The sequence below is a fragment of the Mesoplodon bidens genome (assembly GCF_964165515.1).
Source record: "Mesoplodon bidens genome assembly, chromosome: 10".
Lineage (NCBI taxonomy): Eukaryota > Metazoa > Chordata > Mammalia > Artiodactyla > Ziphiidae > Mesoplodon > Mesoplodon bidens.
In genome coordinates, this window is record NC_138172.1 from 67,130,435 (window position 1) to 67,418,792 (window position 288,358).

General features: G+C 44.9%; 3 protein-coding genes across 10 annotated transcripts; 1 reads left to right on the forward strand and 2 right to left on the reverse strand.

Annotated features, from left to right (window-relative positions):
- Positions 1 to 2,325: 2,325 nt before the first annotated feature.
- Positions 2,326 to 9,946, reverse strand: TAF11 (TATA-box binding protein associated factor 11). 2 transcript variants are annotated; one of them, XM_081246921.1, is made up of 5 exons: positions 9,658 to 9,945; positions 6,466 to 6,614; positions 4,101 to 4,188; positions 3,653 to 3,749; positions 2,326 to 2,982 (listed from the first exon to the last, which is right to left on the reverse strand). In XM_081246921.1, the coding sequence occupies exons 1-5, from the start codon at positions 9,826 to 9,828 to the stop codon at positions 2,852 to 2,854; spliced, it is 636 nt and encodes a 211-aa protein (XP_081103047.1). In that variant the 5' UTR covers positions 9,829 to 9,945; the 3' UTR covers positions 2,326 to 2,851. The 2 variants fall into 2 exon arrangements, with proteins under 2 accessions (XP_081103047.1, XP_081103048.1); XM_081246922.1 differs by lacking the exon at positions 3,653 to 3,749 and having other exon boundaries at positions 9,658 to 9,946.
- Positions 9,947 to 11,574: 1,628 nt separating this feature from the next.
- Positions 11,575 to 200,313, forward strand: ANKS1A (ankyrin repeat and sterile alpha motif domain containing 1A). Of its 7 annotated transcripts, none has more exons than XM_081245311.1 (25): positions 11,575 to 11,870; positions 84,605 to 84,685; positions 86,476 to 86,632; positions 88,530 to 88,592; positions 96,046 to 96,342; positions 97,121 to 97,196; positions 97,481 to 97,582; positions 97,679 to 97,780; positions 99,256 to 99,452; positions 103,254 to 103,346; positions 108,033 to 108,153; positions 123,732 to 124,321; positions 168,496 to 168,562; positions 173,748 to 173,854; positions 188,885 to 188,983; positions 189,800 to 189,952; positions 190,061 to 190,168; positions 191,432 to 191,596; positions 192,417 to 192,542; positions 192,788 to 192,859; positions 192,997 to 193,083; positions 193,643 to 193,780; positions 195,186 to 195,356; positions 196,196 to 196,296; positions 197,719 to 200,313. In XM_081245311.1, the coding sequence occupies exons 1-25, from the start codon at positions 11,674 to 11,676 to the stop codon at positions 197,720 to 197,722; spliced, it is 3,474 nt and encodes a 1,157-aa protein (XP_081101437.1). In that variant the 5' UTR covers positions 11,575 to 11,673; the 3' UTR covers positions 197,723 to 200,313. The 7 variants fall into 7 exon arrangements, with proteins under 7 accessions (XP_081101437.1, XP_081101438.1, XP_081101440.1 ...); XM_081245312.1 differs by having other exon boundaries at positions 196,199 to 196,296; XM_081245314.1 differs by lacking the exon at positions 197,719 to 200,313 and adding an exon at positions 195,512 to 195,610 and having other exon boundaries at positions 196,199 to 197,708.
- A 17,900-nt stretch (positions 200,314 to 218,213) lies between these two features.
- On the reverse strand, positions 218,214 to 244,288 carry TCP11 (t-complex 11; the record flags this gene model as incomplete). Its single annotated transcript, XM_081246488.1, is given in 10 exon segments — positions 218,214 to 218,446; positions 219,180 to 219,346; positions 220,092 to 220,273; positions 220,365 to 220,582; positions 220,836 to 220,878; positions 220,880 to 220,973; positions 221,719 to 221,793; positions 221,795 to 221,937; positions 239,191 to 239,311; positions 244,227 to 244,288. Coding segments are annotated over 10 exon segments (1,323 nt in total). The 5' UTR covers positions 244,274 to 244,288.
- Between the last annotated feature and the right edge of the window lie 44,070 nt (positions 244,289 to 288,358).

A 288,358-nucleotide genomic window follows, 5' to 3' on the forward strand; every position in this document is an offset into this window, starting at 1 on the left:
CACATTCTGATTCTCTTCCCTTCCCCTCCTCTTCTAACCACTGTGTCCCCCCATGCAAAGAATTGCTTGGTACACCCTCACTTTAAGCTTGTGCTTAGTGGGAGGCAATAGAAACATCTGGCAAGCACTGAGGCTCACCCCTTTAATGAGCAGAGCTCAGTCAGGTTTCTGGGCTCTCTGGCACTCTCGTCCATGTGACAAATGGAGCCCTAGAATATGAATTTCCTTATGTGACAGCTTTGGGCATTGTGTCTTGAAGTTCCTGCCTCAGGAAATGTGGTAGGGGTCAATGTCCCATGGAATTTTAGTAAAAATCATCTTGTATAACTTCATACTCCTATTCATTGGGGGAAGAACGACTTTCATAATGAAGAAATGTGACCTTGTTGGTAGTCCTCAGGATAACTGTAAAGGAAAAAGGCAGAAGGAAAACATAGTAGTATCAGCTCCTTTGGACTGCTTACAATTTCTGCCTTGGAGCTCTAAGACTCTGAACAAGAAATAACAATACCTCAAGAAAACGTCTGGAGTGATAGCACTGCTATCCCTCAAAAGACTTCAGCCCCCGCACGTCACCATTTCAGCTGTGAAGCATTTACACCTATGTATCATCTGACTGTCTAGAGTTCCTGTTTACACGGACATACTAGAGATGTGCTTTAGTGCGTATGGACTGGTTTAAATCTCTCTTAGCTGAGCTGCAGGGATGGTTATCAATCTCAAATTCTGTTTTCAACTCACTGGAATAATTAACCTAGTTTATTAGACTTAGGACAGGAGTAGGTTCTATTCTCGTGATGGCTGCTTTTTGCTGTGTATTTAATCTGACCCTCATTTTGTCACAGGCCTCAACCTTTACGTACCCTTTTTCATGGTTCTGAAAGGAATGGTTCCTGTCTATGGAATATACAAGGGATAAGCCACCCCTCACATACCCCATAACTTAAATGCTTCCATTTAACCCATTTACATCAGTTTCCCCGTAGGCTAGTTCAGGGGGTAGTGGAAAGAAGAGGTAGTTTGAATATAGTGATATGGGAAGTTTCCATTCCAAACCTTTAAGGTTTTTTTTTTTTCTCTCCCCTATTTAATACTTGCCTAAACTTCCAAAAACAGTTACAGTAATATCACAAAACTATGGAAACAACATTGCTACACAAGCTAGTAGGATGGTTATTTGAGAACTGCAAGAGCTGTGTCATTGCCTTGTGATTTACCATAGTAATTACTGTGTTTCAAGAGATTCTGGTGTGATGTCCTATCCTTTCAGGGACTATGGCCTTCCCCAGGATCTTCCCCCACCTTCTGCTAGAATAGGAATATTCCCATTCACCTCTGGGTAGGTACGGATAGTAGCTGTTGTTGAATCGGGATTATTTTCTCCCTCTCTTACAACAGATACAAGGGGAAACACTCTCAGATAACCTTAAACTGTGAGGCTTTGCTAAGTGGCTAGACTTGGGATGTGAACTTCCTTATTATTTGTAAATTTCAGCCTTATCCAGTATCTCAAATTGCAATAGGTATAGTTCTTATAACCACTTAAAAAGCTCCCTCTGAGAGCTGAGAGATCTGTTTTTGTTTCTCCGTTCACTATATTAGTTTTTGGTCAAGATTTAGCCCGAGTCTTACAGCATTTCTTTGTGGAATACACTACCGAAGTGTCTTCTCCGTTGGCTAACTATATGTTTAAAGCCATGAGTTTTAATGTAAGATACTAAAATCCAGATTTGCCCAACTTTGTGTGTCCAAGCTGTTTCCCCCACTCAGGGTGCTAAACAGAATTGGAATCTTTACTAAGACATGCTCAGGAAAGCTTCAAAAGAGAACAGCTTCAAAACCCCTCTCCTTATGACACCAAATGATTGAGAGGAAAGAATTATTGGGGATTGCCAATTATATTACAGTAGCCTTATTACTGCTAATCACTCAATAAAAAGTCACTCCATTCCCCTCTATGTGAGGAAAACAATGAGAATGTATCCAATGAACTGGAATATTGGTCAGTATTGGGAAATATTAATGTTGCAGTATCTAATCAAAGCTTGAGTGTACTGGTTCTGTGAACCACTTGAAAAAAGCAAATTAAACTTATTAAACAGTATTGGTTCTGGTATATCTGTTTATAGCAATTGAAACATATGAGGTTTTACATTGTTTTTAAGTACTCTTATGAGATAAAATTTTAATTGTTCTGGTAGGAAATGGGGAGGGCTCAAATTTTCACAAAAAAGCCAAGACCAGTTTTATTCTGACACCAAAAAGAACGATGAACTTCTCCCCGCCATTCCAACCTGCTAGACAGAAAACGAACGCACACGTGGCAAGTTGGAAAACAGTTTAATGATCACTCACCAAAATGTTTACAGGGACAGACTACTCCACTGCTCCTGCTGTCACCGTGTCCTTCACGGTAGAGTATCACAAGTCAAAAGTTTCTGATTGTTTCATTTACTTAAAACCAAATGTAAGAAACATCCTAAGTCATTGCAACTTCAGGCTTCAATGTGAAACCGTCAAACCGTCTTGGAAGGGTTTTCTTCCTGAAAGCAGCATTCCTGTCCAGAAGATGCTTAAGGCTCATCAACCTTTCTTCTCCCAACTAGCCAGTAATAAATAGTTAAATGCCTCAGAATGCCCTCAGAGGTCCCAATATTTAGTCAAGGCAAGTATGAAACAGGCTGCATGCCTTCAAGGTATAATGAATATCAGAGTTTTGAGGAAGAGATTAAAGCATCATGGAATCCTTCGAGGACTGAGATACTAAAGCACCAGTGCAGAGAGTCTCATGCAATAGGAAGTCTGGAATGAGTACTTCTTCCTTCAGTACCAGGCCCTTCTAGACTGTGGTTTAGAAGAAGATGATTTTTTTGTGCTTCGAGTTGGGAATTTGCCCCTTCGACTTCAGCCTCCGAACAGCCTCCCTCATATGTTTGGGTTGTAGCGGTGGCATTTCTCCCCACTTCTCACACACATCCAGTGCTAAACAGAGGGCAAGGAGAGAGCTTCATTATCACACAAGAGCTTACGTATTACAATCCTTTTGAGTCCTGTAATTCTCATTAACTCTTCTTAAGCTTGCTAAAGAAATAAACCAAGACATTTTCCCTTCTTAAGAGAATGCTATAAAATGTATCATGTTAGCTTTAGTATATCCCACGTCAGGTTTTATCATAGGCAACAGTTTAAAACATATCTTCTCCTTAAAAGAATAGGTATTTCACCAGCTAGAAATTAGCAATGGGCAGCAGCCAGGTTCTTTACTTGATGGACAGGGGGCAGTTCCCAGGGTTCATAACATCAGGGACAACTACTCACCATACCACACTGGTCAGCCCCAGTGACTGCTTTTTTTTTGTATCTTTACTTTTGGCAGCAGAAATGAGCAAAATCCATTGGAGGAAAATACAAAGTCTGCTTCTGTCACCCTGGGCTGAGGACAGGAATCAGGAGGGCAGATTTCCTAGGTGTTTCCAGGCCTTCCAGTATTGAAACTTCCAAGGAATAATGTTCATGCTCTCCTGAATGCAAGGCTCCCTTTCTAGTGTAAATGGAAACCACCACTGGTGCCTTAATAAGTCCCTCACTATAGATATTCTTGGAAATAAGACCACCACAGGCTCAATCCAGTATTTAGACCAACACCACTCACCTTCTTCTACCACCTCCCCGACGAAAACTTTGGAAATACCAGACATAGCAATAACAACATTCTGAGACACAGAGGTACCAGTGATGGACTGGATCAGCTTGAAAGAAGGACAAAAGACTGTGATTAAGGTAGTCAAGGACCGGCTTTGGAACATAGTACCCATAAGAGCTCTGCACTGAAAGAGTTCACTAAAGGCTGGATTTGAAATTGACACCAGTAAAACAAAAGGATTCAGGTGTATAATGGCCTATTCTATTTGTTGAGACCCTATCCCTAGAATACAAAATTACACCTGGTCAGATTATTGAGGGGCATGCTATTTTTATTTTCCTGCCTAAAGGTTCCACCAACTTGCCTAACACCTCACTTAAAATGCCAATGGATACAGCTCTTGAGTCTCATTCAGTTCTCATAGCTCATGGAAATGAGTGTGGTAGTCCATCCTTACCCTTTTAATGGCGGCCTTAGGGAAAGCTGACCGGCGATACATTTCATAACGGTTCAGCTGCTCCTCAGAAAAAGAAGAAACCAGGATTCTAGACAAAGATTCAGGTCATTAAGTTCACTTATAAGAATGAATACTTAAGATATATATTATTATGTCAATAAAAGCAAGTCTCAGATATTTAAAAAATAAATTTTTCAAGGGATCAATAGTATTAGGCTTAGTGTTTATGAGGAATGAAGAGAAAGCATTTCTACTCTTATGGAACTTGACAATAAGTGAAATGCAAGTTCCTTTCTTACTTCACTAAGAACAAAAACAACAATGTTGGGTCATTGAATCACACTACACAGGTTATGTTTTCAGCATTAGGCTCTCTCTCCCCATAAGGCTACCTCACTACACTTCACTTTTTTTTTTTTTTTTTTTTGCGGTACGTGGGCCTCTCACTGTTGTGGCCTCCCCCGTTGCGAAGCACAGGCTCCGGACGTGCAGCCTCAGCGGCCGTGGCTCACGGGCCCAGCCGCTCCGCGGCATGTGGGATCCTCCCGGACCGGGGCATGAACCCGTATCCCCTGCATCGGCAGGCGGACTCTCAACCACTGTGCCACCAGGGAGGCCCTACACTTCACATTAAAGATAAAAATTTAATATGTAAATTTATATTCAAATCAGTAGTTTCCAACATTAACAGATTAAGGGGAAATTTTATAAAATATATGGAAAAGGGTTAATAATCTTAATATATAGTTAAATTTTCAAATAAATTAAAAGATGGCCATACCAATTTTAGAAAATGAGCAAAGGAAGTGAATAGGAAATTTACAAAATATACCAATGGCCAATATATAGAGAGGGAAAAAATTAAGCTTCAGTATTAACTAAAGAAATTAAAATGATGAACTAAAAGCAAGATTAACATTTTTCATAAAACAGATAAAGAAGTATTAAAAAGCATGGTATTAGTGAGGATGGGAGGACACAAACTCATACATGCTGGTAGACTGTGAGGTGGAACAACCTTTTTGGAGAATCTGGAAATACAAATGAAAATCCTTTGAAAACGTTCATACTGTTTAAACTACCAATTACCTTCTAGGAGTTTATTTTAGGAAGTAAATGGACAAGTATGCAAAGATGTGCTCAAAGATGTTGATCATAACGTTGTCAAAAGAGGAAAAAAAAAAACCCAGAACAACTACAGAAATAGGTTACATCATAGTTCATCCACATAATGGAATACAATGCGGCCATTAAAAATGATGATTTAGGGGCTTCCCTGGTGGCGCAGTGGTTGAGAATCTGCCTGCCAATGCAGGGGACATGGGTTCGAGCCCTGATCTGTGAAGATCCCACATGCCGCGGAGCAACAGGGCCCGTGAGCCACAATTACTGAGCCTGCGTGTCTGGAGCCTGTGCTCCGCAACAAGAGAGGCCGCGATAGTGAGAGACCCACGCACCGCGATGAAGAGTGGCCCCTGCTTGCCACAACTAGAGAAAGCCCTCACATAGAAACAAAGACCCAACACAGCCATAAATTAATTAATTAATTAATTAAGGGAAAAAAGGATGATTTATGGGCATATTTACTGACATGAAAATATTTAGCTAAATACTGATATATCAAACATTAAAGAATATATCTGAAAAGGTATATAGCCAAATATATACTCTGGGTAAATTCTGGGTGGTGGAATTATAAGTAATTATTTTTTCTATTTTTCTGTATTTTCTGAATTATTTGCAATGAACCCATACCATTTTTACAATCAGAAAACATAATGAAGCTATTTCCATTTTGAAGAAAATTATGACCTAGATGTATAATTATTGACATGGAAAACATTTACCATATATAATGTGGAAAACAGGTTACAAACAGTCTTTAACATCTTTGAAATTTTTTTTTTTTTTTTCGGTACGCGGGCCTCTCACTGTTGTGGCCTCTCCCGTTGCGGAGCACAGGCTCCGGACGCGCAGGCTCAGCGGCCATGGCTCACGGGCCCAGCCGCTCCGCAGCACGTGGCATCTTCCTGGTGGGGCATGAACCCGTGTCCCCTGCATCGGCAGGCGGACTCTCAACCACTGCGCCACCAGGGAAGCCCTGAAAGTTTTAATTTAATCTATATATATATAAAGAAAATACCTTGGTGAATATACATCAAAATATTAACAGTGTTCATTTTGGTGGTATGGTGATATTTTTCTTTTTACTTATATTTTCTATACCGTAACATAATACAATATTAATTGCTTTATTTTCTTTTGAGTTTAAAAAAGAAAAAAAATTTAAGGACAAGAAAAATGTATTAACTTTGTGTGATTAGGTTGGAGCCTTGAAAGGGGAAAGATCAGAAAAGTGACTTACTGCATCTTTTGAATCTCATCTTCATCCACTTTCTGCTTCTTCTCTTTCTTTTCTTTGGTATCTATTTTCAGTTTTTTGGCTGCAGGAGTAAGTAATGATGAGTCTTCCCTTTCAACTGCTGTTAAATCTGAGATATCCTGACTCTTGAGCTAAGAAGACAAAAGAAACCCTTTATATATTTGGCCTACTTCCCAGACTTGGGTAAGGTAAGAAGACATCATTTCTCATTACAACACAACAAATCTACTTATTTCTGTAGTTTTTTGGTTCCAGGCATTGGCTGTACCATCAAATATAAGCTACCCTGTCTCTCCTGAAGGAGTTTTTAGCCCCGCTGTGGAAAGAAAGCCTACTAAATAGTCCAGTTTTCCAGGTTAGCTATGATCCTAGTTCCAGTTATCTGTTTACAAGGGCAATGTAGTGCCAAGGATCATGAAAACCACTCTCCCCCTGATCGCCTTCTTCTGACCTTATTTTTTAGAGGGGATGTCATAAAAGTCCTCTCTACCCAGCCAGCTCTTCTTCATCTAAATCTATAGATCTCTTTACTGATGATGATTCTATGTGGAAAGAATATTAAAAAGGAGGCACCTTCTCATCAAAGCAGTGTTTTTCTGAATTTGGGATTTTAAGTGAGCTTCTCCCACATGTAGGGCTCTTTTCTTCCTATCTTTCAATACCACTGTATCATGCAAATATTTACTTCCCATTACTAGACTGATAACTTTAGTTATTCTTTAGTTCTTTTAATTAATTTATTTTTGGCTGCATTGGGTCTTTGTTGCTGTGCGCGTTCTTTCTCTCGTTGCAGCAATTGGGGGCTACTCCTTGTCGCGGTGCACGGGCTTCTCATTGTGGTGGCTTCTCTTGTTGCAGAGCACGGGCTCTAGGCACGCGGGCTTAGTAGTTGTGGCTCGTGGGCTCTAGAGCGCAGGCTCAGTAGCTGTGGCACATGGGCTTAGTTCCTCCGCAGCATGTGGGATCTTCCCGGGCCAGGGCTCGAACCCGTGTCCCCTGTATTGGCAGGCGGATTCTTAACCACTGCACCACCAGGGAAGCCCTTAGACTGGCAACTTTTTGAAGATAGGTTTGTCTCTTATTTATCTCTCCTCACATAAATATTTTTTTACTCATTGTTTTTTACCCATTGTTTTACTCATACTAGATGTTTAATATCTGTTTAATAATGACAACAAAAAAATCCAAACTTCATCCCCTCCAGCAATATAGAATCTAAGGATACAAAAAACCTCATTAATGAGATTTAACTTCTGCTTCCTTAAAGAGAAACTCACATTTAAACTCATACAGGAATATGAGAAGTAAGTTGAGAGCGAAGGCAGTAAATCTTTAACAACCTTTTCAACTTCTTCTCTAGTTACTGATATATACAAATTTTCTAACTTCTTTGTGCTTCAATTTTGGTGATTTACATTATCCTTAAAAATGAGCCATTTTTCTTGAAGTTTCAAAATTACTTGTTCTAAACTTGAACATCAAATTTTCTTAAAGCTTAAAGATCTCTGTATCAGTGCCTATAGCCCTTTCTTATTTCATAATGTTGTACATTTACATTTCAAATAACCAGGTCTTAATTTTATTGTTTATGTTTTTAAGCACTAATTCATTAACATCTACTTTCATCCTGATTAATTCCTTGCTCCTACATTCTTCTGGTTTATTTTGTTCTTTTTCTGGTTTCTTGAGCTGGGTGCTTATTTTCAATATCTCTTGTTTGTTAGTAAAAATATGTAAGGTTATGAATTTTTCTTTAAATAAAGTTTTGGTCAAATCCCATTGGATTTGATGTGGCGTTCTCTTTGTTAATTTCTTTAATCCAAAGGCTATTTAGAAACTAGTTTAAAACGTCCAGGTGTTAGTTTTTTGGAGGGAGTGGGAGTGGGAGAAACTTTTTGTTGTTAATTTCAGGTTCTATTGCACTGTACTAACAGGATATGATCTGTTATGATTTCTACTTTTAAGAATTTATGCTTTTCTTTGTGGTCTGGTATATGATCAGTTTAAAAAACTGTTTCACATTGGCTTCCCTGGTGGCGCAGTGGTTGCGAGTCCACTTGCCGGTGCAAAGAACACGGGTTCATGCCCCGGTCCGGGAAGATCCCACATGCCGTGGAGCGGCTGGGCCCGTCAGCCATGGCCGCTGAGCCTGCACGTCTGGACCCTGTGCTCCGCAACGGGAGAGGCCACAACAGTGAGAGGCCCGCGTACCGCTAAAAAAAAAAAAAAAAAAAAAAAAAAAAAAAAAAAGTGTTTCACAAGCATCAAAAATTTTTTTTATCTTCTAGGTGCAAATTTCTGTATGTAGTGAGCTTTTTACTGGACTAAGCTAATTATTACTTAAATCCTTTCTGGCCTTGAGATCTGTTTTAAAAGTTCCTTCTTAAAGTAGTTTTGTCACATTTTTCTTTTTCTAAAAGTTCTTAACTTTATATATTTTGATACAACTTTATGCTCTGAAAGTCTGTTTCCATTTAATTCAGTGTCTTCACCCATGCTCTCACACTTATATTCCAACAGGAATTATAGCTCTGAGACCCCAAGATTCTACCTTCAGAAATGGAACCTAGAGAACGCTGAGATTCTAGTATCCTGACTGATGCTCAGCGGAGCAACATTGCTGAACTCTTGGGATGGCACAATTGATAGGTTTGGTGCCATGGAGACCCTTGGACATCAGCACCCAGGTCACTGGTAGCAGTTAAATGTCCGAAGAGGATAAGAACGTGACTAAATTAGTAACTACCTCAAAGTCTCCCTTTAACGACACTGCAGCCTATAATGACAAAGTTACACTTAAGCAATATCTAAGAAACCATATTGGGGTGAAAGTAGTACTAGGAATCCTGGGTTCTAGCTTTTGCCCTAAGTTTCAGTGTTGATTGGCATTGACCTCAATTTCCTCACCAGGAAAACCAACAGGCAATTTGAAATTCCCTTAGAAGTAGCTTTAACGCCTAAGGGCAGGGATTAAAAATATTGAGCCAGTGCTTGGGTCTCTGGAACTGAACCGGCTCTGAAGGTTTTGTCTCCTCTCTCCCCCCAACCCCGCTATGGCAGATCTAAAGGGTCATGGTGAGTTCGACTATCTTAGCTTGGGAGGGACCAACCAAGAAGCCTGTCAAGCAGCCAGTGACACAACTCCTCCGGCCTCATCAACACATCTCTCCCTACCTCGCCTTCTTCAGCCGAGGCCTCTTTCAATTCCCCATCTGCGTCTCCGTCAGTTTCCTCCGGGATTCCGTCCGTGTCAGTAACCCCCGGGCCCCCAGGAGCAGCGGCCGTCTCATCTGACTCGCCTGTCTCTCCACCTTTTTCCGTGGGCGACTCGCAGGCATTATCCATGGCGGCGAGAAGAAGATGGGAGAGGAGATCGCGGTGCTGTCAGACTCAGGAGCTCTGGACTCCGCACAGTACCGCAGCCCGGCAGCTTACTTCCTGTCGTCGCGCTGCTATGACATCACCCATACCGCTCCTCCGAGAGGTCATTTAGAGGCGCGCCTAGAGGACTTCAGGGCTCCGATTTACTTCTGATTTGGTGGCAGTGGGGAGAGGGAAAATTGAGGGCACGGAAATCAGTTTATGGATTTTCCACCTTGGGAAACCAGCATTTGTAAAGGAGAGCTTTGTTGTTTACTGAAGGGCTTCTTTTTCCTTTCCGTCTTTCTCAAAACGCAGTGTCAGTGAACTCCGTCCTTAATCCTCTTTCCTCAGAGTAAAGTTTGGGGACAGGAGAAAACTCAATTCCGTTGTTCGCCCTTGTTGTGGGATGCGGCTACCGGGCAAACGCAGGCGGGAACTCAACCTCTTAGAGTTCAATTGGACAGAGACCTCGGGCTTGTGTTAACATTGAATTGCCAGCATTTCTCTTCCGTTCCTCAAGCACCTAAAATGAAAGAAAATAGTCATACAGCTTGAACAGAATTTATCCAGTGCATTATTAACTCCACAACTACTGAGCGTCTACTTCGAGCCAGGAACAGTCCTAGCACCACAAACAAAAAACAGGCGGTTTCTACGCAATTGTATGATTTTCCCAATTCACCAGGACTCAAGATTGGGGTCGGTTTTACAAATGTGACTTTTAATGTCACTTTGGTTAATGTCATCAAAAGTAAGAGGAGGGCTTCCCTGGTGGCGCAGTGGTTGAGAATCCGCCTGCCGATGCAGGGGACACGGGTTCGTGCCCCGGTCTGGGAGGATCCCACATGCCGCGGAGCGGCTGGGCCCGTGAGCCCTGGCCGCTGAGCCTGCGCTCCGCAACGGGAGAGGCCACAGCAGTGAGAGGCCCGCGTACCGCAAAAAAAAAAAAAAAAAAAAAAAAAAAAAAAAAAAAAAAAAAAAAAAAGTAAGAGGAAATAGGGGCTTCCCTGGCGGTCCAGTGGTTAGAACTCCGCACTTCCACTGCAAGAGGAGCGGGTTCGATCTCTGATCCGGGTACTAGGATCCCGCATGCCTCGGGGGCGGCTAAAAAAAAAAAAAGAAAAAAGTAAGGGGAAACAAATCCTGCTGGGAGGGAGATATTTCCTTTGAGTGTTTCGCTTTAACGAGCCATTTCAGGGATTGGGAGCATGAAGTGCGGATATTTCCCTTTTAAAATTTTCCTCTCTTTCCTCATTGCGGTACGGAGGGGGGCATTTTACTCACGTCTTTATCACTAGGTTCCCACACCCATTACATATTTATGTGTTCAGAAGGAATGGCCTTGGAAATGTAGGTGCGCGTTACCATATTCCTCTCTTTGTTTCTACACTGCCTGGATGAATTACCGTATTTTCTGTCCTGCGAGCTCCCAAAACCTTTGGAAAAGGAGCGCACTTCGGGAGGCGCAGACAGGTGAACCGGGTTTGTTCCCTTCCACTTATACAGCGGGTGAACCTGCGACGCTCTCCTCTTGACCTGGGAGGCCTATCTCTGCGCAGCGGGGTGCACTCGGCGCAGACCACAACCACCTGCTCCCGCTCGCTGAGCCCCGCCCAGCTAGGTGGGCAAGGGGGCGGGGCGCGGGGGCGCTCTGACGCGTGACGCCGGATCCCGGAAGTGACGCGCTCCTGAGGGAAAAGGCGGGGGGAGGGGGGTGGTGTCCCGGCCGGTTTGGGGGGCGCGTTGCCCGGAGACCGAAAGTTTGCGAGCCAGAACAGGCTTGGCGGCGGCCCCGGAAAGGGGGTCCAGGGGGCGGCGGCCCTGGGGATGGGGAAGGAGCAGGAGCTGCTGGAGGCGGCCCGCACCGGACACCTCCCGGCCGTGGAGAAGCTGCTGTCCGGGAAGCGGCTCTCCTCAGGCTTCGGGGGCGGCGGCAGCGGGGGCTCAGGGGGAGGCAGCGGCGGCGGCGGCGGCGGCGGCGGTGGTCTCGGCTCCTCGAGCCACCCCCTCTCCAGCCTGCTCAGGTGGGTAACGCTACGGGGCTGGGCAGCTGCCTGGAGACCCCCCTTCCCCTGCCCGTCTCCTGGGTCCCCAGAGAGATCGGGGCTCCGGAAGCCCTGGCGGGGTGGGTTTGCGGGGTGCCCCGGGGCGAGGGCAGGCGGCCCAAGGGGAGAGGGGCGCCGGTGCGGGTCCGCGCGGCGTCAGGCTCTCCTCGTCTCGCCTAACCCGGCAGCGAAGAATGGTGGGAGTGCCCAGGTGGCAGCCTCCGCCGCATGGCACAGCCGGGCTTCACCCTCGCCCGCTGTTGGGTGCCAGCTGTTGTATCTCACAAGCCACTTTAGAGTAGAAAATATGTATATTTTAAATCTCCCTCATCTCCTGCAGAAACTCCCACGCCTTGCAGAATCTCGCGGTTCCCTTGGAGGAAATTCTCTTGATTCCCTTCTTTTGGGAACTTGGAACCTTCCACCAGGCTCTGCAGGACGTGGCTTTTGTTGTTTATATTAAAATTGCCTCTGCGTTTATCACGCTCAAAGTGTTCTTTGAGCCCCTCTTGTGCTTGAAGCGTCAATTCTGGTTCCTTATAGTGAATCTCATTGGATTAGTCTGTTAAGTGGCATATGCAGGGTTCATCAGGGGGTTTATTCATCAAAAAATAAAGCTTTAGAAAGGCTTGTTTAGGAAGCTGAGGGGAGCTTTAAACTTTTCCAAGGTCTGTTGTTAAAATAAACACTTGAATCTGGAGCTGTAAGGGTTGAGAGAAAAAGGTCGTTTTTATGTGGCTTGGAGGGGGGATTGTAGATGCTTTGTCAGTGTGAGTAAAATGTGTTGTTTCAGCAGCACTTTCATAGCCGGTTTTCTTTTCCTTCCTTGTTCTATTGAGGTTTTTAAGAAGTGGAAGTTCATTTAGAAATGGCTTCATTCGCTTTTGTTCCCCATTAGTTTATGTAACTTCAATTTGAGTGAGCTTGGACCAAAAAAGCCCAAGGCTCTAATAAATTGTTAGGTATTAAGCACTGAGTGCAAACCCAGGTCTATACAGGAAGATATTAAAAAGCAGTCTAAGAGGAGAACTCTCCCAGGGGGTTCTTTTGGGGAGGCAAAACCCAGTACCATTTGCGGCAATTTCCAGCCCCTAGAACAATGCTGTCACATAGTTAGTACTCAGGATTTGTTGAATAAATAAAAGTATCAATTAGGAAATGATGCGTTTTTACATAAACTGATGGTGGTACTCACTGTTAGTAGTTCAGAGAAATGAGACATCACTGTGGGATGAGATGGAGATCAGGGCTTCCAGGAGGAGGGGGACTTCAGCTGACTTTGCAGGATGTGAGGATTTGGGTAGGTGAAGTACTATGAGAGCGTTCCAAGTGGGCACACCATGGTCAGGGGTACTGAGGTGGGAAAGGAGACTTATTTGGTGCCAGTGGGTCACTAGAAGAACTTTCTGTCTGGAATCTTAAGAGGTTGGGTGTGATAAACAGAAATAATAATAATGGATGGCTATACTTCCATCTTTCAGAGTGACAGTCTTTATGTTTATATTCCCAGTTCCTAGATCAGTGCCTGACACAGGTGTTCAATATATGTACTTCGAATACATAAATTGGATTTTGAATCTTACCTGGATTACTTTGATATTCCTGCACTTCTGATGTCTGAGAGATGAGAGAAAGACCATACCGGTTTGGAGGTGCCTGTCTCTAATGAGCTGAATGCTACAACATTTGGCTGTTTGCCAGAGATACCTTACCCCCCCCACACCCCCTCCTTAACTACCTTGTAGTTAAGCAAGACTAGAAAATCTTTGTTGATTTTCTTTTTTTTTTTTTTACTTTGGGCCTCATGTTAATATGTCCAGTCTCTGTCATAAAGGGTGGATGTTGTCTCCACTCCCTTGTGTAAGAGAGCTGACTCCTTCTGACTTGTTCCTGTATCTGTCGTCGATGGTAGATGGCCTCAGAGCTGCCCCGGCCTTTCATCCCTGTGACTCTTAGGGGCAGGGAGGATCTGCAGGCACTAGTTACACTAGGTGTGCCATTAATTAGAGGTGACTCTGATTAAACCTAGTGAAAGATTTCTGAGAAAATGAAACCATGCATTTAGATAATCCCTAGGTCAGCATGTCCTCGCTTTTTAGGTTTGGAAATAGTAGAGGGTAGGTCTCCTATGCCCACACACCCCACCTCAAGGACCCTGGGTTATTTAATGAGAGCTGTGGAATCGTAGCTTCAGATTTGGCCCTTGGATTAACTGCCATATCCTACCCCACTAGTATTGTCAATTGCAGCCTACGTTTGTCCAGCTGTTTGGAGTGTCCAAGTAAAGCAGGCAGGAATAGGAGCTTACAGCTGCAGTGGATATAAATGTTCTGGATCACAGGTATGTTTGTCTACTCATCTGTTTATGACCCAACCCACCCCCACCCCCATTCTACAAAGGCTTTGTGCTTATTCTTAAGCTACAAAATGCCTCCTCTCTCACCCATCCCTTTTCTCTTATACTGCTTGGGCTTAGGTCTTAACCTCCTAAAGCCCTCCCTAATGACCCTAATACACACAGATCTCTCAGGCTTCTGCTTCTTTGGAACCCATTATCTGCAGTGAACAGTAGTGCATCAACTCATACTTTGCTTGCCTAGATTTCACAGTTTATTGCTTTACATATAGTAACCCTCACCAATTGAGAACATACCTGCTGAGGATCAGAAAGTCAGCAAAGAAGACTTCTACTAGGAAAAAAAGTTGTTATGAACTTCATGTCCTTCTAACCTTCACTTATTTACCGTATACTTATTCAGAGGCAGTATAGTATTACGCTTCAGACCACTTGTTCTGGAGTCAGACTGCCTGGATTCACGTTTCGCTGCTACCACTGACTAGCTGCTTGACTTTCTGTGAATTACTCCACCACTCTGAGCCTCAATTTCTACATCTGTGAAATGGGGGGAATATTATCTGTTTTATAGGTATTGTCTTATGTAATGTGTGGAGGAAGCTCACCACAGTTTCTGGCACATTGTAAACGCTCACTGTTAGGCTTCCCCAGTTCCATTGAGCGCGTACAGTTTTGCCATGCTGTACCTGCCACGTGCAAAGTGCCATGCCAGACATGTCTTAAGTGCTGCTCTTTTACTCTTGGGTATCTGTTTTCCAAGCCACAGCAGATTAGAAACAGTAAATAAGGGAGAGGCCCTGCTCAGGCAGGCACACTAATGCCATTCACCCACCAGATGTTTACCCATCATCTGCTTTGTGCTAGGCCAGTGTTGGATGCACTGCAAAATTTATCTCAGGCCTGGCACATAGTAGGTAGTCTGTCAAAATTAGTCCTCTCCCAATACAAGGTCTGTTTCCTTGTAGTGTTTATAGTAGTATGATATGTCTGTGTGACAGATTGGCAAAATAAGAGAAAAAGCAGTAAAAGGCTAGCATAATTTTTCCCACTGCCAGTAATTTGAGACTATTAACATAGATGAGTATAGCCCTACACACCTTGTTAGACCCCAAGCATCACTGCACTATAGCTTAGTGCTGTAGTATCTGTTTATTGTGACTCTTAGCCAATCAAATAAAGATTAAACTACGTTCAGTATAGCTTGTTAATGAAAGTACAAAAAATTTTAGTTTTCTATCTAAAATGATTGAAATATAATATTTGTTATTTCAAAGGACAAACAGTAGATTATCTAGAAAGCATAGTTATCTTAAATGCCTAGTCCTACAGAGGTTCTGAATAGCATGGATTTTACTGTATATAATACTGTCTCATTTTCTAATTGTTGAATGTCTAATTGTTAAATGCCTTTATTCTGTAGCTTGAGACAGGCTCTGTTTTAAACTTTTTTTTTTTCTAAACGGTATTTTTCAGCCCCGGGCACATAGTAGGGCACTCACATTTTCATGTTATGGAGAGTTTAATATGTTTATGGCTATAGTGAAACTACTGATTTTCAGGAAAGCAACTTCTGTTTGAGAATACAGTAAGATTTGGATTAAAAGTGTTCTAACAACTAAGGGAAGAAAGTTCTGAGGAAAGGAAAAGTTAAAAGAAAACACAATTCATTAGTTTAAAACTATGAAGTGGATTATGAGCTAAATACTGATATGTGTCAATGTGAATGATGTAAAGTGAAATGCACTCCTGAGGTTCAGAAGCACAGAGAAACAGACCAAAGGTTGTAAATGAGGAATAGATTGTGTCATAGTCTAGGAAAGTTCTATACCTGATTTTTTTTTTTTTTTTTTTTGCGGTACGCAGGCCTCTCACTGTTGTGGCCTCTCCTGTGCGGAGCACAGGCTCCGGACGCGCAGGCTCAGCGGCCATGGCTCACGGGCCTAGCCGCTCCGTGGCATGTGGGATCTTCCCAGACCAGGGCACGAACCCGTGTCCCCTGCATCGGCAGGCGGACTCCCAACCACTGCGCCACCAGGGAAGCCCTATATACCTAATTTCTTAAGCATGAGAAGAGTGAACAAGAAAAGAAGCCAAGGAGGCTTGCTGGAGAAATCTGAAAATTTATAGACAGTAGCAATAAATTTGACTATAAACTAGATTTTTACTCTATTGTGGGTGGTGGGGAGATTATCCAAAGGCAGCCATAAATTTCCCAAAGATATGAAAAGGTTCTGAAATAAGGAATGAAGAATGGAAAGTTTCTTTGTTTTTTTTTAATTAATTAATTTATTATGGCTGTGTTGGGTCTTCATTTCTGAGCGAGGGCTTTCTCTAGTTGTGGCAAGCGGGGCCACCCTTCATCGCGGTGCACGGGCCTCTCACTATCGCGGCCTCTCTTGTTGCGGAGCACAGGCTCCAAGACTCGCAGGCTCAGTAATTGTGGCTCCCGGGCCCAGTTGCTCCACGGCATGTGGGATCTTCCCAGACCAGGGCTCGAACCCGTGTCCCCTGCATTGGCAGGCAGATTCTCAACCACTGTGCCACCAGGGAAGCCCGAAGAATGGAAAGTTTTGAAAATTGGATCCCATTTGAGGGACAATAATGGGTTCTCTCCAAATGTCAGAAGGTATGACAAAGTTATTCATTGTTTTAAAGAAAGAGGATTCCTGGGCTTCCCTGGTGGCGCAGTGGTTGAGAGTCCACCTGCCGATGCAGGGGACACGGGTTCAGGCCCCGGTCTGGGAAGATCCCACATGCCGCGGAGCGGCTGGGCCCCTGAGCCATGGCTGCTGAGCCTGCGCGTCCGGAGCCTGTGCTCCGCAATGGGAGAGGCCACAGCAGTGAGAGGCCCGCGTACCGGAAAAAAAAAAAAGAAAAAAAATGAAAGAGGATTCCTGATGTTTATTTAAGGAATTCATACTTAAAAAAAAAAAGAGTGATTACCCTAACCATTCTATTGAAATGGCCCCCGAGAATGGATGGGTAGCTTGGAAATAATAGTGACATGACAGCTGTTTCTCATGCTGACCCTGTTACTTTTGCCCTCCTACTCTGCTAGATTTCTTTTGAATGTGCCTATTTTGAGCAAGATGATTTTAACATCCTGAGGAGAAGTGTAACAGTGACCATGTAAGGATGTAGAATGGGAGGCTTTAGAAGCAGGAACTCATGGATTTGTGTGATCTAAGTTCCTGCTCTTCTAAGAGAATGCAAAAACAAAACAACAACAAAAACACAACTATTTACTAGGATAGCAGTTGTCTGGATCTTGCACTAAACCTTCTTAATTCATTAAAAATGGTTTTTAAAGAACTTAAAATACTTCTTTAAGTATAATTTTATTGGGATGGCAACCCTTTTCCTTTCATTTGGAATTGCTGTACATTTTTGCTTTCTCAAAAGCAGAACGTGGTCCCCCTGTTAAAAAAACAAAACAAAACAAAAAAGGTGGCATGCCTGGGAATGACTGCAGCGTGGTTACTTTATATCTAAACATCTAGAGCATGCCTAATGTTAAACTGAGTAAGGCATCTACTGGTAGTAAAAGATAATTTAACATAAATTTGTTAAGTCAGCGATCTCCCTTTTCCTTAATTCTCTGATTGAAGTTCAGTTTTGAAAAAAAATTTTTAATAGAGAATCTATTATATATATAATTTATTTGTTTATTTATATTTTGGCAGCACTGGGTCTTAGTTGCGGCATGCAGGATCTTTGTTGTGGCATGAGGGATCTTTTTTAGTTGCAGCATGCAAACTCTTAGTTGCGGCATTCATGTGGGATCTAGTTCCCTGACCAGGGATTGAACCTGGGCCCCCTGCATTGGGAGCATGGAGTCTTACCCACTGGACCACCAGGGAAGTCCCTGAAGTTCATTTTTGAGTGTCTTAGTTACAGAAATTAGAGACGGGAAACAGTGAAACAATCCTGTGAAGAATTTGGTTTGTATCTAGTCAGCTTCAACATGTTCACTTGTCCTGGGAGGTTCTGGTCCCAGTGAAAGTTGCATCTTTGGCCAGAAAAAGCCCTTTGAAGGTTCTTCCCCCTACCCCTCACCCTCCTTGGTTTGTTCACGTCAAACAGCTATGAATTTTGGTTTGCAAAAGGAAGTCAAGGCTATTTCTGCCCTAGTCTTCAGTAGGGAAAGTAAATTACTGGGTTTTATAGCCCAGAGACACCAAGGAAGCCCCAAAAGTAGATAGTGGAGAGTTTGTTCTTGGAAATGTCAGGCTGTCCTGTGGGCAGGAACTGGGTCTCTTCTGGAGAGCCCTCAGAAAATGTTACCCACACCGATTTCCAAAAGATTACTGGGAGATTTTTTGTGGTATAGAAAATTATATTGTTACATTCATAGAACATCTTCAGATAACTTTGGTGTGGTTAGAGTTAATGGTAGTAATACTAGAAATTATATGGTATGGCTTCATATTTATCCTTTCTCAGTAATTTGTAGATCAAGTTTGTTTAGTTTACAAATCAAAAAAGAGTTTTTAAAATGTCAGTTGTCTCTGCTTTACTTGTGATGTTCTTACCACTATTAAAAACGGTGGAGATGATCCAGGAAGCAGAACAGCCCTCTGGCTTACTTAACTGGTGAGAGTTTAGCCTGGCTGCTAAGGGTCAGGCTCTGATCCATCTCTGCCTTGTGACTTAGGCAAGTTATATAACCTCTCTGAGCATCTGTGTCTTCATATATATAATGGGTCTAGGATAGTACCTACCTCCTGAGAGCATCCCGTGAGTTAAGGTGTGTAAGACACATAATGCCTGGCACATGCCAAGGGCTTGGTGAACCTGGGCTACTACAGTTATCTGATGGGAGCCCAGTGCTTGCCACCTTTGATGAATCTGGAATGATAATCCTGTTTGTTAAGGACATGTGTTTTTTGTTTTTTGTTTTTAATGTTCCCATTTAAAAATTTATAGTAATTGATAGCAGAGGCTCCCAACATTTTCAAATATGAGTCCCCTTTTCAAAAGCCTAAAAATGGTAACGGTGGCAAAGTTACAAACTGATAAATGTTCACAATCTGTTGTCTGAAATCTTGGGGTTTAGAATCCAGAATTTTGGGGGTGCTGGAGGGTAATACTGAGCTCCTACTGGGATCTGGGGCAGCACTCTGAAACATTACATTTTGAAGTGAAACCTGTTAATATTCACACTAAATGGGATAAATATGAAGCAGCTCCATATCAGTTTTGCACCTAACCAAGTCTGCCGCTAACTTTCGAAAATTTATTTGCATAACTTTTTGGATTCCTGAATTGTAGACAAGGGATTATGGACTTCTGCCTTTATTATAGGAAAATTGCTAGACACATAAAAGCACAAAGAAGAAAATAAAATCATCTATAGTTCCACCACCTAAAGAAATTAACTGTTGCAATTTTGGTGTACATACTTTGGTCTTTTTTCTATGCAAACTTTTTTTTTTTCTTCCAAACAGACAATGTTCTGTATGTACTTTGTCTCAAATTTCTCCTTGGTATATTGTGAACATTTTCCCCATCATTTTCTATTCCCCTCAACCTCATTTTAAATGGGTAAGTGGTATTCCATAGTGTGTATGAACTGTAATTTATTTAATCCCTTCCCTACCATTAGACATGAGTTTGATTTTAGTTTTCTGCTGTTGGAACAACACTGTGATGTACATCCTTGTAGATAAGTTTTTGTGCGTGCTCGTGCTTATGACATTTTATATACTCAGTAGTATAGTAGATGTAATTTGAGTATTTAACCAATGCAAAAATCACATATGTGCAGTTGAATTTGAGGACTCACAATAATTCTAAGGCCCCTTACATCTCCTGGGTCCTTCTGATTGGAAAGTAATGTACTGATCTGTGGCTGCTAAATGCTACTTATATTTAGAAAGTTACCTTTGTGCAGGCACAGGATTTTTATTAGTCAGGTTGGGCCTCTTGGGTCCTTCTTCAGAGGCAAAATGTTTAGAAGAGGGCCATTAATAATACAAATGCGTGGAGCAATATGCTTCAAGCAGAATGAGACAGAATCCATTTTGTTTTTACCTTTTGTTGTTCTAGCTTTTATTGTGGGAAATTTCAAACATATAGAAGTCGAGAGAATAAAATAATGAATCCTCACATACCTCAAGTAACCATAAAACAATTATCAGCTTATGGCAAATTTTGTTTCTTTTTATCATCATCCCCCCCAACTCAATTATTTTGAAGAAAACCTATATATCATTTAAGTGTGTATCTCTAAAAGATAAGGACTCGTTAAAAAATATTAAAAATACCACTATCACACCTGAAAATGGCAATTCCTTGAAACCATCAAGTGTTTAGTCAGTCAGGGTTCAAACTTTCCCTATGGTCTAAAATATTGTATTATTTATTTTGGCCACGTGGCTTGTGGGATCTTAGTTCCCTGACCAGGGATTGAACCCAGGCCCTCAGAGAGTGTGGAGTCGTAACCACTGGACCACCAGGGAATTCCCCAAAATATTTTATATTTTATAGTTGGTTTGTTCAAATCTGTGTTCAAACAAGGTCTATACATTGCATTTGGTTGGTATGTCTCATAAGTCTCTTTAAATCTGTGGCTTTCATCTCTGTCATTTTTTCATTCCAGTTTACTTGTTGAAGAAAAAAAGGTCATTTGCCCCATTTCCCAGAGTCTGGGTTTCGCTGATTGCATCTCTGAGGTATCATTCAACATGTTCATCTGTCCCCTGTATTTCCTGTGGGCTGGAAATCAGATCTAGGCTTGGTCTGATTCAGGTTCAGATTTTCTGGCAGGATTTCTTTCTAGGGGATGTTGTGTACGTCCTTCTGTTTAGTCTTCTTTTTTGTGATGTTGGCAGCCATTGATGATCACGGTCTAAAGCCATGATTTAGAGTTTGCAAAATGGTGATTTTTCATTTCTATTTTACCTTCTTCATTTATTAACTGGAATACTTTTTGGAGAGAAACTTTATAGAGAAACCTCATGTTATTAACTACTTGGTTACCCTGAGGTAGAGTTTGTGTAGGGAAAGATGGATTAAATGCTTGATTCTTTTCCCTTACTTACCAGTTTTCAGATCAAGTTGGTTTCCTAGTAGTCTTCAAAGGGTGTCCAATGAGTTTCTTGTGAATAATCATTATGAACTTGTACTTTTAAGCTTATTTGTGCTTCAGTAATAACCTTTCTAAAATGTGCTCTGAGACATTTAGACATTGACAGCTTTACTTTACTATGTAGAGCAGTTGAACTGGTTTGTAACGAAGTGGTGTTGTTTGTATTTGTGTATTTTAATTGAGTGCTATTTCTACTCAGAGTGCTCCAGTTTGTGCTGGTTCTTCTGGTCACTTGCAAATCAAGGATTCTAATCTTCCAGAGTCTGGATTAGTTCAGCTGGCTTTTAATTTTTTAAGTTTCCTGCTGGCCATACATGCCCCTGTAGGTAACAGAGCCTTAAAAAGATACTCTAGAGACTTTAGTAACCAAATTTCTTTAGATTATAATTATGGAAAACCCACTAAAAATGGTGTTTTCCCACCAGGTTTATGGGGTGGCTCTAGATAAGAATCTAGGTGTGTCAAGGTGAGTTGTTACTTATTCAGTCTCATATGTTACTCTGAATATGTTTCATGGTGTCACACTTTTTACATAAACATTGAAGAGTCAGTTGAATTGTCTTTCATTAAGTATACTAAGCATAGATCTCTGTCTCATTATTGACTTCTGAGCTGTTGCATTCAGAGCTCCCACTCACAGGTCCGATTTTGAGTTCCTGTTCTGCCATCTGTATATTTTCTTTTCTTGGTTTGGAGCTCAACTATTTATGAAAGTATTTCTTTTGTTTTATTTTATCCATTGGTTTTATGTGTTTGGAGTGAGGGTGGGAGGACTGGGTCAGGGTCCTTCTGCTTTGGCTCAGATTCCCCCCCTTGACCAGCCAGATGTACAAATGCTACACCTGTAGTATCAATTTAAAAGTGATAAAAGCAGCACATGGAACCACTTATTTGTTTCTTTTTGACAGTTGTTGGGACAGTAAGGGTTCTACTTCAGAGAGATCTTGGCCTCTATTAGGCAATGACAGCATCCAGCTCCATCTTACTCCACAGCACTTTCATGTTGGGCTCTCAGATTCTTTAAAGAGCATTGTCATGAGTTAAGATGAAAAATGAAAACAAAAGCAAGAGAAGAAATATGTTGGACTTTACTGAGACAGGAAAATGTATCTTAAAACACGAGCTTCATAGTGCCAAGGAGTTCACACTGTCGAGTTGGATGGTGCGTAATTCTTGCAAGACCGAGGCTGTGCCTCTGCCTCCATGTGATGGTGTCTGTCCTCTGTCGGGGCTGCACACTGGCTTATCCCTGCCAGTGAGGACTCGATGTGACTGGAAAAGCAGCTCCAAATGTATGTCCCACTAATAATAGTACCAGTAGTCAGCATTTATTGACCATTCACTGATATTGGATTAGTAGCCTTCATTTGGAGGGCATTATTAAGTGCTTGTCCTTACTAAGATTAAGAAAGTAAATTTTATTATTATTGTCCCTCCTTTTGTTGAATTTGTGACTTTCAGCTTTGCTTGTGTATAGTCAGATCTCCTAATTACAGTTCTTTTCAGTCATAGCGAAAGCTTAAAATCTCAGGGATTTTAATTTTCTTAATTAAAAAAATTGGAAACTCTCTCTTCTTACCTGTGAAAAAGTAGAGACAGTGGTGCTATTACTTGAGGTATCAGACGCTTAGAAAACACAAGCTAGTGTATTTGGAGGTGGTGCTTTATTTAACCTTAGGAGGACCCTTCTTAAAGGGAGTTTCTGCCTGTACCGCAGCCCTTTTTGTCTGAGTGAACCAACCTGTTGACTTTGTTTTCCTTTCACCTGAATAAGCCTTCGTTGTGATTTTCTTTTCAGTTTCCTTTAAACACAATCCATTTCTCAAGTTATTTTTCCTTTTGAATTAAAATTGAGACCTACTTCTAAGAAGTCCAGTGGCCAGAAGAGCTTTCAGAACAGATCATTTCAAAAGGGCTGTTTACCTGGAAAATTCTTTCTGGGGTTTGTTTTTAGATCTTTAGCTCTTTGCTGGGCCTGGAGAGGAGCCTGGTCCTGGCTTTGTTCATAACTGTTGGTGTCATGTTCACTCCTCCTCCTATGATCCAGCTTGATTCTGGATCCTGGTTCGGTTCACCTGCCTGATTCTTGCTTCTTCAGGTTGCCCCACAGCCCTGATAAAACTTCCACAAAAGCCCAGCTCAGATTGCAGTATTTGAGGTAGTTCACTCACAAGTTAGTTCACAGCAGCTCAGAGCTGTCGCTACAGACTCTGTGGTAGGTTGGGATGTACACGTTGTTGGGGAAGAGCTTTACTTCTTGAGCACTTAATACTTTCCTCTGTCTGGACCCAGAACTTTACATCTATATTTTCTTTTTTTTTTTTTGCGGTACACGGGCCCCTCACTGTTGTGGCCTCTCCTGTTGCGGAGCACAGGCTCCGGACGCGCAGGCTCAGCGGCCATGGCTCACGGGCCCAGCTGCTCCGCGGCATGCGGGATCTTCCCGGACCGGGGCACGAACCCGTGTCCCCTGCATCGGCAGGCGGACTCTCAACCACTGCGCCACCAGGGAAGCCCACATCTATATTTTCTTAGTCTATCTTCACAGCATACCTGCTAGCTAATTGTTATTATCCTCATTTTACAGATGAAGAAGCAAAGGTTCAGGGAGAGGTTAAAGTGACCAGCTCAGGGCCACGTGGAGGAGGGCAGAGCCAGGAGTCTGACTCCCCAAACTTTTGCTCGTAAAGCATTGCGTTTGACTACTTGGAGAACTGTGTCTTTGGAAGAAATTCAAACCACCCCTTACTATATGCTTAGGTAAAATTTTACCCCCAAAATTAGGAATTTATTTATTTTAATTTAATAGTTGCTTTGATAACACTTTGTGCCATCCTCAGTTCTTAAGCACTTTACAAATATTAGCTCATTTCATCCTCATAACAACACTTTGGAGAGGGCACAAGTAGTATTGCCGTCTTACTGATGAGGAAACCAAAGCCTGGAGCCATCAAATAACTTGCCCACTGTAGTAAGCTGGGAAGTGCTGAGGCTTGCTTCCAAGCCCAGGCAGACTGGCTCTGGAGTCCTTAGTCTTAGCTTTTAGGCAACTGGGGATTGTTCCTTTTATTAAGAGTGTAATACAAAATCCCTTTGGAACACTTTGACTACATAAAGTGAGAGGCTTATTTTTTAAATCATTGGCAATTTCCTTGGAATATAAGAAAGTTAGATGAGGGGAATGTCTTTAAACTTATGCCAAATAATATATTAGTTTAGAGGATATAGGGAAAGCCATGCAGCTCATGAAGAGGAAAAAGCCTCCCTTATTCTCAAACTTCCTCAAACTTTTCTTCTAGAAAATTCTCACCTTCCTCTCAAGCAGATTAATGCTTTCATGAATTTCACCTCTGAGAAAATTCAGTACCCTCCCCTCCCCCACCAGATTTTAAAGTGATAAAGATTTGTTTTGGACACATGCCTGCCGGATGTACCACAGAGGCCAAAGGGTGTGCAAGGGAAGTAAATATAAACAATTGGCAAGAAACTAGAGACCTGTGTATTTGAAATTATTTCTAGCTATTGCTACCCATCCTGCTTTTTTACAATTCCTTCCCCTTCTCCCGCCTCATTAGTGGTTTATGACCAGATTTTACATTCCCAAACAATAATTAGTTTGTCCATAAAATGACTTTCAGAGAGTATTGTCTGGCTGGTTCAAATGATTGTTGATAGTAGTTTGAAGCCTGGGACTATGGGAAATGTTACTTCCATAATCCTTGGTGCTTTAATCTTCACAATCCTGTGATATTGGTATTAGTGGCCATTTTACTGATGAGAAAGGTTAAAGTGACTTGCCCAAGACCGAGATTTTCCATTTGCAAGGCCTGTAGAGTCTATCTTATGTGGAGATCATGGCTGCCAAGAAGATGTCTGAGTCCCCAGGTTGTAGAAGTAGAAGGAAAAGATAGTATTCTAGCTGAGTAGTTCTGAAAACACCTATGGGTCCTATATGCTTAGCAGTAATAGAATACTCTATTACTTTTTATCTGTTACAAATGAAAATACCTCAGATGTTGAAATTGGCAGAGATTCCAGATTCGTTACTTTTTAATCTGTTGCTATCTCCATTATTATATGTTTAAGAACTCGGCTGGAGAATAGTTTTCTTGCTAGTCACTCTTAACCAGCAGCCTTTTCGCTGTCTTTAGCAGACCCAGAGCAGACTTTCAGAAAGGTTTTTAAGTAAATGATCGAGGGTTTAGTGTTTCACTTTAAAGTTTAACAGTATTTTCTTTCTTGGAGAGTGTATACAAAATCAAGATCCAGTACTTTTACTTAAGTTTTTTCAACCAACTTAAGTTTTTTCAGACAGAGCTGTCTTTTTAAAAATGTCTTTTCTTTTAACCATCATGATCTGTTAGACTCTTTGTCTTTAGTTACCATCATTTCTGTTTCCTTCACTTTTTAATATTTACTCTTTAGTCAACTATATATCTGAAAAAATGTGATTATATAATAACGTAATAACCACCATTATTGCCGTGTGTGTGTGTGTGTGTGTGTGTGTGTGTGTGAACACTTCCTATTGCTCAAGGTATTATCTGATTTCCTACTGGTGATGAAATAATGAAGTCACTGGTTGACTTCATGTGATGAATCTGGCTGGCATCAGTTTTCCTTATTACCAGGTACTGGGACTTGCAAGATTTTGACACCTGTAGGCTTAACCTTCTGCTTTTTGACATTGTTTTGATTGTGTTTCACTTTCGTTTTAATGTGTTTAATTTGTTTCTCATTGCCCACTTAGTATTCATACTTATACTAGTCACTTAGAATTGGTCTTTTGGGTTCGTGCAGCCATCTGGGATTGAGTGCAACAAAATCTAAATCTTGTCTTTCCTTCCTTCACTGATTTTGATGTTAGCCTTTTATTTGATCTGTAGATACCCAGACAAAATCTTTAAATTAAGCCTTAAGTTCTTCTTGTCTGTAGAGTTGGTCTAGGACTATCTGGAACCCTAGGGTCTGGAAACCACATAGGTCTCTTAGTTTTACCCTTTAGTCAGCCTCTCCGTGCTTGAACTCTGAAGGGAAGAGGATGAGGATTAGACAGAAAAATCAGTCTACAGGGAACATGGTCTCCAGGAACCTTCCTCCTTCAGGGTGCATGCTGCCTCTGGGGAAGGGCATGGGAGAGCAGGCCCCCAGGGGCCTTCCGCCTAGAATTACCTCAGCCATTCTCTAGTTGTATGATCTTGGCAATATATATATATATATATATATATATTTTTTTTTTTTTTTTTTTTTTTTTTTTTTTGCGGTACGCGGGCCTCTCACTGTTGTGGCCTCTCCCGTTGCGGAGCACAGGCTCCGGATGCGCAGGCTCAGCGGCCATGGCTCACGGGCCCAGCCGCTCTGCGGCATGTGGGATCTTCCCTGACCGGGGCACGAACCCGTCTCCCCTGCATCGGCAGGCAGACTCTCAACCACTGTGCCACCAGGGAAGCCCCTTGGCAATATTTTTTACTTCTCCTGCACCTCAGTTTGCCATCCATAAAAAAAAGGTGGGGTGGCAGTGTTTGTAGCGTTTCCTGACAGAGGTCCCAAGGAAGGTGCATCAGCACGTCTTAAAGCAGCTGCAGAGACAGACTGGGGAAAGGACCTACTGCTTACTGTACTCTTACTGTGTGCCAGGAACCATGTGGCTTTTTCTACACCTTGTCCTGCAGGGTGGCTCAGGAGAGGAAGAAGCGTGTCGTCTCAGCTATGTGAGTGTGCAAGCGGGCCATTGCTCTTTCTGCCCTTGAAGCTTTCATAAACAACTACATTCCTGTATGTCAAGCATACTGCTGTAGGAGATACTTAGGAATACGAAATTGATCAGTTCCCTTAAGAAATTGACTTGATTAGAGTGATGATAAAATGGCCCTATGATCTCCTCAGAGAAACTATTGATTCCAGGACTGGGGCAGGGAAAATAAAAAAAGACGAATTTGTCAAAAGAACACAAGCCAACCTGAAAGAGCTCTCAATGGCCAAAGTTGGAACAATTTGAACAGCAAAATAAAAAGCAATAGTAATGGATTATAAGCCAAAGAATAAAATAAACATCTATGAGTTAATGATATAAATGATTGAATAAATAAGTAAATGGGAGAGAAGAGATAACTCTTCTTTTCAGAAGAATTCCAGTTAATAAATCTAGAAGGAGTGAGAGGAATAGAAAATTGCCATTAGCACACCACAGTAATAATTGCTGCAGGCAAGATCTACCAATGAAGGCTAAAATTAGTTTGTGACAGTTTAAGGAGAAACAGAATATTAGCATGGCCTTAAAGCATCTTCCAAAAATATTTATTAATTACTGTGGTGGTTTCAAACCATGTCCACATATTCTTTGAAACTCTCCTCTCCTGGGGGTGGAGTTTAATTCCCCTTCTCCTGAGTGTGGGCTGGTCTTAGAGCCTGGCTTCCGAATAATAGAGTATGGAAAGGGAAAACAGTAACTTTACAGTGGAAGAACTTGGCAGACACCACCTTGACCAAGAGGTCAAGGTTAATATTTTTAGTCATGTTGATGTCACTTACCCCCAGATAGGATGTGATGAGAAGGGCACTTCACCTCTTATGTTCTTCCCCCAAAATCCATAATTATGGGAAAACAGACAAACTCAAACTGAAGAGCATTCAACAGGATACCTGACTAGTATTCTTTAAAAGTGACAGGGCTGTGAAAGACAAGGAAAGCCTGAGGAACCATTACCGAATGGAGACTAAGGAATTATGCCTACAAATGTAAAGTGGACCAGAAAAAGGGCATGAGTGTAAAAACATTATAAATCAACTATACTTCCAAAAAAATTAAAATAAACAAAACTGGGGTAATCTGAATAAAGTCTGTAGTTTAGTTAATAGTATTGTACCAGTGTTACTTTCTTAAGTTTGGATCAATGTGCCGTGGTTATGTAAGATGATAACATAAGGGGAAGCTGGGTGAAAGGTACGCAAGAGCTCTGTACTATCTTTGCAGCTCTTCTGTAAGCCTAAAATTATGTCAGAATAAAAAGTAAACACACAAGTGCCATGTCAGGTGGTGGCTCTGAAGTCAAGTTCTCTGGGTTCAAATCTTGCCTTTGCCACCTACCAATTGAGAGAAAATAGACAACTTTCTTAATTTCTTGGCCTCAGTTTCCTCATCTCTAATAATAATATCTCCCATATAATAAGACTGAGTGAAGATTAAATGAAGTTATGCATGTAAATACTTAGAACAGTGGCTGGAACATAGTAATGGCAGCTGCCAATATTAATATTTATAAAGAGGAAGTCCAACCACCTTTTAGGTACTTGACTGTTTAGCCGTGGATATAGATAGTTGGTGCTAAAGGAGGTTGGAAGAAGAGAAGATGGTAATGGACTAGGGTGGTCTGGAGACCCCTCCCCACCACTCCGTATACCCCTAGGATGCTGGCTTGATCATGTTTAGACTTCAGGCCTGAGAGAGAGAGTGAGAGAGTGTGAGATTGAGAGTAAGATAACACTTCAAAAAATTGTTTTAGTCCCAACAGGATTGTAGCTATACTTTGAGTGTTTGTTGACTGAGAAACTATGTTATAACAGAGTGACTCTAAAGTTAGTAACACTCTGAAATTAATGTGTTTTATTAAATATGGTAGCTTCTCTGTACCTTTGGGACATTGTGATATGTACATGCATGTGAGACATTTATCCTGCCTGCTTCCGATGCCTGGTGTACAAATGCATTTGCTGACCCTTTATAATAACACTGTAGCCCTGGGGCTAAGAATCACTGCTGTGGGTGACCAGGAGCTTTCAGCGTGCAAACATGCTTTGACTTCAGGCCTCATCTTTGAGGCTGTCTTCCATCATAGGGAGAGTGTACTTCCTTTGTTAGTTAAAAAAAGTTATTGAAGTATAATTTACCTACAGTGAATGCATGGATAGTAAGTGTACAGAGCAATGCGTTTTACCTAGTATACATCTGTGTACTCATCACCAAGATCAAGACATAGAACGTCTCCAGTACTCCAAAAGGCTCTCATGTCACCTCCCAGCCAAAAATGCCCCTCCTTGCGGTAACTACCATTCTGGCCTTTATCACCATAGGTTTTTGCCTGGGAATGTGTTTCCTTTTCTCCACCATACACCCAGGCCCATGGGGTACAGTGGGGTGGGAGCAGGGATGGGTCTATATGTGCCGAATACTATACTCGACACATTCCCAGACTTAAATAAATTCTCCCATAAAACCACAGACCTGGGTTTATGTTACTTATCTAAATTCAGTCTCATATCTCACTGACTGCAGAGTCCATGTTTTTTCCATTGTACCCTGCTCTGTGCCTTCAGCTGACATTTACCATAATAATTATGATCATCACTAATGAGAAGTCACCTTAGTAGTCACCCCCCCCCAGTAGCTTACATGTGTAACTCTCTAGTAGGGGAAGTTGTGCAGATTTGGAACCAAAGGACGATGGCTCTTCATTTAATGAGTCCCAGGCCTTGTGTGAGCCAGTGGAATTAGAGAGAAAGAAAGGCTCGGTGCCAGCCTTCTAATCTTCTAACGAGGGAGACAGATAGGAGGTGATGAGTGCTATGAAGCAGGGATGCTGGAGGATCATGGAGGAACCAAGGGACAGGGTGAGGGTGAGGGGGGCACTCCAAGTGTGTGAGGGAAGTGCTCCTCCTTGAAGAAGTGACGTCTGAGTGGCACATTAGAGATAATAGGAGCTGCGCAGGCAAAGAAGGAGAAAGTGAGGGCTCATCCAAGCTGGAGAGAGAGTGCACAGCATGTGCAAAGGATGGAGAAAACTGCAGGCGATTGTCTGGTGTGAGGGCGGAGGCGGGGTGCTGGGACTGGGGAGAGATGGGCTTGGAGTAGCAGGCAGAGGCGAGACCGTCAGGCCCACGTTCAGGACTTGGATTTGACACCGAAGGTAATGATGGATTTGCAATCTCGAAAGGTCACTTCAGATTTTGGGGAAGTGGATTGGAGGGGTCGAAATTGATTAGGCGTGTAAAGCTATTAAGACTAGTAACAATGGGCATGGAGAGGAGGCCGGACTGGAAAGATATTCATAAGGTACAAGGAACAGGACTTGGCAGTTGATTTACAAGCAAGAGGTTGAAATCTCTTATGACTAAATAGGATTTTACAATGTAAAATAAGAAAGTGGAATTTTTAGGACTGGATTTTCGTAAGTCATAACTAAAATGAAATACTTTTTTCCCTCTTCAGAAGAAGGGAAGTGTTTGCTTTAGAATAGCCCCATTACTTATTTCTGTGTGCATAGGCATTTGTAGATGAAGGCCTAGAGTTGTATGATAATTTTTTATAAATCGGGCAGATAAATCAGTCTTTTGGTTTGTTTTAATCGTCCTTTGTTTGTTGCGGTGAAATCTAAAGCTCCAAATGGGTATTCCCACAGAGAAGACCCGTGGACCCTTGAACCTAGGGGTAACTAGTGATATGGAAAGCAGGAAAAGACTTCTTACTCCTTTCAGGATAGTTATTTATTTACTGAGATGTGTACAGAAAGCCAAACCAGCACTTCTTGCAGAGTGGTGTATAGATTTGATTCTAAGGTTTTTATAAAGTTTAATGCTAACCCTGTCTTTGCTTTGGCCTGTGATATTTTGGAATAAGCTCCTTCGATGTGCACAGGATAGCAGTGAGGGGGATCCTTAACCCACGGGGCTGTTATCTAGGGCCTAGCACTTCCTCACAAACAGTCCTGGTCCTTAGCTATGAGAATACGTCCTTGTGAAGCTCAAGGACCATGTACATAGGACTGGAAATTTCTAGAAAAGGCAAAACAAGCTGCCTGGGCTTTGTGATTGGCAACGTCTGGAGTCCTAACCCTGAATGGTCATTAAGAAACCCAAACCACACCCTCTTTCTGCTGAGAGGAAGCTTTTCTCTCCAGTCAGCCAAAATTCATTTATCTGCCAGCCCCAGCTCCAAATTTCCTGTTACTATAAATCTCTGACAGATGAGAATGAAGGATGGTGGTATGTGGGATGGAGAATCCTCATTCAAATGAGTAGAAGAGAAATGGCAGTTTGGCTACAGAGTCATATATAATAAAATGCAAGATATATTTCTTGCCCCTGGAATCGCTATGCAGTGTTCTGAGTCACCACGGAATCTCTGCTGTTCCAGTTTTCAGGTTGTGCCCAGGGACTGTTTATGCTTTTACAGCAATGCAAGTTCTTGTTCACCCAGGGATGTTCAATTCAGCTTTAAGTTGTGAGTAAAAAAAGCGTGCTGGGTGAGCGACAATTTATGAAAGCTGCCAGGTGTTACCTCAGTTCAGTGTTGTGATGAAATCAAACAATTATGCTAATCTGACACCTTTATTGATGTGCATGATCATTATTGTGCTGCATGGTAATTAGGTAAGCAATTCACGTAAGTGACTATAATTAGTATTAATTTTTACGTGGCCAAATCAAAATTTCACAGTTTCTTGTTTACTAATTTGTTGTTCTCCGGCATCTATAATTAGCATCAGTGTCAGCATTTTCCGGTGATACTCGTGTAGTCTGATCCTTTATCACTGGTGTGCTCTGGTTCCCCTGTGTTTAAACATAAAACATAGAGCCCCTTGGAGGGAGAGGGTGGTCCTCAGCCCCATTTTCTCTCCCCGGCCTGATCTCAACCTCAGAGCAGCTCCTGCGGCTTCTCCCTGATCCCAGGTGTTCTGGGAGTCTGGGGTCTTCAGGGAGGCGGGGCCCCAGACCCTGACACTGGGTAGCTTGCCCAGGGGTGGGAGAGCCCCCTTCACCTCTGAGAGGAGTTGACAACACATTTTATTAAAGAGTAGGAATTGAAATAACTGAAAATCTCTCACCTAGCACATAGTAAGGATTTAATAGACAGTTATTTTTTAGAACTACCTTATTCTATTGCAAAGATGATTTTAGGTTAGAAAAATGTATACTAGTAAGAATACTTTGATATCTTGGTTAGAGGATCATTGAAAACAATACAGTTGGGATGGATCGAGAAACAGAATTAGTTCTGAGTGACATGTTTGACCTGCTTTTGTGTATCTGTATGGTATGTAGGGATGGGTGGTTCCGTTTTTGACGATGAGACGCAGAACCTTATTGTGGTCCTGCTGGCTGAGTGTGTATTGCCTATTTTTATTGTGGTTAACCTGACCCACCATTTGGTTCCCTAAGGTTAGGTTTCCTTTCCTGTACTCGATGAATGCTGTCAGCTTCTGCAGAAGTGAACTTTGTTCGTTCTTCAAACATTTACTGAGTTTCTGCTCTGTGGTAGGCCCTGCGCTAGGAGGCGGGTGCAGAAGAATGATCAAATAGCTCGACTTTAAAGAATACCTTTTGCATTGACCTGTGTCATCTCCTTGGCCTCACCACCCCTGTAAAATGGAGAAAGACTGTTCATGTGCCCACAAGACAAATAAGTAGACACAGAGAGAGGAACTGACTTGTTTAAGGTTACACATCAAAATAGTGGCTGAACTAAGCCTCGGTCTCTTGACCTCCAACTATTCACTGGTTAGGAAAGACTACATAAAATAGTCTTTGAATCTAAAACTAATCAGTCAGGAAGGATGGTATCTTCTCAAAGAAATTTATACAGACTTTAAAAAATTTGTACAAATGATTCTGAGATTGTGCTACTTTATGAAAATTCGGTGATTAAAAACATCAGAATTTAAACAGTCCTAATTAAGTACTCATAGTTTGCTCAACAAAAATATTTGTCACTAATGGGTCTAGAATGATTTAGTCATCATCATTTGATTTATACAGTGTTTTCAGGAAGACACTGTTCAGTGTGAATTTAAGTTGGTCTGGGAGGTTGTAAGATTTTTCTAAGATTGGGGAGGAAATGGTTTTGAAATTCTGTTACTCAGTATTGAATTGGCCAGGACAGGAAACAGAGAGTAAGGTGCCAGCCCATTTTCTTGGGCAGCTAGAAATCTTCCAGGGCCCAGTAGTCATTTTAGGTTTATTCTGTGAAGGAAGCCTTTGGGTTCCCTGTGTTATTGACTCTTGCATTTCTGAAGAAGGAAAATTTCCCCACAAGTGAAGTGAGAAGAGCACTGAAATATTGCACTATGAACCCCAAAAGAGTGTTTATTGAACATAGGCCTGTCCGAAGGCTCTGAGTGTGGGAGCAGGATAGGCTGTAGAATTGTTTCTCCCTGGGGTCTTACTGAGGGCTTCTGGAAGCAGCAGGAAGAGGGCAGAGGTGACCTGGTTCGGTGAGAGGCTGTGGACTCGAGGCCTCGCCAAAGTGAGGTTGTAAATTGTATGATCTTGGGTGCATTGCTTCATGTATCTCATGTTTTTCAGCTGTAAAATGGGGTGATATTTTACTCTAGAAGGGTATTTGGGGCTATCATGTTCTGTTCGTGGTGGGAAGCATTAGCTAGCTCTTTATGTCATTTATTTCTGGGATCGTTGAAGTCTGTCTCACCCACCAGAATATAAGTTCCATGAGGGCCAAGGCCATGTCTGTCTTTCTGCTTACGTGTGCCCCCTGCCCCTGTGGCAGTGCTGGAGCTTCGTAGATACTCAGATACTTGATGAACGAAGGGGACCCCATAGTTAGTGCTGTAGGCAGCTGGGAAAAATGCAGACACCCTTCCTGTAAGCGTAGATCTGTATTGGTTAACACCTTGGAACTTCAGGCCTGGGCAGGTTTGTGGGTTTTTTTTTTTTTTGGCTGCGTTGGGTCTTCGTTGCTGCGCGCGAGCTTTCTCTCTAGTTGTGGTGAGCTGGGGCTACTCTTCGTTGCGGTGCACGGGCTTCTCATTACGGTGGCTTCTCTTGTTGCGGAGCACGGGCTCTAGAGCGCAGGCTCAGTAGTTGTGGTACACGGGCTTAGTTGCTCCGCGGCTTGTGGGTTCTTCCCGGACCAGGGCTGAAACCCTTGTCCCCTGCATTGGCAGGTGGATTCTTAACCATTGTGCCACCAGGGAAGTCCTGGGCAGGTGTTTTTTGTTGTTGTTAATAAAGTGCAGTTTGGGTTTTTACATTCCTAAGATTTCCTTCCAGAGGGTTTCCTTTTTATTTCAGCTTGATTGATGAGAACGTAATAATGGAGTGAAAGGAAAGGCTGGCTCGTTTTTGCTCTGTGGTGGGCTGGCACATTCTTGAAGCCCTGATCTCTGAGCCACTCTGTTCTGTTTGGGTCCACTCCTAATTTAAGGCAGAGCTGGTTGTCTCTGTTCCCATCTTCTCAGAGAAAGTATTTGGTTCCAGGTCAGAGCTGTTTTCCGTGCAGCCAATATAAAGCCTTTGAGGAGCATCATGTCTGCCTCTTACCTGTTAACACATTGAGGAATATCTGGACATGGAGCTTTAGGAAAGGATGAGACCAGCGTCTCAACTACAATACACTTTTCTACAAATATTGCTGAATTGGAGTTAAAATGTTAGTTAATATGAAAATGGAATTACTTTGGATTGAGGCTACTGCTTCCTCTGTGTGCTCAGTGGAGCCTGCTGTGGAAGAAAAATCAGACAGAATGCTCTCTATTAAAGCCTCTATTTTAAGAAGAATGATTCAGAGAGTAACCCAGGTCCAAGAAATTTTCATCAACAAATAAAAACTGAATTGCCAGGTTTTCCAGATGTCTCATTTTAAAGAAAAATGTCCTCATTTGATCTCTTGTAAAAGTCTTACTTCTGGGGCTTCCCTGGTGGTGCAGTGGTTAAGAACCCGCCTGCCAATGCAGGGGCACGGGTTCGAGCCCTGGTCCGGAAAGATCCCACATGCTGCGGAGCAACTAAGCCCGTGCACCACAACTACTGGGCCTGTGCTCTAGAGCCCCCGAGCCACAGCTCCTGAGCCCACGTGCCACAACTACTGCAGCCTGCACGCCTAGAGCCCATGCTCTGCAACAAGAGAAGCCACCGCAATGAGAAGCCCGCACACCGTAACGAAGAGTAGCCCCCGCTCGCCGCAACTAGAGAAAGTCTACGCGCAGCAACAAAGACCCAACACAGCCAAAAAAAAAAAAAAAAAGTCTTCCTTATGACCCTGAAATATGCTCTGCCCCCGTGTAACTTAAAAATAAAAAAGTTTCAGCGTGTTCCCCATCCCATCTGCGTAGGGCTTATAATTCTACATGGTTCAGCTGGGAATTGATTGCATAAAAATAAAGGCAAAAAATACCACATTATTGGACTACAGAGTTTGTGGAAACTTTCTTAAATTGTCAAGTATACTCCATCTTGGTCTTTGACTCACCAGTTATTGAGTACCTGCTGTGAACAAGCACTGCTCCGTGTTGGCTCAGGCAGAGGCAACCTCCCTGCTGCCTGCAGTGTGATCATCCCTTATTAAAGGTGTGCCCCCCAGCCCTCCTGCATTACCTGGAGTAATAGGGTTAAATGGCTAATAATTAAGGGGGGCCTCTCTCTTTATAGTTAGAGACACAGGTTCTTCTAATTGGTGTCTTTCCGGGGCGGGGGAAGGGCAACATAAAACCCTCCTTTGTTTGGTGCACCACTAAACCTTGCCCTGTGGGCCTTCCAGGTGTCCTGTCCTGTGTGCTCTGGTAGAGGAGGAGCAAGGGAGAGAAGCTGGGGGGCTTAAGGGGCTGCCCCAGCAGCCTGTTAGCCTGCCTGCAGCTTTCCTGCTGCCCCAGCTGCTGGCCAGAGCTGCCGGAGACGGAGAACTGGGAGCTGGCCCATGGCTGAGTGGCTCTTCCTGTGTGGTTTGTGGAGAGGTGGGTTTCACTCAGGTACATTGAGATGTCAGTAATGGTTTGTTGGGTTTTTTTTTGTTTTTGCACCTTTTCGTTTATGTGACCTCTTCTGTTCTCATCCAGCCAAGCTCCCCTTCCCCCTGCCCCGTGTTCCAAATTACCTATCAGAATTCCTGTAACCACTGTGTAGCTAGATTCAACCTGATGTTAGAAAGTCAGTTTTTGTAAGAGGATTCACAGTGAAGTGCAGATGAAGTGGCCATCTGCCCTGTCTCACTCTGCTTGTCTGTTCAACTAACCAACAAATGCGATGGTGTCTTGTAGGTAAAGATCTTTGTTTGAGTCAAGGGTCTTTGTCTCCTTCCAGCTGGCTAGAGGAGAAGGGACATCATGTCCCTAGAGAATCCACTGCTGACTTCCCTGCCCTCCCCCCTTGCTCTCTGGCTTCTTTTCCAAACCTCAGGCCAGGAGGCCCCTGGCCCAGCTTGGCCCCATCTCCCCACCTCCCCACCCCTGGCTGCTCTGCTTAGGGAATTCCAGGTGTTTCTGCTCTGGCCAGGGTCACAGCGGTTTTTGAGGGTGGAGCTGTGGGTGGGAGCTGATAAGCAACTTCCAGAACTCCAGGACTGGACAATTCCTGGAGAGAGGAAGAGGCTGTCTCTTGTTATCAACTCCCTCCCCCACCTGGGAGCACCTGTTTTTTCCCCCTCAGTTTTGCTGCCTCAGGCTCACTCCAGAAATATTTTTTCTGTTTCTCATTCCACACTCTGCTCTGTCCCTAGAACCTGCCCCACTTGTTCCTTCCAGAGACTGAGTTTAGCCGTCGTCGTTGAAATCAAAGCCTTGAGTTTGTGGGTGTGGAACACCTTCTGGTTGAGAGTCAGAGGGTGTTGAATTCTCTGCCAATGTGGATTGGGATTGGTGATGCCGTTTGAAGGCAGGAGGGACTTGGGAGAGGCAAGGTGCTCAGTGCTTAGGAGCATAGGTTTTGGAGCTAGTTGACCTGGGTTCAAAGCCAGTTTTCTCTTTAGCGGTAATTTATTTAAACTCTTTGTACCTCAGTTTTCTTACTTCCAAAATGGGAATAATAACAATAGTACCTTGTACCTCAGAGGGCCTTGGTGAGGATAACATGTTTTGCACAGCACCTGGAGCATGGTATGTGCTTATTAAACTAGAGCTTTGTAACTGTCATATAAGGTGAAGCTATGGGGCTGATAACATGGGCGCCAACAAGTTCATCCCCAATGCGCCTCTGTGCTTTCTGTGTAGAAAATCACAGTGAGGAGAAGAAGGCAGCAAAAGGTATCTCAGGATCAGTTTCACAAAAAGCCTTCACATTTATTAGCACATTGTCTCAAGGTCTCCTTAAAGATGGCTACTAAGTCTGTTTACTGAATTTTATAGTCTCATTAAAAGTATCCTGTTGCCTTCTGATTTATTGAAGGAAAAAGTTGACTGCAAGCATGAAAAAAACATTTTTTTTTTTTACAGAAAACCATGTAACTATAACATATTAAATGTGAATTGGGCAAGTTACTGTTACATTTTGAATTTTATATACTCCTTAAAAAACTTGATCCTGAATGAGTATCAGTTATGCTTGGTGAACTATAATGTTTCTAGTTCTTTATAGGAAAAGTTGGAATTTAGTCTCCTGGGAAGGTTCCCCCAGGAGACTGTTATTTCTAAGAGGAAATTGAATATTGGCTCAGAGCACCGTTTCAGAATCATGGCTTGTCCTTGGGCCCAAACTCCTTCATGTGTTTTTGAGGCTTTGCAGTCTGGCTTATTCCTCTTTCCTCATTGCTCACCACTGTTAGCTTTGCACTGGAGGCTTCAGAATTACTTAATTTAACAAGTATGAAGTGCCATTTGCAATTCCCATGAGCCTGCGCCCTGTGCTGACTTGCATCTAGAGCTGTACCATACACCTCTGCGTCTACAAAGCTTCCCAGGCTCTGATGCTTGACAGCTTCTGGCCTCATCTTAGAAAAGGCAGTAGGTGTGGTGGTGAAGTGCCTAGACTCTGGGGTCGGCCTAAGTGGGTTCAAATCCCAGCTCTTCCACTTGCTAGTGGTATGCATTGGGGAGGTTTCTTAACCTCTTTGTTTTACCTGTAAAATGGCAGTAGTAATAGTGGCTGTCTTACAGTGTTGTTCTGAGAATTACAGGTGGTAATCCACTAGTGCAGTTAGCGTATTCCTAGCACATCGTGGCTTCTCGGCAAGTGTTAGTTAACTATTATTATTATTGCGATATGTCGCTTCCTGCAGGGAGTCTTCTGATTCTACCTGTGGGGGCCTTTCCTGTGTGCTCCCAGAGCCTGCTCTGTAAGTCCTGCTGTTACATTTATCGTGCTGTACTGTAATTTCCCATTTGCTTGTTTCTGTCCACTTCTGGACTGCAAGCCCCTTGACAGTATGTAGGTTCCCTTTCTTGGCCACAGTCGTGTCCCCGTTGCCTGGTAGACATTGTTTCCTTCCTCTACCTGCTCTAAGAAGTTAAGGTAGGTATTTCTTCTCCCCCACCCCCACCCCCACCCCCACCCCCACCCCCACTTTTTAAGAGTCTTTAACTAAATTGCTGTTGATTTTTTTTTTTTTTTGCGTTACGCGGGCCTCTCACTGCTGCGGCCCCTCCCATTGCGGAGCACAGGCTCCGGACGCACGCGCAGGCTCAACTGCCATGACTCATGGGCCCAGCCGCTCCGCGGCACGTGGGACCCTCCCGGACCGGGGCACGAACCCGCGTCCCCTGCACCGGCAGGCGGACTCCCAACCACCGCGCCACCAGGGAAGCCCGCTGTTGATTTTTTGATGAATGGGTCTGCTTGCCTGTTTTGTCATGAGCCAAGAGGTTCAAGTGTTTCCCCTTCCCCTCACTAGGACAGTTTTTACAGATGCACCATGATTTGGGGATGAAAAAAGACATTCATTAAGCTTCCTTGTCCCATTACAGTAGGCTCTTTAGATACATTCTGGTTGAATTCACCCTCAGCTCCGAGTTAGGTGGCAAATAGACCCATTTAAGAATTGTGTAACGTGCTCAGAGTCATTCAGCTTGGTAGATATCAGAGTTGGACTCTAAACCTGGGCCTGTCTGGCTTCATGGCACCTACTGTTTTTGTTCTGTGCTCATTGCCTTGCTGGGGACTGGTCGGCTGGTTCCCTGCCCACAGCTACCGTCCCAGGGCCTTATTGCCTCTTCTCTGGGGAGCAGTACAGTTAGACCTCAAAAGTGATCATTAAAGAGATTGATTCTTTCTGTTGGGAAGATGCTGAGTTGGATGTGATCTTATATTATGCAACTGTAATATTTTAATAGCACAAAACAGTAAGACTGTCATGCAGGCAGATAAGGATTACGGATAAAAGCAACAAGCTTGGCAACACTGGGGAGGAGAGAGCAGAGAAACATCTATTTTTATAGCTTCATTTCTTAGTTTGTCCAAAAGTTAAAAAAACTAATCCTTCCCTCTGGGCCACCTGGATCTGTGATTGGTACAAAAACTTAACACAGCGTATCCAAAGGATAGTCTATGTAAAGACTTTCTTTCAAAACCATTTGTCAAAGAATAGCTTCCACCTCTCTTCTGAACATGGCTCTTTAAACAACAAAACACAGGTGGGCTTGGAACTAAGTTTTACTGGGACTAGAGCTGGCCTTGAAAGTAGTAAGATAAGCTAATGAATCAGAATAATACAACATCTGCTTAAAAAATTTTTTTTTAATTTTTAAAATTAAAAAATTTTAATTAATTAATTTATTATTTATTTTTGGCTGTGTTGGGTCTTTGTTGCTGCGCACGGGCTTTCTCTAGTTGCAGCGAGCAGGGGCTACTCTTCGTTGTGGTGCGCGGGCTTCTCATTGCGGTGGCTTCTCTTATTGCAGAGCACGGGCTCTAGGTGAGCAGCCTCAGTAGTTGTGGCTCGCAGCTTCTAGAGCACAGGCTCAGTAGTTGTGGCACACGGGCTTAGTTGCTCCGCGGCATGTGGGATCTTCCCTGACCAGGGCTCGAACCCGTGTCCCCAGCCTTGACAGGCAGATTCTTAACCTCTGTGCCACCAGGGAAGTCCCATACTTTTTAAATTTTATTTTTTAAAATTAATTTTTATTGGAATACAGCTGCTTTACAGTGTTGTGTTAGTTTCTCCTGTACAGCAAAGTGAATCAGCTATACTTATACATATATCCCCTCTTTTTTGGGTTTCCTTCCTTCCTATTTAAGTCACCAAAGAGCACTGAGTTAAGTTGCCTGTGCTATACAAGTAGGTTCTCATTAGTTATCTAATTTATACATAGTATCAATAGTGTATACGTGTCAATCCCAATCTCTCAGTTCATCCCACCTCCCGTTTCCCCCTAACATCTGCTTTTTTATGCTAAGAATCATTAGAGTACCAGCTTTTGTAACATCATCACATTTAAATTTTCTATTTGCATATTTTTAAAAAACAGCCAAGGAATGGCATGTTCTCATATGATTAATTAGCGCCTACCAGCTGAGCCGTTTCCAGTGCAGTAGGCCTGGCAGACTTGCATGGCACCAAAGGAGTCCCCTTCTCTTCTGATTTGTCATCAGCCCCTCACCCAAGCCGAGGACTCAGAGGAGTTTGCAAATGTAGCTGCTGATGAATGCCTCGGCTTCAAAAATATCGAAGGCTCCCTCCAGCTCTGAAATTCTATAAAAACGCTGAAGAAACAGGAGAAAGGAGAGAGACTCTCAGAAATGCTAACATCTTTAAAAAATTTTGTTATTAAAAATTTTTTTTTCTAATGTAGGCACTTTTGTGATGACTTATATTCAAAAACAAGTATAACTTGAAGCTTTCTGATCAGAAGGTGATATAGGTAATGGCTTCTTTATTATTTATTTATTTATTTAATTTTTGGCTGTGTTGGGTCTTCGTTGCTGTGTGTGGGCTTTCTCCAGTTGCGGCGAGTGGGGGCTGCTACTCTTCGTTGCGGTGCGCGGGCTTTTCATTGCGGTGGCTTCTCTTGTTGTGGGTCACGGGCTCTAGGCACGCAGGCTCAGTAGTTGTGGCTCGCGGGCTCTAGAGCGCAGGCTCAGTAGTTGTGGCGCACGGGCTTAGTTGCTCCGCGGCATGTGGGATCTTCCCAGACCAGGGCTTGAACCCGTGTCCCCTGCACTGGCAGGCGGATTCTTAACCACTGCACCACTGGGGAAGCCCTGGCTTCTTTATTAAAACAACTGATGTTTGGAGTTCACAACAACCCAAGCCGCAAAATCTTGAAGTTCTTTTTGGAAGTGAGTCCATCTAGTCAAACTTGTAGACTCAGTGTTGTTAGCAGCTGGTGGCTTGTAAAAGAATCAGGGACTTTTTTTGTTAAACAAGTGTTAGGAGTATTAGAGGTTTTGTGGGAGACTCCGAATAAATCCATACCCTCCTCTGGGTTATTATATGCAGGTAATACAGAGCATTGTTCCTTACTCTGTTTCCTGTGTGTATTATTCCTCCTTGTCAGTGATGGGGCATCCTACCTGACATTCTTTTTTAGACTAAGACTGAACACAGAGTAAGTAGAGGGCAAAATCAGCTAAAATTTCATGCACTTACTATATTCTAAACACTGTGCTAATACTTTATGTTGAATTCACACAAAGCCATATGAATAGGTATTGTTATCCCCATTTTACAGATGAGAAAACCGAGAGAGACTAACATGACCAAGGTCAGAGAGCTAGTTAGTGGACGAGTCAGGATTCAGTGTGGAGCCCAGAGTCCACATTCCTAACCACCACACTGTACCTGTCAGGGCTGGGATGTCATGAAAAATGTAGACATTGTGTCAGCCTACCACTTCAAGCTGTTGTTTTCACACATTATTTCAGCCACACACATTGCCTTCCCACCTTGGCCAGTACTCCTGGCTTTGCATTTCAGCAAATTCGCAGAGATCAAATCTGTCCTGGCAGGATTTCCTTCACATACTTACAAGACTCTGCCTAGGCTCCCTGACAGTCAGCCCTGGTAACCGTGGGGTTCGTCCTGGTGGAAGATGGCGAAGGCAAGCATGTCCAGAGAAAGAGGGGAAAGAGTACTGAGCCCCCAGCATTTCCACACCAGAGAAGCCACCACCGGAGGAAACAACAAGAGCTGAAGGGAAGTCTGGGAAGGCCATGCTATAGTGATCAAGGGAAGAGAAAATTTAAGGGAAAGTTTGATCGACTGTCGAGTGCTTCAGAGATCGTGGAAAATGAAAACAGAAATTGGATTTGGGGATTGTGTGAGTTGCTGTTTCATTAAGGAGGTGAAAAGCTGATGGTTGCCTTGAGGGTCTGTGCAGTGAATGGGTAGGGAGTCTATTGTGAGGCCAGTGGGTGTAGATCACTGACTTCCAGAGTTCAGCAAGGACAGGAAGAATTGAAGTAAGATGGCTTTGGAGCAGCGGGACTCAGTGAAGCCTTTTGCCTGTGTTCTGACCACATCTGAAGGCGACGGAAGAACCTGATAGAAAGGGGGCAACTGAAGATGCTGGGATTATGTTAACAGCACAGACTGAATTCTTCCTGTATCCAGGTACTGGGGGAAGCACATTTCCTGTTATATCTTGTTTAATTCACCCAGCAACCATGGGAGCTAGGGAGTCAACCCCTCTTTTACAGAAGAGGAAACAAGAGTTTAAGCCACTTGGCCAAGCTCAGAAGGCTACAAAGTTGTATAGTTTTAAACTGAGTCTATCAAGCTACATCATGGGTATACTGGAGTGAACAGATTATAGGGGAGATAGAGTCTGAGGAGAGAGGTGCTTTTCTTCCTCTGAGACCCTAGGAAAGGATTCCTGAATGCAGTTGGAGAGGAAGATGGATCAACTCTTTGACCCTTATTTAAGTGCCTGTGTTGTGCCCAGTGTTGGACTCCATTCGGCTCCCCCCAGCTCCATCCTCAAAGAGCCTCAAGCTGTTTGAAGGATGCCAGTTTTTGTTTGTTTTTGTGGGTTTTTTTTTTTTTTTTTTTTTTTTTTAATAATCTAAGTCCTTTTGCAGAGGCAGGGGCTTCAGACACCTAGAGGAAGTTTTTTAAAAAGCTCGGTGGACAGTGAGCACTGGGAATGTTGGCTCAGCCCTACGGCCTCCCAGAATCTGTTTGTACTTGGCATTGAATGGAGGGGTTTTTGGTGTGCGTATTTTTCTTTTCACCTGTATTTATGGGTGTTAATATGAACCATTCAGCCAGGTCTATAAAGTCTGATAGAAGTTGGTCAGGGTTTGGTTTTTAGATACACTTTCCTCGAGCTTTTCTTTCAACGAGCTTCAAGTTAGTGTTCTTATTTATAGGTCCCAGAGACCTGTGCCCTCAGTATGCACTACAGTCTTCATAAAATGGTTGAAGATTTGTACACATTTTCTACTCCAAAAAGCTTCAATGGTGGTGAGCATAGTTGTCTTCCAAAAAAGCTTCAAGTGCAGTTTCCTGTTTTTCTCAGCCTTTAACCCTTTATAAAGGAGACATTCTTTGGGGGTAATTTGTTAAGTTTCACGTTTCTCTGCAGCACTGCTATTTCTGCATGTGGTTTGGCAGCCATTGGCACGGGGACATTTGGATTTCCAAATGGGTGGTTCCTGCCATTTGGAGAAAATCTGTCTGAGATGATCAAGGAGGTGGAGGAGGAGGCAAAATGATTAGAGAGACAAAGGCATATGAATCTGTTAGTACATTTATTAATATTATCTGATCTTAGAAGTCTTAATTGCCTCTAGTATGATTTTTATTTTTCCTACCTAATTATGTAGATCTTTTGCTTCTTTGTTCTTGAAGACAAATTTTTTAATTGGCAACTCAGCAGTTACTATTATGTTTATTTCTATAGGACTTTCAAGTGTTCTCATATTCTTTCTTACATGTTACTTGCAAGGAGACTTAATTCTTAGTCCCTTTCTGGTCTGTTTTTTGTGTTTTGTTTTTGTCTGTATTAGTTACAGTTTCACGTTATCCTTTTCTTTTTCTCAGAAGCCTTGACTATCTTAACAGACTCTTGATTTCTATCCTCTGTAAATGATTTTTTTAATAAAGCCCATTTATTTGGGGCCTTTCACAAACACTCTTTTAGTACATTTTTCTCCCTCTAGTTTCTGCTCATAGAATGGCTTTCCTGAAGTCCTATATGACAAATGACATTGAGGGTGCCAGGAAAGAGTCTGGTTTGCCCCTGTCTGTGACCAGATAATAAGCATGTAATTGGGCCTTGGGGCAAAGGCCTTCATGCGCTCTGTGATAGAAGGGTAAGCTGGTGGGCTCAGGGGTGACTGAGTAGGAAAATTACAGCCTTTCTAGAGAAATAGCTGAGAAACCATGAAGGAGGCTTAAGTGACAGATAGGAAGAAGGAGGAAGACCCTTCTTGCCAGGAGTTGGAGAATCTTATTCAGGGTGATTTTGTCAATAGAATTCTGGGGAGCACTATCTGGGGTTTGGGAAACTGGGAGAAAAGTAATTTCAACTTGAAATTGGGTGGGTGGGAGTGCTGTTTGGGATTCAGACCACATTGAGCTTCTTTAGTTTCTTTAGAGCAGTGATTATCAGCTGGGGGTGATCCTCCCCACCCCCTGATGCTGTTGATGTCTGTCGTCACAGCTTGGGAGTCAGGGAGCCGTGCTACCGGCATCAGACCAGGGATGCTATAAACATCATACAGTGCACAAGACAGCCTCCCCAAACCCAGAATTATCTGGCCCAAAATGTCAATAGTGCTAAAGTTGAGAATCCCTGCTTTAGAGAGAGCCTTGTGGGATTTTCATCAGGAGTGGATTAAAATTAGGAAGTAAAACTAGAGGAGGCTGTAAAAAGGCTGAGATCTTATTATACATACAGACTCTGTATCTGCAAGCTCCACATCTGTGGATTCAACCAACTGCAGATTGGCAATATTTGGAAAAAGAAATTCCGGAATGTTCCAAAAAAGCAAAACTTGAATTTGCCACACTCCAGCAACTATTTACATAACATTTACATTGTATTTTCAATTGTTTATATAACATTTACATTCTATTAAGTATTTTAAGTAATCTAGAGATGATTTAAAGTGTACAGGAGGATGTGTGTAGGTTATATGCAAACACGACACCATTTTATATAAGGGACTTGAGCATCCGTGGATTTTGATATCTGGGGGTTCCTGGAGCCAGTCCCCTGTGGATACTGACAGATAATTGTATTAACGCGTGCCCTAGGCTAACATGAAGAAGAACTGTGCTTCATGTGTTTGTGTAGTTTATATGGTGTTTTTTATATCTTCTGACGATCACATGTTGTAGTAAAGAAGCTTCGACATTCCCAGTCGCTGGCATGCTACCCTGCAGGGGACACAGGTGAGGGAGTCTCAGTGCTTTCGGGGCAAATCCTTCTTCCCTGGGTGGTGGCAGCATGGGAAACTTACCTGTGGTACTGGGGAAACTGCTTTGAGGGCCACCGGTGACCTCCCTTGACTATCCATGCCTTCGATTGGATGTGTTTAAGGGAGAAAGACAATCTCTCAGTACCTTCTAGGGACTTCCCTGGCAGTGAAGACTTCCCTTTTCCCAGTGGTTAAGACTCCGCACTCCCAATCCAGGGGACACGGGTTCGAGCCCTGGTTGGGGAACTAAGATCCTGCATGCTGCGAGTTGCGGCCCCCCCAAAAAACCTTCTAGAGCCCTCTGAAAGTGTAATGTTCCCAACCTCTGAGAGCCATTCCTCTTGGGGCCAGTGGTATTAGAGATAATGATCTCTGTCCCTGGACTTGCTGAGTGGGGGACAGAGCGGTGCTGATGAAGCCGAAGACCCTTTCTCTCAGGAGACGCCATCATTTTATTCATAGGCTTTCCAAAATGGAAACTTTTGAATTGTTCTGTGACCCCTTCTAATTTGTGTCACATAACTTATTTGAATTCCTTAAAACAGGTATTTCTCACCGTAGCATCCAGGACCCCAAAGATGTAGGCTTTGAGGTGCAGAGTGTGCAGGCAAGGCAGACAGAGTGTCTTGGTACTCGAGGTGGATTTTACGCTGGAATACTCCCATGATCGGGGGTGGTAGTTTAAAGGGCACTCCAGCTCGCTCGCTGCCTCGTTATCCCGGTGCCCCCCAGCCTCCCAGGAGGAGAAAAGCTCTTCTTTCAGGTACTGTGAGGCATCAGATACAACCCCGGTTCCTGATCGGGGGTTGACCTTGTTTCCTCTCCTCGGTTATGGGACATTAGCTCGTACGCAGCTTTGAGGAAGGGCTGTGTCCCCACTATTGAGTATCTTATCATCACAATGCCCTATGAAGCGGTCTGTAATTATTATATATGGTGAGGAGTGTGGGGTCTGGCGCCAGGTTAAATCCTGGCTTCAGGACTTCTGCTGTGGGCCCTGGGCCAGTTTGCCATTCTTTGCCTCAGTTTGTCCGTTTGTAAAATGAGAGTAATTCCGTCAGGTTGTTACAAGGATTAAATGAACGTAGAACACTTAGAATGGCGCCTGGCACATACTAAGCATCCAGCAGTGTTGTTGTACAGAAAGTGACGCGGTGCAGAGCATCAGTGCTAGAGGAATTCAGGGAAGGAGAGGGCAAGTTGAGGGAGGTGTGGTCAGGAGAGGCTTCCTTGGTGGCGCTTGAAACGGGTTGATGGCTTGAGTCGGGCAAAGAAATGTGCATAATGGTACAGAAGTAGGAAGGGACTTGATGTGTTCTAGAAGCTGTAAGGAAACTGATTAGGGTAATGGGAAATTCGATGGGGTATGTGATTTGGGGCATGGGAGGTGGGAGTGATCACAGAGTTCTAACATAGATCTAAGGGTTAGTTTTTGTAGAGGGGCACCAGGGGCCACTTAGGCGACCAGGGGATGACATAGCTGTGGACTGACACAGGAACTGGAAATTTAAGCCAATGAGTCAACTGGAGACTCACAGCTTGGGTTGGAGTGAGGTGAGTGACAGGAAGCGGAAGGCCTGCTGGGAAGCTGTTCTGATCGTTCACCTCTTTTTGATCGGGACTGAGTGATGGCTACGGGCATAGAGGAAGGGGTCGGCGCAGGTAGTGTTTGAGGTGGTGCTGTGACACATAGGATTTGATGACTGATGGAGACACAGGGGAGACAGGTGCAAGGTGACCTGAGTCTTCAGTCCTGTCTGAATTGCTGTGCAAATGGTGGTCAGAGAGAGGAGAGTGGGGAGGAGGAGCAGGTTAGGGGAAGGTTTTGCGATGAGCAGGAAAGTAATGACCCCTAGCAACCAAGAGGAGCCCCAAGAGCGGCCCCATTCCCCGAACCGAGATAGCTTCCTTTGGGCTGAAGATTGAGCGCGGTAGCCGGAGGCGAGGCTGCCATTTCCCCCATTCATTCTCTGAGCGTCCAGCTCCACAGGATGTAGGGCCCAGATTTGGCACTTGTTAGTGGCTTCTGCTCAACTTTACTGCCTATTTCCCTGGACCTTCTTGAGCCATGGGCTTCTCAGTATCAGGTGCTATTTGGGCTTCAATGCTGTTTTCCATAAGGGAACCTCTGAACTTTGGAGGAGGTTGGGAATGTTGCCTTCCCTTTCCTTCACAAACCACATACTTCTGCTATTTCAAATCCCTGTAAAGCTTTCAGCTACCATGGTCAGGCCCTGCCGGTGATGTGATTGCTTTTGAGATTGTAAAGGAAGAAACACCGTGGGAGGAGAGAGTAGCTTTTTTTAGAGCCCCAGGCGTCCTAGGATCATCTGAAATGTCTCAGATTTTCATGCTTGGAATCACTCTGTTAGGAGCACTGTGTCACAGGGAAGCTGCAATCTTACGATAAGGAAGAGCCCTGGCTTCCCCTAGGCCAGGGTGTTAACCCAAAAGCCCCAATAAAAGCATTATCACAGCAGGGTGGATTGGGCTAAGGCTCGTACCCATGTTTGCTTTGTTTTAATTATTCGTTTTTGAGCAGTCTTTCTTTTTTTTTCCTCCCTTTCTTTCTTTTTTCTCTACCACCCTCCCCGACCTCCCCCCACTGCTTTGTGTCAGACACTGTTCTATTATTTTCCAAGTTTCCAAGTACTGGCTCATTTAATCTTCACAACAACCCTTCTGAGAGGGTACAGTTGTTATCCTATTTTACAGCTGAGGAAACTGAGGCACAGCATGCCCAGAGTTGCACACCTAGTATTGTGGCTGGGATTTGAGTCCTGGCAGTTTGGCTCTAGGGCCCCTGCTCCTAATCACCTTGTTTAATGGTCTCCCTTCTGTTAGCTGGAGCCACCATTTTGAAGACAGCATTTTCTGTTCCTTCTTCTTAGTTCCACTCAAGAATTTGTTTTAGGAATGTCACATGGTAACATAAGAGGGAACAGATGCTTTTTTGAGTGCTATAGACCTGGCCTGAACACTGGCTGTACCCACTTATTAGCTGTGTAACCTTGGGCAAGTCACTTAACCTCTTTGAGCCTCGGTTTTTAAATATGTGTAACGAAGTTTTTAAAATATGTGTAACGAAGTTAAGACCAGTCATGAAGAAGTGAGACAGATTTTGTAAAGTGCCTAGAATTTAGTAGCCGTGGGGCTTGGGGCTAGTTATTAAACCTTCTCTGTAAAATGAAGATAATAATTCTTATCTCTGTAAATGCTTTACAGTTAAGTGCTTAAAACAATATCTGGAATGTAATAAATGCTCGATACTATTAGTACAAGCCAGCTTTCAACATATATATTTTTTATGCTTCAGTACATTTTTCAACACTTGTGTTTAACCAGTACTCTTTTTTTGTTGTGGTGGGGGTCTCATTTAGGCCTCTTTGGTTAGATTTCATATACTTTTGACTCTCCTAAGCAAAAGAACCTTGTATGGTAGGGACTTGATAATAACAGATGAGTAAATGTATTTGACCCATGTTTGATTTTCTTGTGTAGCAGCTATTTGCCTGGGAAAAGGTCCAGTTTTTCTCTAATGTATGTACATATATGTATATATAGGTAAGTGACTTGCCTTGCCTTACCATGCAGATTATCTATCCTGGTGGGGCAGTTTTGTTTTTCATCATTGTCATTGGAGTATTTAGCCATCTGCTGCTTTGCTTTAAATTTTTTGTCTTGTTTCTTTATCTTTTTGAAATATTTAATCTCTATCTCTGTTGTAAAGATCATAGTGGTTAACCATTACTTTTAGTTATGAGACCCAAACCCCGAAACTGCTTTGTCTCTTTTATCCTGTTATTTCCCCTGTAGTTCCGGCTTAATCTCCATGTTCCTACTGTATGATTTCTTGAAATTCATGAATGAGATTTTTCTTTTCAGTTATCTTTCATCGATAGCTGTCTTCCCCTCTCTCCTTCCCCACGTTGGATTCCAGAAGACTAATTTTAATTAAATGAAAGGTTTTGGTCTTCTTATTACACCAATCAATGGGTAGTTTCCAGCACAGGAAGTTGGTTTCCACATCTGACGGGATCGTTTCCCAATGATCCTAAACTCTCCCAGTCTGTTGGAATATTCATAATATTGAACTTTTCTCATTACTTATTGGGAGGAGGGATTTAGCAAGGGGGTGCTAGGTGCATCTCTCCTGGGCTGTGTTTGGAGGGTCAACAACATAAATATTGATAGATAACACTCAGGAAAGGGATGGAGAGAGAGAAGCTTCTTTGGGAAGGAAGGTGAGCAGGTGGTCATGTGACGTTGTGAGCCCAGGCTGTGGAGTCCAGCGGAACAGGATTCAAACTCCAGCCTCTCCCACGCTCTCTGTGTGACCTGGGTAGGCTGCTTAATTCTTCTAAATCCCAGACTCCTTTTGTAAAATAAGGATGCGGAGTTTTACCACACCTGACTGCCTCAGGGTTGATGGAGATGACGGAGATGGGGGTAGGGGGTGTGGGGGACTCTCATTTGTCTCCCCCCTTTCCTTTGGCTTTCTTCCCTACTCTGCTTGTCTCTGAGGAAGGCAACTTCTCGGCCTTTGTACAGGTTCCTCTCATGGAAATTAACCACAATTTTGCAAACTTAGGAATGTTGTATCTCCTAAGAAGTATCATTTTGCCTCATTCCCGTGATTGTGGTCACAGGTATAGCTGAGTCTCCTTCCTAGTTGGTCAGCTGCCCATCAGCAATGACCCTTCTTCCTTATTACTTTGGTCGAGGGAAGGGTTTTACGCTAATCTCAAATAAAGGCTGTTTTCGGTCTTGGACCTTCATGCCTTCTTAGCTTTGAGGACTCTCAGAAGCAAGTTTTATCTTTGTGTAGAAGAGCCCCTGCCCCCTCCCCTTCTGCTTTTTTTTTTTTTTTTTTTTTTTTTTTTGCAGTACGCGGGCCTCTCACTGTTGTGGCCTCTCCCGTTGCGGAGCTCAGGCTCCGGACGTGCAGGCTCAGCGGCCATGGCTCACGGGCGCAGCCGCTCCACGGCATGTGGGATCTTCCCGGACCGGGGCATGAACCCGTGTCCCCTGCATTGGCAGGCGGACTCTCAACCACTGCGCCACCAGGGAAGCCCCCCTTCTGCTTTTTTAACTCCCCACAAACGGCATTATTTCAAGGAGCCACCAAGTCTTAAGGGGTATTTAAATCTTTTAAAACCTGAGTGATTGAAAATGGTTAGAGGAGGGAACCACTGTACCTTTTCTTCCAGCCAGTCTGGGGCAAGGGATGGGACCAGTTTGCTGAATCTCCTTTCCTTCATCCAGGAACGTCTCCTGTAATCTATGTGCAAGCCTGGGAAAAATCCACACTTAGATGGCTCAATAAATAACACCTCTCTCTGTTGTGGACACTTCCAAAGAGCTAAAGAGCAGGAAAATTGGTGAGGAAGAAGCACAAAATAGTAAAAGATTGATAAGTGCATCACTAGCCTTTTCCATATTCAAAGTTTAATCAATATATATTACAGGTACAAGAGAGTTGCCTTAAAACAATTGCAGCCTCTGGAGAAGGGCTGATGTGCACTGTAGAGGCTGAGGCCTCCAGCAGCTAATTGGCTGACCCAATTAGGATAGTTCTGACAAATTTTAAGGTAGAGAGAGAGAGACTGGAGGATCTGGCACGGGTAAGGCCTTGACTTCAGTTCTAGCCTCAAGTCTGCCTTAGACAGGGTCATTTTCCCCCTTTTGACCATAGTTTTTTCCACGCATAATATGATGGTCCGGATGCTTTCTCAGATCCCTTCTTGCTCCAGAGCTTCTGATTCCTGATTCCTAGCGTTCTGCTTGTATAACAGACAAGATAGACAGAGATTCATAAGCTGTAGTGTGTGTGTGTTTGTGTGTGTGTGTGTGTGTGTGTGCGCGCGCGCGCGTGTTATTCTTGTCTTTAACCTGGTCATAACTACCAGTCAAATAGTGGGTTCTTTTTTTTTTTAATAGCCACAGAATTGTACAAACATCACTACAATCTAATTTCAGAACATTTCATCACTCCAAAAAGAAACCCCATACACATTAGAATTCATTTCTCATTTTCCTTCCATCTCCCTAGGTAGCCACTAATCTCCTTTCTGTCTATATGGATTTGCATATTTTGGACATTTCACATAAATGGAATCATACAATATGTGGCCTTTTGTGACTGGATTCCTTTACTTAACATGTGTTTTCAAGGTTCATCTATATAGTAGCAACTATCAGTACTTCATTCTTCTTTATTGCCAAAAAATATTCCATGGTATGGTATGTCACATTTTACTCATTCATTCCTCAGTTGATGAAAATTTAGATTATTTCCATGTTTTGGCTATTATGAATAAAGCTGCTTTGAACATTTATATACAAGTTTTTGTGTGGCCATATGCCTTCATTTCTCTTGGAGTGAATTACTGAGTTGTATGATAACTATATTTAATTTTTTGAGGACCTGCCAAATTGTTTTCCATCGCTGAACCATTTTACAAGCCTACCAGCAACATATAAGGGTGCCAGTTTTTCCACATCCTTGCTAACACTTGTTCTTGTCTGTTATATTTTAGCCATCCTAGTGGATATAAAGTGATTTTTAAAATTTGCTTTTTCCTCATGGCTAATGTTATTGAGTAACTTTTCATGTTACTTATTAGCCATTTGTATATTTTTTTGGAGTGATACCTTTCCAAATCCTTTGGCCATATTTGAATTGGGTTATTTATCTTTTTTTATTGTTGAGTTGAAAGAGTGGCTCCTCTTTGAAAGTTTTGTTTGGCAGTCTGGAATTTAAATTTATGTCACTGATCGTTCCATCACTGCTTTTGTAGACTAAAGGTCATTGGTTAAATGAATTTTTTTTGAAGTCGGCTGTTAGAAATGGAAGCTTAAAAAGATTTTTAAATGCAAAAGGTGGCAGAGGGGTCATGCATAGAGTGATGGGAAGAAGGTGGTTTTGGATTTATACACGGGAAAACAGTGTAAGTGTTTTGGAAGCAGCTGCCCCTCCTTCAAGCACTTGACTTCCTTCAATATCATACCATGTCTGTTTTCTTCTACTTGTTTGTGGCCTTGACTGACACCTTCCAAAAGAGTTTTCAGGGCTAATGCCTTTGAAAAATACTAACGAATTAGATGGAAATTAATGTAACTAAACATTACTTTCATTTGAGGATACTGTGAGTTTTTTTTTTAGGTAGTCAATAGCTGATATTTTATGACTGCTATTCCAGAAATTGTGGCCTTAGACTATTATACTATGGTGTTCAGGGGACTGATTTGGAGAAAGGGAAAAGAATTGAAGAACCTCCATAACTAACTGTCTAACCATGTATGTTGGAGAGTTGAAAGCTTTTGGTTTTTCTTTTACTCTCCTTACAAATTGAAGCATTTTCCAGAGAGCCGATGAGGACAGAAGCCCTCACTTTAGCTCCCAGGATACTTACAACACTGGGTGAAATAGTTTTTTGTATTTGCCGAAGTCTTTGGATCTTGCCTAGAGCTTGGTTAGCTTTAAACTATTTTGGCCTTACTAAGGACCCTGTCTAGTTATTGTTCATTTTCTCATTTGCATTTACACGTAGCTTAAGGGGCTTCCCTACATCCCCTCCCCCGGAACCTCATGCAAGAAAAAACATCCTTGCAACTTGGCCTCTTAGTAAGTGTTGGAAACTGGGCTTCATGACAAGTTGGCTCTGAACCAAGCTTTCCTTGCTCTTACACATGTGAAACCTGTTTCTCTTGGCTAAGGTATTTAAAGAAAAAAAAAACTGTCCACATCTCAGCTAAAACAATATCTTCCTCTGCACCCCCCAGCCTTATCCCCTTCTTCTTCCTTCCCATTTTATTTGACAAGACTGCTGTGAATCACTTTTTCTAGGTATTTCAAACATCAGGCCGCTCAGGTTTCTTCTTCTATCTGCTCTTATATCCCTTCTTAGAGGAGTGGCTATGTGAGGCCGTTCGCATTGTCTCTAAAGTAAGAAAACCTTTGGGGTTCTGTCCTTTGGACATGACTCTCTTTTCATGCTTCTCTGCACAGGGATGGGCTGGTTTACATTTTTTAATGCCCCATCTTCTGAATCAGAAGTGAGACTACCCTCGTGTTAGTTTGTATTAAAAACTACTGAGATTAGAGTTGGAGCCTGGACTTGCCGACATTGTTGGACTTTGTCATTTGTACTTGGATTATGAGAAAGGGAACGGCTTAATATTTGGGCTCCTCTTTCCTGTAGCTTTAGTTGTCTCTTATCTTTAAGCAAATCCTGAAAACATAAACATTTTAAATTAATATACGTTGTTAAAAGCCCCACTGGCTTAAATACACACCAGCATTTCAATATTAAAAGTATCATTGATACTTCCTAAGTAGCTCTGGCTACCAGCTGTGTAAGGAAAACCTTGAAAGAAAGAAGGTGCAAGTTATTTATTTAAAGTACCCCCCTGGGGGAAGGTTGGGGGTGGGATGAATTGGGGGATTGGGATTGACATATATACACTACTGTATATAAAATAGATAGCTAATAAGAACCTACTGTATAGCACAGGGAACTCTACTCAATGCTCTGTGGTGACCTAAATGGGAAGAAAATCCAGAAAAGAGGGGATATATGTATACGTATAGCTGATTCACTTTGCTGTACAGCAGAAACTAACACAACATTGTAAAGCAACTACACTCCAATAAAAATTAAGAAAAATAAAAAAGTGGATATATGAATGACTGATTCACTTTGCTGTATAGCAGAAACACAACATTGTAAAGCAACTATACTCCAATAAAAATTAATTATAAAATAAAATAAAATACCCCCCTGGTGAAGTGGTGATGGGATTAGCATGTCCCTAGCGACTGGTAAGGGGCTTCAGGAGCTTATTTTAGAGTGCTCAGCACCCCACGATCTGTAGGGTGCATTGAAAGAGCACACATCATGCTGGTGAACCCTTATCTCCAGTGGGGGGAAATACAGGCCAGTGTGTATGCAGAAGTAGAGTGACCTCTGCTGCCATCAAGGTGGAGAGTCTGGAGACTATAAGATTCTGACTATGCCTTTCCTCTGAAGAGCCCTGTTGCCTCTGCAGCAGATGGGAACACAGGGGTCTGTGACTGTCAGTGGGAGGCTGGTGAAGGACCTCCAGCTGTTGATGACTTGGGATATAATATTGAGGTCATTACCTTGACATCCAATTCTCTATAGTCTTTCCAGGCAGAGGAGAAAAAAAATTCAAATCCCCCTTCAACTGTTCATTTGCTTCCATTGCCAGACTAATCCAGTGATGTGTTTCCTTCCTAATGGTCAAAGCACTACCGTAATTTCAAACCAACCTGGGGTTTCTAATTCTTATGAGAAGTCTCTAATGTTTTTAATAGAGGCAATAGCTCTTAAGGATATTTAGTTCCTTCACTATTCATTCACCTCATCCCCAACTTGTATAGGACTAACAGCTTCATTGCTATCAGTTAATGTGAAATATATCCCTCTTGACACCTAGATAAGTAAACTCCTTGGAGCCAAACTTTTGTAAGAAACTACTTGTTTGAAAAACAGAGCATAGGACTGATAACATAGCTTCATTTATTCATAGAGCATTTTATCCAGTACCCACCTATATGAGCAGGGCAGTGTTCTGGATACCAAGCAAATACAAAAACAGATCTCACTCGGATGGACCTTGGTCTCAAGTGCCTTAGAGTCTAGAGAGACATGTATATACATATTACATACATACATGTGCAAAATACATATGGATACATACATATCACCTCACTTTTTACTCTGTTATCATTAACCAGTGTAAGCAGATAAAGGATAATGGAAGTTGAGAGGAGAGAAGAGAGTCCTTCTAGATATGTAGCACTGAAAGGCTCAGTGGTTATGGCTTTGGGCTCTGGAGTCAGAGTGCCTGAATTCAAATCCTGGTTTAGTGCTTATTATTGTAGGAACCTTGGACAAGTTACAGTAGTCCCCCCCGTCTGCGGTTAAGCTTTCTGTGATTTGTTACCCACGGTCAACTGCTGTCCAAAAATATTAAATAGAAAATTCTAGAAGTAAATATTTCATAAGTTTTAAATAGCACACTGTTCTGGGTAGTGTGGTGAAATCTTACCCCATCCTGCTCCGTCCTACCTGGTATGTGAACCATCTCTTTGTCCAGCGTATCCACGCTGTATATGCTACCTGCCTATTAGTCACTTAGAAGCTGTCTGGGTCATCAGATCGACTGTTGCAGCATCGCAGTGCTTTTGTGATAAACCCTTATTTTACTTAATAATGGCCCCAGGGCTTCCCTGGTGGCTCAGTGGTTAAGAATCCGCCTGCCAATGCAGGGGACATGGGTTCGAGCCCTGGTCCGGGAAGATCCCACATGCCGCAGAGCAACTAAGCCCACGCGCCGCAACTACTGAGCCCTCGTGCCACAACTACTGAAGCCTGTGCACCTAGAGCCCGTGCTCCACAACAAGAGAAGCCACCGCAATGAGAAACCTGCACACCACAATGAAGAGTAGCCCCCGCTCACCTCAGCTAGAGAAAGCCCACGCACAGCAATGAAGACCCAATGCAGCCAAAAAAAAAAAAAAGCCCCAAAGTGCAAGAGTAGTGATGCTGTCGATTTGGCTGTTCTCTTATTGTGCCTAATTTATAAATTAATCTCTATCATAGGTATGTCCATATAGGAACAAACATCGTATACATGAGATTCAGCACTGTCCGTGGTTTCAGGCATCCACTGTGGGCTTTGGAACGTATCCCTTATGACTAAGGGGGGACTACAATATTTTATTTCTCTAAGACAGTTTCTTCTTCTGGTATTTAGGGATGATAAGTACCTACTTCAGGGGAGTTCCCTGGTGGTCCAGTGGTTGGGACTCTGAGCTTTCACTGCCGAGGGCACAGGTTCAATCCCTGGTCGGGTAACTAAGATCCTGCAAGCGGCTCGGCACAGCCCACCGCCCCCCCCCCCCAAATAAAGTACCTACTTCACAGGGTAGTTGTGAAGATTGAATAATATAATTAAGGTACAGCCTCAGCAGAGTGCCTGACACACAGTAGGCCTTGTTCTGTGGATGGAGGACCAGAGAAGCTAAAGTGTGAACTGTAGCCTTTGAAGGAAGAAAATTGAGGCACAGGGCAGTCTGGGGAGAGAGGTGGATGAGGAAAGCACTGAAGTGGAAGAGACTGTGCGTATTTGGAGAAAAGCTAAATTTTGCTGAAGCAATGGGGTATAACGTAGTAAAGAAGAAAATAAGATTGGGAAAAATAGATTGTGGCTGGTTCACACAAGTCATCAATCCTTCACTGAATCATTTTTACCTCATTTCGAAGGATGAGGGATACTACTGAAGGTTTTGGAGTGGACCAGCAATGATCAGACTCCAGCTTTAGGAAAATTAAACTAATGACACTTTTTAAAATTTAATTTAATTTAATTTATTTATTTTTGGCTGTGTTGGGTCTCCGTTGCTATGCGCGGGCTTTCTCTAGTTGTGGTGAGCAGGGGCTACTCTTCGTTGTGGTGCGTGGGCTTCTCATTGCAGTGGCTTCTCTTGTTGTAGAGCATGGGCTCTAGGCGCATGGGCTTCAGTAGTTGTGGCATGTGGGCTCAGTAGTTGTGGCAGCTCGCGGGCTCTAGAGCTCAGGGTCAGTAGTTGTAGTGCATGGGCTTAGTTGCCCCGTGGCATGTGGGATCTTCCCAGACCAGGGCTCGAACCTGTGTCCCCTGCATTGGCAGGTGGATTCTTTTTTTTTTTTTTTTTTTTGTGGCACGCGGGCCCCCCACTGCTGTGGCCCCCCCCATTGCGGAGCACAGGCTCCGGACGCTTAGGCTCAGCAGCCATGGCTCACGGGCCCAGCCGCTCTGCGGCATGTGGGATCCTCCCGGACCGGGGCACGAACCCGTGTCCCCTGCACTGGCAGGCGGACTCCCAACCACTGCGCCACCAGGGAAGCCCTGGCAGGTGGATTCTTAACCACTGCGCCACCAGGGAAGCCCGTGACAACATGCTTTATGGTATATGTGGTGGGGAAACTTATTAGGACAAGGTCCCAGGGCCTGAACTAAGTCAGTTACCTTGTAGCCTTTCCTGTTCTATAACTTGGTCTGGTATATGTCATGGGCACTTCCCTTTGTCATTGAGTTTTCTAGTACATCATCATTTTAAATAATGGTTTTACATCCTACTCTCCCACCCCAACCTGCACCTCCCTCTGCAGTGACCTCTCTCCCACTAAAGGCACCTTTTGACCTTGTGTTCTCATCTCCTTCCCTCCATCTAAGCCAGGATGGCTCTGATGTCATTTATTCATAATTAGATAAAATAGAGATGCAGCAAATGCATTACTTCTCAACCATTTTAAAGCACATTTTAAGCCATTTATTTCTAATTGCAGTTTAAAAGGCTGTTCTTTTTCTTGGAAGAATTTCAGGCATCAAGCAGTTAGGGAACAATCCTTTTAGGCCTATTCAACTGAACCTTAAAAAAAAAGGTCTCCAGTATCTTCCCCAAAGAGAGCCATCCTCTCCGTTGAGGAATGGTGTGAAATGGTTCTGTGGAGAAAGCCTGTGTCATTGTCCCTGCCCTGGCACAAATCATCCTGTTCCCCCTGCCCACAGACAGATGTTTATCACATTTGAATTTTAATTTTTTATTCAGTTTTATCTGTTTTCTGACTTTTGGGATACTCCAGTTGTTCGCACATTGCTGTTGTTTTTTCTTGTTGTTGTTTTGTTTTTTTCTCTGAGTTTCGAAGAACCTGACGAACTAGTGTGTCTTTGAAACTCATCTCATAAGTAGTTACAGCATTATAAACTGGTTCTCCTAAGAATTATGAATTTTTGTTCTAAAAACATTTGATCGTAGATTATATAAGGGCTAAGAGCACTGATTTTAGGTTCTTTTGGAGGTGGGTTTTTTTTTTTTTTCGCGGTACGCAGGCCTCTCACTGTTGTGGCCTCTCCCATTGCGGAGCACAGGCTCTGGACGCGCAGGCTCAGCAGCCATGGCTCACGGGCCCAGCCGCTCCGCAGCATATGGGATCCTCCCGGACCGGGGCACGAACCCGTATCCCCTGCATCGGCAGGCGGACTCTCAACCACTGCACCACCAGGGAGGCCCTGGAGGTGGGTTTTATGAGGTGTGATGAAGCCAATTAAAGAATACCTCTCCACAACATTGTAAATCAACTATACTTCAGTAAAATTAAAAAGACAAAAAACCTGCCATGTCTGTGAAGCACAATACAGCAAAGTACAGTAAAGTGAGATGTGCTTTTATATATAAAAAAAATAACCTCTTCTTAGTTGTTTCTGAAACAATTGAAAAGAGAGTGAAATTCACACAGTCAGACAGATGGAGATAGGAATATCACTTTTATTACCAATAAAGGTGCTTGACAATTGTGGCCTTGATCTGAAGCCAAATTAGCTCCCTAACTTTCACATCTAGAGCAGACAGGCTTAGGGCCTAATCACTAGCAAGAGCTGTCACAGGGGCCCTTCCCTGCAGGGCAGGCCCTTTGCTTCTTGGGATGGAACAGATCAGAATACATGCTGCCTCCTGCAGACAGGGGAATGGAAATCTCTTCAACAGCTTTATGGAGTGATTTCACACGTCTTCTCGACAAACTTACTTAATTTGATCCTACTATCTATTTCATCACCTTTGTGAAATTTGCTGTTGATTCAATGGACATGTAAGTTGCACTATGCATTTGATAAATATTTTCATCAAGAATTAGTCCAGTTTGTCTTAACAATATTATAATATGCACCATGGTGAAGTATTTAGTTGCCTTCTACTATTTGCTTTCAAGTAATCAGAAATAAAAAGTTTGGGGGAATATGCTAAGGATACTGTATGCTTTTCATTTATTCACATGGTATTGTTAATGGTTTCCTGATCTGATTAGAAGAAATATCTGCAAAGTAGTTGATAGTGCAAAAATGAGGACAGCATGCTTGAAAAGTCAGGAGCATTTTCTGTTTCTGTGGGCTTTTCACATCTTGCTCATCTAAGAAATATGACTTCTGCTTCCAGCCCTTGTGGGCAGTGGCTGAGGCCACTTGAGCAGGGTTTGGAGGAAGTGCGGTGGTGCAGCTTAATGAGTTTCAGTCATTTGGGTCCTGGTTAGATGGCCACTGATGTTCTCATTTCCAGACTTCTTAGACACTTCTCACTTGCCTTTTGAGCCAAGAATAGCCATAAGATAAGCAGCTATGTGGTTTTAAGAACAGAGTGTGTTTTGCAGTGTCTGGTGAGTACGATGCGTCTCTAAAGTTGAGATTCCACATAGTGAGTTCTGGAAAACAACTGCCCATAAATTTGGAAGATAATGAAAAGATTAATTAGACATTCCTAACCTCGCTGAGCACTCTGAGTTGACCGGTATAGTTCACTGACCTGAAGACGGATCCAAGAAGCCTGGAATGTGCTGTTTCACATTGTTTCTCTTGAAAAATGTATTTAATCAATGTTCGCAGTGTTCAGGGCCATATATGTGGTATGACCTTTGTCCTTGAGGCACCTTTGGGAGGCTGCATGTGACACATACGACAAAGATGAGGATTTGGAGGAAAAATGGAAATGAGATGTGATTTAATTTGCACTGATCTATATAATTGAGAAATACTTTTTTCCTGATGATTCTTAGTAGATGGTCTTTTCTGTATGTTTGATATAAAGTTAAATGGGCCATGATTAGGCGTACTATTGAGTCTAACTTTTCTAAAACAAAAATATCATTTTAAATTTGTTAGACTAATACAATCCTCACAATCGAAAAAGTCAAATATAACAATCCATAGTGTCTCTTCCTCCCTTCAGTCCTTCCAGCAGTTTTATGTATATTTTTTTCAGATTTTTTTTTACCATGCTTAGACAAATTTATTCCATTTTTGTTTTAATGGTGATACATATCTGAAACTTGTTTTTTTCCATTGAATATATTATTGACATTAGTTAATTTGAAGAAGTTTTTATCATGAATGAGTGTTGAATCATAAAGTATTTTATATCTAATGAAAGGGACGTATGGTTTTTCTTGTTTAATCTGTTAATGGCTACATCAGATTCTCTGATGTTCAAAACTCCTGACATTCCTGGTATAACTTTAGTCATTCTTTAAAATTGACAGCTACTCATTCTTTTTTTTTAAAAAAAATTAATTAATTAATTGACTTTTGGCTGTGTTGGGTCTTCGTTGCTGCGCGCGGGCTTTCTCTAGTTGTGGTGAACAGGGGCTACTCTTCATTGCGGTGCGCAGGCTTCTCATTGCGGTGGCTTCTCTTGTTGCAGAGCATGGGCTCTGGGCATGCGGGCTTCAGCAGTTGTGGCTTGCGGGCTCTAGAGCACAGGCTCAGTAGTTGTAGCACACGGGCTTCGTTGCTTCGCGGCATGTGGGATCTTCCCAGACCAGGGCTCGAACCCGTGTCCCCTGCATTGGCAGGCGGATTCTTAACCACTGCACCACTGGGGAAGTCCGCTACTCATTCTTTAAAGACATTTTTAAGATGTCACGAAGCAGCAGAGTGTGTGACCTGGGCTAGGAAACCTGAGAGGGACGTGGTCAGGTTGTGCTGGGAATGGGACTGACCACACCCTGTATGGAGTCGGGGGAATTGAATTGAGAACTGGCTTTTGCAGGAGCTGTTCTCACTGTAGTTGTTGTGGTTGTTAGAAGTGATATATTACATTAGAGCTTCATAATATCCCTAGCCTACAAAGTATTAGATTCTGAATAACATTGTCCTAGTTGTAACCTTTGCGTGCAGAGGGGTTTTAAGTACTCTGGTTGCCTTTAGTTTTTGGAGCTTGTTATGTTTCATTTCCTTTCATAGTCCTTTGGAAGTAGCTTAGTAGTCAGGGGCAATTTCTCATGCCATCCTTCAGTGAAAATATTTTGGTGTCTTCTGAGCACTAGGCCACACCTTGGCCATCTCTTATTTCTTTGAGGAACTAGGTTCCAAGGGAGATTGTTCTCTACTTTACCAGCTCTCTCTAGAACAACTCATGACTTAGCAGCATATGACAGAGTAATTGGAGATTGCTATGAACAGTCATTACAAGTGGCTAGAGCTTAAAAAGTCTCTTGGGTTTATGGTCTAGATTTGAGATTAGTAGCTTAACAGAGGTGAGATCTATTGGCTTCTAGGAGCTAAGGCAGGAGTTTAAACATTTAGGTTTCATGCTCTCAATCTAAAAAGTGAGTGAGTGGGGTAGGTGATCTTTACAGTTTCTTTTATCTCTAATATTTTGATTTTGTGTAATTGCATCCACTTTTCTTTGGCTGATCCCTCAGTTGAGAACTGAAGCCTGCAAGCAGCTGATGGAAGGTTAGGATCCTGACTTGCATTTAAATTGTGCCACTCTTGTTGGTTCATCCTGATACTGATTCTTTTCTTCACATGTTTTGGATTATACATTGCACATTGTTACTTCTTGGCATTAATGTTCATTTTTAGGGAGTGTGGGTTTTTTTTTAATAGACTTCATTTTTAGAGCAGTTTTAGGTTTGTAGAAAAATTGCCCAGAAAGTGTAGAAAGTTCCTTTATGCTCCTTCTCTCCCTCACCCCCACAGTTTCCCATATTACTAATATTGTGTGTGTGTGTGGCATTAACATCTTGACTGTGTGGTGCATTTGTTGTAATTGATGAACCAATATTGATATGTTATTGTTAACTAAAGTCTGTTAGGGTTCACTCTATTTATTCATTCATTCATTCATTCATTCATGCATGCACGCACGCATGCGTGCAGTGCCGGGCCTTAGTTGTGGTATGTGGGCTCTTAGTTGCCGCATGTGGGATCTAGTTCCCTGACCAGGGATCAAAACTGGGCCCCCTGCATTGGAAGTGCAGAGTCTTACGCACTGGACCACCAGGGAAGTCCCAGGGTTCACTCTTGGTATTGTACAGTTCTTTGGGTTTTGACAAATACATAATGTTATGCATCCACCATTACAGTATCACACGAGATAGTTTCACTGACATAAAAATGTTCTGTGTTTCATCTGTTCATCCTTCCTCGAAACCCCCTGAACCCCTGGCAACCACTGATCTTTTTTTGTCTCTGTAGTATTGCCTTTAATGGAATGTCATATACTTGGAATCATACAGTATGTAGCCTTCTCAGATTGGCTTCTTTCACTTAGTAATATGCGTTTAAGGTTCCTCCATGTCTTTTTTGCCTTGTTAACTCATTTCCTTTTATCACTGAACAATATTTCATTGTCTGGATATACCACAGTTTATCCATTCACCTATTGAAGTTCATCTTGATTGCTTCCAAGTTTTGGCAATTATGAATAAAGCTGCTATAGACATTCATGTGCAGGTGTTTGTGTGGACATAAATTTTCAGCTCATATAAGTAAATACCTAGGAGCACGATTACTGGATCATGTGGTAAACCTATATTTAGCTTTGTAAGCAGCTGCCAAGCGAGATTTCAAACTGGCTGTTTTCACTGCGTTCCCACCAGCAATGAGTCTCGTTGCTCCCCATGCTCACCAGCATTTGCTGTTGTGTTTTGCATTTTAGCCATTCTAATAGGTGTGTACTTGTATTTCATTGTTGTTTTAATTTGCACTTCCCTAATGACATGTGATGTAGCACAGCTTTTCATATGCTTCTTTGTCGTCTGTATATCTTTGGTAAGGTGTCTGTTCAGATCTTTTGCCCATTTTATTTTATTTTTTTAAATTTATTTATATATTTTTGGCTGCGTTGGGTCTTGGTTGTTGAACGCGGGCTTTCTCTAGTTGCAGAGAGCAGGGGCTACTCTTTGTTGTGGTACATGGGCTTGTTATCGCAGTGGCTTCTCTTTTTGCAGAGCACGGGCTCTAGGCGCACAGGCTTCGGTAGTTGTGGCACGCAGGCTCAGTAGTTGTGGCTCACGGGCTCTAGAACACAGGCTCAGTAGTTGTGGCTCATGGGCTTACTTGCTCTGCGACAGCTGGGATCTTCCTGCACCAGGGCTCGAACCCGTGTCCCCTGCGTTGGCAGGTGGATTCTTTTTTTTTTTAATAAATTTATTTAGTTTTGGCTGCATTGGGTCTTCGTTGCTGCACACGGGCTTTTCTCTTGTTACGTTGAGCGGGGGCTACTGTTCATTGCCGTGTGTGGGCTTCTCATTGTGGTGGCTTCTGTTGTTGCAGAGCACAGGCTCTAGGCACATGGGCTTCAGTAGTTGTGGCACGTGGGCTCAGTAGTTGTGGCTCGCGGGCTCTAGAGCACAGACTCAGTAGTTGTGGTGCATGGGATTAGTTGCTCCGCGGCATGTGGAATCTTCCCGGACCAGGACTCGAACCCATGTCCCCTGCATTGGCAGGCAGATTCTTAACCACTGTGCCACCAGGAAAGTCCTTGCCCATTTTAAAATCAGGTTTGTTTTCCTTCTTTGTTTTTAAATTGAGGTATAATTGACATATAACATTTTATTAGCTTTAGATGTACACATAATAATTCAGTATTTGCATACATTGTGAAATGATCACCACAGTAAGTTTTGAAGAGCCTCTATACTGTTTTCCATAGTGGCTGTACCAATTTACATTTCCACCAACAGTGCACAAGGGTTCCCCTTTCTCCACATCCTTGCCAAAACTTGATGTTTCTTGTTTTTTTGATAATAACCATTCTGACAGATGTGAAGTGATATCTCATTATGGTTTTGATTTGCATTTCCCTGATGATTAGTGGTGTTGAACATCTTTCCACGTGTCTGTTGGCCATCTGTATGTCTTCTTTGGAAAATGTCTATTCAGATCTTCTGTCCATTTTTTAATTAGATTTTTTTTTGGTATTGAATTGTATGAGTTCTTCTGTATATTGGATATTAGCCCCTTATCAGATATATGATTTGCAGATGTTTTCTCCATTCAGTAGGTTGCCTTTTTTTGTTTGTTTGTTTGTTTTTTTTTTTTTTTTTTTTTGCGGTATGCGGGCCTCTCACTGTTGTGGCCTCTCCCGTTGTGGAGCACAGGCTGCGGACGCACAGGCTCAGTGGCCATGGCTCACGGGCCCAGCCGCTCCACGGCATGTGGGATCTTCCCAGACTGGGGCACGAACCCGTGTCCCCTGCATCGGCAGGCGGACTCTCAACCACTGCGCCACCAGGGAAGCCCTAGGTTGCCTTTTTATTTTGTTGATGGTTTCTTTTGCTGTGCAGAAGCTTTTCTTTTTAAAGATTTATTATTATTTATTAAAACAAATTTGTTTTGGTTGCGTTGGCTCTTAGTTGAGGCATGTGCGATCTTTCATTGTGGCGCTTGGGTTCTTTGTTGTGGCCCACGGGCTTCTCTCTAGTTGTGGCCTGCAGGCTCCAGGGTGCGTGGGCTTTGTAGTTGTGGTGCATGGGCTTAGTTGCCCCACGGCAAAAGTTGGATCTTAGTTCCCTGGCCAGGGATCGAACCCATGTCCCCTGCATTGTAAGGCGGATTCTTTACCACTGGACCACCAGGGAAGTCCCTGTGTAGAAGCTTTTTAATTTGATGTAGCCTCACTTGTTTATTTCTGCTTTTGTTGCCTTTGCTTTAGGTGTCAGATCCAAAAAAATCATCACCAAGACCAAAATCAGGGAGGTTACTGCCTATGTTTTCTTTCAGGAGTTTTATGGTTTGGGGTCTTAGATTCAACTCTTTAATGCATTTTGAGTTAATTTTTGTGTATGGTGTAAGATAGCAATTCAGTTTCATTCTTTTGTATGTGGCTGTCCAGTTTTCCCAACACCATTTTTGAAGAGATTGTCCTTTCCCCATTGTATATTCTTGGCTCCTTTGTCATAAATTAATTGGCCATATATATGTGGGTTTATTTCTGGGCTCTCTTATTCTGTTCCATTGATCTGTGTGTCTGTTTTTATGCCAATACTATTGTGTTTTGATTACTATAGCTTTGTAATAATTTGAAATCAGAGTGTATGATGCCTCCGGCTTTGTTCTTCTTTCTCAAGATTGCTTTGGCTATTTGGGGTCTTTTGTGGTTCTGTACAAATTTTAGAACTGTTTTTTCTAATTCTGTGAAAAAAGCCATTGGAATTTTGATAGAGATTGCATTGAATCTGTAGATTGCTTTGGGTAGTATGGACATTTTAACAATATTAATTCTTCCAGTGTATGAGCACAAAATATCCTTCCATTTGTTTGTGCCTTCAGTTTCTTTCATCAGTGTCTTAAAGTAGTTTTCAGTGTACAAGTCTTTCACCTCCTTAGTTAAATTTATTCCTAGATATTTTATACTTTTTGATGCAGTTGTAAATGAGATTGTTTTCTTAATTTCTCTTTCTGATAATTCATTATTAGTGTATAAGAAATGCAAAAGATTTTTGTGTATTGATTTTTGTATCGTGGGTTGTTTTCTTAAAAATATTTTTATTTATTTATTTATTTAGGCTCTGCCGGGTCTTAGTTGTGGCATGTGGGATCTTTGTTGTGGCATGCAGACTACTTGTTTGCAGCATGCAGACTCTTTTTTTTTTTTTTATGTTTTGTAAACTTTTCCACATCGAACAGTTGATCTGTCTTATTATCTATTTTTTTTTTTTTTTGGCTGCGTTGGGTCTTCGTTGCGGTGCGCGGACTTCTCACTGCGGTGGCTTCTCTTGTTGCGGAGCATGGGCTCTAGGCGCGTAGGCTTCAGTAGTTGCAGCACGCAGGCTCACTAGTTGTGGACCGTGGGCTCTAGAGTGTAGGCTCAGTAATTGTGGTGCACGGGCTTACTTGCTCTGCGGAATGTGGGATCTTCCTGGACCAGGGCTCAAACCCGTGTCCCCTGTATTGGCAGGTGGATTCTTAAGCACTGCGCCACCAGGGAAGTCCTGCACACAGACTGTTAGTTGCGGCAGACTCTTAGTTGAGGCATGAATGTGGGATCTAGTTCCCCGACCAGGGATCGAACCTGGGCCCCCTGCATTGGGAGTGCGGAGTCTTACCGGGACCACCGGGGGAGTCCCTGTTTTCTTATTGTTGAATTATAAGAGTTATTAGTATGTTTGGATACATGTCCTTTATCAGATATGTGTTATACAAAGATTTTCTTCCAATTTGTGGCTTGTCTTTTCTTTCTCTTAACAGTGTTTTTCACAGAGTGGAAGTTTTTAATTCTAATGAAGTCCAACTTATCAATTTTTTCTTTCATGGATTGTGCTTTTGGTGTTGTATCTATAGAGTCATTGCCAAACCCAAAGTTACCTAGATTTTATCCTGTGTTATCTTCTAGAAGTTTTATAGTTTTGCATTTTACATTTAGGGCTATGATTCTTTTTTTTTTTTGCGGTACACGGGCCTCTCACTGTTGTGACCTCTCCCATTGCGGAGCACAGGCTCCGGATGCGCAGGCTCAGCGGCCATGGCTCACGGGCCCAGCTGCTCCGCGGCATGTGGGATCTTCCCGGACCGGGGCACGAACCGGTGTCCCCTGCATCGGCAGGCGGACTCTCAACCACTGTGCCACCAGGCTATGATTCATTTGAAGTTAATTTTCGTGAAAGCTATAAAGTTTATGTCTAGATTCATTTTTTTGCATGTGGTTGTCCAGTTGTTGCAGCACCAGTTTTTGAAAAGTCTAGCCTTTCTCCATTGAATTACCTTTGCTGTTTTGTCAAAGGTCGGTTGACCAAATTTGTGCGGGTCTATTTCTGGGCTCTCTATTCTCTTCCGTTGATCTGTTTGACTTTTCTTTTGCCAGTACCACACTGTCTTGATCACTGCAGCTTTACAGTAAGTCTTGAGGTCCAGTAGTGTCAGTCCTCCAACTTTGTTCTTTTCCTTCAATATTATGTTGGCTATTTTGGATCTTTCGCTTTTCCATATAAACTTTAGAATCATTTTGTTGATATTTACAAAATAACATGCTGGGATTTTTATGGGGATTGTGTTGAATCTATAAATCAAATTGGGAAGAATTGATATCTTAATAATGTTGAGTCTTCCTATTTACGAACATGGAATACCTCTTCATTTATTTAGACTTTGGTTTATTTTATCAGAGTTTTGTAATTATCTTCATATAGGTCTTGTTCATATTTTGTTAGATTTATAATAAATTATTTAATTTTTAGTGCTAATTAATGTAAATGGTATTATGTTTTTCAAATTCTAATTTTGAATTCTAATTGTTCATTGCTGGTATGTGAGAAAACTGTTGACTTTTGTATACTAACCTTGTATTCTGTAAACTTGCTATAATTGCTTAGGTCCAGGAGATTTTTTGTTGTTGCTTCTTCAGGATTTTCTACATAGCAAATTGTATCATCTGCAAACAAAGACAGTTTTATTTCTTCCTTCCCAATCTGAATACCTTTTATTTCCTTTTCTTATGGCTTTAGCTAGGACTTCCAGTACCATGTTAAATAGAAGTGGTAAGAGGGGACATCTCTGTCTTGTTTCTGATCTTAGGGGAAAACTATCTAGTCTCTCACTGTTATGTATGATGTTAGCTGTAAGTTTATATATAGATGTTCTTTATCAAGTTGAAGAAGTGCCTCTCCATTCCTAGTTTTCTGAGAATTTTTATCATGAGTGGGTGTTAGATTTTGTCAAATGCTTTTTCTGCATATGTTGCTATGATCCCATATGATTTTTCTTCTTTATCCTGTTGACATGATGGATTATGTTAACTGGTTTTCAAATGTTGAATCAGAGATATTGGTCTGTCATTTTCCTTTCTTTTAATGTCTTTGTCTGGTTTTAATGTTATGTTGATTCTGCCCTCATAGGATGAGTTAGGAAGTGTTCCCACTGGTTCTGTTTTCTGGAGTAAATTGCAGAGAATTGGTATTATTTCTTCAGTGTTTCTTAGAGTTAACCAATGTGACCATTTGGCCTGGGTGCTTTGTGTTTTGTAAGGTTATTAATTATTGATTCAGTTTCTTTAATAGATATAGGCCCATTCAGATGCTGTATTTCTTCTTGTGTGAATTTTGGTAGGAATTAGTTCATTTCATGTAATTTACCAAATTTGTGGGCATATTGTTCATAATATTCTTTTATCTTTTTAAAGTCATGGAATTGGTAGTGATGGCCCCTCTTTCATTTTTGATAGTAGTAATTTGTGTCTTCTCTTTTTTTTTTCCCCCTTGGTTAGCTCAACTAGATATTTATCAGTTGTATTGATCTTTCCAAAGAACCAGCTTGGAGTGTGGTATTTTTGGTTCATATTACAGTTTAGAATCATAATAAGTATTGGCTTTGAGTCAGTCTCTAAATTTTTGTCAGTAATTGCTAAGCATACGTGTGCACAAAGGCATACATATTAGGAGTCAACACAGAGATATTTGTAGAACTTTTTAGAGTCCATAGACTTTTTAAGGCTTTCATTATTAACAGAATGGTTATATGAAACAATAGTTATTTAAATCAGACTGTTGATTTCGGTAGGTGGTAAATCAAGTAATATAGATTTAAGGGTCAGGCAGAACAAGTTTTCATGCTGGCTCTTCAGGGTAGCTGTGTGTCCTTGGGCAAGTGGCTTCACCTCTTTTTAGTTTCATCTCTCTGAGCATGTTAAAGTTTATAAAATGCAAGTTCTTTTTTTTTTAATCTTAGGTTCTATTACTTTATTTATTTATAAACTTATTTATTTTACTTTTGGCTGCATTGGGTCTTCATTGCTGTGCGTGGGCTTTCTCTAGTGGTGGTGAGCGGGGGTTACTCTTTGTTGTGGTGCGCAGGCTTCTGATTGCGGTGGCTTCTCTTGTTGCAGAGCACGGGCTCTAGGCATGTGGGCTTCTATAGTTGTGGCACAAGGGCTCAGTAATTGTGGCGCACAGGCTCTAGAGCGCAGGCTCAGTAGCTGTGGCGCATGAGCTTAGTTGCTCCATGGCATGTGGGATCTTCCTGGACCAGGGCTCGAACCCGTGTCCCTTGCATTGGCAGGCGGATTCTTAACCACTCTGCCACCAGGGAAGCCCAGAATGCAAGTTCTTATTTCACTCTTTAGTATGAAAAATAGAGCGAATATGTATTAGGTGTCTAGCATGATACTTAGCTCATAGTAGACTCTCTGTTGTAGTTATTGTACTAAAAGACAACATCTATTAGACTCATTAAAGGCTTTCTGGATGTCTTCATTTTCTAGGCCATTAGTAGATGATAGGGCTTTCCTCTTGCTCTTTGATATATGAAGCTGTATTTCTTCCCATATAGAGGTTTGTTTATTGTAAATGTCCGTCCTCTTGACTTGTACATTTAAAATTTGAGGAGCAAAAAGCTATTTGTGGGAAAGCTGTCCAGTTTGGGAAACTTTTCTTTGTAACCTTCTTGATCAAGTCTTGTATTCCTCAGTTGGTAGATGCTACATGTAGCATGGCCTTGCTTTTTGGCCAGGTGTTTGCTAAGGTTCTTAGTCATCCAAAATGAGTGCTTATTTTTGGATTGACTCCAAGGACAGGATACTGAGTGCCTTTTTGGGAAAGCTAGAAAAGGAATCTGGCAAACAGAGCAGATTTGGGAGGCTGATTAAATATAGATCTCAATAGAGTCTCTGAGAAAGGCTCTGAGATTAAACTAAATCTAAACATATTACAAATAGGGACAAAGAAAATGAGAGAACTTGGACTTAGTTAAAACCAACTTTTTGTTGTTGTGTGTGTGTTTCTTTTGTTTTGTTTTAATTTTCCAAAGTAATATGCCTTGTTCAGCTTTTTTTACTAATGGAAGTGGTTACAGTGCTTACTAAATTATGGAGAAATAACTTAAATTAGTTTAAACAAAAAAGCCTAAGGCAGCAAAATTCAGTCTGTCTAACTTGTAAGTATATATTTTCAAAAATAATTGCCATGTTTCTTTCAAGAACAGGATGTAATTGTTAGAAAGGAAATAATCTGCTTGCAGAAGTCACCTTGGCTACACAGAACTAAAGCAGAGAGGAGGTTCTTAATAAAATGTTTCTGAGAAGGGGGTGGTTACTTGTATCATAGCTGTCTTGCTTCAGAGTAAACAATGGCGTTTGAATCAGAAGTCTTTGCCATGGACTAGTCGCCTGGCATGGCAGGGGTTCACTGCAGGTGGGGGATCGCTTGCTGCATTTTGGAAAGAGTGTATTTTGATTTTGTCAATGGAGGAAGATACTTAAGGCAGTCAAGATCATTTTGGAAAGGGTGTATTTTGATTTTGTCAATGGAGGAAGATACTTAAGGCAGTCAAGGTCATTTTGGAGGTTATTTCAGGCATAAGGCAGTGACTTTGGAAATGAAGAGGAAGGGACAAATTTGTGAACTGTTTTAGAATGTAGACTATCTGGGATTTGGTGACCCCCTGTTGACTCAGTCACCTCCCTAATCTCACCATCACTGAAACTAGCAGTAGGTCACCATTTTGTACAATTCCTATAATGTGTTCTAAAATCCACTAGCCTTTGAAATCACTGACCTATTTGGTACCCTCCCCTGGGGACTGCTACTGCTGTCATTTGGGCAAGCTTTTTCTTAAGCCTCTGTAATTGAAGAGCTCCATTCAGAAGCAGATGGGAATAATTGATTTTCATCCTCCAGAGGCTGGAAAAATCAGAGACCACAGGAGGGTTTTTAAAAAGGAGACCAAACCCAGAAATAAATTTACTCCAGAACCCCTTCTTAAAAGAACTCTCTTAAGAATCTTGTAACCGGAAGCCCATCTCTCTGGAATAGATCTGGCTCGACTTAAAAAAAAAAAAAAAAAAAAGTGGGTGTGTGTGCTGTTAAAGGAAAAATTGTTCTGATACTTGTTAAAAGGATAAGGAAGATTTTCAGACTAGTGCAGTAGGAGTATTGCCATAGGGGAGAGAGACCAGGCTCATCTTCATATACAACAAGGACCAGTGGGGATTTTTGGCCAAAGAGGAGGGTGAGTGAGTCAGTGGATGGAAAATTTCTAAGAGGAGACATCAAGGATAGGGGGATTCTTGCTAAACTGACCTAACAGGATTCTTGCTATAGGCAGGCCAAGGACTTAGACATCAAAGAGGGGGGATGAGGAACTGGATCAGATATCAAGGGTGGGAGAACTCTTGATAAACTTAACAGAAGTCTTGCTAAAACTGGGCTGAGCAGGTCAAAGATAGGATGGGGGACCAAAGTCAAGGCCTAGTTGAAAAGAGTGTCCAGAGGAGCCTGACTAAAATTTGGTCAAGGAGGGTGAGTGTGTGTGTGTGTGTGTGTGTGTGTGTGTGTGTGTTTTATTTGAAAAGTAATACATGCCTCACCCCTAGAACAAATCAGTCTCAACAGTTTGGTATATAGCCTTCCATATGTTAGTATAGGCTTAGAAAAATACACTGTTCTTACAGAAATGAGATCATACTCTACGTACTGTTATGCAGGTGCATTTCCAACTTCATATATCTTCCACGTTTTTTCATGTCAGCACATATACACTGGTCTCATTCTTTAGAATACTTTGCTTCACTTTAGATGTTGATGCCAAACCCTTATATTTTAAATTCCAGTTTATAATTTTTTTCACATACGTTATCCCATTTATTCCATAAAACAACTCTCTCAGGGTAGGGATAGGACAAGTGACATGTCTACTTTATATAAAGTTTAGATGATCTACTAGAGATTTTGTAGCTAATACAATGTGTCAAATCCAGGATTCACTCATATGGGTCAGTTGCATGTGTGAAAAAAAAATTAGATCTTTGACATTCAACTTACAAATTAGCAACATTCAGAATACTATTTTTGTTGTGCTGCTTGGGACATTTAGGAAATATATGTGGTGTGTATTGGACCTAGAATCTGATAATAAATTTCATTTGAGGTGTACATCACTTTTACATTATTAATTTCTATCTTGAAATTTTGTTATTTTAATTTCCTTAAAACAACAAAATAATCATCTTTAAATACTTTAAGATTCAATGAATTCAGTCAGCTTGTAGCTTTCATTATAATGTTGATGCTTTCAGTAGTTACCTTAAGTAACAAGGTTTGTCAGCTAATTGGATTTCTGGAAATGTTAATAGGAGTCTTTTGGTTAACTACCTCTATTTCATTTCCCTCTGGGACCCGGTTCCTACCTAGAATATAGTGCCTCTCTTTCAAGACTCTTTATTGGTTTCCTATAACCCTAGAGAGAAAAAAACGAGTAAGACAGAATGAATGAGGGGTGGGGAATGTGAAGCAGGGCGGAAATGAAAGTGTATGAGCTGTGGGAAATTCATCTTATTCAGGAATGAGAAAAACAGCTGAGAGAGTGGTTTTCAAGAAGATGTATATAGCACAGTGTTAAGATTTTGGAGTTAAACCAGTGTCACCCATTCCAGCTCTGTGACTCTGGTTATTCATCCCCATACTTGTCAGTTTCCTAGGGTTCCCTTATAGGGTTCTGGTGAGAAGTAAACAGTGAGTTGTTTAATCCACTTAAAGTATACTTGGCTCATAGCAAGCATTTAATATTGGCTGTTATTTCCAGGCCTTTTAGACTCAAAATTCCAAGAAAAGGGTCTCAAAGTCTGGATGGAGTAAAGTGACCATATAATTTATTGTCCAGGCCAGGATCCTGTTAATAATTACGCTGGGACAACAGATATAAGCCAGGATTTATGGTTTCCCTAAATTGGAGGAATCTTTGCCCCCAAATGTGACTGATTAAGGCATCTTGCCTTCCTACCCAGCTCAGTTAAGCCTGTGGACTTTGACAAGCCAAGGAGCAAATTATCCTTAAAAGCTTTTCTTGGGCTTCCCTGGTGGCGCAGTGGTTGAGAATCTGCCTGCCAATGCAGGGCACATGGGTTCAAGCCCTGGTCTGGGAGGATCCCACATGCCGCGGGGCGGCTGGCCCCGTGAGCCACAATTACTGAGCCTGCGCGTCTGGAGCCTGTGCTCCACAAGAGAGGCCACGATAGTGAGAGGCCCGCGCACTGCCATGAGGAGTGGCCCCCACTTGCCGCAACTAGAGAAAGCCCTCTCACAGAAACGAAGAGCCAACACAGCCATAAATAAATAAATAAATATTTTTTAAAAAAACCTTTCTGCGTGCGCATGCACACGCGCACGTGCTCGCTCTCTCTCTCTCTCTCTCTCTCTCTCTCTTTGTCATATACTCACTAAACAATAGAAGAAACCTTGCTTTTTCTTTCCAGGTAACATGTTACCTTAGAATATGAATCTGCACATATATTTAGACAAATCTGTACAGTATTTTTTACTCAAAAAATAACTTGACAGGATATTTGAGTTCTTAGAAATAGTTTCCATAATCTAAAAAAGTAATTCACCATAGCCATCTTTAAATAGCTAGGCCCCCTCATGCTTTTATGTGTAGATTTCTCTTACCTGTGTAGATTTCTCACACCTTTATGTGTAGATTTCTCTTACTGCATGTGCCGGGTGCAGTGCTTTCTTGACAGTGAGGATACGGTGGTAAACATAACATATTCCGATCTGCCCGGAAGTTGCTTGTGGTCTAGTGAGAAAGGCAATCAAATAATGACAAATACAGAGCTCTGAACTGAGATCATTGTCATCAAGGCAGAGTACAAGGAGCTCTACAAGTAGCTCATGAAGAGCCCTGCCTGGCCTGGGGAGGAAAGGAAAGAGCTCCCTGAGGAGGAGAGCTTTGCTCAATGCTGAAGGGGAGTTGAAGAGGCAGGATGGAATGGGGGGTTGGGGAGGAGGCAGGAGGGAGCCTGACCTTCTAGGAAAGAAGAGCCTGCATGAGGAGTGCAGAAAACTAGGAAGTGTTTGCTCTTAAAAGATCACCTTGGCTGCAGTGTGGTCACACACCCTTCCCCCTGGTTGCAGAGCCCTTTCATCCCTTTTTCTTGAGAACGGATGCCATTCATCCAAGCGGTCACCCGTGTTCCCTTAGCGTTTACACAGTTCTTTTATAGCATGAATCACACTGCATTATAATTTTTTGCTTCTATGCCTCTGAGGTTCTTTAGGGCAGTGGCTTGGTCTTATTTATTATAAGGAACCTAGAATAGCACAGTGGCTTTTCCGCTCCTTCCCCCTCCCCACAAATATTTGAGTATTTACTCTGTGCCCCGTACTGTGTGCTTGCTGTTTGGGAAGGTGGTACAAGATGGGCACGGTCCCTGCTATCATGGAGCATGCGGTGTGACAGGAGTCAGAATTTTGAACTCTGGAGACCATTTTCATGCAGTTCAGCACTTCTGTGACTTTTCCTGTTGCGGAACAGAAGCAGTGAATGCTGGAGTGTTAAGAAGCCAGGCTAAGGTAAATTGAATCAAATAAAAGATAAGGGCCCCCAAAGTAATAGCGTAAACAGTGAGGGAAATATGGCTTGTAAAAATGTGATTGCACATTATTCCTCGTGACTGCATCACAGTAAGAGCAGCGCGCTCCCGCAGTGGTATCATGTCTCAGGTTGTCATATCCATGTCCATGTTGAGACTGTGCTCCCTCCTGCCACCATTGCCATTCCCCCTTCCCCTTACCGGCGTTGATAGGGAGGCAGTGATTGAACATAGCAGTTACTGGCATGAATGTACAAGGTTTCTAACAGTCCCTGCTCTCCAGGAACTTGCTGGCTTGTGTGTATGTGTGGGGGGCAGAGGGGTGGGTATTGTGTGTGCACAGATTACTGACTAGAAACAGAAGACCCTTGTTCTTGGCAGGAGAGGGGAGAGCTCCTTGCTGGCTTTGTGGAAAAAGGGGGCCATCCTTCCAAGTTTTTTGTGTGAGTTGTGTCACCTGTGAGGTTAAAATGGGGCGTTGCCTTTCCACTGTGTTTCTCTCTCATAAGGGAATAAACCCTTCAAAGTCACTGCCTTTCGTCACATGTTTGAAACACAAAATGCATGGCCACAAAAGCCAAGGTGACCAGAAATATACATTTCGTAGTTGACAAGGACTTGTCTTAGCCTGACGTGTTGTGTCAGAATCGTTTCTGCACCATCCTTACCAGGGGGCATTTGTACACACCTGAATTCTTTTCTGGGAAAGCAGCCACTTCTAGCTCTTAGCTCTGAGCTTCAGGTGTTTCCTCCATATTTCTGATTATTATGCTTATGTTGCTATTTTTTTTCTTTTTTTTGTGGTACGCGGGCCTCTCACTGTTGTGGCCTCTCCAGTTGCGGAGCACAGGCTCTGGATGCGCAGGCTCAGCGGCCATGGCCCACGGGCCCAGCCGCTCTGCGGCATGTGGAATCTTCCCGGACTGAGGCACGAACCCGTGTCCCCTGCATCGGCAGGCGGACTCTCAACCACTGCACCACCAGGAAAGCCCCCTAAATATTCTTTTCCACATTCCAGGCAGAACCGTCAGTTGATCTTGTCAGTTTTATTTTCTCCCACAGATGCCAAAGCCCTGCATCCTCCAGCGATGGTTGGGTATTTCTGAGGCTTGCTGTACACTTGATTCCCTTTGCCTTTTTTTGTCCCCTTTCCTGGATGCCTGTCTTCTTCTTTCTTGGTTTGCTCGTTTTTTTGGTAGAGCACATCCTCCAGTCACTTTCTGATAAAAGGGCGTGTGGGAGGTAAAATTTAAGACTCTGCATGGATAAAAATATCTTTATTCTCTGTTTATACTTGACTGATTCTTTGTCTGCTATAGAATTCTAGGTTGGAAATCATTTCACCTTCGAATTTTGAAAGCGTTGCTCCTTTGTATTATGGCTTACAGAAACGAAAGCCATAAGACTTTTTGAAAGTCTTGAAATTATTGAAAGTTCTGATGCCAGTCAGTCCTTTGTATGCGAACTGTTTTTCCTCTCTGGAGACTGTATTCTCTTTATCCCATGTATTCTAAAATTTCAGTGTGCCTTGGGATGGGTCTTTTAAAAAATTATTTATTGTACTAAGTATAAGATGGACTCTTTGAACTGGAAGTTCATATCCTTCAGTTCTAGGAAAATTTATTTCTTTGATAATTTTCTCCTCTCCTCTTTCTTTCTCTGGAACTCTTGGTCCTCTAATTTTCTTATCTTTTCTGTGGAATTTCCTATCTCTTTTTTGGTTCCACTTTCTGAAGGATTTACTGAGCTTTATCTTCTAGCTCTTTATTTATACTTATATTTCTACTGTAATTTTTTAAAAATTATTTTATTTATTTTTGGCTGCATTGGGTCTTTGTTGCTGTGCACGGGCTTTCTTTAGTTGCAGCGAGTGGGGGCTATTCTTCATTGTGGTGCGCGGGCTTCTCATTGCGGTGGCTTCTCCTGTTGCAGAGCACGGGCTCTAGGTGCGCAGGCTTCAGTAGTTGTGGCATGCGGGCTTCCGTAGTTGTGGCACATGGGCTCACTAGTTGTGGCTCACAGGCTCTAGACCGCAGGCTCAGTAGTTGTGGCTCATGGGCTTAGTTGCTCCACGGCATGTGGGATCTTCCCAGACTAGGACTTGAACCCATGTCCCCTGCATTGGCAGGCAGATTCTTAACCACTGTGCCACCAGGGAAGTCCCACTACTATAATTTTTTAATTTCCAAAAGCTTTACACTGATTGTTTCAATTTTTTCTAATCCAGTTCTTGTGTGATAATAGGCTTTTTTTTTTTTTGCGGTACGCGGGCCTCTCACTGCTGTGCCTCTCCCGTTGCGGAGCACAGGCCCCGGACGCGCAAGCCCAGCGGCCATGGCCCACGGGCCCAGCCGCTCCACGGCACGTGGGATCCTCCCGGACTGGGGCACGAACCCGCGCCCCCTGCATCGGCAGGCGGACTCCCAACCACTGCGCCACCAGGGAAGCCCTGATAATAGGCTTTTTTGGTTGAGGTTTTATTTGGTTCCGTAGAGTTCCTTTATTCTGTTTGTTTTGTGCTCTCTCTTTTCATGTTGAATGCTTTCCTCAAATGTATGGTGATCCTTGGTTGTCATTTTCATTTAAAAGTGAGACACCAAAAAAAGCCGATTGGATGGTCTATACAGAGGTGGGATGAACTTGTCAGGGATGGGTTTTATATGCTCTGTCTAGGGAGTTTGGGCAGAAATCCACCTGCTTTGTTGGGGAATCCCTGAAAGTCAGCATCTATTGAACCTTTCTGTGGAGTCATTTGGTTTCTACAGGAAAAAATCTTCTAACCTTCTGTTCGCAAGTGGAGGGTAGGGCTCTTAGCATTTTGGGAGCCAAGTGGGTGAGCAGGTCTGGAACCTCGTCCTTCAGGATGTAAACTTCCTTTTAGGGCCTTTGTTTTCGGTACAGTGCCTCTTCCTAACTTCTGCTGTTCCTAAAGTCCCTGGGTTTAGAGCCCACCTGGTTCAGTTTCTTCGCAAAGTAAATCCACCTTCTCCTGCCTGGGTGCAGGGGTAATAGGCTACTGGCTGCCCTGGATGTGACCGGAGACCTGGTGGGCTAATGCTGCTGCATACAGAATTTGTGTCAAGTCCTCGTTTTCAGCCCCTCCTCATCTCTGGTCTCCTGTGCCACCAGGTACTTGTAATCACTGACCCTTCCCAGGGTGCTTGTGTGAATTGGCATCCCCTTCTCTGGATGCAGGGATTCACTTTCTCAGCTTTGCTAATTTATCTACTTTTCATCTTCCAAACATGTTGACATTTTATGTTCACTGTTATCCTTCTGGTATTCTTTTTTTGTTTGTTTTTACTCTCGTTGTAGTGGGTTTCAGGATTGAGCAGAAATAAATATACATGTTCAGTTTTTCCCAGTCAACTAGAATTCCTTTGGCATTGTTTTGGGGGTTTCTTGTCTGATCGTTTCATGTCTGTAAGTTGTGTCTTTCTCCAAAGATCACAGGATTCTTTGACAATGGGAATGGTTTCCTAGACTCCTTATTATCTCTCCTTTTACCTTCAACAGTTAATTATGTAGAAAGCATTTTAGTAAGGATGTGTCAAATTCATTTGAGTAAGATGAAGTCTTTTTAAAATTAGACTGACTTTGGACAATGTTTCCTTCTGTTGGAAAACTGCCAGTCCTTCCTGAGGTTCAGAGATAAATCTGCCTTTGCAAGGATAACTAAAAGAGGAAAACAGAGAAGGCCTTTGGCAGAAAAAGGCTGATGAGACAAACTCCTGTTTAGACCTTAATGATTTAATGAAGAATTGATGGAGAGCTGCCCAGAACCTCTCTTCCCCCTCAAGTTTGTTGCCGTTGCTCCCTCTTCACAGGGTCAGTGATGGAGCAGGCCCTTTTCCGACTTGGTGTTCTGAGAGTCTTTGACCTCCTGAGAACTAATGCAGGAGGAGACCCACAGAGCTCCAAGTTCTTTTGTGTTTTTTTAAAAAATAAATTTATTTATTTATTTTTGGCTGCATTGGGTTTCTGTTGCTGCTCGCGGGCTTTCTCTAGTTGCGACAAGTGGGGGCTACTCATCGCGGTGTGCGGGCTGGTGGCTTCTCTTGTTGCGGAGCACGGGCTCTAGGCATGTGGGCTTCAGTAGTTGTGGCACGTGGGCTCAGTAGTTGTGGGTCGTGGGCTCAGTAGTTGTGGCTCACGGGCTCTAGCGTGCAGGCTCAGTAGTTGTGGCGCACGGGCTTAGTTGCTCCGTGGCATGTGGGATCTTCCCGGACCGGGACTCGAACCTGTGTCCCCTGCACTGGCAGGCAGATTCTTAACCACTGAGGCACCAGGGAAGTCCCTCCAAGTTGTTTTGTCTCAACAGTTAAGGTCAAGAGCCTGAATAAAGTAGAAGGAATATGCACTAGAAGTCAGACGTGGGATTTTGTTTCAGTTCCACGTTAATTAGCTATATGACAATCAGTAAGTCATTTGGACTTCAGTTTTCCTACCTGTAAGATGGAAATAACAACATGTATTCCCTACTTTATAATATCGTTGTAAGGGCAACATACATGTTTGTCAACATTTGAGCATTGTCATTTTAAACTAACCATGTAACCATGGTGTTCCAGACCCTCATCTGCCTACTGACTGGACATCTACACATGGGAGTCCAAATTCATTTCAGCCTCAGCTAATCCAAAACAAAACTCCCTGTGCCTCCTCCCCTCCCCTGCCTCATACTGCCACAATCACAAAACAAAGCAACACTGGTTTTCCTCCTCAAATTACTCTCTCATTAGCCACTGAATTGTTCACACACACCCACCCCTGCCCAATTTGGTCACCAGATCCTGTCTTTTCTATTGAATCTGTCCTTTTTTCTCAGCACTCCTTACCACTGCCTTTGTTCAGGTCCTTACTTCATGCCTGAATTGCTAACTTCTAGCTGGGCTCCCTGGATCTAGTCACACACTTCTTCCAGTCTATTGTCTATACAAATGCTTAGCATAATGATTTTTTTTCAAATTCTGAAATATTTAAAACCATCAACAGTATGGTGAATAACAAATTCACTAAGTTCCCACTTCCCAGCTGTCAACAGAAGGATTTTTGTAAAACTTACATCTGATCATTCCCTGCTTGAAACTTTCAGTGGCCCACAGGACCCTTCATGACCTGGCTCTGCCTGCCTCTCCATCCTCGCATTCACCATCATGCTCCAGCCACTCACAGGTACTTGCACTTGCCCCAGTTTGCTGGGACTACTCAGGAGACCTTGAATTTGCGCGTTTCCTCCTTGTTTCTCCTGCCTGGCTGATTCCATCTGAGCTTTAAAGGCTCAGCTTAAGTGTCTCGTCTTCTGCAAAGCCTCCCTTATTCCCATCTCCCTGTGAGCTATGCTTTGCATACTTCCCAGAATTCACGCAGTGTGTCGTCATTTGTTTACTTGTCTGACTTCCCCACTCTCCTCAAGGGTGGAGACTATAACTTTCTGGCGTATGGAAGATAGTGCCTAAACATTTACTCAGTTGAACTGGGTTGGACACTCTGCCAGCCCATTGAGATGCCATTACTTGTCTGTGTGAAGTAAGCAGTTAGGTAACTGGACAACATGAAGCAAGCTTGCTGACAGCTAAGAGCCACTGTAGGATATCGTTTAGTCCTGATCCCACAGAGCAGTCACAGATGAAAGTGGACTGGCCACTTTGGTTCCAACTTATGGTTCTTCTGTCTCTGTGTTTTATGTAAAGATATCTCAGATGCAGTATGCTTACATGTCCCATCAAGAGATTGTTGCCATTTTTAATGGATAGAGAGTAGCAGGTTCGTTACACTACATAGAGATCATGTCACACTGGGGTCGCAGGTTAGGAAAAACCGAATGTTAGAAGTTGCAAACTGGTAGCCCTGGACAGTTCCTTGCACAGTGCTGTGCTCTTGGAAACATGAAGGATTCCCTTAAAGGGCTTAAAATATATAGTATGGAAGTGCAGCATAAAGAATTCACTGTGGTCCAAGGTCAGATGTAATCAGTGCTGTGGTGATGGTGCACTAAATGTTTAGGGATCTCCTGTACCTTTTTTTTTTTTTTTTCTCCTGGTTCTCTTGGTGCTCTCTGCTCTGCTTTTGTTTGTCAGTGATCAGCCCTTTGGTACTTACTGCTTTAGAGAAACTTAATAGGACAGCTGTGATAGGGAGGAAGGCCTAGATTGTAAATAACTCTTTTCTCGGGCTGCCAAAAAGGAAGAAACTTGGGTGGAGGGGGATGTTACTACCATCCTGTCTGAAGCTAAGATTCCAAGCAGAGAGATGACAGTTCTCCATCTTCATTTAGGTTTTATTTAATATATTCCGCATTCCCCCCAAATTTTCTACATGAGCATTTAGAAGAAATGCTAGTTAGAGAAAAAGGAGGGGGAAAGGCCTTATCCAGTTGCAGCTTTATGCAGGAAAGTGCTTATCTTTCTGCCTTGTCTTTTCTCATTGTTTTGAGGTAGTTTTAGTGCTGGTAGGGGATATCCAAACTTAATCACCTCTAAACCGGAGACATGGAGGTAAACGTTAGAAAATGACAGAGGGCTTGCTCAGTTCTGCCTTTTTGTTAAAAGCAAGGGCAGTTCAAACCTCAGTTTTAAGGTTACTTTGGGACCGGGATTGAGATGGTTGAAGAGGTAGCAGGTTCCTAATGCAGTACTAGGAGCTGACAGACCTGAGCTCCCGCTGCTTTAACCAGTGTTACTGTTCCCTTTTTCCCAACTCCTCTTGTTTATTCCAGTCATCTTGCTATTGTGTGTGACCTTGTATGACTGCACCTTCACTTCATCTTGTCATCCGGTTGGATCACGAAGTCCCTGTTTGGCCAAAGGCCAAGAACACCATAAATGGGAGTTTTGGATCTGCCACTGATTTGGCTTGTAATTTGGGGCAAATAATTTGTTTTTGGACTTTAGTGTCACCTAGTTTATAATAGAATGATGATTTTTTGTCTTGTGGGGCAATTTGAAACTAAGTATGAAAATTGTACCTCCTAGATTTTCCAGATCTGTTTCACTTTCCATCGTTCTATTCATTGTCAGGCATAGGTATATCATTTTTGGTTTAGGAAATGAGGTATAAATGTGATAAAGAGATCATTGCTTTTAACTCTTTGTTTGGAAGGTGCTATAGGAATCCAAGTTTAATGGAGGATGGGGACACCAGGAAGAAACTCAAGCTCCTGACCTTGTCACCAGCTTCCTTAATTGACAAGGAACAAATAATGTAGCTGTCAGAGTACACATGTCCTCTCTTTTCACTTAAAATTTATCTTAAGCTTTTAAGCCAAATACCTACATGCTTATTAAAGTGACCCGTGTCACACATATACAACCATTTATTATTAACATTTCATTTTTTTCTCTTCTTTTCCCTGTACGTAGGTTCCTTCCCCTCTTTAAAAAAAATATTCTAAAAAGACTACTACATGAATATATTCTCACTGTGTTTTATATAGTGTGGTAGAGCAGAACGCGAAAGTCCCCCTTCACCACTCTGTGGTGCCCCCGTGACACACGCTTCCTTCCCCAGAGGGAACCACCGTCAACACTGGATGAGCATGCTTCCCATCGCCATCCAAGGGTGTGTGTGTGTGTGTGCGTGTGTGTGTGTGCGTGCATGTGTGTACTTATAAAATGAGGGCTCATCTTTTGACTTATACAGTGACTTCTTTTTTTCACTTTGCTGTAACACAGCATGTCTTATAAAATCTTTCCACGTCAGGACACATAAGTCCAACTTGTTTTCTTTCCTTTCTTGTTGTTGTTAACTGTTACGTAATAATTCATTTTATTGGGGTACCTGGTATTTAACTCCCTACCTATAGGTGGACGTTAAGTGTGTAGTTCTTACTCTTACAGTGGATCAGTCCTGAACAAGGATGTGTCTTTGTGCGCATGTACAAGCGTTTCTGTTGGATGGTGCCTGAAGTGGAAATGCTGGCCCAGAGTGAATGCCTATTTTTGGTTTTGGTGGGTGCTGCCAAATTGTCTTCCCAGAGGAATTCACCAATTTAAACTCATACCGGTGATATTTAAGAGTGTGTGTTTCCCTGATCTTTACAAGTGTTTTATAATGTCATCATTTTCATTTTTGTCAGTCTGATAGGTGAAAAGTGGTATGTGATTATTTTAATTGGCATTCTTCTAGGTTGTGTTTCTGTAGATCTAGCCTTGTCTCATTTCTGCCTTTTAGGAATCCCTCAACATTGCCAGTTACTTGATAACATTTTTTCTTATTTTCTTAGGCTGAATCTCTCTATCTATTTTATGTCCATCAATTATCTGTGGTGTAGGGTGGGAATCGTTTCACTTCATACAACTTTAGACAGGAGATGGGGTAAACTTGTGCACTCAATCCACAATCCTGATAAATGTCTCTCATATATATTTTTTCTCTACAATATTTACAATTTTCTTTCTTTTTTCTCCTTAGCATTATATTGTAACCTCTATTCTGTCTTATTACATAGCAATATAAATAATATATAATATTCTGTGTGTCTCCACCTTAGTTATCATAGTCATTTCTCTGTTGATGGACTTTTGGGCTATTTCTAAAATTTTATTGTTATAAATAATGCTGCTTCCAACATCTGTGTATAAAGCCTCTGGGCCCAGATGGTTTTACTGGTGATTATAATTTTAGTGCTCTATGTCAGTGATTCCTGAATATAGAAATGCGTAGATAGCTGCCCAGGTGATCTGTGACTTAAACCTAATACTGATATCACCCAATAACGATAGCACAAAAAGCAAAAACTTTAGACCAGCTTCCTTTATGAATGCAGATGTGAAAATGCTAAGTAAAATACTCTCAAGTAGAAGTCACTGATATGGCCCTAATGGATAATGGCCAAATAAGGTTTATTCCAGGAATGAAAGAATGGCTCAATATTAAGAAAGCTATTGGTAACATTTTAGTTGGTTCACTGTGAAAAACTATGATATTATCCATAGATGCAAGAACGTATTTAAATTAAACAGTATTTCTAATACATTTAAAAAGGAAAAAAATAAGATACTGCCTTTACATGTTACAGAGTGTCTACCTCAGACTAACTGCCAGTAACATTAGCAGGACAAAACAAGGCTGCCCTCTACTACTTAATAGTATTTTAGAAGCTCTGGCCAGTGTAGTCAGGTATGAAACAGAAGTCAGAATTAAGGCTTTGAGGATTAAATGAGATGACATTTCAACCGTCTTAGTCTGGTATTTCTGATTCAAATAAGGCACTCAAATTGTAGATTCTGTTGTTATTCTTTTTATTACCAATAAGACATATTCACAAAGGAAAGACAGAATTGTCCCTTGCATCTTAACACATGTATCCTGGTGCTTTTATGAATGTGGGTTCTTTGATCTTGGTCCTTGTGGTTGAATGATCCTGATTATCTGGTCTAGAGTTTCTCTCAAGCCTTCAGTCACCAGGAGTAGAGGTGGGTACTCAGTACCTGTAACTGACTGAGTGGTTTGGTTCAGTGATTTTTTTAAAATTTTTGGCTGCATTGGGTCTTTGTTGCGGTATGCAGGCTTCTCATTGCGTTGGCTTCTCTTGTTGCAGAGCATGGGCTCTAGGCGTGCGGCCTTCGTAGTTGTGGCACGCAGGCTTAGTAGTTGTGGCTCGCAGGCTCTAGAGCGCAGGCTCAGTAGTTGTGGCACACAGGCTTACTTGCTCTGCAGCATGTGGGATCTTCCCGGACCAGGGATCAAACCGGTGTCCCCTGCATTGGCAGGCTGATTCTTAACCACTGCGCCACCAGGGAAGTCCCTGGTTCAGTGATATTTTTGATGACCTTTCAACGAGCTGTTCTTACAATCCTGACAGTACTCAGAGACACGAGTCCCAGACTGAGTGAATAATAAAGTTACCAATGAAGAGAATGATACAGGAAAACAAGCTCTGAAATGATGACACCGTTGTCTTGATACTTGACTCCTTGTTCAGCACCCCACTGTGTACCCTCAGTGCTGTGCATTTCTGTAGTAAATAGCTGCTTTCTTTTATCGGGAGTCATGTGGAAGTAACCCGTTTGGTTAACCACCACACAGAATTCTTTTCCAGGCAGCTAGCTGTCTCTAAATTTGGTTTGTGACTTCAGTCTTTTTTTTTCCCCCTGTAGCATCTGGAGAGGGCCAAATGTGAACTGTGTTGACAGCACTGGGTATACACCTTTGCACCATGCTGCTTTGAATGGCCATAAGTAAGTATTAACGTGCTACATTCCTGCCCCACTCTTCAGAACCCAAGCCTTCAGATTGTCTTTTTAAATTTTTTCCTTCTGTAAAGGTGTACAAAGCAGGGATGCTGAAGAACAGAGAAAAACTAAATTTAGTCCGTCCAGAATTCTTGAGTGTCTCTTTAGTGTATAATATAAACGTCCTTCCCCACCCCACTCCCAAAATAACTTTAACCAAAGGTTAAGTTTTACCTTTCTTCTGCTTATTCTTTTCGCCTTTGAAATGGGGCAGTGCCTTACAGTGATCTGAATACGAAGCTCAGATGTGGGGCAGCCAGAACATAATGGTGCTGGATAATGTATTATGTAACCAGCCCCTTTATAAACTGAAAATAGATCGAGTGGTCATGAGAAACTTTCTTTCTGTTGACTTTATCTTTCTGCTTGCCACTCTTTCCTCATAAAATTAGCCTTGTCCACAACAAGAACCATTTTTAAGGGGAAAAATAAATAAATAATATGGCCTATTTAATTCCCTTGAGTATAGAGAGGTTATCAGGAATTTGTGATTTGTGTGGGGTTTGTCTGGGAAGTTTTCTGGAGAAGGTGTGCTTTGGCGAGGGGGTGGGTGGTGGTTTGAGAGAAGGCACAGGTTTCAGTGGTTTGGCAGCTTGAAGACAGCGCTGCCCTTCAAGTGAGAGAGAATGGCAAGGCTCAGAGCAGGAGCAGGCCGAGTGGTGGAGTACAGTGCGTAGATTTGCCAGGAAGAAGGAAAACCAGAGTGTAACGGAAGACAGGGCATCGGGGAGAGTTTGAGGCATAATACTAAAGGAGATAAGCAGTAGAAGTTTAGTTTTGATGAGAAAGGATTATTGGGACCATTTAGATTTTTCCGAGCGAGAACAGGGCCCTACCACCTCATGGTATTCTGTCTCACTTTTGCAATATTTGGCCCAGCCTAATTGATGCTGATGTGCCGGAAAGAAGCAATGGCTGTTTCCTTCTACATTAAACTTTTCTAAGGTATATGGAATGTGATCATTTCCTGTAATGTGGTCTTTTCTATAACCATCTTAGACAAAGCTTACAGAAAATCTGTAGAGACTCCCTCCACCTTAAATGGTGGGGTAACCTGAATTAAAGTGAATCTCAGACTTAAATGACTGTAGCTTGTTAGCCAAGTTCATCTCCAGATGCTGTTTTTATTTACAGTGGAGATTTTCTTTGACCTCATGTGCATGGGGATAGTTATACATTTATATCTACTTAATTAGTGGTGTCACCAAGAAGGAAGCCAAGTCCTTCTTTCTGGATGTATCAAGTGATACCATATACATCTGGCTTATGTTTGCAACCACTTTAATTCCGCTCTGCCTGTCCGCTTCCAGCTCCCACATCACTAAATGCTCTGGATAATGTGGTGAATAATGATATTTGTTTTGCATGACTGCTTTTATGTAAATTCTATCCCTGAATGCTGTTTCAACATCACAAACAAGGAAATATTGCAAGGTTTAGACAAGGGGACCAGACGTTTTCAAAATAATGGAAAATAGATGGATTATGTAGAAAGCCCAGATACACTGGGAGGTGATGAGTCAGTGTAGTGTGCCTCAAGATGGCTCAGCTGCTGTCAACAGCTGTACAAGGAGCTCATGGAATAAAAGGAAGAGCTGGGCGGTGAGCTCAGGTAGAGATGGGGAGCCAGATGAGATAATCTCTGTGAAAGGGCTTTGTGCCAAACAGATGTGCAGAACTGTTAGTACGAAAGACTTGTGGGTTCTGCAAACTCATGATCGATTTTTGCCTTCTAGGGATGTGGTCGAGGTTCTTCTGAGGAACGACGCGCTGACCAACGTGGCTGACTCTAAAGGCTGTTACCCTCTGCACTTGGCAGCCTGGAAAGGAGATGCCCAGATAGTGCGATTGCTCATCCATCAAGGGCCCTCACACACCAAAGTCAATGAACAGGTTGGAGGGAAGGGAAGCTTTCTCCACTCAGCTACAGCCAGACCTTGGTAGCCCCATCACCGTCTCAGTCCCGTAGCTCAGATCTCAGGGAACCAGCTCTTCCCTGGACTAAGGGTGATACCCCTCTTCCCAGCGCTGCTCCTTCTAGTGCGTCAGGGAAACCTTGTACCATGAAGGGTGCATTTCATATGCATTTGAATCATGGAGATTTGGAATAGTACTGTAACAAAGTTATAAATACTCACCTCACGTGCAAAACTGGAAATAATGCAAATCCTGCAAAATTGCCCAGGCTTCATTTCAAACTGGTGGGCTTTTGCCATCAACGTGGCAGTGCAGCTTTAGCTGATAAACAGAAATACTCCCAGCATGTGTTGGTACTATGTGAACCATGCCGTTGTTTTACATGCATTAGAACTTGCAGAAGTGGTGGTGCGAGTGCTAGTGCTGAAAAATGAACTCACAAAGACACGTGAGTGGAGGTCTGAGGTGATTCAGCAGAATGAAGATCATTTCCATGGGTCCTCTAATGTTCATTTACTACTGACCATGCTTTGACAAAGCAGAGAGAATTCTCAAAAAATAAAAAAGGCAGCATTTGAGCAGAAACACCACACACTGGCCATGGATTCAGGTACTCTGAGACTGTACCTTCTCTTGTTTATATTTATTCCTTTGGGAAAGTTATATTTGAATTATATAAGTTCTAGACAAACCTCTCATAAAATACACCTCCCTGTAGTTTGGATCTGAGATGGTGTCGATTTGCGAGGAGATGGGCCCTCTCTGAATGACAAGCCATTCTCCTGTTTCCCTCTCTGCTCTGAACTGAAGTAGATACTTTTCTTATTTGCTTGAAGGAGAGAGATGCTGCCCTTTCTCAATAAGCTTAGGACTGTTTTACTAGTGACTTTGCTGAGAGGAGATTGTTCAGTTGCCTGTAGGATTAGATCAGGGTTATTCCTCAAAAAAATAGGAAACCATTCTTGAAGTCCCCCTGTCAGCAAGACCATGCACATTCTCAGTGAGCTGTTAAGAGCACGCTTTTGATTCAGAGAAGGGCAGCTTCACTGTGAGGGGTGAGAAAACTACAGCAGTGCTCCCAGCTCTCTCCATTTGGAGATTGTGTGTGTACAGCTGTTCATCGGCCTCCCTTTCCCCCTTCTGGCTGTATTTTCTGGGTAGGTGAGCAACAGACATTCAAGATCATCAATGAGGATGTTTGTTTTATAACATTAGGAAGGAAAATTGTCTCTTTAGAATTGCCTCTTTAGAACCTAAATGCAATTTTACTTCTCCTGTCTAATGTGACAGTAATTTCTCTTATCTGGAGGAAATTTATAAAAGAGGTTTGCTTTTAACTAATATTCCTCAATGTGGAAAAATCTAGTCACCCATTAAAGTCCTTCTCGTTTAAGAAATTTTCAGCCACCATTTCTAATCCTGTCTTTGCTCACTTTTGCCTTGGAACACAGCTGCTTGGATTTTTGAGCCACTTGAGTGTGCTAGCTTGTCCTGCTCACAGCCGCCTCCCGCCTGGAGTGTCCATTGATAAGTGGGACCCAGCCCAGTGCTTTGCATATCTGGCAGGCAGGTGGGTGGGGCAGGGGCTGGGCACAACGTCTGCAATAGCTCGAAAAACCTAATGCATCTAGGCAGTGGTTACAAGTACTTCGCTGATTTATTAAAAACCATTAACATTGCTTCAGTTGGAAGCTTGGATGAGAGGGGTGATGAGCGCTGTGCCCTGGAGGTTGTCTTCCCCGTTAACTTCCTTTTGAGGCACCCAGAGGGCAGATCCAAGTTGTCTAGTGTTGGGCCCCCTCGGGGCTGTGCATTGCTTTGATATATTTCATCCATTTTATCATCACATTTTCTTTTCCTCTCCTTTTTATAGAATGCTCTTGAGATCAAAGAACTCAAAAAGTACGGCCCCTTTGACCCTTATATCAATGCCAAGGTGTGTACTTTTCGCTGCCAGAATTTCTCTGCATCATTTCTCCAAGCTGCACTTTCTCTTCAGTCCTCTCTGGCTTCCACTCTCATCCACTCAGGCTCTTCTTCATCAACCTGATGTTTGTCTGCTTCAGCCCATCTGCTTCTGGCTTGCCTGGGAATGGGGAAACGGAGCTTCAGTGGGTTTTGTTTTTGTTTTTAAAACCCATACCAATTCCGGAAAGGTTGAGTGCTTTTCCTGGAATGGCTGAAAAGCTTAGAAGTGGCAGAACTGGGGAAATAGAAGGGACCATATTATGGGCATAATTTACTATTGTGATTTCTAAAATCATTTAAATTCAAAAAAGAAAAGTGCAATTAAAAGATGTTACGCAAAGTAGCTTACTTTTTTAAAATTTATTTTTATTTATTTTTTTGTGTGTGTGGTACGCGGGCCTCTCACTGCTGTGGCCTCTCCCGTTGTGGAGCACAGGCTCCGGACACGCAGGCTCAGCGGCCATGGCTCACGGGCCCAGCCGCTCCGCGGCACGTGGGATCCTCCCAGACCGGGGCACGAACTCGTGTCCCCTGCATCGGCAGGCAGACTCTCAACCACTGTGCCACCAGGGAAGCCCTAGCTTACTTTTTAATAAGCACAGAAAATGATTAAATTGTACTTCCTAGATTAAATTTTTTTTTAAGTTTGCTTTTGATATTTCTCTTGAGATGGAATCCGAACAATAGCTTGTGGTGGAGGTGTGGCAGCCGGGGCGTGGGTGACTCAATTTTACTCTTAAAAGCTGCTGGTGTGGCTCCCCTCTCTTTTCCTTGAGTTTGTGCCTGGGGCTTTGAAGCCTCAGTCCCTTCTCCCCAGCCATTAGCTTCTCTCTCTGCTTGGTCACTCTTGGCCCTTGGAACAGCTCAGAAATAGGAAATGAAGTTGCAGGGCCAAGCAGGGCACTTGCCTTGAGTCTCCCTCCCCGGTGAGGCTGGGATAAGTAACGGGCTGATGGGCCTAGTGATGAACGTCCAGCCTCGGGCCTCGGCCCTCCACTGCCTCTGGAGGCAAAGCTGGTGGGTTGGGTGATGGTGTTAGCCTGTCTCCTCTGCGCTCTCACCTGCTGTTTTTGACTCAAGGTTTCATTCAGATGAGGTTTGCTTTTTGGCAACAATCTGGAGTTTGGTTGAGTCACTGCATTATTCACATCAGCTACCTTTCACTTGGCTCTGAATAATACAGCAGCTGCTGGGAAGGGAAATGTAAGGTCCTTCTGCGCATTTCCAAATGCAAGGCAGATATTTCATGTTTTTCTTTGAGAAATACTGATTTAGCAAATGAAGGTCCCTATGGGCTGGACCTCGGCAGGCTCTACGGGAGATTTCCTTCAGCTGTTGGGCCCTAATGGTGGAAAAGCAGTTTGATCTGGAGTGGGGGAACACAGTAGTTTTAGTTTGCCCACACTTTCAATTCTGTTTTCTAATCTTCAAGATAGGAAGATACTTTATCTTCTTTTTTTTTTTTGGAAGTAGTGCAGCAGAGTGGAAAACCCTCACAGATCAAGTCAGACCCAAGTTTGAATTCTGTGCTGCCATTTACTGGTGTTGACTTGAATAGTTGCTTAATTTCTCTGAGCTTCAGTTTCCTCTTCTATAAAATGGGGTATACCATCTACCTGGCAGGATTATTTTGGAGTTCAAATAAGATCATGTACATGAAGTAAAAATATCTGGTTACGGGCTTCCCTGGTGGCGCAGTGGTTGAGAGTCCGCTTGCCGATGCAGGGGACACGGGTTCGTGCCCCGGTCTGGGAAGATCCCACATGCCGCGGAGCAGCTGGGCCCGTGAGCCATGGCCGCTGAGCCCGCGCGTCTGGAGCCTGTGCTCCGCAACGGGAGAGGCCACAACAGTGAGAGGCCCGCGTACCGAAAAAAAAAAAAAAAAAAAATCTGGTTACTAGTAATATTTGAGGTCCTAATTTTAAAAGGTATATACCATGTGGTATTTCTGAAAGGGTGTTTTGGAATTTATTCTTTGTTACTAGTGAGTGAAACTTAATGCAACATTGCTGTATTGGTCCATTCAGGGTTTTGTTTTGGGGGGAAGCACCTTGAAGTGATTGTTTCCCGACTTGGTGGTTAGTTTATTTAGCTTATAAAGCTCTGATTAAAGGGTAAGACTTTTGTTCTTAAAAGCACATTTTCCTATCCCTTGATTTTGCACACATAAAAGAAACTTCATCTAAATGGAATAAGAACTTACTTCTCTCTTTGGAAATACAGTCTTCCCTCAGTATCTGAGAGGATATTGGTTCTAGGACCTCTGTGGATACTGTGTTCAAGTCCCTTATGTAAAATGGTGTAGTGTTTGCACATAACCTACTTCTGTCCTCCCATACACCTTAAATCATCTCTAGATTACTTATAATACCTAATAATACAGTGTAATACGATAATACAATGTAAATGCTATGTAAATAGTTGCCACTTGGTAAATTCAAGTTTTGCTTTTTGGAACTTTCTAGATTTTTTCCCCTGGAATATATATTTTTTAAACATTACCTTTTAAAATTATTTATTTATTTGTTTGTTTGTTTATTTATGGCTGCATTGGGTCTTCGTTGCTGTGCGTGGACTTTCTCTAGTTGTGGCGAGTGGGGGCTCCTCTTCTTTGTGGTGCGCGGGCTTCTCATTGCGGTGGCTTCTCTTGTTGTGGCTCATGGGCTCTAGAGCACAGGCTCAGTAGTTGTGGCGCATGGGCTTAGTTGCTCCACAGCATGTGGGATCTTCCCAGACCAGGGCTCGAACCCATGTCCCCGGCATTGGCAGGCGGATTCTTAACCACTGCACCACCAGGGAAGTCCCTCTCCCAGAATATTTTTGATCCATGGTTGGTTGACTCATCAGATGCAGAACGTGTGGATTAGGAGGGCCAACTGTGCTACCCTTTGCCTCCACCCCACCCACCACCCCCTCAAAGGCCAAGTGATGTAAACTTCATCAAGGGATAAGGCTGTTTGGGTTGTGCTAAGAATGCAGACTCTTCTCAGGCTGATTCAATTCTAACCTCCCTAGGTTTTATGGGTTTTCATTGACCTGGTGTGTCTAGGAATTGTTTTTGCTACAATACATTTGTGTGCTACGTCCTATCAAGCACCTGTAGAAATTAAGAAGTTGCACATGCCTTTCCTGGGAGCAGAGATGGTTTTTGTGAGCTTTTATCTTCCTCCTCACCATATGGACCTTTTCCTGTTTCAGCAAGTCAGCATAAACCAGTCCAAATGTACGTCATCCTTAGCTAAGGTGAAACTATTAAAATTGTTTACTTACCCCCTTTAAAAACAATTTTAACTTAGTCTGAATATCATAAGATGAGCAATAGTCAAATTAGTTTTGTGGTAAGTCCATTTCTCCAGACACTTAAAAGTAATCCACAGGGGCTTCCCTGGTGGTGCAGTGGTTAAGAATCCGCCTGCCAATGCAGGGGACATGGGTTCGAGCCCCGGTCTGGGAAGATCCCACGTGCCACGGAGCAACGAAGCCCGTGCACCACAACTACTGAGCCTGCGCCCTAGAGCCCATGAGCCACAACTACTGAAGCCTGAACGCCTAGAGCCCGTGCTCCGCAACAAGAGAAGCCACCGCAATGCGAAGTCCGCACACCGCAAAGAAGAGTAGCCCCCGCTCGCCACAACTAGAGAAAAGCCTGCGCACAGCAACGAAGACCCAACGCAGCCAAAAATAAATTAATTAATTAAATAAATTTAAAAAAAAAAGAAATCCATGTTCAAATTTCACCAATTGTCTCAATAATGTCCTTTAGAGCACTTTCTTTTTCTGGTCCAAGATACAGTCCAGGATCATAGATAATCTGGAACAGTTATCCTCAGCCTTTTCTAGTCGTTCATGACATTGACATTTTTGAAGAGCATAGGCCGTTTGTTTTGTAGACTGGCCCTCAGTTTGCGTTTGTCTGATAATTCCTCTTGATTTGGTTCAGGTTGTACATTTTTGGCAGTAATGCCACAAGAGTGATGTTTGTCCTTCCTTTTTAGTGCATCGCATCACCAGGCACATGGTGTCAGTTTGTTTTGTTCTTGATGATGATGAATGATTGTTTAAGTTGGTGTCTGCTAGTCTGGTAACCTTTTTAATATAAGTTCCTGGGCTTTACCCTCTGAGGTGCTACCTTGGCAGACCTGGGGTGGGGCTCAGTATTAGTTACCTTTAAGCTCCCTTGTAATTCCAAAACGAAGCTTGTTTAAGAACCACTGATCTAGGCTAACTTTCCACTAGAGCAGGATTCCTCTTTTCTCACCTAAAACGCAGGCCATCTACCCCTTATTTTATTTGTTTGTTTGTTTGTTTCTCCTAGTAGCAAGCAGAATTACTCTTGGCAGCCTCTTTTTGGATTCCACTGATTTTTGGTTTCTTATGCTTGATTGATAATCTATTTTCCTAAACCTTCCATCTGTTGGTCAAAGTTCTGCCTTCAGAGCTTTGCAGAGTAAGTCTGACTCCTCCTCCACAAGAGGAACTTGGTTCTCATGCTTTTCCTGTGTCTTCTAAATCTTTGTAGACCCACTTTGTCCTTTTGTTCCAATTTGGGTATATTTCTAGAGACTATACCATCGTTGCTCCAGAGAGCTGTAGCCCCGGTGTTCCTAACTTAGATATCTGTCAACAGTGGACAAGAGTGCAATTGGGCTATAATCCAAGCACTGGGAGGTGATGGTTTTGAATAGTTCCCAGAGGAGAAAGGTCACGGGGATGTTTCTAGATGGTTTTCGGCTGTTTGTAGTTTGTGTGTGTGTGTGTGTATAAAACACATAAATAATGGATTTATACATTGAATGGGGTCTCCAGGTATAAAGGGTATAGGGATTTTTTTTTTTAAGAAGTAATGACCTAGCAAGGAAAAAATGAAAGTGGGTCTCAAGATGAGTAGGAATGGGGAGTTTGTGCAAAGCCTTGGGGGAAAATTGGGATATTTCATCTCAGTCCCCTTCCTTAGTCCAGATTCATAGTAGTATGATCCTGGGAACTCTTGGGGTGTTGTGAGCACCCATGGTGTGATTTGAAAGGTGTGAAAGAGAGGGATTCCAGGTGGTTGAGAATTTGTACCCTCCCTGGAATCCCTCCCTTTCTTGTGGGTCCATAAATCCAAAACTTAGTGACTTCTTGCCCTGAAAATTGTTAGGCTCCAAGGGGAAGCGGTAGTAAGAGCTCATTGTGATGGCCTGTGTTCAATAGTCGAGAGATGTGGTCACCACAGACGTAAACTCAGGAGTATTGTAGTTACCAGACCATGTCTGGCAAGACTGAAACATAAATAAGATGCTTCCTACACTGTGAATATAAACTGCAGAGATGTGGTTAGGCCATTTTTAACATAGGCAGGCAGTTTGCCTGGTAGTGATCAAGACCATGCCTTTAGCGAGGCAGCCCTGTGGTAGCTGCTTTAGTTCTGGCAAAAACCCAGAGAAGACATTTTTTTCCCCCTGCTGGATAGTTCAGAGTTTTACAGTTCTTCAGGCCCTAATGACATACTTTTTACAGATTATTCTGCTTGTTGGGAGACAACTTGGATATAAAAGAGATAGCAGTGTCTACTTCAGAGTAAACGAGTTTTTTTGGACTGGAGTTTTAATGAGAATAAGCTGACTTTCTTGGCCCTTGCTGTCCTGAGAATCCTCTTAAACTTCTTTGAGTTGCAACTCTGCCCCAGGATCCCTCTACAGGAAGCTCCTGTGAGTTTTCATTGCTGTAGCTCTCTTTTCTTCTCATGAGAAAGCAAGGTGACAGCTCTAAGTTTTTCATGCCATAGCTTAATAGGAAGTGGGCATATGGGTGGCCTGAAAGGTTTGTTTGGCACAGGGAGCCCCAAGGATTTACTTCCAGCCCAGCGTTCCTCCTGCCCTCCAGACTTTCAGGTTGACATGGAATTCGCCCCTTGGACCCAGCTATAGTATCACAGGAGGCCATTGCTAACTGGCTGTGTTCTGTGGCCAGAGAAGTCTGTCTGCACCTTCTCAGCAGCTGCTCTCCTGGAGCTGTGTTGGAGCTCAGTGCTGCTTCCTCTGTTTATCTGTGTGCATTTATCTTTGCATGTGGCTCCTGCTACCACCCTTTCTGTCCTTGTTTCATTAAAAAAAAAATTTCTTTGCCATCATTCTGGCCTTTTGGGGCCTTGTGCTTAGTAGCCCTGGATCTTTCTGATACACTTGGTGTAGCTAGAAAAAATGATGCAGTTAAATGCCAGATCAAAAGCAGATGGAATTGCATGCATGTTTGGGTAACTCCTAGTCTGTTACTTTTAATATCATTAATAGGATTAAAGCAATTGTGGAAACATTTAATCTTTACCTTTTGACCACTGAAAGGTGCATAATATTGACCTGAAGGACACACGCCCTCAGAAGCTTTGTTTCCCCAAAGTGGCAGAAGCCTCCTGGATAAATTCAGGAATCTCAAAGTCTTGTGGGAGAATTATTATTTTCATTAATGCTTCTAAAAATGGAGAGGTCATGGAAATTCCTCTATGCCTGCTCTAGTTATACATTGTCAGTAGTAGTAAAAGAAAGAGCATAATTGGAATGATTAACATTTTGCTTCTGATGGTTGATAAAGCACAAACTTCTCCTGCTTTATCTCAGGTTCTACCTTTAGTTGGAAACAAAATTGACATCAGAGGACCTGTGGGGTTGTGAATTTGAATTAATGGCAATATTACAATCTTGAATATTTTGCACCTCTCACACAAAACATTCTGGTGTCTGATTGTATCTTTCTTACCTAAGAAACCCTTCTTGGCACAGTTGTAGGTCCTGCATGCATTGGCTGGGGCAGGCTCCTGGAGCAGGCTCAGGGTGGCATCTGGGTCCCGCGTTACTCTGTGACTGAGCTCAGGTGCCTCAGTCCCCTGGCAGTGGCTGTTGGCTGATATGTTGAGAGTGATCTTGGGTGCTCTGCTCTGTAACTTTCATTGTTGGCCAATTGATTTGCATGCACGGAGCTACGCAGATGACAAACTCTTTCCAAAAAGCTTGTATGCGAGGCAATGGATGGTCAGCAGATCCAGAATCAGGACCACGGGGTTGGTTCAATAGAAACTGTAAAACCAGTTGAAGTTTAAACTGAGTCAATGGCAGTGATGGCATCCATCTGTGCCAGGGCTTCTCCCCGCGGCCTGCTGTGTTCCCAAGGTGGCTTTCCTTGCCGTCTGGAGACACGTCTGCATTGGCACAGAGGAGACTACAAAGGCTGAGGCACCGACTGCTCCCCTCTGGCAGTAACTGGGGCAGATGAGGCTGATTGGAGCAGTTGGGCTTGTTTGCGGGATTCTGACATAGTTCTATTAGTCCCCAAGTGTTGCTGCTATTTTTCTCATTTAAATTTCAATGGTTTTACGTGTGATTACCCCAGTCGTCTGCCAGTCTGCTGGTCACCTTTCTGACATCATCCGCCTGTTGACTCTTTAGAACAATGACAACGAGACGGCCCTGCACTGCGCAGCGCAGTATGGCCACACGGAGGTGGTGAAGGTCCTCTTAGAGGAGCTGACTGACCCCACCATGCGCAACAACAAGTTCGAGACGCCTCTGGACCTGGCTGCACTCTACGGGAGGCTGGAGGTGGTGAAGATGCTCCTCAACGCACACCCCAACCTCCTGAGCTGCAACACTAAGAAGCACACCCCTCTGCACTTGGCAGCAAGGAATGGCCACAAAGCCGTGGTCCAGGTCCTCCTGGATGCCGGCATGGATAGCAATTACCAGGTAGTGGGGCGGACGTACCTCCCAGGCCCAAGGGACCTAGTCATTTGTGGAAAAGGCACAAGCGCCATGCTGCTGGGCTGTGTTCCTATTTAGCACGGTTCACATCACATGTCAGATGCTTCCATTTGCTGACTCATTGTAATGAGAAACTTTAAGAGACAAAGAATCTCCTCCAGTGAGTCTGTTATTTTTGTTTCTTTTCAGGGATAATACATGGTCATTGTACCCTGAAAAGACATGCTTATGGACTCTCTCTTGAAATTAGAAAACTTTCATTATCTTCCTATACCTGTGTTCCCACTGCCACCATTAGTGCCTCCAAAGTCCCATCAACTTGATGTTGCCGACAGGAGACTTAGCATTTCCCTTTGTTGGTAGCTTTCTCCATTCAGATGAATGGCCATTCCTTAGGCTTTGCATCCACCAGACCACATTTGAAGTTAAGGTGTTTCCCCCCCTTGTACTTTTCTTCTCATCATTCCTTCCACCCAGGAAGGTGGGGTTTTTAGGAGTGTCACCAATAGGTGGTTGCAAGGGTAACAGTGCAGTTATTCATGTGTGGCCTCCTGGTGGCACATCAAACACCCAAGTATGGGCCACAATTGTGGTTTTGGAATCCAGACAAGAAAAGTGGGAAAGATAATGACAGAGGACTTTGTGTGGTTTATTTTATTTTCCTGTCCCTTCTTGTCTACGTTCCGTTTGTCGTGTGAAGCCACGCCAAACCTGGGTCACTGTTCTGATGATATCCTGCTCTGCGCTCTCATTTGCTTTCCAGACGGAGAAGGGCAGTGCTTTGCATGAGGCTGCTTTGTTTGGCAAGACCGATGTGGTGCAAATCCTGCTGGCTGCAGGTGAGAGGTTGGCAGCGCTCTTGTCTACACAGCATGCCAGGGTTGGGATCATTTCCCCCAGGATCCCTGGAGGTGGATTTTTACTGGCTGCCTTTGAACCTAATATGTGTATGTCTCCACTGGTTGATTGCAAATGTACGAAGTTCTTGTATAGCTGGATAAAATATCTTTGGATGAAAATGTTGGTTGTGCTGCCAGGAGCATTAGGTATCCTGGAATTTGACCCTCTTTGAGGCTGGCTTGAAAATTCTCACTCCCCTGGTCCACCTGGTGTGCCTTTCTAGGAATTGACGTCAACATAAAAGATAACCGTGGACTGACTGCCTTAGACACTGTCCGGGAGCTGCCGTCTCAGAAGAGCCAGCAGATAGCAGCACTGATCGAAGGTATGGGTCCATCTCCCTGCCGCAGGGACCAGGGGACACGATGGCTGAACCAAGCCACTGGTATTTGGTGCAGCTTTTTCTGGTCTTTCCATGTAGATCACATGACTGGAAAAAGAAGTGCAAAAGAGGTAGATAAAACCCCCACAGCCCAGCCACCTCTCATCTCCAACATGGACTGTATATCCCAGAAGTCTCAGGGTGAGTTGGCCCTCTTCTGCCAGCAAAGGGGCTCTCAGCTTGAAAAGAGTTGAACGTTCTTTGGCAGAATGGAAAATCTTAATTTAAATAATTATTTCGGGGGATTGGGAGTATTTAATAAGTTCATATTCAAATTCATTTTTTTCCAACTACTATATGAAGTTTTCTTGAGCAAAGCTTAGGCCGTGATGGTGGACCTTTTCTTTCCTACTTTATTTTATTCTCTTCTTTTAGAGTTGGCTCTGTGAGAGCTATCCTGGGATGTGTGGTAGACAGGATGATCTCAAGATGAAGTCAAATCTCAGTGAAACCTTTTTTTTCTAACACACACTTTAGTGCCTTGAGTATAGCTGGCTCACAGTAAATATTTAATGAGTGTCATCTGGTTGGTAGATGTGTATATGGCAGATTTTAGTAGTCTATCATTTGTCCAACAAATGTGGTCTGGGTGCTAGCTTGGGCAGTCCAGCCTCTCCATCATTAGCCAGGATCCACCTTTTCAGATTGATTGAGCAGCCTTTTGGGTCCTAGGTCTGATGAATGAGAAAGACAAAACACTGGCTGACACCTCCCCCAGATACAGATCACAATGAAGAAGGCTTGAGAAACAGAGCAAAGCCAGATACTAAAAAAGGAAAGGGATTTTTCAGAGGAATGCAGAGATGCAAGGGTTCAGGGGTTCTCAGCCTGTCTTTACTGTAGAGTCCTTGTTCCCCTCCCCTGGTCACACCTTTTTTCTTGACCTCATAATTTGCTGGTAATGGGATTAGTAGTTTACTAAGCTCTTAGCTTTCAAGGATTTTACAGTTACAGTTTTGACTCTTTGCAAGTGACCCAGAGATCCCTGGTCTATAACCAGATCCCTGGTTACTTTGCAGAGTCACAAGTTTGGATCCCAGGCGCTCTGAGGTTCATAGTTGTCTAGTGAGTGAGTTGCAGCTGTGTAGCGCCTTCATCTCGGAAAGGCTTCACCACCCTCTATTTTGCTTGGGCACATGGAGGAGGTTCTTGTTAAGAATTTAAAGAGATTACTGAAGTTTTCCAGTTGTACCTTGCTACATCTTATGGTTTAAGTTTATGCTGTCATGGAATTGAGGTATTTGGGAATTTATAACGATCTTGGGAGATGTCCTTCATAGATATCAAAGGTTCCGTATTGAATTGGAGAAAAATCTGTTCATTTCTCAGGGTGTGAAGCACAGATGAAACTTTCATGAACAGATTTTTCGCCAATTCAATACGCATTTTTTTCTCCGTGGAGATTTTTTCTCCGTGGAGATTTTTTTCTCAACAGATTTTTGAGATTTTTCTCAACAGATTTTTTCTCCATGGAGAAAGCTGTGATTATTTTCCTGCTCTAGGTTAATGTTGGTCAAGTTCAGGTGGCCGAAGGGGCTTTGGGTTGTTCCTGTGGTGGGAAGTCCAAGACTGTGCTCTCCTCTCACCGACTCTCTTGCCTTCTAACCCCTCTTCAGGTGACGTGGAGAAAGCAGTGACTGAACTGATCATCGATTTTGACACCAACATGGAAGAGGAGGGTCCCTATGAGGCGCTGTACAACGCTGTCTCCTGCCATTCATTGGACAGCACAGCCAGCGGGCGCTCGTCTGACCGGGACTCCGTGAGCAGGGAGGCTGAGACGGCGGGAGTGAAAGCTGCTGGAGTGAGGCCTGTACGTGGCTGACCCTCTGCACCGGGGTCCTGTTGTCCACCTCTGCCCTGCTGGGGAGCGGGAGAGAGGACGTACAACCCCCAGTGCCAGCTGTGTTTCAGGGGCCTGGGTCCCACTCACCCTGTTCTCCTGGGGGCTCTGCACCGTCTCCCTCTTGCTTAGTGTGGTCAAACTCTACAGCTTGCGTTGAGGTAGAATTTTAATTTTTCCAGTTTCAATATAACCTGTTTGCATCCTTCTATTACTTTTTTGGCCTTAGAGTAAATTGAAGCATTTTATTTCTATTTAGCCTCACTGCTGCTTCTGTCTTTGGGGTCTTTGCTATATATTGTTTGTTTCTTTCTGGAGAGCAGCTCCGTCGATGAAAGAGCTTGCTAAATAACTCGCTAAATAAGTTCCTGTCAGCCCTGAGTACATGTTCACCTTCCATTTGCCCTCAAAAATTTATCCATTTGTATTTGGACAGATTCTGTGTTCATCAGGGTTGTAGCAAGGCTTAATCAGACAGTGTATGTATTAGTATGTGCATTCCTATTTTTCCCTTAGTTATAACCCCTCCAACCACTGAAATAGTAGGATGGGGACAACCCTGAATTTTTCCCTCTAAAGGTCAACCTTCCCATCTGACTGCTTCTTTCTCTAGCCCTTGCTTCTTCTTCTTTCTTTTTTTTTTTAATTTTTATTTATTTTTTTTGGCTGTATTGGGTCTTCTTTGCTGAGCATGGGCTTTCTCTAGTTGTGGTGAGCGGGGGCTACTCTTCACTTGGTGCACGACCTTCTCATTGCGGTGGCTTCTCTTGTTGTGGAGCATGAGCTCTAGGCGTGCGGGCTTCAATAGTTGCAGCACGCAGGTTCAGTAGTTGTGGCATGCGGGCCCTAGAGCACGTGGGCTTCAGTAGTTTTGGTGTATGGGCTCAGTAATTGCGGCACACGGGCTTCAGTAGTTGTGGCTCGTGGGCTCTAGAGCGCGGGCTCAGTAGTTGTGGCACACGGGCTTAGTTGCTTCGTGGCACGTGGGATCTTCCCAGACCAGGGCTCAAACCTGTGTCCCCTGCACTGGCAGGTGGATTCTTAACCACTGTGCCACCAGGGAAGTCGCTCTAGCACTTGCTTCTACTTCTAGCCTTATACGTTGTTCTCCAGACTCCTTACCCCCATTTTCTCTCCCAGGGTTTTACTGTGAGCCTAAGCCTGAATCAGTGGTCCCATGGCCCTTCCTTCCTGCACTGTTGAGGTTTTGAGCATTGCACTTTTAATAAGCAGGCATTGCTCTAACAGGATCCCAGTGATAGTCCCACCTTGAGGCATATTTTCAGGTGTATATTACTTCTTCCTGTTGGAGAGGCTGGCCCTTCCCTTTTGGTGCAAATCTGGCTTATGACCATTTTGATGATCCTTTGGCTGCCTGGTGATCCTCAGGCTTTTCATTAATGCCCTGGGAATGGCCTGCTGTTTTTGGTGTTCTTTTTAGTTCGGCTCCTTGCCCTGCCCTGGGATAGTCCCAGCATTTCAGTATGGATTTTGGAAAGGCCCACCAGTCTTGTGGTAGAACCCCCAGAGCGGGTGTTATCGAGGGCTGTGATGAAACTCCTTGTCGGTGGTGAAAGCAAGTGCATGTGCCCAGCACCGCTTACACAGTGCTTCTGCAGACAGAGCTAGGGTTGTTTGTTTGTTTGTTTGTTTGTTTGTTTTTGGTTTGTTTCCACTTCTTTCACTGTTAGGTACAAATGAATTAGGGAAATCCAACCTGTGGAGGAAGGTGTTGCTTTCAGTGGCACTTACAGATGATGCCCGTTAGAGGGAGCTGGAGGCTTTGCAAGAAGAACACGGGATTCCTGAAGTAAGCTTTGAAGGAACAAGTTCCTGTGAGGCTTAGCCACTGATTTACACAGGTTCTTTGTTCATCCCACTGTAGTAATCTAGCCTCCTATGGTCCTGCTAAGTAGAAACTGATACATCTTGGGGTGCATGCTTTGCCAGTTTTACTTGAGTATGTTGTTACTATGCTGCCTTCCTGGTCCTTGGTAATTAACTGTGGCCAAGGGACTGTTCTACGTCTCATAAACACAGCGGATGGTATCTATAAATCAGCTTCATAGTTCCAGACCCCTGGGCCATAGTTTTCATGGTAGAAAAGACCGTGAAAGACCCATGCTTCTCTTTCCTTCCAGGGTCCCTGGTGATTACCTCTTCCACAAGAGCCTTTCATATTATTCTTTCTAGGCTCCTTTAGCCTTGGGAAGGCTTCTAGGATGAGTCATTTTTGTTGTTGTTATGTTTCATTTTGGTTTTCCTCAACTCTTTGTGTCCCACTGTTGGATAACTGGTGAGATTATGGGCCTGCTCCATCTGCTGTTCCCCTCCTTACAAGGTGGCCCTGGACCAGGCTTGTTCCTACGCTTCTGGAGCAAAGAAGGGTGGGGAAAGTGGACTTAGTGGGAAATCTGACCTAAAAAGCTCTGTTTGGCTTGACCATATGAACTTGTTTTGGTGTCGTTGCCATTGGGCATCCATCCTGTGGCAGGGGATGTGGGAATGACCAATTTATCAAGATATAATACCAAGCAGTAAAGCTTGTTTAACAGAGAGATCATGGATGCCAAGTGCTAACTAACCCGGTGGCTCCTAAAACATGAGAAGTGTCTTTCCTTGCAGGTTTCTCTGAGGCTGTCACATAATTCAACACTCACCTCCACACCGACGTGTAAAAATACTCTCGTTCTGGCAACACAGAGGACTAACCTGCAAGCCAGGGAAGGAGCTGGCAGGTCAACTCCTGTTTCAGGTTCCCACTCCCTTCCCTGTAGGAACATTGACTCTCTCAGGCATAAATAGGACTGTGGGATATAAAGACGCTAAAAGTACAGCAGGGACAGTGGCAAAACTCTCTTCAGCTTTCTTTCACCGAAGATCATTCTGTGTATTCCTGAAACTGTCTACCCATGACCTAGATAATCCCATCTTCAGTGAGTTTCTTGCTCTAGGGCAGGGGGTTGGTGAACCAAGGCCCACAGACGGCTGCCTGTTTTTGTGAATAAAGTTGTATTTGGAACATAGCCGTGCCCAGTCATTCACATATTTTCTGTGGCTACTTTTGTGCCCCAGTGGCAGAGTTTACTGCAAACCCTAAAATATTTACTGTGTAGCCGTTTAAGAAAAAGCTTGCCAACCCCTGCAAGGGCAGATAACTGACAAATAGTCCTTTTTTAAATGGGCTGAGATGAAATAGGGTTTTCATATGCTAATGATACAAATAGTAATCATTGAAGGAGATGACCAAGGATAAGAGACAGTTCTGAGGTTTGAATAACATTCAAGTTTGAGCAGGAGTTGATGTTTTTGTCCTTGATTGCTTTCCTCATTACTTCCCTAATAATTTTGGTTTGTTAGAACTCTGACAAGTTGATTCTTTTGATTTAATGTTTCCTCTTTTTAGAGTAGATTGGAAGTTGAGCCACTGGTTTTCCTGTACTCGAGTTTGTGTATCAGTATCATGAAGGACATTTTCTGATGAGGTAGTTGTGTGTTTTCAGTGCTGATATTTCTCACTGGGGTCAAGGATATGACAGAGGTGTTTATAGTCTCTGCTACAAACATCAAAAAACAAAGAGCAATGCTAATTGAATTGTGTATGTGTGCAGGGTTCTCCATCTTGTTCAGATACGAAACCTTGAGTTTAGTCTTTCAGGGGAATTCTTTACATTATTATTTTTTATTTCCAAAGACTGAGATAAGAGTAAACCAAAGAGTTAAATTCTTGAAAAAAGACATAGTAAAATACTTATTTTTTCTCTTCTACAGAGGGAACGTCCTCCGCCTCCAGCAAAACCACCACCCGATGAAGAGGAGGAAGACCGCATAGATAAGAAGTATTTTCCCTTGACAGCTTCTGAGGTAGAGGGTTGAAGGTTTACTCCCATCACTGAAATATGATTTTTTGGAAAGTGCATCAAATGCGTGCTTAAAGAAGGCTTTGCTTTGTCATTTTTTTTAATCACCTCTTTGGATTAGTAAATTTGCATTGTGTATATCAGTAATCCAAAATAGGACCTTTCAAACTCACTCAAAAGCACTAAGCAAGGAATTTTACTAGGCTCTCTAGCAGATGGGCCAATTATTGATCAGCCGTGCCACATGGGAAGCCAAACATGCACATTTTCCTGGCTCCATTAGGCTAAACAGTCTCACTTTTGGCTCTTATACCTGTGTTGTCTTTTGATACAAAGTGTGGAGTATCCCCCTAATCATTGTTCTCTAGACTGGGTCAGATTAGCAAGCTTTGATGCTTGTGACCCAAAGGCCTTATTTCTGTTTTTGCATTTTCCCTCTTCATTTCATATGAAGAATCTGCACCAGGACAGACATGGAAAATGTCATGAAAACTCAACTAGAAGAGAAATAAGAGTCATGGGGGCCGGGGAAATCAAAGGAGGTAATTTGAAAAGAATAGTTCACCTTTTCAAAAAAGAAATGTTATCCTGGGGCGAATAGTTCAACCTTCTCACTTAGGTATATGAAGAAAATCGTGTTTTCCTTAATCTTTCATCTTCCCAATGCTCCTTTAACACTTCCTGCCATTCAGAGAATATATTTATTGAGTGTTTATTCAAAATATTATATAATTTCAATAGTTTTTTGTAGCTCATTCAATGCCCTATTGTTCTTTAACTTAAGAACCAGCTAACATAAACTAGTCAATTAAGTCTCATTACTTTGTCCCCAGAAGTCGGAGTTAAGTTTTTTTTACTGCCATGGACCATCCAGTGAGACAGGTTCTTTTATTTAATATAAACATACGCAACCAGAAGGATGACATCAGTTTGACAAAATGTATAAATACAAGGAAGCCCTTTTTAGAATGTAAAGTCAGTGTTGGAGATAGGGATGATTTCTGTGCTAGGTACAAATTCTGTCCTTATTTCTTTCTATCCCTTAATTACAAAATACTTACTATCATGACTCAACTAAGGGGTCTCTAGAATTACAGGCTCTAGGGTAATAATACATTGCCAGCAGATACAAGCACATGTAGTAAACCCCTACACGTTTTTATATAGAGGTTTGCTTTATTACTGCCTTTTTACAAGGAGAAACCTAGTAATATAGAGCGTATTCAGTTGGGGCTGGGTCCGTGTAAATGCCCTATACCACCTCTTTAACAAGGACTTGGATTAAATTTTCTGGTGCCCAAGGATAAGGGCAAGGCTCCTAAAGAACTGTTGGATAACCAGCACTTTCTTTTCTCCCAGGGCTTTCTAGGGCATACAGTTTGGCAATCATACTGTATCAAAAAGTAGGGGGAGGGCTTCCCTGGTGGCGCAGTGGTTGAGAGTCCACCTGCCGATGCAGGGGACACGGGTTCGTGCCCCGGTCCGGGAGGATCCCACATGCCGCGGAGCGGCTGGGCCTGTGAGCCATGGCCGCTGAGCCTGCGCGTCTGGAGCCCGTGCTCCGCAAGGGGAGAGGCCACAACAGTGAGAGGCCTGCGTACCGCAAAAAAAAAAAAAAAAAAAAAGTAGGGGAGAAGTATCCCTATTACTCTCCTGGATTGGAGACTGTGTCTGAGCTACATCTTCTAGGACTCACCTCCAAATAGCCTGGAATTCTGGATCAGTTGGACAACCATAGTCAGTATTTGGAAGACCCTGAGAACCCTGGCTTTGCTTCCTAAGTGATGATTATAAGTACATAAATATAGAGGTGATGTGCTCTGGGTTATTATCCTTTTAATGATCAAGACAGATTCTGTTTGCTATAGTATGAGTGGATAAGTCATCTCCAAAAGTAGACTTTTTTTTTTTTTGGACTGTATTCTTCACCATCTTCATTTCTTATACTCTCAAAGCTTTAATACCCTAAACCTCATTCATATCCTAGCAGGCAAGCAATCTGACCCAGTGTTTGTTTACTATTCTTGAGGCTTGTCATTGTCAGATGGCCCATGAAAGCCTTTAAGAGAAGCTGAGTATACTGGCCCCAGGAGAGCTGATCAGAGTAATAACCAGATCATGAAACTGTCTTAAAAAAGATTAAACATATTCACATACGTGTGTGCACACATACAAGCTAATTAGCTGTTTTCGCCCCACCAAAGGGGCTGCCAACTGCATCGGACTGACCAGCGTCTTCTCTATGCTCAGATGTGCTAAATGTTCATGGGAAGTTGCAGCTGCTGTGGTATCTCTTCCCAGGAAGCTGCCCACACCCCAACTGGCCATTCCATTGGTCACAGTTGGGTGGTAACTGGTAGTCGCTTTTCTCTGCAGCAAAAAATGTTGCCTTCCATATAGCAGAGAATACTTTTTTTTTTTTTTTTTTTTGCTTTTGATTTATTGCAAGCCCTGGAAGAAAGGGGAAAAAGATTAAGGAGTAATTTAGTAAAGAGCAGAATCCTTTCTGTTGCGAATCAGTTATTGCCATATTCACTGTGACACAGGGCTTCTTGAGTGGGAGCTAGGAAGACGTGAAGAAAAGCAGTTTATTGCTTTTTTTGTGAGATTTTAATCCCATAGCTGGCAGAGGCCAGGACCAAGAGGAAAAGATCACCCTACGAGTTGTGTGGGTATGAACAGGGGACACTCATTAGACATCTGAAGGAGGGAGAGGATTCTGAATTGGGTGGAGAAACCACACTTCCCAGAAAAAAAAATGAGGCCAGCTCGATCCAGAATCAAGGGGAGTGAATTTTATGGCCCTGGCTCTGCTGGGAGCTCTCTGTGTAACCGGGTCCCTAGACCTCTCTGGTAACCGGGTTTTGTCACCTGCAAAAGGAACAAGCTGGAACCAGGTATTCTCTAGCTGTGACTGCACAAGAGCCAGGCACGCAGCAAACACAGGTCCAGTGGGTCTGATTTTCCAGATGGAAGTCATCAGACCCGTCCTGCTTGGGAAGAAAGGGTATTATAGGCCGGGCACCCAGGCTGTCAGATACCTCTCAGAGAAGAGGTCTGCCTGGGGCTATGTGAGAGCTCTTGCTGTGCTCAGAGCACTCACAGAATGAGATTTCCAGGGCTCTGCCTAAGTGATGGCTCTGGGTGTGTAAACTTGCAGAACACAAATTCCTGTCAGTAAAGCCTGCGGTATTAAGTTGACACTGTCTGAACTGCTTAATGGTCCCTCTTTGTTCCCTTAATTGTGTTCCTGTGAAGAAGCAAAAGGAATAAGTAATACAGGCAAGTAGCTCATTGTAATGAAATAGCTTTTAGCTTCCAGGTGGCTTTCAGTCAGTGGAGGTTCCTGCTGTGCTTAGCAGAATTTTGGAGAGACTACCATCCTGCCTTTGGAGTGGCAGCCTTGTTAACAAAACAGGAGCTGCAGTCTCTCACTGAGTCTGAGGCTGCTAGAATCTGTGTTGTCTCATTAGGCTGTAACGCTGTGAGCTATGCCTCCAAGAAGCAAGATCCTACTGAATCACAAACCTGCTTTGTTTCCGGTGTGCCGTGGGACACATCAGTGAAGGAGGAGGTTTCAGTGACACCACAGTGCCACACTTGTAGGGTCCCATTGTTTGTTAGGTGGACGTGTGAATCCCGCTCACCCCCTCGTTCATAATATATTACTTGTTCTAGCCAGACTGCTCAAGAAGAGATTTTGTGCTTCGGTTGGCTTTCCTAATCGCCAGTCTATGATTATTCTTTATTTACCTGTGAAACACATTGGCTTCTTAGGAGAGATGAGCTAGAATTATCCTCTAAAGCAGGTATCTCCATTCTCTCTCTCGGTGTGACTGTAGCACTGATCGTGGTGTTTCTGGCTTGGTTCGAGATGCCTGGCCCCTCTGGTACTGTGACTGGCTGTGGCCACCAGGCCCCCAGCTGACTCAAGCCAGTTGGCAGGTGTAGGGGCCAGCTCTGGTCAGTCATTTCATCAGAGACACTTGGCTGCCTGGATTAGGGATTTCTCAGGAGACAGAGCTGCTTTTTCTCCACTGAAATTCCTACTGCCCATCCACTTGCCTCTTTTCAGAACAGAGATTGGTGGAATTGATTTAAAATTGCATTTTCATAGGCGTGGTAGGAAGCCAGCTTTGGGGAAATCCTCATCTATAACCCACAGGGCCTATGAGGAAGGGCGTACAAAAATAGAGAAGGATTTACAGAATGCTTTGTTCCTAGTAAATATCAGTCAGTCAGGGTCAGTCAGAAGTCATGCCGATTCCCTCTTGAGAAGAGGGGAAGGATCCCAGCCTTGGGGTACTGTGTGAGCATATTAGGAAAGAAGCATGAAGAAAGAAGGCCTTATGATGCATGGTGGCTAAAAACCTCTTGGGAGGTGTTACCCACAGAAAAGAGATCCTGCCGAACACTGAAGAGGGAAGAGGCAGGGGAAGGGAGGATCTTGGATTTTATGGCATTTTGAAGGATGAAATGAGGGAAGGAAAGGGGAATATTTTAATCCAAGGCCATTGAGATTTGAGGTCCAGGTGCGTAGCCAGGAAAGCATTTTGATTCCCTGTGACACTTATTTACCTTCTCTTCCCCTCCAATGAAAAAGGAGCCAGTAATCTCAAATTTGTTTGACGTAACCTGTCTGGGTGTTAGCCCCCCACCTGAGAAGTACTATGGTGTTTGTTTCTCTTAGGTCTTGACCGTGAGACCCTGGATTCAGGGGAGCGCAGCCAGGGAGGAGGACGAGCATCCTTATGAGCTACTGCTGACAGCAGAGACAAAGAAGCTGGCATCCGTGGACGGAAGGACAAAAGGTAGAGCCCCCACCCCTGCTCCTGGCAGAAACAACTCTGAAAGGATTTTTTTTTAAATTAACTTATTTATTTATTTATTTATTTATTTATTTTTTTATTTATTTATGGCTGCGTTGGGTCTTCGTTGCTGCGCACGGGCTTCTCATTGCAGTGGCTTCTCTTGTTGCGGAGCACGGGCTCTAGGCACGTAGGCTTCAGTAGTTGTGGCTCGTGGGCTCTAGAGCACAGGCTCAGTAGTTGTGGCACATGGGCTTGGTTGCTCCGTGGCATGTGGGACCTTCCTAGACCAGGGCTGGAACCTGTGTCCCCTGCATTGGCAGGCGGATTCTTAACCACTGCACCACCAGGGAAGTCCTGAAAGGATTTTTAAAGTTTGTGATCCTGGGCGGAAGGAGATGATGGTGTTCCTTGGGCTGGGGAAGTTGGGTTTCAGGGCAGTCTGGATGGTGGGTGTATTATGGCCTTTCATTTTCAATACCTTGGGCTGGAGTGGTCTTGTCACCTTTCAGTGTGCGAAGCAAGGAAAAGGTCGGGTCAGACTAGGTGAGCACCGTGGGAGGGGAGGCTGCCAGCATTGTGGCAGAGATTGATTTGGGGTCTCAAATCACAAACCCTCAAGTTAATGTGGTGGAAAAACAAGCCCAACAAGTCATTCCCCTTGGGTTCAGGCTGCCGGCACAGACTCTGCTTTGAGTCCTGACCTCAGACTGAGACACTTGTGGGCAGGGGCCCGTGATTGGCTGCCACCCGGTAACTGGAGTGCTCTGTCGCCTTGGCCTACTTTCACTGCCTCTGCAAAATTCAGTTTTCTCCGCGAGGGGTGAGGGCTGCAGGACTGAGGACCAGCCAGGCGGTGTAAACGTGGTCCCGACAGGGGTGAGTGTGCACCGCTGGAGCATTTGGGACAACCTCTGTCTCCTAAGGAAGAACAAGAAGGGGCAGTGCAATTCCCACTGCAGTTGGAAGGAACTCCTGCGGCCTCTCCCAGCTCTCTGTCGCTTGCAGGTCCCAGGTCCTTCACGGGGTATTATTACTGCTTCCTTCAGTCCTCTGACAGCCCATGGTTCAGGTAAGACTGGGGGATGCAGTGGTGTCTTTTGAAGTACCCTTTGCGAGGCCTGTCAGGGTAGGAGTGGCTAAGAGAACGTGTACAGATGTGTCTGACACTGCAGACCTTATTTTTAATGGTCCTGTGTAAAAGGTTTCTCCTCCTTAAATGCAGAAATTTTGTGGTTATTTTCATGGTAGTTGTTTTGATTTGTTTTAATGGTTTCCATTTGGAGCTTTTAAAAAAAGTTATGATTTAGAAACAGTAAAATTCACCCTTTTTGTGTACAGTTCTGTGAGTTTTGGCACATACAGTCGTTTGACTGCCACCACAATCAAGATACAGAACAGTTTCATCACCAAAAGATTCTCCTGTGTACCTTTGTTGTCAGTCCTGCCCGCCTCCCTTACCCTGGGCAGTCACTGCGCCAATGTGTGTCGCAATGATTTTGCCTTTTCCAGAATGTCATATAAATGGAATCATACAGTACGTACCTGAAAAGGGTTCCCAGACCCAGTTCCTCTGTGGGTGTGTGGGTGTGTGTACGTCAGTGGGGTGTATGAGAATTCAACTTAATTCTGACACTGTCTACCTGGGGATAGAATCAGATTCCACAGGTAAAGGGCTCAGTCCCACAAGACTGCCCTCCTCTTCAGATGCTGATCACAAGCCCAGGTAAACATCTGTGCTTCTGACCAGCTGGCTACAAATTGGAGGCTCCAGTGACTCCCTCCAACTCAGGATGCCAGTTGCAAGTCCAGGTTGTTACCTGGACTTCTGACTGACTAGCTATAAATCAGAGGTTCCCACGACCCTCTTCTCAGGTCGTTTGCTAGAATGCCTCACAGAACTCAGGAAAACCCATTTACTCACTAGATTACCGATTTATTATAAAAGGATATTAAAAGATACAAATCAACAGCCACATGTAGAGATACATAGGGCGAGGTCCCAAACAGAGCTTCTGTACTCCTGGAGCTTGGGGCCTGGCACGGTGGCATGCAAAAGTGTTCTGGTTTCCCCCATGTGGAAGCCCTTGGGGGAAAAAAGCGACCAAAAAGCTGTCTTTTTTGGTTTTTATGGAGGCTTCATTGCACAGTCATGATTGACTAAATCATCTGCCAATGGCATTGATTCAACCTCAAACCCCCTCTCCCTTCCCTGGGAAATCAGGGGATGGGACCGAAAGTTCCAACCCTCTAATCACATGATTGGTTCTCCTGGCAACCAGCCCCCACCCTGGGGTCGTATCCAAAAGTCACCTTCAGGGAATTCCCTGGCGGTCCAGTGGTTAGGACTTTCACTGCCGTGGCCTGGGTTGGGGTTGGGGAACCAAGATCCCACAAGCTGCACAGCACAGCCAAAAACCAACCAACCAACCAATCAACCAGCTAACCAAAAGTCACCTTCATTAACAGCTTATCAATCAGAAAATTCCTTGGGTTTTGGGAACCATAAGCCAGGAACTATGGATGAAGACCAAGTGTATCTGAGAAATATATTTTGGTCATCCGAATGGCCAAATATATATATATATTTCCTATAAATCACAATATTCCAGTACCCTTTTGAGTCTGGTCCCTTTCACTTAGCATAATTCATTTGAGACTCATACTTGTTGAGTGTATTAGTAATTTGTTCCTTTTCATTTCTGAGTAGTATTCCATTGTATGGACATACCACAGTTTATCCATTCTCTAGTTGAGGGCCATTTGGGCCATTTACAGTTTTTGGCAATTGCAAATAAAGCTACTATAAACATTTACATACAGGTTTTTGTGTGAACATAGGTTTCATTTCTCTTGGGTAAATGCAAGAAATGAAATTGCTGGGTCCTATATAAATACATGCTTAACTTTATAAGAAACTGCAAAACCATTTTCCAGAATGGTTCTACCATTTTGCATTCCCATCAGGATTACAATTGCTGTGTGTGCTCCCCAGCACTTAATATTGTCAGTATTTAAAAATTTTAGCCATTCTAATAGGTGTGTAGTGATATTTCGTTCTGGATTTAATTTGCATTTCCCTAATGACTAATGATGTGGAACATCTATTAATGTGATTCTTTGCCATCCTTGTATCTAATGAAGTTGCCATTTCAAGATTTTTTGCGCATCAAAAAAATTGGGTTGTTTATTATTATTGAGTTGTAAAGATTCTTTATATATTTTGGATATAAGTTCTTTATCAGATATATTATTTTCTCCTAGTCTGTGATTTGTCTGTTTATTCCCTTAACAGTGTCTTTTGAAGAGCAGAGTTTCTTAATTTTGATGAAGTTCTATTAATCCTTTTTTTCATAGATAAGGTCACAAATATTTCTTCCTATATTTTTTCTATAAATTTTATAGCTTTAGGTATACATTTAGATCTATGATTCATTTTGAGTTAATTTTTTTATATGGTGTGTGGTATGGGTAGCGATATATTTTTTTGCACATGAATGTCCAATTGTTTTAGCACTATTTGTTGAAAAGACTGTCCTTTCTCCATGGAATTGCCTTTGCTACTTAGTTATACTCTTTTTCAGAATTGTTTTAGGTATTCTAGTTCTTTTATCTTTCCAGACAAAATTTTCGAATCAGCTTATTGATTTCTACCAAAAGTCCTGCTGGGGTTTTTCTTGGAATTTTGTGTTGAGTCTCTCTAGCAGTTTGGGAAGAACTGATATCTTAACTTATTAAGTCTTCCAATCATGTTGGTGGATTTTTAATTAAAGCTTTAAAGAGAGTGGAGTGGAGCATTGATGCCTACTCTAGTTGTTTAGTAATAAATCATACTGAAATTAACCCTTGAAGAACAAGTTCTCAGTTAATTTAATGCTCTGTTTGAAAGTGGTTCTTAGTGAGGGAAGAATCTTTAGTATCGTGGAGGAGTGAGATTCTAATTCTTTCTTTCAAAGGCTTGATGTGGAAACCCTACAAGATAGTTGGCTCAGTCTTTGAAAGGAAGGAAAGGGGAAACTTTCCCAGATGAACTTCATAAATGGGGCCAAGTGCCCTTCTATCCTCAGGTTAAGAAATCTCCAGGTTAAGGAGAGAACTACCAAGGAGGATTTCTGACCTCACATCTCATCCTCCTTTGCTTTGGTTTCTTCCAGCTCTGCAGCATTGGGCTAACTGTTGAGAGTGGGCAGTAGGGGAAACAGATTTAATTGAACCACAGCATGGGAGGTGTGCCTGCCTCCAGGCTAGCTGCTTAGATCACTCAAAGAGCTTTCAGACAAAGGAGTTGAGACATTAAATATGAAAATAGGCTCTGCCAGTTTCTCAGTAGCCTGGAAGAAATGCCTGTTAGGATTGGTAAAAGTGAGGCAAGTCAGCAGATGATGTCGCATGTTAGTACATATTAAATTTTGCCTGCTTTTCCACTCATGTCATTATCTTAGGCAGCTTTTATGAATTAATTCATCAGTTTTCAAAAAGGCCATGTTAATGAGACTACCAGAGCTTTCAGCTCCTCCTTTATAATTGAGGAAACTGCAATGTGAGGGCTGGGATAGGAGATATTTTAAAATTACATTCATTTTAGCTCACTGGAAAGAAAAATTTCAAATAATAGAGAAGTGAATACACACAAAATGCTCAGATTCTTCTCACCTCTCTGCTACTCACAGTTGCCATTGGTGGCCATAGTTTGAAAGTATGCTGTATGCTTCAGGCCCTTTGCTATCTTAATATAAAAGTGACCATGTGAGATTTTGTTTGTTTTTAACCTAAAATAGGATCATATTTTACAAACTGTTTAGCAGGCTTTTTTTTTTTTTACAATTTACCTTGTTCATAGGTCATAAATACAGTTTTGTCACAGTCCTAAAATCTACCTTATTCTTTTAAAATTTTTGTTAAATATCCCATAACTCATTTTTCTGTTCTCTAGCTGGTGTATGTTTAAGTTGTCTTCAGTATTATTTCTGTTATAACTTATGCTGCCGTGGACATTCCATACAGACATTCTTACATGCTTATATGAGCATTTCTCTAAAAGACATTGATAGAAAGTAGAATGAGAAGGTGAAAGTGTAGGTACACGTCTAGATCTAATTGATGGAACCACATGGCCCTTCCTTAATGGTGAATGAGCATGCTCTTTTCCCTATACCTTTACTAACATGGAATATAATCACTTTTTAATGCTCTTCACCATGGTAAGCAAAAAAGTGACTTTAGAATTTGGCATTTGCCTGATCTAGTGAAATTGAGCACCGTATCTTATTGATTAGTATTATATATTTAGTCTATGAGTTGCCTATCTTTTTCCTTTCCATTTTTCTACTTAGAAACTAATGGTAGTAGAAATACTTTGTATAAATACTGATAATATTTAACCAAAGTGGCACTCAGAGGAAAGTTTTTATCCTTAAATTCATTTGTTAAAAATTAAGAACAACTGAAACTTAACCAAAAGAAAGTATCAGAGAGGAATTAATAAAGATAAAAGCAGATAGTACACATCACCTACTTTATGGTATGCATGTACACCTCAGTTAAACACAGAAAGAAAAAAAGGAAAACAAAGAATGAAATTAAAAAATGAAGAAAGCAATAGACTTGAATAATGCAACAAAAACGTGTCTGTTTTTTAAAATATCTCGACATTTCTGATCAAGAAAAGGGAAATACAACATGTAGGAATAATATAAGAAATATATAACCATAAATACAGAGATTTTAAAAATAAATAGAAAGAATTTATAAGAATAAAGTTTTTTATTTGGTTAGTTAGAAGTTGCTACCATCCTCCTGGGATGAATTGTCTGGGTGAGTTATTGGTCCATCACAATGACTAGTTGAGGAGGGGTTACTACTGGCATTCAGTGCCCAGTGACCAGGAATCCTAAGCATCTTGCACCATGCAGGACAAACCTTCACAGTGAAAAATCTTCCCACCCAGAAATGCCATTTGTGTCTGTAGAAATGACAAAAACTGACAGAAGGAGAAAGCTTTAATAGATCCATGAAGTAAAAAGCCCATCTCCCCTCCCCCACAAAGGCACTAGGCCCAGATGGTTTTATGACAGTTTTATCCGACTAGAAATTCCTCTGTTGTTTCAATTGTTTCCAATGTAGAAAAAGTCCTCTGAAATCTTCATACAGGACTAACAGAGCAGAGCAATGTTTTGTGTATCACTTATTTCTCTATAGTGTTTAACTCTTTGCCCACTGGACATTGGGGGCCTGCTACTGCTCAGAGAAACAGTGGACAGTTTTCCAGGTTTGCTAGCCAATAGGAAAGTAGCCAGGAGCTCTAAAAGTCATTGTTCTCTGTGGTGCTTTTCTGCAGCATCCAGTAATAGTGCTTAGGTCCAGGTGAAGTGGTTACTTAACTTAGGACAGTGATGCATGATTATCTGAAGACAGTGATACATGTGGACTCTTTGGCACACAGCTTCACTTCAGAGGTTTTAAGATGCAGTTAAATCAGTATTCCTGAGAGCTGTGCATTTAGGTCCACGTGAAGTTTGTGCACGAGTGTGAAGACCTCAGTCTTCTTGGAGGGGAGGAAAATGTTATTTTAGCTTCTCCCTCTACTCTCACATCCAAAGGGCTGCCAATTTCTGAGCCTTCGGGGAATTCTATAGTGTGAGTTTTGGCTTTTCCCTTTGGCAGCTTGGGATTGAGTTTTCTTGGGGGTGCTTTCATTTGCACATCTTTTAGTAGGAGGCCTACTTTTACTATTAGTTTAGTAAGACTTTGGGAAGAAGATTTAAATGAGTACCTGTATTCAGTCCACCATCTTTGCCAGGAAGTCCAGGCTAGATATTCTTGGTAGATTCCAAGGTGTAAATTTGGGTGCTTTTCCCAAAGGCAAAAAATGTAAATGAGAGAGTTTAACAATCAAGCCTCATCTTCAGCAGCTTCCTCTTCTCTCACCCCTTGCATTAGAGGAGCCCTACTATATAGCTGTCTTGCTCTTACCAATTTATATTTCTGAGTTGGAATAGTTTACTTTTCTTTCCATTATGGAACAAGTTAGAACCTTGTCAGCTATGCATCTATATTTTCTTTCACCAAATGTATCGACAGCCATTATATACGATATGTATACATGAGACATATGTGAAATAATCGTAAAAGGGCAGAATATGTTAAATTCATGTAAAGTGGTATAAAAGTAATTTCAGAGTTCAAAGAGGAATAAATTATGTCAGTGTAAGAGATCAGGGATGGCTTTATGAAAGAAGTGCATTTGAGCTGAACCCCAAAATAGAGAATTGTACTTGATCGGCAGAAATAAGGAGGAAGGAGAGGGCCTTCCAGGCAGAGGGAGTGGCATAAATAACAGTAAGATGACAGGGGATGATAGCATGTTTGGAGAATGGAAAATAATCCAGTTTGGCTCGAACAAAGGACTAGTCGTAGAATACTGGATCTCAAATGGCAGTCTTCATTCCAAAGACCATGAAGTATTGTTGAAGCTGTTTGAATGAGGTGACAGGATAGAAGCCACACTTTAAGTACAGTCGTCACTTGGTATCCTCAGGGGATTTGTTCCAGGATCCCCCCCCACCCCCCAGATACCAAAATCCTCAGACGCTCAAGTCGCTTATATAAAATGACACAGTTTTCATATATAACCTACCTGTATCCTCCTGGATACTTTAAATCATCTCTAGATTACTTCTAATACCTAATACAATGTAAATGCTATATAAGTACGATAGTTGCTGGCACATGGTAAATTCAAGTTTTGCTTTTTGGAACTTTCTGGAATTTTTTTTTTCTGAATATTTTCAATATGTGCTTGGTTGAGTCCACAGATGCAGAACCCATGGATATGGAGGGCTGACTGTTTGTATAATTGTAGAATTTAGATTGCAGTTGGGAGAGACTGGAGTCAGGAATACCCTGAAGTCAAGAGACTTCAAGGAATCTCTTGAAGGAAATTAGAGCCCAAACTAGGGGGATAATAGAAAGTGATAGGAAGGAGAATATGGATAACAGAGGTTTTGAAGAGGTAGCATTAACAGGATCTTACAACCAAATATGGGTGAAAGAGGAGGAGAGAGTATTGAGGATGATTCTAAGGTTTTGAGCCTGGTTAATTGGGGAAATATTGTGCAACTAACAGAAATAAGGAATTGAAGGAGGGGCGCATTTGAGGAAATATGTTAAGTTCAATTTTGGACAGGTTAAGTTTGAGATGTTTCAGGTACCAGAATATCCAGCTAAAAATACTCCATAAGCACTTGGAAATGTGGGTCTGATGTTCAAGAGAGATGTAAGGATTAGAAATACAGATTCATGAATCATCCACATTGAGGTGATGGATAACGTAAGAGAAAATTGCTGAGGGAAAGACTAGAGAGCTTGAAGAGGTCAAGAATAGAACTTACTTTTAGAGGAAAATAAAGGAAAATCATGGGAAGATAACCAGGATAATGCAGTGTCTTAGAAGCCATCACGGAACTTCCCAAAACCCCAAAATCACTGTGGTTTAAACAAGATAGAAGTCCAGAAGTAAGGAGTCCAGGGCTAGTATGGCAGTTCATGATGGTCAAGGACCCGGTCTCCTTTTGCCGTCTCATAGTTCAGGATGACTATTCAAGTTCAAGCTATCAGCACAGGCCAGAGGAAAGGAGAGAAGAAGAGTACTTTAAAGACAGCTCTCAAAAGTTGCACATACCACTCTCACTTATAAAACCCATTGGCCAGAGCTTGGTCACATGGCTACACCTAGCCACAAAGATGAGAAATGTAGTCTGCATTCTAGGTGGCTGTGAGCCAATCTAAAAAAAAAATCCCATGACCAAGGAAGGAGAGAGTGCGTACTGGGGACAACTGGTAAACAGTTTCAAATGATACAGAAAGAGCTAGAAGGATAAAGACTAGAAAAAGGATTGGGCAATTGACCCTTGGTAAATCCTAGATGGAGAGATACTTCTCTGAGGCAATTGGGAAGAGATGAAATTATCCCCAAATTTTGACATCATGTTGAAAATAGTTCAGGAAGTTTGACCTAAACCTTCTCAGGAAATTGGTGCGATTATCCTCCAAGAGTATAGGTGCTATGGGAAACATGACGATTAGAAAAGAGTGGCAGAGGTGAGAAATCGATCTTATGGCGATGTCATAGTTTTCAAGAAGTGAATAAAAGGACTGCTGAGCCTGGTAGTCAGGCTCACGTTTGAATTCCTGTCTACCACTTCTTGGCTGGTGGCCTTGAGGAAGCCATTTAACCTCTTTAAGCCTAGTTTCGACAGGTAAAGTAGGGTTACAAATTCTTCACTCATGGCTGCTGTGACTATTAAGAAAGGACATGCTGAGCACAGTGTCCGGCACAGAAGAACTAGTACCTAATACTTGGTAGCTATTGGAAGACAGCTGAGGTAAATACATTGGTAGAGGACTCAGTCAGTTGTTTCTTGAGTATTCAGCAGGGCTCAACATTCCAGCAACTGGAGAAGAGAAAGCAAATGGTTGTGAATACCCAGTGTTGGAACTGGCAGAAGATCAAGGGAAACAGAGATGGCAAGTGTGCTATTAAATCGGGCACGGTTAAATATCATGGCCGGTTGGAAACTGATCCACGCAGAGCTGGTAATATTGAATAGGGGAGTCTGAGGGGCCAGGGGTCCAACAGCAGGCAGTGAACAGACTCTTCAGGAAGAGTTTAGGGAAATAGGGGAGCTGTCAGTTAATCAGGACCAAGTCCAGGTAGAACAGTCCTGCGTCCCAAAGCTGGGCTGTGCCCGTGGGTTCTGCCGTGGGTGGAGGTGGTTCCTGACCTGAGCATCCTCCACCGTGCTATTACACATCACCCTGAACCAAACTTGTAAGACGGCTGGACCTTCCCTGGCATTTGAGTTTTATTTTGCCTGGTTCATAGGGCCACTTAGAAGAAAGCTGTCTCCTTTGTAGAGTCGGGAGAAAGGAAACGAGACTGTTCAGTGTTAGCGTGAAGAGCAGTTTGGAAATGGTTGTAAATGAAAAATGATTATAACGATGGCAGCTTACATTAATTGAACGCATCTTATGGGCCAGCCGCGTGCCGAGTTCAGTTACACTGATTAGGTCGTTGAAAACTCAAGACAGATCTTCCGAGTAGAGGCTATTTTTATCCCTGTTTAATAGATGAGGAAGAAAAAGTTAGGCATTAGAGCTGGCCCTTAAGCTCTAGCATGGCCGAATCCAAAGCCTGTTTAACCATGAGGTTAAATCATTTCCCCTGAAGCCCTGCTACTATTCATGTTTTAATGTCACAGAGCTGGAAGGGAACTTAGGTCATTTAATCACAGATTCAACCGTACTAAATCTCAAAGCCCTAGAGAATGCATCCCAGCCGTTCATTTTTTGAAAGAGACCCAGAGAGGAAAAGTCACAAGGCTGGGGCTCCACTTTGGACCTCTTGAATCCCGGTCCAGATCTTCTTCTATTTCTCTGGTTGTCATGGACCAGAAAGGACTCTCAGTCTATTTGTCTTATCAGATCACGATCTCCAGCAAATGTCTGCATAACATACTCGGTGCCTTCTTTCTGAGGAAAGCACGGTGACCCTCCAAAAGCAGCCGTGGACTTGGGAGTTCCCTGGACGCACACAGTTTCTGATGATCACCACAGTGACTAAGCATTTGGAAGGTTCCAATCCTAAGGGAACAAAGAAAGCAGAACAAGCCCAGGAAACTGGAGTACCCAAGCCTTCTCCTCGGAGCCTGAGGATTGATTTAACGTAGCAAGTCCTCACATGAGCTGCATTTTTCAGCCCTCATTTAAATGGGCAGAGGTGACTGAAAATGTGTAAATGTTAAAATGTTATTATTCAGGGGCTTCCCTGGTGGTGCAGTGGTTGAGAGTCCGCCTGCTGATGCAGGGGACACGGGTTCGTGCCCCAGTCCGGGAAGATCCCACATGCCGCGGAGCGGCTAGGCCCGTGAGCCATGGCCGCTGAGCCTGCGCGTCCGGAGCCTGTGCTCTGCAATGGGAGAGGCTACAACAGTGAGAAGCCCGCGTACCGCAAAAAAAAAAAAAAAAAAAAAGTTATTATTCAGAAGCCCTTGATAATCCCCATGGATCATGATAGTAATTAAAATGCAGCATAGAAGACCCCTTGCTTCAGTAGGTCACAGGGTAAAAGAAAAATGCACACCCAGAATGAATAAAAATGGAAAGTCGAAGGGACTGGGAATTAGCATGCTGGGGTGTCCTAGTATTCAGTGGAGCAGCTGGCCTTGATGTATGGGGAGAGTAAGGACAGAGCCCTCCCTGTGTCCTGTTCCCTCTTTGTTTCTCTCCTAGAAGGGCAGGTTGTGAGGAGTGCTGGGGGCAGCATGGGAGGAGCGTTGGAAAAGCTGTGGAGTTCCCAGGGTGGGAGCATAGTGATTCTCAGTTGAAGGAAGACCTCGGGCCTGAGGGTTCTCTTCTGCAAGCCTGCGAGTCCACGAGCCCCTGGGCACAAGGTTCCTGTCACTGATTCTTCTAAAGTATTTCCACTTCTCTTTATGCCTGTCAAGGCCTTTCTTCTCCTTCAACACCCAGCTCAAAAATCTACCTCTTCTGAGAAGCCTCCTGGTTCAAAGTTATCACACTCTCCTTTCTGCTCACTGCACAGTGCATTTGGTTTATCCTTTTCTTAAAGCATCTATTAATCTTTGCCTTGCATTCTAGTCATTTCTTTATATGCTGCTCTCTTCCAATAGCTGGTAAGCTCATGGAGCAGAGTCCTTGTCTTCATCTTTATATCTTCAGGTGCCCCCTGAAGAGACATCGTGCACATGAGGATTGTGGGAATGGGTGGTCACAGTGACAGTTCTGGGGCCTATCTCAGTTTCTCACTTCAGCATTCTCACTGTATTACCTTCTGTCTCCTCCTTCTGCTGTCGAGAGTTATAAGGATGATGAAGGCAATGGATGTTGGTACTTGTCACGTACACTGTTGCTGACGATCCTTGTGACAAATCTGTGAGGAACAGAGAAGTAGTTGGTCTCATCTGTGAGCAGAACATGTTGTTATGGATCCTGTGTGGAGAATAATAACAGTTGTTACCATCTATTGAGAGCTGGCATGTGCCAGGCATGGTCCTAAATGCTTCACATATATAACTTAATTCTCATAACAAGCTTATGAAATAAGTACTATTAAGATCCCAAAATTATCAATGACAGTACCAGGCACAGAAAAGTTAAGTAATTTGCTCAAGATCTGGCTTTGAGGGGGGAAAAAATCTAGCTTTTGATCAGTACATTATATTGCTAACACCTTGTCCCTAAGAGACCTAATATTATCCTGACTTTACAGAAGGAAGGGACCATTGAGTAGATCTTTTCCCACTCATTGATTTGCCAAGAAATCTAACCTAGCCTTGGCTATAGTTTTTTGTGGGAAAGAGAACACCAGCTTGTTGAGATCCTGAGGTCCTTAGATCTTGACAAGCTTTTCAAATACCAAGGTGTCTTTCCTAGGGAATTGCCTGGGTAAGTTGTCTCATTATGAGCATCTCTTTCCATGATTTCTTCTACTCTGGTGGATTGTGGTTTCTCTAATGGGATTATGACCCTCAGAAATTCTTGCTCTTCACATATTTCCTCCTTCCATAAGTTCCATAAGTTCCTTCTTTCTGCCCACTTCCTTCCTCCAGCATCTGTCTGGTACTGAGCTCTTGGCATCTGTCCCTCTTTCTCCATTGATGACTGGCATGAATGCGTGGCTGTTGGACAGGGCCTTCATTGTTGGCTCCCCCAGCAGCAGTCAGAACATTCCCTGTGGCCTGGGTTCCGAGGTCCACCCAGGCAGTGTGAGCCTGGCTCACTCCCAGTTCTGTACTGGTGTTTTTCTTTTGTTGTTGGACTCCCATCTCCTCAGAAAAATTGTTAAATAAGGAGCTAGAAGCTGGTGCAAAGGAAGAGAAGCCTGTGCTCCTGTTATCAGTGCTCTCTTTCGAGTTCAGAGGCAGTCAGGGGGACCTGCACCTTGGGCCAGAATCTGGAGGAAGTCAGCCGTCAGAATATGGTCCTGGAGGTGGCGAATTTCACACCCTGGTTGACTCTCCCCATCAACCTCTCCTAGGAAGTCCCGCTGGCCCAAACCACCATTAGATGGTCATGTGGTCCCACTGTGCAGCCCCACAGGGCACTTCTTGCACGCTGTCAGTTGTCATACGTGGTGTTCATAGCCTGGAAGTCAGGGCTTCCTGAGGCCTGAGTGAAGCTGTGTGGAACTCTTATGTACTCAGCACATCTTCTTCCCTAGAGACATGATTCAGGATGTTCAGTGCTTGTTCAGTGCTCTGGACTTGACCTTTGGGGTGTGGGGTGTGTGAGTTCGGGGTGTGAAAGTCCTGAAGCAGTCAAGTATAGAGGAAGGAGATGCCAAAGTTCATACTTCTGGGCTCCTGTGGATAAGTAATCAGAGCCATAAAGTGGACTTGGCTGCCCCCTCAGCAGCCTCTGCAGAGTTGCCAAAAGCTGAGCCGACTGTGGAGACCAAACTGTTCTTCTTGAGTCGGTGGGGTGCATGGAACCATATCCCTGCTCAGACCTCAGGGCGGGGGCTCATTTGGAGAGCTGGTTGTTGGGGTCCTTCCTGAAATGCTGCCCTGGAAGAGCCAGCATTGTAGGACCCTGGCATCATGCTTGGGCAGCGAAGCGTCATGGTTATGAAGCGTGCCCCTCCTCACCTGACTGCCTTGGGGCTGCAGGCCATGATGAGGGAGGGAGGGTGCTCTGCAGGCAGCCCCGGGAGAGACACCCAGGCGGGGCTCTGCAGCACCCCAAGGGGGAAGTATGCCATCACAGTACACTGGAGACTTGGCTTCTCATCACTATCAGAACATAAAAGGGATTTTTAAGGACCATGCAGCCAACCTATTTATTTTAGATACTGAAGCCCAGCGAGATGTGATCACTGCCAAGGCCACACAGCAAGAGAGCAGAACAACAGGACCAGAGCCAGGTGCTCAGATGCCTAGGTTAGAGCCTTCTCCCCCACCACTCCAGACAAACCACAGAAGGCCTGAGGGCCTTAGATTTCTCATCTGTAAAAATAGTTGAACTTGACCCTTTGGATTCCAAGATTCTCTGCTCTCATGAACAGTTTGGGGAGCTTGGGGCAGACTAGGGAATCATTTGGTGTATATACCGTAGATTCCACTCACAAAGAAAGTAGAGTCGGGCTTCCCTGGTGGCGCAACGGTTGAGAGTCTGCCTGCCGATGCAGGGGACACGGGTTCGTGCCCCGGTCTGGGAAGATCCCACATGCCACGGAGCGGCTAGGCCCGTGAGCCATGGCCGCTGAGCCTGCGCGTCCAGAGCCTGTGCTCCACAACGGGAGAGGCCACAACAGTGAGAGGCCCACGTACCGCAAAAAAAGAAAGAAAGAAAGAAAGTAGAGTTCAATATTAGCTGTGGAATGTGAGCTAGTACTGGACACATGGTTGTCATCTGCCCTGCTGATGTGGGTTAAAATCTCTAATGGTTCTGAGTTCATGCAGGGAGAGCCCCTTGGGTGTCCCAGTGTGATACTGATATTGGACTCTGATTTGGTCAATTATTTATGCTACCTCAGGGCAGAGGTATTTGATACCTCGGGGGAGTGTACAGTAGTAGTTGGCCTCACGAGCCAGTAGTGTCAGGTTTCTGGGATGTTAGGGCCGTCTCAGGAGAACTGCACATGTCTCTTGGCATTGACAAATCAGACCATTTTGATTTCAGTGGATCTACTAAGGTTAAACTTAAACAAATAGGAGCAGCTGGGAGGCTTTGGAAGGAGTGAGATGTGTACATTCTCAAAAACAAAAACAAAAAAGAAAGAAAGAAAGGAAAGAAAGAAAAGAAAAGAAAAAGAGAGGGAAAAAAAAAAGTAGAAAAGTCTGTGCTCCCTGAGGAAGGAAGGATGAGGCGTGGAACTCTGAATCGCCCCCTTCTGAGGAAGGAAGCAGTTATTTCTCTGCTGGTTTGTTTTGTACTTTCAGTTAAGGAATTCCAGAAGTTGCAGGTTGTGGATCATGACTTCCATTTTTTTCCCTCTGTTGCTGCTTGCCAGAGGAAGGCGGGGGGGGGGGGGTGTGGGGGGCGGGTGGCTCTAAATAACACTTTGGCCTTTATGGAAATGTATCAGATGTTCCAGGAGTGAGTCTCGCTTGCTTGTGCTTGCTTGCTCTCTTTCGTGCGCACGCGTGCTCTCTCTCTCTCACTTTTGCTCTGTGTTCGCTCACTCTCTCCTCACTTCTGTCCTTTCTGTGGGATATAGTTAGCACCTCTTGTCGCCTTATATAGCAAGGTCTGGTTGTTAATGTTAACAGAAATCTAACAACAAGGAAGGCTGCCAGATAGCATTAATCAGGCCAGTGTTTGGAATTTCATAAATGCTCTGACTTTGGGTACAAATTGGACATTAAGAACAATATGAAACTGTTTTCTGCCTTCCTCTCTCCCCTTCTCTCCCTCTGCCCTCTCCCCAGCCGATCCAGCTTCTCTCTCTTTCCCTCTGTTTTTGAATTCCTCTGCTCGGCCGTGCGCTTGCTGCATTGGAACTTTGTTGGTTTTTGCCGTGTTTAATTTTGTTATTTCTCTGTCTCTCCGTCCACTCCAAGACCACAGGCGGAGCAGCGGCAGCCGGAGCCAGGACTCTGCAGAGGGGCAGGACGGGCAGGTCCCGGAGCAGTTCTCAGGTCTCCTCCACGGCTCCTCCCCAGTGTGTGAGGCGGGGCAGGACCCTTTCCAGCTGCTCCCAGCCCCTGGCCAGAGCCATCAAGAAGGGTCCCCCGCGCAGGGTGCCCGCCCCGAGGCAGGCATGCAGCTGGAGGAGACGGGCGGGCGCGTGTCTGGAGCCTCCGTGCCCCGCTTGCCGGACCGGAGTAAGAGAGTGGGCTATCCGGCTGGCCTGCCTCCCGCCCACAGCCAGACGCACCCCGAAACTTCGACGCGCACTGCATCTCCACGCCCTGGGGGTGCCGAGGAAGAAGGCGACCGGAGTGGGGCCAGAAGCCGAGCCCCTCCCACCGGCAGACCCAAAGCTGAGCTCAAACTCAGCCGCAGCTTGTCCAAGTCTGACTCTGATCTCCTGACCTGCTCACCCACGGAGGACGCTACGATGGGGAGCCGGAGCGAGTCCCTGTCCAACTGCAGCATCGGGAAGAAGAGGCTGGAGAAGTCTCCCTCCTTTGCCTCTGAGTGGGATGAGGTAAGGCCGCGTGACGTCTCGGAGAGCTGGGCTGGCTGAGCCCCCCGCGCTTCCCTGGGTGTTGACACCCAGGCCAGGATGTGGGCCAGGGCTGCCCTGCTTCCCTCGCACTTCAACCAGAGTGTTTCTGACAGCTGGGAGGGAGGCAGGTGCCAGGGAGCCAGGTCAGGGGTCTTCCTGCCTGTGTGGCAGAGGACAGGTCCACTCATGGTTAATCTGGAGGGTGGAGGCCCAGCAGAGCAGGACTGAGGGAGAGGCGGTTCCTAGAAATGATAAGCTATTTGGAAATATTTGGATCCCATAAGCCCCACTGAGGGAGCCAGGCTCACCCTGAAGATGCTTCAGAAGAGCTAGAGTGCTTCCTATGAGTTTTCAGGAGGAAGAGGGAAGATCCTGAGTTGGGGGGAGGGGGCTTTGGGAGAAGCTGCTGAAAGGGGATCAGAAGGGGGATTTTCTGTTTCCCGCTGCTCGTGATTATTCTTACTGTGTTTCCCAGGAAGACCGAACGATCTCCCCGAAGAAGCGTTCTGCCCATCCCACATTCCTGGGTTGGCCGGGCAGAGGGCTAGGTGGTTCAGGAAACAAAGAGAGATTAGTGAGGAGAAAACATTTGGAGTCTGAGGCCCAGGTTCCTTTCATAGCCATTGTTATAGAATAGTTAGAAATATGTGCCCAGATATTTTTCAGTGACCTGTGACATGTCTTCCTGGGCAGAAGAATGTGTTTCTCAAAGATGGGTAAACACGCAGGGAATGTTCAAGTACTACCCTTGAAAGCTTCTTGCTAGGAGGAAGCTGACTTTGAAGCAGGCTGGATCTGTCTCCCTGGAACATTTTCAAGACATGAATTTAGCACTTGAAGAGGAGGGGACCACTGCAGTTGGCATGTCCATTTGAACACTCTGTAGACTAAATGCCCTACCCAGCCCATCCGGATTGCAGCTGCAAAAGTTATGTAAACCAAAGCTAATCCCATTCCCAATGTGGGAACAGGGCGGGGCCGATTCCTCCAGCACTCATCTCCAGATATGATGAGGTTTAGGACTCTGTTTAGTCAGGGACAGGAAGATCCTGTGCCAGAGAAGGTCTTCACTATTTAGTAAACCAGAATTTGGTGAGCCTGTACTAGATGGCAGGCCACTTAAGAAAAATCAGTTTGTGTTCAAGAGCTCCTGGGGCCAGAGGATTACACACAGGAGAGTAGGTGTTTGTAGGAAAGTGTGCTCTACCTTTGTTTTTCAAAATGGAGTTTTACTACAGTCAAGTATAGGATAAGGCAGCTTAAGAGTAAGATAAATGCAATATTCTCTGAAATGGCAGGAGAGGTCAATAGAGAAAAACATCAGTGGGGGTGGGGTGGGCAGAGGCGAGGGGTACAAGAGTGTGGAAAGGGGCTTTAGGAAAGATCCCAGAGAAGTGGCATTGGACATGGAATTAAAGAACCAAGTGTTTTGGTTAGAACCAGATTGAAACCATAGGATGAAGAAAGGGCACTGAGGTGGAGGGAAAAGCATGAGCAAGGGTGTGGAGCTGGGAAAGCTTAGGTCATTTGGTTTCTACAGAGTGTAGAGTTTATACAGGGAGAGTAAGAAATAATGGTAGAAAGTGAAATTGAGACCAGACAGTGAGAGGACCTTGAACATGAGGCTGAGAAGTGAGTATTTGATTTGATATCAAGGCATATCTCAGAATCCTCCAAATGGGCTGGAAGACAGCTTTACCAATCTAACCATAATCTTCTTTATTGGCTCTACCCTGAGCATATCCTCCACCCCAAGAAGTCGCTGGGCGATTCTTCACGGGATATCCAGGCCCTGTTGGCATGCAGCATTTCCAGGCAGTGTTATGGGCTCCACCATTTCCTCCTGGAAAAGCAACACACAATCACCGAGGCACAGCCCAGTTTAATTGAAGTTGGCTGTTTGGGCTAATACATCAGTGGTCTCCTGACATCTTGATGAGAGGAGGTTTATATGCTGATATTTCCTTTGTGGGTAGAGATTGCAGGTGGATCCAGTGAACCCAGGGACTGTTCAAGGTCTAGGTGTCCTGGCCCAGGCTGTAGTGTGGCTAACCACCAGAAGCACTTTTGCATTTTAAATTTGAAAAAAGTAAAGGCAATTGAGGTCTTATTGGAAAGAATTCAGAAGATCAAGCTTTACTTGCGTAGTAAACATTAACAGGGCCCTTTATGTGTAACCCTTCAACATTGTTTTTGAGTCATATTATACTTGGTTTTTGTGGCTATCTCTGTCTAAAGAGAAACTTCAGGAGTGTTTCCCCCACTAGTTGGCCCTAAACGCAGGGCTTGGGCAGGCTTCTCTAGAAGCAGGCATTAGTTAACGGCTGCTCGCCACTACCCTGACCCATGCCTGAAGGCTGCTTTGCCTGTATCTTGTGCTTCACACGATTTTTTTTCTTCGTCGTTGTTAGATCCCCAGGAGGTAGGGAAAGCTGCTGTGAAGCAGCTGTGGACCAGCTCAGCTGTTCACCTTGGGGCCTGGGAGGAAGAGGAGGGCTCTGGGCCCAGGCAGCTGCGATCCCAGCACAGATGGAGTTGCGTGCAGGCTAGCCAGGCTGCTCCTGGAAGGCAGTGCAGGGTAGCACGCGGGGCTCCTCTCCCAAGTCAGCAGATCCCGCTTGGAGCCCCAGCTCCATCGCCTCTGCCTTCATGTGTGAGGCCCCAGGAAGCCTCGGTGTTGTTATCTTTATCTGTGAAACAGAGGTGGTCAAATCTGTGTTTCAGAGGTGTTTTTACCAATCAGATATGTGTTTCACTGCCCAGCACAGTGCCTAGTATGCATAAAATATTGAGTGAATGGTAGATCTTAATATTATTATTGTGCCTGCAGCTTTGGAGAAAGAGAACTGGGGCATGGAGTATCTTCAGACCTCTAAAAAGGCAGAGCTTTGGTGTGGATGGTCCAGTGGTGGAGTTCAAGCCCTTCAGCCTGTAACCTCCTGCACTAGTCTGCCCCACCCAAGACGGAAGAGCCCGCCCCGCCTGGCAAAGTAGGGCAGGCGCCCCCCCACCACCGCATTGTTCTTTGAGAAATTAATGAGCCTTTCTGCCTGGCTCCCTGAGAGAGGAGAGGTTAGAGAGCAACCTGCAGCCTCTCTACTGTTTATTGTTCCGATGTACCTTCTGCATCCGGGGCAGCAGTGGCCACTTGATTGGCTGGGTGTTTGGGATAATGATGTATAGTTGGGGAATATGCACAGTGGATGGTCACTTTGTCCACGTACAGCCTGCTCCTCATAGGTGTTATACACGGCCCTTGTCGATTGCCCTGAACCAAGGACTTCTAAAAGTTAGCCTGTTTAAGGGAAACCTCTGAGACAGTATCCACTACTGACACTTGTATTCTCCGTATTTTCTGTTAAATTTCTGGTAACAAAGAAGGAACAGTTTGCTTTTAAAAGTGCTCAGCCTAAGAGGAGCTCTAAATCCCAGCTTCAGTAGATACTTTCCATGTTCTGCAGTCAAGTCAGCGCCCTCTTTGTCTTAATGATCCCTTGGACATCATAGAAGTTAAACTGAGAAGCTTAAATAAAACTTTGAAATATATAGATAAGGAGTGTAGGTGATACATCACCTACATCTCTCTACATAGTTAACCTCTGTTAACATTTGATGTATATCCAAATTTGAGGTCTCAGTACATTTGCCGATTTATAATTTGCTTTTCTTACCTAATGGCTGCATACCGTGGCAGTGTCAGTAAGATCTGGATTCAGATCCTCATTCTAAAAAGCATAGTATTCTATCCCTGGTTATATCATAAGGTTAGTTAGTTTGTTGTTCTTTAAGCTATTCTCCGATTGTTAGACACTGTGCAGGGCATCTTCCTTCTGCCCTTCAGTGCATTCCCTACCCTCTCTACCCGCCTGTGTGCCCCAGGAGGCCGACCCATGTGGACTGCATCACTAGGCCAAGGAAATCTTGGATTGGCTGGGTCCCTTTGCTGAAGACCATCAGTCTCGTGAGAGATCCTTTCCCAGTAGCTGCTCTCTCTCTGCGTTCTGGGAACCAGCCCCTCCCCTGGACCCTCCTGGTCTGGGGCTCCTGGCTGTGACTAGCTCCCATCCCTTGTTACTCTCCATCCCCTAGGCAAACCTGTATAAATAATCCCTTTATCAAGCTCCTTCAGTTCCCCAGTTCGAATGTGCCTTCTTTTTCCTGCAGGGACCCTGAATGATATGGACATTTCTAGCATGGGTTTCTATCAACTCTAAACAACCATAGATGGCTTTGTGCTGGAGCAGTCAACATGGCTCTTGCATGTAAATTGTAAATTAATCTTCATTTGCAGATGAACCAGAAGGCATGGATATTCAGGGTGCTGGGAGGCAGGAGAATTTCATCATTTAACTCGAAGCCTTTCCCACTTCCAACTCTAAGGAAGAAACCTGTTCTCCTTCCACGGTATTGGCAGTGTCTGCAGCGTTTCAGCTGTGTGCTCCTGAATCAGTCTCCTGCGCTGCACAATGCACCCGCAGGTGTGTGTACACACACACACACACACACACACGCGGCAACAGCAATCCACATCCGAAATAAACACCTCGCAAGAAGAACAGAAATAACCTCCTGGTCAGATAGTGGTTTGAATATATAACAAGTCTAAGGGGTCAGATAAGTCTCTCACGTACCTGCCTTTGAATGGGATTGAAGCTTAGGAAAGAGAAAACCACAGAAGACTGCTTGTCTACTTGGCGTAAACATTTGAGTCATTTAGAACTTGGCTAAAGGCTTAAGTGATGTTTTGTAATCGGCTTTCATCAATTTTAAACTAGTGAGAAATGGGTGAAGTGCAGGGGCATGCTTCATATGCATTTTGTGCAAACTGAGAGTAATCTCTGGCCAGGGATTTGGGGAATGTCCTGGTTTCGTCTGAAATGGTAGCTGCAGGGACCCTTGGCCCTTGAATCTCCCCATGAGTAGGGAAGGAGCAGCAGCCAGGAGGGCACCCTTCCAGGCCAGGTCCCACACGCCTCGCCCTTTCCAGCAAGCTGTCCAGTTGGAGGCATGATGTCATCAAGAGAAACACTGATTGGTTCAACTCCACAGAGGCTTTGGTTGCTTTTAACCCTTGAGAGTCAGGTGTGCAAGAAGAATGACTTAGATGTAAAACAGAGAGATTTGGGCTTGAGTTTCCGCTGACAGTGGCTAAACTTTCCACACCACTGTTCTGCAGTTTGCATTGTTCTTTAACATGTAAACAAGCACGTAGTCCTTTCTGCTGAGCACAGCCCTCCCACTCTAAACAAGAATGTGACCCTCCTACCTCTGGGGACAGATTGGAGCCTGGAGTGTCTATTTACATTGCTTCTGGGTATATACAGTAGTCACAACTTTTATCCTAGAACCTCTACATTTCCTTTGGTTTTAAGTGGTCTGGTAAGATTGAAGGTGTTTTTGTTTTCATATTTTTAAAATAATCTCACTTATTTTATAGGCAGTCCTGAATAAACAATTTTGGCCATTCTGTCTGATAAATCCAAGTGATTTTTTTTAGCCTCGATAAAAAAAAAATATATATATATATATATATATATATATATATATATAGGCATCTCCATGGCCTTGGTGCTAACAGAAGACGCACCAGAGTGCTGTGAATAAGGTGGAGTCAGTCCTGGCTCTGCAGTTGGCCAGTGATGAGAAGGTTGGTATGTCCACCCCCACCCAAGCCTCTCCTGACCATCTCTTGATGACATCATGCCTCCCCCTGGACAGCTTGCTGGAAAGGGCGAGGCGGCTGGGACCTGCCCTGGGAGGGTGCCCTCCCGGCTGCTGCCCCTCCACTCCTCATCCCGGGCCTCTGGGACCCTGACTTTTCTCTTTCCCTTCCTCATTTTCACGCTTTTCTCTGCTTCTCCAGATTGTGTCATTGCCGCTTTTCCTATCTTTTTACTCATCTTGCTTCTTTATTTTAATCTCTTTTTTTCCCTTTGCTCACTCTCCCCTTTTCATCTGTGTTCTTTCCTATCTTTTTTTTTTTCTTTCCTGTCTTTTTACTTTCTTCCTCCTTTTCTCATTTATTTTTACTGGTGGCATCAAGGAGGGGCTTTTCTAACAGCCAGTCATTCTCAGCCTTCTCTACCAGGATTTTTCTATTATTTTCTTTCTTTAAAACATTCTTGCCAGGGTTCACCCATTTTTGTATTCTACAGAACACTTACTGCTTGTGGTGTAAGCTACCTCCCCTCCACCACCCTCCACGCCACCACCCACACTGTCTGTCCTTGGACCTTTCACAAACAGTCTGGTTCCATTTAACTGCGTCAGGACAGGCACCATCAAGTACTATGTACGATTTTGTGGTATGTGTGAAATTGCTAGCAAGGTGAGAATTTCCCTTTTCTCCTCTTTTTCGTTTCATTACATTTTGCTTTGTTAACACCAGACCAAGAGCTTGAGTGACAGTGAATGTAGGTGAATATATGAGAAGAATTTGGTCTTGATTCCAGTGCATATAAATGCTGAGAATTACAGAAAGAAACATTTTCTGGGACATTCTTTATATACTTTGGTTCTGGTTTTGTATCTCTTGCTTCTTTTTCTCTAGTCATGGCATCAGTAGGATACAGACTGAGTAATTTTATATAATTTTGGGAATAGTAGTTTATCTTATGTTATTCTAAGCAATTGTTTGAGAAACAAGTAGAGGTATTTTTCACACAATTGGAAATAATGTAAAATAGAGGTATATTTTTATCATAATTATTCATTCGTTTGACTAACTTATTGAGTACCTGCTATGTTCCAGGCACTGTTCTCAGCACTGGGGTTGAGCAGTGAACAAAACAGACAAAGTCCCCTGCCTCATGGAACTGACTTTCTAGAAGGCTAGAGGGGAAAGAGCAATAAAAGGAGACAATATGTAAAATGCATAGTGTGCTAGTTGGTGATAAGAGTGCTAATAAGAAAAATAAAGCTGAGAAGAGGCATACAGTGCGGTGGAGGCCAGGGCTGCAGTTCAGTGGGGCAGCCTGGGAAGACCCCTCTGAGAAGGAGGAGAGAGGGAGCTGGGTGGGTGTGGGCAGAGCATGAGCAGAGCTACTGGGCTGCTGCTTCTGTTTGTACACAATTATTTCTCCTGTAAGAGAAATTTAAAATTCCATTCTCTCTCTCTCTCTCTCTTTCTCTCTCTCTCTCTCTCTCTCTCTATATATATATATACACACACACACGTATACATATATATACATATATATATATAACTGAATCACTTTCTGTACACTTGAAACTAACACAACATTGTAACTCAACTATACTTCAATAAAAAATTCCATTCTACATTTACATTATCTTACAAATATACCTTATTACCTGACTGTTACCTTTAACTTCCTTTATCTTTCTCTTTAGCCACTATCGCCACCTGCTTCTTTTCTCATCTTGTTTTTTTTCCCCCTGATTTTTTTCTGTTAAGCTGTGTTGGGGACTTTTTAAACATACATACATGTGTATGTTCATACATATGTACACACATACACGTATACACACACGTATATACATACATGTATTTTTAAAGCTATTGAACTAGAATAAAATCTGAATTTCTAAGAATTTCTCAAACTTGATCATTATCCTTGTCGTCATCCTGGGCCAGGATCATCGGGTGGGTTCTGACAGAGGAGTTGGGTTCTAGGTCATTGTCTTAGGAAATACATTTCCATGGGTGCATTACATGCTCAAAGCAGAAATAAAATCTAAAAACCAGGATTATAAGGCAAAACGAAGGGAATTCAAAATGATTTAGACCAGGGCTTCCCTGGTGGCGCAGTGGTTAAGAATCTGCCTGCAAATGCAGGGGACACGGGTTCAAGCCCTGGTCCAGGAAGATCCCACATGCCGCAGAGCAGCTAAGCCCGTGCGCCTAGATCCCATGCTCCACAACAAGAGAAACCACCGTGATGAGAAGCCCGTGCACTGCAACAAAGAGCAGCCCCCGCTCGCCACAACTAGAGGAAGCCCGCGTGCAAAAAGGAAGACCCAACACGGCCAAAAATAAATAAATAAATAAATTTAAAAAAAAAATGATTTAGACCAGAAAATGGCCAGGTATCTGAAAACAGTAGCTCCTGTGAGAGGAGGACAGCTGACTAGGTGTTAAGGAGTCAGGGTAGATGAGTGCAGGTGTTGGCACCATCGTTTGGAGCACAGAATGGTGCTTGCTGATGCCCTGGAAGGCATCTTGGGGCTGATGCCCTGATTAATCTTAAATGCTTCTTCATAGGAGCCCCAAGCCCACGGGTTCCCAACAGTTAATTACAGTCAAGAGTGTGAGATACTGGTGGCCTCAGACATTCTCTGACCCTGAGTGGACTTAGGATGGTCGGTGTAGAGGGAGCTTCTGAGGTGCCAGGTACAGAGATTGTGTGTGTGTGTGTGTGTGTGTGTGTGTGTACGTACGTACGTATGTGTAGGTTCTGTGTTATTTCAGATGGTGAACTACTTACATCTGGTGTGTCCAGCTAGGGGTCAGTTGTGCCCAGGGACTGTGGTGGCCTAGTTAGTGAGTGTGTAGTGCATGCGGGGCTGGGTCTGGTTCAGGTTGACATGCCAAGCATTTTGATGCCTCTGGTCTGTCCTTGCTCCTTCCCTGTAAATCTGCCCAGGTGACCTGCTGCTGGCTGCTTCAGCCCTCATCACCTCTGGCTCACGTGGAGCCCCATGAAGTATCACTAAACACGCTGGCTTCATTACATTCTCATAGGACACTATGTTTCTATGTTTTTTCCTCCTTGAAATGAATAGACCCCAGAGAAGTTTAGTTTGCTCAGAGATGTGCTGTGTGGTCAGAGAGGCAGCTAAGTAATTACCCAGCCAGATAGCGAGGGACAGGCTTTTCATTATGTAAGACCCTAGGAAAGCAATTAATCTGGACCTCACTTGGGCTTCGTTTGGAATCCATGATCCTCAGCAACAACACAGAGCTCTTTTCTGGATGCCAGTGTTGTGCTCGTGCCCTCAGAGATGTGATCCTATTTCAGCCTGTGTTTTTATGGAACACTGCCCTCCCTGCCTAGGGTTCCTTTACTTTCCTTTGTCCTGCTTTCTTCCCCATGAATGTTCCATTTTGATGCCACCAGGGGGTAGCCAGTGGGTAAGAGGAATGCTTGTGACCTGAAGATTCTGGGCAGGGCCAAGGTGCTGAGCGCTCTTCCCCAGGCATCCTGCTCTGTCTTGCTCATGAGATTGAATGACCCCAGTCTCTGGCACCACAGGGCCCACCTGTCCATAACTCAAAGCGGCCTGTTTATCTATCTGGACAGGTGGAAAACTGCGTAAGCTCACTAGGGGCCTACAAATGACAATTTGTCTGGCAATCTGTTCTTGCCTGTCCTGATTTAAACAACTAGGAAGCTGTTGTAAACTCAGTTGAAACGGTATGTTTTGTATAAGTGTTCCAGTTCCTTTCTACTTTGGAGCTAGTTATTTTCAAGAGGACCTCCAAAAAACCAGGAGGCTGCCTTGTATCTGTTATGCATTTAGGCATGCCGTCCTGGGTTTTGATGCTGGGGAAATAGCTTTCCTCACTGACACTCAGAAGGCAGATGAGCCTGGAGAAGCTTATCTTCAGGGGCTGGCCAAACCTCTGTGCTGGCTCATAGGACAGGAGAGAACGCTGTGGATCTTGGGGTGTAGTGGCAGAGGAGAGCACGTCAAGGGTGGGGATAGCCAAACCCCAAAGTCTTGAGCTGTCTCTGTGCCCTTGGTGGGAATATTTGTCTCAACTGCCATATCCAACTGCAGATAGAAGTCTAGGCAAAGCCAACTCTGGAAATGGAATTTTTATACCCGGGGATTTTTTTTTTGAGTTATAATACCTGAATATGGCTGACATTTAAAAGGTACTGAAGAATATATAATGTTTTAGTCTCCCTCCCTCTCTGCTCCCTAGACACCCAGTTCCTATCACAAGTTTCTCAAGTATCTCTCCTACATACTCCTTGAAATATTCTGTGCATCGGTAAGCATTTCAGACACGTTGAATATTTTTCTTTCTTTTAAAAATAAATGGTGCCATGTTATACATACTACTCAGAACCTCACTTTCTTCATTTAATAGTATTTTATTGAAAATCACTCTAATTCAGTATGAAGTGTTTCCTTTTCATTTTTATACTTCGTATCCGTAGTATGGATATACTGTCATTTATCATTTCCTGTAGATGGACATTTTGGATGTTACCAAGTTTTTACTAACGTCAGCTACAAATTGGCACTCGCCATTGGCACTTGCCATCGGCACTTGCCATCTACCTCTACAAGGATTAAATCATGTGCTGCTGCAGCTGCTGACTTTCAACACCCCCTGAAAGGAGTTCAGGATGGAGAGCAGAAATGAGGCACTCTGTGCTCTGGGAAAAACTGGCACAACAGGTCTTCAGATAGTTAGATATTTTCAGGAGGCGATTTTACGAGCCCAATTTTTTTTATTTTTTTTAATTTTTTATTTTTGGCTGCTTTGGGTCTTCGTTGCTATGCGCGGACTTTCTCTAGTTGCAGCGAGCAGGGCTACACTTCGTTGCAGCGTGTGGGCTTCTTATTGCTGTGTGGAGCACGGGCTCTAGGCGTGTGGCCTTCAGTAGTTGCAACACGCGGGCTCTAGAGCGCAGGCTCAGTAGTCATGGTGCACGGGCTTAGTTGCTCTGCGGCATGTGGGATCTACCCGGACCAGGGTTCAAACCCGTGTCTCCGTGTGTTGGCAGTCAGATTCTTAACCACTGCGCCACCAGGGAAGCTCTGTGAGCCCAATTCTTGTATCTCCGCATATCTAGAAAAGCACTGAAATCCTTCATGGTGATGACGAGCAGTAAACCTTCACAAGACCAGCAGAAATCTTCTGCAAAAAAAATATGTGCTTGATTACATGTACTCCTCCTTCACTAAAATCACATATATACTGACCTTCCCCCCTACCTCTTTGGAGCAATTTCTCAGAGCTATCTGAAATACTGACACCCGGACTGTAGTCCTCATTTTGCCCCCATTAAAACTTAACTGGTGGGCTTCCCTTGTGGCGCAGTGGTTGAGAGTCCGCCTGCCGATGCAGGGGACACCGGTTCGTGCCCCGGTCCGGGAAGATCCCACATGCCGCGGAGCAGCTAGGCCCGTGAGCCATGGCCACCGAGCCTGCGCGTCTGGAGCCTGTGCTCTGCAACGGGAGAGGCCACAACTGTGAGAGGCCCGCGAACTGCAAAAAAAAAAAAAAAAAAAAAAAAACAAACTTGTAACTCTCACGTGCATCTTTTGTAGTCGACACTAATGAAAAGTAATGCTGAAATGCATATCCTTATACAAAGTTATTTTAAGATAAATTTCCAGAAGGTAAACAGGTATCTTAGAGGGTTTATGCATGTTAAATTTACTCTCATACACACAAAGAGCACCTGTTTCTCTACACCTCACCAACCTGGGGGTTGTTGGCTTTTTAATCTCTTTTTAGTTAACAGGTTAGTAATGGTATTTTAGTATAGTTTTGAAGTGGGTGTCTTTTATTAAGAGTGAGGTACTGTCTTTTCATATGCTTAAAAAAAAACCTGTTTTCTGGACTGTGCTTGTTCCTTTCTTTTCTTTGAATCGATCTCTTTTCGTTTGTAGAAGCTCTTTATGTTTGAAGAAATTGACCTTTTATCTGTGATATGAGTTTGTCTTTGTTTATGGTATTTGGAGTTTGATTGGTTGTTTTTTTTTCCAACATGCAGAAATTTAAATTTTTTATATAAATGAATCTATCAATCTTTTCTTTAATGACTTTTTCACACACACACACACACACACACACACACACACACACTGTATTTTATTTTTACAAGAGATAAATAGACTGACACCAAGCATTGTAAATGGATGACCACAACAAAAGCAGCAATGATTGCAATTACGAAACACACTCATACTATGTCATAATATTGACATTCAGCCCAGTAATCCTCTACTGTAACAGCTCCTTTACTTTGCAGTGAAAATTGATTTGTAAATTTTTGCCTCTGAGTCCTTGTGGGATTTTTTTTTTAATTCAAACAGAAAGTCACAAAAATTATAATCATCCTCATCAGTTCACTCAGTCCCATGTAATTAATTTTTTTTCATCTTCATCTTTTGTTAGCACTTTTATGAGTTCATCAGTTTTCCATTAGAGTTCTGAAAATGCTTATTCATTCAGTTCAGCAGTATAGTCAGTTACCAGAAACCTGTACTTGTCAGAGTCCTTTCCATGAATTCTTTGAAGATGAAACCCTTTTATAGGAACATATTTGCAAAAGCATCAGAATACACCCAGAACTGTCTGTAAATGACAAAAGACTTAAAAATGACCATGGTTAAAGATTTGATGCAAGTTCATAATAATGCAATTGACAAGGAAATTTAGTTATTTCTGAGATATACATTTTAAAATAATAACTAGAATTATGACTTATAACATTATACCAGAACATATAAGATTTTTAGAAATTTCATGTAATGTCTGAAACATTTATATTAATATATTTCCATACAAATAACCCAAAGAAACTTTAGTATTAGTTGGTTTTATTCTTTGTTAGTTTATACTGCAGGTTCTTATTAGTCATCAATTTTATACACATCAGTGTATACATGTCAATCCCAATCGCCCAATTCAGCACACCACCATCCCCACCCCACTGCGATTTTCCCGTCTTAGTGTCCATACATCTGTTCTCTACATCTGTGTCTCAACTTCTGCCCTGCAAACAGGCTCATCTGTACCATTTTTTTAGCTTCCACATACATGCGTTAATATACGATATTTGTTTTTCTGACTTACTTCACTCTGCATGACAGTCTCTAGATCCGTCCACATCTCAACAAATGACTCAACTTCCTTTTTATGCTGAGTAATATTCCATTGTATATATGTACCACAACTTCTTTATCCATTCATCTGTCGATGGGCATTTAGGTTGCTTCCATGACCTGGCTATTGTGAATACTGCTGCAGTGAACAATAGGGTGCATGTGTTTTTGAATTATGGTTTTCTCTGGGTATATGCCCAGTAGTGGGATTGCTGGATCATATGGTAATTCTATTTTTAGTTTTTTAAGGAACCTCCCTACTATTCTCCATAGTGGCTGTATCAATTTACATATCCACCAACAGTGCAAGAGGGCTCCCTTTTCTCCGCACCCTCTCCAGCATTTGTTGTTTGTAGATTTTCTGATGATGCCCATTCTAACTGGTGTGAGGTGATACCTCGCTGTAGTTTTGATTTGCACTTCTCTAATAATTAGTGATATTGAGCAGCTTTTCATGTGCTTCTTGGCCATCTGTATGTCTCCTTTGGAGAAATGTCTATATAGGTCTCCTGCCCATTTTTGGATTAGGTTTTTGTTTCTTTAATATTGAGCTGCATGAGCTGTTTAAATATTTTGGAGATTAATCCTTTGTCCGTTTGCAAATATTTTTTCCCATTCTGAGGGTTGTCTTTTGGTCTTGTTTATGGTTTCCTTTGCTGTGCAAAAACTGTTAAGTTTCACTATGTCCCATTTGTTTATTTTTGTTTTTATTTCCATTACTCCAAGAAGTGGATCAAAAAAGATCTTGCTGTGATTAATGTCAAAGAGTGTTCTGCCTGTGTTTTCCTCTAAGAGTTTTATACTGTCCAGTCTTACATTTCCATCTCAAATCCATTTTGAGTTTATTTTTGTGTATGGTGTTAGGGAGTGTTCTAATTTCATTCTTGTACATGTAGCTGTCCAGTTTTCCCAGCACCACTTATTGAAGAGACTGTCTTTTCTCCATTTTATATCTTTGCCTCTTTTGTCATAGTTTAGTTGACCATAGGTGCGTGGGTTTATCTGTGGGCTTTCTATCTTGTTCCATTGATCTATGTTTCTGTTTTTGTGCCAGTACAATATTTTCTTGATTACTGTAGCTTTGTAGTATAGTCTGAAGTCAGGGAGTCTGATTCCTCCAGCTCCGTTTTTTTCCCTCAAGCCTGCTTTGGCTACTCGGGGTCTTTTGTGTCTCCATACAAATTTTAAGATGATTTGTTCTAGTTCCGTAAAAAATGCCATTGGTAATTTGATAGGGATTGCATTGAATCTGTAGATTGCTTTGGGTAGTAGAGTCATTTTCACAATATTGATTCTTCCAATCCAAGAACATGGTATATCTCTCCATCTGTTGGTATCATCTTTAATTTCTTTCATCAGTGTCTTATAGTTTTCTGCATACAGGTCTTTTGTCTCCCTAGGTAGGTTTATTCCTAGGTATTTTATTCTTTTTGTGGCAATAGTAAATGGGAGTGTTTCCTTAATTTCTTTTTCAGATTTTTCATCATTAGTGTATAGGAATGCAAGCTATTTCTGTGCATTGATTTTGTATCCTGCTACTTTACCAAATTCATTGATTAGCTTTAGTAGTTTTCTGGTGGCATCTTTAGGATTCTCTATGTATAGTATCATGTCATCTGCAAACAGTGACAGTTTTACTTGCTCTTTTCCAATTTGTATTCCTTTTATTTCTTTTACTTCTCTGATTGCTGTGGCTAGGACTTCCAAAACTATGTTGAATAATCGTGGTGAGAGTGGACATCCTTGTCTTGTTCCTTATCTTGAAGAAAATGCTGTCAGGTTTTCACCATTGAGAATTATGTTTGCTGTGGGTTTGTAGTATATGGCCTTTATTATGTTGAGGTAGGTTCCCTCTATGCCCACTTTCTGGAGAGTTTTTATCATAACTCGGTGTTGAATTGTGTCAAAAGCCTTTTCTGCATCTATTGAGATGATCATATGGTTTTTATTCTTAAATGTTAATTCTTAAATGTTAATATGGTGTATCACATTGATTTGTATATATTGAAGAATCCTTGCATCCCTCTGATAAATCCCACTTGATCATGGTGTATGATCCTTTTAATGTGTTCTTTGATTCTGTTTGCTAGTATTTTGTTGAGGATTTTTGCATCTATATTCATCAGTGATATTGGTCTGTAATTTTCTTTTTTTGTAGTATCTTTGTCTGGTTTTGGTATCAGCATGATGGTGGCCTCATAGAATGAGTTTGGGAGTGTTCCTTCCTCTGCAATTTTTTGGAAGAGTTTGAGAAGGATAGGTGTTAGCTCTTCTCTAAATGTTTGATAGAATTCACCTGTGAAGCCATCTGGTCCCGGACTTTTGTTTGTTGGAAGATTTTTAATCACAGTTCCAATTTCATTACTTGTGATTGGCCTGTTCATATTTTCTATTACTTCCTGGTTCAGTCTTGGAAGCTTATACCTTTCTAAGAGTTTGTCCATTTCTTCCAGGTTGTCCATTTTATTGGCATGGAGTTGCTTGTAGTAGTCTCTTAGGATGCTTTGTATTTCTGCGGTGTCTGTTGTAACTTCTCCTTTTTCATTTCTAATTTTATTGATTTGAGTCTTCTCCCTCTTTTCCTTGATGAGTCTGGCTAATGGGTTATCAATTTTGTTTATCTTCTCAAAGAACCAGCTTTTAGTTTTATTGATCTTTGCTACTGTTTTCTTTGTTTCTATTTCATTTATTTCTGCTCTGATCTTTATGATTTCTTCCCTTCTGCTAACTTTGGGTTTTGTTTGTTCTTCTTTCTCTAGTTCCTTTAGCTGTAAGTTTAGATTGTTTACTTGAGATATTTCTTGTTGTTTGAGGTAGGCTTGTATAGCTATAAACTTCCCCCTTAGAACTGCTTTTGCTGCATCCTATAGGTTTTGGATTGTCGTGTTTTTATTGTCATTTGTCTCTAGGTATTTTTTGATTTCCTCTTTGATTTCTTCAGTGATCTCGTGGTTATTTAGTAACGTATTGTTTAGCCTCCATGTGTTTGTGTTTTTTACGTTTTTTTCCCTGTAATTAATTTCTAATCTCATAGCGTTGTGGTCAGAAAAGATGCTTGATATGATTTCAGTTTTCTTAAATTTACTGAGGCTTGATTTGTGACCCAAGATGTGATCTGTCCTGGAGAAAGTTCCATGCGCACTTGAGAAGAAAGTGTCATGTGCTATTTTAGGATGGAATGTCCTATAAATATCAATTAAATCTATCTGGTCTGTTGTGTCATTTAAAGCTTGTGTTTCCTTATTTATTTTCATTTTGGATGATCTGTCCATTGGTGTAAGTGAGGTGTTAAAGTCCCCCACTATTATTGTGTTGCTGTCGATTTCCTCTTTTGTAGCTGTTACCAGTTGCCTTATGTATTGAGGTGCTCCTATGTTGGGTGCATATATATTTATAATTGTTATATCTTCTTCATGGATTGATGCCTTGATCATTATGTAGTGTCCTTCCTTGTCTCTTGTAACATTCTTTATTTTAAAGTCTATTTTATCTGGTATGAGTATAGTTACTCCAGCTTTCTTTTGATTTCCAGTTGCATGGAATATCTTTTTCCATCCCTTCACTTTCAGTCTCTATGTGTCCCTAGGTCTGAGTGGGTCTCTCAGAGACAGCATATATATGGGTCTTGTTTTCATATCCATTCAGCAAATCTGTGTCTTTTGGTTGGAGCATTTAATCCATTCACGTTTAAGGTAATTATCTATATGTATGTTCCTATTACCATTTTCTTAATTGTTTTGGCTTTGGTTTTGTAGGTCCTTTTCTTCTCTTGTGTTTCCCACTTAGACAAGTTCCTTTAGCATTTGTTGTAGAGCTGGTTTGGTGGTGCTGAATTCTCTTAGCTTTTGCTTCTCTGTATAGCTTTTGATTTCTCCATCGAATCTAAATGATATCCTTGCCAGGTAGAGTAATCTTGGTTGTAGGTTCTTCCGTTTCATCACTTTAAGTATATCATGCCACTCCCTTCTGGCTTGTAGAGTTTCTGCTGAGAAATCAGCTGTTAACCTTATGGGAGTTCCCTTGTATGTTATTTGTCGTTTTTCCCTTGCTGCTTTCGATAATTTTTCTTTGTCTTTAATTTTTGCCAATTTGATTACTATGTGTCTCGGCGTGTTTCTCCTTGGGTTTATCCTGTATGTGACTCGCTGTGCTTCCCGGACTTGGGTGGCTATTTCCTTTCCCATGTTAGGGAAGTTTTCGACTATAATCTCTTCAAATACTTTCTTGGGTCCTTTCTCTCTCTCTTCTCCTTCTGGGACCCCTATAATGCGAATGTTGTTGTGTTTAATGTTGTCCCAGAGGTCTCTTAGGCTGTTTTCATTTCTTTTCATTCTTTTTTCTTTATTCTGTTCCACAGCAGTGAATTCCACCATTCTGTCTTCCAGGTCACTTATCCGTTCTTTTGCCTCAGTTATTCTGCCATTGATTCCTTCTAGTGTAGTTTTCATTACAATTATTGTATTGTTCATCTCTGTTTGTTTGTTCTTTAATTCTTCTAGGTCTTTGTTAAACATTTCTTGCATCTTCTCGATCTTTGCCTTCATTCTTTTTCGGAAGTCCTGGATCATCTTCACTATCAATATTCTGAATTCTTTTTCTGGAAGGTTGCGTATCTCCACTTCATTTAGTTGTTTTTCTGGGGTTTTATCTTGTTCCTTCATTTGGTATATAGCCCTCTGCCTTTTCATCTTGTCTATCTTTCTGTGAATGTGGTTTTTGTTCCACAGGCTGCAGGATTGTAGTGCTTCTTGCTTCTGCTGTCTGCCCTCTGGTGGATGAGGCTATCTAAGAGGCTTGATGGTAGGGACTGGTGGTGGGTAGAGCTCAGTAAAACTTTAATCCACTTGACTGTTGATGGGTAGGGCTGGGTTCCCTCCCTGTTGGTTGTTTGGCCTGAGGCAACCCAACACTGGAGCCTCCCTGGGCTCTTTGGTGGGGCTAATGACAGACTCTGGGAGGGCTCACGCCAAGGAGTACTTCCGAGAACTTCTGCTGCCAGTGTCCTTGTCCCCATGGTGAAACAGACCCACCACCCACCTCTGCAGGAGACCCTCCAATGCTAGCAGGTAGGTCTGGTTCCGTCTCCCCTGGGGTCACTGCTCCTTCCCCTGGGTCCTGATGCACACACTACTTTGTGTGTGCCCTCCAAGAGTGGAGTCTCTGTTTCCCCAGTCCTGTCAAAGTCCTGCAATCAATTCCCACTAGGCTTCAAAATCTGATTCTCTAGGAATTTCTCCTCCTGTTGCCAGACCCCCAGGTTGGGAAGCCTCACTTGGGGCTCAGAACTTTCACTCCAGTGGGTGGGCTTTTGTGGTATAAGTGTTCTCTGGTTTGTGAATCACCCACCCAGCAGTTACGGGATTTGATTTTACTGTGATTGCGCCCCTCCTACCTTCTCATTGTGGCTTCTCCTTTGTCTTTGGATGTGGGGTATCTTTTTTGGTGAGTTCCAGTGTCTTTCTGTCGATGATTGTCCAGCAGCTAGTTGTGATTCTGGTTTTCTCGCAAGAGGAAGTAAGAGCACGTCCTTCTACTCCACCATCTTGGTTCCTCCTCCTTTAATGACTTTTTTTAAACCAGGATTTGTGTCCTAGTTAAAAAGATCTTACTTATTATAGGAATACCAGAAAAAAAGCGCGGCATTTTCTTATTTTCTTCTAGTAGTTTTATCATTTCATTTTTTAGGTTTAAATCTTTGTTTCTTCTGGAATTTATTTTTATATAGGGAGTAATGCAGTCCGTTGACTTTTTCCCAGCTTTATTGACATAAAATAGAATTGTAAGGTATTTAAAGTATACAACGTGATGATTTAACATACATATACTTTGTGAAAGTATTCCCCACATTGCGTTAATTAGTACATCCGTCACCTCACGTATTTACTTTTTTTTTTTTTGGTGCGAATGTTGACATTCTACTCTATTAGCAAATTTTGATTATATAATAAACACAGTATTATCAGCTATAGTCAGTCACTATGTTATATGTTAGATTCTCAGACCTTATTTATCTTATCACTAAAAGTTTGTACCCTTTTACCAGCCTTCCCCTATTTCCCCTGGTTCTATGGGTTTGACTTTTTTTTAAGTTTGTACACGTAAGTGATATCATGGGGTATTTCTCTTTCTCTGTCTTGGCTTATTTCACTTAGCAAAATATACTCCAGGTTCATCCATGTGGTTTCAGATGACAGGATATCCTTCTTTTTTAAGGCTGAATAACATTCCATTGTGTGCGTAATATTATAATTTATAATATAAAAATTTTTTTATAAAGTAATACTCCACATTTTCTTTATTCATTCATCTGTCAACAGACTCTTGGGTTGTTTCCATACCTTGGCTATCGTAAACAATGCTGCTGTGAACATGGGAGCACAGATATATCTCTTTGAGATAGTGATTTCATTTCCTTTGAATATAAACCCAGAAATAGAATTGCTGGATCATGTGGTAGTTCTGTTTTTAGTTTCTTGAGGAACCTCCATATGGTTTTCCACAGTGACAGTACTGGTTTACGTTCCCACCAACAGTGCACAAGGGTTCCCTTTCTCTGCATCCTCACCAACACTTTTGTCTTTTTGATAACAGCCATTCTAACATGTGTGAGGTGATATCTCATTGTGGTTTTGATTTGCATTTCTCTGTTGCTTAATGATGTTGAGCACCTTTTCATGTACCTGTTGGCCATTTGTATTATCTTCTTTAGGAAAATGTCTGTTTAGGTCCTTAGCCCATTTTTAAATTGAGTTACTTGGGTTTTTTTTGCTATTGAGTTGAATTCCTCGTATATCTTGGATATTAACCCCTTACTGGGTATGTGGTTTGCAAATATTCTCTCCCATTCCATTAGTTACCTTTTCATTTTGTTACTGGTTTCCTTTGCTGTGCAGCTTTTTAGTTTGTTTATTTTTGCTTTTGTTGCCTTTGCTTTTGGTGTCAAATCCAAAAAATCGTTGCCAAGACCAAACATCCTGTTGATTTTTATAGCAGCTATTTGATCTCGCCCACTATTTGATTTAGTTTTCCAAGTGAAGACACTGAAGTCTGCAAACTGAAATGACTTAAGATGTTGGAGTTGTTAAATGAGGGAAGCCAGTTAGACCTTCTAAGTCTTAATGAAATTGTAGTTAGCACATAGGTGAGCTGAATTTTCGTTTTGGCATTAATTAGCAGTTACTTTTCACTTCCTCTTGTTTAACCCCAATTTATTGCAGTACTATTTTACTTTTCTCCCCAACTCCAGAAAGAAGTTTTGTCTAGGTATATGAAGGAAAGTAACTTGGAAGAGGGGACTCCTGGGAAAAAGCATGAGTTTTCCTTTTCGCTTTTAAGGTTCAAAGTATTTCCTCCCTCTACTGATGTCCCGGACGGAAGACTGTAAGGTGTTTTCTTTTGTGGTTCGCAGAGTGATAGGGCGATTTCTAGCAAATTCTCAAATCAAGAAATCAGAAGGAGTCTGAGTTACCAGGTTGTCCAACTGCCTTATGAACAAAGTCACTTCTGTGTTCCCTGAAGTGATCGTCAGGCTTTTGCTCGGAAGCCCCAAGTGACCCCCTCTGCCGTCCGCCATTACTTGTGTGAAATTGTGGACACTCCTTTCTTGTTTCCAGCTAAAATCTGTGACTTTCACCCCATCAGTTCTGGTTCTACCTTCTGGACCATGCACACTGTCCTGCTTATCAGTTCTTCAGATATTTAAGGCTGCAGTTATGTCCTCCCACCCTCAAACCTTCTCATTTCTTTGCCAGCTAACCCAGCTCCTTCCCCCTCTGCTCAGATGGCGTGTTCTCACACCGCTTCTGTTCTCTGGCTGCATTGAGGTCCTCAGGTCCTCTTGGAGTCATATGACATCATCACAGATTGCAATATATATTCTGATGAGGTTTTCTTGTCACATGCCACCCAGTAATGCTTCACCAAGGAGTTTGACGTGCCTCCTACTCTCCTGAAAAATTATGGAGACCAATTTGTCCATGAACCCAAGTCAAGGGACAGTGTGTGTGACCCTTTCAGAGCCCCCACTTCCCCCTGAGGGGGTTGTACAGAAAGCTGCTCTGTGAAGTGACTGGGGGCTGCTTGTTGCCTTGTGAAGCTTCTTCCTGGGCTTCCTGCCTGGGAGACAGAGCTCAGCCTCTCCCCCGTTGTGCTTTTTGACAAAATCAGCATAGGTCTCTTTACCCCATCACGGAAGAGTGACTGTACCTGCTCACCATCTGACATCGTGATTGTCTTGCCTGGTCCCTGAGGGCTTCTCAGGTAGTGTTTAGCAGCTGTAGAAGCCACCATGGTCTTAATTTGTAGGTAAAGATGCTTTTTTTTTAAATACCAATTTTCCTTTTGAAATCAATAGAAAGATGAGAAGTGGGAAAGTCTGTGTGGTATAAGTGATCCCCACACCTGGCCCTGTAAAGGGCGTCTCAAGCCCTCATATGCACTTCACTCTGAATTCTCCCTGTTCTCCCCATCCTGTGTCAGTCACCAAGGTTTCCTCCCAGAATCTCTCCCCTTCCTCTCCATTCCCACCTGCCTTCCTGGTGTCACCTCGATAGCCCCCTCCTCAGTATTCTGCTTGCCGCTGGACTTCTCCTCTAGTACGTCATACGTGTGGCTGCCTTGTCATGTTCCTAAATATTTTGTGTTATCTCCCCTGACTGAAAACCTTCCCCGGTGCCCTATTGCTACAGTACAAAGTCCAAATTCCCTGGCCTGGTGGATTCATGGTTCTCCAGAGAATAACCCGATTCCAGCTTCTATACGTGGCTTTCTCTCTCATCTTGTACTCTATTTATCTGGTTCCTGTCAATTCCTTTACCCACTCTTTTCCTCTACACTTTGGTTTATACCTTTGTCCCTGTTGGAATGGCTTTCTCCATTTCTTCTTGTTGAAATGCCGCCCTTCTTTAAAGGCTTGCTCATTCATTCATTCAACACAGTTATTGAGAGCCTACTACTGTGTGCTCATTGTTGTAGGTGCTGGGCATACAGAAGTGAAATAGTAAACAGAATAGACACTTACCCAGCTTTTGAGGGACTTACGGTCAAAAGGGAAAGACATTAAACAAGTACAAACAAAAAAAAATACATTGTCACAAACAAAGATCAGCACTCTTGAAGAAAAAGAAAGTGCTGTGAGAGGTGGGAGGGGTGGGGGTGGGGGGCCTCAGTTTAGATCAAGGGCATTAGCCTGACAAGAGTCGTGAGGACCAGGGCCCAGTCAGGGAGAGGAGGAGGGCAAGTCTCTGTCGGCCACAGAACCTGCCCACTTGCAGCCTGAGACTGCAGAGGCTCTTCATTTAGCAGTCTCTCCTCAGGCACTAATTTGGCACGTCGGGCATTGCTGATCTTGTCTTTTTGTGCATGGCCTGTCTCCCTAACCAGATTAGAGACGTTTCAAGGATAGTAATCACAGTTCATTTTTACAAGCCCATAGGCTTCCCAGCCCAAAAGAGACACTTAGAAATGTGTCAGTGATTAAGGACCTCGGAAGGATGTCGGAGGTCCTCTGTCCTTAAAATGTTGTGGTCACTCCAAAGGGCTCAGGTTTGGATGGCTGAGGACCTTGTCAGGCTTGGGCATAGATAGCTTTCTTTTTCTTCCCGAGGGAGATAGAATAATTAAGTCCTTCTCCAAATCACCCTTAAATCTTGAATTTTATTTACTTTTTCATTCTCTAGTAATAAGTAGTAGCCCTTTTATACCACAAATGATGAATTCTGGAGAATATGCAGAATAATTTGCTTCACAGATGGGCACATAGAAATATATGGATTTCAGAAGGGGTTTACTGCCAATGTTTTATGGATTTCTCACTGAATTTGATAGATTAGCTCCCCCCACCCCAGTTTTTTTAAGCCAAAAAATGTTTTGTGAAAACATTCTAATTTGAATAGGGAGTGTTGAATTTTACATTTAAATGCCAGTATAAGTTTTAAGGTAACTCTGTTTCCTGCTTGCCCCTTCCCCCATACATAAAATAGTTAACAATTATAAAGAATGTTGAAAATAAAAGCCCTCCTTGCAAATGTCACAGTGGGTGTTACAACTCTTTCTGCTTTCAAGTATCATATATTTAAGTCAAGGCCAGAAATAGCATTGGCCAGTTCTTGGCCCCTAATCTTTTAAATTAGACTAAAAGGAGACAAAAACCAAACACGGTATATTTCAGTTAAAATATCAGCTCCTGCCCAGGTAGTTCCATCCATCCCTGTAGGTCTCCAGGACTTGCTGCAGTAAAGTAACTTGCTGCAGAACTCAACGAATCCTCCTCAGCTGGGTCCGTGTGTTTAAAGCCATTTACAGGCTTCACGGGCACTTATTTGATAGAGCGAAGAGTTAGCATCTCTGACATACATGGTGCTGGTGGAATTGATTTGTCGAAAAAGGAAATTTTCCAAAGCCCGTTTTTTAAAAATCAGAAGTATTGCTGCTGATCTGGAATGAAGGTCCTTGATGAGTTTCCCCTGTTGGGTTATTAACCCAGAGGTCTGGCCGTGCTCCAGCTCAGATAATGCTGTTTCTCTGTGCTAAATTCCTCCTGAAGGTTCAATTAGATTCGGCCTTTTTTCATCCCAGGCAAACATTTGAGAACTGCCAGTATACAAGGCCAGAGCTTAGTGATGGATGCATTTGTTTCACTGCTGACAGAGATTTCAGTGTCAGATCTCCCGGACCCTTGAGGATGGGAACAGAGGCTGATCTCAGGGAAGAAAGCTTCTACTGGTCCTCATGTACAGTTGCAGTAACGTCTCTCGGTGCTCTGGAAGGGGTTCGCCTGCCCAGATGGACCTGAGCAGGTTGGATGTGGCAGCCTGTTCAGGCCCCGTTCCTGGGAGAGAGCTCTGCTGAGTGCTTTATTTGAAGTCATCACTGGTGGAAACACCCACAGTCATTCCACAAAGCAGCATTTACTGGTCTCAACCCGGCTTGTGGAAAATGCTACATTTGGGGAGCATGGTGTACCCCTACCAAGTTTGTGGCTGTGCCCTTTACTTGATTGTTTAGACAAATGCTTCCTACTTGTATTAATTAAAATACATTTCCAAGCCTTTGTATGCTTAGCATCACTCAGGCCAATATCATTGCATTATTTGCTAAATTTTATGTAACATGGTAATTGTGTCTATATTTTCTCAGTTTTGAGCTACGAAAGGAAATGCAGCATCATAAATCCGAGGCGAGCTTGGTTAGAGGCAGTTAGCTCTCCACAGGTAAGGGCTCCATGTCTGAAGAAAGGAAGCCTGGGCTGAGAGTATGATTGACACCTGTGAAATCACAGCAGGACTAAATAGGCAAAGCACAGCCTTGTTCCTAAATCCCGGCACAGTGAGATGAAATGCAGATGCAGACACTTAAAGGTTGTGTATTAGGACATATCAAGGAGACAGCTCACTTTACACAGGTGATCCTAAGCCTATGGGACTCATTACCCTGTGAGTAGGTGGCACACATTGGCTTAGGAACCATCTCGCCATGAGTAACAGGTGCAAAGGCACTGGCTGGCCTCCCTGGAGCCCTCTTCTTGGCCACACTGTCAGTGCCTGTCCAGGCGGGCTGAGACCGTCCACTTTATCAGCAGGTACTTATTAGGTGCCAGCTCTGTGTCAGGCACTGTGCTAGGGGCTGAGTGCCGGGGGCACAGATAAAAGACATTGTTGCTTGTCTCTGGGAGCTTCTGTGAAGGGAGCCCGTGGTTCCTGAATGCTGTATAAGGAGGGTTTTGGGGCAGCAGTCTAATTGAAAGTAGGGGCTAGGGGCTTGTCTTAATGATGTGCTTCAGTGTTTTTGCTTGTTTTGTGTGTTCAACAAAAATAGTTTCTTGAATATGCTTTTGTTTATACCTTATGTGAGACTAAGAAAATGTTAGTTGTTTATATATAAAAGAATTGTATTTTTCTCTGGGTTGGCTTGGCGGGGATAAGTATGCCCCTGCCTCGTGGTGCCCCTCCTCGATACTGTCATTGCTGGACTCCGTTCCTGCCTGTTTAACCTTAATGCCACATTGTCATGTGGGTCTTAGGGCAGATGTTTGTTTTAACTGAGTTCTTTTCTCCCTCACACTTAGCTGCATGCTAATTGGATGTTGCCAGCCTGGGTTGGCCTCACTCCTCTCCTCAGTTCCACAGTTGATTTGTTGGTGATTTTGAACAAATTGTGGTCATCTCTGGGTATCAGTTTCTCTATCCGTAAAGTAGAATAAAACAAGAATGTTTCCTGCAGGTTCCCCGTGGAATCTGGTAAGTCAGTGCTTTGCCTGGGACACATCAGGAGATTCGTTCAGAAGCCAGGCCTCTCAGAATTAGAGCGGTGGCATCAGAGGCTGCCCTTCACAGGTGGCTGCCCCGCCTCTCTACACTGGCATCCTGCTTTGCATTCAGAGCAGGAAAGCTGTTAGCACAAGGCTCATTTAAAACCCCAGTTGAGGAGGTTATCATAGCATCCTTAATTCTAGTGAGTGGCTCTGGTTTTCCCTTCAGCAGTTGGAGTGATTAAATGTCATAATATATCAGGGGAGTACCAATTATGAACATGGATTTCACGCTGGGTGCCTTTACATTCTTTGGTTGGAATTGGACATAGTACTGACCTACCTTGGCAACACCTTTAATTGGGGTCATAAGTTGACTCAAATTGGACGGACCAGGGTTTCACCTGCCCTGTCACAGTGGCCTGTTGGAACAGCTAGGATCTTACCCATATTTCTCATCATGCTGCCCACACAGCCGGGCAGAATATTTTTGCTTTGAGCCACAGACAGTACTGCTTTGATTCATCGTAAAATGGCAGATCTGGAAGTTTACCTAATTATGAGTTATCTCCTTTAGAGGTTAGTAAACTGAGGCCCATAGAGGATGTGACCTACCCAGAGTCTCATGAGACCTTTGACAGTGCCCAAACCTCTGTTGCTTAGCAACATCTTCGGCACACAGGGTGCACTCCCACTGGTTGAACAAAGGAGCAAACCCAGATCTCCTGGGACTTGTTTGAGTAACAGAGTTAATTTTACCCTTTTTGGTAAAGGTACCAGCATACCAAATCTGACTTGTCATGAATGACTGATCTAGACGGTTAGAAGATTCCACCTGTTTTCTTGAAAGAGACTGTCAGCCTTTCATGTTGCAAACTGGAAAGTTTGACCTTGTAGTTTGACCTTTGTGCTCTCCTTCAGTATGGCACTTTAAAGCAGTGGGTCTCAAAGCTTGATGACAGAGCAGCAGCGGCAGCTTCACCTGGGAACTTGCTAGAATTCAAATTCTCAGCTCCTCCCCAGGCCTACTGAATTAGGTGCTCTGCGGGGAAACCAGCAGCCAAGGTTGTTAGAGACTCTGCTCTCTGGGTGATTCCATGCACGCTGAAGTTTGACAGCCTCTGCTTTAGGAGGTAAGCCTCAGGCGTGTTTTCTCCAGTTGTGAACAGACAATGCAACGGAGCACGCAGTTATGAGCATACAAGAGCTAAGTGTAGGGCTGCGTAACACTAGAAACCAAATAAAATTTAATACAAGTTTTATCTGACACATTTAATATATCTGTGATAATTATTGTGCTAGTGGTAATTAGGCAAATGTAAAGCGGTTCATATAAATGGCTATAATGAGTATTACCCAGGCAAATCAAGTTTTTAATCATTTTTTTTTCTGCCCCCTTATTAGCTTTCTAGTATCTGATAGTGGCCACGCTGTTGGCAGTTTCCCTCCTTAGGGTGATATACATCTTTCAGACTCCCACAGAGATACGTTCATTCATGGTGGAAATTTGGCCCCAATTTTCCCACTGTTGGGATTCCCTGTGACCATCTATCTTAGGTTGAGTTCCTCCAAAAGCAGTATCTAGATGCAAATAGTTTATCTGGGAGGGGATCCCAGGAAGCACTCCTTGGGGAGTGAGGGAGTGAGAAAGAAAGGGAACCAGTAAAGGGTTTGTTAACGAGGGGTCGCCACTCTGGACCTAGGCTTAGACCTGCCAGGGACCTGGGGTGGAGGGAGCCAGTCAGTCTGAGTGAGAGCTGCTCCCTTAGCAGGAAGGTGGGGCAGGACATTGACTCCCCGCCCCTCCAGTCCACCTGGGATCCAGGCCTAAGGGCTCTGGGGGCCCGAAAGAACCCTCAGAGAGCTGCAGGTGTTTGCACTTGGAAACTGTGGGCTTGTTGGGCTCAGAAATGATGAATGCTGACACCACCCTGTCAGTGTCCCCAGGGCTGAGGCTTCCCCGCCTTTCTTGGCGGCTCCCCTCCCCCACCCCCCCGGGAGTCTTTGAGGAGCTCCTCCCCCACCCCCCACCCCGTACCTCTTGGCACTTATCAGGACAGATAAGTACTCCTGGGGTCCGGGTGCTCTGAGGGGATGTGCTAGGCAAGTCCTCAGGGCTCTGAAAGCAGCTGCCAGGGGTGGTGGCAGCAGGAAAGGAGAGGGTGCTGAGAATAGACCCTGGATCTGAGAGTCTGAGCCCGAAGGAGGGCAGGGGGCAGTAAATCAAAACAGTCTGGGATTGTAAATGGCTGACATTGAGTCTCTTTGCTCTGGTGGAGGAGAAGAGGAAAAGCAGAGGGTTCTGGGCACTGGTAAGAGGAGAAGAAGAGAAACTTCAATTTCTTGCCGGCAACCCCTATGTGCCCTTTCCCCTCGGCCTCAAACAGCACTCCCATCGTGTCCCACTCTTGTGTTCTAGTCTCTCCGGGCTGCAGAGAACTGTCCGAAGCCAACCGGGCTGGGAAGAAAGGGGGCTGTATGCCAGGCCTCCCTTCAGGTGGGTCTGTTGGCACAGTGAGTTTGCTTGCCAGGCTGGTGAGGATGGAGGACCGGAATTTTGCATTCTTACTAAGATAGTCCCCAACACAATTTTGACTGAATCACGATAAAAGGAGAAAATTAGGGACAATGAGGAGTGTCATGGCGGCACTGATGGTATTTGGTTGCCAACTGCCTTTATTCTAAATATGTCCATCCTTTTTTTGTATTTCAGTTGTCCTTTTATAAAACAAGGGATAGTTTTCATGTTAACTTAAAATTTTTCTTTCTTCATATTCTTTGTTTTGAAATAATTATAGATTCATAGGGAGTTCAGAAAATGGTACAGAGAGGGCCTTTATTTGGTACCCATCACCTAGTTTCTGCCAATGGTATAATGCATTACATAACTCACACAATATCAGAGTCAGGAAATTGACATTGGTACAATCCACAGACCCTGTTCTCATTTCACCATTTGGCGGGGGTGACAGGGGGATTGTGATTCTATGCAGTTTTACTATGTGTAGGTTCATGTAACCATCATCACAGTCAAGATGCAGAATTGTTCTATCATCACGAAGATCTCCCTCATGCTTCCATCATGTTGATTTTTAAAGTCCTTATGTGTCACGATGAAAAGGCAACCTTATAACATTCCCATCATCCCAGTTAGCGGGGGAAATGGCCCACACGTTTACTAAGTTCAGGGACCTCTGACCCCTGTCCCCTCTTGAAGTGGAACAGCACAGTGTTCTGCACAGAAGCCATTTTCCGAAAAGATGCAAGAGCCCCGGAATGCAGAGAAGCTCATTTTTACCTCAGGTCTTTTTCCTTCTGGGTTCAGCCCTCTGGAGGCTTCCCTAAGGGCTGCTCCGTATTCTGCCACTTCCCCAGCTGCAAGATCAGTGGGGCGACTCAGCAGAGAGGCAAGAAGCAAGGGTCAGCCTTGTATTGCCCCTCTCGTTGCCTTGGTTAAGTTACTGAACGTCTCTGAGCCTCAGTTTCCTTATCTGCAAAACAGAGACTCGCCTGGGTCATCTCTAAGGTCCCTGCTGGATGAGTCTGTGGCTTCCTGCCTCATGTGGCCCCCACCTTCCTGTCCTCCATTGCCATCGACACAGTGATGAGGGCCCAAGGACTTATTCTCACTCTGGGAGCAAAGTATAAAAAGAAAAAAAGGAGGGTAGAGGTTTCATACTTCACAGTTTTGACTAGAGCCATCCTGTTTATTTTCAACAGTGTAGGAGCATATTTGAGATTCTGATGCATGTGTGTGCAAACACACACACACACACACACACACACACAGCCTGAGCTCAAAGATACTTGAGAAAAACAAATCTCTTGTTGATCACGGTTGCTGTGAGTACTACACTCCTTCAGTCTGAACTTGTACTCTCTCTCTCTGAGTTCATCTGTGGCTCAAGTATTTGATTGTGTAAGAGGTAGAATCTTAGAAGACAAGGTTCCTGTACCTCAGTTAACAGTGGAGGTGAGAAGCCCAACCTGGGACCCCTGACCTTTGGCCTGGGACTCTCGGGGGCATCAGCAAGCCTCCTCTCCACCCTTTCTTCTCTCTGTAGACCCCTGGGCCCGGCACACCTCCTCAGCCTGCCTTCCCCACTCTGTCTCCCCCTTCTTTCCTCTTGTCCCAGAACTCTGCGAGGAAGGGACAAAGTTGGAAGTGTTGCCCCAGTTTTGCTGCCTCTGAAGTAAGCACACAGCCCCCTTTTCAATTGTTATTGCCTATCAAACAAGACAAAAACGGGAAACAGAGAAATAGCCAACAGTAGAGATGTTATGAAGTTATGAGATATATTAAAAGTAATGGTTGTCCTGGGTCTCACTCAAACATGAGTAAACTCAGTCTTTCTTTGGCTCCTCTGACCAACCTTTCCCTCTCGGTGTTTTCTTGAGGCTGTATGTAGCTCCCACTCCTTTTCCGAAGGGCCCTCCCTCCTAGGCACACCCACAGCCCCTGGGGAATGGTCTTGGCTGTGGTAAATGCTTGCAGAACAGTTGGGACTGGTAGGTTGTGGTCGCTCTGGAATCTTGGTGCAGGCCAAGGCGAGAGATGGTCTTGGCAGGGTAGGTGGCCCAGGGGTCTCCCAGTGCCAGGATCTCACAGTGTGGAGAGGGGCAGTGTGGCGATCTTTTCTGCCTTTCCTCTCCCGTGTGCAGCCTTTCATGTTCTTCCTGAGAAAGTGCATGTACTCTGTCATCGCAGCTTGCCAGACTCTGTTGCCAACAGGCCCAAGAGTGCAGGTCCCCAGGGCATTCCCAGGGCGGGCGGTCCCCACTGAGACTGTTTGGGAAAGGCTGTGTTCTTTCTGGTTGTCTGGTATGGTTAGCCCATAGCCGCTTCATAACACTGCCCATGTAGGGAATGGGTTTTCCCAGGAGTCCCAGAAGGCATGTGACCTCGCCCTGCCAGCCTGATGAGAAGTGAGGGTTTGTTGCTCTCCCTCTACCAGTACTGTGTCTTCAAATGCTGGGGCTGTTCCGTGGCCTCCCATTTCCTCACCAGCCAAAGGGAGCCCTGTCCCTGAGCTCTGGGCTCAGAGCCTGTTGTGTTTCTTCAGGGCCATCGAGTTGTACTCCTGTCCACTTGGCCAGGAAAGAGGGACAGGAGCCCATGTTGCTTAGAAGCACTGACGTGGGTGGCAAATTCTAAAGAAAAGCAAGAGGATGACAGCATTTAATGCAGGAGGCTGGTGGCCTCAGAGGGGCAGGGAAGGGGGACCTTGATCCAGGAAAGGCTGTGTTGAATTGGCCGTGTTCTATTTCCTGAACCAGGTGGTGAGCATGTGGATGGGTCATTTATTATTGTTGAGATTATAAAATATACTCTTTGTAATTTAGGAAATATTTCATTTTTTTAAGAGGAAAGAACACAGTTCCTTGTGGTTGAGGTCAGCACAGGGCTGATATGCAAGAGGATGTTGGCAGGAACTTAATGACGCAGTGAGGATGCCATTGGAGGAATTTTAGGAGGAAAGATGCCACACAGCTGCTGGGAAAGCCACCACTTTCCTCCTCTCATTTCCTCTTCTGGAAAAATCTCAGTCGGAAGAAAGATTTATGTCCTAAACAGATTCCTCCCTAAGAATCGGTTAAGGTGTAACCACTTTAAAAGCTCTTTGTGTGTTTTCCACTGGGTATTGACTAAGCCCACCCAGCGCTCAGTACCTGCTAGCAGCACCAGTGGGAAACACAGAAGAAGCAGAAGAGGCGTGGTACACTTATGTCAAAGGACTGGGCACAGTCCTCAGACCATATTTACACGGGCATGTTTGTGTTAGTACAGGACAGCCAGGCTGCCTTTGCTGTAAGGATCCTGAAACAGAAACCTCAGATGCAGTCAGTCCAAAAAGGGTGCTGGCAGGGCACCAGAGCTTATCGAACACTTGCTGTTTGCCAGCCACTCTGTGTTATCGCGTCTAATCCCCATCCTGTACCTCGAAGCAGGTGTTCTCATCCCCGTTTACAGACAAGGTTCAGGTAGGTTAATGTATTTTGCCAAAGTTACAAACCAACGGTAAAGCCTTCTTGTTCTGACTTGGAATACTTTTTTATATTAGACCACATGGCGTGGAAGAGCACAGGTGACTAGAGCTGGACCTGGAAGGAAGTATAGGGTGAAGATTTGGGGGCTGCAGAGGAGGCAGAGGCCTGCCAGGCCCAGGCGTGGGATCTCGGGAGCAGTAGGGACGTGGGTTGGTGGGGATGGTGGGCTGAGCAGTAGGCCCCACATCAGCCTGCAGCCAGGGCCAGGTATCTCAAGTTCACTGTTGTCTGTACCCCTGAGCTCTGCTTTCCACCCGGAAAATAATTATCCTCCATGTACCTACCACTCCTGTGGCGTATTTCCATGTGTCTTATCTTCCATGATTATATTTGGGGGATATAAGGATGCCATTTCCGTAATTATTTGCACTGCCTTTTGGGATTGGGGTTAGGGCAGGGCACAGACTAGTTCCTAGCTCAGGTTTTTTGTTTAGGATGACCTTGGATGCTCTTGAGCTTTAGAACACATCTCTGAGACTTGGAGGACTCTAGTTGCTTTGATTCCCTGCCCCATGGTCTGCCAGGGAAGGTAAGGGGACCAGGTGGAGGTCTTAGATGAAATGCCCCTCTGTCTCTGTGCTCCCAGCTGGAGATCTGGGCGGGCTGACGGCGGTTCCTGTTCACCACCTGCCGGATGCAATGAGTGGAAGCTGGAAGTTTGACTAGTGAGAGGTGGCCTCTGAGGTAATAGCAGGTAAGAGCCCATGACTTGGCTCTGTAACCAGGAGCGATCACACAGCCTGGGCTGCTTGGCCCTGGACCATGGCTGTGATGATCAGTGAAAGTATAAGGCACTGTTCAAACAGGAGCCACGATGAGGAAGAAGGAAGGGCTGGAAGTATGCTTTGAGTCACCTTGGGATGGTTTTCCAGCCCTCAGTGGAGAGGCTCTTTAGGAGAAAGCAGCCAGAGAAGCGTTCTGTGTCTGTGGGAGTTGAAACTTACTAGATAATGAAAGTGGTTTGAGAATTCCTACATGCACAGCTTGGGGTGTTGATAACAGAGGCGAGAGCTTACCAGACACTGCTGCCAGCTCCCCCAGGAGGCTTTCGACATGGCCAGTCAGGACTAGGGTTGTTTGGTGAATCACAAAACTCTTCTAAAGGAGGAAATCAGGGCTTCCCTGGTGGCGCAGTGGTTGAGGGTCCACCTGCCGATGCAGGGGACGCAGGTTCGCGCCCCGGTCCGGGAGGATCCCACATGCCGCGGAGCGGCTGGGCCCGTGAGCCATGGCCGCTGAGCCTGCGCGTCCAGAGCCTGTGCTCCACAACGGGAGAGGCCACAGCAGTGAGAGGCCCGCGTACCGGAAAAAAAAAAAAAAAAGAGGAAGTCATTTTTAAAGAGGATACAAACGTTTTACTTTAACTCCAAACGCATAGGTGAGCAGGCAAGTCTTTTGTGGAGCTGGGGCTTTTTCTTTCCATGTGGACCTGCTAATTTGGAGTTCTCTGTCCTGTTTATTACATGAACCACATCTATAATACATGATTGATTTAAACTTCTAGATTGAGTTTCTTAAGAGTAAAGCAAGAATTTGGCCACTTGTGAAGCAGTCTGAGCACAGAATCCTTTTAGAAATTTTTATGGTTTATTTCTCCAACAACACAATTCAAGGGCACATTTTTTTAAAAATGATCCTGTTATTGAGTCTCTTCGAAGCATCTACCAGGTTGCCACAGAAACAGCTTTTTGCACTTATTTCATCGCTTATGTAATGTTTAATTTTCTGTTTCCATCAACAAATACAACCATCTTAAACAGTTTTGGAAGTGATCCCAACTGGTTCTCGATGAGTAGAACCCTCAGCGGGAGGAAGCGGAAGACCCACAGGTGTGCCTGGGAGACTCCAGCCTGCTGTGAACATGGCTGGCGTTGGGCTAGTTACTGAGGGTCCGTCAGTTGAGTTGTTAACGGACTTGCAGGGTGGGTGTTGGCCCTGTCACAGATGACCGTGTGGATTCCACAACCTCCGCCTGTTTCCCCAGCTTTCTCTAAGGTGAGGGAATGGTGCCCACGCCAGGTTTCTAGCCCTCCCCTCTCCTGCCTCTCCTCTGTTTGGTATTGTCCGGTGTTCTCTGGGCTCCTGCTGAGGAGCTGCCTTGTAGAAAGGCGTCACCTCCCTCACATGAAACTTTTGTCCTGAATGGAGAAGCAGCCTCCAGCTGAGCATCCAGGAAGTGAGCTATTGTTCACGCAGCAAGTTCCAAATATTTTCTGCCAGAAGGAAGCCGTTTCCCTCTGGTCTGTCCTTTAAAAAAAAAGGAATCTGGGTTTTGATTAACTTGTTTTTTGGGTAGAATTCTGTTTCTTTTGGAACCAGATGAATGTGAATCATGAGGGCAAACCCCTTCTAAGCTCTGTAAGCTAAAATGAGCAATGGAGGGGGACCGTGCAGACTCCTTCGCCTGGCCTCTGTGGTTTTACAAGGGCTGCAGGTGTTTCTTGGTGTAAGGAAGGCTTGCATCTGCTCAAGTGGGTTACAGAGTGAAAACTAAATGACTTTTAGGCTCAACCCTGTTTTCTAAGGACTTAATTTAAGAAGGTACTTTAGTACCTCCTGCTGGGGCCCGGGGTTGTGGCAGGGCCTCAGATCTCCCAGGAGCAGGGACAGACAGACACTGCTGTTGGATAAGAAGCAGATCTCTCCATCTGTGCTCATCCTTCTAGGATGGTGTCATCCAGCGAAGCCCATGTCTTTTAGGTGGTGCGGAGCTTGCTCAAACTCATGTCATAGTAAATTAATTCCTCACTAGAGCTCCGTTTGGGAACCAAACACTTCACTAAGACTCTTTATGTGCTGTCTCACATCTTTATCGGAACCTCGTGTTGAGGTCTTCATTTTGCCTTGGAAGAAACTGAGGCTTTAAGAAGACAGGTCAAGTAATTTGCCTGTAGCAATGATTGCATGAGTAAGGAATTTTTTCACATTTTATAGAAAGGGAAATTGAAAGAGATGTTAAATGACTTATCCAAGGTTCCACAGCTAATTAAATGGACTTTTTTTAAAGTGGATTTTGAACTCAGGTTTCTTATTTCAAAGTTCTCATTCTTTCCATCAGTGTACACTGCCTTTCCAATGTCCTCAGTCCCACATATTTGAAATTCTACTCTGAGCTTTACTAGAGTAGAAGCTAGGCCCTAAATAAGCTGAATTAAGAAGATAATTAATCAGGCACTGGCCACATATTTCTACTCCTGTGATCATGTTATTGAAGTTAAAAGTTATTTAACTTTTCTGATGTTTGGTTTCCTCTTCTTTAAAGTGGGAGGAACTTTTTTTTTTTTTAATTTATCTTTGGCTGCATCGGGTCTTTGTTGCTGTGTGTGGTCTTTCTTGCTGCGAGCAGGGGGCTACTCTTTGTTGTGGTGCACTGGCTTCTCATTGCGGTGGCTTCTCTTGTTGTGGATCATGGGCTCTAGGTGTGCGGGCTTCAGTAGTTGCAGCACATGGGCTCAGTAGTTGTGGCTTGTGGGCTCTAGAGCGCAGGCTCAGTAGTTGTGGCGCATGGGCTTAGTTGCTCCGCAGTATGTGGGATCTTCCCCGACCAGGGCTCAAACCTGTGCCCCCTGCATTGGCATGCAGATTCTTAACCACTGCGCCACCAAGGAAGTCCCCCCTGCCCCCCAGCTGGTTGTGAGGATGAACTGAATCGCCGGGAGGGCACTCGGGGTACTCAGTGCACGGCACCTGACTGAGAGAACTTAGCCCTGGAACCTGTCCACCCTGGAAGGCTGGAGTCTTAACAGTGTTGATCCCAAGTACTTTCCAAGGAGATGGGTACCTTGCTGTGAGCACCTGGACTTGATTTTCAGGAAAGATGACCTCCTGAAATAGGAAAGGGATAATTTTTTTTTTCTTTGGCTGCGTCGGGTCTTAGTTGCAGCACACGGGATCTTCGTTGCAGCATGCAGGATCTTTCGTGGCGGCACACAGGCTTCTGTCTAGTGGGCTTCTCTCTAGTCGCGGCTCACGGGCTCCAGGGCGTGTGGGCTCTGTAGCTGCAGCACACGGGTTCTCTCGTTGAGGCACGCGGGCTTAGTTGCCCTGCGGCATGTGGGATCTTAGTTCCCTGACCAGGGGTCGAACCGGAGTCCCCTGCATTGCAAGACGGATTCTTAACCACTGGACCACCAGGGAAGTCCCAAGGGATAATTGAATAAGCTCTTGGCATGGTCCACACACCTTGCCCTTGCAGTATTCTGAGGGTGGATTTGATCCCATTTTATTGATTTCAGGCTGTAGAGCAGGGGTCCCCACCCCCTGGGCCACGGCCTGTTAGAACCGGGGCCGCACAGCAGGAGGTGAGCCGTGGGTGAGCGAGTGAAGCTTCATCTGCTGCTCCCTCATCGCTCCCATTACCTCCTGAACCCCCCCACCCCTCCCCACCCCCAGTCTGTGGAAAACTTGTCTTCCACAAAACCAGTCCCTGGTGCCAAAAAGGTTGGGGACTGTGCTGTAGAGGATACAAATGTATCCTACTAGCCAGATGTCCTAACGTGCTCCTTGTCATGCTAAAGCAACTCACAGAGGGATCAGTGTCCTTTGAGTCTGATTATATGAACCAGTTTCCCAGGGCCTGTGCATCCCTGGGAACACTTTGATAATTGAGTTTTCAGACTGTCAAGACTGGGGTTAGCCTGGGTTCCAGAATAGAGAAGGCCACACCACAGAGGAGCGGGGCTGAGAGCCCTTAACCCTGAAAGCTTAGTGACTCAGAATAATGGTGAAGTCAGCTTTCCCACATTCCTTTCTCTTTGTTTCCTTTGCCTATTGGGCATGTCTCTGCTTATTAGCATGTTGAGCAGAGTTCATTACAAATGATGAAGCTCAAACCAGTATTGATCTTACCATTTATTATTCTCTAAAGGATTTGATCCTAAAAGGGATTTTTGTCCCAGTATTTTATTCTGAAAAACTTCTAATGTACAAAAAACTTGAAAGAGACTTTTGAATAGTGAGTGAATGCCTATATATTCACTACCTAGAGCCTAGATTCTACATTTCGATTTTGCTGTACTTGCTTTATCTCATATCTATCCATCCCATCAAAATATAAAATAAAATCCATTTTATCCATAAAATAAAATCCATTTTATATTTTGATGCATTTCAAAATAACTTGCAAACATCAGTACATTTCATCACTAAACATTTTAACATGTATATCATTACCTAGAGTTTGGTATTTGTTTATAGTTTTGGGGGTGGGGATTTATACAAATAAAATGCATAAATCTTGAGTCTACTATTCCCTGAGTTTTGATAAATGCATACGTTTGTGTGACCCAAATTCCTGTCAAGATACAGGAATATTACTATCACCACAGGAAGTTCCCTTGTGTCCCTTCCCAGTCAATCTTTACCCCTCCCCACCCCCCAGCAACTACTCTTCTGACATTTTCCCAATCCTGAATATTAGTTCTGCCTATTCTAGACCTTTATATAAACTAGAGCACATACTGGAATCAGTGCATTATGTTCTCTTTTGTGTAAGGCTTATCTGAAAGATTTTAACTAGTGCTTTAAAATGAATTTGGGGGACACTATTAACTTCATCTATCCAACTTCTTCCTATTTCACAAGTTCAGAGATACTTAGGAGTGGCAGGCTGCAGGAAGTCTCTGGGCATCTGATGGTTACTGGTAGTGTATTTGTATCAAGCATATATAATTTTTTTAACATCTTAAGTATATATAATTTGGTACTCAAAATTCTACATTTGTCTCCGCTGATAATACAAGGCAAGTGTTCCCCTGCAGAATCTGAGGAGCCAGTGGATATAGGACTCCTTTCTTTCTCCGGCCGCACTGCTGAGGAAATCAATTCTGAGTGAGCGCTTAGGGTGTTTTCTTTGGGCTACTTTAATCCATAGCCATACTAACAGTGCAGCACACTGTAGTGAAATTCAGGCTGTGGAAGAACAGGACCAACAAGGGAAGGTTACTTGGAAATTGTTGGTGGTGAAAGCAAAATTGAAGAAGGACCAAGAGGCAGGTTCCCCAGTGTTTGAGAGAACTGCAGCCTTTCTGAGTGGCTTCCTCTGCATTCCTACCCTCCTCACCCGAATAAGCCTGCTCCTGGACAGAAAGTAGATTGCGTAAATTGGACTAGAACCCAAATACATAATCCTCATTAATCTTTTAGAGTCTTGTCCCACTTATTAAAGCCAGTACTTGGCGAATAACCTAGAGTTACGTGGCAGCAATAATAAGTTAATTGGAATCTAGGTCTCCCAACTTTTTTTCTTCTTTCAGCAGTTTCTTGGGGCTTTGAGTTAAAGAGTGCTTGTATAGTAGGCTGTTCTAGAATGAGAAGGTCACTTGGCAGGTCTCGTCTACTTTCTGCCAAGTGGCAGGTCTGGGGCACAAGCATCAGTCAAGGAAAGGGCCAGCAGGTAGTTGTGGGGTGTGCGATGCTTTGGGGAGCAAGGCCGGTATCAGCCACTTAAGAGGTATGGGAACGATAAAAATGAGGAGGGAGAAGGGGAGTTAGAGACTTAGACTGAGGTCACGGGCTTCCAATCTCAGCCAGCGTAGCCTGGGGCAAGCACACCTCGGGCTTTCTTTTGAGCCTGTGTCAGAGACAGAAGGACAGAGACTTTTGAAACAAAACAGCTCTGTGGTCTCCCAGTCTCTTAGGAAAAGGGGGATTGAGAAGGAAGGTGGCAGCGTAAAGGGGATTCAAATGGGGATACAACAATAAATGTGGTAAAGATCCAAGGTCCCCCCAACCCCATGAGACTGAGACTAACCTTGCTCTGTGGAAAAGAAGTGACTCACTGTTAGTGGAGCTGCCTCGGAAGGGACAGCCCTGAGCCCACTGGCAGATCTGTATTCATCCCCTGCTGTCTTCTTCCCTCCCCCGACCATGTCCCTCTCCTATAAACGCAGTTGACAAGGTTAGAAAATCAGGACAAATAATTTACTTCAATCCATCTTTGTCTTTCCCCACGCCTTGTGCAATTCAGTCTGGGGGGAGAGGGAACAAATAACTCAGACCCTGGTCGGTGACCCTTTTTCAAATGTGGGGAATCAAAGCCCACTCTAGGCTGAGGAGTGCCTGTCGGCTGCTGAGCCGCAGAAGACAGAGATGGTGATGAATTCTTATGTGCTCGCTGGGCCTGGGAGGCAGCGTCAGCAGCATCAGGGTGCCCTGCACAGCCGAGGGGCCACCTCCGGTGTCATCGGTCACCTGAGGGCAGGGGCTTGGGGCCTCTGGGGAGGTCGAGGAGGCGAGGGCACGGCCTGTGCTCCTGGGAATGGGGGGCGCTGTCCAAGCCAGGCTGTCTGGCCCTGGGGAGAGGGTCTGCCCCCTGGTCCCCGCCAGAGAGCAGGCTCAGCCCCCCCACTGAGAGCAGTGCCATCAGCTGGGGGCTGGGCATCTAGCTGTGGGGTAGCGCTTCAGCATCCTCACCTGAAAAATGGGATGACACGTTTCCTTGGCAGTGAGTCAAGGCTCTGAGGGACTGTTGAGAGAAAGGGCCAGCTGGTAGTCGTGGGGTGTGAGGTCACTGTGCCAGCAACCCAGGGAGGTTGGAAAAAGATAAAAACGCGGAGGGAAGGGGAGTTAGAGAATCCAGACTGGGGTTCAGAGTGTTGGCTGCCTTTCCCCTCTTACTGTATCAATGAGGTGACTAGCCTGGCCTGGGCATTTAACAATTGGTAACTTGTTTGTTACCCAGCCCCTCCATGTGCCAGCTCTGTGCAAGTCACCATGTGACCTCTTAAAGAAACAGTATGAAACGGGGTTCTTACCTTTATTGGTCCTATAGTGTCTCTGGGACACACCATAAAACAGCTAATCGGGAAGTTACAGTGCAAGCACAGTGTGTTTCTGGGCCAGTAAAGTATTAAGTGTTGAGGGCAGAGAAGGAGAGGTAGACGGTGTCTCCAGCCCTGGTGGTACAGGCCCAACGGGACTGCTGTGTTTTCCATCTGGTGGCAGGGTCCTCGGGGGCTGATAGCTCCGCAGGCAGCAAAAGGGGGTGGGGGGGAGTGTCTGACGTCAGGCACCGAATTCAGTTGCCAGTCAATTCCAGAAACATCTCCCTTCAGGTTCCCATTTGCCCCAAAAGAAGGTTGGAGAAAGGCAGTCTCTTTCCCTTTCTCCTCTCAGGCCTCAGCTTATGACCAGACTGATTCCTGTTCCCCTGATATTTTTGCAGTGAGAGCCCCTGAAAATGCCCATTGCTTCTAACTCATACCACCTCGTAGGAGGGAGGCTCCCCACGGGCCTCAGAGCCATGTTGCACTGAGGCTGTGGTTCTACTTGGACCGCCTTTATCCAGCGCACTTCCTGGGGCACAGAAGACCCATCAGAACCTAGGGAGGTATTTCTCCCCGCAGCAGCTGTCTTCTCCCCCCTGCCCCCATGACTCCCAGTGTCCATGGAAAAGCCTAGTGTGATCTGAGTTGCTCCTGGCAGCCAGGTTATGGTGACCAGAGTGGAGCCTCTCTGGATATAGAATGTCACTTCCCGTTGCCAGCCTGTGGGCATCTGGGATCCTGTGTTCCTAACAAGCAGATGGCAGAGGGCCTCAGTGGCAGGATTTCTAGTGTTTGGTTTTGGTTCTGTTTTTAGCCATACAGGGAACACATTTTATACAGCCCTGGTAGGGGAAGAAAAAAGTCTGAATGGAATAATTCTGAATACTTGCAGAAAATGGAATATGTCCAAGCATTTTTTGAAGAGATGAATCCATTATGGTGATAACTTTCAGGCTTTACTAAACACAAATATGAGCTCTCTATAGAGTTCCTGTGAAGCACAGTATTTTTTTTTTAAGATTTTTTGATGTGGACCATTTTTTTAAGTCTTTATTGAATTTGCCACAATACTCCTTCTGTTCTGTGCTTTTATGGTTTTTTGGCCCCGAGGCATGCAGGACCCCAGCTCGCCTACCAGGGATCCAACCTGCACCCCCTGCATTGGAAGGCAAAGTCTCAACCACTGGACTGTCAGGGAAGTCCCGAAGTGCAGTATTAAAGCATGGCCATTTCCCATCTCTCTCCAAAAATGTCATGGATCCCAAACAATAGAAGAAGAAGAGAATGTTGAACTGTTCCCTTCTGCTACATTCCACCTGCCTCTTCCCCTGACGTTCCCCTGAGATGCAGAATGTTTCTGGGAAAGCAGCCTAGTCAAATTGTTTTTTAACTCAAGCCTAAATGGTTAAACTACACAAAGTGTGTAGATCAGAACGTTATCTGTCTGCTATGACCGCTCCTCTGTGTCTAGACTGAAATGACCATATTCCCCCTTCGCTGGTTCTGGGTCCCGGGGGTGTGGCAGGGGGAGGTGATGAGGTCCCGCTCCTCCCTGTGTCCACGGACTGGCTGAGGGGCTGGGTGGGGACCTGCCAGTCTGCCCACGCAGGCCCGCTTCACTGCCACTTCCCTTCCTAGCCCTGTGCTTTCACCAAGGCTGGAAGGGGTCCTGGGTTGCAAGCTGTTGGAGTTCCTCTATAAACTAGAATCTTCTCAGCTGGACTTGGCTACTGCAGTTCACAGAAAACAAAACACACTTTCTAGTTTGGATGACATTGGTTCTGAGAGTTCCCCGGCTAGCAGTTCCCAGCTGGCCTGCAGGCTGAAGCACCCAGGGGGCTGTGGAAGCTGAGCTTTTCACCTGAGGGTGACCCCTGGGGCAAGCAGGAGGGAACGGAGCAGAGAAGCAGCAGCAGCAGAGGAGCAGCAGCGTGTCCAGCTCTGCTCACTCTGACTTCCAAAGGTCCTTTGGCAAAATGTCAGGGGTTGAGCAGCCAGGAGATACTGATTGGACAGGCCAGCCAGGGCTTTGGGTGTTCGGTGATTATGATGATAATGAAATATATAATGTAGGGCTTGACTTTATTTCAAAAGACACCTTGGGGGCTTCCCTGGTGGCGCAGTGGTTAAGAATCTGCCTGCCAATGCAGGGGACACGGGTTCAAGCCCTGGTCTGGGAAGATCCCACATGCCGCGGAGCAACTAAGCCCGTGCGCCACAACTACTGAGCCTGCGCATCTGGAGCCTGCGCTCCGCAACAGGAGAGGCCGCGACAGTGAGAGGCCTGCGCACCGCGATGAAGAGTGGCCCCCGCTAGCCGCAACTAGAGAAAGCCCTCGCACAGAAACGAAGACCCAACACAGCCATAAATAAATAAATAAATAAATAATAAATTTATTTAAAAAGTAACCTTTAAAAAAAAAAAAAAAAAAAAAAAGACGCCTTGGAGTCACCTTCCATTTCAGTTTTTCCCACCCTGACACTCTGTGTGGGCTTGGGAAAACAGCTTTTCATTGTTGGCTCTAAGTAAATGTAAACTGCTCTATGTCTGTCTGTCTGTCAGTTGCCTCTTTTACCATGAGCCAGGCCCAGGGGGAAGAATGGCAGATAAAACATGCTTGATTCCATCTGTCCTGGTGCTTGCAGTGGTGATTCTCCCACATTTACCCGCTTTGGCCTGGAGGAGGGATCCAAAGGCTGGTAGAGCCATTCCAGGGATAAGGACCCAACCCCCCCCATGTAAGAAGAAGTTTCCTCACCTCAAGCACCCTACTTTTCTCCTATAAATGCAGAAAAGAGAAAGAAGGCACATCAACAGATACCTGTGGAGTGCCTGCTCTTTGCCCAGCTTTGAGGCTTCTGAAATCTGAATGTAATGACTGGTGTGCCATTTAATGCCAGGTTGGGCCTTGCAGACTGGTGGTGGGGGAGAGTTTATCTGGAAGGTAAGAGCTGTCTTCACATATCCCTAAGCCTTTCCTGTGGAAGAGGAGATGAAGTTAGAAAAAACATTTAAATCTGTAGAAAGACAAACGTTATAACTTGGCGCTTTATGCAAATAGGGTGAACTGACTGGGAGAGTTAGCAAGTGCCCCATCTCTGGAAGGTCTTTAGCAGAATTGGACATGGTGTGGGAGTTAGGATTATATGACCTGTGAGGTCCCTGCTGCTAACTCAAGATTCTGTGCCTGGAAGGCATCTCAAGAAATCACTAGGATATCTTACAGATATCCTTGCACCTGGGTTCAAAGATGTATGTGAAACAGTATTCATTGTAGCACTGTTTAGAATGAGAAAAGATTGGAAACTCCACACGTGCCCGTCCGAAGACTGGTTAAATAAATTATCATATAGCCTTACACAGGATGACTATACCTCATCCATTTAAAAAAAAAATGTTCTTTATGAACTGTGGCAAGAACTCCAAGATGCATTATTAAGTGGAAAAACCAAGATGCAGAACAGCATATCAGTATGCAGGGTGGTGGAATATATTCATATATTTGCTTACTTGCAAATAGATCTGAGGGATACTTGAGAAGCTGGTTATACTGGTTGCCTCCAGAGAGAAGAACTATAGGCAGCTGGGAGACGGGGGTAGGAAGGAGACTTTTCTCTGAATAATCTTTTGTCTGTTTTGAGTTTTGTGTCAAAAAATAAATATAAGTAAAAATATGTTTTAAAACTTAAAAAATAAGTTTTACTAGGTCGGAGCACTGTGGACAACAGAGGGGAAGTGGGGAGCAAGCTAACCTTTTATTGATCATCTACTATGAGCCAGGTCTTCGGCCAGATGCCTATGTACGGGATACTTTTAATCCACACAGTCCTTTATGGGAGGCAGTATCCACCCCCGATTTTATGGATGCAGCACTGTGGCGTTTCCGGGGGATGGGGGAGGAAGTACCCTCCTGGCTGGCTGGGTCGTTACACCTGAAATGGGCAGGGCCAGAGAAAGGGATGCTCTGGGGAGGGCTGGAGGGAGGGGGCCTTTTCTTTAAGGGGCACTGCAGACCTGCTGAGGCACTGCCTGCTTCTGATGCCGGCCTCTGGGCTGCCGGCCGATAAGTCGAGGCACACCCTCTGTTTGCTGCACGGGTCAGATGTGTTGTTTCCTTTGCTTTTGCTGAGCTCAGGGATGGAGTTCGCAGTGTGCATTAACAAGCAGTTAGGTGACTGCTAGAGGAAAAGACCTTCCTGTGCTCCCGGCTGCCAGGGGAGAGGTGGTGCTTACCCTGTGTTGTTCTGCCGGGTGTCAAATGTGCTGCCTTTGCCTGCCAGCTGGAGGCTGGCTGGAGAGCTGTTATTTTTCTGATTGTCAGACCTGAGGCTCCTTACTTGCACTTAGAGGAAAAAACATCCAAGCCCTGGTACAAAAGGTCCTCTTTTCCTTTCTTTAGAAAAAGAGCAGTGAATGAGCTCATTATCACTGCAACCCAGTTGGGGTTGGGGGGGCTCCTCCTCGCTGTCTGGGCCTGCCCCTGGCCAGGTTTCCAGGAGCAGGGGGCTTAGATCTGGCCCAGGGTGACCAAAGCCAGATGGCTGGGACAGGTGGTCCATACAGGGGGCAATGCTGGGGACATTTGGATGCTTTGAGACCAGCTCTCTCTGCTGTGGTCCAGAGGAAGGACAAGTATCTGCACCTCTTCTCCCCTGAATGCAGAGCTGCATCCAGGACTGCCGGCCTCCAGGGATCAAATGATCCTCCATTCAGCGTTATGTGCCCATTCAGTTGCTCTAGAAAATGTCTCCACACCTCAGAGCTGGCGATCATGCAGTAGCAGTTATCTGTTGAAGGCTTACAAATTGCCAGGCACTGCTCTAGGCGCTGGGGGTATAGCATGGAACAAAGCTGGCAAAGCCTCTGCCCTCATGGAATTTAGATTCTAGCATGAGCCGTGAAGGGTGCCAGCACTGGCCTGCTCTTGTACCCTCTGCCCAGTTTCTGCTGGGTCTGGAAGAGCTGGAGGGTGGGGGGACTGACATATAAATTGCCTTGGAAGGGAGGCTCTTGGGCGTTTCCAGCAGCTGAGCTCCGATTGTTACTCGCTCACTCCCTTCAGAGCTCGTCTTTAGACCCTACAGGGCTGTGGCCAGAGAAGAGCCTTTCTTGATCTGAGCGCCGTGAGCTCTGAAACCTTGCAGGTTGGTGCTGGACCTTGGCATTGTCTGGAAGAGACCCGGAGGCCTACCCCGGTGTGTGCGCTGACGGTGAGCTGGCAATGTTTGACTCGAGCCTGACAGCCTTTCCTTTTTGTTCCTCTTTTCTTCCATCTCAGATTGAGAAGATCATGAGCTCTATTGGAGAAGGGATCGACTTTTCTCAGGAACAGCAGAAGATCTCAGGTATGGTACCAAGCAGCCATTTTCCCCGTGGAACACCGCCCTCTGGGTCCCTTCCATCTCAGGTTTTTCTCTGACGCAGAAGACAGACATTTCAGGGGTGAGAGAAGTCAGCCTCAGACCACGTCACTCACTTACAATTCGGAATCTCATGTGTCCACACAGCCCATCTAGCTGTTATTTTAGGAGCCATGACTCCTTTTACATAGTGGAGGGAGAAGTATACAAATTGAATTTTAGCCTATTAGGAAGCACTTTTATAAAAAGTGAACGATTGTCACTTATTCATCATTGTTTTCATAAACGTAGGCTTTCTCTGATTAGCTTAATGTGGAGTACTCCTCGTGTTGGTCTCCCAGCTTCCCAGGCGGCTCTGGCATTACCTCTTCATGGGCACGTGGCTTTCGTTCACCTGATCCGTGGCAGCGGCCGAGCACTGGGTTGGACTGTTTAGCTTGCATCGCCTGGAAGGGTTGGCTCTGCTGTTTCCTCCTTGTGTCTGTTTCTCCACTTTTCCATTTACTTAGGCACTCATCATTTTTACTTCAAATCACTGTTACTTGGCATATTCTTTTCATCTCGAAGCCCTACAGGTGAGGCCTGCCTCTGTTTCCTTTGTTTGAAACAAAGGAACTAGGGAGGCCATACCTGAGCTGTTTTTCTTGGTAATAGAATTATGGTTGTGTTACTTGCTCAGGTGAGGTGACATCTTAAAGGTGCCTCCCAGAGCACCTGTTGCACCCCCTCCCCCAAGCATCTGAAGACAGAACTGCCACCAGTGCATCTGGGCTGAAAGCAGCTTGGGAGCCTGGCCTCTCCCCCTTATTGGGGAAGTGCCTCTCTGCCCTGAAGGGGTGGCTTCCTTGTTCACTCAGGAGGCTCCATCCAGGATTGACCTGTAAGCCCTGAGTGACACCTCTAGTTCCTCCATGGGCCTCTGGCCCTGGCAGGAAGTCTGAGGGATGGGGGCAAGTGTGCACGTCAGGGAGAAAGTTGCTGCTGAGGCCATGGGGCTTGTGGAGAGAGCATGGGCTCTGGAGCCACAGCCCTGGTTCAAATCCTGATTCTAGATACCTTTGTGTCCCGGGCGAGTCGCTTACTCCCTCCGAGCCCACGGTTTCCCATCTGCAACATTTGGATATAGTACTTCTCTCTTATGTTTGTTAAGAATGAGTAATATATACAAACACTTGAGCTAAAGAGGTACTCAGTAAATAGTAGTTATGCTCATTTTTCTCCAGGAAATGATTACTTCCTCATATCGACAAACCTGGAGAGGAGGGGCGTCTGCCCTCCTGCCTTGTCTCCCTCCACCCTTTTTCCCACTGGGCTCCTTCAGCCCTGTTTCCCTGGGCTCTAGCAGAGAGGGTCCGGTTGGGTTGGGTTCACCTTTGCCAGTCTTGGATTATGCTGAGGGTCTGCACAAGTGACTCTTCTGGCTAAGAGTTTGTGGCTCTCTTTCCAGGCACTTGCCTACACGCCGTCCGGGGAGCTTTCCTTCTGTTGTGGTTTGCAGGCTTTTACCAAGAGCGTGTGTTTGTTGGGAATAGATGTTCAGGACCGAGACAAACACTGTTGCCATGTGCTTTAGGGGCAGCAGGTATGGGTCTGATGCAGTCAGCTCAGTTGAGGCTGCTTTCTGCTTCCCTGTACCCCTCTGCATCTGAGGAGCCTACATCAGTTGCATGTGCTTGAGAGATTGGGGCAGAATCAGGCCATTACCTCCTGGCTTTGATAAAACAGGAGATGTGGCAGCCCTTCTGGAAAACACTCTTCTGGAAGAGCCCTCCTCCTTGGAGCTGGTGACACTGAACCCTTTCCTTGCCCTGTGGGCCCCACTTTCCAATCCTCGCCCCCCACGAACTCATGTGAATGGCAAGAGTTGGTCCAGCTACCCCCCTAGGTTTCTGGATCCCAGCACACAGTTTTGTTTTAGCAGCATTGAGTTGAGCCATCCTCCATACCCCAGCTTAGGAAAGTCGAGGGCGGGCACAGGAAGGTGGCTGTGAGCAGAGGGTGCGTCCACCCGTGCTGCAGAGTCCCAGCTCGCAGTATCTGCATGGTGGCCAGGCTGTGAAGGATGGAGAGCGTGGGCTCAGGCCTGCCTGTGACCTCTGTCTTCTGTCTGATGGGTCGGGAGGGGGGTCTCCCCAGGACCTCGGGGAACACCAGCCTTCAGCTCAGACCAGAGCAGATTTCTTGTTTATTCTGAATGATCATTGTCAGAGTTCATGTTGTCCTTGGGCTTCTGGATCTAGGAGAAGAGACCTGGGCTGTGGGGTTGCCATCCTGGGAGGAGGAGCAGGCGTGCCAGCCAGCAGCCCTTAACTAAGCATGGGATTGCCTGGTGTGACTGGTTTTGCAGAGGGTTGTGTCCTGAAGTGCCCCAATGTGGCACTTGAATCTCACTCTTCTTTTGGGCTGTGAGCCTCCGAGTGGCCAGCTCTGGAGCTGGTTACCCGTATCGTTGACAGGCATGTTTTACAACTCATCCCACTGTCAGGAGTCCAGGGAGGGCGAGCCTTCCCCCTGGCCTGGGCCACTCTGGCTGCTGTCATCAAAGACCTGTTCTGTCTAGCCGGCAGAAGAGAACGCTTGACTTTCTCTTGCTGAAGCCAGCCGTTTAGCTGTGGAGTAGCTGTTAAATGCAGGCTCCTCTAGGGGCCTGATCTCCCAGCACACAGAGCCCCTTCTTCACCAGGGCCAGCCTGTTGGGATGCAGGTGCCTCCCAGCACGTTTACCGGGTGACACGTGGTCCCTGGGTTTGTGTCTCTGTACACGTTACCGTTTCTGTCTCCTCAGCTGTACTGGGGGTTTGGTCCTGGTTTCCCCTTGTCCTTGGTGCCTCTTCTCCATGTCCTCCTCCGCCAGATAGTGAATGGCCTGCTCTGGGCCTGGCACTTCTCTGCTGGGCTCTGACGGCCTGGAGAGAAGTCTCTTCCCAAGTTGTTTGGTGCGCTCACCTGAGGACTATCAGTTGTAATGTCCTTATTTTGTCATCTGGTTTTGTGATACCGAGCGGCTTATCTGCCTGGCAGAGAGGCACAGTCATTCCTGAAGTGGGGGCGGGGGTCACTTAACCCGTGGGCTGTGCCCTCAGGACAGTGTCCCTCCTCTGTCCCCTCTCTGGCTGTCCTAGAAGCTATCGGCCAAAACTACAGAACTGTTCTTCTCTATTCTCCCTGATAAGCTGTTTCCAGCCCCTGGGCCTGGAGGTAAAGTTTGGCCGTCTCCCCTTCTGTACGCGTGTGTATTAGGCAACAGCAGATACGGGAAAATCTGTCGTTTTGCTCCAGTGCTGGTGCTGCTGTCTCCTTCTCCCTCCGTGGCAGAAGCAGCAGCTTCTGCTGCGATGTCCGATCCCTGATGTATTTTCCTGAGTGTGGAAGGGAGGAGGGTGGGGAGGGGAGGAGGGTGGGAGGGCCAGACGTTATGAGAGCGAGCAAGGACTGTGGAACCAGCAGCAGGCAGCGTGGAGCCCAGGAGCCTTTAGACAAAGCATTCTGCTGCAGTTCTGGACGCGCACACATCCACCAGCAGCAGGCTGGACCACGGCTGCCTGGCCAGGGGATTACGAGCAGGAATGAATCAGCGGCCGGGGGACACTTGACATCAAGGGCATACAAGAGCCTGCCACTTAGGTTTCTGGAGCAGACGGCCCCACTCCAGGGCAAGGGAGCTCAAGCAGCCCCCAGACTCGGCATCTCGCAGTGCTGCTGCAGTGTGCATTGGGACCCTGACCACCATCTGTTCAGCAGAGGACAGAGGAGGGGGGAGCCTGGGACAGTGGGTCACCAGGGTCTCCTAGACAACCAAGCCACTTGGCTTTGGCCTGCCCGGAGGGGCAGAAAGTGCTGGGAACAGCATAATGACTTTCACCGTGTCAAGAGTTCTCCGGAGGTGATGTTTTTATAGTTGGTTCTTCTTTTTCCTTCCTTGCACCTCTTCTTCTTCCCTTTTTCCTTTTTTCTTCTTTTATCTGTTCTTGCCCACGAGAACTGGAGAAGTAGGTGGGGTTAAGGCGTTCAGCTCAGAACATTCAAGGTCTGCCCGGAAGGGCTGAACTTTTTTCCTCCCTGCACCAGCGCTCCCCTGTTCTACCTGAGGAGCGGAGCAAATGCATGTCCTCCCCTCCCTGCTCATCCTCAGAGGAGGACAGCAAGCTCCGGAGACCCTGGGAAGACAGTTGCTGTCTTTATCACTCAGCCAAAGAGAGAGCAGCGCAGAATGGGAATAGACTTGAGCCACCACAGCTCAGCTGACGGAGGACCGCTTCCTTTCTCTCTCCTTTATTGGGCTGGGCTTTGTCTTCTTTAGCCAAGAACTGGATCTGCCCTCCTGCTTTCCAGTCGAGCAGGCAGGCCAGTCACGGGAGCAGCCAGCCACCGTCGGAAGAGGAAGATGAACGCCCAGCCCCCGCCACACAGCCCCGCCCGGGAAGGCGGCCCCGCGGACAGCGGCCTGGCCCGGGAGACGCCCCGCTTGCTGGCAGCCGGAGTCTAGCTGGGGACCCGGCTCCCGGCCGGAACTCCGGCCCATGCGCGCGCCTGCCCGCCCGCACCGCGCCGGCTTGAGCCTCTGAGCACGAAGGGCCGGTGGCCATGGTTTGCTTGTTCCGGGACTGCTGGGGAAAGACAAGTAAAAGTCTCCTTTCTCCCCGTGCCGGGTTCCTGCTGCTTGTGTTGCATGCGCTGGCTCCCCGTGACCGTGAACGGAGTCTCGCTGTGGTCGCTGTGCCTGTGTCCCTTCGCTGCATGAAGAGGCGCGCTCGCCCCTGACCGGCCTGTGCTGCAAGGTCGCGGGACTTGTCCCACGTCCCCGGCCCCTTCTGGTGCCCGTGGGGACAGACTTTCTGAAATACCTCCGTGGAGGCGGACAAGCGCCGACCCGGAGAGCGTTGGGGCTTGGCTCCCCGGACCCCTGGGCGGCGGCCGTGCAGGTGCTGTGAGGCCCCGGAGCAGCAGGACCCAGGGGGGCGCGTGAGTGGGCGGTGGCCGCCCGGTGCCCTTGGCGCACCCACGGAGGAGGGGCCGCGGGGCCACCGCTCTCCCGCCTCTAGTACGGAGTGTGGCTGCTTTATGGTAATGACTATGATGTGGCAGTGCCATCTGTCTTCCTCTGAGTGCCGCTGCTACCGCCTCAATGGTTTTTCCCTTTTCAAGCGTCTGCCGATTCCTCTCTCGTCAGGTTCGCGGCCGCCGGAGCAGAGCGTCGGGGAGTGGCTGGAGGCCGTGGGGCTGCAGCAGTATGAGAGCAGGCTGCTTCTCAATGGCTTTGACGATGTCCGCTTCCTGGTGAGTGTCCAGGCCCCGGGGGAGACGCTCCCTGCTGCCCAGGCCATGCTAGAGTTGGAAACTGTACGTAGATCTTTGTCTCGGGGAAGAGGGGGCTGCATGGCTTTGACCCGGGGCGCTCAGCCAAGTGTCGCCTGCTTCCTCAGCTCCGCTCCGGACACGGCCCTGTAGGGAGAGCTCTTTGCAAGTTTGCGTCCGAGAAGAAGTGTCTCTGATGCACCCATTGGCCCCATCCCAGCTCTCTTTCAGACCCCAGGCAGTGGGTGGCTCCGAGAATTGAGGCGCACGGGACAGCCGGGTCCCCCTGGCGACTCCCAATCTCAGCCGGACACCAGAAGTTCCCTTTGTTCCCCGAAACTATGCCGTGGAGCCCGTAGTCACTGAAGCCGGGAGCCTGGTCTCCCTCAGGAAGGCTGAGTGTCTGGCAGGGCCGTGGCCTCAGAGGTGACCCAGACGAGAGGCTGAGCTGGGGGTGGGAAGGATTGCTTCCTTTTCTGAGCTGTAACTTTGCGCGCTCTTCTTGCAGAGCACAACGGCTCAGAGAAAAAGAAAAGAAAAACCCAAGTGTCTTTTCTCAGGCTCCCCGTGGAGTAGGGGCCCGGCTGGGACCCTGGGCTCTGGACCCAGTGCCCCCTGTGTCAGTCCAGCAAGCAGCTCAGGGTAGGCTGCCCATGACCATCCCTCTCCTGGAAGCCCTCCCGAGATGTCCTCATGGGTCGGGTCCGCGCTTTGGCTCTGGCTCCCAGGCAGCCCCGGCTGCCCCAGGGCAGGTGTTGAGCGCAGTGGTGACGAAAGAGCTGACACGCCTTGTTAGTGCTCTGTGTGCGGGCAGTTGTGGGACAGTGGTTTGCATGTATCCACTCATTGATTCTCCCAGCAGCCATGAGATATGCTCTCTTATCAACATCTCCGTTTTCCAGATGCAGAGCAGTGGAGTGTCTCGCTCACGCCCACAGCTCTGGGAATTGGTGGGGTAGGAACGTGCGCCTGGCACCCGGGTCCAGGGGTCCTGCTCTAACCACCAGGCTGCACGGCCACTTTCTTACTCATGGATGAGGGGAGTGGGAATGGAACCATTCATATGCTTTAAGTCGCCCTGTTGCACGTGTTACGTCAGGAGCTGGTTTGAGGCTCCTCCTTGATTCCTGGCGGGCCTATCCCCCACTCTGACAATTCCCAGAACGCAGTCCCGAGTGGATGCTGAGTTACCTTCACTCCCTGAAGCAGACCTCTGACCCCCCAGCTCCCTCACTGCCATGGTTGAGGGGCGGTGGTCGGTCGGCCCAGAGCTCCCCCGCCCTCTCCTGTCCAGAGTGGGTCTCTGTGGGGTTTTCACCAACAAGGTGGCATCAGGTGCCTCCTGAGTAGAGGGCCACCCAGGGAGCTGGCCTGGGGCTCCCAGGGGGACCCTGACTGGGACCGCTCACCTCACCTGGGCCGTCTCCATCCTCAGGGCAGACAGCGAAGGCTGCTGCAAACCACCTTTCCAGAACCAGTTTCGGGCCAGTTATTTTTCAGCTTTTAAAAATCTTAGGTTGTAAAATAACAATTTTTTTAAGTTGAACTGAGTATATTTATAGTTGTTATAAACTAATCCCTGACTCACCATGTTCTATGAGGAAGGCTGACAAACAAGGTGGAGGTGGGGGTTCAGCCAGTGAGTGAGGACACTTGGCCCTTGGTGCTGGGTGTTGAGGGGCCTTCCCTCTCTGAGCGCTGGCCGTCAGATGGGCAAGGGAGGGTGGCCATGGATGTCACAGAGTGTCCCCTCCCTATGCTTAGGAATCTTAGGGGCTGAGCTCTTGACTTCTCACCCCTCCTTTTGCTAGTTTGAAAAGGCTAAGATTCCTAAGCCTTGAATATCAAGACTCCTTTAAAAGTGCTTCCCTGGGGCTTCCCTGGTGGCGCAGTGGTTGAGAGTCCGCCTGCCGATGCAGGGGACACGGGTTTGTGCCCCGGTCCGGGAAGATCCCACATGCTGCGGAGCGGCTAGGCCCGTGAGCCATGGCCGCTGAGCCTGCGCATCTGGAGCCCGTGCTCCGCAACGGGAGAGGCCACAACAGTGAGAGGTCCGCGTACTGCAAAAAAAAAAAAAAAAAAAAAAAAAAGTGCTTCCCTGTCACCCCTGTGCTCTGACTGGAAAGTAGCTGGGCGGGCCCTGGGCCAAACATCCACGCAAGATGCAGGGCCTCTGTTAGAACACGTCTGTTCCTATTTGGGAAGGGCACTCATTGAGGGAGGCCAGCAGCTCAGTTCTTCCAGGGCCTTCCAGGCCCCTCCTGCTGCCCTGGGTGCGAGCTGTTCCTCTCTCTCCTCTCGGTTCTGGAGGGGCAGCTGGCAGGCGGAGTCTGTGCAAGAAGGAATGCTGATTACACCACAGCCTAGCCTGTCCCTTCTCAGACCTCGAGTGGCCTGAGTAGCCATGCAAAGTATCCTGGGTAATTGCATGTAAGTTGCCAGATGGGCTGCAAGGCTAATTAAGTTTTAGCAACCAGAAAAAAGAGGAAGAAAACACACAAGAAGGGAGCATTTTTGTTTAGAAACATTCCCTCCTTGCATATGGTATAACTTACATCATGTTAGCTGTGGTATTATCCCCGTGTGGTTTGGTTTCCAATAGGCTGTAAATGTTTCCCTTAGTTTTGAAATACCCTGGAGACTCTTCTACAAGATGCACAAGTGGCTCCCAGGAAGCCATCCAGACTCCAGATGTAGTAGGAACATCTGGAAACTGATAGCTTCTATGGAATCTCCCTGTGGCGGGCTCCTCCGAGCTGTTGTGGGAGGAGTATAGGGCATTTGAGGGGGGTCACGCAGCTCCCTCTCAAGGTGGAAGGGACTTTAACATCGTGTGGTCTCATCATCCCCTCTGTGCCCGAGTCCCCTCCAGATGAGCTCTGCCGTGATGTTTTCCCAGTAATGGGCTTCTCCACCTTACAGAGGCATAGCCCATTCACTCTGCATTGCTCGGGCTGGTTTAGAGCATTCTTTATATTGAGCCAAAATCTGTTTCCTTGTGGCTTCTGTCCATTGAACCAGGTTTACCTTTTGGGGCCACACAGAACACACGTAAGCCCATTAGAAAATTGAAGACCTCTGTCGTGGCCTCCTGGGTCCTGTCTTGTCTAAGCTCAACACCCTCTTTCTCTTGGCTCTTCCTCCTGTGATGTGATGACTGAGCTGGACCAGCAAGCATTGCACCTTGAACTTTATTCACACCCTCTTGTCTGCAGGCAGAAAGGGCCTCTGATTTGCTCGGGGCAGGGGCAGGGCAGCATGGTCTGCCAGGTGCTCGCTCCCAAGGCTGATGGGGCTGACCCCAGACCCTGGGAGAAGGGGCGGGGAATCAGGCTCACACATCTGCCGGCCAGCCCACCACACTGGCTTGTGCATCAGAGCCAGTTCCATTTTTTTCACCACAAATCTTGTCCACAGGAAATAGGCTTTCTCGGGAGAAGGGAGGAAATGCAGTTAATGAGCGCGGAAGGAAGGTGATTTGTGGTTGGCAGGTTTGCAGCTCAAGCGTGCTGGTGCAGGTCTTTGTATCTGGGACTCGGCCTGCCCTCCCTTTACGGAAGTGTTCATTGAGTAAATGGCGGTGCTCCTCACGCTGAGGTATGACGTGGACATTTAAAAAGGTTTTTAAGACTGATGTGGAGAAACATCAGCTTGGAGTGTTGAGTGAAGAAATTGAGACACAAAAATCCATGTGCAACATGACCTTAATTTTCAAAAAAGAAAACATCTAGAGGTGCAGGGAGTGAGCCAAAATGTTTTCCACAGTCAATTATCTCGGGGATTATGGGTGGCTTTATTTTCTTTTTTTGGAGTGAAATAGATTTTCTGCATTTCTTACAATGAATGGATCTGAAATCAGAAAAGCAGATAATGTAGGAGCCTTAAGGAACTTGACAGATGAGCTGGGAGAAGGGAGCACACAGCGCGATGGTAACAACAGAGCGGCGGAGTGTTAAGTGCTGCCGCGGGGAGGAGGCCCTGCGCTCACCCAGGGTTCACCGCCTGCCGGGCACTGAGCTGGCGCCCAGCCCTGGGGCGGTTGTCCGTCAAGTCGCAGACGGGGCCGCTGGGGCGCAGAGGGTGGAGACACTGCCAGGAAGTGGCAGAGCTGGGACGCTAGCCCAGATCTGTCCAACTTTGAACCCCTGGGTTCTACTTGCTGTCCTGAGGGTTTTGTAGAGGCCTGCAGGACTTGGAAAGACTCCAGGGAGAGGCCCACACTGTCTGTGGTGAGGGGGGAGTCTGGCTCGAGGTGCAGAGAAGGGCAGGGCCCTGACTGGGCAGCAGAAGTGGGCCGGGCCTGACTGCTAGGGGCCTCGAAAGCACGCTCTGGGGGAGCCCTGAGGTCTCTGAGCCCTGGGCCTGGGGGGCAGGGTCCTGTGGCTGTCCCCTCCCCAGGCAGAGCTTCCCGGGAGTCATGGTGCCCCTTGACAGCAGGGTGGAGTGGAGAGCAGGCACGTGGGAGGTGGTCGAGACTGGGTGTTGGACAAATGGAAAGTGGAAATGAGTCTGGCAGCGGGCTCGGGATGGACTGGAAACGGAGACTGAGCCGGCAAGCCCGCTGCCTCTTAGGGGCAGCGTCAGGGAGGCCTCGTGCTCCTCCCATCCATTTATTTCTTCACGGGCTTCTGCCACATGCAGGCAGCCTCCCCCTGTTTTCCTGTCTGTTTCTGAGACTGTGCCAGCTGGTCCCACGAGTGGGAGAGAGATGGCAGGTGAAGAGGACCGAGCCCTGCAGGAGCTAAAGGCGGAAGCTCAGCAAGGAGGTCCTTCTTTATTGGCTTCCGTGAAGCTTTCCAGCCAGGTCCCCAGACCCCCGAGCTTCCCTTCCTGCTCCTGTTCCCCAGATTAGCCACACTCTTCAGCCCCAGAAGCCGGCTTCATGTGCGCAGCCGGCCGTGCCCTAGGGTTCCCGCCCTGGCTCCCCACGCCACCTCCTCACCGCGACCCTCCGATGTCCCTCCCTTTGTCTTCTTTCCTCCCCGTCTTCAAGGGGCCGCTGCGGGCACTGCTGTCAGGTTGCCTCCCTGCCTCGACTTCTCTGCACCAGCTCTGGCCCGTCTCTGCAGAGCACTCTGGAAGCTGACTGCTCAGTGGGGTGTGGCTGTGGTGGGGGTTCCTGGGCCTCAGCGTGCAGCAGGGCCTGAGAGGGAGAGCTCCCTCAGCCGGGTCACTGGAGGGGCGATGGAGCCAAGGCTTTGAGAGGAATGTTCTTAGACAAGTGTGGATCCTGCCTCCCGGACTAAATTCTGTGGTCACTTAAGAACTTAGCTCCGCAGTGTCCCAGGAGTTGAGGTGGTTCCTCGTCTCTGCTGGGCCCTTGAACCTTGAGATGAGAGCCAGGCTCCCTCTCCGGGCGCGTGTGCTCTCTTGCTCTCCCTGGAGTTATTCAGAGTGACAGCAGCTGGAATTATTCAGGATCCAGCTCTACGTGCCCCCGGTGCTGCTCTGGCCTTCTCCGGTCCCCTTCACAGTGGAAGGGAGTTTGAGAGCTATTTGCATGTCTGTTGATTTAACTAACTGCACCTTAGGATGGAACTGGACTGGTGAACGCATCCTGTTGATGTGGCTTCCAGTTGCTGATATCCCAGTGTGAGCAGCAGCAGGGGGTTCCGTGCTGGCGTCTCAGCACGTCCGTTGTGTTCGGTTAGTAGACGACCCCCCCACCCAGTGTACACGTGCAGCGGTGCAGGGGGCAGAGCAGTGGGGCCCGTGTGTCTCTGTCAAATGTGAGTTATAACTCAGATGTCCCTGGGCATCCCTGAAGCCAGTCTGTGGACTCCTGGGGTCCACGGACAGCACTTTCAGGACTCTGGGATTAAGTCGTTGGCTCCAGGCTGCTCCTCAAGCAGACAGCTGAGTTGTGGCTGGAAGCTGGGTCTCCTGGGCCCAGAGCAGTGCCTTCGCCTCCCACTCTGGTCCTCATGCCCCCCTTTCACCGGAAGATGCTGAGACTGGGCCACAGGCTCAGCACATCCTCCAAGGTCAGAGCCAGTGGGCTAGGCCAGCACATCACTCGAGGTGCCCGTCGGGTCAGGCAGACCATTCCCTCCGCCCACTGTGTGTTGGAGGCTGTTCTGCAAAAGGCTGGCAAAGGAGCTGGTGGGGCCCAGACCACAGTAAGCTCTCGGCACTGGCTTGCAGCTACCGGAGCCCTCTGGACCTGCAGCTGCCGCCACCACCACAGGCCAGTGGCAGGCATTCTTGCCCTCCACCCTCAGGGAAGGGCCAGGCCCGCAGGCAGCTGGCTGAAGCCACAGTTAAGGAAACTGGATAGGGCAAAGCTTAGGAGAAAACACGGGGTTCTAATTACTCGCACTGAGAACCAGCTGAGAGTCGGGAGACCTGGGTCTCCTCCAGGCGCCCCTGTGTGACTTGGGGCAGGTGGCTCTGCCTCCCTCCCCGTCTGTCCGTGTCCCATGGGATCTCATTTGACCGCTTCCTTCTGCACATAAGCTCTGAAGGGGGCACAGTGTTAGCTGTGGTGACACACAGCAACAATCGAGACTGACCGTGGCCTTGGCCGTGTGTGGGAACGTAAGGTGGTGATTTCTCTGCAGCGGAAGCAGAAATCGGCTTTGTCCTCAGGTCCATGAGGTTAAAGCCTGCTTTGGGTGGTCTCAGATCCAGGCCCTTTGACTCTGGCTGATCTGGGCTTGCCTAGTCTGCACTGGTGATTTGGGGGTGAATATGGCATCTTGACCTCAGATGAGGCCTCAGAAAGGCAGGTGTTCGGGGGTGGCGGGCAGCAGATGGATGGAAGGATGCTGCTCCTGGTACAAAGAGAAGGGTGACACCGGGGACCTGCCTGGGAGAACAAGGGTTATGAGGGGTGTTGCCTCCCTGAACGCAGGAGGAGAGCCGTCCCTGACAACCCTTCCCTTGAGACTGACAGGGGAGAGGGGTCTGGCTTCTGGAACTAGGAGCTGGTAACATTTGCACTTCATCCTCATCTTGGAACTAGTTGCTCTCTGTCACCATGGAGTTCTGTCTCTCCAGCTGAGGACATGGCTGGGCCGGGTAGGGGCGGGGATCGTTAGGAGAGCAGGGGCTGTGGGTCAAGCCTGGGCTGCTCCTGTTACTGAGGCTGGTGAACTTTTTATAAGGCCACCTGTGAGCTGGGGGAGGATGTCAGTTTGGGAAGTTCTGTGACCAGGTTCCAGGGAGGCAGGAGTCAGCTGGGCCAGGCAGCGGTGAACAGGTGAACACAGGAGGAACCAATGAGCGCCGGTTCCTGCCGGCAGGTCGGCGCTCAGCACCGGGAATTCACTGTTTAACCTGGACAGGCAGGTGGCTTTGTTCCTGTTCATAAGGTTCTGACTTTGTAAGGGATTTGAACCCAGTTCTTATTCCTTTATACCACAGCTGCCTTGTGTGCTGCACAGAAAGCCCTCAGCCCCTGGAGGAGTAGACGCGTGATGCTTCAGGGAGCATGGCTGCTATTTTCCATCATTATTAAGATTTTTAGGCCACAACAGTGAGCAGCAGAGCCCTGCCCCTCCTTGCTTCCTCTTCCCTTTCCCAGTGCTCCTTCCCACTCTCCCTGGGCCGGCCCGGGTCTGGGGCTATGGTCTGGGCGAGGAAGACTCGTGTGCTCATCCCTCTCCCTCCTGGCTCACCCACTAGTGTGCGCGTGTGGTCACTGCAACCCCATCCTGGGAAGGCGGTCCTGGCTCAGGCCAGGGTCCTGTGCCATGTTCAGTGACCCTCCCCCCAGATGACCATGCCCACGACAACTCCGTCATTGTGGCCAGTGACATGTTCTGGGAATGGTAGAAAACTACGTGCAAAGGAGGAGCCAGAATGTCCAGTGGCGGGTGAGATTATGGGATGCCCAAGAACTAGAAAGTGTGCAGTGGAAGCAGGTGGTTACGTGTCACGAGGAGGTGTGTGCACACAGTACATCAGCATGTGGAAAAGCAGGTTAAATAAGTAATACATATACCACAATCCCAACTTTTGCTTTTTTTTTTTTTTTAAACAATAAAAGCTTAGAAAAATACACTGAAATGCTAGAAGTGATCCCAATCTCAGTTTTTAAAAAATATTAAGCCACTTAGAAGAATTCATCAGAATGGTAACCCTGGGGTGTTTTTTTCCCCCCAGAGGTAATGGATTTATAAGTGACTTTTACATTTTTCTTTGTACTTTATTAATTTTCAGAATTTTTTATAATAGACATATAACTTTTCTACTCAGAAAAAAATTTATTTATTTATTTTATTTTTTTTTTTTGCGGTACACGGGCCTCTCACTGTTGTGGCCTCTCCCGTTGCGGAGCACAGGCTCTGGACGCACAGGCACAGCAGCCATGGCTCACGGGCCCAGCCGCTCCGCGGCATGTGGGATCTTCCCGGACCGGGGCACGAACCCGTGTCCCCTGTATTGGTAGGCGGACTCTCAACCACTGCGCCACCAGGGAAGCCCTATTTATTTATTTTGTTAATATGAGGGAGAGATAGAAGCAGGGCCCAGTGGAAATCTACAAAATTCTGGAAGGCAGAGAGGCAGCATAAGTATCACATTGAACCAGCCAGGACCCAGGGAAGCTCTGAGCTACCCCCTTGGTGCACAGAGACTCTGGAGGATGCCTCGGGCCCAGGTGGAGATGTGGGGGCCTCTCACTCACCAGAGCTGCTTATCTGCTTAAGGGAGCTTTAGCCGCTCAGGCAGGCGCCACAGATCAATACAGCCATGGGTGTGGTGAGTATCAGCTGCTCAGTTCACTCAGGCTGGTACTTCCCTCATCCTCCCATGCTTCCTTCCCTTAATTAGAGAAATCTGCTCTTAAGGTCTTTATTTTTTTTATCTTTTTTATTTTTTTTAAGAAAATAGTTTTGTCTTTCTTATTCTAAGTGCTAGCTCCCATTTTCTCAGTGCTTTTTAGCAATTAGAGGTTTTTAACATTTATACACTTGCCAATTTTCAATATTATCATAAAATAAAAATTAGAAAATAAGGTAGAAAATTGAGTGTTCTGCCTTGAAAAACAAAAAAAAGTTTAGTGTTTTATCCCAACGTTGTATTCTCCTTCACTCTGTACATTCCACTTTCCCATTCTTGGAGATAAAAAATGGGATTAGAAACTTTAAAATATGACAGACTATACAGAGCAAGTAGCTGGTGCCACACCTACCTGGTTGCCACAGCATTTGGGAACTGAGCCCATGATTTCAGGAAAATGACTAAGTAGTTGAAAGCGTCAGTCTGATCTGTGTTTCTAGCTGATGAGGACGTCCTCTTGAGGAAATGCCAAATGCTCTTTAGGCTCACTGACTGTGGTTGCTTCTGGAGAGAAATTTCATCAGGGAGAACACTGCTAGCAAATATTCCCAAGTTCAGATATGGGATTCACTTGGGAAGAGGTCTCACGGATCGGCAGCTAAATGCTTTGTGTCCTGTGTGTCTCATATTTACATTTTACCATTCTCAATTCGGAATGGCCTCCCTGAAGACGGCACTCCGCTCATGCACTTTCAAAAACAGCTGGAAGTTTCTCTAAGACCTTTGATGACTGGGGCACAGCCACACAATATCTGAACTTATTTCCCACAATTTGAACGTCATACTTCAAATTGAAGTTTGTTTTAATTTTTTGTTGTATTTAACTCTAACCTCTAATATTTAATGTTTTAAGATCTTAATTTGCATTTTCATGTGTGTCCAGGTTGAGCCCCCACCCCCAGCAACGCTGTTCTCCCAATTCCGTTCCTCCTCTGTCTGGAGCAGCTCTTCCCACAGTCCCTGGCTCCTTGAGGCCCAAGAAAGGACTGGGAGGCAGAGAGGAGAGGGAGGGGCTGCAGGGGAAGCACCAGTGCCAGGCTTTTCCCCTGAGGCAGAATCAGGCTGGGACTGTAGCTCTGTCCCATTCTTTCTCCCCCAAGAGAGGAGGTTTCAGCCTTTGTTTTTTTTATGACTCCTGACAGGAGAAATTGCCAAGTGAGGAGAGAGAGGATGAGAGAGAGAGAGAGGGAGAGAGAGAGAGGGAGAGAGAGAGAGAAAATACTGAATATGGAAATGAGGCTGGAGGGGGCCGGGCAGGTGGAAAGTCTGGATACCACTGCTGAGAGATGAAACCCTGTCCCAAGGCGAGTGCAGTCTAGCGCTGCTCTGCCCAGTAGTCACGCTTCCATCAGAACATACAGGCCTTTGCTCGGGTGGAGGCCAGGTCCTGCAGGGGCTGATACGGGCCATGGTGGGGCCAGAGCAGGAGAGCCCAGGTGCACCGTCTCCTAGCCTGCTTTTCCACACGCTGACATACTGCATGCACACACCTACCCAGGAGGAGGAGGTGTTGTGGCATTGCTCCCACCTCTGTGGCTGGGAACCCCTGCCCTCCTGTCCCCTCTCCCTCAGGGACGGAAGCCAACCAAGCCAAGTGTCAACTAGTTATGTTTCAGATTTCGCTTAGGCGGATGAGCTGTTCTACTTGATGAGCTCCCTAACTATTCACTCACTAGGAACTCGGAACAGGGCCTGGCACATAGTCAGCTCTCAGTAAACGTTAGTGTGGTAGAAAGTAAACAAAGTAGGAAGTCCCTTTTCCCCATAAACCTCCTCGTGTAAAGGTTTCTAAAAGGTTTCTTCCTCAGGAGGATACAGTAACTTCCAGAATGTTTCTTGCCTTTGAGGATTTGGAGCACCTTATAGTCACCACACAAACTAATCCCACAGAATGTAGATGTGGCAAGTTCAGGAACTCAGGAGGACCCTGCACTGAGCCCAGGACATGCTGTGGCAACTGTTTGCTTTGATCTTCCATCACATCCTTTGTTTTGGTTTTGTTTCCATTTGCCTCTTTCTCCTCAAAGCTGCATACAGTCCCCAGTTCTCTTGACTGGGGGGTCTGCTTATTGAAGGTCCTGTCCCCATCTGGATCTGGTTTTCCTGGTTGTCAGCCTCCAGTCCAGTATTAATGTTACCCTAAAAGCTTGTGAAGGCTTCTGAGTAAATGTTGGGGTTAACAGTGGGTGTTCAGAACGTCACCACAGTGACACCCTCTTGGAGGTTCACTTGTCAGGTCCTCACTGAGGTGTCCTCATCATCAAGTAGAAAGTCTGGGCAGACAGCCCCCCTGTCTGCTTTTCCCCATCAGCACACCCTAGACTTGGGCCCAGAATGACTGCAGGAACTCGGCGTGGTGACTCCTAGATTCAGGGGTGACTTGGGATCTGGTCAGACCTGGAGTGGTGCCAGGGCCCAGGGGACCTTCTGCAGGCCCATGGCTCCCTAGTGTCCCAGCGGAAGGGTGTGCGTGTGGCCTGAGCAGGGAGTCCAGTCTGCCTTCAGAGCCATCTTTACCTGGAGTCTCTTGAGCTTATGGCTTGTCCTCTTTGTGTACTCTATACGGCAAAATTTTTGTCACCGTGCGCAGGCTCTGGGGAGGCTCTCACACCAGTAGTCACTACAGCTTGGGTACAAAGGTGAGGCCACCAGTTGGTGGTCTGCGTGAGCTTGCCTGAGTTATTAACTTCTCTATCTGTAAAGTGGGCATAAGTAATACCCACCTCAATAGAATAAAGAGTCCAGAAAAAGTCTTGGAAACAGGAATTTAGGATACCTCAGAAGTCATTTCATATCAATGGGAAAAGATAGCTCATTCAAGAAATAAGACAGCCTGCCGCCTGGGAAAAATATTAAGTGGATCCTGACCCTTAAAACTTACATCAAAATTAATTCCAGATAGATTAAAGATTTGATTGTAAAAAATGAAACTGTAAAGCTACAGGAAGAAAATGTGAAAGAATTGTTTTAAAAATCCTGGAGGGGGAGATCTTTCTAAGGCTGACAGAACTTAGAGAAGCTCCACGAGAAAAGTGGGTGTGTTCAGGTGCAGGCTGATAGGTTCTGCATGAGCAAAGCCAGCGTAATAGTCCAAAGACAATGACAAACAGGAAAGACACGTGCCTGACTCTGCATAAAGGGTTAATTTCCTTACTATATAAAGAATTCCTACAAATCAAATACAGAAGAGACTAACAGCTCCATAGATAAACATGCAAAGGATAAAGTGAGTAATTCCTGGAAAAGGAGCTGCAGCTGCTCTGCATGCCCGGCCCAGAGCCGTGCGGACATGAGCATCGGGCTGAACTCTGCCCCACAAGTTACTGATGCTCTCTGGGCCTCAGCTTCCTGAGATGTAAAATGGGGTAACAGTGGTCCCTATTTTAGCAGGTGCAAAGCATGGAAAACATGGAGGAGGGCAGTAAGTGCTATGTAAGTGCTTGTGAAAAGATGCTTGAGTGCATCTATGAGCGGGATGATCTTGTGGTAAGAAATGTGCAGTGATAAGCCACTTCTGCACAGTGCTGCACTGATGGGAGTATAAATATCTGTCAGACTTCTAAATACACATACCCTTTGACCAAGTGATTTCTGTTCTTTTTTTTAATCCTTTTTTGAAAATTTTAAATCAAAATATAATTGACATGCAATATTATATTAGTTTCAGGTGTACTACATAGTGATTTGACATTTGCATACATTATGAAATGATCACAGTAAGTATAGTAACCATCTGTCCGCATACAAAGTTATTACAATATTGACCATATTCCTTATGCTGTATATTACATCCACATGGCTTATTTATTTTGTAACTGGAGGCTTGTACCTCTTAATCTCCTTCACCTATGTCTTCCCCCCACCACCTCACCCATTCCCCTCTGGCAACCACCTGTTTGTTCTCTGTATCTATGAGTCTGTTTTCATTTTTTAGAGCCCACATATAAGTGAGATCATATGGTATTTGTCTTTCTCTATTTCACTCAGCATAATGCCCTCTAGACCCCATCCACACTGTCACAAATGTTAAGATTTCATTCTTTTTTTTATGGCTGAGTACTATTCCTGTGTGTATGTGTGTGTGTGTATACACCACACCATTCATTCATCTGTCAGTGCACCAGTTTACAGTCCCACCAACAGTGCACGAGAGTTCCCTTTTCTCTACATCCTTGCCAACACTTACTTGTTGTCTTTTTGATAGTAGCCGTTCCGACAGCTGTGAAGTGATCTCACTGTGGTTTTGATTTGCATTTCCCTAACAATTAGTGATGCTGAGCATCTCTTCATGTGTCTGTTGGCCATCTGTATGTCTTTGGAAAATTTTTCGTTCAGATCCTCTACCCATTTTTTAATCGAGTTGTTTAGTTTTTTTATGTTGATTGTATGAGTTCCTTGTATATTTTGGATATTAACCCTTTATCTGATACATTGTTTGCAAATATCTTCTCCCATTCAGTAGGCTGCCTTTTCATTTTGTTGATAGTTTCCTTCACTGTCTGAAAGCTTTTTAGTTTGATATAGTCCTATTTGTTTATTCTTGCTTTTGTTTCCCTTGCCTGAGAAGACAGATCCAAAAAATATTGCTAACACTGATGTCAGAGTGTACGGCCTATGTTTTCTTCTAGGAGTTTTATAGTTTCAGGTCTTACATTCAAGTCTTTAATCCATTTTATGGTATGAGGAAGTAGTCCAGTTTGATTATTTTGCAGGTAGCTGTCCAGTTTTCTGAACACCATTTATTGAAGAGGCTATCCTTTCCCCATTGTATATTCTTGCCTCCTTTGTCATAGATTAATTGACCATATAAGCGTGGGCTTATTTCTGGGCTCTCTATTCTGTTCCATTGATCTATGTGTCTGCCAGTGCCATACTGTTTTGATTACTGTAGCTTTATAGTATAGCCTGAAGACAGGGAGTGTGATACCTCCAGCTCTCTTCTTCTCTCTTGAGAATGGTTTGGCAACAATCTCTCTTCTTGATAACCACCATAGAAAAGGTGCACATACAGGGAGATTCATGCAGCACCATTTGTAAAAGCAGAAATTGGAAACAATTGTCCTTCAGCGGGGAACTGGTTTAGCAATTTATAATGTGTCCATAATCTGGATGATTATGCAGCTTTAAAAGAAGAGACAGGTCTCCATATACTGAGTGACCTCCCGTATATACTAAGTAGTTAAGAATGAGGTATTGGATAATGTGTACAACAATCACATTTGTGCGAAAATGAAGCATGCACATGTGTGTAGGTGCCCAGCTGGGCTCTGGAGGGACATCCAGGAAAGTGGTAACAGTTGCCCTCGGCGGGGGTGGACACTGTGGCTGAGGGACAGGGCAGAACCCATGATTTTTCATGTATCATAATCTGAAAAAACCTATCTTGTGACCCCATTGTGAGTAATAAAAGACACCATGATAGGGGTTAGGAGTGACGAGTACAGTCAGACTGCCTCAAATCCTAGCTCCACCATGAGATGTGTGACCTCAGATGCGTTTCTGACCTCTGTGTGTCTCAGTTTCCTTATCTGTAAAATGAGGATTCCAGTAGAACCTAACACAGGGTTGTGAGCCTGAAATGGGATGGTGCACAGAAAAGCTCTCCGTCCCTGTCACTCAGCAAGAACACGGCAAACACCAGCCATTCTCCTCGTCGTCACTGCCATGCTGGGCTTCTTCGCTCTCAGCTGCTCCCTTGGGGAGAACTGCCCCACGTGGGCTGAGCCCCAGCCCCTCCCAGCTCAGGCAGGTCCCCACTTTGAGTCTCCTCTCCTCCTCGGGGTGAGGCAGGCTTCTTGGGTGCCTGCCCCTGCCGCCGGCCCAAGGTGGCTGTTACCGCCACTTTAAATCACCAAATCACATCTGTGAGGAATCTGGGCATTAGTCCTCCTGTTCTTCACCTTGGGGGGTCATGAAACCTGTTCCCAGGAAAATGCACATCAGCTAAGGTGGGCGAGGGCCTGTGCCCGGCCCTGCCTGCTCCAGCCCAGGTCAGCGCCCTGGGAGCTGCTCGGGCTGGGTGGGCAGCCTGGGTAGGTTTGTCTTCCTGCTGCATGAGGCTGCTTGCTGCCTGGCCTGGCCTCGCGGGGCGCCCTGGGGCTCATTCTCTCGTGGTGCCTGTGGCGAAGGAGAAGAACGTGGCAAGGGGCCATGACAGGCTGACATGACGCCCTGAGGGAGCCAGCGGCCTTGTCCAGGAGGCCCTCACGTTCTCCTTTCTGCTCTTAGGGGCCTAATGTGATGGAAGATCAAGACCTGCGGGAAATTGGCATCAGTGATGCACAGCACAGGCGGAAGCTGCTCCAGGCTGCGCGGTCCTTGCCCAAGGTGACCACTGACCGTTCTGCAGCCTCAGCCTTTGCCAGTGGTGGGGCGGGGCTCAGGGGGGTGTGCAGGTCACTGTGGGGGTCTGCCCCTCATCCTGGGAGCCCCAGCAGAGAGGACAGTATCCTGTTTACTTCTTTGCCACATCCCAAGGCCAGCAGAGCACTAGGGACAGTCAGGACCTAGTCCGGCCTCAGGAACGGCACTGCAGGCATCTGCCTGGTGCGGAGCCTGGTGCCCACAGGCTTGGCCTGTCGCCTGAGACCAGGCCCTCCCCAGGAGGCCCGGGGCCCTCGGGGCAGCAGAGGAGGCAGTCTCTGCCTCCTGGGGAGCTGTGGCTGGTAGGCCTGAGCCTTTCCTCAGCTCTGCTGGCACAGAGTCCCCTTGTCTCTTCCACTTGCCCAGAGCTCAGGAAGCACTAATGAGTCCTAGCAGTGAGGCCAGTGCCTGCTTCACAGACACACACCATTTTCTTGTCCTACCAGGTCTGTGACCTTGTCAGAGCACAGTAGGGGCCTCCACAAACCCTCCTCCCCATCTAGCCTTACCTGATAGGGCACCTTTCCCAGACCTGGGGTGCCCTGGTAGTCCCCAGATAGGGCCCGAGACCAGAGCTGAGGTAGAGAAGGCTGTGTGAGTGGAGCGACTCAGGGATGCTGAGGACACAGGCCCCTCGTTGGTCCTCAGGAGCTGTCCCATACCTACCCCAGCCTCAGCCTCTGGTGTGGTCTGAGTGAACCGGCCTGTATCCCCGTGGTCCCCAGGGTCCTCGTCCCAAGTGCTGAGATGTTAGTCCCGCCTTCTGCCCTCACCCCACAGGTGAAGGCTCTGGGCTATGATGGGAACAGCCCCCTGTCAGTGCCCTCCTGGCTGGACTCCCTGGGGCTGCAGGACTACGTCCATTCCTTCCTGTCGAGTGGCTACAGCTCCATTGACACTGTGAAGAACCTCTGGGAGCTGGAGCTTGTCAACGTGAGTACAGCTCTGCTGTGAGTGTCCCTGGGCTGCCAGCATGGCCCGTGGGGGTGAGGGCTGGGGGCCCAGTTGCCGCCTGACCTTCCTCTCCCCGCCCCTGCCCAGGTCCTAAAGGTGCACCTGCTCGGCCATCGCAAGCGCATCATCGCCTCCCTGGCAGAGAGACCCTACGAGGAGCCGCCCCAGAAGCCCCCCCGGTTTTCCCAGCTGAGAGTGAGTTGGGGCGGGTGGGAAGGGATGTTTGTATGTGCTGCGTGTTGTTAGGAACTGAAGAGAATTCTTTGGGAGTTCTTCAGAGACAGCGTCACCTCTGCAGTCGAGGAGAAACTGATCCCTCCCTTCCCAGTGTTGGGGCCAAATGTTGGCAAAAGTAGGAAAACAAATATCCGAATCCCAGACGGCTGGGGCCATGTCTGAATGTCCAGTTGAGCTGTGCCCGGGGTGGTGGGCAGGGGTGGGTCAGAGGGGCCCCCTCTCGGGCAGCCTGATGTGAACCCGAGACAAAGCTTGGAACACACGGAGGGATCTGGGCCCTCCCCATCTTCTGAAGGAAAATCCCTGTGATTTTAAAAACCTCAGAGATGGGCTTCCCTGTTGGCGCAGTGGTTGAGAGTCCGCCTGCCGATGCAGGGGACACGGGTTTGTGCCCCGGTCTGGGAAGATCCCACATGCCGCGGAGCGGCTGGGCCCGTGAGCCATGGCCGCTGAGCCTGCACATCCGGAGCCTGTGCTCCGCAACGGGAGAAGCCACAGCAGTGAAAGGCCCGCGTACCGCAAAAAAAAAAACCTCAGAGATGCTTTGTTGCTCCAGGCAGGTAATCTCTGACTGAAAAGTGGGTTAGACCGTGAGCCTGCGGTTCAGGATGAGTCTCCCCAAACCCATGAGGCTGCGTGGCTGCCAGTGGGTGGGGTGGGCCCTGGGCTCCAAGCCTCAGCCCGTTTATGGCAGCCTCAAAGTGGGCATTATTTTATCCTCCTCTTACGCATGAGAAAGCTGGGGCCCAGGCAGGTTCTGAGGACCAGACTCCCAGCTGACATTCAGATATGGAAAGTGAAGACTGATTCATACTCTGTGAGGCCTCTGGGTGCCAACCGGCAGTGTTTTCTTAGGAAAGACCTTTGGATTTGGTCACGTGCCCCCAGGACCTGCGATCAGTTGTGACAGATGATTTTATAAACTAGAGATCGCTTCCCAGCCCTACAACCAGGCTGGAGGGTGCTCTCGTGACCTGGGTGCTCACCTGCAGGACCCGGTTGTCAGGGGTTCCTGGCTGGAAGAATCTGGTCACTTTGACTGTACCCATGCTGGGCCCAGCGGCCTGTTTCCCCACTGGGTGCTGGCCTCCAGCTCGTGCCCGTTCTCACTGGTTCTCCTGCCCAAGCTGGGCCCTGACAGCCCGAGGACTGGCTGACACCTACAGCCTAAGGACTGGCCTGATGAGTCTCAAGTCTCACCTGGATTTCTCCCCGCTGCAGTGCCAAGACTTGCTCTCGCAGACGTCATCCCCCCTGAGCCAGAATGACTCCTGCACCGGCCGGTCGGCTGACCTGCTGCTGCCTTCTGGGGACACGGGCAGGAGGCGACATGACAGTCTCCAAGACCCTGCGGCGCCCTCTCGGGCCGAGCGCTTCAGGATCCAGGTGGGCGGGAGGGAGTCACAGACGGGGTCCCCTCATTCCTCTTGGCAGGACAGGGCTCCCAGCCCACCGCTCAGGGCACTGCTTTCAGGGCTCTCGCATTTATTCGACTTGCCCGTCCTCCCTCCTGCCTCGCACGGACCGCAGGCTTTTTGTCTCGACCCCGTCTTGGCCTGTTAGACACAGATTGCTGGGTGTCCCTTGTCCCCGCAGGGTGAGCCCTAGCTTCGCTCCGTTTTCTCTCGTGACTCACATTTCTCCGTTCTGGCCTCTGGGGATTCCCCTCACCTTTCCACAAGCACGACCATGAATTTTACAAGATTTAAAAAGCACGTCGTCCAGCAGTTTTAGTTGCTCTGTATTGAGAGACTTTGCATATTGCTGGGAATGGAAGTCATAAATTTCCTGAATTTTCCCGTCCTCCCCATTCCTTCCACCAGCAGCCTAGTTAAGGACCCCATCGCCTGGCACCTGGCCCGCGGTGGCCTCCCACCCCTCCCCCACACCCCAGCTCCTGCCATGAGGATCCCTGTAAAGTGCATCCCTGGCCACGGATACTTCCCTGACTCCCCACACCAGGATCAGATCTACACTCATCTCAGACACCACAGAGCCTTCCCTGCTGAGCTGCTCGCAGGCGGGCAGGTGACTGAGGTCCCTGCTTCTCCGCCAGTTCTCTGGCATAGACAGGCCTCACCTCTGCCCCAGCGCATCGGAATGGCTTGTCTGCCTCCGGCCTGGAGCTCCTGGAGGTGGAACCCGGGAGGGAGCCCGGGAACCCCTTGAGCAGGCGAGCTGACCTGTGACCCCACGTGTTCTGCAGGAAGAGCACCGAGAGGCCAAGCTGACCCTTCGGCCCCCAAGCCTGGCTGCCCCCTATGCCCCTGTGCAGAGTTGGCAACACCAGCCGGAGAAACTCATCTTCGAGTCCTGCGGCTATGAAGCCAATGTGAGTAGCCTCTGCCCTCCCAGCCTGGCCCGTCTCCTGCTTTCCGTGCCGGCCGGACCCAGGGCCCCCATGGTGTTCTCCACTCCTCAGCCGCTCCCAGCACCTGGGGGAAGGGGGACTCCCCGGCCAGGATGGGGGAAGGGAGCCACTGGGAGAGGGAGCCCCCTGACTGTGGTCCCAGATTGGCTGGTGGCCCCATGTGGTAACACAGGACTCCTAAGCCAGGCCACCGCTCGCTCCCACAGTATCTGGGCTCCATGTTGATCAAAGATCTGCGAGGGACAGAATCCACGCAAGACGCCTGTGCCAAGATGCGGGTAGGTTACCGTGGGGGCGGCCAGGACGCAAGGCGGCGGATGGCGGCACCGCCTGCAGCCACGGGGGCCCTGCCACACTGCGTGCGGCTGAGGGAGGCCCCGAGAAGGTGAGTTGACAGGCCTCCCGTTTCCTATAGAAATCCACGGAGCACATGAAGAAGATCCCCACCATCATCCTGTCCATCACCTATAAAGGTGTCAAGTTCATCGACGCCTCCAACAAGGTGTGCTTCCCATAACTGCTGTTGAGGGGGGAGGGGGCGCCCTTCCTCCCCACACACACCCCCCTCCCGGCCAGCTGGGTATCTTCCCTAGAGTGTCCCTAGCCCACTACCCCTCTACATCCCCCCCCCCCGCCAGCCCAGGTACTTGTCTCTCACGCACCCACGTATCCTGGTTCCCGGGGCCCCACCCGAGGGACAGCTTATCTTCCCCAGCATGGGCTCCACTGGTAAAGGTCCTTTAAAGGTCTGCTCACAGGCCTTTAACGCTGTGATGCACTTAGTGAGCTTAGGAAACCCCCAGGCCCTGTGCTTGGGGCCCCACCCTAGAGAGCAGAGTGGGCTGGGTGTGAACATTTGCTCCCTCAGTTGCCATGGTCAAGGGTGGAGACCCCAACCCTAAATCATACAAGGTGAGATGCCACCCCCACCCCCACCGCGAAGAGATGGGGAAGTGGCGTTTGGATGATGCTATAGGATAGGACAGGAAGGTGGCAATGGTGAAGGGACTGGGGTGTGCCCTCAGGGAGCCCAAGAATCCCAGACCCTGCTTTCCCCGCAGAACGTCATCGCAGAGCACGAGATCCGGAACATTTCCTGTGCAGCCCAGGACCCGGAGGATCTCTGTACCTTCGCCTACATCACCAAGGACCTGCAGACCAGCCACCACTACTGCCACGTTTTCAGCACAGTGGACGTGGTGGGTGGAGTCCACAGCTGGGCACGGTGGGGGGTCCTGCGCTGCGACAGCCCCAGTGCAGTGGGTCCTGGCACCCGGCTGGCACTTAGCAAAGGTCTGTTCAAGAACGAACATCACTCCAGCCCCCTCTATCTGGCACTGAGACTAAAGCACACAGGACGACAGTGGCTCGTCCAGGGTTCTAGTGAGAGGCTTTCCTGCTTCCGGCTGCGTGTCTGTCAGGAAAGCCAAGGCTTCATCTCCCTGGGCTCTTGGTCAACCATCCATCCTAATTCCCGGCCTCCAGCTGGGCCATCTCCCTGAAAGGCCCTCCACCTCCCTCTTAGGGACAGTAAGTTTTCTTCGCCCAGATCCCAGCTTAGGCAGGGTTCTGGCGCTGCTGGGCTGAGGGGAGCGGTCACACGCGCTGCCCACAGGGAGCGGATGAGTGACCATGGTGGCTGCCCTGAGACAGGGCCTTTGTCCAGGTCCCTGCTGCCCCCGTGAGAGTAGCTGGTTCCAGGGTCTTCCCAGCCTCACCCGGGAGCTCTGTGCTTGCAGCCTCCTGGCTCTGCCACTAGCTAGCTGTGTGACCCCGGCTCCTCGTCTGCACAAAGGGGATAGAGTGTAACCGACTTCATGGGGTTGTTCTGAAGGTGAAATGAGGAAATCCTCCCAGGACACATCCTTCCCGGTACTCTTACCTGTAGCTCATCTTCCCGCATCAGTCAGTTCTGCTGTGACGTGGTGTCTGTGCTCCTAGAGAGAGCACCACGCCCTGAAGCCACACGGGAAGCACCAAGGCTCATGGGGAGATGAGGCAGGGGGCACAGCCCTCAGGAACCTAATACGAACACCCACACCATTTTATCCACGTTAAATGGTTAAGAAATACATAAATGCTACATAAACACGGCGCTCTGCCTTGAGAAGGACCCGAAGCCGGCTTGTGGAAGCGTGTGCCTCACTTCTGCCAGCCTGTGTGCCAGAGGGAGAGAGAAAGAGGAGGAACAGGATGGAGGGGAGGGCGCGGGCCGGGTGGCCCTGGGAAGGGCTGCCGCTTGGTTGTTACTGTCGGGGTGGGTCCCGTGGGGAAGTTGAACTGCCAGGTGGGGGTGGCATATTTGCTGTGTATTCCCAGGCCACGGGGGTCAGCAGGGGAGTCTGCATTTGCCTCGTGTTTCTCTCCAGTGACATCACACATGAGGAGACACAAAATGTGTGTTTTGTTCAGATTGTTCCCTAACGTATCAGTCACCTCGGGACAAACTTCTGCTTTCAAAGCAAGCGCTCCAGCAGATTCCCTGCACTCTTGTTACCTGTGAAGTGCTGCCTGGGCCTGTGCTTAGGGGCATGAGGCCAGGGCAGGTGTTAATAGGCAGTGGTTCCTCCATCCCATCTCTCACATTTTGCTGTTTCCTCCCAGAACCTGACCTATGAGATCATCCTGACGCTGGGGCAGGCGTTTGAGGTGGCCTATCAGCTGGCTCTACAGGCCCAGAAGTCCAGGCCGATGGGGGCTTCTGCTGCCGAGATGATCGAAACAAAATCTTCCAAACCGGTGCCTAAGCCTCGGGTCGGCATGAGGAAGTCAGCAGTACGTGGGCCCCGGGATTTGAGGGCTCGGGGTGGAGCGGGCGCAAGGAGGGTCTTCTCACGCTTCAGGTGGCCAGCCCCTCAGGACACGGGCCCGTGCGAGGCGGCCTCCGTAACGCCACCCCGTGTCTGTGTCTGCTTTGCTCCGCACCCCAGGTGCCGCTGCCCCCTGACAGTCGCTGTTGTTACTGTCACACCTGCCCCACCCATCGTCCTTCTTACCTCCCGCTGCCGTCTGTTAGTCCTGGAGTCAAGGTCTCTGCACCTCCTGCTGTCTGTGTGTCAGTCTCCCCGAAGTGACCGTGAGCTCTCTGAGACTCTGGTGCCCGCCCCCGGCCCTGCCTGCATGCCCATCTTCCCTGAGCTGCCGTCCCACCATCCCTGTCTGTGCTGGAGCCTCTGTTTCTCTGCTGTGTGTCCTCCTCTCTCCAGAGCTCGCGGGTGCCCGCTGTTGTCTTGCCCGGGGTGAGCTCTCTGGCCCTGCCAGAGGACCCGAGGTTTGGGGTTTCCAAACCCTTTACCCACTTCCTGCCACTGAGAACAGCTTTGGGGCTTAGTGCTCGATGCTCAGGTAGGGCAAGGCTCCTTTAACTGAGCCGCTCCAGAAACCCCCAGGAGAAGTTGCCCCTGGAGAGCTCAGAGGCGGCCCTCCCATGATGCTCCAGAGAAGGTCCCCCTTCTGCCACCCCACCCCAGGGAGCTTGCTCTTTGGCTGAGGAGAACAGGGCTGCCCCCACAGTGTACTGACGCCAGCATGGCCCGGGAGGCGGGGGACAGCGGGCCCCGTTGACCCCTGGCCCAGGTGCAGCACTCCCTCTGACTCTTCACCCTCTTCCTCAGCAGCTGGAACCACCCGATATGGACCCAGATGCCCAGTCCCATGCCAGCGTCTCCTGGGTTGTGGATCCCAAACCAGACTCTAAGCGGAGCCTCAGCACCAAGTATGAGACCACTATCTTCTAAGCACCCACCCGTCCCGTCTCCACTAGTCTCATGTGCCTTGCCGTCCGTCCTTCTGCTCTTCTCAACTCTCCTTCCAGCTGCTGACGCCAAGGTCCCACCCCCACTGGGACCTCTCCTCCCGGAGCGGCAGCTTTAGACACTGCACACTCTCAGCTCGCACCTAACACCACCGGACACTGTGAATTCCCCCCTTGGGCGAGGACAGCTTGGCGGGGGGGGCAAGTTGCCTTTGAGGTGGGCACCAAGAGGGCCTCAGCGGGCGGGCACTGTGGCTCCTGAGGCGGGGGCAGTCTCCAAGCAAAGTCCATACGGCACTGGAGGCTGCTCCCTCCGATCAGCCGGGGCTCCCTGTTGGCTCTCCTCTCCCGTCTTCCGAGCCACGGCTGGGTGCCGTTGCCAAGAGCTAACTGCACCTTTCCTGACACAACCAACCACTGTGACCACCTGGGGCCAGAATCCCCTTGCGCTCTGCTAACAGCTGGCCTGCGGCCCACCCTTCTAAGGTTGCTGGCCCCCGCCCCGTGAGACCCTCAGCTCAGTGATGTGGCTTGACCAGGGTCAGACCTCTTTCTGTGAGGGCCCAGGGTATGTGCCAGGTCCTAGAGCACATGCCTGACTCCAAAGCATGGGGCTCTGAGCGTCTGAACACCCACAGGCTGGCTCCACGCAGCAGGTGTCTTGGTCCTGATGGGTCTTGCACTGCAAGGAATGGGATGGCTCCTCACGTCTTCGCCGGGGAGTCCCCGGCTGGCTCTGGAGTCTGGCTCGAGGAAGAGGAAGGCCTTCCTGTAGGAGCCAGCAGGAGGGAGGCCAGTGCCCTGCACACACCGTGCACCTTCTTCCCTCAGAATGGAGCTGCTCAAGGACAGGGACCTGGGCCGAGCAATATCCGTTGTCCTCCAGGAGCTTTCTGATGCTTCTCCACGGTGTGGGGACCAGAGATAGTCAGCTGGCACCCGGTCCCTTCCCTGATCGACTGCCCTCAGCCTCTTGACTCCTGAGAAGGAGGTCCATCACCTCAAAGCAGTTCAGCAGCTGGGATGGTGGAGTTGAGGCTTTAAGAAGGCCCACGTTCTCGCGTGAGGGCATGTCAGCTTAGATGGCGGGAGAGGAGAGCCAGTTTCCATGGGAAGAAGCACTGTGCATGTAGCGTGGCCCAGTAGGAGAGCCAGTAAGTTGCAGCGGTTGCTTTATGAGTTGAAACCCAAGTCGACAAACCGGGGTGGGTCCTCCTGCCTGCCTGTCCTCGTGCCTTCCAAGCGCTGAGCCATGGAGGGTGCTCAGGGGAGGCTGTAAGGGACCTTCTATTCTACTTCTGTGTTTCCTTTCCGTTTCCTCCACCTGTGCAGGCCCCTTTGGTTAACCCTTTCCTCCCCCCCGTTGTGTTTGCTTCTGCCAAGCTGAGCCACTGAGGAACCAACCAACTGTGCTGCAGAAACAGCTGTGGGGAGCGCAGGCTCCCACCGCCGCCGCCACCACCGTCTCAGCTGCAGCTTTGAAGACACAGGCCCCACTACTGCCCATAGGACCTCCTCGTGGCTGCATGGTTCGGGCCTGCCACCGCCAGGTCTCGCCAAGTGAGCCCTGCCCTGGTTGCGGAGCAGCCCTCCAGGCCTCTAGCAGATGAGGTTGGGACTCCAGAGGGCCAAGAAGTGACTTGTCCAGAAAACATTTTTTAATAGAAAAAAATTTTTTTATAAAATGAACTTTCAACACTTGGCTCAACCCTCTAGGTTAAACTGCCAATCTTTAGACAATGGCCATAGGGTCAGAGGACGGCGGGCCTCTGTCCTCAGGCTGGGGTCTTGGCATGCTTGGGCAGCTCTGAGAGAAGGTAGTGGGTGAATTGAATCTGCTCGACAGACCCGCCAGTCAGCTGCTCTTCCTTCTGAGCCACACGGCTTCTCGTCCCCGCCTGGAGCTGGGGGCAGCCCGTAGAGGCGCCTGGCAAAAGCAGAGGCTTCTGGGGTTCCAAATGTGAAGGTCTGGGGCCACGCGGAGATGCACAAGCAGGTCGCGGTGCCCGAGCTCTGGGCTGTTCCTCCGTCTTGGATCCAGCAGTGGCCAGAGCGCTGCCCTGGGCTGCCTGGCTGCAGGCCCTCCAGTGATCTCAGACTGTCTGAGTCCAGGCAGAAAGGAGAAGCAGCAGCTTTGTTTGTTTTGGGCATTGACAGTCGGCTGAGGTGGCTGCCTGCTGATTTGCGATTTGTCTAATCAGGTCTGTGTGATTAGGACTCACTTTGGTTCTCTGAATTATCGGTTTGATTGTCATCCTTTCAGCTGCTGGGCTCCCCTCTGGCTCCAAGGGTAGAGAAGGCTGACTCAGGTGACAGTTTGATTCTCCCCGAGTGTGGCCTTCAGGGCAGGCTGGCGTCCAGGTGCTGCTGCTGCCTGAGCCCTCCTGCTTGGCTGGCTTTGCTTTTCACCTTTGGTTGCGTTGCTCCTCCTGGAGGCAGAGGCAGAGCCAGAGGGGCTGTTCCTGTGAGGCTGGGCCAGGTCAACTGCCCGTCCAGCACCTTCCAGAGCAGAGCCTCTCCTCCCACGGGGCCGCGAGCTGACTTTCCGCTTTGCTGGCACAGCACAGTCTGGTCCCAGGATCAGTAGTCCAGGCTTCAGTAGCGCCTCTCTCTCTCCCGGCAGGGGCTGTGAATGAGCAGGGAGCGCCCCGGCGCACCTTCACAGCCCTGTGGTTGGCCAGCAGTGGAAAGCTGGGCTGTGTCTTCCTGCTGACCTGAGGCTGGGCCCTGTGGGTTTCCTTTCCGCTGAGCCATCCACACCGCAGGCCTGGGGAGTCACACCCCCTCTCACTGATCCCGCCCTTCTCGGTACTAAACAAGGACCTCGATACCGGGAAGTCTGACTTCACGTCCTGCTGCTTCCAGGGCCCGTCGGCTTCCACTGAGCAGTATTCAGCCCCTACTTCCTTCCAGGTATGGACGAGGAACCCCGAGCTGGGTGGGTAAACCGCGGCTCCTGCTGCAGTGCGAGTGCTGTGCCCTCTTCCTCCTGAGGAAGGTCGGTCTCCTCTAAGCAGCCCTCTCTTGGTGGGTGGTGGGTCCATAAAGAAAACTGTAGACACTACGCTGAGTTCCTCAAGCTGTCTTTTTGTTTTTAAGTCATAGGTAGGTGTCTCCTCCCCTTGAAGCTGCTATATCTTCTTTATTTATTCAGGGTGTTTCATGTTGGAAAGCCTTGGCTAATCTGCTCTGGCTCTGGATTTTGTTTTGAGCTTGTTTCATTTCTCAATAGCCAAGAAAGGAAGGGACTAGATATTTCTTTTTTACTCCTCCTCCGGGACAGGTACTCTCCCTCCCCTAGAAAGAAAAATGTTAACACCAGGACAGGCTTCACGTGGAGAGCAGCCCTGCTCCTGCACGTGAGCACAGGCCCCGCAGTGGCAGCACCGTTCTGGACTGTGCAGGCCGTTCAGGCGGGACCTGAGATAGGTCAGTACCTGCCCGGCCACAGGCTCTCTGCTCCGCCCTTCTGCTTGCAGCTACTCCGAGCAGGGCTTCCCTCCGACAGGCTCTGCATTTGCAACGCTCGCATCCCCCCGGGGCCCCCAGCTTGGACTCTGGGGAGTCCCCGGAGAAGTCTCGGGCTGAGCAGACTGGTCTGCCCTCAGCCTGTGTTGTGATGCCCAGGCCTGCAGGACAACTCTCAGACGCAGTTCACAAAGTGGTGTTGCTAATGGTGTGGCAATGGGACTGAATTGTAATAAAACGTTATTTAATCTTTGTCTCTGTATTTTGATACTTGAATGACTTCCCCTTTTATTTTACTGTACATATAATTGTTAATCTGTCCAGTTTTGTCTAAATTACAAACATCTTGTGGTACCAAACATAACCAATCTGTGCAACAACATAGACTGACCTCACTACACGAGAGACAGTGTAAATATTCCTGGGCTTTCGGCTTTGGTTTTGTTATTTTCGTAACTGTACAACTTAGAACAGACTGAATTAATAAATGAGAAACGACATGAAACCAACCTTACTTTGTGGAGTCTGAGTTGGAAAGTTTCTTGATTGTTTTCCGGCAGGAGTGCGGGCACAGGCCAGCCGCCGGCTCCGGGGCGGAAACGAGGATCCGCTGTGTTTGGCTGGGACAAGTTTGGGGATTCCGCTCCATCCAGCCCTCTCTAGTCATCATTAACCCTGCTCCAGTGCAGGGGCCCTGCAATCCACCTGCCCCTCCTCGGGCTGAACACCAAGCAGGGGCCACATCCTGGCCTGGTCACCCACAGATACTTACTGAATGTCGGTGTACAAGGCAGTGTGGGGACTGAGAGCTACGGAAGGAGAGGCTCCCTGCAGGAACTCAGTTTGATTGTGGAGGTTAAGTTTTAAACAGACACAACTAGCTACCAGCCCAAAGCCACACCGTGAGACCCATCAGACAGTCCCGGGCTGTGGGGACTGGGAGGGATGCGGTGCTCGAAGAACCAGAGCGGGTGGTGCCTGGGCTGCTATTCAAAGGAGGGTTGGAAAGGCACAAACAACACTGACATCCCCATCGTTGGTGGAGCACCCGTGTTCCAAACCCTGCTGGCAGCTTTACAGGCAACCCGCCCCATCAGCCCTCACACCTAGCTGGGTATTGTCTCTATAGAAAAGGAAACCGAGGCTCAGAGAGGTTAAAACGCCTGCCCAGGGCCAGCTGGAGAGGCCCCTAGAAACCATCTAGTCCGGTGGTGTCAAGCTATCCTCAGAGGCCCTGGTCCCACTCCTGCTTCAACCTGAGCTGCCGAATTCTGCACACTCTTACTCATGAGTTTCTGTGAAATATTCCATTTGTTAAAGGGCTTTACAAGAAAAGCATTGATTCTCACCCAATACCCAACTGTATTTATGAAGAAACCAAGGCCCAGAACAGGGAAATGATTTTCTCTTAGCCAGCCAGCTAATGGCGGAGAAAGGACCAAAACCCAGCTTCCGATTTGGGCTTCTCAGGCCAAACTGCATTGAATCTGGGAAAAGAGACTGAGGGCCGGTGGAGGGCCTCATGTTCTAGACGGGGCGGGGGTGTCATCCTCACCACCCCCCTCTGCCCCCTGGCTTTGGCACCAATTTCTTCGGCAGAAGAAACATTACAGCAAGAGAGGAGGTTTGGTTATAATTGGAGTCACCATTCCTCAGGAACGGGTACCGGGCGGGACACACTGCCACCGTCACGATCCCTTCTGGCACCACTCACCAGCATCAGGTGTGACTGCAGTGCTGATCCCGCCTTGGGGGCCTGCTGGGTGGGGGAGCTAGACCAGCTCCCGCTGGGTGCCCGGGCCTGCCGTCCGGGCCGCAGGCACGCTGCAGCTGACCGAGTGGGAGCCGGAGCAGGACAGAAGGGAGTGGCGGGAGCACTGTGTGGGGCGGCCTCACAGCAGGGGTGGACAGGATGCGTCCCACAGGACGGCATCGGTCCAGCCCGCCTCCACCCCTTGCTTCCCCATCCCCTCTGACTCGCTGTGCTCAGTGTGTCTACACACCGGCCTCCTCGGGACCTGGAGGCGGAAGCAGCTGCCAGGAGTCGGGTTGTGTTATAGAGCGGACGGTGCAGTGCACATGGACCAGGGCTCCTCCCCTCACCCCGCTTCACAGATGCTCTGTAGCCCAGGCACCCGGGCAGCGGCGGGGGGTGGGGGGGTCAGGACGGAAGGCTGAGTGACCAGGCCACTGAGGAGGCGGAGCTCTGCCCACGGGAGCACTTTCTAGGGCAGCTCTGGACGCCCTCTTGTCGGCCTCAGCACCTCTGGCTTCCGACCCTGCGAGAGTCTAGGTCCCCCGAAGCCCAGTGGACGGGCTGGCTGACCTTTCAGTATCACCAACTCACAGCACCGGCCGTTACCAACCAACAGCCACGGGGGCAGGGGTCTCAACTCCAGCACGCAGCACACCCCCTACAACTCTGTGACTGCTTTTTTCGGGACTCAGCCATTAGGAACACTGTTATAAACAAGCATGTACCAAATTAAAGAATTTCCCTAACACCAGAATATATTTATTATTCAGTAAATGGAGTTGAGACAAGCAGGTAGCCATGGGAGTGGTGGGAACGGCGCAGGGACATTTCTATTCCTATTTATACCAAAATAAATTCCAGATGGTTCACATATTTAAATGAAAAAATAAATTAACCCCCAACAAAGCTATTGATAGAAGAAAATGAGAGACTTTTTTTCATAATCTTGGTATGAGAAAGGTCTTCCCAAACATGTTACATAACTCTGAGTCCATTTTCTTAAGGATTAATATATTCAACTATATAAAAATCAAATATTTCTACAAAGCATTAAAAAAACAACTGAAAATAATGTTTGCACCACATGTAACAAAGGACAACTTGACAATAGCTATCAAAAGTAAATGAACTTCTACTTCCAGGAAGATCAAGTAGACGGACCTTCCCCTATTCTCACAAGTAAAATTAAAACCCTGGCAGAAACACCAGTGGGCACAGACAAAGCCCAAACAAAAACCTGCTCTCTCTAGCCAGAGGACCAGAAAAAGGTAGCCTAACAAGACAGAAAGCTTTTAGACATGAACTGCTCTAGTCCATCCACACATCACAGAAAAAAAACTTTGGCCCCACAATCCACAGGCCAGCAAAGGCCAATGGGGAGCCTAGACGTACCCCCTCACCACATGACAAGGTGCCCCAAACCCACTGGGGTGGCGTCAGAGAAGGCCTAGTGGGGAACTTGCAATCACCCGCAATAAGGAGGCTGCTCTTGACAAATACAATAACCAAAATGAAGATCTCAGCGGGTGGGCTCAACAGCAGAATAAACAAGAAAGAGAAGAATCCATAAACTAGAGGATAGAACAATAGAAATTACCCAACTGGAAGATCAGAGCAAATAGATTAGAAAAAAAATGAATAGAATCTCAGGGACCTAACAAAAGATCAAACATGTATGTCATCAGAGTCCCAGAAGGACAGAAAGGGGGTGGGGCTGAAAGAATCCTCCATGAAATAATGACTGAAAATTTCCCAAATTTGGCAAGAGACACAAACCTACAGAATCAAGAAGCTGAGCATACCCCAAACCAGATAAACCAAAAGAAATCCATGTCAAGATACCATTGCAATTAAATTTCTGAAAATGAAAGACAAAGGAAAAATTCTTAAAAGCAGTGAGAGAAAAATGACATCTTACCTATAGGGGAAAAGTAATTTGAATGACAGTGAATTTCTCAGCAGAATTGTGGAGGCCAGAAGGAAGTAGTATGATATTTTTCCAGTGCTGAAAGTAAAGAACTGTGAACCCAGAATTCTATACCCTGCAAAAATATTCTCCAGGAATGAAGAGGAATCAAGACATTCTCAGATGAAGGAAAACTAAGGAACTTAGTCACCAGAAGACCTACCCTAAAAGAATGGTGAAAGTTTTCTAAATAGAAAGGAAATGAAGAAAGAAAGAAATGAACCTTGGAACATCAGGGAAGGATGAACAAACATGAAGCAAAAATATGGGTAATACAATGAACTTTCCTTCTCCTACGGAGTTTTCTAAGTTATGTTTGATGGTTGAAGCAAAATCCTAACGCAGTTTAATATCGTTCGAAATGCAAGTAGAGGAAATGTTTAAAACAATTATCTTTTAAATGAGGAGGATGAGAGGATATAAAACAAGGTAAGGTTTCTATACATTACTTGAACTGGTAAATGATGATACCAATAGACTGTGGAGAGTTATGTATATATGTAATACCTAGAGCAAACACTAAATAAAAGTTATTCAAAGAGATAAACTCACAAACACTATAAGATAAATAGAAATGGAATTTTAAGATGTTTTCAAGTAACTCACAGGGAGACAGGAAAAACAGAAAAATGAAAACAGAATAACTAGAAAACAAAAAATTAAATAACAGACTTAAGCCCTAGCATATCATAATTACATGAAATTTAAACAGTCTAAAAACATCAATTAAAAGACTGGAGAAGATTAAAAAACATGAGCCAACTATATGCTATCTATAAGAAACCCACCTCAAATAACAATAATATAGGCAGGTTGACAATAAAAGGATGGAAAAAAGATATATAATGCAAACATTAATCAAAAGAAAGAAGTGGCTATGTTAATATCTTATAAAGTAGACTTCAGAACAAAGAAAATTATAAGAGAGAAGACAGTACTATATAATGATAAAAGGTCAATGAAAACATATCAATCCTAAATGTGTATGGACCAAACAACAGAGCTGTAAAATATGTGAAGCAAAAACTGAGTTAAAAGGGGAAATAGACAAATCCACAAATGCTATGGACTGAACTGTGCCCCTCCAAAATTCATATGTTGAAGCCCTAACTCCCAATTTGACTGTATTTGGAAATAGGGCATTTAGGAGGTAATTACGGTTAAATTGGGTCATAAGGGTGAGATCCTAATTCAGTAGGATTACTGGCTTTACAAGAAGAGGAAGAGAGAGAGAGAGAGAGAGAGAGAGAGAGAGAGAGAGAGAGAGAGAGAGAGAGATCTCGCCAGACACAGGCACCAAGGAAAGGCCATGTGAAGACACCACAAGAAGGTGACTGTCTACAAGTCAGGAAGAGAGTCCTCACCAGAAAATGACCCTCCTAGACCTTGATCTGGGGTTTTCCAGCCTCCAGAACTGTGAGAAATAAATTTCTACAGTATATTGTTATGGCAGCCTAGGCAGACTAATATCAATACAACAAATAGAGCTGGAGATTCAACTCAATTAGAAACTCTGTCAACAGCTGGTAGAACAACTAGAGAGAATATCGGCAAGGATACAGAAGAACTCAACACCATCAACCAACAGGATCTCACTGACAGTATAGAACACTTTGGCCAACAACAGCAGAATGAACATTTTTGTTTCCAAGTGAGCAAGGAACATATACCAAGATAGACCATATCCTGGGCCAAAAATAAACCTCAACAAATTTAGAAGAATTAAAATAATACACAGTGTGTTCTTGAACCACAATAGAATCAAAGTAGAAATCAATAACAAAGATAACAGAAAATTCTCTAAAACACTTGGAAATAACACACTTCTAAGTAATCCATGAGTCAAAGAGAAATAAATCAAGGGGAATCAAAATAAATATTAAACTGAATAAAAATGAACATACAACATACCCAAATTTGTGGGACAAGGTAATGTAGTGCTGAGAAGGAAATTCATAGCAGTAAATGCATACACTGGGAAAGAGGAAAAGTCTTAAATCAGTAATCTAGGCTTCTACCCTCAAGAACCTCAAAAAAAGAGCAAAATAAATGCAAAGCAAGGAGAAGGAAGGAAATAATAAAGATAAAAGCAGAAATAAATGAAAATGAAAACAGGAAGTAGGAAAAAATCAATGAAACAAAGAGCTTCTTTTATGATATGATCAATAAAATTCACAAAACTGTAGCTAAACTGACAAAGAAAAAAGAGAGAGAGAGAGAGAGAGAGAGAAGACAGATTACCAATATCAGGGATAAAACAATGGCTACTGCTACATACCCTGCAGACATCAGAAGGATAATAACAGAACACTATGCACTAACTCAAACATGTAAATTTAACAACTTAGACTAAATAGAACAATTCCTCAAAAAACATACACTATCACAACTCACCCAATGTGAAATAGATAATTTGAGTAGCACTGTAAAAATTGAATCCATAATTTAAAAAAAAACTCTAAGCCCAGATGATTTCACTGAAGAATTCTACCAAATGTTTAAAGAATTAATACCAATTCTACACAATCTGTTTCAGAAAACAGCAGCGTACGAATGCCTCCTAATTCATTTATTCTATAAGCTAATATTACCCTGATGCCAAGACCAACAAAGGAAAATAAAGAAAGAAAACTATAGACCAATACAGCTCTTATGAATGTAGACACAAAAAAATCTGTAACAAAATATTAGCTAATAGAATTCAGATATATATAAAAAGAATTATACATCATAACCAAGTAAAGTTCATTCCAGTGCTGCAAGGCTGACCAATATTTGAAGATCCATCCATATAATCCAACATATTAATAAGCTAAAGAAGAAAAATCACATTATCTTACCAACTGATGCAGAAAAATTTGACAAACACCCATTCATGATTTTTAAAATACTCAGAAAAATGGAAATAGAGGGTGAGTGATAGCTCCCTGAAGATGTCCACATCCCAATTAATCAACAGAACCTATGAATATGTTACCTTATGTAGCAGAAGATACTTTACAAATGTGATTAAAATCAAGGGTCTTGGGCTTCCCTGGTGGCGCAGTGGTTGAGAGTCTGCCTGCCAATGCATGGGACACGGGTTCGTGCCCCAGTCTGGGAAGATCCCACATGCCGCGGAGCGGCTGGGCCTGTGAGCCATGGCCGCTGAGCCTGAGCGTCCGGAGCCTGTGCTCCGCAACGGGAGAGGCCACAACAGTGAGAGGACTGTGTACTGCAAAAAAACAAAAAAACAAAACAAAAAAAAAAATCAAGGGTCTTCGCCTGGAGGGTGGGAGGGAGACACAAGAGGGAGGGGATATGGGAACATATGTATATGTATAACTGATTCATTTTGTTATAAAGCAGAAACTAACACACCATTGTTAAGCAATTATACTCCAATAAAGATGTAAAAAAAAAAGAAAAGAAAAGAAAAGATTCTTGGAAACCAAAAAAAAAAAAAAAAAATCAAGGGTCTTGAGACAGGGAGATTATCCTGGATTATCTAGAACAGCCCAGTATAATCACCAGGGCTATTATAAAAGGGAGCGGGGGGGGGGAACCTTCAAGATGGTGGAGGAGTAAGACATGGAGATCACCTTCCTCCCCACAAATATATCAAAAATACATCTACACGTGGAGCAACTCCTACAGAACACCTACTGAACACTGGCAGAAGACCTCAGACTTCCCAAAAGGCAAGAAACTCCCCACGTACCTGGGTAGGGCAAAAGAAAAAAGAATAAACAGAGACAAAAGAATAGGAACGAGACCAGCACCAGTGGGAGGGAGCCGTGAAGAAGGAAAGGTTTCCACACACTAGGAAGCCCCTTCGTGGGCGGAGACTGCGGGTGGCGGAGGGTGGGAACTTCGGAGCAACGGAAGAGAGCGCAGTAACAGGGGTGTGGAGGGCAAAGCGGAGAGATTCCCGTACAGAGGACTGGTGCCGACCAGCACTCACCAGCCCAAGAGGCTTGTCTGCTCACCCGCTGGGGCAGGTGGGGCTGGGAGCTGAGGCTCGGGCTTCAGAGGTCGGATCCCAGGGAGAGGACTGGGGTTGGCTGCATGAACACAGCCAGAAGGGGGTTAGTGCACCACAGCTAGCCGGAAGGGAGTCCGGGAAAAAGTGTGGACCTGCCTAAGAGGCAAGAGACAATTGTTTCGGGGTGCATGAGGAGAGGGGCTTCAGAGCACCGCCTAAACGAGCTCCAGACACGGGCACAAGCTGCGGCTATCAGCGCGGACACCAGAGACAGGCATGAAACACTAAGGCTGCTGCTGCAGCCACCAAGAAGCCTGTGTGCAAGCACAGGTCACTACCCACACCTCCCCTCCCGGGAGCCTGGCACAGGCTCCCGGGAGGGGAGGCAGCCCACCACTGCCAGGGTCCCATGATCCAGGGACAACTTCCCCAGGAGAACACACGGAGCGCCTCAGGCTGGTGCAACATCATGCCAGCCTCTGCTGCTGCAATCTGTACCCCTCCCTCCCCACGGCCTGAGTGAGCCAGAGTCCCCTCATCAGCTGCTCCTTTAACCCCGTCCTGTCTGAGTGAAGAACAGATGCCCTCAGGCGACCTACATGCAGAGTCCGGGCCAAATCCAAAGCTGAACCCCAGGAGCTGTGCGAACAAAGAAGAGAAAGGGAAATTTCTCCGTGCAGTCTCAGGAGCAGCTGATTAAATCTCCACAATCAACTTGATGTACCCTGCGCATCTCTGGAATACCTGAATAGACCACGATCATCCCAAAATTGAGGCAGTGGACTTTGGGAGCAACTGTAGACTTGTGGTTTGCCTTCTGCATCTAATTTGTTTCTGGTTTTATGTTTATCTTAGTTTAGTATTTAGAGCCTATTATCATTGGTAGATTTGTTTACTGATTTGGTTGACTCTTCCTTTATATATATATATGTGTGTGTGTGTGTGTGTGTGTGTGTGTGTGTGTACACCATATATAATTCTTTTTTCCCTTTTCTCTTTTTGTGAGTGTGTATGTGTATGCTTCTTTGTGTGATTTTGCCTGTATAGGTTTGCTTTTACCATTTGTCCTAGGGTTCTGTGTGTCCATTTTGTTTTGTTTTAGTATAGTTTTTAGTGCTTGTTATCATTGGTGGATTTGTTTATTGGTTTGGTTGCTCTCTTTTTTTTTTTACTACTTTTTTAATTTTAATAATATATATTTTTTATCTTAATAACTTTATTTTATTTTATTTTTTTTTCTTTCTTTTTTTTTTTTTCTCCCTTTTTTTCTGAGCCATGTGGCTGACAGGGTCTTGGTGCTCTGGCTGGGTGTCAGGCCTGAGCCTCTGAGGTGGGAGAGCCAACTTCAGGACACTGATCCACCAGACACCTCCTGGCCCCACGTAATATCAATTGGCGTAAGTTCTCCCAGAGATCTCCATCTCAACACTAAGACCCAGCTCCACCCAATGACCAGCAAGCTCCAGTGCTGGACACCCCATGCCAAATAACTAGCAAGACAGGAACACAACACTACCCACTAGCAGAGAGGCTGCCTAAAATCATAATGTCACAGACACCCCAAAACACACCACCGGATGCAGTCCTGCCCACCAGAAAGACAAGATCCAGCCTCATCCACTAGAACACAGGCACCAGTCCCCTCCACCAAAAAGCCTATACAACCCACTGAACCAACCTTACCCACTGGGGGCAGACACCAAAACAGCGGGAACTACGAACCTGCAGCCTGCAAAAAGGAGACCCCAAATGCAGTAAGTTAAGCAAAATGAGAAGACAGACAAATACACAGCAGATGAAGGAGCAAGGTAAAAACCCACCAGACCAAACGAAGAGTAAATAAGCAGTCTACCTGAAAAAGAATTCAGAGTAATGATAATAAAGATGATCCAAAATCTTGGAAATAGAATGGAGAAAATACAAGAAAGATTTAACAAGGACCTAGAAGAACTAAAGAGCAATCAAACAATGATGAACAACACAATAAATGAAGTTAAAAATTCTCTAGAAGGAATCAATAGCAGAATAACTGAGACAGAAGAACGGATAAGTGACCTGGAAGATAAAATAGTGGAAATAACTGATGCAGAACAGAATAAAGAAAAAAGAATGAAAAGAATTGAGGACAGTCTCAGAGACCTCTGGGACAACATTAAATGTGCCAACATTCGAATTATAGGGGTCCCAGAAGAAGAAGAGAAAAAGAAAGGGACTGAGAAAATATTTGAAGAGATTATAGTTGAAAACTTCCCTAATATGGGAAAGGAAATAGTCAATCAAGACCAGGAAGTGCAGAGAGTCCCATACAGGATAAATCCAAGGAGAAACATGCCAAGACATATATTAATCACACTATCAAAAATTAAAAAGAAAAAATATTAAAAGCAGCAAGGGAAAAGCAACAAATAACATATAAGGGAATCACCACACGGTTAACAGCTGATCTTTCAGCAGAAACTCTGCAAGCCAGAAGGATGTGGCAGGACATATTTAAAGTGATAAAAGGCAAAATCCTACAACCCAGATTACTCGAGCCAGCAAGGATCTAATTCAGATTCGACAGAGAAATTAAAACCTTTACAGACAAGCAAAAGCTAAGAGAATTCAGCACTACCAAACCAGCTTTACAACAAATGCTAAAGGAACTTCTCTAGGCAGGAAACACAACAGAAGGAAAAGACCTACAAAAACAAACCTAAAACAATTAAGAAAATGGTAATAGGAACATACATATTGATAATTACCTTAAATATAAATGGATTAAATGCTCCAATCAAAAGACAGACTGGCTGAATGGATACAAAAACAAGACCCATATATATGCTTTCTACAAGAGACCCACTTCAGACCTAGGGACACGTACAGACTGAAAGTGAGGGGATGGAAAAAGATACTCCATGCAAATGGAAATCAAAAGAAAGCTGGAGTAGCAATTCTCATACCAGACAAAATGGACTTTAAAATAAAGACTATTACAAGAGACAAAGAAGGACACTACATAATGATCAAGGGATCAATCCAAGAAGAAGCTATAACAATTGTAAATATTTATGCACCCAACATAGGAGCACCTCAATAAGGCAAATGCTAACAGCCAGAAAAGGGGACATTGACAGTAACACAATCATAGTAGGGGACTTTAACACCCCACTTTCACCAATGGACAGATCATCCAAAATGAAAATAAATAAGGAAACACAAGCTTTAAATGATACATTAAACAAGATGGACTTAATTGATATTTATAGGACATTCCATCCAAAAACAACAGAATACACTTTCTTCTCAAGTGCTCATGGAACATTCTCCAGGATAGATCATATCTTGGATCACAAATCAAGCCTTGGTAAATTTAAGAAAATTGAAATCATATAAGTATCTTTTCCAACCACAACGCTATGAGACTTGATATCAATTACAGGAAAAAATCTGTAAAAAATACAAACACATGGAGGCTAAACAATACACTACTAAATAACCACGAGATCACTGAAGAAATCAAAGAGGAAATCAAAAAATACCTAGAAACAAATGACAATGAAAACACGATGACCCCAAACCTCTGGGATGCAGCAAAAGCAGTTCTAAGAGGGAAGTTTATAGCAATATAATCCTACCTCAAGAAACAAGAAGGGCCTCCCTGGTGGCGCAGTGGTTGAGAGTCCGCCTGCCGATGCAGGGGATACGGGTTCGTGCCCCGGTCTGGAAGGATCCCATATGCCGCGGAGCGGCTGGGCCCGTGGGCCATGGCCGCTGGGCCTGCGCATCCGGAGCCTGTGCTCCGCAACGGGAGAGGCCACAACAGTGAGAGGCCCGCATACCGCAAAAAAAAAAAAAAAAAAAAAAAAAAAAAGAAACAAGAAAAATCTCACATAAGCAACCTAAACTTACACCTAAAGCAATTAGAGAAAGAAGAACAAAAAAAAAAAACCCCAAAGTTAGCAGAAGGAAAGAAATCATAAAGATCAGATCAGAAATAAATGAAAAAGAAATGAAGGAAACAATAGCAAAGATCAATAAAGCTAAAAGCTGGTTCTTTGAGAAGATAAACAAAATCGATAAACTATTAGCCAGACTCAACAAGAAAAAAAGGGAGAAGACTCAAAAATAGACTTAGAAATGAAAAAGGAGAAGTAACAACTGACACTGCAGAAATACAAAGGATCATGAGAGATTACTGCAAGCAACTCTATGCCAATAAAATGGACAACCTGGAAGAAATGGACAAATTCTTAGAAAAGCACAACCTTCCGAGACTGAACCAGGAAGAAACAGAAAATATAAACAGACCGACCACAAGCCCTGAAATTCAAACTGTGATTTAAAATCTTCCAACAGGGCTTCCCTGGTGGCGCAGTGGTTAAGAATCCACCTGCCAATTCAGGGGACACGGGTTTGAGCCCTGGTCCAGGAAGATCCCACATGCCAAGGAGCAACTAAGCCCACGCACCACACCTACTGAACCTGCACTCTTGAGCGCACAAGCCATAACTACTGAAGCCCGCGTGCCTAGAGCCTATGCTCTGCAACAAGAGAAGCCACCTCAATGAGAAGCCCATGCACCACAACGAAGAGAAGCCCCCACTCGCTGCAACTAGAAAAAGCCCGCACGCAGCCTCAAAGACCCAATGCAGCCAAAAATAAATTAAATAAATAAATAAACAAAAACAAAAAACAACCAAAAAAACAAATCTTTTAAAAAAAAATCTTCCAACAAGCAAAAGCCCAGGACCAGATGGCTTCACAGGAGAATTCTATCAAACATGTAGAGAAGAGCTAACACCCATCCTTCTCAAACTCTTACAAAATATAGCAGAGGGAGGAACACTCCCAAACTCATTCTACAAGGCCACCATCACCCTGATACCAAAATCAGACAAAGATGTCACAAAAAAAGAAAACTACAGGCCAATATCACTGATGAACATAGATCCAAAAATCCTCAACAAAAATACTAGCAAACAGAATCCAACAGCACATTAAAAGGATCATACGCCATGATCAAGCGGGATTTATCCCAGGGATGCAAGGGTTCTTCAACATATGCAAATCAATCAATGTGACAGACCATATTAACAAATTGAAGGAGAAAATCCATATGATCATCTCAATAGATGCAGAAAAAGATTTCGACAAAATTCAACACCCGCCAGAAACAAGGCATAGAGGGAACTTACCTCAACATAATAAAGGCCATATATGACAAACCCACAGCAAACATCATTCTCAATGGTGAAAAACTGAAACCATTTCCACTAAGATCAGGAACAAGACAAGGTTGCCCACTCTCACCACTATAATTCAACATAGTTTTAGAAGTTTAAGCCACAGCAATCAGAGACGGAAAAGAAATAAAGGAAATCCAAATCAGAAAAGAAGTAAAACTGTCACTGTTTGCAGATGACATGATACTATATATAGAGAATCCTAAAGATGCCACCAGAAAACTACTAGAACTAATCAATGAATTTGGTAAAGTAGCAGGATATAAAATTAATGCACAGAAATATCCTGCATTCCTATACACTAATGATGAAAAATCTGAAAGACAAATTAAGGAAACACTCCCATTTACCATTGCAACAAAAAGAATAAAATACCTAGGAATAAACCTACCTGACAAAAGACCTGTATGCAGAAAACTATAAGACACTGATGAAAGAAATTAAAGATAATACAAACAGATGGAGAGACATACCATGTTCTTGGATTGGAAGAATCAAAATTGTGAAAATGACTATACTACCCAAAGCAATCTACAGATTCAATGCAATCTCTATCAAACTCCCAATGGCATTTTTCACAGAACTAGAACAAAAAATTTCACAATTTGTATGGAAACACAAAAGGCACTGAATAGCCAAAGCAATCCTGAGAAAGAAAAACGGAGCTGGAGGAATCAGACTTCCTGACTTCAGACTATACTAAAAAAACTACAGTAATCAAGACAGTATGATACTGGCACAAAAACAGAAATATAGATCAGTGGAATAGGATAGAAAGTCCAGACATAAACCCATGCTCTTATGGTCATTATCTTTGATAAAGGAGGCAAGACTATACAGTGGAGAAAAGACAGCATCTTCAATAAGTGGTGCTGGGAAAACTTGACAGCTACTTGTAAAAGAATGAAATTAGAACACACTCTAACACCAAACACAAAAATAAACTCAAAATGGATTAAAGACCTAAATGTAAGGCCAGACACTATAAAACTCTTAGAGGAAAACAGGCAGAACACTCCATGACATAAATCACAGCAAGATCCTTTTTGACCCACCTCCTAGAATAAGGGAAATAAAAACAAAAATAAACAAATGAGACCTCTTGAAACTTAAAAGCTTTTGCACAGCAAAGGAAACCATAAGCAAGGTGAAAAGACAACCCTCAGAATGGGAGAAAATATTTGCAAACGAAGAAACTGACAAAGGATTAATCTCCAAAATATACAAGCAGCTCATGCAGCTCAATATCAAAAAAACAAACAACTCAATCCAAAAATGGGCAGAAGACCTAAATAGACATTTCTCCAAAGAAGACATACAGATGGCCAACAAATGCATGAAAAAATGCTCAACATCACTAATCATTAGAGAAATGCAAAACGAAACTACAATGAGGTAGTTTTCACCTCACACTGGTCAGAATGGCCATCATCAAAAAATCTACAAACAGTAAGTGCTGGAGAGAGTGTGGAGAAAAGGGAACCCTCTTGCACTGTTGGTGGGAATGTAAATTGATACAGCCACTATGGAGAACAGTATGGAGGTTCCTTAAAAAACTAAAAATAGAATCTACCATATGACCCAGCAATCCCACTACTAAGCATATACCCTGAGATAACCATAATTCAAAAAGAGTCATGTACCACAATGTTCACTGCAGCACTATTTACAATAGCCAGGACATGGAAGCAACCTAAGTGTCCATCGACAGATGAATGGATAAAGATGTGGCACATATATACAATGGAATATTACTCAGCCATAAAAAGAAATGAAATTGTGTTATTTGTAGTGAGGTGGATGGACCTAGAGTCTGTCATACAGAGTGAAGTAAGTCAGAAGAGAAAAACAAATACTGTGTGCTAACATATATATATGGAATCTATTTTAAAAAATGGTTCTGAGGAACCTAGGGGCAGGACAAGAATAAATACACAGACGTAGAGAATGGACTTGAGGACATGGAGAGGGGGAAGGGTAAGCTGGGATGAAGTGAGAGAGTGGTATTGACATATGTACACTACTAAATGTAAAATAGATAGCTAGTGGGAAGCACCCGCATAGTACAGGGAGATCAGCTCTGTGCCTTGTGACCACCTAGAGGGATGGGACAGGGAGGGTGGGAGGGAGACGCAAGAGGGAGGAGATATGGGGATATATGTATACGTATAGCTGATTCACTCTGTTATACAGCAGAAACTAACACAACATTGTAAAGCAATTATACTCCAATAAAGATGTTTAAAAAAAAAAGGGAGGGAGGAGGGTAAAGTAAGAGAGGAGACACGATGAAAGCAATGGTTTAGGGACGTGCTTAGAAGCTGGAGGAAGGGGCTACCAGCCAAGGAATGTGCACAGTCTCTAGAAGCTGGAAAAGTCAAGGAAACAGATTCTTTCTTTGTAGAAGACTGAATAATGGCCACCCAAAGATATTAAGTCCTAATTACTAGAACCTGTAAATGTTACTGTTTTAGTTTCCTAGGGCTACTGTAACAAAGCACCACAAACTGGGTGGCTTAAACAGATAGTACATTTGTTTTATCTGAGGTACAAGGCTGAAATCAGGGTGTCAGCAGAGTTGGTTTCTTCTAAGGCTCTGGGGGAGGATCTGTCCCATTCCTCTTTTCTAGCTTCTGGTGGCCTGAAGTAGACGGCATTCTCCCTGATTCTTCACATTGTTGTACTTCTGTATGTGTCGTCTCTTCATGTGACACATGTCTTTTCATAAGGACACCAGTCAGATTGGATCAGGGCCCCACGCAATTCCAGTATAACCTCACATTAACTAAGTACATCTATAATGACCCTATTTACAAATGAGGTCACATTCTGAGGTACTGGGGGTTAGGACTTCAATGTATGAATTAGGGGGCGGGGAATGGGGGAGACACAACCCATAACAGTTACCTATGTGATTAAGTTGATCTTAAAATGGGGAGATAATCCTGGATTATGTGAGTGGGCCCTAAATCCAATCAGAAATATCCTTATAAGAGAGAGGCAGAGGGAGATTAGATACACACAGATGACGACCATGGGACCCTGAGGTGACCATGGAGGCCTAGACTAGACTAATGCAGCCACAGGTAAAGAAATACCAGCAGCCAGTAGAAGCTGAAAAAGGCAAGGAATGGATTCTCCCCTAGAGCCTCCAGAGGAAATATGGCCCTGCCAACACTCTGATTTCAGCCCAATGAACTGATTTTTTTTTTTTTTTTTTTTTTTTTTTTGCAGTATGTGGGCCTCTCACTGTTGTGACCTCTCTGGTTGCAGAGTACAGGCTCCAGACGTGCAGGCTCAGCGGCCATGGCTCACGGGCCCAGCCGCTCCGCGGCATGTGGGATCTTCCCCTACCAGGGCACGAACCCGTGTCCCCTGCATTGGCAGGTGGACTCTCAACCACTGCACCACCAGGGAAGCCCTGAACTGATTTTTGATTTCTGCAACTAGACACTAGTGATAGCTGCACAACATTGTGAGTGTACAAAATGTCACTAATGGTAAATTTCTATATTGTGTGTATTTTCCCACAAATCAAAGTATATATCCCTCAAACTGTGGGCAGGATTGAATGGAGCTATCTTTCTTTGCTGAGGTCAGGATCCCTGTCTCCTCCACATGGAAGCACAAGAAAATCAACTCAAAATTTCTAAGAAATCAATCGTTCCGGATTTTAATTATGAAGTCAAAGCAAAGTTCTACTGTCAGCCCAGTATCTGTACCCACCAACCAGGCAGTCCTCTTTTCAGGAACCCTTTCAGAGCACTCTGCCTCTAAGATAAGGAGGCTTCCAAAATATGGATTTTTAACAAATTCAAATAGTTGCAAATCAGAGACTCCATCTAGGCAAGCCTCGCTGTCTATGAAACATATCCTTTTTCTGGGCTTCCCCATCTCGAGGATGTCCAGCTACAACATTGGAAAGTGAACGATCCAGGCCCTCCAGCTTTTGTGGTCACAGTAAAGGTCCACTGTTGGCCTGGCTCTGTCACCCATCTAGGCTCTACTCTCTAAAAAAGGAAGTCGGGGGCTTCCCTGGTGGCGCAGTGGTTGAGAGTCCGCCTGCTGATGCAGGGGACACGGGTTCGTGTCCTGGTCTGGGAAGATCCCACGTGCCACGGAGCGGCTGGGCCCGTGAGCCATGGCTGCTGAGCCTGCGCGTCCGGAGCCTGTGCTCCGCAGCGGGAGAGGCCACAACAGTGAGAGGCCCGTGTACCGCAAAAAAAAAATAAAAATAAAAAAGGAAGTCAATCAGGAGAAATCCTGGGCTAATGGAACTCAAATCCCCCTTCAGATGTTCTTCCTATATTCAGCTCCCTCCATCTCCTGAAATGGTGAGAACACTGATTGTCTTCACCCTACCTTGAGAGCAGGTGAGTTTCCATTTTCTCTCTTATCCATTACCAAAAAAGGGCCAAATGTGAAGGGAACATTTCCTCATTTCAGCCATCCTAGGTCAGGGCTGGTCTGCTGCAGTCTGCCCGAGAATGAGGGGCTGGATCTCAACAAGCCCAGAAGACAAGCCCAGGTCCTTCCTAGAACAGCTCTCATTTGTGATGCCAACAGCAGAGCTCACAACCACAACTGCCAGGGACAGTCCCAGTCTGGAAGTGGGAAGAAGGGTGGAGGGTGTTCCACACTGGGATGCCCACACGGCCTCTGTCGGGAAGAACAGGGGCTTCTAAGCTTAGAGACGAGGGAACAGGAGACTCACTCAGCCACTCAGCTAGAGAACAGGACCAAGGATAAACTTGACCAAACCAGTCACTGATCCAACTGGCCAAGACTGAACTCTGGACACCTGAGAGAGAGCAAGCACAGGAACTCGGACCTGTCCTCAGTAGGACGCCCGCTATGAGCCAACATCCACTGTCATCTGGCCCCAGCTAGCGCCCTGCTTCAGAACCCCTGCAACAGAAGAGAAAGCTGAGGCTCTCACTCTTCCTGACCTCTTGTGGCATCATTTGAAACCTTCAGGGGAATTTGGTCCTGGAAATGAGGTTTCTAATAACTTTTTTCAATCACACCCAATCCTGAGAACTGAATTAGACAAAACAAATTTCTGACTTCCAGAAATATACTCACATTTTGGATAATTCCACAGAATTCTCAGAGCCCTCAGAGAAATGCTTTACCCTCAGAGAAAATGTTATATAATGTTATAGTACCTGCGTGTCTTGGCTTCTCAGCTTTGCGTGATGAAGGCAGCACCTGGAGGAAAAACCAGGGCCTGCCGGCTGCTCACTAGTTGGGGGCTGAGGACACAGGGCCTGGCCACGGCTGCCGCACAGGAAGCGTGGGGTTTGCTTGCAGTTCAGAAGTTTATTAGTGAATGAGTTTGGGCCAGCCAGTGTTTACATGCTTGGTCACTGCAGTGTAGTGTACTGGCTGCAGACAGGGAGAGGGCTTGCTGCTCTGCTGGTCACTGGTGATGTCACCCCAAGAGAATGATGGGCTTCTCTCCTGGGTCCAAGGTACCAGGGCTTGGAGCCAGTGCCATCAGAGAGACCCCTCTTCTGTCTCCAGTGCCTGGGCTGGGGTGATGAGGGTTTTTAAGATCTCCGTGTAGTAGGGGCCAAACACCTGCTGATTGTGGTGTGTTAAGTTGACGAACTTTTGGCCCAGTTCTGCCCGCTCTGCCCCAATGAGGGTAAGGCCTCCAGAGAGGTCTAGCAGAGACTCCTGCACACCAATAACCAAACAGCATTTGAGGAACAAGTGGATCCGCTGATCTGTGAGCAGGAATAGACAGTGAGAAGGGAAAGAGCAAACAACGTGCAGGGAGAAACACTGCCCCCTGCACTCTACTCACCCAAGTTCAAAGTTAACTGAGATATTCACTGACCTACCCACTCACCTAGACATAAGGAAATTTGTTTTGTTTGGGAAGGGGGCTGCTACCTAACGCTCAAGGACAAAGCAAAGATCCAAAACTAGTGGGCTAGCACATTTCTATTCAAAAGATTCCTTAAGTATTCATCAGTTAAATCCTGGTATTTGACATAACAGGAGGATCTTTGACTGACCCTTCAGATGGCTGAGGTTAAGAGCAAGGTCAAGTTCACGGCCACCATTCCAACATGGGACAGGGGAAATCCCTGCTTTGGGAACATGTCCTCCAGTCTAGTTCGGCATCAACTTCTTGTTGGCAGGGAGTGGGTGTCACATGTCTTAGACTGCAGCCAAAAATGACCCAGAAGGCCAGGGATGACTTAACCGGATTGGCTGGACAGTATGCCACACCTAGAAGCCATGAATTCCCAGTACAAATCTTCCTTCAACCATAGAGTCAGTCTTTAAACTAAAAGGGATATATTTTCAACCCAGCATTATGCAACAACTAAAGCCTACACAGTGACTTGCCCAATCATCATGCCCTTTATTGTTAAATGGTTCAGTAAGCACCTTCTGGGGCGGGGACTGGCTCTCCCCTCAGCATTCCTACCACCCCACAGGCACGCTCACCAGTGACACTGTGGACACAGTTCTCCTTCCTGGTGATGTTCTGCAGCTCTCCTATCAGCGATGCTGTGTTGTCGCTGCTCAGAGCAGCAAGGCCCATGTTCTGGAGGCTCTGATGGATTACCTGAGACACCTGTTCACTCACAGTCAGCATAGCCTCCTCCTCAGGCCTAGACCGTGAAGGGGAGTAAGCTGGTACCCAGGGGTGGCCCTGAGCCCCGAAGCTCCACACCAGAAGTCGGGCCCATGTGAGGGAGATGCCCAGCCGCCCTTCTACCCTCACCCCAGGCCCTGGAAGCACAGAGCCCATTGGGCAGGGTCAGTGTCTTCACTGTTACCCTCCAGATACTGACTTCTTTCTCTGTATGATACCACATTCTTCTTCTTAGAAAACAAGATAAACTATAAAATCAACTCTGGACAAGGGTTTCCTATCCACTCAGTATTCTTTAGGATTTATTTATATATGCACATTTTTAACTTTCTTGGACATTTTCCATGGTCATTTGTCCTACTCTCACCAATTACAATGACAAACCTGGCCTTCTGATTCCGCTTTTTCCTTTGGTGTGACACCCTGCACTCAGTGGATATTCAATCAACATTGCTGACTGACTAGCCGACTCCTGGAGATACGTACGACCAGCCCACTCAACTAGATAAAGACTCTTCTGTAGCAAACAAGATAATGAATCATTTTATAGTAAACTATCCTCCATACTACCCTTTTGGAAGAAAGTTTTATTTTTCTTTGTTACAAGCCTCAAGGCCACTTATGGAAAGATACCAACAATCTTTGTGAATGATTCCAAAGGGCCTTTCTGTGGTTTGTTGTGGAACATAAGGCATCCTTCATTACCTGCCTGTGCCTTCATATCACCTATCATTACTCTAAAAAAGATCTATGCAACTCACCTGGACTTCAACTCCTTCATCAGGGCTTTGGTTATACGTTTCAGCTTATCCACAAACTGAGGCGAGCCAAACAGAACACTGCCAGAGAAACTGCTGGCCACTAGCAAGACCGAGGCCAGGATGGTTAACTGGCGCAGCTGGGCCTCCAGCTCCTGCAGCTGGGCTCTGTCCATCAGCAGGGTCTGGGGAAGCAGGCAGAGCGGGTCAGGAGAGGAGGGTCCCCATGCAAGTCCTCAGTCCCAGACAACAAGGCAAGGCCCCCCACAGTCCTACCTCAGGGAACTCTTCATCTTCAGGGTCCCAGAGAAGGAGGTTCAGGAAGCCCTGGGACAGCACCATTTTGCGGTTGAGGGGCTCTGGGCTGTTGGCTGCCTCACTTGGAGAGGGGCAGACCACACTGGAGGAGTCGGGAGTGTCAGGGCAGCTAGGCGGCGGCGTGGAGAGGTCTGCCGCCGCTCGGGTCAGCCACTTGGTAGTGTGATCGAGGAGGCCTGTGACAGGAAGAGTACTTAATTATCTTCAGCTCCTACATCCCTGAGGCCTTGGGACGAAGATTCAAGATCTCCTCCTCCTCAATAAGTAAATGCTTTGGTGGGGGGAAGCCTTTCTGGCTTAGATAACTATTCCTTCTGCCACCCCCATCTGAGGAAGAAACTCTCTGCTCCTCAAAAGAGGCTCTCTCACGTCATTAAAGTCAGACCCAAAGCCATATGCCCTGCTCCTGCCCTCACGTTATATACATACGAGGCTGCTTGTTGAGGAGTTCCTGAAATTTAGCTCGTTCATACTTGGATGAAATGTTCCCGCAGTTGGGACTGAAGGCTCTGGATAGTGTAGTTCACCATGTCCATTTTCATCAGGCCCAGAACCTGGAAGATTCCTCTGACACAGGAGGAAATAGAATATTTATACTATGAAAGGAAATCCAGTGAGGGGGAACCTACACAAGATATCATTAAATCACCATATTCCAGAGGTAGGAGGGGCTTTAAAACTAACTTAGTCCTGCCCCCTAAATCTACAAAAGATGGCACTGCGGCCTAGGACCCAAGGCCCAGAGTGCGTAAGTGAGTGAGTGGCAGAGCTGGGAACAGATAAGTCTCTGGATGTTAAAGCCTTCAGGCCTTGCCACAACAGTCATTCTATGTCTCTTAAAAAAAGAGTAGTTAGTGGAAGGAAACACACCAGCATGCCAAGAAATCTCTCTGGGAAGTGGGATTTTAGCTGATGTTATTTCTGATGCTATTTTTGGACAATTCACTTTTTTTTTTTTTTTTTTTAACTTTCTGGGTCATGGTTTCTAGAGCTCTGAAAAAGGGGTAACCTCCCATCCCTATCCCTCATATTGTGTGAAATGCCATAAGAAAACCTGGGATAGGGATGTTTGAATTCCTTGGAAGAAAGGATTACATACTCCAATGATTTATGGTAGGATGGTGTATAGCGGGCCAATCAATCTAAGGCCATCTTTGGAAAAGAAAAGCTAATAGACCAGAGAAAACAGGAGTTAGTCAGGTCTTCAGTAGGGAAGAGCCAGCCAAGACAGAGGCTGTGACCCAGTGTCTGGCCCAGCTGTGCCCGGCCCAGGGGCTGAGGCAGGTTTCAAGAAACTGGTCAAGTTTCACACCTCAGTAACCAAAGAGGGTCTGTGACGCTCTCTAGTTTCTGCACTGCTTCATCTCGAACTGGTGCACACAACAGTCATCATGTTGAGAATGTACTTAGAGAGATGAGGGACATTCAGGGCCCTGTGTTCTGCTTCCTGCTTAAGGAGGTTCATGTCCAGGCCTTCTTCAATCTCACTTCTTAGGCAGTTCTGGTGTGGTAATAGCAGTGACAGCAAGATCTGCCCAGGAAAGAAAGTCAAAGGAGAAGTTGCTTTCTGTTCAGAGCCCGAAACTTTCTCTAATGGACAATCCCTTTAGCCAAAGACATCCCAGCCTGTGTCTTTTAAGGATCAAGAAGTTATGGAGAATAGTATGGAGGTTCCTTTAAAAACTAAAAATAGAGCTATCATATGATCCAGCAATCCCACTTCTGGATGTATATCCAGAGAAAACCATAATTCAAAATGATATATGCACCCCAATGTTCAACTGTAGCACTATTTACACTAGCCAGGACCTGGAATCAACCTAAATGTCTATTGACAGAGGAATGGATAAAGACGATGTCATACATATATATATACAACAGAATATTACTCAGCCATAAAAAAGAACAAAATAATATCATTTGCACTGATGGACCTAGAGAGTGTCATACTGAGTGAAGTCAGACAGAGAAAGACAAACATCATATGATACCGCTAATATGTGGAATCTAAAAAAATGGTAAAAATGAACCTAGTTACAAAACAGAAATAGAGTCACAGCTGTAGAAAACAAACATATGGTTACCAGGGGGAAAGCAGCGGTGGTGTGGGGGGATACATTGGGAGATGGGGATTGCCATATACACAACAGTATATATAAAATAGATAGCTAATAAGGACCCACTGTATAGCACAGGGAACTCTTCTCAATACTCTGTAATGACCTATATGGGAAAATAATCTAAAAAAGAGTGGATATATGTGTATGTATAACTGATTCACTTTGCTGTACAGCAGAAACTAACACAACATTGTAAATCAACTATACTCCAATAAAAATTAAAAAAAAAAAGTTAGGTCCCTAAATTTCCTAGAGGATACTATTTATCTTTGTTTAGGGGCCAATGACAGTTTGAGGGTTTAGGGGATCACTGATAGCAACAGTGTATCATTTTCTATGCAGATTGAGATAAAGAGATGAATAGAGTCAAGGGGTATGGTAAAAATAAATGCAAGGTACAACAAATATAAAATACACACCATCACACAGTGGTGAGGTACTCTTAATTTACCAAAGGAAGCATTTGTTAGATTATTTTACTTCAAAGGGCAAGAATGAAATAGGCAAAGGAACTGTTAAAAGTCCCTTGAGAGATTGGTTCAAGATGGCAGAGTAGAAGGACATGCTCTCATTCCCTCTTGCGAGAACACTGGAATCACAACTAACTGCTGAACAATCATTGACAAGAAGACACTGGAACTCACCAAGAAAGATACCCAACATCCAAAGACAAAGGAGAAACCACAGTGAGATGGTAGGAGGGGCACAGTCACAATAAAATCAAATCCCATAACTGCTGGGTGGATGATTTACAAACTGGAGAACACTTATACCACAAAAGCCCACCCACTGGAGTGAAAGTTCTGAGCCCCACGTGAGGCTTCCCAACCTGGGGGTCTGGCAACAGGAGGAGGAATTCCTAGAGAATCAGACTTTGAAGGCTAGCGGGATTTGACTGAAGGACTTCGACAGGACTGGGGGAAACAGAGACTCCACTTTTGGAGCACACACACAAAGTAGTGTGTGCATCGGGACCAAGGGGAAGGAGCAGTGACCCCATAGGAGACTGAACCAGACCTACCTGCTAGTGTTGGAGGTTCTCCTGCAGAGGTGGGGGATGGCTGTGTCTCACCGAGAGGACAAGGACACTGGCAGCAGAAGTTCTGGGAAGTACTCCTTGGTGTGAGCCCTCCCAGAGTCCGCCATTAGCCCCACCAAAGAGCCCGAGTAGGCTACTGTGTTGGGTCGCCTCAGGTCAAGCAACCAACAGGGAGGGAACCCAGCCCCACCCATCAGCAGACAAGCAGATTAAAGTTTTACTGAGCTGTGCCCACCAGAACAAAAGCCAGCTCTACCCACCACCAGTCCCTCCCATCGGGAAACTTGCACAAGCCTCTTAGATAGTCTCATCCACCAGAGGGCAGACAGCAGAAGCAAGAAGAACTACAATCCTGCAGCCTGTGGAACAAAAACCACATTCACAGAAAGATAGACAAGATGAAAAGGCAGAGGGCTATGTACCAGAGGAAGGAACAAGATAAAACCCCAGGAAAACAACTAAATGAAGTGGAGATAGGCAACCTTCCAGAAAAAGAATTCAGAATAATGATAGTGAAGATGATCCAGGACTTCCAAAAAAGAATGGAGGCAAAGATCGAGAAGATGCAAGAAATGTTTAGCAAAGACCTAGAAGAATTAAAGAACAAACAAACAGAGATGAACAATACAATAACTGAAACGAAAACTACACTAGAACCAATCAATACCAGAATAACTGAGGCAGAAGAACGGATAAGTGACCTGGAAGACAGAATGGTGGAATTCACTGCTGCAGAACAGAATAAAGAAAAAAGAATGAAAAGAAATGAAGACAGCCTAAGAAACCACTGAGACAACATTAAACGCAACAACATTCACATTATAGGGGTCCCAGAAGGAGAAGAGAGAGAGAAAGGAGCAGAGAAAATATTTAAAGAGATTATAGTCAAAAACTTCCCTAACATGGGAAAGGAAATAGCCACCCAAGTCCAGGAAGCGCAGAGAGTCCCATACAGGATAAATCCAAGGAGAAACACGCTGAGACACATAGTAATCAAACTGGCAAAAATTAAACACAAAGAAAAATTATTGAAAGTAGCAAGGGAAAAATGACAAATAACATATAAGAGAACTCCCATAAGGTTAACAGCTGATTTCTCAGCAGAAACTCTACAAGCCAGAAGGGACTGGCACGACATATTTAAAGTGATGAAAGGGAAGAACCTACAACCAAGATTACCCTTCCCAGCAAGGATCTCATTCAGATTTGATGGAGAAATCAGAAGCTTTACAGACAAGCAAAAGCTCAGAGAATTCAGCACCACCAAACCAGCTCTGCAACAAATGCTAAAGGAACTTGTCTAAGTGGGAAACACAAGAGAAGAAAAGGACCTACAAAAACAAACCCAAAACAATTAAGAAAATGGTAATAGGAACATACATATCGATAATTACCTTAAACGCGAATGGATTAAATGCTCCAACCAAAAGACACAGGCTCGCTGAATGGATACAAAAACAAGACCCATACATATGCCATCTACAAGAGACCCACTTCAGACCTAGGGACACATACTGACTGAAAGTGAGGGGATGGAAAAGGATATTCCATGCAAATGGAAATCAAAAGAAAGCTGGAGTAGCAATACTGATAGCAGATAAAATAGACTTTAAAATAAAGAATGTTATAAGAGACAAGGAAGGACACTACATAATGATCAAGGCATCAATCCAAGAGGATATAACAATTATAAATATATATGCACCCAACATAGGAGCACCTCAATAAATAAGGCAACTGCTAGCAGCTATAAAAGAGGAAATCAACAGTAACACAGTAATAGTGGGGGCCTTCTAACACCTCACTTACACCAGTGGACAGATCATTCAAACAGACAATTAATAAGAAAACACAAGCTTTAAATGACACAATAGACCAGATAGATTTAATTGATATTTATAGGACATTCCATCCAAAAACAGCAGATTACACTTTCTTCTCAAGTGCCCATAGAACATTCACCAGGATAGATCACATCTTGGGTCACATCAAGCCTCAGTAAATTTAAGAAAACTGAAATCATATCAAGCATCTTTTCCGACCACAATGCTATGAGATTAGAAAACAATTACAGGGAAAAAAACGTAAAAAACACAAACACATGGAGGCTAAACAATACATTACTAAATAACCACAAGATCACTGAAGAAATCAAAGAGGAAATAAAAAAATACCTAGAGACAAATGACAATGAAAACACGACAATCCAAAACCTATGGGATGCAGCAAAAGCAGTTCTAAGAGGAAAGTTTATATCAATACAAGCCTACCTCAAGAAACAAGAAAAATCTCAAATAAACAATCTAACTTTACACCTAAAGGAACTAGAGAAAGAAGAACAAACAAAACCCAAAGTTAGCAGAAGGAAAGAAATCATAAAGATCAGAGCAGAAACAACTGAAATAGAAACAAAGAAAACAATAGCAAAGATCAATAAAACTAAAAGCTGGTTCTTTGAGAAGATAAACAAAATTGATAAACCATTAGCCAGACTCATCAAGAAAAAGAGGAGGAGGACTCAAATAAAATTAGAAATGAAAAGGGAGAAGTTACAACAGACACTGCAGAAATACAAAGCATCCTAAGAGACTACTACAAGCAACTCTATGCCAATAAAATGGACAACGTGGAAGAAATGGACAAATTCTTAGAAAGGTATAAGCTTCCAAGACTGAACCAAGAAGAAATAGAAAATATGAACACACCGATCACAAGTAATGAAATTGAAACTGGGATTAAAAATCTTCCAACAAACAGAAGTCCAGGACCAGATGGCTTCACAGGTGAATTCTATCAAACATTTAGAGAAGAGCTAACACCTATCCTTCTCAAACTCTTCCAAAAACTTGCAGAAGGAGGAACACTCCCAAACTCATTCTATGAGGCCACCATCACCCTGATACCAAAACCAGACAGAGATACAACAAAAAAAGAAAATTACAAACCAATATCACTGATGAATACAGATGCAAAAATCCTCAACAAAATACTAGCAAACAGACTCCAACAACACATTAAAAGGATCATACACCATGATCAAGTGGGATTTATCCCAGGGATGCAAGGATTCTTCAATATATGCAAATTAATCAATGTGATACACCATATTAACAAATTGAGGAAGAAAAAACATATGATCATCTGAATAGATGCAGAAAAAGCTTTTGACAAAATTCAACACCCATTTATGATAAAAACTCTCCAGAAAGTGGGCATAGAAGGAACCTACCTCAACATAATAAAGGCCATATACGACAAACCCACAGCAAACATCATTCTCAATGGTGAAAAACTGAAAGCACTTCCTCCAAGATCAGGAACAAGACAAGGATGTCCACTCTCACCACTATTATTCAACATAGTTTTGGAAGTCCTAGCCACAGCAATCAGAGAAGAAAAAGAAATAAAAGGAATACAAATTGGAAAAGAGCAAGTAAAACTGTCACTGTTTGCAGATGACATGATACTATATATAGAGAATCCTAAAGATGCCACCAGAAAACTACTAGAGCTAATCAATGAATTTGGTAAAGTAGCAGGATACAAAATCAATGCACAGAAATATCCTGCATTCCTATACACTAATGATGAAAAATCCAAAAAAGAAATTAAGGAAACACTCCTATTTACCACTGCAACAAAAAGAATAAAATACCTAGGAATAAACCTACCTAGGGAGACAAAAGACCTGTATGCAGAAAACTATAAGACACTGATGAAAGAAATTAAAGATGATACAAACTGATGGAGAGATATACCATGTTCTTGGATTGGAAGAATCAATATCGTGAAAATGACTATACTACACAAAGCAATCTACAGATTCAATGCAATCCCTATCAAATTACCAATGGCATGTTTTACAGAACTAGAACAAAAAATCTTAAAATTTGTAAGGAGACACAAAAGACCCCGAGGGCTTCCCTGGTGGCGCAGTGGTTGAGAGTCCGCCTGCTGATGCAGGGGACACGGGTTCGTGCTCCAGTCTGGGAAGATCCCACATGCCACGGAGCGGCTGGGCCCATGAGCCATGGCCGCTGAGCCTGCGCGTCTGGAGCCTGTGCTCCGCAACGGGAGAGGCCACAACAGTGAGAGGCCCGCGTACCGCAAAAAAAAAAAAAAAAAAAAGACCCCGAATAGACAAAGCAGTCTTGAGGGAAAAAAATGGAGCTGGAGGAATCAGACTCCCTGACTTCAGACTATACTACAAAGCTACAGTAATCAAGACAATATGGTACTGGCACAAAAACAGAAATATAGATCAATGGAACAGGACAGAAAGCCCAGAGATAAACGCACCTATGGTCAACTAATCTGTGACAAAGGAGGCAAGGATATACAATGGAGAAAAGACACTCTCTTCAATAAGTGGTGCTGGGAAAACTGGACAGCTACATGCAAAAGAATGAAATTAGAACACTCCCTAACACCATACACAAAAATAAACTCAAAATGGATTAGAGACCTAAATGTAAGACTGGACACTATAAAGCTCTTAGAGGAAAACATAGGAAGGACACTCTTTGACATAAATCACAGAAAGATCTTTTTTGATCCACCTCCTAGAGTAATGGAAATAAAATCAAAAATAAACAAATGGGATCTAATGAAACTTAAAAGCTTTTGCAAAGCAAAGGCAACTATAAACAAGATGAAAAGACACCCCCCAGAATGGGAGAAAATATTTGCAAATGAATCAACAGACAAAGGATTAATCTCTAAAATATATAAACAGCTCATGCAGCTCAGTATTATAAAAACAAACAACCCAATCCAAAAATGGGCAGAAGACCTAAATAGACATTTCTCCAAAGAAGATATACAGATGGCCAAGAAGCACATGAAAAGCTGCTCAACATCACTAATTATTAGAGAAATGCAAATCAAAACTACAATGAGGTATCACCTCACACCAGTTAGAATGGGCATCATCAGAAAATCTACAAAGAGCAAATGCTGGAGAGGGTGTGGAGAGAAGGGAACCCTCTTGCACTGTTGGTGGGAATGTAAATTGATACAGCCACGATGGAGAATAGTAGGGAGGTTCCTTAAAAAGCTAAAAATAGGGCTTCCCTGGTGGCGCAGTGGTTGAGAGTCCGCCTGCCGATGCAGGGGACACGGGTTCGTGCCCCGGTCCGGGAGGATCCCACATGCCGCGGAGCGGCTGGGCCCGTGAGCCATGGCCGCTGAGCCTGTGCGTCCGGAGCCTGTGCTCCGCAAGGGGAGAGGCCACAACAGTGAGAGGCCCGCGTAACAAAAAAAAAAAAAAAAAAAAAAGCTAAAAATAGAATTACCATATGACCCAGCAATCCCACTACTCATATACCCTGAGAAAACCATAACTCAAAGAGACACATGCACCCCAATATTCACTGCAGCTCTATTTACAATAGCCAGGTCATGGGAGCCCTAAATGCCCATTGACAGATGAATAGATAAAGAAGATGTGGTAGATATATACAATGGAATAGTGCTCAGCCATAAAAAGGAAGGGAATTGGGTCATTTGCAGAGACGTGGATGGATCTAGAGACTGTCATACAGAGTGAAGTAAGTCAGAAGGAGAAAAACAAATATCATGTGTTAGCTCATATATGTGGAACCTAGAAGAATGGTACAGATGAACTGGTTTGCAGGGCAGACACTGAGACACAGATGTAGAGAACAAACGTATGGACACCAAGGGGGGAAAGTGGTGGTGGGGGTGAGGGTGGGGGTGGTGTGATGCATTGGAAGATTGGGATTGACACGTATACACTGATGTGTGTAAAATGGATGACTAATAAGAACATGCTGTATAAAAAATAAATTCAAAAAAGAAAACGAAGTATAACATTTAAAAAAAAGTCCCTTGAAATAGACTGTTAACCCAAAACTGTAAGTTCCCCGTGGACAGAGACTCCCTTATTCATCTCTGTGGCTCTGTAACATCCAGACACTGGTGGTGGTGAGGGAAAGGGCTGCTTAATTTAATGGGACACTGTGCTGTCACAGCAAGGTCCCAACTGTTTAGCTTCATCGTAAACAAATAAAAGTTGCTCCATACTATCCATTTAAATGACAGACTATGCCGGTTATCCACTTGGAGCCTCTCCGTTCCAAATCTACCCATCAGTGCCTACTCTGAGAAAATGGTGCTGGGCCCTTTAAATATTTTTCCTTTGCTGGCTGGCACAATGTGAAGTTCTGCCAGTACAGGGTGCTAAAGAGACCATGCAAGAGGAAGACGTCTTCCTTCCTGGCTCGGGTGTGCTCCTGCCAGCAAGCTCCTGCAGCACAGCGGCTTCTCTTTGTTCGAATTGCTGTGTGGTTTCTTTTGCCTGATTGGACCCTGACTGATGCAAAATCTGTACCATGAGTGAGGTTTGAACTCAAATGGCCACATGTCCGTTGGATTTGATGAGCAGAAAGTAGCAAGTACCTTAGATGCCCTAGAAAAGCATGCAAACTAGAGGATGGCAGATAATCCCTACAAGAATTGGGCAGCTGGTGACCTCAGTGCAGTTGCTAGAGTTTCAGTGGTCTGAGCTTGTCAAGCTTTCCACTCCAAGATGAAAAGTAAGTTCTGTACCTCAAACCACCCATCATGAAAAAAGGCACAACACTTGTAGGACTCTGTGGATGTGGTAGGCAACATACACCACATTTGAGATTGCTACTGTGACACGCATTTAGAGTCACTCACAAGGTTGCCAATTTCAAGTGGAACCAAGTAAGACTAGGCTCTGCAGCAAGTTCAGGCTGCTATACAAGTCACTCTACCATTTAGGCCTGATCCAGCAGACTCAATGATACTTGAAGTGTCCATGGCAAGTAAGGATGCTGTACAGAGCCCTGGCAAACACCAACAGGAACATCACAGCACAGACTTCTAGGATTTGGGAGCAAATCTATGCCCTCTTCTGCAGATAACCATTTGCCTTTTGAGAAACAGTTTCTGGCTTGTGCCTGACCCTTGGCAGAAAGTAAACACCACACCACAGGACACTGGGTGACCATGTGGCCTGAGATTCCAACCAGGAACTCGGTGTTGTCTGACCTACCTAGCCACAAGACTGGACATGCACCACCACAATCTATCATCAGATGAAAATGGCCCATAAGAGACCAAGCATATCCAGGTACAAGGACAGACATACAGACCAGATTAGAATAGAGCCCAGAAATAAAACCTGGACATATAGTCAAATGATTTTTGAGAACAACTCCAAGACCATTCAACGGGGAAAGGACAGTCTTTTCAACAAATGGTACTGGGGAAACTGGATATCCACATGCAAAAGAATGAAGTTGAACCTTACCTACACCAAATAAAAAATTAACTCAAAATGGGTGGAAGACCTAAACATAAAAGCTAAAATACTGAAATTCTCAGAAGAAAATAGGAATAAATCTTCATAATCTTGGATTTCATACGATATGACACCAAAAGCAGAAGCAACCATAGACTAGATAAATGAGGCTTCAATAAAATTAAAACTTTTGTGCATCAAGGTACACTATCAAGAAAGTGAAAAAACTACCCACAGAATGGAAGACAACATCTGCAAATCATTTATCAGACAAGGGTCAGCTATCCAGAATGTTTAAGGAACTCTTACAACTCAACAACAAAAAGACAACTCAATTTTAAAATGGGCAAAGGACTTGAGTAAACATTTCTCCAAAGATGATGCAGAAGAGGGCATCAAGCACATGAAGATGCTCAACATCATTAGCCACTAGGGAAATGCAAATCAAAACCACATTACGATTCCACTTCATACAGGCTGTGCCATGGGAAGATCTATAATTTTTTTAAAATGGAAAATAAATGTTGAAAAATAAGTGAAAATGTGGAGAAATTGGAATACTCATACATTTCTGGTGGGAATGTAAAATGGTAAGTCACTGTGGAAAACAGTTTAGTGATTTCTCAATAAATTAAATATAGAATTATCACATGACTCAGCAATTCCACTCCAGGGTATATATTCCAAAGACTGGAAAAGAGATGTTCAAACAAAGGCTTGTACACAAATGTTCATAGCAGCACTACTCCCAATAGCAAAAATGTGAAAACACAAATGTCCATCAACAGATGAATGGGGACGTTCCTGGTGGTCCAGTGGCTAAGACTCCGTGCTCCCAATGCAGGGGGCCCGGGTTCAATCCCTGGTCGGGAAACTAGATCCCACATGCTGCAACTAAGAGTCCACATGCCACAATTAAAAAAAGATCCTGAAGAGAATAGAAAGTCCAGAGATAAACCCATGCACATATGATCACCTCATCTTTGACAAAGGAGGCAAGAATATACAATGGAGAAAAAACAGCCTCCTCAGTAAGTGGTGCTGGGAAAAATTGATAGATACATGTAAAAGAATGAAATTAGAACACACTCTAACACCAAACACAAAAATAAACTCAAAATGGATTAAAGACCTAAATGTAAGGCCAGACACTATAAAACTCTTAGAGGAAAACATAGGCAGAACACTCCATGACATAAATCACAGCAAGATCCTTTTTGACCTACCTCCTAGAATAAGGGAAATAAAAACAAAAATAAACAACTGGGACCTAATGAAACTTCAAAGCTTTTGCACAGCAAAGGAAACCATAAACAAGACGAAAAGACACCCCTCAGAATGGGAGAAAATATTTGCAAACGAAGCAACTGATAAAGGATTAATCTCCAAAATATACAAGCAGCTCAATACCACAAAAACAAACAACCCAATCCAAAAATGGGCAGAAGACCTAAATAGACATTTCTCCAAAGAAGACATACAGATTGCCAACAAATGCATGAAAAAATGCTCAACATCACTAATCATTAGAGAAATGCAAATCAAAACTACAGTGAGGTATCACCTCACACGGTCAGAACGGCCATCATCGAAAAATCTACAAACAATAAATGCTGGAGAGAGTGTGGAGAAAAGGGAACCCTCCTGCCCTGTTGGTGGGAATGTAAATTCATAGAGCCACTGTAGAGAACAGTATGGAGGTTCCTTGAAAAACTAAAAATAGAACTACCATATGACCCAGCAATCCTGCTACTGGGCATATACCCTGAGAAAACCATAATTCAAAAAGACACATGCACCCCAATGTTCATTGCAGCACTATTTACAATAGCCAGGTCATGGAAGCAACCTAAATGCCCACCGACAGACGAATGGATAAAGAAGATGTGGTACATATATATAATGGAATATTACTCAGCCATAAAAAGGAAGAAATTGGGTCCTTTGTAAAGACATGGATGGATCTAGAGACTGTCATACAGAGTGAAGTAAGTCAGAAAGAGAAAAACAAATATTGTATATTAACGCATATATGTGGAAACTAGAAAAATGGTACAGATGAACTGGTTTGCAGGGAAGAAATAGAGACACAGATATAGAGAACAAACATATGGACACCAAGGGGGGAAAGAGGCGGGGGGCGGTGGTGGTGTGATGAATTGGGCGATTGGGATTGACATATATACACTAATATGTATAAAATAGATAACTAATAAGAACCTGCTGTATAAAAAAATAAATAAAAGGAAAGTGGATCCAAAAAAAAATCTAGACACAATAAATGCTGGAGAGGGTGTGGAGAAAAGGGAACCCTCCTGCACTGTTGGTGGGAATGTAAATTGATATAGCCACTATGGAGAACAGTATGGAGGTTCCTTGTAAAACTAAAAATAGGGCTTCCCTGGTGGTGCAGTGGTTGAGAGTCCGCCTGCCAATGCAGGGGACATGGGTTCGTGACCCGGTCCGGGAAGATCCCACATGCCACGGAGCGGCTGGGCCTGTGAGCCATGGCCGCTAAGCCTGCGTGTCCGGAGCCTGTGCTCTGCAACGGGAGAGAACATAACAGTGAGAGGCCCACGGACCGCAAAAAAAAAAACAAAACTAAAAATAGAACTACCATACGACCCAGCAATCCCACTACTGAGCATATACACTGAGAAAACCATAATTCAAAAAGATACATGGGGCCTCCCTGGTGGCGCAGTGGTTGAGAGTCCGCCTGCCGATGCAGGGGATACGGGTTCGTGCCCCGGTCTGGGAGGATCCCATATGCCGCGGAGCGGCTGGGCCCGTGAGCCATGGCCGCTGGGCCTGCGCATCCGGAGCCTGTGCTCCGCAACGGGAGAGGCCACAACAGTGAGAGGCCCGCGTACCACAAAAAAAAAAAAAAAAAAAAAAAAAAAAAGATACATGCACCACAATGTACACTGCAGCTCTATTTGCAATAGCCAGGACATGGAAGCAACCTAAATGTCCATCAACAGATGAATGGATAAAGAAGATGTGGCACATATATACAATGGAATATTACTCAACCATAGAAAGGAACGAAACTGAGTTATTCGTAGCGAGATGGATGGACCTAGAATCTGTCATACAGAGTGAAATAAGTCAGAAAGAGAAAAACAAATACCGTATGCTAACACATATATATGGAATTTTTAAAAAGCAGCACTGATGAACCTAGTGGCAGGGCAGGAATAAAGATGCAGACGTAGAGAATGGATTTGAGGGCATGGGGGGGAAGGGGAAGCTGGGATTAAGTGAGAGAGTAGCACTGACATATACACACGACCAAATGTAAAATGGATGGCTAGTGGGAAGCTGCTGCATGGCACAGGGAGGTCAGCTTGGTGCTTTGTGACCACCTAGTGGGGTGGGATAGGGAGGGTGGGAGGGAGGCTCAAGAGGGAGGGGATATGGGGATATATGTATACATATAGCTGATTCACTTTGTTATACAGCAGAAACTAACACACCATTGTAAAGCAATTATATTCCAATAAAGATGTGAAAAAAAAAAATCCCACATGCTACAACTGAAGATGCTGCACACTGCAACTAAGACGTGACATGGCCAAAAACAAAACAAAACAAAACAACAAATGAATGGATAAACAAAACGTGGTATATCCATACAATGGAATATTTTCAGCCATAAAAAGGGATGAAGTTCTGATCCACACTGCAATGTGGATGAACCTTGAAAACATGCTAAGTAAAATTTGCCATATGTAAAAGGACAAATGTTGTATGATTCCACTTATATGAGGAATCTAGTCAAATTCCTAGAGACAGAAGGTAATGTAGAGGTTACCAGGCACTGGGGGAAAAGAGGGTCTGAAGAGTTACTGTTTAATGGTTAGAGTTTCTGTTTGGGAAGATGAAACGTTCTGGAAATGGACAGTGGTGATGACTGCACAACACTGTAAATGTACTTAATGCCACTGAATTGTAACACTTAACATTATTATTAAAACGGTAAAAATTTTGTTTACCATAATAAAAAAAATCCTAAAAAGCACAAACAACTAAGTTGGTAATGTGGCACCATTCCCCAGGGAGGATCAGCCAGCCACCTGGTAGCAGATGATTTCTTTGGACCTCTTCCTTCGTGGAGGGGGCGGAGATTCACCCGCAATGGAATAGACACATTCTGAATATGGAGCTGTCTTCCCTGTCTGCACTACTTCTGTTAGCACCAACATCCATATACTCACAAAATTTCACAGAATGCCTTATCCTCTGTCCTGGGTCCTGGTATGCCCCACAGCACTGCATCTAATCAAGGAACTCATTTTACAGCCAAGAAAGTACAGCAACGGGTTCATACCCACATACCCCTCATGGAGAGTTGACTGGTCTTAACTGAAAAGTGGAACGGCTTATTGAAGACTCAGTTACAGCATTAGTTGAGAGATAATATCCTGAAAGGAAGAGGTTCTGTCTTATAAGATGCAATATATACTTTGAATCAAAACCATTATGCAGTGCTATTCCCTAAAGCCAGAAAACATGGTCCCAGGAATCAAGGGGTGGAAGTAGGACTGGGTCCTCTCACCATTATATCTAATAACCTACTTGCAGAATTTTTATTTCCCCTCCTGCCAACTTTGGGCTCTGCTGATTTGGGAGGAATGCTTACATTGGTTCCAACGAATAAGAAGATGAGACTAGCCCCCTGGTCATTTTGGGCTCCCTATACCTCTGAACCAACAAGGTAAAAAAGGAGTTCCTCTATGGACTAGAGTAAAAAAGGAGTTCCTCTATGGACTAGAGTAATTGATCCTGAGTACTAAGGAGAAACTGGGTTGCTGCTACACAATGGGAACAAGAAGGACTGTGTCTGGAACCCAGAAGATTCTAAGGTACCTCTTGATACTTCCATACCCAAGAATATAGATCAAGGGAAAACCACAACATACAGACAACAAAAGCAAAATGCCGAAGGACTCAGACTCTTTGGCAATGAAGGTTTGGGTCACTCCAGCAGATAAAGAACCCCAGCAGCTAAGGACAAGAGAAATATGGAATGCCTAGTAAAATGAAGCCATAGATACCAACTACAGCCTCATGACCAATTACAGAAACAAAAACCATACATTTTCTCTTTGCTTGTTATAAGCATGGCTTTATTTGTATATGCTAACCATTTTCTTCTCTCTCCTTCCCATTATTAGTTTTTTTAATTTTTATTTTATATTGGAGTATAGTTGATTTACAAGTTTTGTTAGTTTCAGGTGTACAGCAAAGTGATTCAGTTATACATATATCTTTTTCAGATTCTTTTCCCATTTAGGTTATTACAGAATAATTGAGTAGAGTTCTCTATGCTATACAGTAGGTCCTTGATGATTATGTTTTATATATAGTAGTGTGTATACGTTGCTGCAAATGGCATAATTTCATTCTTTATTTATGGCTGAGTAATATTCCATTGTATATGTGTACCATATCTTCTTTATCCATTCATCTGTCTATGGACATTAAGGTTGCTTCCATGTCCTGGCTATTGTAAATAGTGCTGCAGTGAACATTTGGGGTGCACGTATCTTTTGAATTATGGTTTTCTCTGGATATATGCCCAGGAGTGGGATTGCAGAATCATATGATAGCTCTATTTTTAGTTTTTTAAGGAACCTCCATTATTATTTTATAGACAGGTTGTTGGAAGTTAAATTTTACAGTTTAGCCTATAGGTAATAGAATATTCAGTGAGACTATGACCGAATATGAGGTATATCATAGACAGCAACGGTTATAACTGTTGGGAATGTGAGTTTCCTCATCTGGGGAAAAGGATAAGAACTTGTAAGACATATAGCTATGTCTTTTGTCTTTTCTTTTTCTTTTTTCGGCCGTGCTGCATGGCTTGTGGGATCTTAGTTCCCTGACCAGGAACTGAACCTGGGCCCATGGCAGTGATAGCACGCAGTCCTAACTACTAGACGGCCAGGGAATTTCCTGGATAGCTATGTCTTATTAGGTAAAAACAGAATTGTTTTTAGGAGTTTGAGTGTGTGTAGAAGGGTACATATGGAAGCTGAGTAGCCAAAGGAATGGAATGCAACATTTATCAGTTTGCTGCCTCTCAAATCCTCTCCAAATCCATCCTTTTCTTCTCTGAGAAAATGGAGTAAGTCCTTTAAATATTTTTCCTTCACCAGATGGCACAATTTTAAGCTTCATCTGTAGATGGCACTGTTTTTTTTTGGGGGGGGGGTATAGTTGATTTACAGTGTTGCGTTAGTTTCTGGTATACAGCAAAGTGATTCAGATTATATCTATATAGATATATATAATGAAATTGTTTTTCATATTCTTCTTCATTATGGTTTATTACAGGATATTGAATACAGTTCTCTGTGCTATACAGTAGGACCTGTTGTTTATCTATTTTACACACAATAGTTTATATCTGCTAATCCCCAACTCCTAATTTATCCCTGCCCTCACCCTTTCCCCTTTGGTAATCGTAAATTCATTTTCTCTGTGAGTCTGTTTGGCAAATAAGTTCATTTGTATCATACTTTAGATTACACATATAAATTAGATCACCTGATATTTGTCTTTCTCTGTCTGACTTACTTCACTTAGTATGATAATTAGTATGATAATTTCTAGGTCCATGCATGTTGCCACAAATGGCATTATTTCATTCTTTTTTATGGCTGAGCAATATTCTACTGTGTATATGGACCCCATCTTCTTTATCCATTCATCTGTCCATGGACATTTAGGTTGCTTTCATGTCTTGGCTACTGTAAATAGTGCTGCTATGAACATTGGGGTGCATGTGAGATGGTTATTAATTGGTTTTCTGTTATCATAAGCAAATTAACCATAAACTTTGAGACTTAAAACAGTATATACATTTGACATCTCACAGCTTCTGTGAGTCAAGAGTCCAGAAAGTTTAACTAGATCCTCTGTTCAGGATCTCACAAGGTTGCAATCAAGGTGTTGGCTGGGCTGCGTTCTCCTTTGGAAACCTGACTGGGGAAGAATGTTTCCAAGCTCATTCAAATTGTTGACAGAATTCACTTCCTTACAGCTGTATACTTGAAGGCCCCAGCTTCTTACTGGCTGTTTGTTGGATGCTGCCCTCAGGTCCTAGAGGCCACCTGCATTTCCTTGCCATGTGGCCCTCTCCATATGCAGTTCACAACATACCTGTTTGCTTTTTCTTTTTTTTTTAACAATTTTTTAAAATTTTATTTATGTATTTATTTATTTTTGGCTGTGTTGGGTCTTCATTGCTGCATGCGGGCTTTCTCTAGTTGTGGCGAGCGGGGGCTACTCTTCATTGCGGTGCGCAGGCTTCTCATTGCGGTGGCTTCTCTTGTTGCGGAGCACAGGCTCTAGGCATGCAGGCTGCAGTAGTGTGGCTTGCAGGCTCTAGAGTGCAGGCTCAGCAGTTGTGGCACACGGGCTTAGTTGCTCCGCGGCATGTGGGATCTTCCCAGACCAGGGCTCAAATTTGTGTCCCCTGCTTGGCAGGCAGATTCTTAACCACTGCGCCTCCAGGGAAGTCCCTACCTGTTTGCTTTTTCAAGGCCAGCTGGAAAGACTCTCTCTCCAGCCTGCTAAGATAAAGTCTCACATAATGAAATGTAATCCTGGGAGTAACATCCCATCACTTTTGCCATATTCTATTGATTAAAAGCAAGTTATAGATCTCATCCACACTCAAGGAGAGAGGATTATACAAGGGCATGGATCACTGGGGGTCACCTTAGGGTGTATCCACCACATACTAGAAAGACATTGCAAAAGGCAAGAGCTTTTCTTCCTGGTTCTGGAATGCTCACATGGCAGGCTCCTATAGTACATATGGCTCTGCAGGTGGCTGGCTCCTACAGCTGAGAGGCTTCTCTAGTGCTGGACTCTGCAGAGAAAGTGGCTGCTTCTCCAGGGCCAGGCTCCTGCAGCACAGGCAACTGCTCTGGCAACCAGCTCCTGCAGTACACGGCGGCCAGCAGCACACACAGGCCAGCGACCTCCCCTGGCACAGACATGCCCTCAAATGAGTAACTGGGTCCTTGGGTTTTCCCCATCCCCTGGGGATGAGAAAGGGTTCTCCTTATGTCTGATCTTCCAGTAGAGTTTTCTTTGCTTCTTACTAGCCCAAAGACTTCATTTCTCCAATTCCCTGTTATAATAATTTTCACATTAAAACTTCTTTGTTGAAATTACTGTGTGATTTCTGTCTATTGATTAGACTCTGACTGATTCATGGACCATGTTCAGTTAGGATTTGCTAGCCACTGACATTCCAGTGAGCGGGGGCTGTCTAGGAACTTTACATCTACAAATGAAAGGTTCGTCACTCACCTCTTTAATTTCTTTTAGGAGTTCAAGAGCACAGCTGAAGTCTGGAGGAGTAGCTAATAATTGCTCTTCCAGATGATCCCAAAAGGCATTGTGCATTGTCTCCTTGACCCTGCCTTCCAGACTGTAAGAAGGTTAAATGAACAAATTACTTTCTCTACTCAAAAACTGCCAAAAGGTCATTATCTCCTAAGCCCCAAACAGTGTTTGATATGATAAAAGACCATTATACAGACAGGGAAAGGCCAGGAACTATGTTTGGAAGGTAGCAGAGCTGAATAAGCTGTGGTTAAACTTGGATGTCAAGGGCACCAGCACAACCTCTCAGAAGGGCTCCTTGTGGTTCCAGCACAGCCCGCCCTCTGCAGCAGGAAGAACCCTGAATAGAGATCAGGCTGAACTTTAGCACTGATTTTGCATTTAGCTTAGAAAAGATGTGACTTAGTTTCCCTTTATGTACACATATAGCAATGAACTAAATGATCTTTCACTTTCTTATAGACCTAAAATCTAGGAAAGGATTTTCCTTCTTTGATAACACCTGAATATCTATAGATACTTCCAAATCAGCAGGTTTAAAATTGAATTCACTATTTTCCCCTTCCAAAACTGTTCCTCCTGTATTCCCAATTTCAATGGCACTACCATGTAGCCCGTCATGGAAGCCAGAAATATCCGTCTTTTTCCCCCACTCAAAAAAAAAAGGGACTTCCCTGGTGGCACAATGGGTAAGAATCTGCCTGCCAATGCAGCGGACATAGGTTAGATCCCTAGTCCAGGAAGATCCCACGTGCCGCAGAGCAACTAAGCCCGTGTGCCACAACTACTGGCCTGTGCTCTAAAGCCTGTGAGCTACAACTACTGAGCCCACGTGCCTAGAGCCCATGCTCCACAAGAAGAGAAGCCACTGCACTGAGAACCCCACGCACCACAACAAAGAGTAGCCCCCAATAGCCAACTAAAGAAAGCCAATGCACAGCAACGAAGACACAATGCAGCCAAAAATAAATAAATAAATAATTTAAAAAAATGTTTTAAAAAAACCAAAAACAAACAAACAAACAAAAACCAGAAGCAAAGGTAATTCAATTAGAAAGGATAATCTTTTCAACAAATGGTGCTGGAACAACTGGACATCCACATGCAAAAAAATGAATCTAGATACAGATCTTACACCTTCCACAAATAGATCACAGACCTAAATGTAAAACATAAAACTCTAAAACTTCTAGAAGATAACAGGAGAAATCTAGGTGACCTTGGGTTTGGCAACGACCTTTTAGATACAACACCAAAAGAAAGATCCATGAAAGAAAAAACTGGTAAGTTGGGCTTCATTAAAATTAAGAACTGCTCTGTGAGAGACAAGAGAATGAAAAGACAAGCTCCAATCTTCGCAAAGCACGTATCTGATAAAGAACTAGTATCCAAAATATACAAAGAACTCTTAAAATTCAACAATAAAACAAGCCAATTTTAAAACAGGGAAAGGTCTGAACTGACACCTCACCAAAGTATTGATATATATACAGATGGCATATAAGCATATGAAAAGATGCTCAACCTCACATCTCATTAGGGAATTGTAAATTAAAGTAACAATGAGATACCACTACACACCTATTAGAATAGCCAAAATCCAAAACACTGACAATACCAAATGCTGACAAGGACGGGGAGCAACAGGAACTCTCATTCATTGCTGGTAGGAATGCAAAGTGTAAGACTGTCACTCTGGAAGATGGTTCCACAGTTTCTAACAAAATTAAACATACTCTTTCCATACAATCCAACAATAGTGCTCCCTGGTATTTACTCAAATGAGTTGAAAGCTTATGTCCACACAAAAACCTGCACATGGACATTTACAGCAGCTTTATTCATAACTGCCAAAACTTGGAAGCAACCAAGAGGTCAACACTAAAAAGAAATGCACTATCCAGCCCCCAAAAGACATGGAGGAACCTTAAATGCATATTGCTAATTGAAAGAATCCAATCTGAAAAGGCTACATCCTATATGATTCCAACTATAAGAAATACAGAAAAACCTATGGAGACTGTAAAAAGATCAGTGGTTGCCAAGGGTTTCAGAGTGAGGGAGGGAAGGACGAATAGGTTGAACACGGGGGATTTTTAGGGCAGTGAAATTACTCTGTATGAAACAGAAATGGTGAATACATGTCATTATACATTTTTCAAAACCCACAGAATATACAACACGGAAAGTGAACACCAGTGTAAACCTGAGTTAATAATAATGTATTAATACTGGATCATCAATTGTAACAAATATACCATATTAATATAAAATATAAATAATAGAGGAAACTGTGCAGGAGAAAAGGGGGAATGTGAGGACTATTTTCCATCATTTTTCTGTAAAACGAAACTATGCTAAAAAATTGTCTATTAATATTTTTAAAGGAATTAATTTTCCTCTGACCTTTATTTAAATGATTTCTCTGACCTGTATACACAGTTAGACTAATAGGAAGAAAAAGAATCATTTGAAAATTCTGAGGCTGTACCTAGTCATGGCCAAATAGTGATTGGTTTTCTGGCATTAAACATCCCCCCTTAGTAATGCATGCTCCTTGTAAAACAAACAAACAAAAGCAATACAAAGATGAATAAAACAAAAATCAAAATTCCTCTCCCAACACACCAATCTCAATCAGCAGAGGTAGCAGAGGTAACCAACTATAATTTAATAGTCTACTGTGTACTGTAATTGTTCTTAAAGCTTTTCCCCTCACCCTATTTGTCCAATCCATCTTCCAAGTTCCATAAATTTTGCTTTTTAAATGTCTCTGGAATCCATCCCCTCCTACCATCATCTCTTACCTAGACTACTACATTAGGCCATTACCTGGTCCCTCTGTCTTCAGTCTTGTCCCTTTTTAATCTGTTCCCCACCAATTCATTCTAAAATCAATGATTTTTCTAAGATGCAATTCTGATCATGAGGTCATGCTCAAAGTCCTTTGGGGCTTCCCATCACCAGCAGTATAAATGGCTCATATGACCATTCCTGATATTGCTCTACCGTCCTTTCAAATTTATCTCCTCCTACCTCATAATACCCTGTGCTCAATCACATCAAGATACTTGTTCAGTTCACACCATTGTGCCTCCAACATGATTCCTCTGCCAGGAGCATTCCTTCCCACCCAGACCACCTCTAAGATGCAAGTCATCATAGGCTAAGTCTTCCTCCATAGGCAAATCTTCTCTGATCTTTAGGCAGCTGAGAACTTTCATTGAACTCTATTCACACAGCTCTGAGTGAACTTATCAGTCACTTTCTGTTATTCATCTGTCTCTCTTTCAAAAGCTTCTTGACAGCAAAGACAGTGTCTTATTTATTTATAGCTGTAGCTACCTCTATCCCCAGAACTCAACATTTTTCCTGCCACATAATAAGGACTCAACAAATGCCTGATGAATGAATGCCCAAACATGGGATTTCCCTTAGGAACCTACAACTGTAATTAACTTCACCCTATGAGCCCAAAGTAAAGCCAACTGCCAATAAGGAGTGACCTCAAACTCGATTTCAACTTTTTTCCTGATATAAATTTTGTATTACCTTACTTGAAAACCCAGTTCTGAATAGTACTCTTTCCCCTGCTTCATTTCTCCCTCTCTCATTTCCTCTACTCTTTTTACCTCCTCTCCTGCCAGCAACAGAAACATCTAAGCAGTGAGAGAGATGCTAGAAGATCTGGGTTTTGGTGAAAACCTGTTCCCAGAGAAGCTGTGCTTGACATGGACATCTACTGGCAAGAGCAGATCAGACCAGGAAGACCAGGGCAGCAACTTGTGGCAGAAAACAGCACTTTAGTAACAGAGTCCCTGAAGCTGACAAATGACAAAAACAGTTAAGGAAATTGACTTATCACAAGCTGCCATCACGTATCTGTCTATTGGTGGGAAATCAGAACTGTTTTAAAATGTAAAATCTGACAATGAATTTACCCACTTAACTGCCAATAAACCAGCAAGTCATACTTACGGAATGGTTCTTATTTATTGCAATGTCAATATAACTAAGAAGTATGAAAAATAAGGCTTGATGGGGGTGGGGGAGCATTCCTTATCAACAGGGTTCTGATCTTGATTCACAAATTAAGCTGATTTATGAAGTGGGGAATGGGGGTGCGGGTGAGGAGTTGAGGGGGCAGTTGAAAACACCACTATGAGGAAATTGATCTTTTTATCTGTGCCTGTTTAAGTCTGTGATCACATAAGAGAGTAACTGATAAGACAGAAGCCATGTGGTAGGCAACCAATACCAATAAAATGACCCCAAAGATCTAGATCCCTGGTATTCACACCCTGGTGTAATCCTGTACCCTGGAGTGTGGCCTGGATTTATGGGTTCCTTTCTAGCAAACAAAATGTAGCAGAGGCCATGGATGTCACTCCTGAGGTTAGGGAACAAAAAGACCGTGGCTTCTGTCTTGGGCACCATCTCTCACCCACTTACCCTCTCGCTTTCTCACCCTGGGTGAGGGAAGGCAGCTGTTGTTTTGTGAGCCACCCTATGGAGAGGCCCAGGTGGCAAGGAACTGGGGGCAGCTCAGGCCAACATAACAGACTGGTAGAGCACACAGTGAAGCCACACCCGTAATCCCTGACCCACAGAAACTGGGAGATAATGAACACTGTTTTAGCCGATGAGTTTTGGGGTAATTTGTCATGCAGCAATAGATAGCTACTACAGGCTAATTCCTCCACATCTGTCAGAGAAGATCTGAAATCCACCCTATTTTATTATTAAGTGGGGTCCCAAAGTGAACATCCCAATAATTGCTTGGGTTTATTCACCGGTTAAATAACATTTGCTTCTTGACCCTCTGATACTAATAATTATAATTTAATACTCTTCTGTTTCAGTTGCTGAGACCTCTAATGGCTTAGATTCAAGCACTGATTGTGTTATTAAATAAAAATGCTTTGAGTCTGGTCAGAATCCATTAGTGCTAAATACCTACACCAGGATGAATAAAATGGGAAAATCAGAAGAGCCTGTACCTACTTGGAGGCAAAACCTTCTCCTCCATGTGGAAATCATGATTCATCCCAACCTCCTTGCTCAGCTTGGAAACATCATTAACTGTATCTATCAGACCTGTGACAGAAAGAACATATGAGATACACCTGAAACTAATGTTCTATGTCACTTATACCTCAACTGAAAAAAAAGAACTTATGGGGGACACCAGTGAACTCAAAGAAGTCTGAATTTCTATTTTATTCAGAGATTCACTCCACTGAGTAGGCTCCAAATTGAGATTCATCACAGTGACTTTACACACACTCATTCGACCATTCCAGTCAGTTATGTTTTCTGAAATCTAGGTCCCGTGACAGAGCCTCTCAGTAGCCCAACATGGGGGTAAGGGAGGACAAAGAAGCTATCTTATAAAAAAACAGAAAGTGAAACTGATTAAAAACCTTTCTCTTAAGAAGTAAAATAAAGAAGTGGCAAAGAAATAATTTGTGATTTGCAAAAATAATGTTTATGTAAGGATATTACGATTCCACTCTCCTCTTCCTGCCTCTGATGGAAGTTAAATTCTCCACACAGAGGGTACTGAATGGCGTCAATCTCACTTGGTCTTCTAAAGTAGTTTCCAGAATTTAGGATTTCACAGACTAGTAAATTTCCAAAAAGATTTTGAGCAACTGATGACAGCTTGCCAACTTTTTGTTCTGTCAGGTATGGATAGTATGAAATAAGCAAAGAAAAAATCTACTGTAGGTACTTCCCTGGTGGAGCAGTGGTTAAGACTCCACGCTCCCAATGCAGGGGTCCCAGGTTCGATCCCTCGTCAGGGAACTAGATCCCACATGTATGTCACAACTAAAAGTTTGCATGCCACAACTGAGGAGCCGGTGAGCTGCAACTAAGGGGCCCACAAGCCGCAACTAAGACCTGGTGCAACCAAGAAAAAAAAAAAATCCACTCTACCACCACCAAAACCATTTCATAAAAGAAAAAGGATAGTTTAAACTCCCAAAAAGCGGAAAGGGAATACAGTCAGAAAAAAGACTAGTCCTTAAAATTGAATCAATTTAGCTTTAGGAAAAACTCATTACAATATCTTTATTTCATTTCACACAGTATGCTAAGAATTTCGTCACAAACTAGCTCTAGCATTTGGGAACCACTATTCTAAGTTCTTAGTACAGACCTACCTGATAGCATTCTTACATAATTGGCGTACATGGTAGTTATTATTACTTGGTATAAAAGAGCTGCACATAATAAATCATATTTTCTCACTCTCTTTCAATGAAGCTTCATAATTTGTTCACAAAAAAGTGTTTGGCTCCAAGATGTGGAGGGGATATAAATGAACTAAGATTGGCCATGAGTTGATAATTGTTGAAGTTGGGTGATGAGTAAATGGGGGTTCATTATTCCAATCTCTCTACTTTTGTATATGTTTAAGTTTTCCATAAGCAAAAAGGTTTAAAAATGTAAAAAGGAAAAATTGCAGAAAAGAGGTTTCATAGGAGAATGCCTTTGTTCTTAGAAGATACACGAAATATTTAGAGGTAAAGTCATGACTCTATAACTTCAAGAAAGAAAAAATACATACGTAAAATACAATAAGAGAAAAAAACAGTGTGGCAAATGTTAATGTGGGCATTCGTTGTTTTTTTTTTTTTTACTTTTCAACAGATTTGAAATATACCAAAATAAAAAGTTAAGGGTAAAAGGTGATTGTAAAATTTACCAAAAAGCCACCAGCAGTTTCCATTTAGGTAAATGTAAAGGTGAACTGAACCTTAGGTGGACGGGAAGTTCCCTTTATTTTTGCAGTCTCTCTGAAGTCTTCAGTTTTGGCCAAAATGGCAAAACACGGTCAAATATGCAAACAGACGTACTGCTAATTCAGTAATGCAAAATCAGAACTAAGAGAAAATCTTCAAAGGGAGATTGAGCTGCTTGAAGCAGCTTATTGAAGGAGTGAGGAAAATATACACAGAAACACTTCCCAACTACAACAAACCAAAGCTCATAGCCTGCTTTGACAAGTTTGTTCTGTCGCTCAAAAGTACCATAGCACTATGCAACTCCTACAGCTGTAAAATTCAGGAACAGGGAGGGTTCAAAGAGAAATTAGAGGTAAAAAGTAACTAAAATAGATTTGTAAAATCCAGATCCCAAGGACAAAGACATTTTCAAGATAATTTGGTAACTTAACCAAGTCAACCTAATATATAAGATTTCGAAATTATTAAAAAAGAGGAGTTTGGTTATTCAGGTTAGAGAGTTGTATTGCCCAAATCAGGATTCCAAAGCACCCAATTTGCTGCTTTTCCTTAACCAGCAGCGACCCCGTGTGGCTACAAGAGAAAGAAATGCGATTGAATTTAAAGAATTTAACTCAGGTTGTTGCACGTGGACAGGCCTTCTGATTGATGACTGCTGAAATTACCTGGTGATTATTACAAGAGAAGTGCTGGATGAGTCCCAGTGAGATCAGACGTAAAGCGTGGAAGAGACTTTGTGCCCCAATAGGAACATAAAAGAACAACTCCTATAGTATGAGCTAAAGAGTATGAGGCCAGAGCAGCATTACTAATGCAGTCAACGAAGCACCGAGAGAACACAATGCCCATCTGGGATCATTTCCGTTCTTTAAAATCTACCCCAGGTGTCTGCCATTTTCCACCTACAAATTCAAAATAGAAGAATACAAAGCTGGCTCTGAACTGACTCAACCTCACATCTTGTCAGATTCAAGAAATCGCTCTTGGGTCATTTCTTTCTCCAGGACCAAAAACTCTGAAGAACTTCTGGTCAACAGGGGGCCTGGGGCCTGAAAGTAGAGATTGGAGGCGGGGGGGATGAGGAAAAAGGGAGATAGAGAAGTGCGGCGCCGCGGGCTCCTTCCCACCTGACCCACACTAAGCACCCCGAGGGCCGGGGCCGGCGGGGCTGGACCTACGGGAAGGGTGGACCTTGGGGCTTCTCGTGTATTCCCGGGTCGGTCCTGAGGTTTCGGGCTTACAGGGCCCGCTCTCTGCATCGCCGGGGTCCTCCAGGGGCACGTTTCCCTCCACGTCCCTCATTTTGCTGATGGAATCTGGGTGGGGAGAAATGGGGCGCTGTGGGCGGCGAGGAAGGGGGCTCTCCAACTACCGAAGGGGTCTGGGACCCGGGCAATCGCGCCCGACCTGGACAAACTAAGAGGGTGGACAGCTTCAGGGTCTCTCGGGGACCGACAGGAGCAGAGAAGCCTGGAGGAAAGGGTCTGGGGAATCACAGAGAAGTGAGTGCTGGCTCCGCAACCAGGAAACTGAGGCCAGAGGGGCGGCCTGCTCGCCCGAAACGCCCGCCCCAGGCCCACCCGGGCTCCAGCAGCAGGGGGAGCCCACGGCGCTCAAACGCCAAGCCCCTCACCTCCTCCACGGGCGACCCGCCACCACTGCGGAGTCGGGCGAGCTGCGGCGCACCTCTAGACTGGGGCCGTACCACCGCGGCTGGGCAGCGAGGGGCGGCGGCACTGGGCCGACCCGCGCGCACCCCCGCCGCCGCGCCACGGTGGGAGAGTCCGGGATTTGAACATAAACCGCCGCCCGTCTCCGGGGCAACGGGGAGGGGCACGTGCCGGCCGCCGCTACCTCCTCGGGTGGAACCCGCCGGCTAGTGCCTCGGTCCTCGAGGGCTCGAGGCCTCCACAGGCCTTTGGTTAACTGGTCCCCGGGGCCCTTCCCTGCCTGACATCTCCCGCCCCCCCACGAAAAAAATCACCTGAAACTACTTTGGAAGGGAAGGAGCACTATGTTTTCTTTTCAGCCTGTTCATAAAACTTGAGAGAGAACCACACCCAGGCGGGTTGTTTCCTTAGCACATCCTGGGCCCATTGTGAGAGGAGGGCCCTTCTCCCATTCTCCAGGTGTGGAAGCTGAGAACCCGTGTCAGGTGCTTGTCGGAGCAGGCGCGGGGACTGGGAGGCAGTGTAGGCTCCTCCCACTTAATTCCTGGCCAGGGGCTCATCTGTGGCTTGGGGGCTGATCCCGCCGCTCCAGGCCCCAGGTCACTAGCCTTTCTTGGTTCCTGGTCTGCTCTGTTGCCCCTGGAGTGATGTGAGGCCCTGGAGTGACCCCTCCCCTCCAACCCCTGCACTTTGGGGGAAAAAAATGAAAAGGAAATTTCCGTTCCACATTCTCCCATCTTTATTACTTTGACTTGATTTCTTACCACAAAAGCTTACTTTAAAAATAAATAAATAAAAGATGAAAGTATTGCCTGTAAGAAACCAAGTTCTCATTATAACCCTTGCCTTGTTAGTGTGGAATGTGGATCTTTCTTGCACAACTCCTATACTTTGAAGGGGAAAATTATGAAGAAATCCAAGAACATTTCTGCTTAAGAAAATCCACTTTACTCGGAGGCCCAGGCAGATAGGAGGGGAATGGCCTAGCAAAGTTACTGTTTAGCCAGAGAGTATCTCAAATCAATACATACTAAACTTGGGCTTCCCTGGTGGCGCAGTGGTTGAGAGTCCGCCTACCGATGCAGGGGACACGGGTTCGTGCCCCGGTCCGGGAGGATCCTACATGCCGCAGAGCGGCTGGGCCCGTGAGCCATGGCCGCTGAGCCTGCGCGTCTGGAGCCTGTGCTCCGCAACGGGAGAGGCCACAACAGTGAGAGGCCCGCGTAATGCAAAAAAAAAAAAAAAAAAAAAACTAAACTTGCCCCTTCCTCCCCATCACCCTTTCCTGGTGTTTCCCTCAGGGATGTCAACTGGTGAAGCAGGCTCGCCTACACCCCAAAGCCAGAAGTGGGAGGAAGCTGTCTGACTGCAGCAAAGAGTTAAATGAAAATATGATTCTTCATTATTACAGGGATATACTTAGATTGGGTTGTTGATTTCTCTATTAAAAAAAATTTTTTTTCCAGAATTCTGTTTGGGCATTTTTATTTCTGGGAGGAAGTCTCCAGAATGACACCAGTTTGTTTTCCCACAAAGATGGCATTGCCATAAAACTTGCCCTGCTGACCCCAGAAATTATGAGAGTAGTTCATTCATATACAGTACGCAGCCCCTTTAAGTGTCCTCTTCTTACCCAAATTCTCTGGAAGGGGCAGTAGGAAGAAATAGCAGTGTGGGAGCATGTGGAAGAGGGGACGAGACAGGCCAGAAGAGGAGGAAAGGATGGGGGTAGGAGAGACAGAATTGGGAGTTTTCTCAGGGTCAGCCTGGGGACAGCATTTCATGATCTTATCTTTAATAGTTTTCAGAACCAACTAGGCAAAAGTTAGAGGTTGAGGAGAATAGAAAGATGATGTGAGAGATAACCTCTCCTTCCCTTAGGGGTCTTAGTTAATAATAACTGATTTTTGTTTAATGATCTACAAAATGCTTTTACATTGCAAATGTAATGTATACGCTCTGCATGCAATCCTACCTGTTCAGTAGGCAAGGCAGGTGTTATATTGGACCATTTGATAGATGAGCAAGCTGGGGATCAGAGAGATTTCAGGGAGTTTCCAAAAGTCACACGGCAAGCAAGGTCTTGACTCTTGATCATATACTTTTTAGTAATTCACACCACCTCCCTAACTCTGGCTGAGAAGCTATATAAAAAAGAAAATATAACTAACATATAATGGTATGGTAAGTCCCAGAATGGAGTACAAATAAGAATTGCTACTGGAGGTCAGAGAAAGGGTGAGAGACCTTCCAGATGTTTGGATCAGTTCAAACCCAGCCGTGAGCCAGAATCCTAAGCAAGACTGTAACCGATTTGGTCTTTAGAAATGGGTCTCTTGTTCAGTCTGGCTCCCCCTCAACCTCAGGACCCCTCTTTAAACTCTCCTAATGGGTGAAAATGGATTTTCCACATATGTCCATTCTTTGGCAGGAGTGGCCCTCCTGAGTAACTCAACACATTTACCCTATTTAAGTGCACATATTTCAAAAGACCCATAAAGCAAGTATTTCTCAAACAACCCAAGGGCAGAGGTAAAGGCCATGTTTCCGCTCACATCACAGTGTGCCCAAAGCTGTCCACCCCAGGGTTCCCCTTTTAAACTAAGATGTCATATGTTTGTTTTAGCACTGAAGTCTATTTTCTCTCCTCAAATCTTTGAGTAGAATTCTTGTTCAAGGAGGAAGGGCTTCCTGTACTTGCTGGCACACCTCTGTACCCCTATGGATGCATATACCCCAGGTTGAGAAGCAGTCTAAGGGAATTTCAGGCCAGCAGCTAGAATTTTCCTACTTCTCCACCATTTCCCCACATATGTGCGCTTTAACCCAAGCACAGTAGTATGATCTATCCTCATTTGTTAAATACTATCCTGTACACTACCCCACAAGAGCAAATTATACAGAAAGTTGATCCTACCACAAAGACATTCTGAAAGAGGGGTGGCTATAGAGAAGGATGTCAGAGAAGCACTCCTAGGTGGCTGTCTATAAGAAGTAGAGAAGCACAGGGATTAAGAGGAATCCTGAATATGGATCCGCTAGCTAAAACAAAATAACAAAAACAAAAAATGCCTCATTTTACAGAGAAGCATCTTAGGCTCAGTGAGGTTAAATGACTGGGCTAAGGTCACCACCAGTTTACAGAAAATTCAGGACTAGAACCCATATCACAGTCTGTTTATTCCATAACATATAGAGCTAAGCAAGAGTAAAAGCTAATACTGTAAATAAATATTTACATTTCCTAAAGAAAAATGTAAATGATAGACCATGGAATGGAAATAGTAAGAGATGATGTTAAATAGAGGCCTGGACTGCAAGCAGAGTAGAGTATACTGGAAGATAAACAGTCAACTGAAGTGGTAGGGACACATAAATACAGGGTGGGACATTTAAATGGAACCATTTGGAGTCGTGTAAACTGGGATCGACTTCATTATAACCTCCCTTATGGTACAGAACCACACGTCAAAACTATTTGCTTTAGCCTTTTGACAAATGTGTTTTCTTCGCAGAACCCAGGAGGAGGGTGAGAAGGGTCAAGATAATCTGGGGGCAGTCGGGACGAGGCCCTTCAAAGCTCACAGGGAAGTGTGATGGATGGGAAACCATCACAGATCTTTTCAGGGAAGGGGGCTTAAAGAGAAGACAAAGAAGATGCTGGCAGCAGTGCTGACAGCCTCCTTCTCCAGTCCTGCTCCTTTCTGCGTCGGGGTCTTTGCACATACTGTCCCTTCCTCTAACCTCCGGTTACCTCACTGACTCCCTCTCATTCTTCAGGTCTAACTTACAGGGCCTAACTCCCTCACAGAACCTTCCATGGCCCTTGGTTACCTTCACTCAGCACCCATTCCTTTTTTTTTTTTTCTGTAGAAACATTCCTTTTTCTTCATAGCAGTCACCGCAGTTTGTCCTTACACATTTGTGCATGATGACTAACTCCATCCGGAGACTGTAAGCTGAGAGCAGGAACTGTGTGTGCTTCATTCATATAGTAGGTGCCCTGCCAATAACTGTCAAATGAACACACAGGCACAAACAGGACTGGCAGCGGTGCTGAGGGGTCTCTCTGGGCCCAGTGTTGGTTATCAGTGTCCGTCTTTCTCTTTTTGTCTCACAGACATGTTTCCTCTCTTTCTGTGTCTCCTCTCTCCTTCGCTTCCTGTAAGTCTTTTAAACCAGCACAGGCAACGTCAGAGAGAAAAGGGAGGATGTTTAGGGTCCTGTGACAGGGGGTCCCCCTGAACTGGGAGGTGGCAGCAGGGGGCAGTGGCACCCCGGGAGTAACTTGCCGAGGCAGGCTTCTGCTGAGGGAGAGGGAGGCCCTCTCTCTCTCTCTCTCTCTCTCTCTCTCTCTCTGTAGAGCAAGCCAGGGTCAGCAGCAGCCCAAAGCCACAAAAACTGACTTTCAAAGTCCTCCTAAGAGCTGCATCTTTCGACTCCCCCAAACAATCGTGCCTTGTGCCCCAGGACACAGCGCAAGTTACACACTTAAAGCAGTTTCCACAGAACCGCATTCAGTTGGTTTTAAACTCTGGGGAAAGCTGGCAGCCTCTTTGTGGGTTTTTAAAAAAAACTAGTTAGAGGGACAATTAAACCTTTATGGGCCCCAGAATGTACCTATGCAGACATAAATAAGGATCATTCTTCATCACCGGAGAGAATCCACTTTCTGGCAACAGATATATTTTTCTGCCATCGCAGGACAGAGTTGAGCTCACGACTGAGGGCCTTTGTGATTAGGGCAGGTGACAGGGGTCAGCGTGAGCAGAGTTAGAACTTGGACCCTAAGTTCTCAAAATGGACACATCGCAGGCCTCGGGCTTAGCTGTCTGAAATAAATCACAGACTCCCAAAGCCTTCCCAGAAAGCCGCCAGGATTTGAGGCCAAGAACACTCATCTTGCTTCCTCCTTGTGTTACTTTGGGCCAAAATGGTCCATTTGTCAAAGAGCCCTTACTTCTTTATTCCCACTCTTACAACACAGTACAATGCATTCACATATTTACAGTGCAATGTCCTTGAACGGTTGGGATTTTTTTTTTAATCTAATAACATCATTAAATGCACCAGGGGGCTCTCTTCTTAAAGGAACCTTTGAGTAAAACTCTTTTGTTAAGTGAATCAGTCTTTTGTAAGGCAAATCATCAGCTACCAATTTGTTCTCCAAATCTGAGATTTCACATAAGAGATTTTCTTAAACCAGGCCCACTTTAGATGGTGGCCTGTGCATTTTCTTTTATTTTTCTGACTTTGGTAAAGACAAGCTTTTCCTGAATAGACATTATTGGACCAGGATGAAGGAATCTCAAACACTTGAGAAATAAATCAGTTTCAATCATTCCCGTCATCCATAATTCTTTAGAACCACCAGCCTAAAGCAAAGTATAATGATCTCCCGACAAAGAATTCAGCTGCAGATTTGAGGGCCAGTCTATTTGAAGTCAGTTTCAAAAGAAATGCAGAGAACAGCCTTTTTTTTTAAGTTATTGTCTTTTTTGTGTGTGTGTGGTAGAATACATAGCATAATATTTATCATTTTAACCATTTGTTAAGGGTACAATTCAGTGGCGTCAAATAAATTAAATCCACAATGTTGTGTAACCTTCACCATTATCTATACCCAAAACCTTTCATCATCCCCAACAAAAACTCTATACCCATTAAACAATAACTCCTCCTCCTCTCCTCCAACACCCCCTTCCTCAGCTCATGGTAACCTCTATTCTAGTTTCTGTCTCTATGAACAGAGAAAAGTTTTAAACTCCAGTTTTACTTTGGGGCTTTTTTTCTTCCCATGGCGTGGGGGGAGAATGGGGAAACCATGGGCATTCTCTTTTCACCTTGGGGACTCTTCCCAGCGCCGCCTCCCCCCTCCCCGTTCCTCCGACAGTGTCTACAAGATGAAGCCGGAGCTCATTTGAACGGTTTAAACTTGCAGAGGGGCTGCAGCCCCCTGCGGGAACAAAAGGAGGTCACTGGGTCTGAGTCTCTGTTACAAGCTCAGGAATGGCAAGAATTTTCTGACTTCAATAGTCTGAGGAAGTAGGAACATGATGAGCTGGACGGCTGTTCTGGTGTCTGAAGCCTGCATGGAGCCCGCATGCGACCCACGTTCAGTGCCCATGAGCTACGGAGTGAGTACCTGAGACCTGTCAGGGCTCAGAAAGGTGGGAATGCAAGAAGAGCCATGGAGGGCTCCCTTGGGCACCCTCAAATTCTATGCTATGGAATTTCTCAGATTGAAAAACACTGGCTAAACCACTCATAACCCCTGCAGAACCTATATCTCTTGTACCCATTTGTGGCTAACAGATGCACACTCAGAATGACTCACATCCTTCAGTTTGGGTTTTACTTTGCTCACAATGCTTGGAAAGTCTCAAAGGAGCTAGTCTCCTCACCTCTGCCCACCCCCCTTACCCAGTGCACAACTCAGGATAACAGGAGACTTGGCTTTTGAAATCTGATTTTTAATTGTTTCAAGAACTACATAGAGCCTTGCCTCACCAAGCCCGAGACTCTGAGCCTGCCAGGGGCCCTTAGGACAACTGGGGCAAAGTGATTCCGTGGCACAGAGAACAGTGAGCCATGGGGCAGTGGAAGGGGAATCCCCTCAAAAACAGGAGGCCTGAATTTCTCCTGCTGCCCACATGCTGGTGACCCTGGGCAAGTCACTTCACAGCTCTGGCTTCATTTCTCTTAAGCTGGGTGGAAGTGCTCCCCAACTATGAGAATTTGTGGGAAGTGGAAGAGAAGCAAGGCTTTCTGATAATCTGGAATTCTTGAAACAGGAAATAAAGCTGTTTCCCATAGGTGCTGATATTAATGGAAAGAATGGCTGCAGAGAGGCGGAGGAGGAAACTTGGGGGAAGGAGAGAGTGGATGGGTATGTTTCAGATTTCTTTTAGGACAGGTTGAGAATGAAGTTTTGGTTGGATCTTTGTGAGAAAATATTCAGCAGGCAGGTGGAAAGAAGCAGCTGGAATTTTTAAGGAGGGAGATTGAGACTAACTGATAACAAGAATGGTGTCAGGAGTCATGGTTGATAGATGAAATAGTAATAATACCAGACAACACATATCAGGTGCTTACGATGTGCCAGACCCTCAGGGAGCCCTTCATACAGATGTGCGACTATCATTCTCACAACCACCCCACAACAAAGATGTTGCTTTTACACCCACTTTACAGATGAGGAGAACTTAAGTATCCTGCCCAGGGTCACACAGTGAATATGTAGTAAGACAGGGATTGAACCCAGGGAATCTGACCTCAGAGCTCCTGACCAGTCTTTCTTATCACCTCCTGAAAAGTGGAGCTGTTGGAGCAAACAAGGAAAAGCAATGCAGATGGAGGACAGAACCTTGACAAATACCTGTAAGTGGGACTCCTATTCTTGATCAGCTGTGACCTATAATCAGATTCTGAGAAGATGAAGGTGTGGGTCAGAAACAATCCAGGTGTACCTCCTAATGTGGTCAATTAGACTGGCTCTGCACATGTAAATAATATTGAGCACTCACTATGTGCCAGGCACTGTACTAAAAGACATCACATACATTCTCATTTAGTCCTCTCACAAATCCTACAAAGAAGGTATTATAGTGCCCATTCTACAGGAAAGGAAACTGAGGTTCCAAGAGCTTAAGGGACTTACCCAGCTAGTAAGTCTCAGAGAGCTGCGTGCTTCCGGAGCCAGCTCTAGAGTTGCTTCCCCCAAGCAGTCTTTCCCGACTGCCCCTCAACAGTCATGCAATGAAACTTCTGAATATTTCTGATGTTTTCTATAAGGTGACGCCCTTTAATTACTTTACAGTTGAAACCAGTATCTTAGGTCAGTGCTTCCAGAAGTTGCCAAAGGGTTATCAGCTGCCTTGAACCAATGTTGAAATTTACTACGTGAATATTCGGGTTAATAGAACCCAACTAGAATAAAGCAGAGCCTCTTATTTCTGGTTCCTGAGACACCCCGAGCTCATTCCTACCACACCCAGTTCCATGGAGAACCCTGATTGGTCTAAGGGGGGAAAAAAAAAAAAATCCCATCTCCATTCCAGTGATTGGTTCAGAGAGAGCACATGACACAAATCAGGCAAATAAGGAACAAGGAGAGGTTCCCTAGAGGCTTCCGGCAATGTTCTTCATCAGTCTGTTTCATCCCACACCCTTAGGGAAGGGAGAGCGTCTCTCCTGGATTTTGACTTTGTCTTCCCAGGGTGGGAGGCCGGGAACTGTCCCTGACGGCCATCTTAATACCAGCTTCACTGCACAGAGAGTCTCGGGGAACCCCTGAAACCCCTGCCTAAGATTCCCAAGCATCAAGCCAATAAATTACTTATCATTTAAGCTGTTTCGACTTGGGATGCCTGCAGCTCCCAACTCCCACTGGAATGCAAGCAGCATGAAGGCACAAGCCATGTCTGCCTCCTTCACTGCTGTGTCCTGAGCCCTTCCTATAGAATTAAGCACGGAGAGAGAACTCATTATAGTTGAATGAGTGAGTGAGAGAAGCATTGACCTAATATAGGCTCAGAGGATAATATAGCTAGCAAACACTTTTTAAATCACCTAATCCAAGTCTTCTCTCTTTTCTACTCTACGGTGAGAAAAGAAGCAAGAGTTGCTGTGTTAGAAAGGTTAATAGTTGTCCCTCTAATTAGGGCAGGCAGCCTCTAACGCCCATAGCAAAGATCTTCAATCTCTGTGAGGCAAGCCCTCAGGGGGGATTTGATGCCTTGCACAGTCCAAGTTGGAGAACTAGACACCAGGAAGGGCTAGGCCCCCAGGCTAAATAAAACTTCACCATCAGTTGATTATAGAAATGGGGACTCAGTTAAAAAATATATACAAATTTTTATATTGAGTTTTTTTAAGTACAAAAATACCTTTGAGTGTAATAGTTGGTTGGTTGATGTTTAATGTCGGCTATTTTTCATGAACAAATTAAAGGAAATACATGGTTATAACTCTACGGGCCTTTAACATGGTAAGCTCCATCTGCATCCCTCTTTGTATGTAGGGCTGAAACTACCCACAGCTTCCTTTGCTGAGGACACACCTCTCTAAAAATCCAAACTTACAAAATGAAAGACATGAAGCATTGGTAGACTTCATGACTCTCTTACACTGCAATCCAGAATTCTTGTCTATACTTTTTACATAATATTTTGTTTCTTTTTAAAATCAACTTTATTGAGGTATCATTTCCATGAATAAAAGTCACCAATTTTAAGCATACATTTTGATGAGTTTTGACAAATATATATACCAGGGAACCACCACCACCACCACAGTTAAATAGAATACCTCCCTCATACCCAGAAGTTTCCTTGTGCCCATCTGCAGTCAATACCCATCTCCTTATCCCAGTCCCCAGGCAACCATGGATCTGCTTTCTGTCACTATAGATTAGTTTTACCTGTTCTGAAACTTTATATAAATGGAGTTACACAGTATACAGTTATATTAGTCAGCTAGTAAAATACTGCAGACTGGGAGGATAAAACAACAGAATTTATTTTCTCACAGTTCTAGAGGCTGGAAGACCAAGATCAAAGTGTCGACAGGTTTGGTTTCTCCTAAACACTCTCTCTCTTTGACAGATGACCTCCTTCTCTCTGTGTCCCTACATGGCCTCTCTCTGTGTCCCTACATGGCCTTTCTCTGTGTGGGCACATCCCTGGTGTCCCTTCCTCTTTTTATAAGGACACCAGTCCTATTAGATTAGGGCCCCACCACCCTTATGACCTCATTTAACCTTAATTACCTCTTTAAAGGCCCTGTCTCCAAATAAAGTCATATTGGTTAGGGCTTCAACATATGAATCTGGGGACACAATTCAGTCCATAACAGTAGTCTTTTGTGTCTAACATCTATGACTCAGCATAATGTCTGTGTGATTCATCCATTTTTGTGGCATTTATCAGTTTTTTCCTTTTTATTGTAGAGTATTATTAGTCCATTCTATGAATATACTACAGTTTTTTATCCATGTATCTGTTGGTGGATATTTGGGTTATTTCTAGCTCTTGACTTTGTGAACAAAGCTCCTATAAATATTCTAGTGTCTTTTTGTGGACATATGTTTTAATTTTTCTTGGGTAAATACCTAGGAATGGAATTGCTAGATAATATGGTAAGTTTAATTTAATAAGAAACTGCCAAACATTTCTCCCAAGTGGTTGTCTCATTTTACATTTCTACCAGCAGTATACAAAAGTTTCAGTTGTTCCACATCCTTACTAACACTTGGTATTGTCAATCTTTTCTTTTCTTTCTTTCTTTTTTTTTTTTTTTTTTTTTTCCTGTTAAGCCATTCTGGTAAGGGTGTAGTGGTTTCTCACTGTCATTTTAATTTGCATCTTCTTGATGACTAACAATGCTGAGCATCTTTTTTGGTGCTTATTTGTCATTCAGATTCCTCCTCTGGTGAAGTGTCTGTTCACATCTCTTGCTTACTGTAAAAACTGGGTTGTTTTCTTATTGTTGAGTTGTAAGAGTTCTTTACATATTCCACATACAACTCCTTTATCAGTTATATGCTTTGCAAATACTTTTCTCCCACTCTGTGACTTTCATTCTCCTAATAGTGTCTTTCATATAGCAGAAATTTTCATTTTCATTAAGTCTGGTTGATCAATATTTCTTTATGGATCATGCTTTTGCTGTCATGTTGTCTTGAATAAAGAGTTTTACTTCTTCCTTTCCAATATGGATGCCTGTTTTCTTCTTGCCTTATTGCACTGGCTAAAACCTTTAGTACAATGTTGAATAGAAGTGGTGAGAGGAGGTATCCCTGTCTTGCTCCTCATCTTGGAGGGAAAGCATTACGTTTCACCATTAAGTATGATGTTAGCTGTAGGTTTTTCACAGATGCTTTTTATGAGGTTGAGGAATTTCCTAGTTTGCTTAGAGTTTTTAACGTGGAATGGATGCTGTATTTTTGTCAAAATTGTATTCTGTATCTATTAAGATGATCGTATGTTCTTTCTTTCTTACTTTGTTAATAACATGAATTATATTGATTTTCAAATGTTAAGTCAACCTTGCCTTCCTGGAATAAATCTCACTTGGTCATGATGTATTTTGTCTCTTTATATATTGATCTTATTTGCTAAAATCTTGTTTGGAAATTTTGCATCCACGTTCACAAGGAATATTGGTCTGTAGTTTTATTTTCTTATAAATTTGTTTGTATGGTTTTAGTATCAGGGTAATACTGGCTTCAGAATGACTTGGGAAGTTTTTCTCCTCTTCAGTTTTCTGAGTTTGTATATAATTGGTATTTTTTCTCCTTTAAATATTTGCAGAATTTACCAGTGAAGCCATCTAGGCCTGGAGTTTTCTTTGGGGGAAGGTTTTAAGTTGCAAATTCAATTTCTTTAACAGATACTGGGGACTTCCCTGGTGGCGCAGTGGTTAAGAATCTGCCTGCCAACGCAGGGGACACAGGTTCGAGCCCTGGTCCGGGAAGATCCCACATGCCGCAGAGCAACTAAGCCCATGTGCCACAACTACTGAGCCTGTGCTCTAGAGCCCACAAGCCACAACTACTGAGCCCGTGAGCCACAACTACCTAAGCCCACGCTCCAAGAGCCCATGCTCCACATCGAGAAGCCACTGCAATGAGAAGCCCACACACCACAACGAAGAGTAGCCCCTGCCACTGCAACTAGAGAAAGCCCACATGCAGCAACGAAGACCCAACACAGCCAAAAATAAATAAATAAATGTTTTTAAAAAAGATACTGGGCTATTCAGGTTACCTATTCTCATTAAGTGAGTTTTGGTAGTTTGTCTTAGGAATTTGTCTGTTGCATATAAGTTGTCTAATTTACTGTTCATTGTTGACATAGGCAAAGTTGTTCATAATATTCCCTTATTATCTTTTTTTACCTGTAAAATCTGTAGTGAGGTCACCTCTCTCATTGCTGATATTGGTAATTTGTGTCTCCTCTCTCTTTTCCTGATCTAACATGGCTAAATATTTATCAATATTATTGATCTTCTCCAAGAACTACCTTCTGGCTTCATTTTTCTTCATTGTTTTGCTGTATTTTTTTTCACTAATTTCTGCTCTGATCTTTACTATTTCCTTTCTTCTGCTTATTTTGGGTTTCATTTGCTCTTCTTTTTCTAGTTCCTTAAGGTGGAAGCTGAGATGATTGATTTGAGACCTTTTTAGTACCAAATTAGTAGCAGCCCACAAATTTTGATATGTTGGTTTTCATTTTCATTCCATTCAAAATACATTCTAGTTTCCCTTTTGTATTTTTTATTTGACCCTTGGTTATTTAGAAGTGTGCTATCAAGTTCTCAAATATTTGGAGATTTTTCCAAGAATCTTTCTGTTATTAACTTCTAATTTAATTCTATTGTGATGAGAGGACAAATTTTTTATGACTTGAATTTTTAAAGTTTATTGAGACTTACTTTGTAATCCAGAATATGGCCTATTTTGGTAAATGTTCCATGTGCATTTGAAAATAATGTACATTCTGCTGCTGTTGGATAGAGTGTTCTATAAATGTCAGTTAGGTCAAGTTGACTGATGGTGTTTGTTTTCTATACCCTCGATTATTTTCTCCCTACTTGTATATCAATTAATTAGAGAGAGCATTGAAATCTCCTATTATAATTGTGATTTGTCTATTTCTCCTTGCAGTTCTACCAGTTTTTGCTTCACATATTTTGAAGCTCTGTTATTAGGTGCATAAACTTTTAGAATTAAGTCATCTTGATGAATTGCCCACTTTATGATTATAAAATGATCTTCTTTATACCTGGAAACATTCTTTGCTCTGAAATTTACTTTGTCTGACGTTAATATAGCCACTACATGTTTCTTTGTTTGTTTGTTTCACAACTATTTTTAATCTCATAATATATCATAGACATCTTTCCAAGACATAGCCATCTTTCTTGAGATATAATTGACATATAACATTATATTAGTTTCAGGTGTACAACATTTTGATTTGATATACATATATATTGCAAAATGATCACCACAATAAGTCTAGTTAACATTCATCACAAATTTTCTTTCTTGTGATGAGAACTTTTAAGATCTACTCTCTCAGCAACTTTCAAATATACAATATAGTATTATTATTAAGTATGGTCACCGTGATGTACATCACATCCCCAGGTCCATCTTTTCTTTTGATTAGTGTTAGCATGATATATCTTTTTACACCATTTTACTTTCTGACATATCTGTGTTTTTATATTTAAAGTGTATTTCTTATGATGTGGAGAAAAGGGAACGCTCCTACACTGCTGATGGGAATGTAAGTTGGTGCAGCCACTGTGGAAGACAGTATGGAGGTTCCTCAGAAAACTAAAAATAAAATTAGCATATGACCCAGCCATCCTACTCCTGGGCATATATCCAGTCAAAACTATAATTCAAAAAGATACATGCACCCCTATATTCATAGTAGCACTATTCACAATAGCCAAGACATGGAAACAACCTAAATGTCCATGGACAGATGAATGGATAAAGAAGATGTGGTACATATACATGATGGAATACTACTCAGCCATAAAAATGAACAAAATAATGCCATTTGCAGCAACATGGATGCAACTAGAGATTATCATACTAAGTGAAGTAAGTCAGAAAGAGAAAGACAAATACCATGATACCACATACAGGGAATATAAAATATGACACAAATAAGCCTATCTATGAAACAGAAACAGAGTCACGGACATAGAGAACAGACTGCTGGTTGTCAAGGGGGAGGGGGTTGGGGGAGGGATGCAGTGGGAGGTTGGGGTTAGCAGATGTAAGCTTTTATATATAAAATGGATAAACAAAAAGGTCCTACTGTGTAGCACAGAGAACTATATTCAATATCCTATGATAAACCACAATGGAAAAGAATATAAAAAAAACAAAGAGTGCATATATACATATATATATATATATATATATATAAAACTGAAAAAATAAAGTGTATTTCTTAAAAGCACCATATAATTTGATCTTGCTTTTTTATCCAATCTAACAATCTCTGCCTTCTAATTAGAGCATTTAGACCATTTATTTTTTTTGTAAGCTCAAAGAATTATGTGAATTTTTTTGTTTGGTTTGGTTTGTTTTAATTATGATAAAATATACGTAACATAAAAATTACCATCTTAACCATTTTAAGTATACAGTTTAGTAGTGTTAAGTATATTCACATTGTTGTGTAAACAATCTCTAGGGCTTTTTCATCTTGCAAAACTGAAACTCTACACCCATAAACAATAACTCCTCATTTCTCCCTCCCCCAACCCCCAGCAACCACCATTCTACTTTCTGTTTGATGTGTTTGGCTACACTATTTACCTCATATAAGTGAAATCATACAGTATAGACCATTTCCTTTTTTTTAATTTATTTTTTATTGAAGTATAGTTGAATTATAATGTTGCATTAATTACTGCTGTACAGCCAAGTGACTCAGTTATACCTATATATATTCTTTTTCATATTCTTTTCCATTATGGTTCTTCACAGGACATTGAATATAGTTCCCTGTGCTATACAGTAGGACCTTGTTGTTTATCCATCCTATATATAATAGTTTGCATCTGCTAATCCTGAACTCCCAATCCAACCCTCTCCCACTCCCCTCCCTCTTGGCAACCACCAGTCTATTCTCTATGTCCCTGATTCAGTTTCTGTTTCATAGATAGGTTCATTTGTTAGATCATTTACTTTTAATGTGATTATTGATATGGTTAAGTTTGTCTACCATTTTGCTATTTGTTTTACATTGTTTATTTCTTTCTTTGTTTCCTTTTTTCTCTTTTTATGTGTTCTTTTGGATTGAGTATTTTTTATGACTCCATTTTATTTCCTTTGTTGGCTTAGTAGCTATAATTCTTTGTTTTGTTATTTTAGTGGTTGCTTTGAGGTTTATGGTATTTATATCTTAACACAGCCTGCCTTTAATTGATATTATACCACTTCACATATAGTTTAAGAACCTTACTATAGAATATGTCTATTTCCCCCCTCTTGGTCTTTAAGCTTTTATTGTCACACATTTTACTTACACATGTGAAATAAACCACACAATACATCATAATTTTTGTTTAAGCAGTCAGTTATCTTTTTTTTTTTTTTTTGCAGTACGCGGGCCTCTCAGTGTTGTGGCCTCTCCCATTACGGAGCACAGGCTCCGGACGCGCAGGCTCAGCGGCCATGGCTCACGGGCCTAGCTGCTCCACGGCATGTGGGATCTTCCCAGACCGGGGCACAAACCCGTGTCCCCTGCATCGGCAGGCGGACTCTCAACCACTGTGCCACCAGGGAAGCCCGATGCTCTTTTTTATCCCAGGTTTTGAGAGTTTGGATCAAATGTGAGTTGGTGTAGTTCTCTTTCAGGTTTTTTTGTATTGTACATGGGGTTCATTGAGCTTCTTGGATCTGTGAGTTTATAGTTTTCATCAAATTTAGAAAAATTTTGGTCATTACTTCTTCAAGTGAATTTTCTGTCCTCCAGCCTCATTTTCAGGGACTCCAATTATATATATTAGGCTGCTTGAAGTTGTCTAATAGTGCATGGATGCTCTTTTCAGTTTTTAAACTTTTTTTTCCCCTTGTATGCTTAATTTTGAATAGTTTCTATCATTATGTCTTCCTGTTCATTAAAATTTTCTTCTGCAATGTCTAATCTGCTACTAATCTTTACCAGTGTGGTTTTCATCTCACTGTGTAATTTTCATCTTGAAAAGTTTGGTTTAAATCTTTTTTATAACATACATCTTTTTGAACAAATGGAGTACAGTTATAATAGCTGCTAATTATAGTATCTGTGTTGTTCTGGGTCAGTTTTGATTATTTTCCTCCTCATTATGGGTCACATTTTGCATGTCTGATAATCTTTGTTTACATGCCAGACATTGTGAATTTTACATTGTTGGGTGCTGGATATTTTGGTATTTCTACAAATATTCTTGAGATTTGTATGGGAGCTAGATTACTTGGACAAAGTTTGATCCTTTTGGTCTTAATTTTGAGAATTGTCAGGTAGGACCAGAGCCATGTTTAATATAGGGCTAATTCTTCCCCATTACTGAAGCAATACCCTTTTGAGTATTCTACCCAATGCCCCATGATTTATGAAGTTTTCCAGTCTTCCTGGTGGTGATTAGACACTGTTCCCAGCTCTGAGTGAACACCTCTCATCTTCTCTAATCTTTTCAGATCTTCTTTCCCCTGCCTTGGATAGTTTCCTCAAACTCATGGGTCAATCATGCTGAATACTTGAGGGAGACCTTCTGCAGATCTCCAGACCTCTGCAGCGCTCTTGCTCTTGGTACTCTGTCCTGCAAATTCTGGCCACCTTGGTCTCCCCAAACTTTTAGCTCTGTCCTCAGGAAAAGAATTTTCAACTCAGAGAATTGGCTGAGCTCTGCCTGGGTTTTCTCTCCCTGTGCTACAGTCTGGAAACCCTCATAAGGCAGAAAGCTTGGGCAATTGTAGGGCTTACTTACCTTGTTTGTTTTCCTCTCTCAGTAACTGTCCTTCATTGCCTGAAATGGTTTGAAAACCATTGTTTCATATATTTTGTCTGTTTGTCTGTCTTTTTGGTTGTTTCATAGAAGAGAATATATCCAGTCCCTGTTGCTCCTTGACTGGAAGTGAAAGTCCTTCTTTCCCTTCAAATCCTTTCTTATCTTTTGCTGCAGGTAGAACAGTGTTGGGCACATGGTTGATTCATTCGCTGAATGCTTCTTGAATTAATTCATCTTTGAAAGTAATGATATCCAAGCAAAAGTTTTTCAGAAATTCAATTGTCAATGACTGGGTTAATTTTTTAAATGTTCAATAATAAATTATTGTAATTCTTACTCAAATGAAGACCAAATTAATTTATGAAATTGCACAGAGGCAGATTAAAATTTTTTTTAGAAACACGCTATACAGAAACATTTTTGAAATGCTTGCTTCACATGTACCTGCTTGTATCTATTTATTTAAAATTGTTTTCTAACTTATAGAAAATGAAAAATATGAGGTCAATACATCAATAGCAAAAACCATATTTATTTATTTATTTATTTATTTAAATAACCAAAATAGTTTATATTATAACTTAAAATTCTTTCACATAAAAAACAACAAACTATAATTAATGCTTTCTACCCTCTTAGGAAAAGGACATTAAAAATTCTGGACATTCTGCCTGCCGATGCAGGGGACACGGGTTCGTGCCCCGGTCCGGGAAGATCCCACATGCCGTGGAGCGGCTAGGCCCGTAAGCCATGGCCGCTGAGCCTGCGCGTCCGGAGCCTGTGCTCCGCAACGGGAGAGGCCACAACACTGAGAGGCCCGCGTACTGCAAAAAAAAAAAAAAAAAGATAACTGACTGCTTAAACAAAAATTATGATGTATTGTGTGGTTTATTTCACATGTGTAAGTAAAACGTGTGACAATAAAAGCTTAAAGACCAAGAGGGGGGAAATAGACATATTCTATAGTAAGGTTCTTAAACTATATGTGAAGTGGTATAATATCAATTAAAGGCAGGCTGTGTTAAGATATAAATACCATAAACCTCAAAGCAAAAAAAAAAAAAAAATCTGGACATTAATTGCATTCCTTTAATTTCCACATTTCACATTTGCTACCTATAATTTCACTAAGATTTATTTCAGCTGTCTTTTATAAAGCATTTCACTTTGTAAATGATTAACCTAGAATTGCACTTGCTGGCATGTAGTTATTGAGCACTTGGAATGTGCTGGTCCAAACTGAGATGTGCTATAAATGGAAAACTTGCCAGATTTGGGGGGACTTAGTATGAAAAAAAGAATGTAAGAACTCAATTTTTATATTGTTATTTTAGATATATTACATAAATTACCAAAATTAACTTCATTTGTTTCTTTTTATCTTTTTAAATGTGGCTACTAGAAAATTTTAAATTACATGTGGCTCACACGATCCTTCTACTGGACAGCACTGGGCCAGAACATTTGAAAACAAAGTAGCTACAGCTTTAACTTACCAGTTATCTTGTATGCCCACTATCTGCTTTGGGAAATGAAATTGTAAAATAAAAGAATAATCTGGCTACCTTTATGTATGCTTTTAATTTTTTCTAGTGAACATATATTTACTTTTTAAATGAAGTAAAAATGTTATATTCTGTTTATAACCTTATAGTTACAAAAAAGGGACTGACATTTAAGACATGTAGCATGAAAGATTAAAACAGTGAATAAATCAAATTCCCCTATTACTTGTGAAATATATTTTGCACTTTTATATCAGGTGCAAAATGAGGTACCTAGAGGTAGGAGTGGAAATCTGGGAGAACACAAGAGTTCACTCTCTGTCTACTTGTACAGAAGTGACAACTCTCATCAAAATGATCACGGAAGCGCCACTACTCTGGTGACTGTCCGAGCCTCTGTGCTCACATTCCTCCCTGTGTCTCTGTGGGAAAGAGGAGCTGTCCTTCTGGCCAGGAATTAAGAATACACACTTAGTCAATGATAAAAACCATATTTATTGTCACTACCAGAGTCTCCCTGAATGCTTGGCACATAGTAAGCACTCGATATTTAAAGGATTGAATGAATAGAACACTTTTTGGGTAGAATACCTTCTAATTCACCAAACAATATTACTTTGTTTCAGTGACATCTCTATCAATATACCTAACCCCCCATATTATAAATTGAGGCTCTATTTATCCATGCCTCTTCTGGTCTCTTCACAATGCACTCTGTTGCCCCACTTTGTAACATTGTTTTGTCAGATGAAGTTAACACAAATCAATATTTCTTTCTCTGTAAGACAGGCTGACATTTGGATTTGGAAATCTTAATTGAAGAGGTTTGGCTTATACTCTTAGAAGCATCAGACTTGCATAACAGTCTAACTTCTAGCTTAAGTCTTGTGGATTCTTGGGGCTCTACCCCCAGCCCCCACCTCAAGCTCTCCCTACATCTGTTATTCCCTCTGTGGCCCAGCCAAATCTTGCACATCCTTCAAGCACAGCTTAAGCCTTCCTTCTTCTGTGATGCCTTCTTCCACCGCAGTGATCTCGCCCTTCGGCCTGCTCCCTAGAACTTAATTGTCTTTTCCATTCACTTGGTACCTAATCAGCGATACTGCCTTGTCATACCCTTTGTGTTTATGTGGGAATTCTGTCTCAACCAGCTTGTAACCACTTTCAGAACAGAGGCTCACATGTGCTTAGCAGAGTCATAATAATAATAATAATAATAATAATAATAATAGCAATAACCAACGTACTATGTGCCAGGCCTGTTCAAAGAGCTCTTTATGAATGATTTAATTAACCCTCACCTCACTCTTAGGGAGTGGTGCTATCATTATGTCACTTTCTAGATAAACAAGCTGAGGCCAGGAGGGTTAGGTCACTTACCCGAGGTGGCCGGCAGAGCCAGGATTCAAATCAAGCGTTGTGGCTCCAGAGCATGAGCCCTCCACCACTGCACTGTGCATGGCACTGGGGGATACAGTAGGTGCTGAATGCACTTCTGTTGAATGAATGAAAACACAGAGGTTTGGCCTGTGCAGGAGGGAAATCTCCAGCAGAAGCCCCGTTCTATAACTCTCATTGCTTTGATGTTTCCTATCACTACTCCTACATCGTTGCTGTTATTTCAGACGTGAGATCCTGTGTGGTCCAGGAGGAAAAAGAGGATAGAAGTGAGATGCCTACACCCCTCTCCTGCCTTCCTCCCTTGCAGGTTGGGCAAAGAGCAAGTTGGGACAGTTCTTTCTGCCACCCCCTAGCTCTCAGAGCCAGCCAGCAAACTGGAGCAGGGAGAAGCAGAAAAGGGAGGTGTTGGGGGGAACGGGTAGCGCCATCCTCAGAATCACTAGTTTCTGGGGCCCATGCCTCCCAAGGCTCAGTCAACCGGATGTGCCTTTAGCTTGCCGGAATCTGGCCGGATTTAGAGAGATAAGATCAATCTGACCCTTAATTCCCCAAATGTAATTTATGGGCTTGACTTCTGTGTGCTGCAACACGTCTGGCTATCCGAAATCTGGTAATTATTTATGTAAACACAGCATCCTGCCTTTGTGGATTATAATTGGACTCGAACAGCAAGAAGCGGGGACTCATACAGTTGGGACTGTGCTGAAACCCTCCTTTTGAAAACACTTACCTGAGCCTTTGAAATCTTCCCTGTGGTTCATGGATAGCTTTAACCAGACATGCCACTCCCCACAAAGAAAACTTTTTCGGCTTCTTCCTTCAGCAGGCCTGGGCAAATTTATTCCCAAACACTACCAGGTTTTGTAGGTCTTCTCAGAGAATGGGGTAAAGACACCCCAACCATCTTGGCTGGACCCAAACTGAGAGGACATGAGCCCTGGGGTGGAGGCCTCCACAGATCTCCTCATTGTCTGTTGGAACATGAATTTTATACCCCCACTAAGAATAAACAGGATTCGGAATTTAAGGCTGTTTGGAAAAGAGGAGAGGTGGCTGGTGAAAGAGAAAGGTCTTTGCTTTTTATTCATGCTGCGAGTTCCCCAGGAACTTTCGCTGTACATACACACACGAGAGCCAGGAGGATTAGGGGAAAGAAAATGAGCTGATTGAACCAGATGGTTCGGGAAGCACTCCCAGGAGGCCCCTGGGGTGGATGAATCTGCATCTTTAAATAACATTAATTTCTGAAAGGCCCAAATTGTTTCCTAAATTACTGCACTGAACTCTTAGCTTTCATCTATTTTTATGGCACCTCTCCTGGTGGAAGGCAGGAGCTGTTGCTTTCGGACTAGCCAGCTTTGGAGAAGTTCCTCATCCTCAGTGCAGCCAGTGAGGAATCAGTTTTCGTAAGGAAAAGGAAAAATCCAGTCAAGGTGCTTTGAAAAACGGATTTCAGCAGAAACAACCACCCCTGGGTGATCTGAACAAACCACCCAGTTCTCAAGCCAGCTGGGACACTCATTTCCTCAGTAGCTGGAGGCAAACCAATTAACCTCAGTTTCCCCATCTGTAAAATGGGGTTAATAATGCTTACCTGCTGCAGGAGTGCTGTGAGGTTTTAATAGAGTAATGGTTGTAGAGCCCTTTGATGTAGTAAGTTTTATTAACTTCCAAGGGATTCCCTGAGGCCAGAAAAAGCAGTTAAAACCCCAGAGAGAAGAAAGGCATTGAAAGACAAAGCTCAGCTAAGCACTTCACCTCCAGCTCTAATTTCAGAAGTGTAGAGTCTCCTGCTCCAGCGTGAGTGGAAAGCGGTGTCCGTGGCTAGGGGCTGTTTGAATGGCATTTGGAGAGGGAGAGCCTTAATACTGGAACTCGGCTTTCAGCGGAGGGTAAAGGTAAACAAATAGCTTCGCTTGATCAAACCAAGCTCCTTCTTTGGCCCCACTAAGGTTCTTTTCCAATAGCAAGTCTACAGTAGGGGAATTATTTTGGTGTTAATCCAAGATCCTTGGAATTGAATTTAGAAACCCCCAGTTTCTGGCTTCCTGCTTCCCAACAATTAAATAGAGAGAGAACTCAAGATCTGGCCTCCAGCCAGGGTTCCTGACCAGAGAGGGAGTGGTGAAGAGCATCAGCCAAGGGTCAGAGAAGGGGGTAGTGCTTTTTGAGCTCCATCACTCACAGCTAGGTGTGCCAGCCTAGGTCGCTGGGCCAGCTCAGTCTCCTACTTCATAAAAATGATTTTAATCAGACATCCTTGCCTGAAGGGCCCAAATAATTAAGATTTGGAGTGTGAAAGTGCATTAAAGTTATAAAGCATGCTCAAAGTGTTAGCTATTGTAATTCAGGACAAACCCCTACGTTTCCTTCAGTAACTGTTTAAAAATCTCAATTGGGATAATTGTACTCCAACTCAACTCATTTGGCATAAGAAACCCCATCCTCCTAACTTTTGATTCGCCCCCACAGGTTGAGTGCCCACCAACTAGTCAGGGTGATTGGGCGCCAGTGACATGGACACAGCCCACAGGGTGACCAGCTGGCCCCGTGTGCCTGGGACTGTCCCAGGGTTAGCACTGGAATCCCCACCCCCAACCCCGGGCAAACTGGGGTGGTCAGTCATCCTACTGAGTACTCAGGCTGGTTAGAAAAGTGCTGGTTACCAGTTCCTGACAAGTAGCTATTGACCCAACAAGGTGTATCACAGAAAAAGCAGCACAGGCATGGGGTGGAGGAGCACCAGACAGGGAGTCTTCCAACCCAGCTCTCGGTCCTGGCTCTGCTACTACTGACCTCAGATCAGACCTGTGGCCTCAGTTTCCTCCCCTGTAAAGGGAGGGGGCGTGATGCAATGCCTTCTCATCCTTTCCTCCAGGAGAAAAGGGCACAGAGACCTGCCCATTAACTCGCTCAGCCCTAGGCGATGCTGTGTGGTTTTCGACAAGAGAGGCGGGCAGTGGGAACACGCTGGGGACCCAAGTCCATCGCTGCTGTGGGCTTCAGCTCCTAGTGCTCACTGAGTCCTTTAATACCCTTTCTCTGAGCAGCAAGCACGTGGCTGGGAACGTGGCGGCCCTAAACTAACAGCTGCGTGCTCTACATAGCTCTTTAGGTCACCGTCCTTCCTAAAATGAGTGCAATAATACCCCTGAGGTTCAAAACTTTTCCAAGGTTGTGTTAGATTCAAGTTGGGCAAAATGGAGTGCTGAGTCCAAAAATGAAAACAATTTAAAAGACCTGCGCTGTTTCCCTTATCCTAGTTTACTAAGCTACACCTTTTTTTGGTGTGGTTTTCTATAACTATTGTATTTTACAATATAAAGGTAAAGAAAAATACCCTCTGCTAAGAGAAGTAAAACCACATTAATTATACACACGTTTTGTCTTCATTGCATAGATTCTCCAGCTGCACCACTGCTTGGATTCCCCCTTTGTTTGACCCAGGTAGACATGGGAGATGATAAGGGTTGGGATTGTTCTGGTGGGGGCACTTGGTGGGCAGGGGGAGGGGGGAGGGGGAGGAGTTGGTTCTTTTAAAGGGCCCTTAACAGGAACTTATGTTAATGAAAGCAGTTTTCTCATGACAGATCAGAACCTGGGCTTTATAGCATTAAAAAAATTTTTTTACAGTGATTGAGAAGAAATGGGGAGCAATGATTGAATCAAAGCTGCCTTCAGCAGCCTCCCCCCACCTCAGCCCCATCTGAAAACAGCCCTGTTTCAATTTCACCGCTGAGCTCGGCCTGCCTGCTCCAGACATCCAGACCTTGCACTCTATAAATCGTCTCTGCCCTTGCCCTGGAGTTGCTGACTATATGTATTTTTGGGTCCGGCATTAATTCCCTCATCCCTGGCCGGTGACATTAAGATTTGTAACGGATAGAATGTGTTTTTAATGTGTTTCCTGGAGGTTACTATTGAAATCTAAATCTTCTGAACTTGTAAAAGGTTCTGCTTCCATTTAAAAAAAAAAAAAAAAAAAGGTATTATGGGAAGAATTTCCCTGCAGCCCCCAGATGGACTGGGCAGTCAGCAGGGTCTGGGGCTCCGGAATTCTCTGCTTAGCTCTGTCACTCACTCTTCCTCCTCCTGCCCCGTCTGTTCTCCTCTCAATGCCTTAGTTTTCCTGGGTATGAAGTGAGGATAAATATTTGTCCATGAGATGAGGGTGTTGTAAGGATTAATTGGTTGGTGCTTCGGGAAGCCTTTGAAGATGAAAGACACTCTCTGCAGATGCTAAGTAAACTCATAATGTGTCTGGTTTTAATGAGCCAGGTGAAGCCAGGGGGGATGGCTGGAGATTAACTGTGCCTAGTCCAGAGCTGGCCCGCACAGGTTGGGCTGAACACCGGGTGGAGCTACCTGCTGGCTCCCTGGCTCCTGGCACAGGGCCTGACACATTGGTCTCTCTAAATATATGCAAAAGCAACTGAATTGGGATTTAACCCGGACTCTCATGTCACCGAGAGCAAGGGCCCCAGACTTCCCAAAGCATGCTTATTGCCCGTCTTTCTAGCACACGGCTTGGGAAACTTACTTAACCTCTCCAAATCTCAGTTCCTCATCTGCCCATGGGGATAAACAGAGTCCCCCTCTCATAGGGTGGTGGTGAAGATTTATCGTAACAATGACCAATGGCAATGGAGCACTTGCTAAATGTCAGGCTCTGAGCACTTTATACTCATGAGCTCACTGAGCTCTCACACCAATCCAGTGAGGGAGGAGCTACTGTTATCATCCCCATTCTACAAGTGACAAAATTGAGGCACACAGGGGTTACTCGGCTACTTACATGAGGCCCAAGTTCTGAACACAAGCTAGAGCATTGCTCGTGAAGTGAAATACTGCGTGTTACACTTAGTAGAGCTCTGGAGTACATAACCAACAGGTTGAGGAGTTCTCGGACTTTGCCTGATTTGCCAAATCAGCAAAGAGAGCTGCATGGGGATGTGACACAGGACAGGCCCTGGGAATGTAGGAGCCAGGACGAAAGGGATCAAAGTAGACACTGACGGGGCCCAGGGCCATAGGAAGATGCCAGGTGTGTGTGTACCCAGCCAACCTTCAGGTTTCGGTAAGGTAAAAGCCTGAGCCTGCTCAGGGTGGCCACGTTTGGGACCCATGAGTCTCTGCTGAAAGTATTTCATGCCAAATCCTGGTACCACAACGGCAGTACCTCAGCGGCAGTCTGAGCTATGAGCCTCGCATACTGAAATACGGAAACTCCTGGGATTGTGCCGGGGCTTAAGGGGGAGGTATCTCGGAAGGTGTGAGCTGGATTGCTGCTATTCCAGGCAATCAACAGACCAAAGAATCAGAGCGAAGCAAAAGAAGACACTGGCCGAAGCAGTCCGAGTCCACGTGAAGAGCCAGAAGGGGAAACTGAGGCCCTAGTAAGGGTGATTTCACACCCCCAGCACGTGACATCATAGCCCAGGCTCTGACATAGTAAGGGAACCAGCTAAGACATGGGTTGGGGAAGCCTCTGTTTGGAACAGAAATATCTTCAGCAACTACTGCTGGTGATGGAAAGGTGGAAATGGAATTTTGTTTAAACATTATGTTGTTTTGAAAAGTCTGACTAATGTGAAAGTCCCTATTTAAAAAGGAGTTGACTCTACATTGAAATTGGTTGGTGTTTCCACACCCACATGTTGACTAAGGCCTTGGAAAACAAACTTCCTGGTAGATCCTGATTCATATCACTTGGGACTGAATGCTTCAAGGTACAATCCCTGAGCTGTGAGCAGAGGGGCCTAGCCAAGAAAAACCCTGTGTCTGTGTTGATGAAAAGGCAAACAGATCCCAAAGGGAGGCCCAAGTCCTAGCTGGCTTTGGGCACCGGCCCTCCAGGAAAGCACACACAGATTTGAAGGAGGCCCTAGCACAGCTTCTCTGGGACCCCAGTTAGCCCCGTCTCAGAGCCTTTTTTTAGACACACAGAATGCGAGAAGAGGGAAAGGTCAGCATGGAGCCTTCTCTTCCTGAGCACCCACTAAATGCTGTGTCCGTTCACTGCAGCTTCAGCCCAGCCACATGAAGCACATGCATGTGAGTATCACAGTGGCCGTTTTCTCAATGTGGAAATGGCCTTGGTGAAGGCAGGCAGGGTGTCCCATTTTTGCTCCAAATAGTCTCGGTTTATGCTGTTGTCCCAGCATAATTAATAATAGCTTTCCCCTCCATTCTCAAAAATGCCTCCATTTGGATAACAAGTCATAAATGGACATCCTAAGTTAAGTGAATTGCCCCAAATCACCCAGCTAGTGAGTGGCAAGAGTTGGGATTCGAACTCAGGTTTTCCTCAGTTCAAAAAGCAGACACTGGGGGAGTTCTACCTCATTCACAATAACAAAGACTGTCGGGGCATTAACTGCAAAGCACAGACAGCGCTTTGGGAGCTGCATGCCTGTGCCCCCTCCTCTCTCTCCCCAGGGCCTCCCCAAGCCTGTCTGATGGGTCTCTGTGCAGGAAAGAGCTCAGTAGACAAAACACACACCTTCACCAACAACTCACCTTTCTGTGTTTGTTTTGTCTGCTGAGTGCATTTCTCCCACCTCCTCTATGATAAAAATGCAAGGGCTGACTTCAAGTTTGGGCCACCAGCCCAGATCCCGAGTCCTGACCTCCAAGCCAGGACCGCTTAGCTCATCCCATTAAGAGGACCTCCTTTCCTCAGAAGGCTGCCATGGGGTCATCCTCAGCCTGCCTTCTACTGCTCTGTTTCTCCAACACTACGACACAGAGGGTTTGTGTCGTCCCAAGTTCACCTGTAACATCTGTTTATGTCTCAGGACCACAGAACTGATCCGATCCAAGCTCATTTTCACCGGTGAAGAAACCAAGGGCCAGAGAGGTCAAGTGATTTGCCCAAGGGCACAGAGCTAAAAGTTGAAGTCAAAAGACCAGGTCTCCTAGGGGCTTCCCTGGTGGCGCAGTTGTTGAGAGTCCACCTGCCGATGCAGGGGACACGGGTTCGTGCCCCGGTCCGGGAAGATCCCACATGTCGCAGAGCAGCTGGGCCCGTGAGTCATGGCCGCTGAGACTGCACGTCTGGAGCCTGTGCTCTGCAACGGGAGAGACCACAACAGTGAGAGGCCCGCGTACCGCAAAAAACCAAAACAAACAAACAAACAAAAAAGACCAGGTCTCCTGACCTTGAGGTGAGTGTTCTTTCAAGCCAGGTTCGTTCTCAGCTTAGCCTGAGGTCACCCACTATGGGGTAGCTCCAGTAACACCTGAAGAAATCCTTTATGTGATGTGACTTTTTGGACACCAGAGACCAAGGTGTGTCTGCTTAACCCAGCCCCTCAGCCCTTGAATCTGCCAAAATCTCAGGGTTAGTAGCAGGGCCTTCATTCAACCACCTACTGAATCCACTGGCTTGCCTCCCTACCAGGTGGTTACGCATAAACACCCCCAATATCAAAGAAAGTCACTAGTCCTGACGTTGCCTGCTGTCTCCAGACAACTGGCTGCTGAAAATGCCTTTTTTTTTTTTTTTTTTTGCTGTACGCGGGCCTCTCAATGTTGTGGCCTCTCCTGTTGCGGAGCACAGGCTCCGGACGCGCAGGCTCAGCGGCCATGGCTCATGGGCCCAGCCTCTCCGCGGCATGTGGGATCCTCCCGGACCGGGGCACGAACCCGTGTCCCCTGCATTGGCAGGCGGACTCTCAACCACTGCGCCACCAGGGAAGCCCTGAAAATGTCTTTTTTGCATTGAGTGGAAGAAGGTTTCTGCTCACCCTTCAGTCTTAGTTCCTCCCAATGCCCCAATGCAGGGCACGTCTGATCCCCCTTCTCCCTCACATCCTTGAAAACAGTTGAAGACTCAACAACCACTGCTCTTTGGATTGTTCCTCACATGATGTTGTTTTGGCGGCAACATAGGTGGAGGGACCCAAGGTTGAAGCCCACCTCTGCCTTTTATCTGCTGTGTGGCCACGGGCAAGTCACTTAACCTCTGTGCACTTCAGTTCGCTCACTGGAAATATAGAGAGATCATGATCGTATTTACTTCATTGGGTATTGTGAGGATCAGATGCGGTAACCCATGTAACTGGCTAGGTCCAGTGTCTAGCACTCTTAGCACTTATAAATGGTAACAATATTCTTGCTTTTCTTCAACTTCTAAATGCAGCACCAAGGCTTTCGTTTCTCTGGAAGCTGCATCACATGACTGACTTTTATCATCAAGTAATACCCATGTCCCCTGTCCACACACAAAGCTGCTAACAGGCGTCACCCATAAGCTGTCACTCTCACAAAATTGCTTTGTTCCCTCCCTCTAAGCATGAGGCTTGCAGCTCCTCAGATTATATTTCATTCTCTCAGAGGCTGCCTGTCTTTCTGGCCCGTCAGGACTCTTTGGATCTGAGATTTGGACACCAGGGGAAGACGATAACCATGAGAAAACCATAATGCCTCAACCACGTGAGGCTTCAGCCTGCCTCCTTTTCCTTTCTCCCATCTAGGGTCCGTAAAAGCCTGCCCAGCCGCCCAGTGAGGTGACCCCTTCAAGCCTGACTGGCCGTGTTGACGTTCCGCCAGCAATTGTCTGCAGAGGAGCCCTTGTGCCCCTTTTGAAGTTCAGCGGAGTGAAGTGTAATCTAAGTGAGCTGGAACACATTTTGATAAAGCAGCTTCCATGGCCAGGGGCCTCCTTTTCGGCAAAGCCATTAACATGGGAAGCTGAGCTGGGGCTGAGCTTTCCCGTCTGGGTCCTCCAGCCCTTCCCCTGGCCTTTGATCACAGGACATTAGGATGTTAGTGCTCAAAGGGGTAGTTCAGTCCTGACCCCCTTGTTTTCCAGATGAGGCAGAGAGGAGAAGCAACTTGCCTGAGGTCACGTGGCTGGTGAGGGGCAGAATCAGCGCTGGGACCCTTGTCCACACTGGCCAGGCCCTCCTTGAGCTGTACAAAATGGTGGGTGGTCAGTGAGGAAAAACAGAAGCAGAGAGGACAATGCACAAATGGAAGAATCAGGCTCCCTCCCTGGAGAAGGCTGGCAGGCCCTGGCGTCTGCAGGCAGGCTAGGCCAGCTGAGGATGGGAGGAATAACAGCTAAGCCTGGTTAATACCCACAGCCTCTTCAAAGCACGGCTGCATTGTTGGTCTTACAACGCTGGCCTCATCAGGGCTGATGTCTGGCTGACAGGCGAAGGGACCTGCCCAAGGCCACACAGGGCGGGAGCTTCTGTGGGAGCATATTGCCCTGGAAAATGGCTTTAAGATCACTTGGATAATGACTAGGGTAAAACCTACGAGACTCAATCTCATGAGGTGGTTGTGAGGATTAAATAAGTGCTTCGAACAGCTCCTGACAGGTACGTCATCATTGTCCTCACTGCCACCATCATCAGGACATCTGTCATTCCCGTCCACCCTCAGGGCTGTTCCTGCCATTGAGGCCAGGTCGCCACCCTCCCTCACCTGGGCAGAAAGGAAGGCTCTTCTGGCAAAGGGTGGACTCATAGCTGGGCTTCTTGCCCAGACTTCCAAACCCACTGATCGGAGGCTACTAGAGCGCCCCATGGGAACTCTGGACTGATGAGTGGTCCCCCACAATGGGGGAGGCCTGGCTGCACGCTCCGAAGTGTCCGGCCTGTCCTCTGGCTCTCCAGGTGCTCCGCGAGCTTTCAGAGCATCTGAGGAAGGGATCCCGTCCTACACATCCCCCTACACATTCCCAGTCTCTGGGGAAGCTTCTCGGGAGTTGAGGGCTGGAGAAGGGCTCCCCCAGCCCTAAATGCCAGCCAGTCCGCCACAGCAGGACAACAGGACATAATTCCCACAAACTGGGTGAGTCAGGTCAGGGAGGCAGGAAGATCTGGTCTTTCTTTTCAGCCTTGGAATCTCAGGGTGCAGCTCTCAGGCAGCAGATCGTTCTTCCTAATTATGTCTTGCTCAGACTGCTGTTAGAATGAGCCGGCATTCCTAGGGATGGATGGGGTGAAGAGAGCCCAGAGCCTGCTGGGGGTCTCGGGGGACCCACTCCATAGACAATCTACAGGTACAATGTCCATTGTTTATCTTTTTGTATGTTTCCTGTTTGACTTCTTCTCAGCTTCCTCTCAGAGTCTTAGCTCTTTGAGGACCAAACCCAGCACATTTCCTCTCTGTGAAACACTTCACAGTAACTAGCAACTGTGGACACATACAGGGCTGAATAAATTGTGAGCCGGTTCTCTCATTTGACAGCATTCTAGCATTCCTCCCTCCTTCCCCGTCCTTGAATAAATAACTGTGTTTCAGACATCACATTGATCTGTGAAGAGACAGAGGAGACAGAGTTCTGCCCTCAAGGAGCCAATACCTCACACAATGGTAGGTGCCATCGTAGGTGGTACAGGTGTGGAGGGAGCACACAGGAGAGGGACCTGGTCTGACTGAGAAGGGTATAGTCAAGGAAGGCTTCTTGGAGGAGGCGATGTCTGAGCCGAGTCCCACCGAAGGGCTCTGAGTCAGCAGATTTAGAGGCTAGGGATTTGGAAGGATGTTAAAGGCACCCCAGCCCAAGGGGGCTGACCAAGCTTTACCTGAGTAAAGATATAGAGGCAGGAAAGAGCAGGCAAGCCTGGAGACCACTTGGAGATGAGCAAAGCTGAACATGGGGCGTGAGGGGAGTAGACAAAGTGTTATGTGGAGACAGGAACAGGGCTTTGTGTGACAGGTTATCCTGAAGGCAGTGGCGTCCTTACTGGAGCTTCGTGTCTGCAAAGTTTCTCAATCAAAGGAGCAGCATGCAGTAGGGGTGGGGTCTTTCAAGCCTAGAGCTGAATCATGGTTCTGTCCCTGGCTGACTGTGTGGTATGGGCAAGTCACTCAACCTCTCTGAGTCCTGGCCTTCTCTTATGGAAACACAGGGATAATACTGCCTCTCCTGTAGAGTCACCCGGAGAACTAACTAAATAAAAGCGGTGTTCATGAAAACCCCTGCCACAGTGCCTAGAACTTAGAGGGGGGGTCCATAGAAGCAGGTTTAGTCATTCATTCCTTTATTCCTGTTTTCATGTTCTCACTTCCTCCCTCACACGCTGCAGTCAGGAAAGGAGGTGACAAATGACTTATGTCAATTAGGATATAGTTTGACTGCTGTTACAAAGGCCAAAACGACAGTGGCTCTGACAAGGCAGAAGGTTATTTCTCTCACACACAGCAGTTGAAGCATAAGCGACAGGGTGGATATGGCAGCTCCCAGGCTGGGCACCCAGGCTCCTTCTCTGTAGCTGCTCTGCCACCTTGACCTTCAGCTGCTACCTCCCAGCTTCTGACACTGTACTCTCACTCTAGCCAGTAGGAAGGGGAGAAAGAAAGCAAGGCACCCATGCTCCCCTTTAAGGAAAACTGGCAGTTGCTCATGTGGACACCTCTGGTGTTCCAAGTCATGTGTCATTGGCCAGAACAGCATCACATGGCCACACCTAGCTGCCAGGGAGGCTAGGAGATGTAGTCTCTACTGCAAGGGAGTTCTCAACAGGGGGGATTTTGCCCCTACCCCCAGGGGACACTTGGCAATGTCTACGGGGAGGGGGTGGGTAGAGGCCAGGGATGCTGCTAAATGTCTTACAATGCACAGAATAGCCTCTCCAACAGGAAAGAATCACCCAGCCCAAAATGTTTAAAAGTGCCATGGTTGAGAAACACTGGTGTGACTGGGCAGCCAGATGCTGGGGGTTCTATTACAAAACGAAGATGGAGGGCAACAAAACGGGGGGACAACCAGCAACTTCTGCTATGGTCACATACACTGAGGATCACATGACTGAAGAGGATTAAATTATATCTTTTCCCAGGTGGATCTCTCTCCAGCAAGGATCAGAGCTTTAAGTCAATGGACTTTGAGGACTATCAAGAATTAGCCCACAAGACAGAGAGGATTTGTGGCTGGGCAGCCCTGAAATCTCACCCCCTGGGTGGCCCACCCAGAGCCATGCCACCAGGGAGGCTGGAAACCACAAGCCTCCCAGGGAGCTGGGGCCCCGCAGGTGGGGTTCACAGCCTCGCCCTGCAGCATCTCACCCTCCTTCTGGTTTTCCTTGAGATAACTTGGGACCTTTTGCAACCCATTTCTGATTGGTTCTGTTTTCCAAGGAGGTAAAAACTGGGCTGAGCAAAAAGGAGGGTGAGAGTTAAGGGGTCTTCATTACCAGGGAAGATACCACAGTAAAAATTTCAGGGTAGGGGCCTCCCTGGTGGCGCAGTGGTTGAGAGTCCGCCTGCCGATGCAGGGGACATGGGTTTGTGCCCTGGTCCGGGAGGATCCCACATGCCGCAGAGCGGCTGGGCCCGTGAGCCATGGCCGCTGAGCCTGCATGTCCGGAGCCTGTGCTCCGCAACGGGAGAGGCCACAACAGTGAGAGGCCCGCGTACCGCAAAAAAAAAAAAAAAAAAAATTTCAGAGTATTCACCCAACAACACTAACTTGCCTGTCTTAAAACTCAGCATGAGAAACTGGCCAACAGAGAGGAGTAAGGACTTGGATATATCCTAAGGAACTATCCCACTGCTACCCTGTTTGACTGTACTTTCTCAATATCAATGGTTTATTGGGCTTCTGCAACACACTAGAAACTGTCCTTAGCACTTTCCAGACGTCACCCCCTTTAATGTCTCCATCAACTCCTGGAAAAGCTACTATTATCCCCATGAAACATAGGGTCAGAGAGATTAACTCGCCCGAGGCCACACCGCAAGTAGGATACAGAGAGATAAGTTTTGGCCTTGGGAATAGCTGGCCCTGAAGCTCATGCTCTTTCCATAACCACTTCTGCCAGGATGGCCAAATGGGGATCTGACCTATTGTTAAATGTCCGCATCTCCAAGGAAGGAGATTCACCCCATCTCGGTCACTTGCTCCATTGTCTCACCCATAAACAAACCTCAGTCTGTGGAGAAATGCTGCAAAGAATGGCATCATCCATTCTCTAATTTCCAGTTGGAAAAACAGGAGAACAGAGTGGTCAAGTGGCTTGTTCAAAGCCATACAGCGAATCAGAAAGTGATCCAAAAGCCCTGCCTCATTCTGCTCCAACAAAAAACCATACAGCTCTGGAGCAGCAGTCCCAGGCACCCTGTGGATTTTGCCAGGAAAGCTGAGTTGTTAATCTGGGGAAGAGGTCCAGGAGGGAAGAGACTCCAGATTTTCATAGCTGTGGGACTCCTGGGGCTGCTCAGAGGAAACCAGCAGGGGAAGAAAGGTCATTTTTGCCGGTATGAAGGAAACAGCAATGACTCAAAGACACATGTGCTCCGAATTCATTGAGCAGAAAGGGCCCATTTTTAGACAGATGCTCTTTTGAGCCTTAACCACACCCGATGCCACAAGCTGGCGTTATGTCAACAGGAAGCCCATCCCAGTGATGTGTATTCTGCTCCCTCATGCTAGTTGCCAGGGGTTGACTGCTGGGGGTTGGTGGGAACCAGAAGCAAGGGGCTGGGCCACCAGACCAAAGAAGCCAAGCCCAAGGAATGACCTTCATGCCTCTAAGGAAGGCAGTTGTGTCTAGCCGCCAGGACCTCAGATTTTCCCAGGCCAGGTCTACCACGAAAGGGCCTGAAATAGTCTGAGGCTCTGTGCCCACAGGGCAGGGAGGGCAGTGGCAGGCACCGCAGGCAGTGGGAATGAGCACAGCACTGCTTTGTTGGGGAGGCGAGGAGCCCTGCCTTCAACAGGCTGTTCCACCTGCCAGCGACGCAGCTGGGCAGAGACGTTGGCCATGGCTGAGCTCAGCAGAGAGAGGAAGCTATTGGTTAGGCTAAGAAAATAGATGCAGTGAACCTGAAACTAATCAGACAATCCAAATGGAGGGACATTCTGCAAAACAACAGCTTGGACCCCCAAAATGTTCATACTAGCCAACAAGTGGAAACAACCCAAGTGTCCATCAACAGATGAATGGATAAACAAAATGTGGTATATCCATACAATGGAATATCATTCAACCTTAAAGAGGAATGAAGTTCTGATCCAGGCTATCTCACGGATGAGCCTTGAAAACACTGTGCTAAGTGAAAGAAGCAAGACACAAAAGGCCACAGATTGTATGATTCCATTTATACGAAATGTCCAGAATAGATAAATCCACAGAGATGGAAAACAGATTAGTGGTTGCTACGGGGGAATGGGAAGTGACTGCTAACGGGTACAGGGTTTCTTTTGGGGATGATGAAAATTTTCTGGAATTACGAAATAGTAATAGTTGCACAACTTTGTGAATATACTAAAAACCCTCTGAATTACACACTTTAAAAGGGTGAATTTTTTAGTATGTGAATTATATCTCAATTTAAAAAGTTTTTAAAACATTATAACTAAATACAATGTGTGGTCCTTGACTGGACTCTATATTGAAAAAAAAAAGCTACAAAGGACATTACTGAGACAGGGACATTTTGCAAATAAACATTATATTAGATGACAGTTTTGTATCAGTGTCAAATCTCCTGAGTTGACTAGGTGCTGAGTTTATATAGAGAAATGCCAGGTAGAGGCACGCTGAAATATTTAGGGTGAAGTGACATGATGTCTGCAATGTACTCTCAAATGGTTCCACATTTACAAAAATGACAAGGTTATATAACTTGCCCAAAGTCGCAAGAGACAAAGAAATTAATTAGATATTGTCTAACATGGTGGTTAAGAGCATGGGCTTTAGAGCCAGAGTGCCTGGGCAAACATGCAGCTATGCCCCTTACCAGCTGTGTGACCTCGGGCAAGGTACTTAACCTCTTTGTGCCCCATTCCCCTCATTTTAAAAGGGGGAATGATGATGATGATGATGATAATAAGAGGAGCTACCTCCTAGTGTTATGTGTGTTAAAACATATGAAGCCCTTAGGACAAGTCCTTGCACACTGAAAGTGCTCTGAATCTTTCTGGGAGGAAAAAATTCTGAAACCAGGTCTCATCTCTAGCAGAGACCAGACCTCCATGCCGCCTCCTCCCTAGAGAGACAGTGGAATCTCATAGGATACTGGGATAGAGAGCACCTTCAAATGGGCAGAGTTACCAGAGGTGGGGGAACTGATGGGTGAACAGGCCAGGGAAAGGGAAGGCAAGCCACAAGGGGCAGGACCTCAGAAATCAAGTCCAGGGGGCTTGGGGAGGAGAGTGGGAGTGGTGAGAGACCAGGCAGAGAGATGTCACAGGAGTCAGGACTGACAAAGGGGATATCCTAAACCGAAGGAGAAGGGACAGGCTTGGCACCTTCTAGCCCAAACTTCCCAGATTCCAGCTGAGAAAACTGAGGCCAAGAGAGCAAAATCATGGGATCAGGGGCTTACAGCAGGTAGTGGCAACGCTAGGAAAATACTGGCAGGAATCTGGTCCTGTGCTGTAGGCCTGGTAGGAATCCTCAGAATGTGGCGTTTGTTGTTATAGAAATGAAAAACACCTGGACACTCAAATGATGGACATTATTAAGATGTTGAAGACTTACCATCGCTTTCAATACTTTAACTATTTTAACTCTCCCCACCACCATCCCTTGCCCATAAATGGGAAGCTGTTATTAAAGGGAGACATCTAATATTTACTGTTCTCTTAAAAGGTACCCAGCACTGTTACAAAACTCAGGTGGGTTCTACTCCTATACCCATTTTGCAAATGAGGAAAGTGAGGTTTGACAAGATTAAGGAGTTTGCCAAGGTTGCAGCTAATAAATAGCAGACAGGATTTAAACTCAGATCCTTCTGGCTGCAGAGACTGTGCGTTTTATGCTACACCAGTGGTTCCAAAGTGGATGCTTGTGCCACAGGAACTGTGTGGGAAGTAACATTAGAATGTCTACTTCTTATCTCATGCTTTTAAAATCCCTATTTTTAACGTAGGTCTTATCATATACCTAATACATTAGCCCAGTAGTACACATGCATTGCAGACCTTATGGGGTGGTCACCCAACAGCCATTCCATTCCCACCTCCATTTTCCCTTGTTACCTGATAACTTCCCAGCCTCCTCTGTGACCCATGAAGCCATGCGACCCAGTGCTGGACAATGAGGCATAAGAACACATTCACCAGAGGTTTCTGGAAAAGATATTTTGCTTCTCAAAAAGGGGGCAGGTGCCAGAGCTTGGCAGGGTGGCACTGCCCCGTCCCCCTTTCTGAGAAGGCAGACACAATTTTAACACACGACCTTGAAGGGACAGACTTGAGAACAAAAGCCTACGCAATAAGGATGGAGGAACTTCAGAAAGCCAGACAGAACCCGGCCCTTAATGACATCCGCGACCTGACGCACCAAGCAGAGCCCACCCGGCCTGACCAGTCAAGGTGCTCAAGTCAGCCACTATTGCCTGGGCTTTCAGTTACGTGCAGCCCCACATGTGTGGACTAACAGGAGGGACTCTGTAATTCTTAAGTCAACAAACATGCATCTATTAGGGGTATATGCTCAAAATGTTTTACTGCTAGGGATTCACATGACAGGGATCATGAACGCATGGACTCTACTGTTCTCTGCTGTGCTCTGGGGACAGGGGTGCAGATGAGAAATAGGCCCTAAATGATGAACTCTCTGTCCCACCCTCTGGAAGCCTGGGGGGATGAAGGGTAGCTGGAAGTATGTTTGTAAACTTGCCCTCAGAAGGATCCAATCTAGGCAAATTGCTGAGAGCTTGGAATTTTCATGTGTTCTCCCCCTTCAGTAGTTTCACTTGGCTATAGGAACTAACAGAAGAAACTCTATAATGTGATTATCCTCTAGAACTCTCAGCAGGTTCAAGAGACCCAGAGAGGTACCTGCCTGGGATAGCTCTCATGACCCAGGCTCAGCATATTCAAACTATGAGAGCTGAGAACCATGAGGTTCTCATGAGGTTCTTACTTCTCATGAGGTTCTTACTCATTTGCATTCCAAATGAGTAAGCAGGAAGGGGTGCAGGAGAGACTGTGTATCACCAGAAATGGGGTACCTGAATCAGGAGTGATTCAACAGAAAACCATACAGCAGTGGCTTAAACAAAATAGAGACTTATTTCTCTCTCATGTAAAAGAAATCTAGAGGTAGGAAGTCCGGGCTGGCATAGTAGTTCTCTGGTCATCTGAGACTCGGGACCCCTCTATATTTCTACTTTACAGTCACAGTACGTCACTTTTATCCTCAAGGTTACCTCATTATCCAGAATGGCTGCTGAGCTCCAGCCATTATCTCTGAATTCCAGGAAGTGAGATAAGGTAAAAAGGGTCCATGCCCCCTTTTTAAGGAGTTTTCCTGACGTTCCTGCTTACAAATCACAGCTGCAAGTGAGGCTAGGAATGTTTCTTTTGCCTGGGCACTATGTTACCTTGAATAAAATGGAGGTTCTGTTGCTAAGGAAGAAAGGGGAATGGATTTAGGGTGGCAGGTAGCAGCCTCTGCCCCAGTCTCCAAAAGCAGGGGGGCTTCTTGGGTTAGAGGCGAGAAAACGGGATCAGAAATCAAAAGATATACTCTGACATTTATGAGTCCATGGCCTTGGGTAAATCCCAAAACCTTCCTGAGCCTCAGCCCCAAACAGAGGGCTAGGGGAGGGTCAAATGACATGATTCTGTGAAAGGGTCTCATAATCCATAAAGCACTATTCCCACGTAAGGGGTTATGTTGCTGCTACTGCTGTCATTAATACAAAGAGTGGCTGGCTATTTTCTGTGGAGAGAAAGGCAGATAGGGCTGGAAGGAGAGGGAGGACAGCATTCACTGGGTCAAATAGAAGAGGAAGGAGATACGGCGGCTGCTTCACTAGCTGTGCAGGAGAAATACCCCTGCAAGCAGGAGTCTGTTTCCCCAGGGCCATGTGCCCCAGGCCATGTGAAAACCTGGAGTCTGGCAAAGGCCCATGCTGCCTCCTTCAACCCTCAGGGCCCCAGACAGGCAGGCAAACAAACACGACACCTGGGGGAAGCCCAAACACCCAGGAGAGAGGGGAAGGCCTCCCGGAGCAGAAACCAACTTCTGGGTCCCCACAGGACCAAAATAACTTGCTGATTGAGTCAACACGCCAACACATTGGTCAAGCTGCTGGGGGAGAAACCGAAACCCCAGCCAGATCTATTATTTAGCAATTTGTCACCAAGCAAAAATATAAATTATCCTCTCCCCCAGACCCCAAGTGCCAGGTTGTTTGGTGTCAGGAGTCGACTTGGGTCAGCCAGGGACAAGTCAAATGTTTTGCATCAGCTCTCCCCACAGCGTCCAGTAGGGCAGCTGGGAGGTGGGCTCCCGATGTTGGAGGAAGGGGCAACCTCTTCTCTAGACCCCAAGGCCCTAAGTCCTTGCAGGCAGCTCCCTGCCAACAGCCCTTCCCTGATGTTGGGGGCAGTGGGATCCCAGGGGTGCACTTGAAGAATTTTTATGACATAGTCCATCCACAAGTATTTGCTGGATGCCTACTGTCTCCCTGCAAGCCCACGGGGATAGTGCATTCTGCTCCAGGGGCTGTGAGTTTGAGGATAAGGGCCTCTTCTTGGTGCTGGGGTGCACCCCCTTCCCCTCCATGTCCCTGGCAGTGTGAGATGTGGAAAGTCGGCTATTTAGATTTCAAAACTAATTGGTTACAGCTCATGGGGGTGGGAGCAGTACAAACTGCAGGCAGCGTAGAGAATTTTAAATCTGGTTTCATAGTCTCTCTGGCTTGGTACAGATTAAGCGTATAAATCAGGCTTCTGTAGCTTGACTTTCTAGTTCACCATTCCTATTCACCATTCATGACATGAACAAGAATTTTAAAAAAACAATGTTTTGTTGAAGCAAACATATATACAGAAAAGAAAACACATGATAAGTGTAAAACAGCCTGGAGAATTTTCCCAAAGTGAGCACATCCAGATAACAGCATCTAGATCAGTTAACAAGAACACTGCCAGCTCCCAGAAGTCCCCTGTGCCCCCTCCAATAATTACTCCCCACCGGGAGCCCTATCCTGACCTCTAGCACCATAGATTCGTTTTGCCTGTTTTTGAACTTTGCATAAATGGAATCGTACAGGACATTCTCTTTCGTGTCCGGCTTCTTTCACTCAACATCACGTCTCTCAGATCCACCCAGATCGTTGTGTGTGGTTGTCATTTATTCTCAAGACTGCCTCGCATTCTAGTATGTGGATAGACAACACTTCATCCATTCTACTGCAGATGGACATCTGGGCTGTGTCCAGTTGGGAGCTATCACAAAAATGCTGCTAAAAACAGAACTTTCTTTTCACAGTCAGGATCCCACCCCCCTTTCAAAGATTTTTATTGTGGGGACTTCCCTCGTGGTCCAGTGGTTGAGAGTCCACCTTCCAGTGCGGGGGATGTGGGTTCGATCCCTGGTCAGGGAACTAAGATCCCACATACTGTGGGGCAACTGGGCCTGTGTGCTGCAACTACTGAGCCCACGCACCACAAATAGAGAAGCCCGCGTGCCACAAAGAGCCCGCACACCACAATGACGACCCAGCACAGCCAAAAAAACAACAAAAAAAAGATTTTTTATTGTGGTAAAATATATATACCATTTGCCATTTTAACTATTTTTAACTGCATAACTCATCGGCATTAATTACCATCACACTGCTGTGCAACCATCACCACTATCTGTTTCCAAAATGTTTTCATCATCCCAAACAGAAAATCTGTACCCATTAAGCAGTGACTACCCATTTCCCCTCTCTTCAGCCCCTGGTGACTTCTGTTCTACTTTCTGTCTCTAGGAATTTGTCTACTCTAGGTACCGCATGTAAGTGGAATCATACAGTATTTATCCTTTTGTGCCTGACTTCTTTCACTTGGCATAATGTTTTCAAGGTTCATCCGTGTTGTAGCATGGATCAGAATTTCATCCTTTTGATGGCTGAATAATAGTCCATTGTATGGATATAACAAGTTTTGTTTATCCATTCATCTACTGATGGACATTTGGGTTGTTTCCATCTTTGGCTGTTGTAAATAATGCTGCAGGGAACATTGCCATGCAAGTATCTTTTTGACCTGCACCCTTTAGCTGACGACCTGTTGCATATAGGGAACTGAGATAGGTAGTCATCCATCTATTAGTAGATTGTCATGTGAATGAAATGGGATTATTATTATTAGACTAGAGATGATGAAACTGAGGTTCAGAGAAGTCAAGCCCCAAGGCTAAGGGGCTGATCTAAGTGGCTGAGACCACAGCTCAAATCCAGACCTTGACCCCAAGTCCAGGGTTCTTTCCATCCCCACCCCCGTCCCCCACCTCCCTGCTGCTTCTCTCTTGCAATTCTCTGGCAACAGAGGAAGTTAGAAGATTTTGGTTTGCAGCCTAGTTCTTGCTTTAGTTCCAGGTAGAAAATTTTTCCTTGGAGCCACTAAACCCCAATTTGGGCTTTCTGGAAGTATTTTCCTTTCTCCTGGCAAACAACCCAGGGCAAGGGAACAGGGGAGGCTTCTTGGCCCCCTTGACTCAACCTTTAAACTTTGTGCTCCAGTTTTCTTTTTCTTTCTTTCTTCCTTCCTCCCTCCCGTCCTTCTTTCCTTCCTTCCTTTCTTTCTTTCGCTACAAGTTTTGTCACATCTCAACCCTCCTGCCACCAGGCTCAGAGCTCAGGCTACATTTCTAAGTTTCTCTCTTGGTAAAGACAACAGAATATCTAAGGCCTAATTAGATTTTCATTCAAAGAACATGGAGAGAACCCCTTGACTCATATGTCCTCTTTCTCTGCCCTGCCACAGTAAATTTTGGTGAAAGACACCTACCCTGTGTTGGGCAGCAAGTGGTCAAACTTGTCTGTTACGTTCCTGTCCTCCAGGCAGCCCCGGGGTGGGGTGGAGGTGCAGGCGCAGGACACAGGCTGAGAGAAGCATAATGCTCAAGCCCATCAGGTGGGATGCTGACGGTACAGGAATGCTCCCAGGGTTCTGGAGGGAGTATATGGCTATGGAGCCCGGGAGTCAGGGGGGTGTTCCCTAATATTGCCTGCTGAAGGCCCTGTAAAGTGCCAGGCACGGTGTTAGGCCCCAGGGAGGGGGAGCCACAAACAGGAACAACTCCCAGCGCGGGTCCAAGCCACTACTGGCCTCTAAAATGAGGCGCAAATTCTGTGCGCAAATTCTGTGGCGAGCTGGGCGTGAGCTCCCAGCCCCCCTTGCTGGTAATACTCGCCTCTGCGCTGAATAGGGGCTTCTGGCCCCTCGCTGAGCTTCAGGGCTGACATGCGGCCAGGGGATCCGAGGCGCAGCCCTCGCGGTGACCAGCTGGGGTCTCCCCACCCCCACGCCTCGCTGTCCCGGCTGTCTCTGAGCCTCGCCGGCCGACAAGGAGCCTTTCAGGAGCCACCG

What these genes read in the sequence shown, in the direction of transcription:
- TAF11 (XM_081246921.1), bottom strand. Translation starts at nt 9,828, where the DNA reads ATGGATAATGCCTGCGAGTCGCCCACGGAAAAAGGTGGAGAGACAGGC. An exon ending in CCTCGGCTGAAGAAGGCGAG is followed by an intron (nt 6,615 to 9,657) that starts GTAGGGAGAGAT and finishes TTGTCTTCTTAG; the next exon opens with CTCAAGAGTCAGGATATCTC. An exon ending in CTAAGGCCGCCATTAAAAGG is followed by an intron (nt 3,750 to 4,100) that starts GTAAGGATGGAC and finishes CCTTCTTTCAAG; the next exon opens with CTGATCCAGTCCATCACTGG.
- ANKS1A (XM_081245314.1), top strand. Translation starts at nt 11,674, where the DNA reads ATGGGGAAGGAGCAGGAGCTGCTGGAGGCGGCCCGCACCGGACACCTC. An exon ending in TTGACGATGTCCGCTTCCTG is followed by an intron (nt 173,855 to 188,884) that starts GTGAGTGTCCAG and finishes TTCTGCTCTTAG; the next exon opens with GGGCCTAATGTGATGGAAGA. An exon ending in TCGGCATGAGGAAGTCAGCA is followed by an intron (nt 195,357 to 195,511) that starts GTACGTGGGCCC and finishes TCCGCACCCCAG; the next exon opens with GTGCCGCTGCCCCCTGACAG.